This window comes from Medicago truncatula, chromosome 4, assembly GCF_003473485.1.
Source record: "Medicago truncatula cultivar Jemalong A17 chromosome 4, MtrunA17r5.0-ANR, whole genome shotgun sequence".
NCBI lineage: Eukaryota > Viridiplantae > Streptophyta > Magnoliopsida > Fabales > Fabaceae > Medicago > Medicago truncatula.
In genome coordinates, this window is record NC_053045.1 from 44,552,157 (window position 1) to 44,813,733 (window position 261,577).

Consider the following 261,577-nt stretch of genomic DNA (forward strand, 5'->3'; position numbering starts at 1 on the left):
TTTAAGAGGAATGCTAGGTGCAAATGCTTTGACACTCGCGGACGAACACACGCCAGTATTGTTAGGCCACGTCAACCATTTTTAAAGGGGAACTTCTACGGTACACTCACAAAATGAGGTGTAACGGTACTATTTTTCATAATTTTATAAATTAACGATCATTTTTTATGAAATAAATAACTATTTGTTAATATTTATATTTTATAAAACATCATTTCATAAGAAAAAACATCATTTCATTGTTTATAAGAATCATAGTAATTTTTTAACATATTATCGTAAAATATAATCAAAGTTATCAATTATGACTGCTAAAAATTCAAAAAAAAATAATTTTATTTCGTTAACACTTTTGAAGAATAAGATTTAGTTATTATAAATATAAATGATAGAAAATAATATTTTTCTTCAAAAAACAACTCATTTAACCATTAATTTAAAGAGCGAGTGTAACAGTACACTCAAATATATTAGGTGTATTATAGAATTTACCTTTTTAAAGGTGATTTACCTGGTTACAGGTTAACCAAGTTGTTAACACTCACCCCTATTTAATTAAAAAAATATGTGGCACGTTAAACATCAAACACCACGCTTCAATCACCCATCAACACAAACAGCTATAATCACACACCATCAATTTCTCCTTGCGATTAACTTCTAACACCAAATTACTGCCGTAATCATGTAAGATGTGAACCACTAAAACCAACCTTAAGCAGTCTGACAACCTTAACAATTAGAGAAAACAAAGAGGGAATCATCTTATTCAACCTTCCCATCACCATCTCAAGAAGAAAATTAGAAACACAGAACAGAGAAATGCATAAAAAGAGGACGTGATTGTATGATATATAGCCCTCTATCGTTGCCGAGGAAGAGGTAATGATGTGGCTCAAAGTACGGTGAGTGTTAACAGGCGTGTGTTAGAGCGTCTGTCAATAACACTTCTCTTTTTTATAATTAATGATTAGTTGCAGTTACTGTTGTAGTTATGTGTGGTTTGTGAATAAAATAAGGAAAATGCAGACATAGTTGGCTATCCTGGACTTGTTGACAGTGACAATTGACAGTCTTACTTTTTTTTTGCCTTTAGGGTGATAAATCATCAAATGAAGATAAGGTGGAGAAGCACCAACCTAACATCAACTCTTCACTTCTAGATAATGTGCATTGAAGAGTTCTCACTTTGCCTTGTTACAATGCCTTCTTTGTGAACGTTAGCGACCCAAATTGTTGTATACTTATTTAGAGACCATCTCGGAGTATGTCTCCGATACTAAATTGCACTGTACAAATCTTATAGGATGCAGATTGAATGTGTAATGTGTGCTTGACTTTTGTTTGTTGGAGCCGACTTTTTCCCTTTGCAAAATTATCCTTTATTTAAAATATTTTATTTACTACTTCCGTAAAGATGGACACTCCGCTCTTTTCATCGCGCTAACATTTGTATAAATTATGAACGATATTTTTTTATGAGATTTTGATTTTGATTAAAAGTATAGGTAAATATGTATCTGATTTTCAAATTATAATAAATCTAACAAATCATGTTTAAATATGTATAGGTAAACTATTCCTTCATTATCAACACCCTCAAATCTTCAACAACAGAGAACAACAAAACTCAGAGCCCCAACTGATTTATTTTCTGCATCATCACCATCATCCTTCATAATTAGTTTTACACAATCAATTCTCTCAAAATTAGTATTTGTCAACGCAAAATCAAACATTCACTTAAACTGCATACGAAGTTTCAACCTAAAATCAATTTTGACAATAGAAACAATTTCTAAATAGAAAGTCAATCATTGTCACATTCAGTGAAACCATCACGTATGAACTAAACATACATCGCATGTGCTACATCCTATTTTGTAGCTTCAATGCACGTGCTACCCACCGATTATGAAAGGTTGTACAGAGCGTGTGTGGAGAGGATCCAGATCCCTGTACTATCATGTTCTAGATGCCCAGACAAAAGCAAATACAAGTACCTTACAAGGTATCAAAAAAGACACCAGACTACCCAAAAAAAAAAACAGAAGGACCCCTGAATAAAACTACAACTCCTGTACTACACACCAAATACCAAAATACTTGACTCTGCTACTCCCATCACCCTTCCAACAGACTCACCAGAACCTAGACACATTAATTTTCTATCCAACGCCAATATTAACTTGAAACGCTGCAATTTGCATTCAAACTGGCCCCTAGCCTCCTAGGATTTCAACAATAACGCCCAGTATCACCTGACAAATATCTTCTTTTATGACACAAACAAAATGGCCCCACGGATACAACCACACCATATCACACCCGCTAGCCACAGAAAGACCAACACCAGCAACACAATCCCACCTATCAGCTAAACACACCCCACCACAACAGCATCCGAATCAGTCAGGACAGCAGCAAACAGACAGATATACAAATAGATTTCTCTATTTCTGTAAAATAAATTTTGAATTGCAAACTAGCAAGCCTCACACACTTTAATCCATAGGCCACCAAATTCTCTGCCCCTCCATATTCACGCCACTTTTTGCTAAAGCATCTGCAAATGAGTTCATTTCTCTGTTTACATGCACAAACTCTACCTGATGCAGTGCTGCCAAGCAATTATGCAGTTTGTCACTGAAGAACCGCATTGACCATGGACAATCCTCACTCCTCTTAACCCAACCAAGGGCCACTTGTGAGTCGGACTCTACCATCAACTTTCTCTCTTGAAGCCTCCTCTTCAAAATGTTAAGAAATGTTTGGCAAATTATCATGCATAGCACTGAATTAGCAACAAACTATCAACGATGACAGGGCAGTCGAAAAAAGCCCCGTGGGTAATATTAGCTGACAGCAATACTGCGGCTAAACCATCATTGTCATTCCTAGAACCACAACAGATGACAGGCAAATAAACACAATTATAAGCAAAGTTGTATCAACAAATGGGAATAAACGCAATGTACTCTTCCGTACAAGATCATAGCACAACACCAAAAGTCATCGATAAACAAGGTCTAGTAGCAACAAACTGCTACGTGAAGGCTCCGAACAACAAAAGACAAGGACATATTACATATACAATATGCAGCGTATAGGTTTTTTGTATACTGCAATTTAGTATCCAAGACATACTCCAGAATAGTTAAATAAGTATATTACAATTTGGCTTTAAAATTGGAGACTACCAGTTAGATGAACTCATGGACCTCAAATGAAGAGTTCATGTGATCAACCAAATGCTTCTCAAATCAAACATGTTTCAGTAAAGTCAGCCAAACTGATATTTTTCAGTTACTTATCTGATGTCTTAAAAGAAAGGTTCACAGAGAAGGCATCGTAATTTGTATGAAATATGAGAACTCTTCACTGCTCATTATCTAGAAGTGGAGAGTTGTTGTTAGGTTGGTGCTTATCCACCTTATCGTCATTTGATTATTAATCCTCCTAAAGGCAGAAAAAGAAACACTGTCAGTTGTCACTGCAAAATTAATCATATGAAAAAAGTTTACAGCAGGTATAGACAAAGCAAGCAAACGCGGACACCGCTTGTGTACCATTGGGATACCAATGTTATATAACATTGGCCAATGAAGGTGTACCACATAGCACTTCACATGGATGTCTTTTCTCTTTCCTCTTTAGACCTTCCTATGTGGCACACCTTCATTGGCCAATGTTATATAACATTGGTATCCCAATGGTACACAAGTGGTGTCCAGCAAAGCGGTGTCCAGCAAAGCACTATAATTGAGGTTGATTGCTCATACAACCCCTTGAAAATGCAGGATCTTACTGGAATCTAGGTTTCGGTAATGTATTTTGACAGATTTGAGCAATCACCATAAATGAATTTGAAAGATTCAAAACTGATTTTATAATAGATTCCTCTATTGTCATTCTTGAACAATTTTTACAAGAGTGAATTGCAGACAAGCGTTCTCATAGAAACCGGCACCAAATCAGATTTGTAACTGAATAATAAGTTAATAACTGTTTTATTGAACAATTTTCAAAGGGAAAAGGTTCCCAAAACAGAGACAACACACACGATTTCACACTTGCATATAATTGAAATTACAGACACGAACAACACCGAGGGTTCTCTCCTAATCCAAAATACCACTCAATAATTCCAAGATGACCAACTATGCCCACGTTTCCTTATTTTATTCACACACCACACATAACTACAACAGTAAATTCTAATAAGATAAATAACTGCCTACTGCCCACATTAATTCTGTCCCCTCCTCTTATAAATATTCTTTAAACGAGGCCAAACAGGTTCCTACAATAATCTAATAGGCTATATCATTCTCAAATATCACAAAAAAAGAAATCTTCACATGAAAACAACAAATAGAACCCCAAAAATTTAGTAACAGAAATTCAAAGGGGATACATCAAAATCTATGAAGCATGGATAAGGACACAGACACCGGACACGACTCGGACACTGACACGCCAACACCACTAATAATTTGAGAAAATCACATAATTCAGTGTAATTATATGTGTTCGTGTGAGTGTCAGACACGACACGCGTCAGACACCGGGACACGCCTAATCCGAAGAGTGTCCGTGCTTCATAGATCAAAATGCATGTGACGAATGTTACCTTTTCAGCGCAACAGAGATGAAGACTGGGAGGTGTTGACGAGGCAGGCACGGTGGCAGAAGCAGACTCAGCAGCATGAACAGGTGCAGCAGAGGAGGCAGGCACGGCGAATTGCGAATGATAGTTGATAACCTTCGCACCCTTTATAGATTCTTCAACCTGTTTAGCAGCAACCAATCACAAACTCTTATCGTTGTTTCATTTAAAATTATCTAAGCTTAGATTCTCAAAAAAAAAATATCACATTCAGTTTCCTTATGATTTGATTTATAAATAACTACCTGCTTAAGATTAAAACAAGCCGGGTAATTTGTTGTGATGTTAACTTCGGCGGATTGCGAGTTTTGACGCAAGAATTCAACTATTCCATCAGGTATGGGAGGTGGTTCCAAACGTGCTTTAAAAGCCTTTCTTAACTTGGCAGCTTCTTTACGTGACTTGGCAGCAGCTTTCTTTAACATGGCTTCTTTCACCAGGTTGGGTAATGCCATTTGATTACTACAGGTTTCCAGTTTTATTTCCATAGACTTCAAGTTACACAAAGAAGGCAGCTTAACCTCTAGTAAATCAGGAACTAATGAGAGAATCTAAACAATTAGGAATGAAAGTGAATTAGAATAGCTTATGAAAGTCAAGTGATTCTAAACAATATTTAAAAATAAAATGAAGAACCTCGATAAGAGAGTAATATTAAAGCTTCAAAACATTCAAACATACCCGAAGAGTAGTTGAAGAGACCATCAATGATTTTACATTGGCAAGGTTTAGCAGCCAGTCGAATAGAATCAAAGGAGGCTCATCCCATCTTGAAAACATTTCTGCTTTAATCTTTACTTGTTTGACAGAAGAAAGACCACTCCCACATATTTTCTGAACAGGAGTACCAGTAAAAGTAAAGGTACAAAGACTTGGAGCACATAACTCAATTTTTGCAAAGTCTTCTGAATAATTACGCATTTTAAAATTGACAAGGGTTTCACTTGATATCCTGAGGATTTGTGCATCCCTTACCCTACAACTACGAATGACCAAACTAGTCAACTTGGGAAAGGCCAAAAAGGGCTCAGCACAACCATTTTCACCACCGCAAAAGTTGAAATTTGTTAGATATAAGTTGGTTAATGTTGGCAAATTCAAAGATTTTGGAAATAATATTCCAGAATTACTACAAATACCATCTTTAGGGTAAATTGAAAGCATCAGAGAAGTAAGAGCCCGACATGAAGAAACGCAGCTCATAATGAGACCACAATCACCATTGACAGAGATTCCTAAATCCTGGAGGTGGGTATTATGGGAGGAAACATAGTTTAAAATCTTTTTAAGGAGTTGAGGCTCAATGTTACCATGACGGTCAAGATCAAGAGCGTGCAGTGCAGTTGAGGTATCACGAAGAGTCAATATGTTAGACACAAACATGGCAAATTGCTTAACAGTGGAAAATCTTGATGCATACAACATAAGAGTTGGAATACGTTTCCAGAGATGTCTCCATCTCTTAGACAAAACACAAGTTCTGACAACATGTTTGGTATTCAAAAATGACAAAATGTGAAGGATTATACCGTCGGGTAAGTCACTCAGCCTGTCTTCACTTTCTTCGTTACTTTGATTCTCACATTTCCTTCTTTTATTCATCTTTTCCAGAATCATGCTTTCTTCGTTAGAACTACACGGGCGCTTCATTGACATTTTGGGTTCGAGATAATCAAACATTCTCCGTATTTTCTGTTCGTTAAGCATAAAAAGTAAAAATAATTGGAATCATATTACACAAAATGAGCAATTATAAAGCAAGATTCTAGTGAAAACCTAGAAAGTATTTTGATGTCGATGGATAATAATTTGGGGGAAAACGTAGAAAAATGTAAATAAAATACCTCGCCGTCGAGCTGTAACTTCTTCGATGGATCGGAACGCCGAAGCAAGTACTCACACAAAGTGGATTGAAAGGTGTAAATCAATTTCGGTTTCTAGTGTTCCTTGTTTTTAATTTTTAGTGCGGGAATAATAATTTCACGAGGGAGAGAAAGCCAAGTGGGATTGAAATGTTTGTGGAGGGTCAGTGGTTTTGTCATCAACTTTTACTTTTTTTTTTTTGGGTTAAATATGATTTTGGTCCCTATAAATATACCAACTTTTCATTTTAATCCCTCTAAATTTTTCCTTTAACTTTTAGTTCCTCTAAAATTTTTCATCTTCATTTTTTATCCCTCCTTTAAAGGAAACTCATATGTAGAATTCATATTTGGGAATAAAATTTTGCAGAAAAATTCATAATATTATAAGAATCTCTCCAAAAAAATTTAGAATTTTTTAATAAAACATAAATTTAATATGAATTTTTATATTTTTTTATGGTTAAAAATTCATATTAAATTTATGTTTTGTTAAAAAATTCTAATTTTTTTGGGAAAGATTTTTACAATATTATACACATTTCTGCACAATTTCATTAAAAAATGTAAAAATTAACTTAAAAATAGGGACTAAAAGTAGTGATTGAAAATTTTATAGGGACTAAAAGTTGAATGAAAATTTTAGAGGGACTAAAAAGAAAAGTTGGTATATTTATTTGGACCAAAAACATATTTAACCCTACTTTTTTTTAGTTTAATATATGTTTTTTTCTTATAAATATTCCAGTTTTTTTTTTTTTGACAAGTATGAATGTTACAGATTTTGTTTTTAATTTCTCTTAAATTTTTCTTAGATTTTTAGTTTTCATCTAAGTCAATTCATATGTATTATTTAAAATTTTGAATTTCTTTTTCAGAAATGTTTAACATATTATAATAATCTCTTAGAGATTTTTAACAAAACATGAATTAGATATAACTCATTTAATTCTTGTTTTACTGCTCTTAAAAAAATTCATGTTTTATTAAAAAAAAAATCTAATTTTTTTTTGGAGATATCTTATAATATTTTAAATGTTTTTGCAAAAATTCATTAAAAAATCTGAAGAATAGAGACCGTTTGTTATAGCTTTTTTAAGCAAAAAAAATAATCACTTTTAAGAGTGTTGCATTTGTTTGTTAAAACTTTTTAAAAAAATCAGAATCTAAAAACAGCTTCAAATGATAAGTTGTTAAGCAGCTTCTAAAAAAATAGATATTTTTTAGAAATGATTATCATTACGGTAGCTTATCTCAGTTGGTTGGGACAATGCATAAAATATGCAAGGTTTAAAGTTCAAACCTCCGCCACTACCAAAAAACAAACGTAAATTAGATCTGATATTTCATAAAATCTCTAAAATATAATCTCTAAATTATTTTATGTGAAAATCATTTTTATTTTAATCTGTAACAAACGCGCCCTTATTGCATTATAGAATTTAGACCTAACCATAAATCGAAAAGCGATGGGAACGATGGAACCTGTGAATACCTTACTAATTCATTAGATGGGATGGCGGACGGAACTAAGAATTCATTATTTTTTGAGGAGTTGTGGACTAACCCAACATTACATCTTAAATTTATAATGAAAGAGTGAATATTCGCCCGCGAAAATGTGGATTTTTTTTAATTTAATTTTTTTTGCCAATATGATAATAAAATAAAATAAAAAGACAAATATGGATTCGTTAGAACATTATATCAAAACAAGAATTTATTCTACTTGACGACAAGAATTTATTCTACTCGACGACATAAATTTGAGTTTTTTATTCTAGAATTAATCCTTCCTTATTTATTAATTTTGTTACGTTTGTAGCAATTTAACCTAATTTTTTCCCGCTCATTTGCTTTATTAGGTTTGCAATTATTTAACCTAACAAATTTCATCTAAAAAAATGCATCGCACCAATTTCATTCATATCCTCTTGCCTTTTTTTTTAAGAAAATATCTACACTTATCCTTATATATTAATTTTGTTAGGTTTGCAGCAATTTAACCTAATTTTTTCCCGTTCATTTTCTTTATTAGGATTGCAATTATTTAACCTAACAAATTTCATCTAAAAAAATGTATCGCACCAATTTCCTTCCTATCCTCTTACCTTTTTTTTTTTTGAAGAAAATATTTTCTACATTTATTTGATGTTGCACGTTTGTTCTAGACACTATGAGCATATCAATGATCACGTTAGATGCCTTCTATTTTATACTTTTTTTTTCGGCTACCCTAATTTCCATGTAAGCTTGGTTATATATACCCGAATTATTGATAGGATTACCGAATTTTCTTTTATAATATTTTCAGATTTCATACATTTTATGAAGTGTTTTATTTTGTCTACTATAGATTATCACGTGTTATTTATTTTTTCACCGTTACCTATTATATATTGCATTTTATTATTCGTATGTCAATTCCTTTACAATAAACCCGAGCGAAGTACGGGTCAAAAATCTAGTTTTAACACTTAAATTTATTGTTCAACATACCTGTACATGAATGTATCCAAACATAAATCACTTTATCTTCAACTCATTTAAGTCATAATCAGTTTTACAAAATCAATTTTTATCAATCAAACACACGCTTAAACTGCATACAAAAGTTTCAACTTAAAATCAATTTTGACAATAGGAACAATTTCTAAATAGAAAGTCAAACATCGTCACATTAAGTGAAACCACGTATGAAATCTCCAACTGTGGTACTAAACATGTCACACATGCTACATTCTGCTGTGTAGCATCAATGTGGGCGCTATCCACCTTTTACGAAGAGTTGCAGAGAGTACGTCCCAACAAAAGCAAATACAAGCACCTCACAAGGAATAAAAAAGACACACCAGACTAAAAAATAATAATTAAACCAAACACTTCCAACCAGAGAATTCCCTAGACACGAAAGCTAAAGAGAAACAAGACAATCAAAAGGACCCCTGGCCCTGACCGATATGCCCCCTTTACATCAGAGAAACACACCAAATACCAAAATATTTGACTCTGTTACTCCGATCACCCTGCCAACAGATTCACCTGAACCTAGACACATTACTCTAGCCTACTAAGTTACCAACAAAACCACTAAACAATCAATTAATTTTCTATCCAACACCAATATTAACTACAAACGCTGCACTTTGCATTCAAATTAGCCCGTAGCCTCCTACAATTTCAACAATAACGCTCAGTATCACCTGACAACTATCTTCTTTTATGAGACAAACAAAATGGCCCCATGCATACAAACACACCATATCACACCGGCTAGCCACAAAAAGACCAACATCAGCAACACAATCCCACCTATCAGCTAAACACGCCCCACCACAACAGCATCCGAATCAGTCAGGACAGCAGCAAACTGACAGATATACAAATAGATTTCTCTATTTCTGCAAAATAAATTTTGAATTGCAAACTAGCAAGCCACACACTTCAATCCTCAGGCCGCCAAATTCTCTGCCCCTCCATATTCACGCCACGTTTTGCTAAAGCATCTGCAAATGAGTTCATTTCTCTGTTTACATGCACAAACTCTACCTGATGAAGTGCTGCCAAGCAATTATGCAGTTTGTCACTGAAGAACCGCATTGACCATGGACAATCCTCACTCCTCTTAACCCAACTAAGGGCCACTTGTGAGCCGGACTCTACCATCAACTTCCTCTCTTGAAGCCTCCTCTTCAAAATGTTTAGAAATGTTTGGCGAATTTTCATGCATAGCACTGAATTAGCAACAAACTATCAACAACGACAGGGCAGTCGAAAAAAGCCCCGTGGGTAATGTTTGCCGAAGGCAATACTGCAGCTAAGTTTTATAAGCAAAGTTTTATCAACAAAATGAGAATAAATGCAACGTACTTTTTCGTACAAGATCATAGCACAACACTAAAAGTCATCGATAAACAAGGTCTAGTAGCAACTAACTGCTACGTGACAGCTTCGAACAACAAAAGACAAGGACATATTACACATACAATATACAGCGTATAGGTTTTTTGTATACTGCAATTTAGTATTCAAGACATACTCCGGAATAGTACCTAAATAAGTATATTACAATTTGGCTTTAAAATTGGAGACTACCAGTTAGATAAAGTCATGGACCTCAAATGAAGAGTTCATGTGATCGACCAAATGCTTGTCAAGTCAAACATGTTTCGGTAAAAAATAACACCAGTTAGAAAGGTTCACAGAGAAGGCATCGTAATTTGTATGAAATATGAGAACTCTTCACTGCCCATTATCTAGAAGTGGAGAGTCGGTGTTAGATTGGTGCTTCTCCTTCTTATCTTCAGCTGATGATTTATCATCCTAAAGGCAGAAAAAATAACACTGTCAATTATCACTGCAAGGCTAGTTTTTACAAAGCTTCACAAAATCAGTCGGTCCTTGGGCCGGATATCGAGTTTTCAAAAAAATAAAATCATCATTGCAAAATTAATCATATGAAAAAAGTTTACAATAGGTATAAAAAAAACAAACGAACAATAACTGAATATGAAAAATTCAAAACTAATTTCATTACAGATACCACGGTCGTCATTCTTGAACAACTTGTACTTGAGTAAATCGCAGAAAGGGTTCCTACAATTATCTTCTCATTTTGAAATATAGCAAAAATGGAAAAAGTCCACATTAAAACAGCAAAGGGCATGCAAAATCTTAGAAACAGAAAGTCAAGCGGATCCATCAAAATGAATGTGATGACTGTTACCTTTTCAGCGCAATAGAAATGAAGTTTGGGAGGTGCAGCAGAGGTAGGCACAGCGGCAGAAGCAGGCATGGAGGCAGAAGCAGGAGCAGTAGGAGGAGCATATTCAGCAGCAGAAGCAGGTGGGGCAGAGGAGGGGGCAGACGTGGCAAGTTTGGAACGATAGCTGATGATCTTAGCGCCCTTTATAGATTCTACAACCTGCTTAGTAACAAACAATCACAAACTCTTCTTATGGTTGTTTCATTTGAAACTATCTAAGCTGAGATTCTCAAAAGAATTACCACACTCAGCTCCCTTATGGATTTTAAATAACAACCTGCTTAAGATTAAAACAATCCGAGTAATCTGTAAAGATGTTAACTTCCGCAGACGGTGAGTTTTGTCGCAAGAAGTCTACTATTCCATTAGGTATGGCAGGTGGTTCCAAACGAGCTTTAAATGTCTTTCTTAACTTAGCAACTTCTTTACTTGACATGGCAGCATCTTTCTTTAACAAGGCATCTACGATTGAGCGGGATGAAGATCCATCATGAAATGGTATCATTTCTATTACCAATGACTTCAAGTTACATAAAGAATGTAGCTTAACCTTCGATAAATCAGGAACTATGGAGAGAATCTAAGCAATGAGGGTGAATTAAAATCAGTTTTACACAAGTCAATTGAACTTTAACAAAACTTTAAAACCATAAAAAAACATCTTAAGAAGAAAGTACAAATAAAGCCAGAAAACATGACAATTGACCTGAAGAGTAGTTGAAGTGACTCTAAATGATTCTACATTCGCAAAGTCTAGCAGCCAGCTGAGTAGAATCAAACCATTCCCCGCTGAAGCATAAAGCTGATGTGAATCATCAATATTTACTTGTTTAACAGAGGAAAGTCCGCTCCCGCATATTTTTTGAATAAGACTACCAATAAAAGTAAATGTACAAAGACTTGGAGTAGATAGCTCTATTTTGGCAAATTTGGATGAAGTGTCATGGTAAGATAACTTCATTTTTTCCAAAGGATAATGTATAGCTAAATTGACAAGTGTCTCACTTGATATGTTGAGGATTTGAGCATCCTTTATCTTACAACAACGAATGCCCAAACTATTCAACTTTGGAAAGGCCAAAAAGGGATCAGCACAACCGCTTTCACCACCGCAAAAGACTAAATTTGCTAAATCTAAGTTGGTCAACAAAGGCAAATTCAAAGATTTTGGAAATAATGTTTCTTCAGAAGTAAAATAATAATGACCACCTCTAGGGGGAAGTGAAAGCTTAAGAGATGTAAGAGCGTGGCATGAAGAAACGCAGTTCAGAATGAAACCACTTCCACCACGGAGAGAGATTCCTAATTCGTGGAGGTGGGTATTATGGGAGCAAATATAATTTAAAATCTTTTTAAGGAGTTGAGGTTCAATATCACCACGACGATCAAGATTGAGAGCTTGCAGAGAAGTTGAGCTATTGCGAAGAGTCAAAATGTTAGACACGAATATGGCAAATTTCTTGACAGTTGAAAAGTTTGAGGAATGTAATATAAGGGTAGGAATACGTGCCCAAAGATGCTTCCATCTTGTGGACAAAACACAGGTTTGAACAGCATGTTTGGAGTCCAAAAATGATAAAATGTGAAGGATAACACACTCGGGTAAGTCACTTAGCTTGTCTTCATTTTCTTCATTTTCAGTCTCACATTGCCTTATTTTTTTCATCTTTTCTTGAATCCTGATTTTCTTGGAAGAATCGTACGCGCGCCTCATTTTCTGTATGTTAAGCATAAAAAGGAATTATAAAGCAATATTTCAAGCCTTTCTTAAAATAAAAAAAAATAAAAAAACAATACTTCAAGCCAAAGCAAATTGTTCCAAAAGCAAGTGTTATAGTACGACAATAGGGCTGACAATCAACCGAACCAACTCCAAAATAGTTCGAGACTCATTTGATAATTAACTCATTGAACTTTGTTCATGAACCAAATGAGTTGAACTCGAACTATACTGTCTATACATAACCCCACTCATTTGGTTCAGGAGCAAGCTCGACACACACTACACTATCACAAGTCTGTTAACACACATTACTTCTCTAACATTCATAATTTCAATTAAATGGGTGCCATGTTTTAACAGGATTTGAATCCAAGTGAGTAAAGTGACAAAATCAAGGATTGTTATTTTAATCAACTCATGATTTGTTACAGTGGATCAACAATATATAATTTTGATTTGTTAATTAACGTTGATATTATTCATTTTACACTCAAAAGTGTCTATATTAACAATACTTAAATGTAAATGAGGGGGAAAAAAAAGTTTGGAGGCGATCTGATTCTTATTGAGTAGGAGTGATGGGTCAGAGAAAAAAAAAATTAGAAAATTGAAATTGAGTTGGAGAATGTAGAAAAAATACCTTGTCGTCGTCGTCGAGTAGTGACTTTTTCGATGGATTTGAATGCTGCAGCAAGAACTCTCAAAAAATAGATTGAAACGCTTTCAAGGATTTGTTACTTCAATTTTGAGCGAGGGGGAAAAAGTTATTGAGGGAGTAAGCTTTTTCATTTTTTGTCCTTATCGAAGGAGTAATATATGATTGCTTAAAAAGATTAAAAATAATAATATATGAATTTTTTAGGGCATGATAATAATATTGAGCTTGGTCCCTCAACTTATTTTTTAATTTTATTTTGATTCCTTAACTTTAAATCATCTCAATTTGGTCTCATAACTTTATCTCCGTTTATTTAAGTGGTCTCTTCTGTTAAAAAAAAAAACTAATCGAAGGAACCACTTAGATAACAGAGGTAAAGTTATGGGACCAACTTGAGACGGTTTAAAGTTAAGAGATCAAAATGAAATTCAAAAATAAGTTGAGGGATCAAAGCATGTATTAAGCCTAATAAAAATAATTTTAATATCTATACCTATAATTTTAATCTAAATCAAAATAATTTCAATTAAAAAAAATTTAACATTATTAATAATAATAATAATAATGAAATTAACATATACAAAAGAAATATATTCCAAAATCTATATAACAAGAATCTAAATTTAATTATTGAGTAGATTAATTATTGATCAGACTTTCCTACTTATTAATAATCGAACTTCAAATTACCACTATTTCTTTCTCCAAAAATTGGATGGTATATTATACTATAACACTTTTTTTTCTAATGAGTCAAATGTAAAAAAAAAAAAAAAATTATTGGAAGGTATATTAACTTATTTTTGAATTTCATTTTGGTCCCTTAACTTTAAACCGTCTCAATTTGGCCCCATAACTTTACCTCTGTTATCTAAGTGGTTCATTCGATTAGTTTTTTTTTAACAGAATGGACCACTTAAGTAAACGGAGATAAAATTATGGGACCAAATTGAGATGATTTAAAGTTAAGGAACCAGAATAAAATTCAAAAATAAGTTGAGGGATCAAAGCATGTATTAAGCCTAATAATATATATGATTTCCTGCAGAAAAATAATATATATATATATATATATATATATATATATATATATATATATATATATATATATGATTGTTTAGCTTTTCTAGTTTTGGCTTATAAAATTTATTTATTTTTTGCACATGAGAACAAACATCATTTATGTTTAGATCTTGTTTCCTTTGTAAATATATTTTCTATATTCATTTATAAAAAAAAAATGATACGATACTTTGAAAGTAAAGCATTATGATAAAAAGAAATGAAATGTTCGAATTTTGATTGGAAAAGTACTCATATTCAGTGATCAGCATGTATTATCTCTTCTAGAAGGAATATATTGTTAGAGTATATGTAAATATATTATATGTAAATAGCAATAAGTAGCATATCAATCAGTAGTATGATACTGAGTTAATTAGTTTCGGTTACCACCATAATTATGGCTAAGTCAACTATTGTAATTGGTGTATATAACCACAATCCTGTTAATGAAATAAGGAAGCAATTATATTCTTTCATGGTATCACAAGTCTAGGGTACGATCCATATTGCTTCCGCCGCACCCTAGCTCTCTTCTCCTTCCTTCTCTAATTCTCTCATGGCAACCCCCACGACTGAATCTACCAAATTCCACCCGGCTCTTGCTGTTTCTAATATCAAGAACCATATCTCCATCACTCTTGAGATCGAAAACGTCCAATATGCGACATGGGCAGAACTGTTCAAGATTCATGCCCGATCTCACAAGGTCCTCCACCACATCATCCCGCCGGCGACAGGCAAATCGAAGGGCCCTAAAACAGATGATGAAAAGGAATTGTGGTCAACCCTTGATGCTGCGGTCCTCCAATGGATCTATTCAACAATTTCGCACGATCTGCTGCATACTATCATTGAACCAGACGCCACCGCGATGGAGGCGTGGAATAGGTTGCGTGATATATTCGAAGACAACAAAAATTCTAGGGCTGTAACACTTGAGCAGGAATTCTCCTCTACCAACATGGAAGATTTCCCAAACGTTTCTGCCTACTGTCAACGACTCAAGGAGTTGTCAGATCAACTCAAAAATGTTGGTGCACCGGTCTCAAACAACCGTCTTGTCCTTCAAATTGTGGCTGGCCTCTCTGAAGCGTACAATGGAGTAGCCACACTCATCCGCCAAAGTGATCCTCTTCCACAATTCTATCAAGCTCGCTCAATGCTCACTCTAGAAGAAGCCGGTCTCATGAAGAAGGTTGCAACCAGCGGGGGTGCAGCCATGATGGCTCGTGAAACTAGTGACAGTCCCTCCCTCTCTAAAAATTACCAACAAAACCGTAATAATCATGGCGGTAAACATGGTCAGAATCGTCAAAATAGTGGCAAGAACAATGGTGGCCGCGGAAGTGGCAAGAACAGCCGCGGTGGTGGTCGTGGTGGCATCCGCAACGGTGGCGGGCAGCAGCAATACGATCAACAGCGACCGGGGCAGCAACAGTGGTCTGCCGGGCAGTGGCAGTGGCCTTGGATGCCGTGGGGTATGCCACCTTGCCCATACCCCTCCTCACCATGGGCCAGACCCAATTTCCAACATGGGCAGCACGCGCAACAACACCAGCCAGGCATCCTTGGGTCAAAACCACCTCAAGCATACACGGCAGCAGCTCCGCTCACTCCAACTGACATTGAGGCAGCGATGCACACTCTTGGGCTTAATCCTACGGATCCAAATTGGTACATGGACACTGGTGCCACATCCCACATGACTTCCGAGCAAGGTAATCTCTCGTCTTATTTTAATTTGAGCAATAATCGTGGTATCATTGTCGGTAATGGTCATTCAATTCCAATTCGGGGTTACGGTCACACAAATTTGTCTTTCCCAAATCCTCCCTTAACCTTGAAAAATGTCCTGCATTCCCCTCAACTTATTAAAAACTTAGTGTCAGTTAGAAAATTTACAACTGATAATTCGGTTTCTGTTGAATTTGACCCTTTTGGCTTTTCTGTGAAGGATTTCCAGACGGGGATGCGTCTAATGAGATGTGAGAGCCGGGGAGACCTTTATCCCATCACCACCAGCCAAGCCATTTCACCATCTACTTTTGCAGCTTTAGCACCATCTTTGTGGCATGCTCGTTTAGGTCATCCGGGGGCACCTGTTGTTGATTCCGTTCGAAAAAATAAATTTATTGAATGTAATAAGGCTAGTGGTTCTCATATTTGTCACTCTTGTTCTCTTGGAAAACATATTAAGTTGCCATTTGTTTCTTCTAATTCTTGTACTGTTATGCCATTTGACATTATCCATAGTGATATTTGGACATCTCCTGTTTTGAGTTCTTCGGGCCATAGATATTATGTTTTGTTTGTGGATGACTACTCTAATTTTTTGTGGACATTTCCATTGTCTAAAAAATCTCAAGTTTTTTCCATTTTTTTTATCTTTTCGAACATTTATCCGAACCCAATTTGAACGGGAAGTAAAAAATATTCAATGTGATAATGGTAAAGAATTTGATAATAGACATTTTTGGGAATTTTGTAAAGAAAACGGGGTAGCTTTTCGCCTCTCTTGTCCACATACATCATCTCAAAATGGGAAAGCCGAGAGAAAAATCCGTACCATCAACAATATTATTCGTACACTCCTTGTCCATGCATCTTTACCACCTTCATTTTGGCATCATGCTTTACAAATGGCCACCTATCTTATCAACATTCTGCCAAACAAACAATTAGCATATCAATCACCTCTCAAAATTCTTTATCAAAAGGAACCTTCTTATTCTCATCTTCGGGTGTTTGGGTGTTTATGTTATCCTTTATTTCCCTCTACCACCATAAACAAACTTCAAGCCCGTTCTACCCCGTGTGTTTTTTTGGGATACCCATCTAATCATCGTGGTTACAAATGTTATGATTTGTCCTCTCGTAAAATCATAATCAGTCGTCATGTCATTTTTGATGAAACCCAATTTCCCTTTGCTAAGTTGCACAATCCACAACCTTATACATATGGTTTTATGGATGATGGACCCTCTCCTTACGTGATTCATCACTTAACCTCACAACCTAGCCTAGGTCAACCAGCCCAACATGACCTTCCCAACACTCAACCTACTACTCAACCTACAACACCAGAAGAACAACATGCCCATAGCCCACCATCGTCATCACCAAATACCTCACCTAGCACAACAGCTACACCTTCACCTCCATATCAGCCAACTCCTATTTCGGTTCCCAAACCCGTAACACGTAGTCAGCATGGAATTTTCAAACCTAAGCGACAATTAAATCTTAATACTAGTGTCCCTAGATCCCCCTTACCACGTAATCCTGTGTCTGCCCTTCGTGACCCGAATTGGAAAATGGCTATGGATGATGAATTTAACGCTCTTATTAAAAATAAGACGTGGGAGTTGGTGCCCCGTCCACCTGATGTAAATGTGATTCGGTCTATGTGGATTTTCACTCATAAAGAAAAATCTGATGGTGTTTTTGAGAGGTATAAGGCCCGTCTTGTAGGTGATGGCAAAACGCAACAGGTTGGCGTGGACTATGGGGAAACTTTTAGTCCAGTGGTCAAACCGGCCACTATCCGCACTGTTTTGAGTTTAGCTCTCTCTAAAGCATGGTCTATTCACCAACTTGACGTGAAGAACGCTTTCTTGCATGGAGAACTCAAAGAGACTGTGTACATGCATCAACCCATGGGGTTTAGGGATCCAAATCTTCCTAATCATGTATGCTTGTTAAAGAAATCTCTATATGGGCTCAAACAGGCCCCTCGGGCTTGGTACAAGAGATTTGCTGATTATGTTTCTACTATTGGTTTTTCTCACAGTACTTCGGATCATTCTCTCTTTATTTACCAGAAAGGCACAACTATGGCTTACATTCTTTTATATGTGGATGATATTATACTGACAGCCTCCTCTGATGCTCTTCGCATGACTATCATATCCCTCCTTAGTACAGAATTTGCTATGAAGGATTTGGGGTCATTACATTACTTCTTGGGTATCGCTGTAACTCATCATACAGGTGGATTGTTCTTATCTCAACGAAAGTATGCAGCTGAGATCATTGAACGGGCTGGCATGGCAGCATGTAAATCATCTTCTACTCCGGTTGACACTAAACCGAAGCTTAGTGCTAATTCCAGCGCACCATATGCAGATCCATCTCATTATCGAAGCCTTGCAGGTGCTCTTCAATACCTCACTTTTACGAGACCTGATATTGCTTATGCTGTGCAACAGGTGTGTTTATTCATGCATGACCCAAGGGAAGAACATATGCATGCTCTCAAGCGCATTGTGCGCTACATTCAGGGTACTCTGGATCATGGTTTGCATCTCTATCCATCCTCCACATCCACTCTCATTTCTTATACAGATGCTGATTGGGGTGGGTGTCTGGATACCCGACGCTCTACGTCTGGTTATTGTGTGTTTCTTGGTGATAATTTAATTTCTTGGTCCGCCAAACGGCAAGCTACTTTGTCACGTTCTAGTGCGGAGGCAGAATACCGAGGCGTTGCCAATGTGGTTTCTGAGTCATGTTGGTTACGTAATCTTCTTCTTGAGCTTCATTGTCCTATTCGAAAGGCTAGTTTGGTGTATTGTGATAATGTTAGTGCGATTTATCTCTCTGGAAATCCGGTTCAACATCAGCGCACTAAACATATCGAGATGGATATTCATTTTGTTCGCGAAAAAGTTGCTCGTGGGGAAGTTCGAGTCCTACACGTCCCCTCACGCTACCAGATTGCAGATATTTTTACAAAGGGCCTTCCCTTGGTTCTGTTTGAGGATTTTCGGAACAGTCTCAGCGTACGACAACCTCCCGTTTCGACTGCGGGGGTGTGTTAGAGTATATGTAAATAGCAATAAGTAGCATATCAATCAGTAGTATGATACTGAGTTAATTAGTTTCGGTTACCACCATAATTATAGGCTAAGTCAACTATTGTAATTGGTGTATATAACCACAATCCTGTTAATGAAATAAGGAAGCAATTATATTCTTTCATATATGAAAATTAAAAAATAAAAATAATCAAATTTTATACAAGAGTAAATTACACTCCCCTCCTTAAAAGTAGCTTGAATTACACTCTCCTTAAAATATACACTTCTCTCTCTTTCGTAAAGTAAAATTTATACTCTCTTCTCTTATAAGATGTTTAATTACACTCTCCCCTTAATAATTAAATATGCACTACACTTTAATCTACTTTAACCTAAATAAATATTTTTATGATATATACTAATTTTGAACTACCATTTAAGAAAAATAAATTCATTTCTTTATAATTTAAATGTCAATGATAATTAAATTTAAATATTTTTCTATTAATTTTATAATTTAGAGTATAAAATTAACTTTTAAATAACCATGTTATATTATCTTTAGTAATTTTTTACATATTTTAATTTTATTTTGGGTTGTTTCATATTTTATTATAGGGTTTAAAACTACACTTTAATTCAATTGTGAATAAAAAATAACGAAAAATACGTATTCAAATGTATTAAAAAATAACGCAATACTATTTTTTTTTCAAATGTGTTAGTTTTTTTTTTTTTTTTTTGCAAGATTATTAGAATGAAAAAAAAATATTGAGCGATTAAAGTGTAGATTTTAACATAAGAGTGGAGGGAAATGTAATTCAAGTTTCTCTTAGGGGAGGGGAGTGAAAAAATTCTAATATGTTTTGAATAAGAAGGGAGGAAAGTGTATACTTTAACATAAAAAAGGAGGGGAGTGTAATTCAAACATTTTGAAGGGAGTGTAGTTTACTCTTTATACAAATAATTTCTCTTCGAAGCTTTTTTAATGTGATGTAATAAATCACAAATATGACTGAGCATCTAAATGTTTTCCTAACAAGTATGCCATATTGTGGATTTTTAGTTTGTCAAAGAATTGTCAAACTCTATAATCTAACCAACTAGTCGTTACCAACAATGACATTGTTAGAGTGTCTCTTTATATGTAGAGCTAAAAATGTTGCAGCTCATAGTCTTGTAGGAATAGCTAAACGTATTGGCTCCAAAAGTTGGGTGGAAAATGTCTCAGAACCTACTGCCTCAATGATATGGTCTGATGCTTTGTCATTCTAATGAAATGAGGTTTCTGTCAAAAAAAAAAAAAAAAAAAAACAGTGACAAACCGATAGGACCTGTAATATTTTTTTTTTAGAAACTAAAATGGATTAAAATATCGAAAGTTTGGAGATTTCAGCACAAGGAGTGCCAAAACCCCAGCTAAAAGAGTCAGTTACAAGAGTGCCAAATGGCCAAAACATGAACAAAATAGAAGGTTACCATGTTACATAAATATTCCTAAGCAAGGTAAAGGGTTCAACCACCATGAATGGTAGGAGAAAACAAAACTAAGTCGGTTCGCTTTCAGCCACCAATATGATTGGAGCTTAACTTTATCTAACAATTGATTAAAAGAAGCTTCTTTTTGGTGAAATATGCGAGCATTTCTTTCAAGCCAGATCACCCACACACAAGATAGCCAAATAAGATTAAGAGTTGAGTGTTTGCTGTTAGAGAAGCCGCTAAAGGTGCCAAATTGATATAAATGGTCTAACACATTTTCCGGAAACACTAATTGGTAACCAAGCCAGTGAGAAATGTCATACCAAAGTTTGCCAAAAAAATCATAAGAGAAATGAACATTCGGATGTAAAATGTGTCTTTTGATTAAATTTTCCGTTGTAGTTAATCTATCACGTAACAAGCGCTAAGCGAAGAGACTGATTTTCAGAGGCACTTCCTTGTTCCAAATTTCAGTCATCTGAGTAACCACCAAGTTGTTACTGGTGAATGTCAACATATGATTATAAGCACTTGTAACTTTATAACTGTTGGAGGCATGCAAGTGCCAAATCCACCTGTCAGGATGATTAGGCTGCAAAACAATATTAGATAAAAAATCACAACATTCCTGCACTTTCTCTTCGTCCCAAGCCAACAAACGACGCCGCCACTACTAAGCTTCACCCTCAACCCCCCACCCAGAAGAATACATTTCAGCCACCGTTACCAATTTATTAGTAGCAAGATCAAAAAGGCGACTGAAACTATTCTTCATAACTAACACATCAATCCAAGGATCCCACCAAAATAAAGTTTGGGCACCATCTCCTACCTCCCGCCCAACATTATCATCAAACCAACTCCCACCTCCCACACCATCCCCATTTTTAACATTTATCAAATTATTCCACCAAACAGAGTTAAACCGCCCATGTTCGGCAATTTTACCTCCTACCTCACCGTATCTAGCAAATAAAACTCTATACCACAAACTTCTATTTTCAACCCGCATCCGCCAACACCATTTACCAAGTAAAGCTAAGTTAAATTCTTGAATCCTTCGCACACCTAAACCTCCCTCCTCCTTTTTGGAACAAATAGTGTCCCAGTTAATCCAAGAAATTTTCCTAACCTCCTCACAAACCCCAAAAAAAAAAACAATTAAATATAGATTCAATGGAAGAAATGATACATGCGGGAGCTTTGAAGAAGGAAAGAAAGTAGATCGGAAGAGAGGACAAGACAGACTTTAGGAGAACTAAACGGTTAATCAACGGTTGCCAAAATTTTAGTTTTTGAGGATCACCACCTATAAGCAACCCCAGATAAAGGAAGGGGACTCTGCCCAATTTGCAATTAATGACAGAAGCTGCCTCAGCCAACCAAGAATCATGAATATTAACACCAACTAACATACTTTTGTTGAAGTTCACCTTAAGACCAGATGTCACTTCAAAGAGAAGAAGCAGAGCTTTCAACGCTCTAATATTGGCCCAGCTTCGCTCCCCAATCAACAAGGTGTCATCATCAAATTGTAGATGAGTGATGAAAACATGATTATTTGCGCCAACCTTGTAGCTAGAGAACAGACCATCCTCTACAAGAGCCTTCATCATGACATTTAACCCTTCAGCTGCTATTAAAAATAGAAAAGGTGAAAGAGGGTCACCTTGTCTCAACCCATGTTCAAGTTTGAATTCATCTGTTGGGCTACCATTAACAAGAACAGAAGCTAAGGCCATACTGACACATGATGAGATAAAACCGCAAGTGCACGGTCTTACCGAAGTAGTAAAATATGAGTATCGTTCCGACAGGGAGTTATGAATTCAATTAACTTTAGATAATGATTAGACTGAAGATTTTGTAAGGTAGAAAGGTTTGTATTTTTAATTGAAAGCAAATAATAAAATAAAAGATAAAAGCCTTGGGATTATTGGTTCATCCTAACGACAAGTCCTTCTCAAACCAAACTATTAAACTTATAACTTTATGTTAGACCTAATTTCTCAAGACAGTTTCTCTTTTGTTCCTCTAGCAACCAAGCCTATTTCGCTGACTTGATTACTATTAGATTTTGGTTCCTCTAACAACCAAGCCTATTTCGCTGACTTGATTGTTATTAGTTCCCTTGAAGATCGAAACTATATGTCTCAAAGATTGCAAATCCTATTTCGCTGACTTTGCAATCCTTGTCTAAATTCACTTGTTCGAATATCAAAGCTCCACTTTCGTTTTATGAATTGATATTTGAGATGATGGATAAACAATTATCAAACCCTCCACTTTCGTTTCCACGGTTTGATAATGGTTGATCCATGTTAAAGCGGTGAATTTAGATAAGGAATTAGGGTTACATAAGATTAAGGTTTAAAGCATGGTTTGATTAGGATTATGTCATTAGACTTATCCAACAATCCCAAGACAAGAGAAGTCTACTCACTGACGTTCATTGTAGACAAGGAGAAGAAGAGAGAAAACATAAAAGTAAATAACAAAGAAAGTAAAATGAACTTTTATTAGAAAGACAATTGTCACATATTGTATTCCAAGAAAAGATGAATATTTGTGATGGCTAGCTACTCTATTTATAGTACACAATTGACTTAAAATCTAAGCAAGTATATTCCAAGAATATTCCTCGGTAGATTGTGCGCCAAAATAGAATAGCTTGGAGTCCAAGCAAAAGCAGCAAAAGGTGTTCTGGAGAATATTCCAAGTATATTCCACGAGACATATTTTTGTCTCCGAATCTTCATATTTTTGTACCGAATCAGCTCCAAATCCCTTTCTTTTGCTCCAAGACTCAATCCATCCAATATTCGTTCCTGAAATATAATAAAATGCAATTGTAGTAAAATAGTTCAAGAAAGGAAATAATATTAATATAAAATAAACTTAAATCTAAATAAAACTAAACTAAATAACATATTAAAATAGATAATAAATGACTCATCAACACATTCCATAATCCACTTACTCCATAAGGTAGGAAAATTCATTTTTTTCATGACAGCTTCAAGGTATGACCAATTAATGGAATCAAAGGCCTTCTCAAAATCAACCTTGAAAATGAACAAATCTTTTTTCAGGCGCTTAACATCTCCCACAATCTCATTAGCGATGAAAATATCATCAAGAATTTGTCTACCATGAATAAAAGCTGATTGAGTTTCTGAAATAACACTAGACATAGCCCTTCACAATCTATTGAAGAGAACTTTGGAAAGAATTTTGTAAAGACTTCCAACCATAGATATTGGTCTGAAATCATTCAGGCGCTGCGGGCACTCGGTTTTAGGAATTAAAGCAATAAAAGTATTGTTGATGTCTTTTGACAACTTCCCATTCCTATGAAAATCAGATTAGAAGTGCATAATATCATCATGGAGCTCCGGCCAAAAATCCTTAACAAACCCCATATAAACCATCTGGTCCAGGACTTTTAAAACTGTCACAATCCCAAACAGCTTGTTTAACTTCGTCAACTGAAAAAAGTTTGGTTAGCTCACCACATTGGCCTAAACTAAGCATATTAAAATTGAGATTCTCAATGCTAGGTCTTTCAACAGCCACAAATTTAAAATGAGATGAGAAGTGATTGAAAACCAGTCCTCGGATTCCTTCAACGCCCTCAACAATAGTGCCATTAGCAGATAAAGAAAAAATGGAGTTTGCTCACCGCTTAGAGGACATAATGCTATGGAAGAACTTAGTGTTAGCATCTCCCTCTTTCAACCAAAGTAATCTAAATTTCTGCCATTGCATGCTAGTGTTGATACGAGATAACGAAATAAATTCTGAAGAGGTTTGATTTTGCTATCACTGGCACAAGCAAATCACAGATCATATATATAGCAAAACACATAGGAAATCCAAAATCTTACACGAATAATAATATAGGTTAGTTTTGATCAACTGATCACAAGCAAAGTTTTTAAATAATTACAATGATACTGATTTTTTTTTTAATAAATACCTGGTTAAGTTTAAAATCAATCCCACACTGACGAGATTTCAAGTTTCGCCGAAGGCGAGCAACTTTCCTTAACATGGACTCCATCAGTATGTCGGGTAATCCCATTTGAAGTGATTCCAGTTCTATTTCCAGTGACTTCAAGTTACACAAAGAAGGTATCTTAAACTTCAATAAATTAGGAACTAAGGAGAGAATCTGAAAATGAGGAATGAGAGTAAATTACGGTAAGTTATGCAATTCAATTGATTTTAAACAAAATTAAGAAATAAAAGAAGAAATTTCTAGCAGATAGTAAAATTAAAGCCTTAAAACATGCAAAGGTACCTGAAGAGTACTTGAATGGGAGAACTATCACCACAGACAGAGATTCCTAATTCCTCGAGGAAGGTATTATGGGAGCAAACATAGTCTAAAACATTTTTAAGAAGTTGAGGCTCAATCTCACCTCGACGGTCAAGATCAAAAGCCTGCATTGCAGTTGAGGTATCTCGAAGAGTCAATATCTTAGAAACGAATATGTCAAAATTCTCCACATTGGAAAATCTTGAGGAATGTAATGTAAGGGTAGGATTACGTTTCCAGAGATGTTTCCATCTCTTGGACAACACGCAAGTTCGGACAGCGTGTTTGGTGTACAAAAATGATAAAATGTAAAGAAGAGGAGCATCAGGTAAGTCACTTAGACCATCCTCAATGGTTAAACTCATTCAACACTCATTTTTTCAATTCACACTCCACATCATTTTCTCTCTCTTAATCAATACTCATTCAACTTTTACACTCTCCGATGATTTTTCATTCAACACTCTACTCCACCACTTTTTATTTCTTATTCTTATTTAATTTTTGTTTTTATGATTACATAAAATTATCGATTATAATTAAATTAAAATAATACAATTAACTATTTATTTTTTAGTAGTTTTGGAAGAAAAAAAATTGTAAAATAATTTATTTTTATTTTCTTAACTTAAAATGCAATACAACAAACTAAGCACGCGACACACAAACAACTTAAAATGCAATACAACAAACTAAGCATACAACACACAAGTAATTTATTTAATACGATACAAATCATCTTCAATCACGGTACATTCCAAACTTTATCCATATGTGTTTCACTAGATCTGTTTGCAATTTGTGATGAACATCTGGATCACGCAACTCGGTCGAGTATGGTTGCGGTGTACTAGATCCATTTCCCCCAGGTTGCTCAAATTCGGTCCAACGTTGAGCATATGTATCTCGTTCATCCTCAACAATCATATTATGTAATATGATGCATGACCTCATGATGATACCCAAATCGGCTATGTTCCACAAGCGATCTGGTTCATGGATGATTTTAAATCGAGCTTGAAGCACTCCAAAAGCACGTTCGATGTCCTTCCGACATCACTCATGATGTTTTGGAAATAACTTATCGGGTTCACTTTGAGGAAGTCTAATTGATTTGACAAAAGTTGGATAAGAAGGGTAGATACCATCAGCTAGATAGTATGTCATATTATAGGGACGTTGATTCAAAAAGTAATTCACCCTTGGAGCCTTTCCCTATTCCACATCATCAAACACTGGTGACCGATCTAGAACGTTTATATCGTTCAACGTTCCCGGACATCCAAAAAAGGCATGCCAAATCCATAGATCATGAGATGCAACTGCTTCAAGTATGTGAAATAATTATGTGAAATAAGTCACAGGGGACTAGACAACACTAGGGACTATCACTGAGGACTAGACAACACTGACAATTTTGACCAAATACAAACAAATATTTGATTGAAATTAATTTTCAAACAGCTCACGCTCCAAGTTTTCTAACAGCTATTTTTTCGGTCATTGAGATGCTCTTCGGAACTTAACTTTACATACAGTTTCATTTTCTTCAATCTGTTTTTCTCCTTTTGCACCAAGGTGTACTCTTTCAATTGTTCAATCTCTTGCACCTTGATTTCTTTGAATTCAATCCACTCCTTTTCCACCTCCTCCAAGGAAGCGTCCTTGCTTTTCTTTTTACCTTTTTTTTTTAGCTGCCTCCTTACCCATTGGACGAGCACTAGATCCTACAGAGTCCTCGTGAGATATCTTAGATCCACTATTTCCTGACCCAACATTTCCTCCCATTTGACTACCATAACGTGGTTGATCACGGAGAGTGTGTCATTCTTCCTTTAAATTAAATTGAATATTCTTCCCACATGCAAATAATTATTGCGCTTTTGCCAAAACATCATCTTCTGATCCGCTTCCTTGCAAACGCTTAACGCTTTCATAAGCACCAATCCATTTATTTATTACTTTGCTCATATAATTAAAACGGTTTCTGCATGCAACTAGATCCCGGGGAGAATCAAATGAGCAACACTCATTACAATACTCAGCAATTTTACCCCAATATGTTTTTCCTCTCTGGTTTCTTCCGACAACACTGCTTGTTCCATATTTAATCCATGCACTAATTAACACCAAATTTTGTTGAGTGTTCCATGTTGGTTCCTTACTTTTCTTACTCTTAGGAGTTGAATCTTCTAGATTTTGAGTTACTTCATTAGCAACTGCCATTCCATCAGGAGTTATTTGTGTTGAAAATTCAGGATATTGAGATGCACCAACACTGGGAAAATTTTCATTCTCCATTGACATATAACCATTAAACAGGGGTGTTTGAGATGAATATCTCATCATAGATCCATAATATGCATGAAAGTTTGGAACAGAGGATGACTGGTTGAAATTTGGTGTAAAACCAAAATTAGTTATGTTTTGAGGACGTTGGTTGAAAAATTGATTTGGATTTGGATAATTGTTTGGATTTTCGTAGTTAAATGAGTAATTAGAATAATTTTGGGTGTTGAAATGGTTATTATTGCGATCCATTTCACTAAAAATAAGATTAAAACTTCACTTAGTTTGCTAATAGAAAGATAATAATAAGATGAAGATAGTGAAAAACTTGATTTTTTTTTCTGTGTCCAAATCAAATGAACCAAATCTCTATTTATAGAGAAAAAAAATTATGAATTTTAGTAAAAAAAAAATAAAAAATATATTCGAGTGAAATGATTGAGTAGAAATTATTAAGATGATAAAAATCCAGACAGCCAATCACAATCAGCCACGTGTCATCCATTATCCACAAACAATCAATCTTCTCTCTCCGCCTCTCCTGCAGCTCACTCGCGCCTGTCGGCGCGTGTTGCGCACGCGCCATGCTTGGCCAACTGTTGGCTTCCGCGTGTCCCTGTGGTAGCCGGTTAAACAATGTTGAATGTGTTCAACACTTCCCTCCTCCATGTCATCTCTCAACACCATTCAACATGCCATTAAAGCTTCATCACATGTTGAAAGTCCCATTCAACACAACCATTGGACATGGTCTTAGCCTGTCTTCACTTTCATTCATCAGTTACTTCATTATTCTCACTTTGCTTTCTTCTCTTCAACTTTTCTAGAATAAGGCTTTCTTCGTGAGAATCAATCTGGTACGTCCAATCCATTCCAACGATTTTGTATATCTCGAACAATAAGAAAACAAAGTTGTGTTGATTGCATAATACTACCTCCGTTCCTTCTTAATTGTCATTTTTTGACATTTTACACAAATCAAGACAATCAATAATTGTTTTTATTTTTAATGCAATAAGTTATGCTTTTACTATAATGACATTGTTTATCTAACATCTCATTTCATATATTTCTCTCTCCGCAATAAATAACTAAGAATAATATTAATAAATCAACATTTAATGTTGCATTGAACTTTGAAAGTAACAGTTAAATAGGAACAAAAAATTTCTCTAAAAGAGGAACAGAGGGAGTATTGAACTCTCATACCTCGATGTCTTCATCGAGTTGTGAGTTATCCGATGAGTTGAAAGTTGGAACGTTGCGGCAACTGAAACGACTCACAAAATAATGGATGGAAATGGGAATATGTAATGCTTTTTCCGATTCGTTTTATTTAATCCATTGCGACTTGCGAGGGAAAACAAAATTTGACTTGGGAAATTGTGCCAACTTTAGATTTTTCTATTTTTGTCCTTTTTTTGTTTTGTTTGAGAGGACATTTTTTTTTAAGGGGATGCACTTTTAAAATTTTAAACAATATGATTATTTTGCTTTTCCATTTATCTATGCTATCTATAAAAAGAATAGATGACTTTGGAGGAATATTGGGTTGTTAAAGCATAAAAAAAGAAAAAAAACTGGAGATATATTCATAGTGTGTTACATTTTTTATTTATTTTGAATTCACTCCCATCAATTATCTTTTTTAAAGAATAAAGGATTAGAAGAAAAAAATTGATAAATCATGGACAATAAAGATTGAATTTGTTACACTTTTTTTAATATTTGAATTTACTTTTATATATCTGTTATACATGCTATTTGTATTTAAAGTCGAAGATAATTTGGTAAAGAGAAAAAAACCAGCCTAAAAGAGTCGAAAGAGACTATTTTCTTTATATATAATATAGATATAGATATTATTTGTAATTTATACACATTAGCGAAATAAAAAAAAAACGGTAATTACTCATAAAAAAAATAAGATTACCTCCCCTCAAAGAAAAAAAATATTACCTCAAAGGATTGAAAATCAATTTAATCCTAGATTATGACATTCTCTCCAACTCACTTCCTAAATTATGTAAATATATTTAGGAGTCTTTGAAATTGATAAAATTTGTAAATTAAGTATCTTATATTAATATGTTACTGATTAACTTAACTATTTTCTCATACATAAAAACCTAAATGATAATCAAACAATTGAACTCAAGTGGTTAATGAGCTCCACCAAGGATAAATTATTCTGAATAACCTAAGTTGGATTGTGAAATACATTGAATTATGAGTCATGAAATTATTATCAATTAGAATGTATAGTTTGAGATGCGCTCCATCCGTTTCAAAATAAATAGCCTAATTTGATTATGTCCACTACTCACCCAACATGCTTTGATCGTTTTTCTACTATTATATATAAAGACAAATGGTACTCCGCCCATCCCAAATTATACGATGTTTTGGACATTTCACTGTATTAAAAAACACATGATCAACTATAAACATTACTATATGTTAGAAATAAAGTAGTATCAACAAAATGAGAATAAACACAATGTTTATATAAAAGAAAAGCTTGAAATAGCAGGATCATAAAACAAATTTATAGCACAAAACCAAGTCATCGACAAAACACAAACAGGGTCCAGTAGCACCTAAATGATTCGTGAAGGCTCCCGAAAACAAAAGACACATTATACATACAATTTGTAGTGTACAGGATTTGTACATTGCAATTCGGTATCCGAGACATACTCCCAAAAGAAGTGCAGTATATTACAATTTCGCTTCAACTAGATGAACTCATAGACCACAAATGAAGAACTATGTAATAGACCAAATGCTTGTCAAATCAAAAAATAGGTTTCAGTAAAGTCATCCAAACTAATATTTGCAGATCTGATATCTTAAAATAAAGGTTCACAAAGGAGGCATTGACGAGTCAATATGAGAACTCTTCACTGGCCATTATCTAGAAGTGGAGAGTAGGTGTTAGGTTGGCGCTTCTCGACCTCATCTTTATTTGATGATTTACTAAAGGCAGAAAAAGTAACACTGTCAACTGTCACTGCAAAAACAATCATATGAAAAAAGTTTACAACAGATATAAAAAAGCAAATGAACAACAACTGGATATGAAAGATTCAAAACTGATTTTATTATATAGATGGCTCTGTCGCCATTCTTCAACAATTTCAACTTGAGTAAATTGCAGACAAGGTTCCAACAATTATCTGTTATGATGTCTCATTCTGAAGTATCACAAAAAAGGAAATATCCACAAAAATTCAGTAAAGAAACTCAAATAAAAATGCATGTGAGGAGTTACCTTTTCAGCGCGGCAGAGATGAAGATTAGGAGGTGCAGCAGGGGCAGGCACAGCAGCAGAAGCATTCACGGAGGCAGAAGCAAGAGCAGCGGCAGAATCATATTCAGCAACAGAAGCAGGTGCGGCATAGAAGGGGGCAGGCCTGAGCCGTTCAGCAAATCGCGAACGATAGCTGATGATCTTCGCGCCCTTTATAGATTTCACAATGTTATTTCTGTTATCTATTAAATATTATTTAATTTTTTCATTGATTATGTATCAGAAATATCTTAACAAAATAACACAAATTCATAAAAGTTAATTATATTCTATTCTATATGTCTTAATACTTTTACTAAATCCAATTAATTTTATTTGTATGTACATCTATAAATTTACGAGTATTTATAATATGGTATATTTTGTTATATTTGTATGTATTTATTAAGATATTCATCCTATACCAATCCGTGATAAATTTTATTTGCGGATATCATACATATAATTTTTTTTTTATATTCTTCAATATGTCTAACTCAGGCAACGCCGAGTAAATATACTAGTAATTGAAAAATTCAAAGTTAATACACATTCCCATTACTTTTTTTTTTTTTTTTTTTTTTTGTGATGGCCGGGGTTCGAACCCCTGACCTTGTATATTTTATGCATTGTCTATACCAACTGAGTTAAACTCACGAGGACTCCTGTTACTATTCTAAACAAAAAACTAATTTTTAGATTTATTCAATAAATAATGTATGTGCTATACTCCTTCCGTCATATATTAAATGACACAGTCGACATTGTCACACATACCAATGCACAATTTTAATCTTAAATAACTTTGTTAATCTCTTAGAAAAAATTATAAAAATTTGATATTTTGAATATATTCATCCAAACGAATTCAACGTCATCTTATATGATATTATTTATCTTTATATATTAGTAGAAAAATAAGGTAAATATGTTAGATCAATAGTGCATATTTTCAAATAAGTCATCTATTGTAGGACGGAGAGAGTATATTATAAACTACATAGAACACTTATTAAATCACAAGGACGAATAATTCACTTTCATCTATATTGCAACCAAGGAACCTATAAAAAAATTGAGTAGGTTCCTTTTTTTGCTGAACTGTTCAGAAGTCAAAAACAGAACCCCAAAAATGAAAGACCAGAAAATCTCTAGCAAGGAAATAGAATTATTCTGTGGTGATAGAGAAAAATAGGAGTTGTATAATAAGTTGTTCTATGACTAACTATTCAAGCACCGCCATCATTAGGAAGCCCTCTCAAAATGGGTCTTTCTAACAAGAGGATGCAACTACCATGCGATCACACCAAGCCATTGTTGGTTCACTAATAGTGCTCCTGACAAGAGCAAGAGTCTTTTTATACAACTAGATTTGATTTATTAGCTATCTTACATACTAGGATATATTCCTATCAAACTCACAGCCAATTGAAGCATTGATACTGTTCCTAACATGGGCAACATGCACTTTTTCTGTACCAGTAACTCAGTAGCTTTAGATGAATATGCAATTTCGGGCTACTAAATTCATCAGAAACAAAATCACATGTGAATTTTCCAGAACAGAAATATTTGGAACCCAAATACCAATATGTGAACACAAACCACTTAAATCTTTAGTTTCTTAGAAAATTTCCAGTTGACTTTACTTCCGACTTTTCATCAACGGTTGTTCTCTTCAAGTAGTGACTATTAGACAAATTGAAACACATGATCAATTATAAACAGTACTATATGTTAGAAACAAAGTAGTATCAACAAAATGAGAATAAACATAATGTTTATATAAAAGAAAAGCTTGAAATAGCACGATCATAACACAAATTTATAGCACAAAACCAAAAGTCATCGATAAAACACAAACAGGGTCCAGTAGCACCTAAATGATTCGTGAAGGCCCCCGAAAACAAAAGACCCATTATACATACAATTTGCAGTGTACATGATTTGTACATTGCAACTCGGTATCTGAGACATACTCCCAAAAGAAGTGCAGTATATTACAATTTCGCTTTAAAATTGGAGACTACCAACTAGATGAACTCATGGACCTCAAATGAAGAACTCATGTGATAGACCAAACACTTGTCAAATCAAACAACAGGTTTCAGTAAAGTCATCCAAGCTGATATTTGCAGATCTGATATCTTAAAAGAAAGGTTCACAAAGGAGGCATTGTAACAAGAAAGGCAATATGAGAACTCTTCACTGGCCATTATCTAGAAGTGGTGAGTCGGTGTTAGGTTGGCGCTTCTCCACCTCATCTTCATTTGATGATTTATCATCCTAAAGGCAGAAAAGGTATCACTATCAATTGTCACCGCAAAAACAATCATGAAAAAAGTTTACAACAGATATAAAAAAGCAAATGAATAACAACTGAATATGAAAGATTCAAAACTGATTTTATTATAGATGGCACTGTCGCCATTCTTCAACAATTTCTACTTGAGTAAATTGCGGACAAGGGTTCCTACAATTATCTATTATGATGTCTCATTCTGAAGTATCACAAAAAAGGAAATATTCACAAAAATTTAGTAAAGAAACTCAAAGAGGATTCATAAAAATGAATGTGAGGAGTGTTACCTTTTCATCGCGGCAGAGATGAAGATTGGGAGGTGCAGCAGAGGCAGGCACCGCGTCAGGAGCAGTCACGGAGACAGAAGCAAGAGCAGTGGCAGAATCATATTCAGTACCAGAAGCAGGTGCGGCATGGAAGGGGACAGGACTGAGCCGTTTGGAAAATCGCGAACGATAGCTGATGATCTTCGCACCCTTTATAGATTCTGCAACCTGTTTAGTAACAGCCAATCACAAACTCTTCATATGGTTTGTTTGATTTCAAATATACTAAACTCAGATTCTCAAAAAAATTACCACACACAGCTCCCTTAAGATTTTTAAATACCTACCTGCTTAGGATTTAAAACATGCGAGAAATCTGTGGTGATGTTAACTTCCGCTGATGGCGAGTTTTGTCGCAAGAAGTCAACCATACCGTCAGGTATGGCACGTGGTTCCAAACGTGCTTTGAATGCCTTTCTTAACTTAGCAACTTCTTTACGAGACTTGGCAGCAGCTTTCTTTAACATGGCAGCTTCGATTGATCGGAATAAAAATCCATCGCGGTGAATAAATGGTACCAATTCTACTTCCAATGACTTCAAGTTACATAACGAAGGGAGCTTAACCTCCAATAAATCAGGAACTAAGGAGAGAATCTAAGCAATAAGGGTAAATTAAGATCAGTCTTATGCAAGTCAATTGAATTTTAACAAATTATAAATTTTAAAAAAAGTAGCATCTTAAGAAAGTAATAATAAAGGCTGAAAACATGAGAAGGGACCTGAAGAGTAGTTGAAGAGAGTGCTAATGACTCTACATTGGCAAAGTCTAGCAGCCAGTTGAATACAAGCAAACCATGCCTCACCGAAGCTGAAAATTCTCGTGAATCATCGATGTGTACTTGTTTAACAGAAGAAAGTCCGCTCCCACATATTTCCTGAATAAGACTACCATAGTATGTAAATGTATAGAGACTTGGGGTAGATAGCTCAATTTTGGGCATGTTGGACGAATTATCATGTATATCCACATTAATCTCTTCAAAAGGACTATGTATAGCTAAATTGGCAAGTGTATCACTTGATATGGTGAGGATTTGAGCATCCTTTACCTTACAACTACTAAGGGCCAAACTATTCAACATGGTAAAGACGGAAAAGGGCTCAGCACAACCGCTTTCACCACCGCAGAAGGCGAAATTTGTTATATCTAAGCTGGTCAATAAAGGCAAATTCAACGAATTTGGAAATAATGTTTCCGTATAACCATCTCTAGGGTAAATTGAAAGCTTAAGAGATGTAAGAGCCCGACAAGAAGAAAAGCAGTTCAAAATGAGAGAAGTATCACCACGGACTGAGATAGCTAATTCCTGGAGGTGGGTACTATGGGAGGAAATGTAGTTTAAAATCCTTTTAGGGTCCGTTTGGTTCGAGAATTAGGAGGGGAGGGGAGGGGAGGGGAGGGATTTTTACGGAGGGGAGTGGAGGGGAGATATTTTTAATTAAAAGTGTGTTTGGTTCACAAGGGGAGGGGAGGGATTTTAACAATATTTTACCGTTTTACCCTTAAACTTAATTAAATAAAAGAAACTGTTTGTTTTTACGATTTCAGAAACTGACAAAGACAAGCACACATCTAAACCGCTATTTTATCTTAAACTGGCTCATGTATTTTGCTCCAAGCATCATATTGTTTTTTTTTTTTTGGCTTTTTTTATCGGAGCAATTCTTTGTAATATTTTTTTTATAAGAGCAATTCTTTGTAATCCTTGCATTTTTTTCCAATTACTTTCGTAAAAAATAGCATAGCTCTTAAATATATGACATAAGAATTTTCAAAATCATGGATAGTGCTTATTAATTAACAATTGTAAGATAAATGAAATTTGTTGCATATGAACAAATAAGACACATGAAAGTGACTATGACTACTGTTAACTATTTCTCCTTAAAAAAAATAATGATAAACATCATAACAAAACAGTCTCCCTAAAAAAACTCATAAACATCATAACACCATCATAGTATGATTAATCAGAAGAACCAAAGACAGTTTCCATTATGACTGTTTTGCGTGCTTTGGGTGGACACTGAATAATCATTCTAAGTATGTCTACATCTTTCATGACAACACGATATATCTTAGGCAATGAATTTGGGTCACATCCACACTCCTCTAATAAATTCCAAGTCTCTTCTCCTGAAATTGGAGGCAACTCGTGTTTATGACGTTCTCTCGTTATTTCATTTCCTTCCCGTATTGCAGCATTTCCTTCTCTGAGTGCCTCTGCAACCACTTTCATTGACTCTTTAAGTTCAATAATATCATTGTATGTCTCTTTATTCTTAGCCACTTTCAATCTCTTCCTTTTTCCACCACTTGCCATGGTTGAAGGATCATATGATTGTGTTTCAGGTAAAGTAAAGTCATAATCAGGAGCATTAAAGCTCTCCAAATCAAACCATCTATTGATAGCACACATAAGCTGAGCTATAGCTCTTCGGCGCAAATCAAACCATCTATTGATAGCAATTTCCTGATCTTGATGATCCATCTAATCGCATAAAATTAATTTCTAGATTATATAACTCTTATACTACAATTATATATAGACATGTAATAAACTACAACAAACATATTTATATATAAACGAGGCCATGATCAATATATGGAAGAAAAAAAAATGAAACAAAGCATATAGAAAGAAAAGCAGAACGTAAAAAAGAAAAAAAAAATCATGATTAATGTATAGATATATGGAAGATAAAAAAAATGAAACAAAGCATATAGATTAATGTACAGAAAAATAAAGCCAAGATTTTACACAACAAGACATGTAGGATCGGTGAATTAACAGTGAAAAAAAACACTACTAGGTTGTGATTATCCTATTTTAGCTAGAAGTGAAGATTTGCATTTTATATAAGTTGTATCTGATACTCCAACAACAATAAGTATCAATAAAAATAATGCACAGCTTTGAGGATGGATAATGTAGTGTGCCAACAGGAACAAGTTCAATAGCCAGCATCAGCCTTTTAAAAAATAAAATAAATGGCCTGCATGCTTGAGAGAGGTTTTAAGTGGGAACATGTGAAATGTAAACATGTCCTGAGTTTTTACTGTTCGTTTGCCTGTAGGCTGTAGCTATTTTATGCAAAATTTTATTTGTATATTTCTGTTCTCATGGTAAATTATTTTATTTTTTTAAAACTATGTGCGTTTTTAGTGAATTTCATTTTCAATTTGATTCAATGATTACGAGTTATATTCAGCTAATCCGATAATAGTAAGGTTGTGTAGTGAAAAAAAATTATGGTCAAGATTTTACACAACAAGACATGGATAGGTGAATTAATTGTGAAAAAAAAAACAAGCAACAACAAGTATAATAAGCTGAATTAAAATAAAATAATAATAATAATAATAAAACTTCAACGATTTCATCAAAAAAAAAAAAAAAGACTTCAACGATTTTAAAAGTGAAAAAAAAACAATACTCTCAAATGAATGGATCAATACCATAAGAAAAAACACACTATGAAACAAACAAGCCACCGTAAGGATAAAGCAACAATTTAAACAATAAAGTTCCAACAACGATAACGATTAAACAAGGATAATAAAGTAGCGAATCAATAACGATGTAATTAATAATACTACGATATAGACAATGAGATGATGAAATTACTCACAATTCACTTTGGAGGAAGCCTCAAGCAGTCGTTGACAACAACAAAGTAGTAGTAAGAGCGGTTTGTACATCTAACAAATAAGAGTGGTAGATTATATAATAATAAAAATTGTTACAAGGAAAATATAACAAAATAATAATAATAATAATTGTTACAAGAATAAGATAACCTAATAATAATAATAAGATTGTTACAAAAATAATATAATCTAATAATAATAAAAGTTGTTACAAGGTTAATATTGAGATTTGAAATTAATTTAAGGATAATTATGGCAATGCAATAAAATTTTAAAGAGATTTGCTCCCCTCCCCTCCCCTTCCCTTCCCTTCTAAAAATTGAACCAAACACTTCAAATTAAAAATCTCCCCTCCCCTTCCCTCCCCTCCCCTCCCCTCCAAAACTCTCGAACCAAACGGACCCTTAAGGAGTCGAGGTTCAAAATTACCATTACGGTCAACATCAAGAACGCGCAATGCAGTTGAGCTATCACGAAGAGTCAAAATCTTAGACACAAATGTTGTAAATTGCTTAACATAGGAAAATCTAGAAGAATGCAATATAAGGGTTGAAATACGTTTCCAGAGATGTTCCCATCTCTTTGACAAAACACAAGTTCTCACAACCTGTTTTGTATCCAATAATGACAAAATTTGAAGGATAACACCGTCAGGTAAGTCACTCAGCCTGTCTTCAATTACTTCATTTGCATACTGCCTTCTCTTTTTCGTCCTTTCCAAAATGATGTTTTCTTCTGCTGTAATAAATTCGCGCCTCATTTCCTGTAAAAAAAAAAAAAAAACTGGATAGTGTTCGATTGGAAATGGAAACAAAAGATTGGGGAAAAGAAAAACCTAAAAGTATCTTGAATTCTTAGTCAGGATAATAATTTGGGGAATATAAAATAAACCAGAAAGTTTATAGAAGTTACAGCAGAATAGTAATATATAAAAATGAAATTCAGCTGATGAATGTAAAATACCTCACTCGTCGTAGAGTTGTGAGTTCTCTGATGGATTGGAGGACCGCTCACAAGTGGTGTGAGGGAGAAGAGAGAGAATAGTGAAACGGGAAAAAAGAGAGGGGCGGATGTTGAAATTTCAATTTTGTCCTTAAGCTTTAATGGGAATTAAGAAAATGTCACCCATGTCATATTTGTGCCAAAATTTGTGTTTAAAACAAAATATTGAAAAATCCAAAGTTAATAACATCACCGGTCAATGTTCAAAACAAAACTTTATTTTTTAGATTTATTCAATAGTTAAATATGTTTTTGGTCCCTATAAATATACCAATTTTTCATTTTAGTCATTCTAAAATTTTCCTTCAACTTTTAGTCCCTATAAAATTTTCAATCACTACTTTTGGTCCCTATTTTTGAGTTAATTTTAGTATTTTTTAATGAAATTGTGTAGAATATTATAAAAAAATTTCCCAAAAAAAAATTAGAATTTTTTAACAAAACAAAAATTAAATATGAATTTTTAACCGTCAAAAATATAAAAATTCATATTAAATAGATGTTTTGTTAAAAAATTCTAATTTTTGTTGGGAGAGATTCTTATAATATTATGAATTTTTCTGTAAAATTTTATTAAAAAAATATGAATTCTAGGTATGAGTTTACTTTAAAAGAGGGATCAAAAGTGAAGATGAAAAATTTTTGGGGGACTAAAAGTTGAAGGAAAATTTTAGAGGGATTAAAATGAAAATTTGATATATTTATAGGGACTAAAAACATATTTAATCCTTCAATAAATAATGTATGTGACCTATAATATAGACCATATATATCACTTTTTTTTTTGGGTACACATACATCACTCTTTAATGAACTAAAAATGTGATTTTTTGTTTATAATATTGATTAGAGATTGTAAGTGATTGAACTGAGTATTATGGGTACAAGCATCGTTTACAATCTCTTTGAGGGTACGTCGAGACTCAAAAATGTCTATACGCTCGAAATATAGAGCTTGCAGTGCCGTTGATGTATCACAAAGAGTCAAAACTTTAGCCACAAATATGCCTAATTTCTTTGCGGTGGAACACTTACTCGTCAATGAAAATATGACCCATAATGGAACACTTATATATATATATATATATATATATATATATATATATATATATATATATATATATATATATATATTTTTTGAAAGGAATGGAACACTTATATATAGTATGTAACGATAAATAGATAAGAGAAACTCAAGTAGACAAGTACATAGCATAAAAGCTGATATGTCAATGAAGATTACACTTAATTAAAAAACTTACCAAAAACAACACTGAAATATTATTTTATTTTGTTGCATGACATTATCATGCCATGATATATATAGTATAGACTTATAAGCCCTTTTAGCTCTGTAATGTAATATTATTGTCGAAGTTTGTTATTACTAATAATAGGGTTTTTGACCAACATAATTGCCCGGGGGATCATAGTTGCAAGTGACAAACCACCATCCATTGGTACATTGTACCCTAGCACACCCTAAACGGACAGAGTTACGCCACACAACTTGAGTATAATGCAAGCATTGTCCTCCATTGATGCATGAATTTGTGTTATAATCATAGTATTGTTTTTCATTAACCCACATGTTTACCGCAGTAACTCCAGTGAATGTACCACTTGAGCCTTTGGCAAGATTCTCACCGTAAGGTCCATTTGAGTGAACCAAATTGCAATCACTTTTCCTTGAATTTGCATAGTTCAAAGCATAGGTAGCAACTGTGTTGTCCCAAGTAATGTTTGCAACGCCAACTTGTGCACGAGCTGTGTTGTGGGCATCGACAAAATCTTGAGGTAAGTTTTGTGCATTGGAGAATGAAAACCAAAGGGATAAAATGGTCAAGAAGAGGCTAAAAAGTGAAAATGTGTTGTTGAAACTCATTGTTATGTTCTGTATGTATCTTAGATGAGAGTTGAGAAGTTGTGTTCTTATTGCATTGCATGGAGTGCGATTATTTATAGGGGTGTCTTTGTTTGTTTTATAATGAAAATTATTAACTTAATAGTCCGGGTCTTACTATTTTTGGTGAAAGAGAGGGTACTTTGTTGCATCTTTAAGCAAAAATGGTACTTCCCCCTTGGTAACATATAAAACTATACTTTGCGGTAATTTGTATAGTTTCAATTAGAAGTGATAATAATAAAGTAATTAAAGTAACATGATGGAGGGTTTACTAATTGTAATTAACTGCAAATATATCTCCAATTTTCACAGACATAAGCAATGCAAACCTGAATGGGAGAGGGTATTCCGGGCATTGGTAGGGTTTCAATTGTAACTTGGAATAAACTAGGATCACAACTTGGCTAGTTGAAATGTCAATAAGCTTATTTGGAACTTTTATTGGCTAGAAACAATATTTTTTTGATTGAGTATTTTCCAAAAATAGTATATACAATAAAACAACGGCTAGTAGATTTAAAATAAACAAATTAACTGCTTTATTGGTTCGTTATATTAATTTTTTTTTTTAGTAAGTTTAGCCTAATATATAAATAACCAAAGTTATGGTTAGAACTAAACGCAAAGGGGAACAAAAACAAAACAACTACGATCAAATGGACGAGTCAACCATTGGTTTAGAGTAATTGAAGTTGGGGGATTTTACTTTCACCAACTATTGGACGATATGCATAATGTTGTTATTTGTCTTTTTCGTTTTTTACCAATAATTTAAATTATCAACATGGCTCAAAGTTGATATAGATACACATGTGGGTTATATGATAAAATAATATAGCTGATCAATGTACTCAACCAACCCGCTCGATTGAAAACCAATTATAATTCACTGCAGTGAACTTTTTCACACAGTCACACATTTATTACATTATTAACTGTTTGATAAACAACTAAGAAAATAAGTATTTAATCTTTATTTATAATTCTATTCTTAAATCAGGACCATCCGATCATCATTGGATGGCTGAGAATGCATGACTGCGGCAAATTGCGGACTGCAGTCAATCACGGTGTACTCCTTGGTGCATGAAATGGTACTTTTAGTTCTATATCTTATTTCAAAATTAACTTTCCATCATGCTATTTTTACTTTACTAGTCTAGAACGAACGCTTTTGAATTTTGAATTTTCAATTCATACGTATTGTCTATCTATCTTGATACTTAGTTATAGAGTTCAAATCCTCACATGGATAGATTATGCCATCTAGTTATTACTATTAGAACACTACTTCTGAAGCATCATCTTCTACTTTACATTTATGCTTAGACACACACAGCAGTAGTTGATAGAGTTAATTTAGTAAAAATGATATCTCTTTTGAAACGGAGGAAGTATGTTACTTTATAATTTGTATATTGTTTGTTTTATGATAATAGTTAAGACTTAGGAAACCAATGGCATCATATAGAATAGATACACAGCCACGTACAGTTAAACCGTTATCGTCCTGAATTTACTTGTCAAACAACCAAGCAAAGTTCCTAACATAGCCAAAGCTGGATTTACTTGTCAAACAATGTTTGAGAAGCAGTATCCTAAACTATTGGAGCAACATGAGTCCTGTTTTCCTGTAAGTTCAATTTTTGGAATTTGTATCATGATATTTTTAATCAAATTGTTATTATAGCATGAGATGAAATAAGTAATTAGCATGTCTTGATGGCCATGTAATTGATTCTTTAGGTGCATTTTGCAGAATCAAGTAACTTTGACTTTTAAAAACATATTAATCGAGCTTTCAAAAATGTTTTCGCTATGGTAGGTATTAGAAATAGGTAAAGACTTCAAAGAAAAGAGAAAAATTGGTAACATAACCTTAACAGTTCTTACGACTGCCGCGCAATAGTCCCTACATCAGCAGTAGAGGATTAGGGTTCAGAGAGGAGGAGGAAAATGTAAGAGAGGGAAAAGCAAGAGAGAAAAAGTAAAAGTATGAGGAAGATGCAGAGGGTGGAAGAGAAAAATGGAATGAGGAGAGTTTAGGTTCATTTTCTTAATACATGTTGGGGAGATATATTATACATATATTTGAGCAATAACACACTGATAGGCATAGCTGTTCAACTTTTTATTTTTTCAGGAGAGCAATACAACTTTTTATTACAATGATACAGAGAGTCGTAACATTATTTTTTTCTCCGATATAACAAAACCTATGGATGCGTACACCTGATCTTATTATTTAAACTCAACAATTTCGTCTATAGTAATTGAAGTAGCATATTCTAATCCCCTTAATCTGTCAGAATTATTAACAGAGCTATTTTGTCCCTTCCTTACATTGCTCATATTGTTGTAAACTTCAAGCATTGTTGGCCTTTGGTCTGGAAAAGGGTGAACACACTCACAGGCAATCTTAATGAGAGTACAAACTTCATTTTCAAGTCCTTCCCCGGTCAAAGATTTATCAATGACGTTATAAAAACTCAAAGGGTTACCACATAGATTAGTAGTGTCAGATGAACGCGACAATTCATTATATGTTTTCCCTGTCATCAATTCAAAAAGCACACTTCCAAAGTCGTAGACATCCTTCTTCCCGTCGTCCACCTTAAACATCATGCCAAGATGATCTTCAATGTTGGGATTCATAAATTTGGCCTCTCCAAAATTGGATATTTTGGGTTCAAAATTCTCATCTAGCAATATGCATTCTGAACATATATTAAAATGCACTATGCCCAAATCACAGCTATGATGCAGCCATGATAACCCTCTTGCTATTCCAAGTGCAATGTTGACCCTTTGATGCCATTTCAATCTTATGACTTCACTTTCCGAAGGATGCAACCATTTGGAAAGCCTTCCATTTGACATGTATGCATATGCTAAAACCTGTTCCTTTCCTTTAATGCAGAACCCAAGCAGGGGAACTATATTTTTTTGTCTGTACTTACACAAAATCGTTGTTTCCAAAAGGAACTGCCTTTTAAATAGCCGAGAGTCAAATATTCTCTTAATAGCCAGTAACTGACCATTAGGAAGAAATCCTTGGTACATCATTCCCATCTTTCCTACCCCAATGGCATTGTCGACAGCGAAACAATCAGTTGCGTCACACAGTTCATCCAACCATATTGTTAAAGTCAGTCTCTCCATTAGTATAGTGATCTGTGAATGCATTCAAGCCACTATTATTAAATCAAATAATCAATCATTTTTATGGCTTGTAACTTGTAACTATTTGTAGTCAACAAGGTAATTACCACTGATGATAACTATATAAGCGTACCTCTTTCCTTTCTATCCCCACCAGATGTGAATGTAGCAATTCATGCATATGATTAGCTATCATTTATGTGGTCTTGCTTGTAATGGAATAAATATATTTGCCTAGCTCTTTAGCTTTGTTTAGGCGTCTGTTTATATTCTTTTTCTTCTTTAATTGCATGTGAGGTACACCGTTGGAGTAGGAGATGTGAAAAGCAACCACGATATAACAAGTGAATGATAATGCAAAACCAACAATAAGGCCACCCTTTAATGCTTGATGGAACTTGCCAACGGAGCAGGGTGCCAAAGACACTCCTCCACAAAGTTCATCGTTATTAGAATAATTATAAACTACTAAACTTTGGAACATTGGCACTGGCCCTGACAAGTTATTGTCAGAAAAACCAATCACTTTAAGCCTGTTAAGCATGGCAAATTCTTTTGGGATATTACCGCTTAACAAGTTGTTGTCAAGCTTAAGAGTATTCAGGTAAGTGCAGTTTGCAAAATCTATCAGAATTCCACCAGTAAATTTATTACCAGAGAGATCAATGTTGGTAACATACGAAAGTATACTTGATATATCTTCAGAGATGGGTCCTGAAAGCACGTTGATTGAAAGGTCTAAGCCTGTCATCGAAGAGCGATTCACAAGTCCCTGTGGAAACTGACCCTTCAACCCGAAGCTGGATAGTTTGAGATTTAGTACTTTATTCTCATCTGGATGCCAACATTCAACACCATTAAATCTACATATGAAACCTTCTGTTTTGTTGTTGAAGTTCCAGCTTGAGGTTAAGTAATCATTTGGGTCCTCCTTCTGTTTGCAAAAGTCTTTAAAATGTTCGTATCTTACAAAGTCAATCTCAATAAAAACACTATCATAATTTACTTGACAACACTTTGAGTTTGAGAGCATTATTTTCTTTCACGCGCACTTATATTATTCAAATGTTTACTCAAGAACTTTCAAACAAAATAGGATTAGAAAAACAATAGTAACAGATTAGATTATTCAAATGTTTACTCAATTCAAAGACTAAGACATTGTTTAGTTTGATTGTGGAAGGGGTGAGGAAAACATTATCATAATTTTCTTGACGCTGGGATTAGATAGGTCTGAATCCTCAACAGCAATTTTGTCTACAACCCCCTCTGCTGCACTATTCTCATCTGTTGGATTAATCCAATGATCGAGATATTTATTAAGCATAAAATAAAATAAAAAATTGTAAAAAGAAATTATTTGTCCTTTTTTTTATACCCTATAGCAAACGAGCTTTGGAAAAAGATTTTGGTGTGGTCTTGGTAATAGGTAAAGACTTCAAGGAAAGGAGGAGACTCGGTAACATAACGTTACCGGTTCCTACATTTGCTGCACCATAGTCCCTACAACAACCGTGGAGGATCTGAGTTCAGCGAGGAGGAGAAGAAAATGTTAAAATTGAGGGAAAAGTAAGAGAGTTCATAGAGGAGAAGAAAAAAATGTTAAAATCAAGGGAAAAATAATAGAGAAAAAGTACAAGTATGAGGGAGATGTAGAGGATGGAGAGGAAAATGGAGTTCATGTTCAATTTTTTAATATATGTGGGGGAGACATATTATACATATATTTGACCAATAACAGGCTTATTTTTTATTATCAGGAGAGCATTACAACTTTTTATCACAATGTTACTGAGACTAACATTACTTTTTTCAGACATAAACCCGATCTAATTATTTAAAACTCGACAATTTCGTCCATAGGAATAGAAGAAGCATATTCTAATCCCCTTAATGTGTCAGAATCATCACCAGAACCATTTGGTCCCTTCCTAACGTTCCTCATATTGTTGTAAACTTCAAGCATTGTTGGCCTTTGGTCTGGAAAAGGGTGAACACACTCACAGGCAATCTTAATGAGAGTACAAACTTCATTTTCAAGTCCTTCCCCGGTCAAAGATTTATCAATAACATTATAAAAACTCAAAGGGTTACCACATAGATTAGTAGTGTCAGATGAACGCGACAATTCATTATATGTTTTCCCTGTCATCAATTCAAAAAGCACACTTCCAAAGTCGTAGACATCCTTCTTCCCGTCGTTCACCTTAAACATCATGCCAAGATGATCTTCAATGTTGGGATTCATAAATTTGGCCTCTCCAAAATTGGATATTTTTGGTTCAAAGTTCTCATCTAGCAATATGCATTCTGAACATATGCTAAAATGCACTATGCCCAAATCGCATGTATGATGCAGCCATGATAACCCTCTTGCTATTCCAAATGCAATGTTGACCCTGTCATGCCATTTCAATCTTATGACTTCACTTTCCAAAGGATGCAACCATTTGGAAAGCCTCCCATTTGACATGTATGCATATGCCAAAACCTGTTCCTTTCCTTCAATGGAGAACCCAAGCATGGGAACTATATTTTTGTGTCTGTACCTACTCATAATCGTTGTTTCTAAAAGGATCTGCCTTTTAAACAAATGAGAGTCGAATAGTCTCTTAACAGCTAGTAATTGACCATTAGGCAGAAATCCTTGGTACATCATTCCCATCTTTCCTACCCCAATGGCATTGTCCACAGCAAAACAATCGGTTGCGTCACGCAGTTCTTCCAACCATATTGTTGAATTTAGTCTCTCCATTAGTATAGAGATCTGTGGATGCATGTGTAATTGTTTTTTACAACAGACAATATATACTGATTTACCTAAAAAAACAATTCAAAACAAGAAGTGTTTAAAAAGATAGAACTATTTAAAGAACAGAATGAGTACCTCTTTGGTTTCTTTGTGTACAATCCACGAATGTAACAATTGGTGCATCTGATCAGCTACCATCTGTGTCCTGCTGCTGGTGATGGAGATAATATGCTTGCCCAATTCTATGGCTTTGTTTAGGTGATTCTTTTTCGATTGATGCACCCAATGTGCACATTTGGAGTAGAACATACAAGTGAATGTAACAGAAGAAATTAGTGAAAAAACGTAACCAACAATAAGACCACTTTTGAATGATAGATGGAAATCGCCGTTATCATGTGTCAATGAGCAATGTTTCAAAGGCGCTCCACAAAGTCTTCTATTGTTAGCATAGTTAACATCTACTCCTCCTTTAAACACTGGCACTTGTCCATGGAATTGATTGTTAGATAAATCAATCACTTTAAGCCTGTTAAGCGTGCCAAGTCGTTTTGGAATTTCACCGCTTAACATATTTTGGCTAAGTTTAAGAGTATTCAGGTAAGTGCAGTTTGCTAATGCTGTCGGAATTTCACCGGTGAATTCGTTACTAGAGAGATCAAAGCTGGTAACAAATGTGAGCATTGTTGAAATATCAGATGGGATGGATCCTGAGAGGTCATTGACCGAAAGGTCTAAGCCCGTCAACGAAGAGCAATTTTCAAGTCCTCGTGGAAACTGACCCTTCAACCCCATGTTAGATAGTTTGAGATTTAGTACTCTATTTTCATCTGGATGCCAGCATTCAACACCAGTAAATTTACATATGAAACCTTCTGTTCTGTTGTTGAAGTCCCAGTTTTGTAAGTAACCATTTGGATCTTCCAAGGAATTCTTAATGGATTTTAAACAGAAGATATCAGTCTCAGTACTCTGACTAGTCATTAACATAGTGAGGCACAAGAGTATTTGTAATAGAATATCCTTTTTTATTTGAAAAGCCATTCCCTGCAGATACAAAAACTGAGACTGTCCATATATGATAGAGAAGAAAAGCGAGTCAGAGAAAAAATGATGTAAAATATCTTCCATAACATAATTCAGTACCAATTTTATTTTTATTTTTTTTAAATTATATAATATATTTTTTCTGAGGGCCGTATAATATGAACATGGTTGAACGATGACCCCTTTTACTTTTAGTAAATTTTAATAAAATAAATAATCACTCTAACATCTTCTCCTTATTATTACTTTATTTGTTTCAGTATTTTAAAATCAACATTAAAAAATTGGCAGTTAAAATGGAGATATATATGTATTGGATTCTCACCGTAGAAGTCGTTACTAGAAAGATCACGTTGCCAGAATGCATGCTGAAAGCTCCTGTTGATTCAAGTTCTATATTGCATAATTCAAGAGTTTACTCACACGAAATACAGTGAACATATTTCTTAGATATGCAGATTCTTCTTTCTTATATTCAATTATTTTCTAACGTGATTTTCATGTTGTTTTGCAACACCATTGACGCCAGTAGTTTCGTGGAATTGGTGCCCCTTGGTGGACCCTAAGTCATCACATTGAATCACTACTTTTGTACTCAAAATTGTAATGGTCAGTCAACTTTGTCCCTTATTTGCAAAATAGTAGAAATATCTTTAAAACTCAAGTGTGTCAAACGTTAAGAAATATAATCATTTTGTCTTGTACCAAAGAAACATGGTCATTTTTTAGAGGTTATTTTAGTAAGAGAATAATTTAAGAGTTACGTGACTTGTAACAGTTTTCAGAAATCATTTTTTTTAGTTACAAACCCGTGCGAACGTGCTTCGCACGGGTTGAATTATGTATTTTTTTAAAAATTTACTCTAAAAGAGATGTTTAAATTACAAAACATTGCTATTTTTCGTAAATTTGAGAACGAAGGTCGTGTGCTTCGCATTGGTTTAATAATGTATTTTTTAAAAATTTGGTTGTGAAGGAGAAATGTACACATTACAGTAAATTGTTGTCATTCATAAATGTGAATATCATGTTTTTGAAATATTTTGTTATACACGAAGAATGAGCAAATTAAGGGAAATAGATGGACTATTCAAAGAAATAGTTGCCTTTTTACATTTTAGCAAATTAAAGGAAAGAGTAGAATATAAATATTGCACACGGAAGTTTAGGGAAAATGTAAACTTCATAAATGCGAAAAGCAAGCAAGCATAGTTTTTAATCTACAATATTCTTGCACCAGTTCTCATATTTCAAATTTTTAATCCACAATAATTCTTCTCCGAGAACATGTTCATTCATCTGGGTTAAACAAATGTTTGATTCTAAAAAATATCATTAATTTCTATTTTAGTATTCATAAAAAAGTAAAACAATCCGGTCCCTAAATTTTTTATTTCAACACGCAGTTTTAGTCCATACTGAGGTAAATATGTTTAATTGTATATAAACTTTGAAGTCTTTTAATAATTTGTTACACAATTGTTTAAAATATTACTAAAATTTCCTCCGCAATAAGTTAGTTTAAAATTTCGTTTACAGGTCAATTATTTAATAGTTTGATGTACTTATAGACACTCCAACACTCGAGTCAGTGTTTGAGTTTGAAAGGGGATTAAAGATAGAAAGTATCGTACTTTTGATGACTTTGTAAAGTCCCCTTTTATAGAGATGTAGCTTGCCATTTGGTTACGGCGTTCGTAGCCATTGCTCGACGGTTATGGTTGCAAGAATCTTAACCGTCGAGCGTTACAGAATAACAATCATGAGATGCGATTATGGTTATGAGTTTTGAACCGTTGCTTCGTGTTTCTACGAGCACCCCCTCACAGAGAGAGGGTGTGAGTTAAGTTATTAGTCCAATGATGGATTGAGCCTTGGACTTTTGCGATAATAGTTTGCGGTGCTTGTGGAATAGTTTAATTTTGAGCAGTTTGATTTTATTTTTGACTCAATTGTTTGGGGTGCGTTTAATCTGTTAAATGTAAGTACTACTAAAAATTACAACATAAGGTAGAACAATACATGAATTTTTTTATGGTATTGATCAATGTTTTGTTTTATAAGATGTTTGATGGACAAAATGTCATTTCAATACAATAGACAACTTGTATTTGGACAAAAAGTTGTGCTATGAACAAAATTAAATTATCTCCCATGATGTCAGTATGTAGTAGCTCTGAACACCCGGCGTTGAGAACTTCCTTTGCTTGCTCTGTCTGTAATCTTGTAGTAGAAATAAATCTTCTTTGGTAGATATAGCTGATGTGCTCAACTCAACCAACCTATATTATAGGGGGTAAAGCACCATTAACCCTTTTTTGGATTCAGCTCCTTTAATGCAAGTAACTTGTAAAATAATTGAATAAAAGATAATTGACCTGCATACTAAGATGAAAATAATAGGCAGTGCATGTGACAATGCAGAAACGTCCGGCAAAATGGGAGCAATAAACAAAAAAGAGAGATTGAAAAATATCATCAGTAAATAATTTATAAGAGTGAGATTAAAATATTAATAGTAGATATTGAACTCTGGCCACCTCCATATAGCTCTTTCGGTGTTCCAATTCAAACTACCAGATTACATTACTTCTTCTGAGACAATATTTTTGTAAATGATTACAATTTACATCAGTCTCTTATTGTGTCTAACTATATAATAAATTGACTCATTCATTCTTTTGAGAATAAATGGAGAGAGAGACCTTAGCTCTCATGTCACACCCTATATGTAAATGTTATGCAACAAATAAAAAACATGATTTCATGCTGGGTCATAGCCACAGATAAAAAATATGAGACCTTAAATCTAGTAAGGTTTATCGCCGACATAATTTCCTGGTGGGTAGTAGCTACAAATGAAAAATGTCCATCCATTCTTACAACTTTCTCTGGCACAACCAAGCTGCTTGGTATTGCTCCAAACCACTTGTGTATAATGTCTGCACTCATCTTTAACACACGCGTTGGTACCATAGTCATAGAAGGCCTTCTCATCCACCCATAATTTCACAGCATCAGCGGCATTCATTTGGGGGTCAGAACCCTCCGCAAGGTTCTCGCCATAAGGCCCTTGGGAGTGCACCATTTCGCAGGTTTCGTGCTTCGATTTAGCATAGTTCATGGCATAGGAGGCAAGGGTTTCGTTCCACACGAGTGGGCCAACACCAACCTCGGCACGAGCCTTGTTGTGCACGTCTAGGTAGTCTTGAGGGGCGTTGTGTGCCAAGCAAAGGAAACAGCACATAGAGAAAATGGTTAAGATTACGAGAATATTTGAGGGCTTCATGTTTATTGCTTACTAGGATAGATCGTTATTGGATGATGGATTAATTCGAAGGCTAAATAGTTCAATTTATAAGGTACAAACTAAACCAAATATGTAACAGAAACTAATAATAACTTAACCAAATAAAACACCAATCTAGTGGTGTGGCCTCTTCTTTCTCTCATTCTCTAGAGTCTAGATTCACTAAAAAAAGAAATCACAAAAATAGAGAATGCAAAGTATGTGATCTTTTTTTAGTGAGAAAGATTGTTTCATTATCTAAATTTGACGACAAAAATCAGTTGAAAATTGTATGTCGCTCGTACCATCTTTTTACCTTTGTTTATTTCGACGGCCATGTTTCCGTAGAGAAGCCATTGGAAAACATAATTTCCAACATTATATTTGTTTGTTTCCACGGGCATTTATCCTTTCCCACTTAACATTTTTCTTTAGATTGAGTCTCTTGGTCACTGATAGAGATTTAAGAAAAGGCTAGAATTATGTTTGAAGATTGATTCTTGTAATTTCTTTTGGAATCTTTGTGTAAAGTTATTACCCTCTTGATTAGTGGAAATGATAGCTTCTCTTTCCCCCAAAGTAGGTCATTATTTGACCGAACTGGGTAAACAATATTGTGTGATTTTCTTTCTTCTTCTTCCTTCATATTTCCATTTAATTCGTTCGTGATTATTATTGTGTTCCTTTGGTTTGTTGGTTGCCTTCGATTTACTCTACGCATCAAGTATTGTGGGACTCTCGAATTCACGACCGTCACTAGCATTGGTCTATGTCTTTTTTTTTATTCTTTTTTTTATAGAGAGCGTATGTTTATGTCTAGTGACGGGGGATATGGCTTATAGCTAGGTTTAAACTCATTGTCTCTATTGATAAACAAAAAAATTGTGATTTTGCAATTGAGTTAGAAACATATTTTTCCGGACAAGGTAATCCAATGTCACCATAAATTTATTAGGAAAAAATTATTGAGCATAGAAACATGACTAATAGTAGTGTAGATCTATGGATTCAGTCTCTTCTCATTGAGCTCAAAGTTCAATTTCATAGTCCTAATATTCTCTATTACAACTTAAGTGTTTTGGTCTAGATTCATAATTTGATTGTTCACAACAGAATTAAGCATATTGAGCTTGATATTCACTTTGTGAGAGAAAGTGTTGGCCAAACAACTGAATGTGCTTCATTTTCCAACTCATAAGCAACTTGCAAATCCACTTACCAAGCCTTTGTATCCCTCTAACTATACTACTATAAGAACCAAACTAAAACTGTTTCCTTTTCAGCAAACACCTTAAAGCAATGGCACACAAAGGGGTGTATATCAATGTATATATACGTATCATGTGCCATGTCACTAAGCTAGTTGTTGACATGGCACACAACTGTCTAGTTAGTTACACAGTTGTCAAGTTAGTTAGAGGACTTGGTGACTAGGCAAAGTTTGTTTGACTCAAACTATTAGGTTATTAATAGTATGGCCTGCTATATAAAGCAATCTCATTGTAATCATAATTATTATTTAACTCCCCTAAAAATAAAAATAAACTAATTCTAATAGATTGATCATTGAATAATGAACTTCAACAATGTGTCTGAAATTACTTTTTACTCTACCCTGAAACTACACATGTAGGTTATTTAACAATCAAAAGGGATTCACATTTAAGTTTGTAAAAATTGAAGAGGAAAACTATTGAAGACATAAACCAGAACTCATGCAAAATAAATCAGAATAATTTACATCTAAAATAAAGTCATATATTGCTTCTCTAGTTGTACATTTGATTGAGTTAAAAAAACAAAATTGTACTTTCGAGACTTAGACAAAACTATTGAAAAATTACAACCTTAGTAGAATTATCAATTCTAAACAACAATACCGTGACTATATCATGAAATAGGATATATAATTAACCCGTTTTGGTGGCTATATCAATGGTTCTTTAGGTGCATTTTGCAAAAGTAAGTAACTCTGACTTTCAAAAATATATTAAACGAGCTTTGAAAAAAACATTTCCCAGTGGTTTTCGGAATAGGCATATAGAAGTTAAAGCTAACATAAGTTTACCCGTCCCTGTGAGTGCTGCACCATATAGCAGTTGTAGAGGATTCGGGTTCAAAGAGGAAGCGAAAAAAAAAAATGTGAAAGAGAGGGAGAATATGAGAGATAAGGTAAAAAGTATGAGAGATGTAGATGGTAGAGATAAATGAGATTAAGAGACACCAAGTTCACTTTCTTTATACACATATTTGACCAATAACAAACTGAGAGCAAATTTGCTTATCTGAAAAAATAATGCATCAAGAGTAAATTTGCTTAGGAGAGCTGTACAACTTTTATTAGGATGATGCTAAGGGTAACACAATTTTTTTTTTCTTCAAAATAGCAACAAAGCCTATGTATGCAAAAACCTGCCCTAATTTTTTTATAACTCGGTTATTTCGTCTATAGAATACCAGAAGCAATTTGTGATCCACCGGTTGGGTTAGAATCACCACTAGAGACGTATTGTGACTTACTTGTATTGCTCAAATTGTTGTAAACTTCAAGCATTGTTGGTCTTTGGTTTATAGGTTTAACACACTCACATGCAATCTTTAGGAGAGCACATACTCCATTTTCAAATCCTTGCCCAGGCAGAGATTTATCAATGGCATTATAAAAATTTGAAGGGTTATCATAGAGATTAGTGGTGGTGGATGAACGAGTCAGTTCGTTATATGTTTTTCCTGTAATCAGTTCAAAAAGCACACTTCCAAAGTCGTAGACATCCTTCTTCCCGTCATTCACTTTAAACATCGTGCTGAGATGATCTTCAATGTTGGGATTCATAAATTTCGCCTGCCCAAAATTGGATATTTTGGGTTCAAAATTCTCATCTAGCAATATGCATTGTGAATATATATTAAAATGCACTATGCCCAAATCACAGCTATGATGGAGCCATGATAATCCTCTTGCTAATCCAAGTGCAATGTTGACCCTCTCAGGCCATTTCAGTCGGATGACTTCACTTTTCAAAGGGTACAACCATTTGGAAAGCCTTCCATTTGACATGTATTCATATGCCAAAAGCCTTTCCTTTCCTTCAATGCAGAATCCAAGCATGGGAACTATATTTTTATGTCTGTACCTACTCATAATAGTTGTTTCTAAAAGGAACTGCCTTTCAAAAAGACGATAGTTAGATAGTCTCTTAACGGCTAGTAACTGACCATTTGGTAGATTTCCCTGATACATCATTCCCATCTTTCCCACCCCAATGGCGTTGTCTATAGCAAAACAGTCGGTTGTGTCCCGGAGTTCTTCTAACCATATTGTTGAAGTCAATCTTCCCAACAAAATAGAGATCTGTGGATTCCAACCATAACAAATTAAGTTATATATGTCAATCATTTCTATGGATTGTAAGCAATACAAATATGCTATTTAGATAGAGTCAACAAGGTAATGAGATGAAGGGTAACACTTTTTTATACAACCCAAATCCTTTACCACAATTTCATTGGGAAGCTAGATGGCTTTGGACTGTTCGATTAAGAGAGAAAATTTTTAAGATTATGAGAGATCCTCTATAATCTAACGGGGTCTTCTGCATCGTAAAGCCAAATGTAGAGAATTTAATTTGTGTTTTATAGACTTTTTTAAATCTTCTTTTAATATCGATCTAAACTATCACGGCTCATTAAGTTAGTCCCTTTGCTGCTTTAAATATAGAAGAGAAAATGATAGTTCTGAAACTATACTAATGAATTAAAAATAGTTTAAAGACTAATTATATTGAAAAAGTCCGATTGCAAATAAAAATTAGAGTGATAGTTTAGAGGGCAACTGCTCCGCGATTTTTTTCTTTTTGTTGCCAAGTTTGGACTATCTTCAAGGTTGTGATCTTTTCACAAACTCTCTTGTCGAACTTAGAAACCGTATTGAGGTTTGATACCCCATTTTGAACCCTATTCCTTTTTTTTTTTTTCCTTTGTCATTCTAAAAAAAACTGAAATTTGGTTATTTTTTCTGGTAGTTTATTTAAAAAAGAAATACAGTACTTAATAAAGAGAGTACAATACCTCTTTGATTTCTTTGCGCGCCAGCCACGGATGTAACAATTCGTGCATCTGATTAGTTACCATTCGTGTCCTCGTGCTCATGATGGAGCAAATATATTTTCCCAATTCTTTAGCTTTGTTTAGGTTATTGTTTTTTCTCTTATTAAATTGCACACATTTGGAGTAGATCATACAAGTCAGCATAACAGAACAAGAGAGTGAAAAAACATAACCAACAATAAGACCGCCCTTGAACGATTCATGGAAATCGATGCTCTTGTCATTAAACGGATCTTCCAATGAATTCTTAATGTATTTTAAACGGTACATATCAGTCTCAGAACTCTGAACTGTCATTAACATACCGATGCACAAGAATACTGCGAACAAATTATCCCTTCTTATTTGAAAAGCCATTCTTGTGGATATACAAAAACTGAGACTGCATGGATATGGGAAGAAAAAGTGAGTAAAGAAGAACAAATTGGAAAATTATAAAGAGGAGTGTAGAACCTTGAATGAGAAGCCGTCTATTATAAGCTTGAGCTCAGCATGGCTACCTACAAAGCCAAACTAACATCAAATAGGCTAAACTTTATCCAAGTCATCCATCTTAGAAATCGTGGTTGGGTCTAATACAACCCCACAAAACTGACTTGTGAGGTGAGGATAACCCCCATTTATAAACACATTGTCAGGTCATTTCATATTGATGTGGGACTCTTAACACACACCCTCACGACCAGCATTATTGACTCTTAACACACACCCTCACGACCAGCACTATTAGGCTTTCATAGGCATAAATGGTGGGTGGCCCGATAGCGGAAACCTGATAGCAGGTGGCCCATTGAATCTTGAAGAGGCTCTTATACTATCTTAAAAATCATGGTTGGGCATAACACAATCCCACAAAATAGGTTTGTGGGATGAAGATTATCCCTTTATAAACACATTGTCAGGTCATCTCTTAACAATCCATGCCTACAATTATTATAAGTGTCTCACTATTATATACAGCATTTTACATGCCGCCCGCCACATTTGAACATTAATTTCGATAGTTTGGAATTTGAATTATTTCATTCGCTTAAGTCTTCTAAATGTTGACTTGCAAAGTGAAACTCATGGAAAATTTGTTCAGTTTGCTTTATATTTTTGACTCAATTGTTTGGTTTGCTTGTGGAACGGGTTCGGAAAACATTATCATACTTCTTTCTTGACATTGACACTTTGAAAGAAAAAGCAAAAATGGTTTAGTCATCATAAATCAATGGAGGAAAACAACAAAAATAATGCAATCGAAAATATAAATTGTAACAAAAGTCAATTTCATAATTGAACAAGTCTTGCAAGACAGAAAAGCAGAGAACTTATACAAATAAGGATAAGCAGAGGAAACGATAAAATTACGCGTGAAACACAGTTACACAAATGAAGAATAACACGTGACCATTTATAAACAACATTCCATGTGAGAGGTTTATTTGGATCCGAAGGTTAAAATTAAATTCTCCCACATCTCCAATTATAGCTGTCAATATATTTACACAGAAATAGGATTCACTAGGTCGGTTTTTTTAGTACATTATACTCTCATTCCTTAAGAAAAGTTTTAATTACACTCCCCTTAAAATATACACTCCATCTCTTCCTTGAAAAATAAAATTTATACTCCCATCCCTTATAATATGCTTGAATTACAACTCATTCCATTAATAATTAAATATGCACTACACTTTAATGTATTTTAACATAAATAAATATTTTTATGATATATACTATAATTTTGAACTACCATTTAAGAAAAATAAATTCATTTCTTCGCTATTTTTTCGCTATTTTTTATTCACAATTTCATTGACAGAAGTGTTTTTTTTTTTACCAAAGAAGAAAGTAAAAAAAAGAATCAAATGTTTTTTTAATCGTCCGATCAAGATAAGACGGCTATCAATGTCTTGACCGTACGAATGTAAAAAAAAAGAGTAAATTACACTCCTATTTCCCTCAAAGATGCTTGAATTACACTTCTCTCCTCTCTTATGTTAAAATATATACTTCAACTCCCCTCTTATGTTTAAATCTACACTTTACCCCCTCAATATTTTTTTTATTTCTAATAATCTAGTAAAAAAAATAAAAATCTAACACACTTCGGAAAAAAAATGGTATTGCTGGTCTATTGTAATATAATCAAAATTTAAATACATATTTTTCGCTATTTTTTATTCACAATTTCATGAACGTATAATTTTAAACCATATAATAAAATATGAAATAACCCAAAATAAAATTAAAATATGTGAAAAATTACTAAAGATAATAAAACATTTAAAATCAATAGCAAAATAAATAAATTTAATTATCATTGACATTTTTTTTTTGATGAAGAGGAAATTAATTATCATTGACATTTAAATTACAAAGAAATATGTATTTAAATTGTGAATAAAAAATAGCGAAAAAATATGTATTTAAATTTTGATTATATTACAATAGACCAGCAATACCATTTTTTTTCCCGAAGTGTGTTAGATTTTTATTTTTTTTACTAGATTATTAGAAATAAAAAAAAATATTGAGGGGGTAAAGTGTAGATTTAAACATAAGAGGGGAGTTGAAGTATATATTTTAACATAAGATAGGAGAGAAGTGTAATTCAAGCATCTTTGAGGGAAATAAGAGTGTAATTTACTCTCTTTTTTTACATTCGTACGATCAAGACATTGATAGCCGTCTTATCTTGATCGGACGATTAAAAAAACATTTGATTCTTTTTTTTACTTTCTTCTTTGGTAAAAAAAAAACACTTCTGTTTCTTACGGACACAGAACTAATATCGATAAATTTATAAATGGAGAGGATATTGACCCGATTAAGAAGGGTCAAGATCCTCTCCATTTATAAATTTCTCCATTTGTTGCAATTTGGAGAGAGATAGACACAAAAAATAAGTGTTGAGTCCTATCACTAAGTGGGTCCCACCATCATTAATTATTTTTCATGGAATACATAGGTTATGATTAGTGTTATTCTTCTCCACACAAAATCCATCTATCTATCTAGTAATTTTTAGATTCCCCATATACCCATAAATCCTACACTCTTTGCTCACTACTATAAACAAAAATCTATTTTTTAGGTTCATTTAATAAATGATGAATTACATATATCATTTATTGAATGAATTTAAAAAGTGAAATTTTATTTATAATAATAATCGGATGATGTAGTTTACAATAGGATCCTTTGTTGCATTAAAATCACACCATTTGTTGAATTTTTTCCACTCTTTGTTTTTTCTTTCCCGATGAGCTTTGGATTTTTCCAGTAAAGAGAAAATATGATATGATGGTTTTTTTTAGAGTAAGGAGATGATCTGGTTTGGATTTTTTTTTTTTCATATATGTTATAGACTACGAAATTCGTTCAAAAATATACTATGGAATAAAAATTAGATTTAGAAGAAGAAAGTTGATGTTTTTTTAAATCATTTAATTAATCATTTAAGATTTTTTTATTATAAATAGGGCTAAAAGTTTAGTTAAGATTTCATTTTGTTCGGTGAAAGATAGATGAAGAGTATAAATGATTTCTAGACAATTAATAAAAGAAATATTGGAGAAATTAATTTGACCAAAATAGTATATTGGGTTGTTTTGGGAGGTACTTTGATTTAAACAACAAGGGTTCAAATATTGTAAACAAATACACACAAAAAAAAAAAAAAAAAAGCAAAAAACAAAAGGGTTCAATTTTCCACTAACTTGGCTATTCCTCAACACCCCTTCCACCATCCTCTTAAATCATATATTTTCCAACCAAAAATTATTAAATCGGAATGGTTTTATCCCCTATCCCAACCTCCACCTTTAAAATTAAAGGACGATCCGACTCATCTCTCAGAAATATCCAAAGAGATGACGTATCCCAAAATTGAGTCCATTCTTCCAAAATAAGCATTATATCAATCTGACTCATAGTTATTCCATTTGGGTAATACCAAGTGTACCGCCTGGCCATGACATTCAATTTTTTAACTCCACTTCCCTTAGAAAATTATTTTAAAAATTCATTTCCAAAGCTTGCGAAAATGAAACCTCTGGTGTTCACACCCCTTCTCTCACCCCTATTACTTACCGCATTGAAATCCCTAGTATCAACTACTCATACATATTTTTTTTATTTTTTAATCGACAAATATTATTAAATACCATCTCCGCAAGACGCGAGGTATGGACGAAATAAGATACAAATGGTATCGCATATAGACGGTACACTATAACCACTTAAAAACACCCCTGAAGATAAACTCACCAAAACACATCACCATCTAAAACATACTCCAAAAAAACAAGCCTTGTAAACACGGTATCAACCACCGTCCATATACACTACTTAAAAAATAAAAATTAGCGAGGGAAATTTAGTGTGGGAAAACGTGAAATCCCTCTCTAATTCCGTCACTAAATTTTGCGACCAAAAAATTTATGAGAAATTTCATTTTTTCCATCACTAATTTCCCTCGTTAATTTTGTTTTTTCTTGTAGTGATACCAGCATAGTTGGAAAATTGAATTATTTTGTTTGCAGAAGTCTTTAAACTCTGGACTTACAAATTCAATCTCAAGTATAAAAACATTGTTTAGTTTGCTTGTAGAATGGGTTAGGAAAACTCCATCATAATCTACTTGACATTGGTACTTTGAGTTTGAGAGAATTAGAGTTTCTTTCACGACCACTGTAATAGGATAAAACAAGAAATTAGAGAGACTATTAATTAGAGTTTTAATTTCAAGCAAAAATAGGATAAAAACATGGATGGAGGTAGAAGGGGACCAACAGAGACCACTGTCTTCCTTAGTTTTTATAAAAAAATTCATATTAATATGCTATTATACTTTTTGTCACAATATTTATTTTATGTGAACTTTATATGATATTGAATAATGAACTTTTTTTTACTCAATTTACTTAGCCTTGAGCCTTCAAGTTTCTAAGCTTAATTCACTAACTATTATTTTTAATGCATAACAATGAGAAATAAAGTAAAGTTTTGTTTGAAATTTACAAAAGAACATCAATTCTTAACGAATATCACTCCTTGTTGCAATTTCGTGAATATTTTTTTACTTATTGCATGCAGTTTTAATTACGCACTCTCGTACCAATGATTCAATGCTCGTGAATTTATCCTCTTATCTTTGCATTTTGTTGTTTCATTTTTTCTTTTTTTTACTATTCAAAAGTCTTATTTAGTTTCGTCATACTAAAGCGAGTCTCACATCTTTCTTATATCTTTGAAATTTCTTATAACTTTTTTGCACATCTTTTTGCCAAAATTCCGTGTTCTTTTTTCTTGGGTGTACCATAGAATTTGCCAACCTAGACTACATGAGTTGGCAGTATAATTATATTGGCCCTTCTCAGTGAGCCACTTGTCCACAACATGGTTATTCGTTATTATTCACGGTATTATCGGAAAATGTTGCAAAGTTCTCGCCATAAGGCCCACCGGAGGGCTCCATTACGCAGGTATCAATCTTCGTTTTAACAAAGTTCCTGGCATAGGCTGCAATGGTGTCATTCCACTTGAGTGGAGGAACACCAACCTCGGCACGATAAGGGGATCAATACAACAGGATCTTACAAATATGTTTGGATACATGACACCTACCAGATAGGTTAATTGATAAGTATACTGGTCTCTATTTGTCGTAGGAGTTTCAAAAATCGACCGATAAGAGGTCAGGATCTTCACAAATATCATCTCTCTCCCATATGTTGCCCATCTTGCTGTACACCTCAAGCATAGTAGGCCTTTTATCAAACAAAGGATGAATACAATCACATGCAATTCTAAGAAGAGCAGAGACCTCATCTTCAAATTCTATCTTGTTTAGAGATTCATTCACTGCATCATAGAACCCAAAATGGTCCTCCAACAGATTCATAGGATTAGGATATGTGTAGGTCGCAAACGGAACATTAGTATTACTTAAACAATCACTTGTTTGGCCAAATTTCTTCCCCTTAATCAGCTCAAAAAGCAAACAACCAAAATCATAAACATCCTTCTTTCCAGATCCTATGTTTTGGTTCACATCATTATTCATAAACATGGCCCCTCCAAAATTGGATATTTTGGGCTCAAAAGTGTTCCCTAGCAAGATACACTCGGAGCTTATATTAAGATGAACCATATGCAAGCTATGATGGAGGCAACATAAACCTCTTGCTATCCCAAGTGCAATTTGAATAACCCTTGACCATCCTAGTGTTTTAGTATCATCATTCAACCAATCAGAAAGTTTTCCATTTGAAATGTATTGATACACCAAAACTCTTTCATTTTTTTCTTCATCTATGCAGAAACCAATCAAGGGAAGTATGTTTCTATGACTGTATTGTCCCAAAATCTTTATTTCTGATTCGAATCTTTTGATACACAATTGAGAATCATGTAGTCTCTTAGCTGCGAAAATGCAACCGTTGGAAAGTGTTGTTTTGTACATTATCCCAGTCACTCCCACCCCAATGACATTGTCCTTACTAAAGTATTGCGTTGCATGATAGAATTTTGTGAAGTTCATCTTATAAGCCAACCGTCCAACTTTATTGATCTGTTGATTTCATCCATACCAAAAAAACATAACAGACAACAATATTATGTTATTTTATGAGTATAGATATCCATAAAAACATTTGCATTTGATCAGTGAGATTAATGGATTACCTGTATTCTTTTATCTATCAACTGCACAGGTAACATTTTGTTCATTTGTCTGGCCCTTTTTAGTTTCTGTGCATGGATATATATGCCCCATTAGTTTTGCACCATGCACAAGTTTGTTGACTTGCGGGGTAAGATTTTATATGATAAATATTTATAGAAATTTTTTAGCAATGCAAAAATGATACGATAATAACATCATTATATATCATTGAGAAAAAACTCAAGATTATAAATAATATCCTTTTATATATTAGAAAAATTAAAGATTCATCAACATCAACAAATTAAAATTGTTCTTTACGTGTCTTTATATTTAAAAAGTATGGTAGAAATTATTTAAAATTTCAACTCAAATGAATTTTACACATTTGATTTTATAAAATTCATGAGCTAAACTATTTTTGATGGTATAAATTTCCATTTAATGGAGGCAATCTATTATTTTAAGATAGGACAATCATTAAAATACAAATTAAAATACTTAATAATAAATTAATTATAGTATCCAAAATGTGTATAAAGAGGGATGCAAAAAGGACAGAGTACCTCTTTGATCTTCTCCTGTTTGGAGTTATGATTACAGCTCTCTCCTATTTTCTTATGTCTAAGGTTCTTCTTTTTTCTCTTCTTCATAACTTGTGTGGGTAGACAATAAGACATATAAAAAACAATGACAAAGGTTGCAGTGAAAAAATAGCCAGCAATAAGACCTTGCCTAAATGAATCTTTGAATTGATTAGAGAATTCCATGATTCCACCAATTACAGTATGAAGTAGGGCTGGACAATCGGACGGTTCGGTTGGATTTCGGTTGAAAAATGCAAATCCGAGTGACCACCGCGGGTGGAAAAATGAAACCCACCGCCGTCCATTTGGTTCAACGGTTAGTTCGGGTGACGGGTTATTCGGATGCCGGTTTGGTCGGACGGTTTGCACGGTTTCAAGAGATGAAGGATAATAATGCAAGAAGATAAATTTTCGAGATCAAAGAAATTCAAGAAAGTTGTAAACTTTAATCTACTCTCAAAAGAAACCAGAAGCTTGAATATAAGAAAATATTTGCAGCAAACAATTTCAATATTCATTATTCACGAGCTTAAGAAGAGAAAGGTTGTGTATGTGTGTATCATGGTGAACTCATCCAAGTTGTACTTCATTGTGAATATGTAGTACTCCCTCCGTCCCTTAATAAGGTAGCCACTAGGTGGGGTTGTGTCTTGAAAGTTGAAGAAAGATAAGGTAGCCACTAGGTTGGTGGAATAGACACGTGAAAGGTTAAAATATGTCTAAAAAAATTAAATATTATCTCACTTTGTGGGTCTCAAGGAAAAAATATCAGTACTAGTACACAGGTAATTACAGTATCTTTTTAGAGTATCACGGTAGGCTTTCATATGAACGGACGGGTTCGGTCACCGTTGGACCTAAATTTGAAAATCGAGCCCGCCCATATGAACTCACTGTTAACCGGTTTTTTTTTCCTTTTCAACCCGTCGCCCATTCCGACCCGCCCGCAGCGGTTGCGGTTTTCCCGGTTTTTTCGGTTTATGGGCGGATCCGGTTATTTTGTCCAGCCCTAGTATGAAGACATTTCTTTCTTAATTATAGAGCTGTCAAAACGGGCCGGCCCTAGTGGGCTTCGGGCTTTAGCGGGCCGGGTAAAAAAGCCCGGTTGACAAAACGGGTTTGAAATATACTACCCGAGCCCGACCCTACACGGGCCGCGGGCTAAACGGGCCGGCCCGTATTAAAAATTATATATTTTTAATTTTAAAAAAGTACTATAAAACACTGCTATAATTTTTTTATAAATAATATTTTTAATATGTTTAAATAATGTCTAGCACAAAAGTAAATTGTAATCATTTTCGTACAAACGTCGTAAACTAAAACGACGAGGAAAATGATTTTAAATAAATTAGATATGTTATGGTTATAGATATTTATATATTCGATCTTTAAAACTATAAATAACGAAATGAATAAATATAATTTTATATTACATTTATATTTGTGTTAATTCATTGAATTTTCATTTTTGTTTTTTACTTTGATAATCAACTAAGTAAATAATTATTTGAAAAATATATATAATTTATAGAATTTTTTTTATGCGGGCTAGCCCTAACGGGTACCGGGCTTTTAAGGGTCGGGCTAAAAAACCCTATTAAAATTCGGGCTCAATATTTTAGGCCCATGTCCTATATTTATTCGGGCTAAACGGGCCGGCCCGTTTTTGACAGCTCTACTTAATTATATGCAATTATTTTTGAACCACTTTTAATACGTGTAGGAAAATTGTGGTAGCTATTAAGTCATGTAACATCATCGACTTTGCCATTGACGCTAATAGTTTTGTGGAATTGGCTCCCCTTTTGACCGTGTAATTAAGCGTGTATAAATAATTCTAAACTTTGATTCTTAGTGGTTGCTCTATATCTTTTTTCCTTTTGAAAGAAAGAGATCAATACTCAAGCCCAAAAAAAGACGAGCATTTACATCTTTGCCTTTCTATTTTTTTATTTCATTAATGCGTGTAAATTTTAAACGGTATTTTATATGAAATATTGATATTGATTAAATTATAACCGTAAATATTTGTGACTTTTAAAATTGTTACAAACCAAAAAAAAAATCATGTTTTAACTTTTTCAATACCACCAATATAACATTAATGTAAGTAAATTTGTTTAAGGAAAACACTATTTTACAATGTTATTATCTTTCCCCTCTCAAAATAAAATGTTATTATCTTTATCTTTAAAATGTTACTATCTACAAAGTCAATCTAAAGGAAAACACTATCATAATTTACTTGACATTGACACTTTGAGTTTGAGAGCATTAGTTTCTTTCATGCTCACTTATATTATAGGATAAAACAAGAAATTAGAGACGCCATTAATTAGAACTTTCAAACAATGTAGGATCAGATAAACAATAGTAACAAATTAGATTATTCAAATGTTTAGTTTGATTGTGGAAGGGATGACGAAAGCATTATCATAATTTTCTTGACACTGGGATTATAGAGGTCTGAATCCTCAACAATTTTGTCTACAGCCCCCTCTGCTGCACTATTCTCATCCGTTCCCGTTGGATTAATCCAATGATTGAGATATTTATTAAACACAAAATAAAATAAAAAAAATTGTAAAACAAAATTATTTGTCCGTTTTGTATACCCTATAGGAAACGAGCTTTGGAAAAAGATTTTGGTGTGGTCTTGGTAATAGGTAAAGAGTTAAAAGAAAGGAGGAGAATCGGTAACATAACATTACCGGTTCCCACAACTGCTGCACCATAGTCCCTACAACAACCGTAGAGGATCTGAGTTCAGCGAGGAGGTGAAAAAATGTTAAAATTGAGGGAAAAATAAAAGAGAGAAATTACAAGTATGAGGGAGATGTAGACGATGGAGTTCATGTTCACTTTTTTAATATATGTGGCGTGGGGGAGACGTATTATACATATTATACAACTTTTTCTCACAATGATACTTACTTTTTTACGACATTACAAAACCTATGGCTGCATATTCAAATCCCCTTAATGTGTCAGAATCATCACCATAACCATTTGGTGGCTTCCTGTCATTGCTCATATTGTTGTAAACTTCAAGCATTGTTGACCTTTGGTCTGGAAAAGGGTGAACACACTCACAGGCAATCTTAATGAGAGTACAAACTTCATTTTCAAGTCCTTCCCCGGTCAAAGATTTATCAATAACATTATAAAAACTCAAAGGGTTACCACATAGATTAGTAGTGTCAGATGAACGCGACAATTCATTATATGTTTTCCCTGTCATCAATTCAAAAAGCACACTTCCAAAGTCGTAGACATCCTTCTTCCCGTCGTCCACAATTAACTGAGAACAAAAATATAATATTAACAATTAACTGAGGACCAGAGCACTCTGGATTAATTTAATTAACAAGGACCAGAGCATTCTGAATAATTAAATTAAACAAAAATATAATATTAACAGTTAATATAGGACCAGAGCACTCTGGATTAATTTAATTAATAAGGACCAGAACACTCTAGATTAATTTAATTAACAAGGACCAAAGCACTCTGGATTAATTTAATTAACAAGGACCAGATTGTTCTGGAGAATAATTAAATTAAACATAAATATAATATTAACAGTTAATATAGGACCATAGCACTCTGGATTAACAGACAGAGAGAGAATTAAAATGCATGAAAAAGAAATTAAAAAAAATGAGATGCTGGGGTGTGTGAGCAGTAAAGTGAGGGTGCAGGAACTAGAAGAAAGACAGATTGGGTTTAGGGAACAAATCTTGGCCATTGATTTGATCAACGGCCTTGATTGGATCTGTTGAAGAAAGAGGAGTATAAATACTCATTTCTCTCTTTGTCCTTCACTTCTTTCTTTCTCTTCTCTCTCTTCACTCTCCTTTTTCTTTCACGTATTCTCTCTTCTCTCTTCTTATGTTCATCTTCTCCGATGAGAAGAGTGGTGGTCGGAGGTGATTCCGGCGCGGTGGTCGGTGAGCCATCGCGGTTGCGCCGCCGCGCCGGAGATGAAGGTGTCTCCTTTTTTTATTTTTTTCGTCCTCTCTCCTTCTTTTCTCTTCCTCTTTCCGATTTTGCACACAAAATTTCCAAACAAAAGTTAAAACGTCCTAGATCTAAAAGGAAAGAAAATACTACTTTCTTTTCTTCTTGAACGGATTTGTTTGTGACGGTTTGTTGTTGTTGTTGTGAGAATAGTTTGTGTTCTTGTGACGTGTGTGTTGTGGGTTTGGATCGGTTTTGTGTGTGGTTACCGGATCTGTGAGTTTGGTTGTTGATCTTGTCTTAGTAATGTTCTGGTTCGAAATTTGTGTTTGTTTGGTTGGTTGATTGGAAAGGTTTGGATTGTAAGAAAAAATGGGAGGAAAATTGTTCTCGTTTTGGTTGCTGGTTTGGGATTGAAAAAGAATGAAATTTTTTGTCTTGTGTTCTGGCCGTGGAATGTTTTTTGTTTGTTGGGCCCCCCTCCATTTGCTGGTGGTTGTTGGTTGTATTTATAGAACTAGTTTGAGCAGAATTTTGTTGCTTGGAGAGGAACACGACAGCCTGTTTTGAGCTGTGTTTCTTTGGATGTGGATAAGGACAAAATTTTGATAATAATAAAAATAATAATAAAAAAAAAAGGATTAAAATGAAACAAAAGATAAAAATTTAAAATGGATTTAAAGTTAATAAAAGATGGAAATTAAAATTAAATGAAAAAATGAAAATTGAGTGAAGAGGGTCCGACCCGGAATCAAATATGAGGTATTTTAAAATACCTTTTTTGTTCGAAAGGCCGAGATCGGTCGGAGTTAAATGACACGTGTCAATGGTATCTTGGGTCAAAAATTGGGGTATGACAGTTACCAAATCACAGAAGGGGAGAGTATCACACTTAAAGAGAAAGATGTTAATATGTCTTATATGAGTTAAACTTTCAAATTAGATGCAAGAGAATATAGTGACAAACATATAAGTGAGATGATCCTTAAATCCAATGCCTTTAGGATTTGAATGAAGATGTGATGTTAATCTCGCTTGAGTAGTTGCTCTTAGTCTAATGTGATTATGCAACTCAGTTTACGCTCCCGCGAAAGTTGTTACATTATGATGAACTGTTTTCTTCGTTTTTGAATTTCATTTGCTTAGTCCTTTGTTTCTCATGTAAGAAAGAGATAAAAACATTTGCATAAAAACCACCAACAACCTACCTTTTTTAGCATGTCGTGCATCCGTCTAACATTATGTTAATGTATCAAATGTGAGTTAAAGTTCCACATTGGATGCAAAAGTAGATGTTAAACAACATATAAGTTAGATAACCAATATACTTGATGACTTAGGGTGTGTTTGTTTCAAGATTTGTAATATGATTCCCGGGAATGTGACATTGGAAATGCAACATTCTCATGTTTGTTTCAAGTTTTGAAAATTTGTTCTCATGAATGTTATATTCCCAGGAATGTTATTTGCACATAATTTCTTCTATTGTTATTTACATGCTTAAAGGATGAGAATCTAACATTCCCATGAGAATAGAACTCAACTTGCCATAACTTCCCACTACCACTCACATTTATTTTCATTTTTATCTTTTTAACTAAATAATTTCTAAAACATTTTCAGGAAATCTAAATTTTTAACAAATTAAACACATGAGTTGGAATGCTATTCCTAGAAATATCATTTCAAGGAATTTAATTTCTTACCTTGAAACAAACACGGTTAAATTTTAGTTCATTATGTGGTGTCATTTTTTTAACTCCTTAAAAAAACATAAAATTACAAACAACTTTTGGACAATATGTTCGACCGAGCAATCCCAATTAGCATGAATGACTAAACCAAGTACATTCTTTTAGCAAAAAAAAATCAAGATTAGATATGGTTTAAGTATAAGGGATATTACATTTTTCATGATTAATTTGAAATAAAAATCCATTTTCAAGTTCACAATAATTTTCCAACTTAAAGGTTTAGCAGCAGAAGGACAAACTTTGAATTTCGAGATTCAGAGTTTCGAGCTCTGTTAGTATCATTGAAGATAGGTAAATATATTTTTCAGTGCTCTTTTATCTCTAAGATTATCCACAATGGTGGGTACTTCATCTATTTAACACCATACTAAATAAGCCCCCCCGCTCTCTCTCTAACTCAGGCCACCATTTCCGTTCACCATCCATCACACCGGTCATCATCGCACCACCACACCTGTTCTCCCTCTCCTTCTACACCCTCCTGTCTCTCGGTTCCTCTTCCCCATCTCTCCCCCTCCACACTCATCTCTCCCTCATCAATCAATCGCCACCACACCCTCCATCGTCAATCACCACAACCATCCTCGTTGCCACCACCATCGTACCCAGCCTTCAACCCATCCAGATCTGGAAGAGTTGTGTCATTTCCTTCAAATCAATCTCCTACCCCTCCAACTATCCTGAATACGCGAAACTTCGAAGCTCCAAACTACTTCATGGGTTTCAATCATATTCGAATTCAAAAGGTCTGATGTGTTTTCTACATTCAAGTTGAAGAACAACAACACTAAAAGCTTGTGAGATGGCTTGCTGGTGAGAGTTGATTTGCATTAATGGGTACTTCGATGAGAACCTGAATTTTTTTATAGTGGTGATTAACGATTTGGTGTTGGTTTATGTTGGAGATATTGTCTATGGTTGTGTTCTTATATCCAAAAATCCTTTAGATCCACCGTTACTGTTGAATATTGTGACGCTTCGCCGATGCTGAAAAAGACTCTGGTGAGATTGTGAGGGAGAAGAGAAGAAAATATTGGATGGATTAAAAGCAGGGTTGAAGAAGATGAAAATATGATTTTTTTTTTTTTAATTTTAATTCATGAATAAATCAAATATTAGGTGACTGTATAAAGAAAAAAATGATAAAAGAAGTTAATTACACGGACAGTCTAACATGTCGGCAAATTTTGCTGACATGTTTAAATGAGGGTTCGAAAGTAGAAGAATCTAAAATTACAGGGACATAATCTAAATTATTTTTTTATAAGGACTAAAACCAGATCAATTCGCTAATATTACAGAGATCAAAAGCAGTGTTAACCTTTATATCTATTTACATCAAGAAATTCGTCATTACTCAACAAAAATTAGACTCAATTAAGCGAAACTGGATATGACATATTTGGACGATAAAATAATTTAATATATCATTCAAAGAGAAAATGGCTCACCCAATAAGGGAATTTAAAATTAATTTGTCAATTTGATTTAGCTAAGCTTAGAAATAAATTTCTCCATGAGTGAACTTTAGAAAAATAATTTGTGCAGTAAGTCCTTTTACAAAGAGAAAATGGCTCACCCAATAAGTCATTTTGCATCTACTAATATAAATTGCACGGCCTCTAATTTAATTTGTGCTTATATGTGAATCAATCAGGCGTTCATGTAATTATTTTTTTTAAGGGAAGGCGTTCATGTAATACCCTGATATGTGAATTAATCGAATTTTTTTACGAAATGAATAAGTATTTAATTAACAAAATATTTTCTATGGAACTTTTTGCTTAAAATGATTTTTTTATTAGAATTAAAAAAGTTTTTTTTAGCAACAATAATGTAACAAAAAAATTTAAACAAAAAAAACGATAAAAATATGGGCAACTTAGTCTAACTAATGGGCAATAAAAAATAAATCACATGTAACAGACCGATTTCAAAAATTTCCCTAAAAAAAGATCGAATGTTAATTAAACTCGTATTTAATTTAAAATTATCAAGATTTAATTTTCAGCAATTTAAAAAATCTTAAAAAGTTCCAATTTAATTTAAAATTATATTGAAAAACTATTCAAATCATGTAATATCTAGAGGCATCATTCAATCAATGATTTGGGCGTCAACGTTGCAAATCTGGAAGCGTGGGTATTTCGATGACTTAAATTTTATCATATTATTTAAAAGCATTTTGTCGTTGTATGCTAATATTGTCGTTGCATGTACTCTATCAATTTGAATGAATGAATATTGTTTCGTTTTAGTAAAAAAAAAAGATATGGTGAAATTAATGAAATTTTAACTATTTTTAACAATTAAATCTTATTATTTATTTTTTAAAATAAAATCTTATTAATTATTTTGATCGTGGAGATCATCATATTGTGGGTCATGCAAAGAAGGTGTATTAATATTATTTTATGAATAACGAATCTTTTATGACCAATTTAACTATACAATAAATTACTTCCAAATTAAAGATGGATATAAAATCAAAAACAAATACAAAAATAACAATTAACTAAAAATAGATGAAATATTCTATAGAATTTGAAGGTGACATGTACACTATTGGAAGACATTTGTTTATAATTGAGATAGAGATTAAGATTAAGATGTATATGTGTCGTTGTGGATATGTGATTAGGCAATAGCGAATAAGCAAAATATATTTAGATGATAACGTGTACGTACGTATTAGTGATGTTTACGTGTATCAAATGTATCAATATAATTATAATTTATTATTAAAATGAGGATAAGACAAAGAAGAAATTTTAAAATACATAATTTGTCAAACACAATATAGTTATTATTCATCCATATTGAAATTAAAATGAAAATAAAAAAAGTCTTGGGAAACTTATACAATTGAGTTTGTATTCATTCTCTTTTGTTTGATATAATCCAAAATTTACATCACCACCCAAGTTACTCATAAAATACACTTTTCTATTTTTTAAGTGTTTCTCAAATTTGAATATCAACTTCTTCGCATAATGGCATGAGTTATATACAAAAATTAGATTAATTTAAAATGTCGTTTTTTTACATTCATTATATACAAATAGGCGCATCAATGGGAATCATATCTAGATAGAACGGGTGTCTATCACAGTTGATATTATTAACAAACCAAACATGAATTATTCGAACAACTCGCTTCATGATTCTCTGATCGAGTTGATTTCATAGATGTTATCAAATCTTGGTGTCATGACAATCTTTTGGAGTTTGACAACACTATTTGGAAGAAATGTACAAGTGGGAATGATGGAAGAAACATATACTATGTATAGGAAAAATAATAAAAGCAAATGATATCATGGACAAATTAAAAATATGATGCAAAATTGGCTAATCCTAAAATGCTTGATTGGCTTACAACCTAAAAATATCTAGAGAGACATCACAAACAAACAAAACACGGACAATCCGAACAACCACGATCCATGATTCCTTCACAGGGCTGATCTCAGAGATGTTATCAGATCTTGATGTCACTATAATCTCGTTTTTTAGATTGATGGGGAGGAGGAATAGATGAATGAGACAATTGAATAAGAACGGAGTATATATAGGTATACAGTATAAATGAAATATTATGTAAAGCAATATAAAAATAAGTAATATGATGCAAAAAAAGACAAAACAATGCAATATGATTGGTTCAACTACACAATAATGACACACGTCAAAATGTCATTGAATGATAATTTTTTAAGGCTAAAATATGGTTTTAGTCCCTGCAAATATGTCTCGTTTTGATTTTAGTCCCTGTAATTTTTGTTTTTGTTTTTAGTCCCTGCAAAATTTTTTGTTTTTGAAAATAGTCCCTGACCCCACTTTTGTGATGATTTGCATACGTGGCACATTATGACTGAACCAATTTTGTAGTTTTTGGTCCCTGGAAAAAAAAAATGTTTTTAAAAAACGTCCCTGCAAAATTTTTTATTTGTGAAAATAGTCCCCCAGGGACTATTTTCAAAAACAAAAAATTTTGCAGGGACCAAAAACAAATTTTTCTCTTTACAGGGACTAAAACCAAAACGAGGCATATCTGCAGGAACTAAAACCATATTTTAGCTATTTTTTAATGACATGATTAAGAATTTTCAACCACAAATGAGTTTCAGTTACAATTTGATTTAAATCAATAATTTTTAATTAATGATATAATTATTGTACCGACTTTATATCCCTTATACACCTTTTTAAAAATTCAAAAATTAAAATTATTTCTTAATAAAAACAATGATCATGCTGGTACCTTTATAAGAATTCACAAATTAAAATCCTTTCTTAATAAAATCAATAATCAAACAAATGACTGATACTACCATGACACATGCGCAAATTAAAACATTTAATGACAATTAGCATAGAGATAATGGCACGTGTACTATCAAAAAAGATTAAGTTAAATGTTTATAATAGAGATAGAGATAGAGATGACAAACTTGCCAAAGAACTAAGATTGTTTTATTATTAGGGTCTTGTTAACGAGTGCTCTAGGGACACTCTTTAAACATCTCATATTTAAAAAGTCAATTATTACAATTTTCAATGCATTCAATACACAATTTTTCATTAAAAACTTATTAAAGTGCTTAAAGAGTGTCCCGGAGGAACTCGTTAACATTTCCTTTATTATTATCTATAGATCTTTAGTTTTAATCAAAATCAGAATTTCATAAAAAAAAAAAAAAAAAAAACACCGTTCATAATTTTCAAACGTTAGTGTCTGTCTTTTCGCTAGTTATATATAAGAAAAATAAACCGTTTTTGACTGGTTTTTTTCTCCAAATTATAGTCTTAACCAAATTTGATCATAAAAATGTTATTTTGTTGTTGTCATTAAAAAATATAAGAATTTGTTATATTTTTTTAAAAGATATTACATTTGTTATATTGTAGATATTATTGAAAAAGATAATAATAGTTTGATACCAATATGAAAGTGCAAACAAAGCATGCCTCAAGCTCAAAGACCATTTAGGAATGTACTTACATATCATCTTGCAAACATGTTCTCACATCGACAATCTCAATTTACGGCGCGTAGCGCGAGACACAATTCAGTTTACAATAAAAAAATGCGTTCCTTCAAAAAATAAAAAAAGCGTTAAATTAAGGGTTAAATATGTTTTTAGTCCCTATAAATATACCAACTTTTCGTTTTAATCCCTCTAAAATTTTCCTTCAACTTTTAGTCCCTATAAAATTTTCAATCACTATTTTTAGTCCCTATTTTTAAATTAATTTTAGTATTTTTTAATGAAATTATGCAGAAATATGTAGAATATTGTAAAAATATTTCCCAAAAAAAATTAGAATTTTTTAACAAAACATAAATTTAATATGAATTTTTAACCATCAAAAATATAAAAATTCATATTAAATTCATGTTTTGTTGAAAAATTCTAAATTTTTTTAGGAGAGATACTTATAATATTATGAATTTTTCTGCAAACTTTTATTCAAAAATGTGAATCCTACATATGAGTTTACTTTAAAAGAGGGACCAAAAGTGAAGATGGAAAATTTTTGGATGACTAAAAGTTGAAGGAAAATTTTAGAAGGACTAAAACGAAAAGTTGATATATTTATAGGGACCAAAAACATATTTAACCCTTAAATTAAAAATAAATGCCATAGATGGTTTTTTTTTTTTTGGTGGTAGTTTTTTTTTTTAGTTTTCTGTGATTATGATGTAGATTAAATTTGAAAAGAAAATATAAATGAGTTTCCTTTATATGATAATAATAAGGATGGCATGTAACCAAAAAAAAATTATAACGATGACGATGATAAGAAATTTTAAACAACCACAAATAATCACTTTGAGAGCACAATCTTTTTACCGTAAAATTTTCCTATAATATAAAATAAAAAATAGTAAAATTTATTTAAATCCATAACAAACGAACCAAAATTATTGGAGAATTGAGTGATTGAGACGAAATTGACAGATGATACAGTTGTGATTGCTAAATTCGTCTTCAAATATTTACTTAAGATGCAGTCCTCATAGTTCGGAGTCAATTTTTAGGTCACCCCGTACCCTATAAATATAACCAAACTTGTTGATTTTAATTAGTTTGGGACCAACCAACATTCAACCTTTGAAGTTTGTAGCTCAATTTCTCTTCGACGTACCCATCCTACATTTTTATCTTACCTTTATTGGTTGGTTATGGCAACATCCCATCAACTACCCAACAATGGTAAAGCTTCCAACAGGTTCGTTTTCTACAACATTTTTAGATTCATAACATGCAATATTTTTAATATGAATTTTGAGATTTCATCTTCTTTTTTATCCATAGGCTTTTTTTTATGAAGTATGAATTACATTAGTCATTAAAGTTGTTAGTATATTTCTATTTAAGCAACAAAAAGAAAAGGATCGAGGCTCCATTTACATGTTACCTGATAGGAAATATTTCCTATCTAATGTTTTACTTTTTTATTTATCTAAAAAATATAGAAAACTATGTATTTCTAGCATCAATTTTTCTATAAAAAAAAATAAAAAATAAAAACAAAACACCATCAGGCATTCATTGTTCATGTTGTAATTGATAATACCGGGAGGAAACAAACTAATCGATCATGTAGGCAAACCAGATAATATTGTATTTTTTGAATTTTTGGCAAGAGTGCTCTTTTCGGTTTTTATTCTCCGTGTCCATTCCGACGGGTTAGTTTGACTTTTTCCATAAAGAAAACATTAAGAAAAGTTCTATTTTATGTGAAATGGGGATAGTAAAAATTACTCTCCATCTCAAATTATATATAACCTTTGTAGTATTTCACATTATTGAGAAATGTAATTAATTTTGACAAATATAATTATCTGTTATGAATAGCTCTCTTTTAACATTCCAAACAAATTAGTTTATATAATCTATTTTGGTGTAGGGAGACTGAAAAAATATATGCCAATATGGATTGGGACAAACTTACATGTGGAGTGATTCCAACTGATTATATGTACATAATTAAATCCAATGAAGACCGAACCTATTCAAACGGTACTCTCGTGCCTTTTGGAACCATTGATATCAACCCACATTCTGCTGTTATAAATTATGGACAGGTATATAGCTCTCTCTTTTTTTTTTTTTTTTTTTCTTTCTCTTGGTGATTAACTACGTATAGCTTTTAATTAAGCTATTTTTGTACATGTTTTTAGTGGCTTTTGCTCTAAAAAAAACTACGTATAGCTTTTAATTAAGCTATTTTGGTACATGTTATTAGTGGAAAGACAAGGAATGAAAGAAAGGAGACCAAATTGGGAGAGGTTTTTTTAGGGGAAGTAATAAAATAAGAAAAGGAAATGAAATTCCCTTCCTCTCCTTATTAAAATTTCCAAATAAGGGTTTGGTAATTTTTATCTCCAAACAATATATTTAGGTAAGTCTAAGATTTTAAATAACCATGTCAATTTTTATAGTGTACTCAACTTAATTAGAGTGTGTTGATATGTAAAACGTAAGTATTGGACAGAAAAACACACGCAGAATAGCATATCACAAGGCAGAACAAGACAATCCTTAATAGTATCGTCTTATATGATGTTTGATAAACAAAATATTATTTTAGTATATTTTAGACAACTTATACGTACTATGGCTAAAAAGATGTGATGTGGTTTAGCAAGGGACAAGAGTTTCAGTTTTTGTCATGTCTCTTGTCCCTCATTTATCCATCTCTGTAATAGTTTACAATCAAATACATAGAACAACTGAAGTTGTCGTGTATAATCCTTTATTTATTTTTTTAACAAATCAAACATGCTCTTAGTGTTTTGTTAAGCATAACATTAAGAGTTTGATAATCAAGGGAGATAATACGCTCGGTCGAGTTAGGTTTTGCAAAGCTTATGTCTCACTTGTCAAAAACTTTAAGTCTTAGGCTTGACATGTAGCTTATTTTTTAGGTTTGAGTTAAGTATTTGGAAAACATGATATAGCTTGTTAGCCTGATTAAAAATCTATATTTCACATGAACTATTAAAATAAGTAATCTAACTCATGTTTAAATTTGCTAGGGAACTAATATACCAATGAGATTAAGCTCCATTTGGTTTACTATATATGATATCATATTTCAATTCTACTTTATAATAATACATTTAAATTTGAAAAAAATTAATGTAGACTAATAAGTTTAAATTACAAAAATAAAAGTTAATAAATTTATAATTTAATCTAAAGTACGCAATTTATAATAATAATAATAATAATAATATTTACTTAAGTAGTCCGGTCTGGTAGACTTAAAAGGTTTTTTTTTTCTTCTACGGCACATGTTCTGACCATTTTAGTTAAATAGACTTCTTAAAAAGTCTGGTCTAACCTGACGTAGACTCCAAGAGGTCGGTCTAACTTATTTACACCCTTATTGATAAGGTTGTTTTATTATAAGATTACAAATTGACTAATTTGTAACCAAAAAAAAAAAAACAAATTGACTAATTTAATCAAGTTTGTTATAAATCAATTAGCTTCTAAAATAGTATACACCAAAAGAGGTTGGGTCCAGCGGAAAGAGTTAGATCCCCCGACATGATGTACCAAGATTTTTTTTTTTAGGGGAATGGTGAACCAAGATTTGAATTTTAGTTAAAAGATGTGTCTATATTTAGTGTTTAATAATATTTTGAATATGATTATCTCTAATGAAGAGAGCTCATAAGAAACAAGAAATAATAAAATTAAGAAATAACGTACCATAAAGGACAGTCTTCTCAAAAAACTGATTACATGTATGATATATGAATGATAAAAGGGATTATTTGAGGGCATGAAGGCTTACAGAACAAAAGACGGCAATGTGCAACTATTCCGACCGGAAGAAAATGCGCTGCGCATGCAGATGGGAGCAGAGAGGCTGCTGATGCCATCACCTTCTGTTGAGCAGTACATTGATGCTGTAAAACAAGTTGTTCATGCAAATAAACGTTGGGTATACTTATTGCTCTAATTTTCTTTTATCTCTTTGCCTTGTTTTGTTTTTAATTTTAGTGCATGTCTGATATTACGATGTATTTGTCAGAATCATAATAAGTGACTATGGTTCAGACAAAATTCATTGTGATACCAAACATGTAGCTAGTTAGTAAGTTCGAGTATGCACTAATGAGTTCGAGTTTGATTATTTCAAATTTGTAATTGGAATTGTAGGTGCCTCCTTGGGGAAAAGGAACATTGTACATTAGGCCTTTACTATTTGGAAGCGGACCTGTTCTGGGTATTGGACCAGCACCTCAATGCACCCTCTTAATATTCACTAATCCAATTAGCAACATTTACAAGGTACGGTATCTAATTTTCAATTAGAATTTATTATGTCAAAACAATTGAGGACTAATAACCAAAGTGTAAACATGGACAGGGACAAACATCAGCCTTGAATTTGTTGATTAATGAAAACTTTCCTCGTGCATATCCTGGTGGAACTGGTGGAGTAAAAAGTATTAGTAATTATCCACTTGTAAGTTATTTAAATCTGCAAATTAAAATAAAATAATAGAAGTTATCTATAACTATAAGCATTTGGTTGAAATTTTTATCTCCTAAATAGGTTTTCCAAGTTGTAAAAGAAGCAAAAGCCAAAGGATTTTCCGATGTGCTTTTTCTAGATGCAGTGGAACATAAATACATTGAAGAGGTATCTTCGTGTAATGCTTTCATTGTGAAGGTAATGTTATATTACAACAAAAAAAATTGTTAATTTTTCATGTTTTATATTTTTTTTTCATCAAGATTTATGTTGAGATGGCACATAAATATAGTTTGTACTTCATATATAGGGTAAGGTTCTTTCAACTGCACCTACACTTGGAACTATTCTTCCTGGAGTCACAAGGAAAAGTGTCATTGAACTTGCACGTGATTTGGGTTACGAGGTAATTAATTAGTTATTATACTCGTTTTCAATATACTAATACTTTGCATGGACTCTGGTAGATGAGTTGAGATCCTCTCCATTTGATAAATTTTTTATATAATAAATTTTGCGAAGGTGATGGAACGCAAGGTCTCGGTAGAAGAACTGCTTGAAGCTGATGAGGTTTTCTGCACTGGAACTGCTGTTGGGATTTCTGCTGTTGGAAGTGTAACATACAAGAATAAAAGGTGGTACGATATATATATATATATATATATATATATATATATATTGATGTTGTATTTTACTGTGTTAAGTTCACAAATATAGTACATTAACAATCGATGTTTTTTTGTTTTTTGTTTTAGTGTTACGTTCAAAACAGGGGCAGATACTGTGACTAAGAAGTTGTATGATTTGATTACGGGCATCCAGACAGGTCTCTTGGAAGATAAGAAAGGATGGGTGGTCAAGATTGATTGAGCTACATTCTAAATGTTTGTTGGTCCCAGCTCAACATAATTCTAAACTACTAAATACTCCGGATTGAGTATAATATAATAATGACATAAGCTTGTTTATGTCACACAAAAAATATAAGCTCGTCTTGGAGAGAAAAATAAGATAATATAAGTATATGGTGTGTTTGTTAAAATCACAATGAATCATCGTGATTTTGTAAAAATTATATAACAAAATTACGATGGTTCAACATGTATTAACAAATTAATGTAATATCAAACATGCTCTAAATAATATTTGTTTAACGTCAAATCACAATGAATTTCTCTAAAAGATTTGACACTAAAAAGAAAGAGAAATGGAAATAGTTTCTCTCATTGGAACCCTTTTCATTTTCTCAATTTTAACATTTTAACCATCAAATTTGATATTTTATTTTCTTTATAAATATCTTTTATGTTTGATACAAATCCGCGAGCGTATGGTTCTACAAAGAGTTATTGTAATTATCAATTTCGTTTTCAATGTTAATTATCTGAAAAGATTAAGTATTCAAAGTTCAACAATTTTTGGTTTAAATTCATATAATATAAAAAGGTCTTAGGATTGTGGTCAAATCTTAATGACAAAAACTAAACAATTCCTTGTCTATTTCCTTATTCTATGTTAAATTCATTTTCATAAAGACAAGATTTTTGTAAGTATTTCATGTTTTCCGTCAGAATACATGAATGTATCTAAATAGCAATAAAATATATTCTCATGGTTTATTATTATTGAGATCCTTTAAGTTCGATCTTATAGTATCAAGATTTGCAAAACTATTCTCATGTTTTGTTCACCTTAACTAATATCATTTGTTCTAATATCAATCTTCATCTTTCGATCCTTCGATTGATATTTGAAATATGACTTAAAAATGATGAGATTATATTAGAAAAGAATTTAAATAAACTAAGATTCTAGACTTGGTTTGAATAGGATTTAGTCATTAGACATTCCAACAATGACTAGAAATTCTACTCACTCATGTTCATTGATTAAAAAATATGAAATAATAAGACATAAATGTAAATTACAAAATTATAGAGCAAGAAAATAAAATGCAATAAGGTAAAAAGCAGAAATTAGAGCAAAAGAACTTTGAACAAAATGCTAACTTTTGATTCAATCTTAAAACAACTTCACAAGATATTCCCCGATAGTTTATAAGTCTGATATGAGCCATATATATAGCCTATAACTTTAGACAAGGCATTAAACTCGGCTTACGAGGCAATAATGTGCAGTTTTCAAGAGTTTTCATCATTAATATTTGACTGCATAACGTGCACGGTCGTGCTGGTAAGGCACACAACCGTGTTTGATCTAAAAATGGCTAAAACTGAACAGCTGAAAGGCCGCACGGTCGTGCGGCTGAGGCGCACGGTCCATGCAAGTCAAAGTTTAAAAGAAGATACTACATTTTAACAATTCCTCTTAAACTTTGATAATATTTTAATTAAAATATTCAAAAATATTTTAACTAAACTATACGGGTGCTAGTAAGATATAATGTATGAATGTACATTTTAGAATTAAAATATTCAAAATTCAGTATAAAATATTATATATCAAAGTTTAAGCGGAATTGTTAAAATATAGTATTTTCTTTACACATTCATGTCAAATATTTGGGTATCTCTCAATCGAAATCCAAACTTTAGTTCTCTATATCGTGGAATTTTAACCTCTTTTGCTATATTCAATCTTAGTTGGTCATATATACTCTTTTTATCTGTAAAAAAAAAGTGAGTGCTGCGTATTTATATAAAACACACATGCTATGGAAGCATATCATATCAATGGAGAAAGGAGATTCTTATGTGAGCGTGAGAGGATCAAATTTCAACTTTTGGATTAAAAGAGCACCAACAAAAACTAAAAAAACTGCCAATCACAACCACTTCAAACGGTAACACCACCAAACCAGTCAGCCACCAAAGATCCCAACTATCTTTTTTATTTTAAGAAAGATCCCAACTATCTATATAGCTTATAGATTAGATGGGGCAAAAACAAGTGGAGACCACATTCATAGGCATGAGTAGCATGAACCAACATTGTTTTTTCTCGCTGCCCCCTTAGTCTTCATCAATTTATTCATTCTTAGTCGGAAGTCCTTAGTCTTCATCAATTTAGGTCCACTCCTTCGCTTTCACCAACCAACCCTAACTCCTTCCTTTTTTTAGACAAAATAGAAAATATATTAAATAAAAAGAAAGAGATACAAAAATTAAGGGACATTAGATCTGACTTAAGAATAATCAAATAAAAAATACATCGTGAAAAAACAGTTCAAAAACATTAGACCCTCACCCCTTTCTTTGCGATTACGGTTCAAAAATAAAAACAAACGTAAAAATTACCTCAAGAAAAAGTAATATTGAATTTGCTAACGAGAAGGATATTGGTTAAATGATCATTAGAAAGAAATGCTTTAAAAGAATCCATAGAAAGAAAGTTTGTCTAAAAAATAAAAGTTAAATAATTGTCATTGTAATACTTCCATTATTTTCAAAATTACAAACTTAAGTCTCTTGAGATTTGAGAGAGGTTCTATCCTTAAACTAGGAGTCAGATAAATGATGGAGAAGGAAGGAGTAGAACATGGGAACTTATAGGAATACTCACAAATTAAAGTGTTTTGATACACTTGTTTTCTAAACTAATAAATAACGATTATTTTTATGAATTAAATAACTATTTTTTTTTAATTTCGTATTTTAAGATTATTTTATAAAAAAAATATCATTTCATTATTTATAAGCATGAGACAAATTTTTATATTTTATCTTAAAAATATTCATTATTATGAGCAATAAAAGTTCAAAAATAATGTGTTTTTAATGTTGTGTTTTTTGGACCATGATTTGGTATTGTAGAAAAGCACACAGTTTGGTGCTGTAATAAATCCCAGCCGTTAATATCAGAACAAACAATTTAGATTAGACATCAGTTTAACACAGTTGAGTGATCTGAACCGTTGATATAAATCATACAGTCCTGATATGTTACAGCATCTTGCTCTAACAACAGGAAATCCAAATTCGTGTTTTTTGAGGTGATGAAAATAATGTGTTATGAATAACAATAAATGAACTTTTTTTTTTATTTACAAAAACAACAAATGAACTTCAACATGAGAGATACCCCTCGTGATTTTAGAAATAAATTAAATGAAGGCTTTGCACTAAAGCAAAGCTTGAGTAGGTTAGAGTAGGTTCGAGTGTTTTTTTTCCTTAGGAAAGGTTAGGTTGTTTGAGTCCTTGCATAAGAAAAGAATGTGGGGAAAAGTGAAATGTCTCGTTTTGGCAAGTAACAAACCTACCCATCCGTGGTAGGTATAGACTACTACTTATTACTACTCCACCTCCATGTTTCTAAATATAAATAAATTTTACTTTTTAAGTTTATTTAATTAATGATATATGTGATTTATAATATGGACAACATACATCATTATTTGGATGAATTTAAAAAGTAAAATTTACTTATATTTAGAAACGGATGGAGTATTAATAACTCTCCGTTTCAAATTATATATTACTATCTCACTTAATCAATCATTCTCTCTCATAAAAAAATACATTAAAGTCATCAATGTCACCAAACTTCAATGCCATCCACATATTTTCCATCTACGACAATCTTAGGTCAAATCAGAAGAAAAAAAAAAATTCCATACACAGATTTAAATAAGAAATTTGTAAAGGCACCTACTTCCAAGGCCTGGTAACTTGAAGGAAAAAAAAATTAAAAGCATATTTAAATATTTTATGGGTTGATGTCCGACAATCTTATTATCAACCTTTAGGTCATTGGTTCAAGGCATGATAACTTGAAGAGAAAAAAAAATTAAAAGCATATTTAAATAAAGAAATCAGACATCAACCCATAAAATATTTTTAGACTTACTAGGCTGGTCAAAATCTTGGTTAAGAAATCTTTAACAAGAAAATTTATTATTTTTGTATTTTGCATGGACCGAACTCAAACTCAGGACAAAAGGTTGTCCCATGATTCAATAAGGGACAAAAAAGTCTTGTTTTTTATGGTCCTTCCTACATGTTTTGTTTAATCTCATGATCAATTTTTAAAACAAAATGAGTAAAAAATAAAAGTTGATCAACCTAATTTCATGCTTGTTAGCAAATTATAAGCGCAACCTAAATTGTGAAATACATGGAGGAGGTTGAGTCTTTAAAAAGAAAACTTAAAAAATGAAAAGCATTGGACTTTCCTAAGGAGGCGAGTCGACGGCCATATGCCCATTTTAGCACAGATGGAGTGGAGAATTAAGTCTTAATTTTCTGAATTTTTTATAATCATTAAAGTATAATTGTTCAATAAAATAATAATATATCAATCGACTAAACGTAGTCTTCATTTTTTTTGGTGAACTTGGTCTTTGTTTCTTTTTCTTGGTAGTGTACGTGGTCTTTGCTTAATAAACTAAATAAATATATCCAACAACTAAATATAGTCTTCGTTTAATAATATAGTCTCCCCAAGAATTTTCAGATTAAATAATATATCCAACAACTAAACGTAGTCTTCAAAATAATAGTTCTCTTTAAAATTGTTATATATACAAAATGTATAAGATCTGGAGTTCGAACTCCGAACACTATAAAAAAAACTATATATATATATACATACACGAGAACAATATTTCACCAAAAAAAAATATAAGAGAAAAACAGACTCAAATTTAATTAATGTTCCATGATACTGGTAAATACTAAAATTTAACTAATTTAATAGTATTATTTTCAAAATATTCATCAATTAATTTAAAAATTAAGATCTCCATCAATTAATTTAAAAATTAAGATCTCTAACTCTTTAAGGGATGGAACCCTATATTACTTATTTAAGTTTGCGTCCCTTACCATTCAAACCAAATACCCCCCATCTCATAACATTTATAAGCAAAAAATATATTGAATAACTAAAATATTTAGTCTATAAAATCACGGAGTATATGTTTTTTTTTTTAGGAAAAAACCAATCATGTGTTGGTTATTCTCTTTTCCGTTTTATAAACAAAGGTACCATCCTGATTTTGAATATAATGCATGTTTGGTGAAATAACTGTTAGGCCGTGATTTTATTGAAGATATAAAGTGAAATTTTTATCAAAATTGTGATGACCCATTCCTATATCAATCCCAACCAACAACCCAACATGCATAAGCAACAAAATGTTCACAAGTACTATGTCCAATATTTGCTTATATTAAAGAAAATTAATATTTGCTTATATATAAGTTGTAAAAGAGTGCCCAATACATTCATTAACATTTACCTAAAAAAATTGGTCAAAAGTGTTCACTTTATTTATTAACATTTACCTTAAATTTTGGTCAAAAGAGGCCAGTGCGTTCTTTAACATTTACCTAAAAAAATCTGAAACGGATGCTGCTATTGAAAAGCAAAGTTAATGTATCTCTGCAGAAAGAATTTTGTAAAGTAAACTCACTTAAAAAAACCATTTCATTAAAACGGTCTAAAAAGGTAGTAATAATAATTATAATTAAAAAAAACATATATAGTATTTTTCAGCAAACCATTCCAAATCTAGAAATATTTGTCTCCTTACCTGGCAAAGAAAAGATAAGCCCTTTATAGAACAAAACAAAAGTAGATGGAATCCATGCATATGTTTCTATTTTGTAACTGTTGATTCCTCCTGAATCCGTGTCACGTGCTTGAGTTGAATGGTCCCAAAATTTGACACTTACTACGTTATAAAAAGGCCTTGTGGAGATGCATTTTCCGTTCAGATCCACATTGTCCTTCTCTTTTCCTAGATCTTTATTTCTCTTCTCTTTCCTACAACAACCTTCATTCAAAGTTAGTAGCAGCTTTCACACAACAATAACAAGGTACCAACCATTGCTTCCATTTTTTATTTTATTAGGTTGTTGTTCAAAGAATGAAATGTTGTTGGTCATTGATAAGTGATGTAATGTTTCATTAAAATCTGTCACTTATATTAACATGTTTGGTATCAATGTCTTTTTCTGAAATCATGGTGACGTGGTGATTTTGTTTTGTTCAAACTTTAGAATGTACGTTGTTTTGTTAGATTTTACAAACTCATAATGGTTCATCGTGATTCTGTCAAATCGGACACGTGACTATGTCAAATCAAACAAATTTGTTTTAAAATAATTAACTAAAGACTTAATATAATGATGAAACTTTTAAAAGAATTAAATAAAGACTTTCATTACTGTTCTTTTGAGTATTTTATTATACACAGCACAAATTTCTATAATGATGTCTCAAAATTATATAATATTTTACATGATTATATAAGCCATATGCTTGACATGGGTTTTCAATGCAGAAGGATCCCATTTCTCTCAACCATGGCTCCTCCTTCTATTTTAAGGGACACTGAAGATGGTTCTGAAAGGTACAATAAACTTGTACTTTTGCTTTTAATAGTAAATAGTAATACTATCTATTATTTGATCAACCATTTCTGTTTGAAAAATTGCAGTGATATGGGTGAAAATTATGCTGACATCAATTGGGAAGGACTTAGTTTTAGTCTGACTCAAACAGATTACATGCATGTCATGAAATGCACAAAAGGAGAAAAGTTTTCTCAAGGATCCCTCATTCGCTACGGAAACATTGAGATAAGCCCGGCTGCTGGTATCATAAACTATGGACAGGTTAAAAGTGCACAATATATGTTTGTTAAAATACCTAGTGAAAGATGATTTATATTGTTGGAAAATGTGATTGATGCAGTCAAATTTGCGATTGTAATACCGTGACAGAGACCTCAAAATTCGTTATATTTTGCAGTCACAATTACGGTTGTAGACTGCAATTTAAATTCATGTCTTGTACTACTTTATACATAATAAGACTTATATGTTTGCTGCTAAAAAATGAAAGTTAGTTGTGTTACATCAGTTATTGTCAATGATATAGAGTGTGTTTGCACGCGCGCGCACACACAAGTTACTTTCTTCTGTTTGTTCACAAATCAAATCTAGCCAAAAGTTTCAAAATGCACAAAAATGGTTATGTATAGGGAATCTTCGAGGGACTAAAAGCATATAGAACAGAAGATGGGCGAATCCTTCTTTTCCGACCGGAGGAGAATGCTCTACGCATGAAGATGGGGGCTGATAGGTTGTGTATGCCGTCACCATCGGTTGAGCAGTTTGTTGATGCTGTTAAGCAAACAGTTCTTGCCAATAAACGTTGGGTATGTATTTCCTCTTATCTGTCTCTGTGGTCTTTTCAGTCTATCAGCTCCATGCATTGTTTTACGTTGCGGTTGTAGTCACATGCATTGCAATCTTTCATATTGTGGAAAATTGCAGACAGATGCAACTTCAATCACGGTTGCAATTTTCACAGTGCAGAGATCACCAAAAATGTTGTGGCCGTAATAGTGGTTCTGATCCACAATTTAATATCATGACTTCAGGCATATTTATGATGATATGTGCGCACAATAGATACGAAACTAATTGAGCTTTCAAAACTGAAACAGGTACCTCCTCCAGGGAAAGGGACGCTTTATCTTAGGCCTTTGCTGATGGGAACAGGAGCTGCATTAGGCCTGGCTCCATCACCTGAGTACACATTTCTCATTTATTGCTCCCCTGTTGGAAAGTATCACGAGGTCAGCCATGGATTTGAATTTACTTATATTGTTTTGTCAATAAGGAAAAGATTCATCTTACAACTTGTTGAATTTCATAATCATGATTCCTTCTTTTTTTTATTTAAAAAAAAAATAACAGGGAGGAAGACTAAACTTAAAAGTGGAGGATAAATTTCATCGATCAATAGCTGGCAGCGGTGGAACAGGAGGAATCAAGAGTGTTACTAATTATGCCCCAGTAAGCATGGCAATAGTGATAGTAATATATTATATACATCACCACTTGATGATTTTTTTCCTCTCCAAATTGAATATTATATATTTTTCTTTGTTGTGACTTGTGAAAAGTTGTGGGATTTGAGAAGAAATCACATCAAAGGACTGATGCATATTGTTACCTAGGCTGCTATATCAAATCACAATCATATTATAAGCTTTCACTCTTCATTATGCATATTTCTGGCTGTGTAGATATATACTGCAGTAACTGAAGCAAAAGCCAATGGATTTTCTGATGTCTTGTTCTTGGATTCAGCAACTGGTAAAAATATTGAGGAGGCTACTGCGTGCAATATATTTGTTGTGAAGGTGCATCAACGATCTTTATTTCATATGCACATATACTACTATAAACAAATTTGATGTTCAAAGTTCAAACCATATTTTACTTTATCCAAAACAAAAATTGGTCTAATGTTTGTCTTTCATATTAATCTTGTTAAGGAAAATGATATCTTCACTCCGGCAATAGATGGATCTATTCTGCCTGGGGTCACACGAAAATCCATCATAGACATTGCCATTGATTTGGGTTATAAGGTATTTATTTTTCCCTCCCAATGTTTGCCATTATTTTCTACAAATTTACAATATAGATGATTAATGATTTATGGCTATAAACTTACAAAAGAAATTTTGTAACAAAACTATGTTCAGGTCATAGAACGTTCCATATCAGTGGAGGAAATGATGAGCGCTGATGAAGTGTTCTGCACAGGAACTGCAGTGGTTGTTACCTCTGTTGCATCTGTAACATATAAGGAAACAAGGTAATTAAACTGCACTTTTAATCAATCACTTTCTCTTGGTCTTACATGTTTTGCGTTCCCTTTCATTTTAGTCAAAAAAAATTGTTGGAAATATCTTTGCACCTAATGATAATGCTAAACACAAGGAAAATATTGGCAATGCAGAGCTGAATATAAAACAGGCGCAGAAACGTTGTCTCAAAAACTACAAGGAATACTGGTTGGAATACAAACAGGGTGTATTGAGGACAAAAAGTCATGGACAGTCCAAGTAGATTGAGAAATTGACATCACCTTGTTAAATGATAATACTTGTCTGTCATTTTTATTCCTAATAACCAATGGTATGTTTGGATTTCAGTTGCAAACATACAGGTAGAGGTAGTCTAGAGATATGTTTAGAAAAATAAAATTCTGAACATGCCAAGTCCAAATTTTCATTTATAATAAACCAAACTTATTAAAGCAAGTTATTTGCTGCAACTTTTGTGTGAATCTGCTTTGTGTGGTAGTAAAGTAACTATGAGAGATTAGTTTTTCCGCTGTAGCCTGTAGCTTGGAAGAACACTATATGAGAAAACTCAAAAAAAGTACATTTTTACTTTTTATTTTTTTGATAGAAACCAAACTAGTGCATTTCATTCAAAATAATAGATTCAATACAGGGTGGACATAAATCAAAAACTTGGTGACTAGATAAAGAGCGAGATAACTCATGGGCCACTCGATTGGCTTTGACTTGTAACAAAACTTACCCTAAAGTTTTGATTCAGAGAAAGTAGCTCTTTACAAGCCTCAATAATTTCACCATACTCTGTGTTGTTCTTAATTCTATAGACTTTAAATCCTGGAATACTTGGAAACAGTCCATTTCTGTCTCTACTTGATCATGAGATAAATTATGTAGCCACCAAATTGTCTCCCTCAGACCTCTAGCTTCGGCTTCTTTGATCTCTGGCATACCTTGGAAATTTGCTGTAAATGCTGCACGAAATTGCCTTCTACACCGTGGATACAAGCTCCTATGCAGTATATGTTGTACTCTACAAAACAAGCGGCATCTATGCTACATTTTACTGTACCCTGCTGCGGTTTGGTCCATTTCTGGACCAGATTATGATCTGAAATCTGGGTTGTAACCTCTGTTTGAACACTAAACTGAACCCAGTCCTCCAATGCCTCTTTCGCGCGCCCAGTCACTTCAAAAGCCGATGGTAACTCATCATCCCAACATTTAGTGTTTCTTCTCCACCATACCATCCACAACACCATGACAAACTTTTCCATACACCTTATTTAACTACTCCATAAGATTGAAAACTTTTTCGGCAAAGCCTTCTGCACGCGTCAGAACTGGGTCCACCGAATGCCATAAATATTGCTTGATAATAGGCTGACCGAGCTGAATAATTTCTACGGTTGCTAATCCTCCAAATTGGCAATTATTATCATGAATGATTAAATTTGCTACCTTCATATTTTTTGTCCCTAGGATTGGTGGTGACATCAAAAAAGCATTCGCGTTGTCACGAAGCCATGGTTGATACCAAACACTAACATCTGAGTCATCTATGATTTTCCATTTTACTCCTCCCTTGATCACTACATGTGAAGCTTAGATAGTAGGCCACAAAAACTTGGGTTATGATCCAATTTTGCATCTATATCCCCCCCTTCAGATAATATTTTTCTTTGAAGACTTTAGAAAATATAGTATCATGGTTGGTCAATTAGTTTCAACCTTACTTCCCTAACATTGCCAAATTGAAGCCGTAAAAATGGCGAAATCACATACCACTGTGCTCCTTTCTCATAGTAAGCTTTTCCGACCTAAGCAAGTTAATTCCTTATCCAATCATTTTATTTGAACCCCACCAAAATGAATTAGCCATTCTCTCCAACTCATGCTCCAAAGACTCGGGGTAACATTATTGAACTCATGTAGTAGGTTGGAAATTCTTGAGATACTCATTTCACTAACAATTCTCTACCTGCTTTTTGATAAATCTTTCTAGGTCCACCCTTGGATCTTCTTCCACGTTTTATCTTTGAAGTAGCCAAAAAGAGCTTTCTTCTACCTTCCAATCATTGACGACACACCTAAATACCTCCCCATTCTGATGCATTCCGTCACATTCAATGTGGCTGAGATATTGTCTTTGATGTCTCGTGGCATATTCCTGCTATAATATATTCGACTTGCCTAAATTGATTGCTTGGCCTGATGCTATTTCGTAATTATGGAGTATATCTTTCATGCACCAGCGGGTCGCAAACATCCTCCTTCAAAAACAAAAAACAATCGCCAGCAAAAAGGAGGGATGAGAGGCTTGGAGCTCCTCTACACACCCTTACACATGAATATCTCCTCTCGTTTCGACTCTTTTAATTAGGGTTGTTTGTCCCTCTCCACACGATATAAAGAAGTATGGTAATACAGGGTCTAACCATCGCCGAGTAAAGGATTGATCCAAGGCACATAGAAGTCCATTTTCTCCATTTTTCGAAGGAAAAAAAAAAAAACCATTTTACTCGTAATCTCTTACCTTCAACCAACCCTATCATAAGCTTTGCTAACGTCTATTTTAAAAAACCACTTCCCCAGCTTTTTCCCTAGAATCTCATTTCATATGATGAACAGATTCCACAAAAACCAAGACATTATTATCGATAATCGATCTATTTTCAACAAAAGTGGATAGCTCAACACATACCTGTTAAGGAGAGGCTTCAATCTATTGGCCAGCACCTTCAAGATGACTTTACAAATCACATTACACGTTACTTTTACTATTATCTTTTTTTAGGCATTTACCATTCTCTCTCAATCTTTAGATAACTGCATTTAAATATATAGCTTATTTTTCACTTGAAGAATTTAATCGCCATCAATGATAAAAAAAATAAAAATAAAAAATTAAACATGCTCAATCGCATGTTATTTGCAGATATATTTCAAAAATATAAAGGATTGGTTTAGTAAAAAGAACAGACGGATAAACTAGCAAATAAAAACCTGACCAGAAAGAGAGAAAAAAACTAGCAAATAACGAATCAATTTAGAGAATAAATTAGCTAATAACAGATAAGCTAGATATTGAATTTGAAGTTTTTTTTTTTTTTTAAGAAGTGTTTATCAACATTTTTTTTTAAAGGAAGTGTTTGTTAACATTTCCAGTTAAAATAACTGATAAATATAAAATAACATAAATATATATTTTGAAATACTTAATTTTTTAAAATTAAGATAATTAGAACAATGAGTTAGAAATAAGATAATGAATAAAAGAAATAAGATAATGAAGATAGAAATATGAGATAAAGTCCTCGTGAACTTAACTCAATTGGTAGGAACAATGTATAATATATGCAAGATTCGGAGCTCAAATCCTGAACACCATAAAAAAAAAATGATACATGTAAATTATAAGCTTAAACACTATTTAAAGTAGTATCTCAAAAAATATTATAGACTCATAATAGAAAAATGTTACCAAACTCCTCATGCGAGAAAATATTATAAACTAATGAGTTACCAAACAACTCTATTTTGACCCTACTAGCTTATACACCATATATGTGAAATATACGATGAGTGTTTATTTTGACCCTACTATAAAACTATTAGATTGATACCCTGCCAATCTATCATATTCAACATTAAAAAGAATGCTTTCTTGAAAGAAAAAAAATGCTAGCAGCATATGTTATAATATACATTTTACAATACACTATTTTGGTGGAACTCATAATTTTTAATCAATCTAAAAAAGTGTGTTAAAAAATATATGTTAAAATATATGTTGGTAGTATTACTCTTAAATATGGTGAGTTGAAATATACTCAAATACAAAAAAAAAATACTTATCTAACTTGTTGGTTTAATCAAGAGCAAGGATCCACCGCTATAAATATGGTGAGTTGAAACACCGATCAATTAATTCATTAAAAGAATAGTAAATTACACATTCTCATCTCCTAAAAAATACTTGAATTACACTATCATTATCTTTTATGTTAAAATATATACTCTCATCTCCGTCTTATTCAAAACATATTGAAAAACATTTCACCATCTCCCTTATTATAAACAAAATTTAATGTGATTGACCATTTATTTTGAAATGGGGGAGTATTAACTTGGCCATATCAATTGTAGAAGGAAAATGTTAATGAGTGCCCCAGAGCACTCTTTAAGGGCTATAAATAGTAAATGAATGTCTCGAGAGCACTCTTTCATGACTTTAAATAGTAAGTTTTTATGGAAATTTGTGTAATCAATGCATTGAGAATTGAAATATTTGACTTTTTTTAAGGAATAACTTCTTATTTCGGATTATTTAAAGAGTGATTTGGGACACTCGTTAACAAGACTTATTGTAGAAATATCAATTACTTCATCAGTTTCTAAATATAAGCACAATTGATTTTTTAGGTTAATTCATTTAATGATATATGTAGTTAATAATATGGACCACATACATTATTAAATAAATCAATTTTGCTTATATTTAAAAAATGACTAAATATTTACTTCTGTTTTCCTTACTACTACACGTTAATGATGATTAGAGTATGACATGGAAGCGAAAAGTGCGTGAGAGAAGGGAGAGTATCCCCAATCCATAACCATAATTTGGCATTTGGTTATTGTGTTCATTAGGACAAACTCGCACACTTTCTTTTCTTTGTAACAGAATCCAGCTAATATTAAAAAACTCCATCCATCACAACACACGCCACTAAACGCTAACTACTTTTCTTTTCTTTTCACTTCTCAATATCTTCTTCCTCTTAAATAAGAAACAAATGAAGTCGGTGATGGAACTCATCTGAAGCGGTTAAATCGAAGAGAGAGAATGGCGGTGGAATACACTTGCTGCGAATCGGAGTTCTTCATCCACATATTGGTTATCATCTTCTTGGTAGTCTTCGCTGGTTTAATGTCCGGACTCACCTTAGGTCTCATGTCTCTCAGTCTCGTTGATCTTGAAGTTCTTGCTAAGTCTGGTACTCCGAACGATCGTAAACACGCCGGTAACGTAACTAATTCTTCAAATTATTGCCTAATTTTATTGGAATATTCGAATAACTTTAGTAGCTTGATGTTATTGGAATTTTCCTTTTTTTGGAAAATTATTATGCATTTATTATTGATTTGGAATATTCTGTGCTTGTTTTTTGTTGCTATTATGCAGTCAAGATATTACCTGTTGTGAGAAATCAGCATTTATTGCTTTGTACTTTGCTGATTTGCAATGCCGCCGCCATGGAGGTATTACTACGTCTTTTGTTTGAGTTATTTGAGTTTATCTACCGACACAAGCTCCATAATCTATTTTAAGCTTATTTTCATAAGCTCTTCAGGATAACTTATCAAAACAACTTATAACTTATATGAAAACAGTTCACTTTATTTTTTTCTTTTGTTATGGAAATAGTGTATAGATTATACATAATTAATTATATGAATGTATAAATACTTAATTAAGCTGTATATCGAAACAAGAACTGAAATCATATTCCCTCTTTTATTGAAAACAAGCAACTTTATGAAAATTCAAAAATAGTTATACTTATACATAATCAATTATATGATAAACCTTTATGCTATAAATGATTAATTCGAGTAATATTCAAAGAGGGCTTAAGATCATATGCTAGTTTGTATTTTGTTCTTATATGGATTTAATATTCAAAACTGTGGTTGTTGGTTTTACCAGGCACTTCCTATTTTTCTTGATAGTCTTGTTACTGCTTGGGGTGCTATTCTGATTTCAGTCACGTTGATTCTTCTCTTCGGTGAGGTGAGAAAATTGTCCCCCTATGTGTTTCAACTGAAATACATGCATATCATGTTATCTTGATGGTGTTCTTCGTCCCATAAATTTTCTAGGATCTCTCCCTAGGGTCATGTTGAATGTTGGTTTTCAGCTTTAACACTTTTTATATTGGATTTATGCATGCTATTTCTTTGTCTACTGCATAACATGATAACATGAATGCCTATATCTTAGTGTTCTTGTATATCATTTCCTGATAAAGGGCTCTAACACATGTCTTCTTGTGTGAAGATTATACCCCAATCAGTTTGTTCTCGATATGGTTTGGCCATTGGTGCATCAGTCACTCCTTTTGTCCGCGTGCTTGTATGGATATGTTATCCAGTTGCTTTTCCAATTAGCAAGGTGACATACATTGAGCGTAATTTCTATTACTTTTATTTGAATAAACAGGGAGGAAAATTAATGTATATTCTGTCCTATTTTTCTTTTCTTCTCAGTTTTTCTGTTGTTGTGTGATTTTCCAGTTGTTGGACTATTTGCTGGGTCATCGAAATGAAGCCCTTTTCCGCAGAGCCGAGTTGAAAACACTAGTAGATTTGCATGGTAATGAGGTCTGTATCAGCACTTGACTATGTTTTACAGTGTTTTTATTCATTTGCTCTTGTGATTGAACAAATTTTGTATGATGTCGTACATTAGAGCACCACTTTTATTCTACCTTTTTTTTATGTAAATATGTAATTTGACTGAAATGTCAGTAAGGGATATATGTGTACTTCTCTTCTGGTTCTTTTTAACACTGAACTCGGAATTCATGCTTACACGTGGTTGTGGTTCTGTTCATGATTGAATTGTATTAGGCTGGAAAAGGTGGGGAACTGACACATGATGAAACAACAATAATTGCTGGGGCACTTGAACTCAGTGAGAAGACAGCCAGTGATGCTATGACTCCTATATCTGAAACATTTGCTATTGATATTAATTCGAAGCTTGATAGGTAATTTCTGCAAAACTATTTATATATTAAAGCTGAATTTTGTATTTTATGCAAATTTTACTCATAATTAAATACCTATTACCGAGCAGGGAACTGATGACTGAAATATTGGAGAAAGGACATAGCAGAGTCCCAGTCTATTATGAGCAGTCTACTAACATTATTGGACTAATACTGGTATATTAATTTTTCTCTCTCTTTAATCCATTAGCGCTGAACAATACTCTCATTTTCCATCAGATGAAAAGATGCTGTAAAAACCACATATAGCTTGGCCTCAACTGTTTCAAAGCACCTTCTTTTTTAATAAAAATTCAATGTGGCATCTTTCTTATCCAGAGGATTAATATGTAGGTCAAACATTTTTTACTGTTGGATCAAAACTGTCAACCTGAAAACTATCAGACTCTCATGATTCACTTTTCTTAGGCTCTTTATTAGCAAATAAATTTATCTTGATGATCATCCTCCACGTGAGACAATATCATCACTTGGAGTTCTATAAGTGCTTAACAGAGCACTTTGGGAAATTTAAGAAGTTCTTAGACAACTTAAGTTGAAGGGTCAAACCTCCATACTAGACAATACCATTTCATGGAATTGGTGTCTCATAATGAGTTATATACTTATATTAATTCTTCTTAATAACCAGATATTTTAGGGAATTGAATAAATTATTGGACAACTTAAGTTGAAAATCAGACACACTTCATCCTGAGTATATAGCAGGTGCAATGTAAGGGGGTTGGTTTTTTTAAGAAAGTAAACAAATGTTGTGGCATACAGGTTGTGCGTCAAAAAAATAAAAATTGTGCGTCATGTTGTAGGAGTTGATTACAGATTTTAAACTTTCTACCTTGGGCACTACTGACCCTATAATATCTCCTCTAATTAATATTTTCTCTTGTTAGGAATCTTATTTTCTATCATTTCATTTTAGAGCCGTAAGTGGCCATTTTAGACTGTGTTAAGATATTAAGAGGACATTGCCCTATTGGCATGGCTAGAATTTCTACTAACCAAAGAACAGGTCTGAACTCTGAAGTATTTAGAGAGCAGAGGAGATGGAAATAATGTTTCTTAGGATAGATTGAACAGTGACAGTTGATGTTTTCGTTCAATTGATACTCGATTAAAAATTATCAAATGTTTCTTTTCAGCTGTGGAGTATTTGAGCTTTCTATAGGAATGAGCAAGAAAAGTCATTTATAGGTTCAAATTATTTTAAAAATCATCTCTATGTGTGATGAGGTGGTCCTAGGTTTCAGTCTAAGGTCTTGTGATATTTATGTCATTCATGGGGAGATGGTTGAAGCAAAGTCTCCTGCATCACTACGAAACGATCTTAGTATGCTGTTATCCATAACCAAATGACACTCTTAAGGTTTCTGAGAGCTTTAATATGATGATCAGCTATTAGCCACTAGTAAGATATATATCGCTTTCAAGTCTTCGGGTCATATATGATATAGCAGATAAAATAATCGGTTGCTTTGCTAACAATTTCGCTACACAAGTCATAAATATACAAGGTTCTGGTAAATAAGCCATCATTAGTTAAGCCAGTTGTGATATTTGTGGTTGTAGAACACATGTACTCGATTTTAGGACATATACACGCCAAAGTTATTTTTGCAATTAAAAATGATGCTGCTTGTGTAGACTTTGGGTATGGCTTGCCTCAAAACTACATTATTTATTTTCTTGTTGGGTTTATGTGAGAGTAAGCCATAACTACATCATGCATTCTATATTTTGTTCCTACAATTCTGTTTGGTACTATTTTATATGTTAGGAAGTTGATTGTGCCATGTTGATTGTGCCATTCTTTTCTCTATATATTTTTTCTATTGTTCATTTGGTCTGTATTTTCTCGTTCTTTTTATTTGTGTTTGTTATCAGTTATTACCTTTTAATATATGTGCTGCACAATTGTAGATCAAGAACTTGTTGACTATTCATCCAGAAGATGAATCACCTGTGAAGAGTGTAACCATACGCAGGATTCCAAGGTATCTTGTATATATCCTGTGGGACTTCTACTCACCTCACACTTGCCCTAACAAGTTTCATAATGTACTTAGTTGGCATTATGTCACCATAATTTGAACAGTTGTTTAAAATTACATATGTTGACAGGGTTCCAGAAAGTATGCCGCTGTATGACATTTTGAATGAGTTTCAGAAGGGGCATAGTCACATGGCCGTTGTTGTACGACAATGCGATAAAACCAAGCAACCATCTTCCAAAAATGATTCAAATGGTAAGAACATGTTTTTAACATTTTGAACTAGTATTTCTTTTGCAAATATTTTAATTAGATCTCGTTGGAACTGAAGTTTTCTTTCAAAATTAATGATGTGTCTTATGCTTTTAAAATAGATTCTGTGAAAGAGGTGAAGGTGGATATTGATGGTGAAAAGCCTCTCCAAGAGAAAGTCTTGAAACCCAAGATACCAATCCAAAAGTGGAAAAGCTTTCCAAATACTAACAAGTCGAATAGGGGTGGTTCTCGGAGCAGAAAATGGTCTAAAAATATGTACTCAGATATTTTAGAGATAGATGGTAGTCCCCTTCCAAATATCCCTGAAGAAGAAGAAGCTGTTGGAATAATTACCATGGAAGATGTTATTGAAGAGCTTTTACAGGTACTAATAATATTTTTTAGTAAACCTCATCCACTCTTGAAATCTTGGTAGAAAACAAGCTTATTTACTTGTAGACAGTTTACTCACGTCTATTTTCCTGTAGGAGGAGATATTTGATGAGACAGATCATCATTTTGAAGACTCATGACAGTGGCTTTATCATTAAACCTTCCGTTTTCAGAATTTCGTTGTTTGGACCCAATAGATAATTAGATAATGCGGTTTAAGCCTTAAGGTGAGAGCTGCTGTTTAGAGATCTGAGGTGTGATTAGAACATCAGTTATGAAATGTAGGGACGAGAAAGCTGTTAATACTTGTACGTCGAACTTTCTTTTTAGAGATGTACACACACGGTACACTAGTGTGTCTTTAAGGCAACGAGGCATGCCAGCAAATCATGGTATATTTTTAGTTGATAACTACTTGTTTGGATTACATTCTCCTATTTCGCAAGAACATTTCGTGAATTTGACTAAGAAGGAGAAAATACATAACAATATTATTGCAACAAAGAACAACATTATTATTTTAAGAGGAGTGTTATGAACACTCTTTAAGGATCATTCTTCTATTAGATGAAATTCATGTGGGAACAATGAATCTCTTATAAAGTGGTGAGACTTGTGAGTTTCATCCAATAAAAAGATTGAATGTTAAAGAAAGTGTTTGAAAAAGAGAGTTCATAAAATTTTTCTTATTTTAAATTAGAGGAGTGCTAGCAATACTTTTTTTCAACACTAATTTTGACATTCACTTTAAGTAAGACCTATTATTAAAGAGTATAATGAGTCTTAGGGGGTGTATTGGATTAGTATTTTAGAGGAAAATTTTTGCTTAAAAAAGTCTCAAAGATTTTATAGGATTTTAATGGATTTACATCATAAGATTTTAAAGGATTTATAAAATTTCAAAAGATTTTATGAATTTTAAAAACTCATTGAAAATGAATGATTGCAACACACTCTCTATCATAATATTCTCAATACAAACTCTTTTTTTTATGAGAGATAGAGAGGGGGAGAAAAGAGAGGAGAGAGAGAAGGGAGAAGAGAGAGAGAGAGAGAGATGGGAGAAAAGAGAGGAGAGAAAGAGAGAGAAGAGAGGAGAGAGCGAGAAGGGAGAAGAGAGAAGGGAGAAGAAAGTGACAGTAAACTTTAAAAAAAAACAATCTCAAAAAATCTCATGTCTCATGAAAGATTTTTTCTTGTTAAAATTTCACTAAAAAATCCTACAAAATCCCACAAGATTTTTTTAAAATTATAAAAAATCTTGATTGAATACTACAAGACTTTTTCATAATTAAAAAATCTTTTAAAATCTGTTAGAATTATAATCCAATTCATTCCCCTTAATGAAAGAGTTAAAAGCAAGTTTTGTTAACACTTCTCTTTAAACCATCAGTTTTAATTTCTAAAATCTGTTGGTATCAAGTAACCTTTCTAGTATCCGAGTCATTAATCCTAAACATCATTGATTTTGTAACTTGTGTATTTGTTAACTCAGTCGGTCATGCCATGATAGGCTAGCCTTCGCTTGATGTCTTTTGCCTACATAGCATTAAAACCAAACTAGACTCCTTTACATTTTTAACCCCAGATGATAGATAAAAAATCGAATAGGTTGGCCTGTTGTAAAAAAAATAAGCAACGTTTTCATTGTAGTTTGATGGCATGATCAATACCTGCATCAAATGTGATTGGCTGCTTCGAGTTAAGTTTTCACAAAGAATAGTGATATTTACACATCCAATTGATGACAACTTTGGTGACAACTTTGTTTTTCTCTCTTCTTATTGGTAAAAAACAATGGAGAGAGAAAAATTAAGAGAGATAATAAGAATGTCGTGTGAGTGTGAAAGAAAAAATTGTGCAAAAATTGTCAAAAAATGGTCGTACAAATATCATTTCTCTTTCACAAACTTGTAATTTTTAAATGGGGTAATACTAACATTGAATCGATCATTAGTAATACAAAAAAAAAAAAAACATTGAATCAATCATCCATCCATTCTTAAGAAAAAGAAAAATGTCCATCTTTCATCTCTTTCCACAATAAAATACAACTAACATTTTACGTGTAAAAAGGAGTAGTAAAGAAATGTCACTTCTGCAACACACACATCAAAATTAGAATGACATGCATTAGATTCACGTTAACAAATGTTTTAAGGATATTGTTTAAATTTTGGATAGTTTAACTTACATTAACACTTATTAAATCATGTTAAGAAATGTTTTAAGGATGTTGTTTAAGAATTCATTTAAAAAAATGTTGTTTGAAAATACAAGTCAAAGACAAATAAAAGGCTAACCTGCAATTTTGGACCCCTAAGTTTCAAAATGTTGTGATTTTGACCCCCTATTAAAAAAATTATAATTTTGGCCCCTTTCATCCCAAAATTACTGAGAAGACGCCACATGTCCCAAAAAAAAGGTCATAATCGAAACTTTTTGAGAAGATAAGGGGTCAAAAGATCATATTTCCCTAAACATGAGGGTCACTTTTGTCAATTTTTTCATAGGGAGTCAAAATCGCAACTTTTTAAAACTTAAGGGGTGAAAAATGCACTTTAGTCCAAATAAAACTAATAATTACATAGTTTTTACTCAAACAAATCTCGAAGAGCATTTGTTAGCATTATTGTAACTTTAGAACACACAAACAAAACTAAAGGTCAAACATAAGTTGTCAAATGGCTTACAATGGAAGGAGTTGAGTAGCTCAATTGGTGACATTTAACCTGGGGATGAACACTTTTTTCCCACCATGGGAAAGTGCCATTCCCCAGGACAGGTGGCAGTTCCAACTGGTTGAAGAATAAGATAAAATAAAATATAAAATTAGTTTTTTAATCCTTTTTTTATTTTTCTAGTTTGCCTCCCCCAATTACAAACTCTTTCCACCTTCAGTTCATCTTGCTCTGGACGAATAAAAAGGGAAAATCCAACAGCTTACATTATATCATCTTCTTTGTTGATTTTTTTATTTTTAATTCTTTCTACCTTCATTCAACAGTTCATCTTCTCCGTTGACTATTTTATCCCTCGACAAATCCAATGAATCAAGCAAAATCCATCAGATCTGTCACCGGTAAGTGCTTCTTTGTCAACGAACTCACAACCACAACATCCTATCTTCGATTTACAACACGAATCCGAATCGGTTTTGACAAATCTCCGAATCCGAATTCATTTTTTTTTTTGTTAAATGAAGCTTGAAGAATGAAAAAGAAGGAAACAATAGGATTATAAGAATGAAGAAGCTTTTTTTTTTTCAGCAAGGAAGAATGGAATGCAGAAGCTTGAATGGCATAAGAACTTCTGGAAAATACAAACAAGTCAAGTTTGAAGAACAGCTGTCTAGGGGCAACACCACATAATTGCTCGAATTTTTTTAAAATTATCCAACACCACAACAAATAATAATTATTATGATTATTTGTTTAAAAATATTTACTAAGTTTCAAATTCCTACTATCTAAATAATTTACGTACATAATTTAAAAAAATACTAATTACTTTAATATTGTGTATATAATTACCAATTGCTTTAATATTATGTAGTATATAATTACATATAAACAATCTAATTTAGGCCACCCATAATTAAATGTCAATGATTTTTTTTTTTTAAGGAAAAAAATTTCTAATAACCCTGGGGTCAATTTAGTCCAAAAATACTATTTTATGTTTCTTAAGGAAAACAAGGATATATAATTATTTATGTTTTTCAGTGAATACACATTTTACTATTTTAGTCATTGAAATTACAAAAAGATTTGTTAGTTTATATACATCTGGTGGGGCCGGAATTATTCTTACACAATAACCAACAATAAGTTACAACAATTACCACTTCTTCCATCTCAACCATCCAATTAAAATACTATTAAATCTATGGCTGTAAAGGATACTTTCCTATCATGGGAAAAAAGAGTTTGTTCCCATACTAAACGTCACCAGCTCAATTAGTTTGAGTTAAGGAAAAATGGTTTATGATGGGCATGTTTCACCACCCTTAGAGTTTGAAGTTGTACCAGATATAATGATGCACCACTGATACCAAGGGTGAGGTCGGTGTGCGCATCCAACGGAAACTTAATACACGCGCATCATGTATCTCCGCTTTCTTTGACCTGTGTCATTGAGTTTCCATCACACAGATGCGTGCACCGACCGACGTCATTTCTATCTTGTTTGACGCAACTTTGCGGCCATTGTTGTTGTCTTAGGAGAGAGAAAAATAATGAAGTAAGGAAGGTGCATGATAGCAGTATGCAGACTAGTTATAAATCTAACGGTGAGAGATGATTGACCACTTATCAAATGGTCCATATTAGAATTTGGCAGAGTTTATAATGAAAAAGCTGCACCAACCTCAATAACACACCCACTCAACGCCGCGCACGCTCACTTACACTTTTTTCCAATCCAAAATGTCAATAACCCAAAACCTCACCATTTCAATCTCTTCTTCTTCATCTTCTTTCTTATCTCCTTCCAGTTTCAATTCCAGGTACCAGTCATTCATTTCGGATCCGACCCATTACTGTTTTTTAATTATTTTCTTCAAAAATCCTATCTTTTTTCTGTTACTCTTTCAAATATTGATTTTTTTTCTTCCACAGGAGTCAGGTTTCATTGCCTGTGAAGAGTGTCAGCATTTGTAAATGCGTTGCTACACCCCAAGAAGCTGAAACTGGTTGGTAACCCACCCTGTAACCTTATCATTTCGGTTTGATTATTGTGATTTATGATTTTAATTCAGATTGAACAATAACATATTTTGAGCAGCTTCAAAATCACTTTTTTTAAATTCATTTTCATTATGGTAAACAAACTTAAAATAGCTTTTGTTTTTCTTAAAAATTTCTAAGTTATTGAATATCAAAATCAATGTATATATATTTTTTCAATTTGTAACAAGCTTGATCTAAATAGGCAATAGATATGGTTCCTTTTTTTATACTTTTTTAGTTGGCAAGTTCATCAAATGATATGTTGGGTTCGTAGCATTTTCGGGCTGTTTAATTATGTAGTTGATTGTGTGTTGAAAGGGTTTCTGTAGTGGTTTATTACTCTGTTAGTCTTGAAAATGAGCATGATAGTTGCTTCATTGAACTATTATGGATCTATTTTTTGAGTGAGATTAAATTTGTTTATGCCCTTTTTGTTTTGAAGCCTACAAGACAAGGGTCTCTCGCAATGAAAATTTGGGTAAACTTCAAGCTGGCTATCTCTTTCCCGAGGTATGTGATGTTGCTTGATTCATATGCTTTTGGTCTTTCTCTTCTTCATTTATATGTTAAAACATCAATTTCTGGTTAATTAGTTTAACTACCCTAGTTCATTAGTTCACTTGTTATTTTAGTTTTCTTAACGTGTAGTAAGTTTATGTTCAGTCACTATCCATGTTTTTTCCCCATGTGATGCTCTTTTCTAAAATAGTTTTTTAAAATTGTTTGTGTTTTAGTGTCCAATGTACATGCCTCAATCCAGGTTTGAATTGTACTATGCAGGTTCAGTTCCCCATTATATATGATAAAGGATTGTAATTCTTTTTTTTTTTTAAAGAATAAAAGATTGTAATTCTATTTTGGGGGAAAGAATAATTTAGTTTAAGTGTATGAAAGATAATATTTAAACCGCTGCATTCTTTTTTGGTGATCAGTATTCTCCCTTATTCTTAACCATGGTTGAGTCGGGTAATTTTAAAAGAAGTTGGCTTTGGTCAACAATCAACCTCAGGAAGGATAAATAAGAGAGAATTGTAAAAATATGTACCATTTTACTTATTCATTCGTTTGGTTTATGTATATGCTAATCTCTATCTCCTTCACACCCTCCAAATTTGTGGTTAATTCTTTATGTGATGACTGCTTTTCTTCCTTCATTCGTCACTGACCTTTTTTTTTTTTTGCCATTTTATTGCAAAAAATAGATTGCTAGAAGAAGGTCTGCACACTTGCTGAAGTACCCTGATGCAAAAATAATAAGCCTTGGGATTGGTGATACTACTGAACCCATTCCTGAAGTCATAACTTCTGCATTAGCAAAGGTAGAGCTTTTGCATCAGTGAAGCTGATGTATCTTTCATGTTTGGGACAGTAGAATAGTCTGTTCTGTTTTTTTTATAACAGTGATTATCAATTTCTGTTGAATTTGGACCTCTGATTATTATTTATTGGTGAATTTCATCATAGTACCACATCTGATGCCTTGATTTTTTTTTCACTAGAGCTTTGTGTTGTCATCTCACGTTGTGTCTCTAGTTGCTTCTGTTTAAGCTTGTTTTTTTATCGATTGTAAAGATTTAATAGTTTGTAAGGTGTCTGTGTAGAATTGTTAACTGTAAATACTACTTTATTAATTCAATTTAATGATTTTAGTGCTTCACCTGTTGAAAACTGAGCATTTGAAGCTGTTTTTTTTTTTTGTTTATTCAGAAATCACATGCATTGTCAACCTTAGAAGGATATAGTGGTTATGGAGCTGAACAGGGTGAAAAGGTATGTTACAGTGATATCTTTGAGAAGTTTTTCATCTTTTGCCTACTTTTTACATAAGTTTATGATGCTTGGAAGATTGAGAGACATCCCTAATCTATGCAGCCATTAAGAAGTGCAATTGCATCAACATTTTACCCCGATCTTGGCATAGAAGATGATGATATATTTGTCTCAGATGGAGCAAAGTGTGATATATCTCGTCTCCAGGTTCATTTTGTATTTTTTGAATAGATTATGTCCTTAAATCACCTATTCTATCCATTGCGTTCTCCTGATCTACATACTATTATTATTTGAGTTCAGATACCCTTTTATGTGAATGTAACTAATTCTTTCTTTTATTTTCCTTTTGTGGCAGATTGTCTTCGGTTCGAATGTGAAAATGGCTGTGCAGGATCCATCCTACCCGGTAATTCATATCTATATCCTGGTTTATAAGTATCTTTTCACCATTTGCTTAAGCATTTAATTAGGCTTTAGTATGCGAAAAATGGTGGCCTTAGTTCTGTTCCAATTGTCACATTTTATTGATTTAGTGTGTGATCTGCTAACTGATTTTAATTCATTAATCGATTTTTTTTATGCATTTGATGTAATACAAGTGGTTAGATCATCAAGTTGTATATTTTGTTTATGTAAAGTAAGAGGACTTGAAAGAATGTTATTCTAATATTTGAGAAAGGTTTTTTCTGTATTTTTTATTGGAAAACCTTGAATGGAAAGACTGTTCATTACTTGAAAAAGTGACATGTGACATGTGACCATGTGTATGATACATACAGTTTCAATAAGTCACTGTGAATGATGTTTCAACTTTGACTCAATTTTTTTTTTTCATTATGAAATAATTATTTTAAAAATAATATGTGGATTGAATCTGAGTTTTTCCTACGGGGGCTTAATTGTTAGTGTAATAAACCATGTTAAACTGGTTGGATGAGTGTTTGTTTTTAGGCATTCACAGTTTATTTATTATTTGGAATTATGCAAAACTATATTAAATTCTTTAAAAAATGAATGCAATATGATTGGAATAATACCTAAAATTAGGAAAGGGAGGGAATACTCTACTGGCCTTTTGTTTCTTGTAGCTTCTCTGAACGGATCTTTAACATGCAGGCCTATGTCGACTCGAGTGTAATTATGGGCCAGACTGGTCTCTACCAAAAGGATGTTCAAAAGTTTGCGAACATTGAATACATGAGGTGTAATCCAGAAAATGGTTTCTTTCCTGATTTGTCCTCGCTTTCTCGGCCAGATATTATTTTCTTCTGTTCTCCAAACAATCCTACTGGTGCTGCAGCAACAAGGGAGCAACTGGTCCAACTAGTTCAGTTTGCTAAGGACAATGGATCTATAATAGTATATGATTCAGCATATGCTATGTATATTTCTGGCGACAACCCACGCTCCATCTTTGAAATTCCCGGAGCCAAAGAGGTCAGTCAGTCTAGAATATGATTCTGAGCATTTAAACCATGTTTTGACTAACAACTTAATTAAAAGCTTATAACATATACCTTTATCATATAAGTGCTTATGTATAATCTCTTTCTATAACAAAAGGTAAAATAAAGTCAAACTATTTTCATATAAACTGGAATGCATCCAGTGGATTCTTCTTGATTACACATTATTCCCTCTCAACCTAAGGACAAGCGACTTCTGCTAGAACTTACATTTAGCTTGTGTGTGTGTTATTATACTTATTTTATTTTCAACATGTCTTGCTCCTTCTATATTTAGTTATTGTCATAGTTTACCAGAAATCTCTTGTTTCTTGCATGAGACTAGCTTTGACCTAGCTGATCCAATAATGCCATGTCGACCATTTACTTCTAGTGCTGACTTACTCGGATGCTTTTTTATTATAGAAAATAGTTTAGGAGGACTAAATTTTCAAAGCTATCTTTGGACTGTGCTACATTATTTTGGGAAAGTTTTGTCAACTTACTTATACAAGTGATTTATACCTTTCAAGATAGTCTAGATGATTAATCTTTGCTTTACCACCACGGAAATTTGTCTAACAAAAACAATGAAATGATAATATCAATCAGAATTAACATTTAGAGGATTGTTAATCTGCTTTTGTTGATGTTTAATGAATTCAGTCAAATATAAATGTGAATGACATGTTATGTCGTTTTGCAGGTTGCCATTGAAACTTCATCATTTAGCAAGTATGCTGGGTTCACTGGAGTTCGACTGGGTTGGACTGTGATTCCAAAGCAGTTACTGTTTTCTGATGGATTTCCCGTGGCCAAGGACTTCAACCGTATTGTATGTACTTGTTTCAATGGTGCATCAAATATTTCCCAGGCTGGTGGTCTCGCCTGCCTTTCACCAGAAGGCCTTAAGGTTTATTTATTTATTTTATTATTATTAATTAAGTTTCTGAAACAGATTGAACTTTTCTACAAAATGCCGTCACCGAAGAAAAAACTTTATCTGACATGTGTTTTTCAAATAACAAACGACATAATAGGCTTGCTCCATTTGAATGCAGGCTATGCGCGGGGTTATTGGATTCTACAAAGAAAATACTAACATAATAGTGGATACATTTGATTCTCTCGGGTTTAAAGTGTATGGGGGGAAAAGTGCACCATACGTGTGGGTCCACTTCCCAGGCCAAAATTCATGGGATGTATTCAGTGAGATTCTTGAGAAGACACATGTGGTTACAACACCTGGGAGTGGTTTTGGACCTGGTGGTGAAGGTTTTGTCAGGGTCAGTGCCTTTGGTCACAGGGAAAATGTCTTGGAGGCCTGCAGAAGATTCAAGCAGCTATACAAGTGATGAATTAGAATATCTCAATTGGTTTCAAGCTGTATTATTGTGGACTGATGCTGAATGAGCTTTGTACGACCGGTGGTGGTGCTGTGTTTTGAATAATTTTCCTTAGAATTAAATTTTAGACTATGTTGTAGAGACTGATTAGCGGCGTTCATTTACTATCGTACCATTTTCATTTTTATCCTTGTATCGTGCACCTGGAATCTGATGCAACACATCTTCGATGATGTTTAATGCCTTGTATGCTTCTATGGAAAATGTAGCAATTCATGGTGGGTAAATGATGTTCCCTTAAAAGGCTTGCAAGTCTTCCTCAATTGAAACGCTTCTGTTTATGTTAGAAAACAATGCATTATTTAGAGGGAAAAATAGAAAATAAAATTGACCATGATAAAAATGTATTTTACTTGAAGTAGTTAAAAATACAATATTGATCTTCTACCTCGGGAATACTGTGAGAAGTTGTGTTGATTGGCTTGTAAAGTGTTGCCATAGCTCAAAATAAGGGTTGAAGGTTTGGGTGGTTTAAAATTAAGAAAGATGTCAGGATATTATGAATATTTGCCCTTGTAATGTTATTGACCATCGTTTCCGTGCAATACCACTTCTTTTCACATGTCTTTTTGGATTGAAAAAGTTGTAAAGTTATGGAATGTGTCTTTTTGCGCTATTTTGTTTTAATTATATATTTTATATATCAATGTAAAATAAATTTGGAGTAAATTGTGAGATTAGTGCCACCGATTTTAGAGTTTGTGATGAGTTGTATGAATCTTTAGAATCCATTTAAATTATAAAATTGAGTGTTATGAATATGTAAGCCCGAAGTGTCAAGCATGTAATAGTCTATTTTCTTTTTCTTGTTTTTTCTTTATTTCCTTTTAACAAAAATAAAATCTAAGCATTTAATTCCTTTTGATACAAAAAATCTAAGCGACCTCGCATTGTTTTGTATCCAAGTATTTTGTAACTAACACTACAAAAAAAAATATAGATTGTTGCTCATTAACAATTGTCGGTAAAACCATGTTTGTTAAGCTCAAAACTCGCAAGATGTGTAAAAAATATTTCCACATGTCCAGTGCAAGTGGTTAATGCACAGTGTGTACATGTGTTGTAAACTTCGAAGTACCGAATTCAATTAGTATTTTTCAAAGAAAAACTACATGTACAAAATATATAGAAGGGCAGCTACAAGTGTGAGGAATCACACAGATTAAAGATTCTTCAAATTTCCTTAATGATGTTAATGATTTTCAACCTAGTAGATCTTCAATAGTAGGTTAATGAATCTACAAGTGTAATGATTTTTCAACCTACTGTAAGATTCTTCAAATCCATGCTTCAAAGTTCAAACACTCTTCAATAGCTTTTGATTACAACCTACTAATGTCCAAAACTTCATTTCTGTTACACCAGCGGATGTAATACAGTGATTTATATCTATATTACATGATGATCTGAATAACATGTGTGTCCTAAGCATGGGTCTTTAGATACTAATTAGTAGACTAGATCTTTAAATAACTACAACATAATACATAGTACAAAATCAAACAACTAAAACTGTTCTATACTACTAATCATCTCTGCTTTGCAAGTTGTCTTGTAATGCCCAGTTTGATTACACCGACTGCAATGCACTGTATGTTTGTCACGATTATGGTCCTCCACACAAATTCGTTTCTTTTCCGGTCTTCCTGGAGGTCGGCGAAATTTCGGTGGCCGCACAACTGCGATATCATTATCCAAAGCAGATTCATCGGTTCTCCATTCAAGTTTTCCAGGGACAGGGTGTAACACCTCTGCATACGTATCCCTGTAACTTGCAACAGTAAAACACTTTGCAGTGTATGCGTAGACATCCTTACGAGATGAGATAAGGGCTGCAACAGCGTGGGAACATGGTATCCCATACAGTTGCCAATCACGGCAGGAACAGCTGTGGCTGCCAATATTTACGATATCAGATCGATCAGCTGAAATAACCTCAAACTCTACCTCGTCTGATTTAAGCACTTGATATGTGGATGCACGATTAATGGCTTCAACCATTCGTCTCTCTGAAGATGGAGTAAGCACAGAACACCACGAACTGCTTTTCAAACGCCTGTCATCAAACTCAGTTTTAAGTTTGCTTTGAATCCGCTCAATCACCTGGATAATTGGCAACTCCTGGGCTTCAAGAATCCATTTATTGAATTCTTCGATATTAGAGGATAAATGACCATATCTTGTCCCTTCAAAATATACTAGGGCCCATTGGGAAGGATGAAAATGTTGTAACCACATGCTGGCATTGGGAGATACCTCCTCTATTTCAGCCATTTTTTCTCTGAATGCGTTAATTGTAGTAGCATATGCAGCACTCCATAGAAGATGGATAAGCCTAGAGTTCTTGAACTCTTTGCCAATATTTTCACTTAAGTGGCGCATGCAGAATGCATGAGAAGATCTTGGGAACTTCCTTCTTATTGCATCCACAATACCCTTTTGCCCATCTGATAAAAATATAATCTGTGGCATGCACTCGGTATTCACCTCTAGTGCATTATGCAACTCAGACAGGAACCATGTCCAGCTTTCATCATTTTCTACATCGACAACAGCGAAAGCAAGAGGAAACAACCCACCATCAGCATCAAAAGAAGTTGCTGAAAGAAATGTGCTAAGGTATTTGCTTTTCAGCTGGATTCCACCAAGAGCAACAATGGGCAAACAGCCATTAACAAAACCATGAATTGATGCGTAAAAGGAAATAAAGAGTCTCTGAAAGCGGCTATCTGCACCAGTGGTAAATACCTCTGCAACACTTCCAGGATTTGTTTTCTTTATTTCTTCACAGAATGAAGGAAGTAGGTAAAATCCTTCTTCGGAAGAGCCATATATTGCGGCAAGGCCCCGTTCCTTTGCACGCCAAGCTTGCTTATATGGTATAGTTATACCATATTGCTTATGGATGTCATGTAAAATATCTTTTGGTTTATAATTGATGTTATCACGTAACCTTTCTTCAATGAAACTCACAATCCAATCAACAGAAGCCTGGTGGTGTCCATTGAGTGCATTTCTCCCACAAGTATGAGTCCCTTCAAGACTTCTTATGGTAAACGTTGAAGCATTGGGGAGCTTGACAGCACGAATCCGCCATGGACAGCCCTCAGAGGCACACTTAGCAAAGTATCGAATCAAGTCACTTTTAATAATACGAAGCTCAAAATGTTGTGCAATAGCAGCTTCTTTAATAGCATTCCGAAATGCTTTCACATCAGGGAATTCTTGACCAACAACAAAATTGTGGTCTTCCATACAGTCAGGATTTACTTATCTGTTTTGAGGTTTTAACTTCTATGCAGTAATAATCAACCATTCAAACCTGTAATAAACCAGTAACAGCATCATCTTTTCTATCATATACACAAAACAGCTTAAAAGATTCCTCACTAAAACAACCTGCAATAATCCAGAAAAAAATAATATCAACACATCAGAAGGCTGGTTTCAGAAAACAGAGAAGCTAAAGATCATAGAGCAAGAAAAATCCTACAGAAATACAAGGATAACTTCTTAGATAAATGATTGCATCGTAATTACTATCATGATGATTATAAACAATTCCAACGTGAGAACATTGACACAAAAACATGGATAGGTTTGTAGGGAAGTGGGAGATCAAAGTTAGAAGAAAAATTAGTGGAGACTAAACCTAAAATCAGAGGTATTTTGTAGGGATTCAAAATATAATCAAACCTCTATATGTGCATTTATTCTTTATTTATATTTTCTTATACTCATCAATTACTCTATTCTCAACTCCATGATACTTAAAATACACTCTTGTTGGCCCTTTCTTACTCAACATTCAAACGAAGTTGGAGGTACCTTTTCATCACAGATTGAAATAAACATTGAGCATTCCGTCATTTCATCACACAACTTGGATCTAATGATTTACATTTTCTCTATTGCTCTGTATGATAAATTCAAAATAATGTAATAGCTTGCATGCGGTAAGGAGGACATTTTGATAGAGTGATAGACAACTTGATTAAGCACTTACAGAATGAACACTTAGTATCATGCAAGAGTTCGTGTATAAGCTATTTCTATGATAAAAGAGGAAATGAGGGCAGCTCAACATAAGCTGAAAACAGTTTGTTACAATAAGCTAAATTCCTGAAGGAACGTATGAAAATAAGCTAAAACTAGTTTATGGCCTAAGACAAATCATTTTTGTACGCTCTTCCAAACAAACACTTAGGCAAGTACTAATGTTATAAAATAAGCTTAAATAACTCTTGCAAATATTTACTGATATCTTGTTCATAATCGACATTTTTTACCCACTTTGTCGTTAATGCATTTATTTTGATCTAAGTCTTATCCTCTTTGCCTCTATAATTATATTTTTCCTTTCCTCTGGTACCATAATTATGGCTATGGTACATGCTACTAATTAATCCTTTGAAAGCTTCAGCTTTTACGTCATTCACGATCTTTTGAGTATCTCTTAAAGCTTTTCCCATTCATAATTTTTACAAAATTACCAAGCTTCGTAATATTCTTTTTAACTATGATTTTCTCTTAAACACTTGCATACCATTATCAAGTTTCTTTATACTTAACTTTGACTCCTCTCAATTCACCAAGTGTATCTTTTGCAACCATCCTAATCCTTCTCGGCTTCTCGCCGTCTCACTCTGCATACCGTCAGCATTCCCTCGTTTTTCCCAAATCACTAATATAATTTGAAGTGTCCAATCCCCCCACCTTTTATCCATTGCACTTCCATTTGGATTGACTTATTTTTGAGCTTATGCAAATAAATAAGCTTTTATATATTATGCATAAGCTTGTCAAAGTAGTTTATGAAAATACAGTTCATGAAGATACAATTTTCATTAGTGAGAACTTATGAATCAACACAAAAGCTTATTTATTTGCATAAGCTATTTTTCATAAGCTAAAAAATAAGCCAATCCAAACAAGCCCAAATTTGTTTTTTGCAAACTTAACTTATGCAAGTTCTAAAATGAATCCTAATTTGTGAGCTAGCATCTTTACTTGCACAAATATCTTTCCTATACTAGCATTTCTCTCCACACATTTATTTAAAATAACAATCAAATTCGATACTGTGCAATTAATATTCCAATCTCAACCATGATTAATTAGTCTAATTCTTTCTAATCAGAAATAAAGTAGAGGAAATAATAGTTTTTACTATGCCCTAGTTCCAACTATCAGAGGTAGAACCAACCCCAATCTCAAAAGGTTCAATTTTGATTAGTAGAACTTAGTAGAAATGTAAATACAAAGTGAAAATACCATGTTGCAGCAGAATATGAACAAACAAGGAAAAAAAACAAGTGTTTCAATAATTACATAAAAATTTACAAAACAGAGGGGAAGTTGGTTACCTGAAGAAGCGAGGAGAGAGAGAGAGAGAGAGAGAGAGAGAGAGAGAGATCCAATCAGTGAACAGAAACCAGAAAGAAACGGAGAGAGAGGAGAAGAGAAAGGGGTAGGATGGGTATTCTCACTCCAAGTTAGGCTTCGTTCAAGGGCTTTCTCGTCATTTTAGAAATTTGTAACTTTTTTTTTTTTTCAGTAGATAAAAACAAATACATAAGCGATAATTATTAATAAATAAAAACAGAGAAACACACCATTATTTTTAAGAGAAATAGTTACAAAATATAACTAGTTACAAACCCGTGCGACTCGCACGGGTTGAATTACGTATTTTTTTAAAATTTAGTTTCGAAGGAGAAATCTTATAAATTACGAAAAATTATTGTCCTTTATAAATGTGAAAATCAAAGCTGCGTAAACCAAAATTTTGCAACATAAAGCCTAAAACACTACATAAAAAATAACATAACAACTATTATAATATCTTATTCCTTAAAGTTAACCCGAACGCAAAATTTTGCCCAAGATTTAACCTAACTTCTTTGCTTAATTTTACTGTATTAACCCTATTTAATTTAATCAAAATGTTAACGTTAATTGTTAGGGAAATCAAAATAAACAAATCACTTCTAATTTTTCTCCTTAATTTTACTAAACAAATTATATTAACCCTAGATTTAATTTATGCAAAATGCATCTCTTATTTATAAACGTTAACCCGTGACGCAATATTAACCCTAGATTTAACCTAATTTTTTCGTGCGACTTTACTATATTAACCCTAGATTTAATTTATGCAAAATGTCATCTCTTATTTTTAAATGTTAACCCGTAACACAATATTAACCCTAGATTTAACCTAATTTTTTCGTGTGACTTTACTATATTAACCCTAGATTTAATTTATGCAAAATGTCATCTCTTATTTCTAAATGTTAACCGGTGATGCAATATTAACCCTAGATTTAACCTATTTGTTCTAAAAGTGCTTTTTTTAGTAAGTACTTAATTGATATTGTGTTTGACCTAACTTCTCCTTAAAAATGTAGAGAAGTTTGAAAAATTTCGGATCAAACGATACCTCAATCTTCCACAACGGCAATGTAGAAGCAACTGAATTTGGGAGAAAAAATTGAAAAAGTTAAAAATATAAAAATTGAAAAATAATTAAAAGTTATTAAAAATATAAAAATTAGAAAATAATTAAAAAAAATTGGTTAGGGGAAAATATTGAAATTCGTAGGCCATTGTTCAAAAAAAATATATAATATTAAAAAATAAAGAAAAGGTTCCCGACGTAAGTTAAAAATAGGTGTTTGTGAAATAAATTGTCGAGAAGTAGTTTTTTAAAGTAACATTCAACATCTTCTGATCAAAGCTCATTCCATTCAATTTTATGCGTTCAAAAAAAGTACTTTTTTTAGTAAGTATTTAATTCATATTGTGTTTGACCTAACTTCTCCTTAAAAATGTAGGGAAGTTTGAAAAATGTCGGGTCAAACGATACCTTAATCTCCAACAACGGCAATGTAGAAACAACTGAATTTGGGATAAAAAATTGAAAAAGTTAAAAATAAAAAAATTGGAAAATAATTAAAAGTTATTAAAAATATAAAAATTAAAAAATAATTAAAAAAAATTGGTTAGGGGCAAAAATGTAAATTTATAGGCCATTGTTAAAAAAAAAAAACTCAACCAATAAGTAGATTACCAAATTGCCCCTTATAGAGACAAAATGGTAAATTTAAGGGACATTTCTTTTCTTATTAGTATATAGATGTTTATGTTCATGTTTCGGATGATCTGGTTTGAATCTCATTCTTTTTATTTAATATAATCTTCTTTTTGATTAAAAAAAGAATGATTTGGTTTGAATAACATGGAACATTGTTTGAATTAATAAAGGTATGAGTTTATTTAATTTGCGTCGATTTGAATACAAATAAGAGAAGAAAAATGTTTGATTAATTTGTTTGGATTTGATTTTCAAATTCATCTAGTATACTTAATTCATTTCGAACAAGGTTGCATGTTCAAAAAGTAAAGACTCGGGGTGCGTTTGATTTGCTAAAAATGAAGGATATAACAAAACAACTCTAGTTGTTCAGTGTTTGAATTGTAAAACTGTTTCAGGTACAGGACAAACTGGAGGCAAGGGACATGACAAAAATTCATATTTTTGTCCCTCACCAAACTACAGCACAACTTTTTGTCCCACGTACAAGTTGTCTAAAATACCAAAATAGCATTTTGTCCCTCAAAAATTGTATAAAACAACAAATTACTCAATGCCATAAAAAATTTGTCTTGTGCTGTTCTGCCTTATGTTGTATTATTCTATCTTGTACCGTTCTATCTAGTACTTACTATTTTTCAAACCAAACACACCCTCGGACTTGGTGAATAATATGGTGGATAACGTGGCGAAATCTCATCAGACTTGTCATTCTTCTAATAATAGACACCAAGTTCTAATATGCTTGCTTCTATCAAGACTTGCGAGAATTATGTTGGGGAAGGATGAAGAGGGATGTAGCATTTTTGTCTTTAAATGCTTGTTGTGCTAGCAAGTAAAGGTGGAGGACTAAATCTATTGAAATACTTGAATGGAAGTAAGTGGAAAGACATAGTTATGGATTTTGTTTAAATTTGGCACAAACCCAAAAGGGTTATGGTTTTGTGGGTGATTAGTGATTACCGATTGGTTGATCAAGTATGTACATTTTTACCTCTAAAGACTATTTATACTACAACATACTTAACTAAATAGATGAGATTAAAAAAAGCTACAAAATTTTGGAGAGATTTAATGAATAAACATCTAATTGATTCGAGACCACAAAGCAATAACTTGTTCAAATAAATTTAAATCTAAATAAAATCTAATGTAACTAAATTAAACAAAGACTCAAAAACACTAGAAATATGTATATGGCGAAGAGTTACCACTTGTTAGAGAAGTATTAGTCATGCGCCGATCAAATTAAGAAGTTTGAACTATGACATATATATCTTCTGAGATTATAAAGTTAAACTCTTATCATTCGTAAAAAATAAATCTATATTTTTTTAAGGGAAAAAATTAAATCTATACTTCAATAATTTATTTTGATAAATATATCTCTAACCATAAAGGATATGAACTCTTTAGTCTTTACAAAAAATGATGCCGCATAGACTTCTTTAACCAAAAACACAAAAACTAAGTGGAGTAGAATTAAGTGTGTGTGTGTGTGTGAAGGGAACAAGTAACTCTAGGAGCAACTCTAACCTAAAAAGTATTACGGTTAATATCTTATTATAAACATTGAATTTCACCACTTCAACCGTTTATTAATGCCATACTATACTAACGATCAATACATAAAGTTGGAAGAGACAAGGATTGTTATTTCTCATATAAATGACATGAATACTACAGTGACATAAATCTGAATTTCCAATTTCTTTTGTCCAAAATTCAAATAAAAAATCTTCAAAAAATTATATAGTACAATAAATAATACAGGTTGCAGTTGCACATTATTTTCATATTTATAATTTATAGAAGAGAGTCCACCACACATCCGTTTTGGCAATTAGTGGGCCATATTTGGATTTGCACCATGCCTTTATTAGGACATCTTAATGGACAGGAGGCATTCTGTAATATGCTGGCACACTTGCTGGAAAAAACATTTGTCTCACTCCTTCAGCCTTGATAATGGGGAAAATAATACCTGATGCACCCTGAAATATCATGGAAAAATAATTATTTGATTCAAAAATTCAGAATTTTTTGCAATATCATTCAATAACTACTAGTATTTGATGAGAATGTGGTAGCAAATAATTAGCAGAAATGTTTCAAATTGAAACATCCTAAAGTGAGTTTGATACATAGCTTATACTTACTTGAGCACGTACTCGATACGCGCTTAATTAATTAATATGTTTATCCAAACAAATTAATTAATTAATATGTTTATCCAAACAAACAGATATATGTTTAAGCACATAGGGAAATCATGAAAAGTACTCACAGAAATCAATCTAGCTCCGATCCACATTCGTTTTGGAGAAGGAAATGGTATCAAGAGGCGGCCAACACCGAATACAGCCACCGCGAAGAAATGTAGAACCAAGCTCAATGGACGCGGATTCAGACCGGAGAGTAGAGCTATTGGCCCATCTGAGCAAACACCTCCGAGGCTCAAATAATCAAAACATGCTCGGCGCATTTCAATGCTAGCTGGATCAGGAGATGCACAAAACACTTTGTACAATGCACCTGCTAATGTGTTTATTGTAGATGCCACTGGCTGCAAACAGAATCAAGCAAAGCGCTGAGTTTTCATTTGACTAAATACACTTTGTTCTTAGGTTATTTTTAGATTCCACTTTAGTCCCTTAAGTTTTTTCCTTCTATTTTGGTCATTTCAATTACAAAAAGTTGGACACTTTCTTCTATATTAGTTTTTCGTTTGAATATGTCAAATGTTTCCTTCCTCTTACTAATTCCGGCGTCTAATCACCAAAACATGATATCACAGAGAAAACATTTGCCAGGCTCAGACGGAAAACAATGGTGCAATGACTGTCCCTAAATGTTTTATACTCGAGTCATTGCATTTTAGCATTACAGCAAGTACTATCAAGACTCAACATTATATCTGTGTCATTGCATTTTAGCATACCCCAAGTACTATCAAAACTCGACGTTATATATTTTGTAACATGTACTACTTACCTTGCGTAGGGTGTAGAATGACTCGAGGTAAATGCAAAGAGCAGAAGCATCATGCAGATTACGCAGAGGTTTAAGTAGATTCCTTAGCAAAACAATGTCAGACAAAGCCACAGTCATTCCTCCTCCTGTTAAAGGATGACGCATATTGAAGGCATCTCCCATCAGAAGAGCCCCAGGGGTGGGATAAGGTGATGCAGGCATGCTTCTATTTGGCATGCTTCTTATGTTTCCTTTATCAACTGCTGCAATAAAAGAAGCATGCAGTTCAGGAGGAACCTGAACATATAATTTGACATCAATTTAGATAGTTAATTACATTCGTCTAAATCGGAAGAAATTTTTTTTACTAGTATCTAGCTTGAGTAGGTAGAATGTTCATTATTTTGGTACCTGGGGAGCTACCACAGTTTTCAAATAATTTGCCATTTCACCATTACCAAGAGAAGGTAATTTTTGGCCAGTAGGCACATCAACCAAACAACGAATCTCGGTACTACTTATAGGGTAAAACAAAATTGGTGAAGGATCACCCAAGATAACATGTCCATGATTTGCATGTGGAAGATTACAATTCTCCAAAATCAATCCAACAAAATGAGAGGGAACTTCAACCTGCACAAATAAATTAGATCTACCTATTAAGCAACAGAATAACACTATAAATCTTAAATCAAGATAAATAACATTGGCTAAAATTCTCAATTTTTTTACCTTAGGATTACAAAGAGAACGCCTCAAGTTGGAAAAACAACCATCACATACTATGGTGAGAGGAGCCTTTGCTGTGAACTCTTGACCACTCTTATTTTTGTAGTTCACACCTTTGATAGTTCCATTTTCTTCAAGTAACGATGTAACGGTTCCTTGTTCTAATTTAACACTGCATTAATGCAAGAAGGATTCAATAAAACTTAATCATTGTTAGTGTTGAAGTTCATATATGTAATATATACAACAAATACAATTTGTATACGTTGGAATAGTTGAAGCCTTTTCTCGCATTCTCTGTATGAAACGACCATTGTGAAAACTTCTTCCAGATACATCAGAGTCGAACTTTTCCAAGGGATAAGACAGTTTGGTATTTTTCCCATCCTTATAAAGTGCATAGCCAAACACTCTTTGAGCATCAATTTCATCCACACAATCTGCAATAATTCAAAACATCAATATGATAAGAGCCATATGAATTTGAGCAGCAGAGTCAGGGAGAGTTTTAATTACTTGTTACCTAAGGAACATATATACTTGAACTGTCACACAATGTTCCATATATTAAAGAGTTAAATATATTCAGTTCCTATAAAACTCGCGAATTTTCAAGTTTAATCCTACGTAAATTGTCCAATTTTAGTCATTGTAATCCTTGCATTTAGTCTCTATTAAAGCAAAACAATGATTAAATTGGATAATTTATGCAGGATTAAACTTGAAAATTCTTGAATTTCATAATGACTAAAAACACTATTTTTTTTTAGAAGACTAAACATATTTAACCATATATTAAATTCATACAAAGTTTTTATATTTGAATGATTTCTTGCTTACCCTCAAGACCTAACTCAAGTAACTTCAGATAGCCACCAGGTTGAAGCAATTCACCCACAATTCTATCAGGCTCAGTTAAGTCTCTTTCAATCACGTGTACTCGCCGTCCATCCTGCAACAAATAAGCACAATCCAAGTCATACTCAAATCATATGTTATACAAAAATTAACAAGGTTCCCCCAAAACATGTTTTCTTGCAATCTAGTCTTATTTTTCGAGTCATAAAAACAAGTTATCAGCATTTTATCATTAGAATAAATGTTCAAAAATACATACAAGTATGAATGTATCATAAATGTTTCTACCTGTACATAATTTTATACAACTTTATTATCTGCATAAAATTCACCCTTGTTTCTCTATCACATTCATTAAGCATCTCTTTATTTATTAAGTTTTGTTTAATTTGACTCATTTGAACTTATTATCTACTAAGATCAGCACTTGTTGTGCGACGGTTTAAGAAAGCTTTATGAAAGAAACTTACGGTCTCCAAGATAGCTTATGAAAACAGCTTATACATAATAAGCACTTTTATAAGAAGTGCTTATGCTATAAAAACTTATTAAATTGATCATCTAAACAAGGCTTAAGATATTAGTCCAAACAACATGAAACCAATCTTTTCTGTGGATCATGATATAAGCAAATCTATGAATCAAAAAGTGTATTTGATTTCATATAACAACACAAGAAAAACCATGATATTGATGAAATGCATAAACTCAAGAAATAAAAGGCTATATATAGTAATAGTATACCTTTCCAAGTGTATAGGCAAGAGCAGCACCAGCAACTCCAGCACCTACAATGATGATATCTGTTTCTCCAACAATCTCTTGTGAGCAAATTCCATTTTCTGATGATGTCTTTGCATATCCATTACTTTTCACATCCATTGAACTTGAACCTGTTTTCTTCTTTTCTCCAAAACCATACACAACAAACACAAATGCCAAACTACAAGCCAGAATCCCTCCAAGAATATACTGATAATCCATCTCAAAGAACTTTTTTATTAGAACAATAAGATCAATGAAATGAGAAAACTAGTTTTTCTAATTTCTTTGTTTACTTTTTATAGCGGCAAACGTTTGTACATATACATAATAAATATACTTAACTCATAAGCATAGGGCTGATATATATCGTTTTCTAAGCTTTAATTAAGAGTTTTGATATTTTGACCTTCCCTTCTAATTAAGGAAATATGGATCCATTTACCTACCAACTACTAACACTATATTTCGTTTATTTGTTTCTTTCTCGCGTTCGTGTGGCTGGGAATCACTTTTGGAAGTATTCTTTTTTTTTTTTTTTTTTGACAAAACTTTTGTAAGTATTCTATTCATTTCTTTTGACAAATTTGAATTCAGAAGTAATAATTCTTAAAATAGCAAGAAAAAAAATTAATTGATTTTTTTCAACTGTATTAGCTAATTAACATTACATGCATTACTTCTAAATTTATGTAGACTTCAGTAATTGAGTCAATAACTTTTGTTTGTGCATATGCAAGTAATGTTCTACTGTTTTGTACTATTGTCCTATCAGAGTAGAAGGATATGTTGAAAGAGAGACAAGTGATTTGTTGTGTTCTATATTTTTATCTTGTGATGTGTATATTTACACGTAAAGAGCAGTACCATAAAGGCTCTGGTTTAAGTTAGTGTGGTATTGTGGTCAAATACATATTTGTTTTCCTTTATAACAACAAAACTACTACCATTGTCATAAGGACAAATATGCCTCATTGTTTTCCTTTATAATTCTGCCATAGTGAGACTGAGCCAAGTTTGCTATTAAACTGGACCACCACAGAGTATGTTAACGGGATTGCTCTGCCCTAGAACTAGAAGCACACCTAAGCGAATTTGGGGGATATTCCATCAACACCGCGAGATGACAACCAAGTAATCATCATCAACAGGTCATCACTACTAGAAAAACACGAATTAGAGACGTAATTTAGAGAGGAACAATATCTGTCACTAATTGCGATGAAATTAGTGACGAAATTTCACGTTCACCAGCAAAAACAAGCGGACAAATTTAAGTGATGGAATAGTGTAAAATTCCCTCACGTATGTTGCTCCACTAGCCACTGAATTCATCCCTCGCTAAAATTCTCCGACTTTTCTGAAACGCGCTTCCATCACTCCAGTCGTCAATCTAGACCCGTAGGATCAATAATAAAACAATAAGTATATTATAATAAATTTTCGAGAAATTCATATCTCTTCTTATTAGATTTTTGAAAAAATTAATATGTTATATATATTAAGTTTAGAATTCATATAATTCGGTAGATACACATAAATTTCAACCAATAAAAAATAGTGTAGTCTTAACATTATTATTTTGTTGTTAATACTTCCTCTGTTCCTTTTTAAGTGTCACTTTTGAAGAAATTTTTTGTTCCTATTTAACTGTCACTTTCGAAGTTCAATACAATATTAAATGTTGTTTTACCAATATTAATCTTACTTATTTATTGTGGAGAGACAAATATATGAAATGAAATATTAAATGAATAAGAGATAGTAATAAATAAATAAATTAAAACTATTGTTTAGTAAATGAATTCTATATTTGAGGTACGAAATAAGTTTAGAACTCTTCTAAGGGGAACAAAAGAAGTTACTACTGTTTAGTTTTGGGTATGTACTCAGATTTATTAATCTTCAATTACAATGTACAATCTGAGAGAAATAGATGGCATCATTGCTTAATTTTTGCTTATTAATCCGTCCGTTCCTTTTTAAGTGTTATTTTTGGAAAAAAAAATTGTTCTTATTTAACTGTCACTTACAAAGTTCAATGCAACAATAAATGTTGTTTTACCAACATTACCCTTAATTATTTATTGCGGAGAGAGAAATATATAAAATAATATATTAAATGATTAAGGCTATTATAGTACAAATATAAATTATTGTATAAGAAAAAGTAACATTTATTGAGTGTCTTAGTTTGTGTAAAATGTAAAAAAGAACGGATGTACTAATTGATGTGTTTTTTCTTCCTGTTTCTAATTTTGTGCGGCAAAGGGTGTGGTTAAGTAATATATTCATGTTCCTGATTTTGCAGTTACACCCACTTTTATATATATGTGTGTGTGTCTATATATATATATATATATAATAAATACTGCACGTCTGGTCACCGAAATGAAAAATGACAAATAATTTTTGTGTATAGCTAAATTTGGACAAGTTTTGTAAAAACTTATTTACGTAATTAATAGCTTGTATTTTCGGTTAATAACGTTTAGTATAAATTTTTTTTAAAAGAATCAACTGATTGAGCTTAAGTGATAAATGAATTTAACTAAGGACGAATCGTTCGAAAGAACCCGAGTTCGATTTCTTTGTAAAATAATTTGTTTTTAGACTATTCTTACCTTACGATCGAACTTCAAATTACTATTGTCTCTTTCTCCTAAGAATCGGAGGAAACTTTTCTAAAAAATATATAGCAGATGGCTAATGATTATGGTCTAAGGGTAAGTCTACTAAAATCATGTTTAAGGCTCATGAACAAAAATATATATTTTTATTTGAGACTTTACGAAGAAAAAAGTAGCCCTGACTTTAAACAAGACTCCACAAGTGAACGATAAGATTGAACCTTTAAATTAGTCGGTCATTAAGGCAGATACTTAGTTTTAAAAAACTACATCTAAAAATTTATAAAGGATCTTATATTTAAGGTAATAATTATGTTAATTTTCGAAGATTGAACCCAAAATATCCTTTTTCAAACTCGTTCAACGTCCATTAGATCATCAACCAAGTTACTCATGTGAAACAATAATAGGTGGTTGATTTTTCCGATTATATATTATTTAGAAAATGGTGAGTACCATTTGTACCTCATCTCATAATAGAAATTAAGTTTCATTTGTATTATATCATTTTATTCGATGAAATTCATTTTTCTATAAAGAAAACATGTATTCCCTGTATTGACAAAAAAAAAAAAGTAAAAAGAAAGTCTACTTGTATGGAAAAAAAATTGATAGAGTTAAAAATAGATTATCTTTCCAAAGTAGATTAACATCTTCAAAAATCTCTATTTTCATTTTTTTCTTTTAAGTTTTTTTTTTTTTTTAATAGACGAAATGAGAAAATCATTATAAATTCACATACACAAGTGGAGATATTAGAATTCGAACACCGACCATAGCATCCGACCTAATAATTTCAGCGTTTTACCAGTTGAACTAGGACTTCTCAATTTTTCTTATAAGTTCTTTTAGGGAATTTTTTTAAGTTAAATTAAAATGAACTCGTGATATACGAGGGGGGTTTATTAATTTCTTTCCAAGAAACGAGGGGAATTATATTGGTCCTCGCGTTGCACGAGACCATTGCATAAGGTAACACCATCCATTCATTCTGTGTTTCTCTGCTTGCCACGTTGCATAAGATCTCATCACAACCATTTATTCATTTTTGTATTTTTTTTTTTAGAGGATTTATTTATTTTTGTATTAAATGCGTAAATATTCATCATTAAAAAGTTACTGAATTTTATTTTTCATCTCCATAGAAAAGTTACAAGTTATCCAGAAGTCCTAACTCAACTGACAAAATGCCGAAATTGTTAGGCCAGATGTCATGATCGGGGTTCGAACCCCGATACCTCCACTTATATATGTGAGTTTATAATGGCTTTGTCATTTCGTCTATCTACCAAAAAAAAAGTTACAATACAAATATTTTTTGTGATTAACTTAATGTGCATTTTTAAATGACATTTTTGGAAACGTGTTTAAAATATTATCAAAAGTTCTTACAAAAATGAGATCAAAATTATGTTTTTAAGTCGTGATTTTCGTTAATTTTTTTGGGTCTTGCTGATAAGGAATTCATAAGTAGAAGTTTTTGTTGGAAATGTAAGCTGTTCCATTTGACCAAGTAATAATTACACAATTTTTTATTAAAAATTTACTTGTTTTAGTTGTTTAATCAAATCAATGTCCCTAGGACATTAGCATTCTCCATTTTTTTTTATAAGGATGAAACTTAAAAAATTTATATTTAATTTATCCTATAATAAAAACTTTTAAATGCATGTTTGATCCCTTATGTTTATTTTAATTTTTAAATTGGTCCTTCATGTTTTAAAAGTTTCAAGTTGGTCCCTTGCGTTTTAAAAATTTCAAGTTGGTCCAAAACGTTACCCACGTTGGAATAAGTTGAAAACTAAAATAAACATAAAGGATCAAACATGCAATTAAACCTACTTTTATTTGTAACTGACGTTGTAAACATGTCTTGAACAAAACTATACAAAGATTAAAAAAAATTAAGTATAATCAAACAATTATGAAAATTATATAAAAAAAAAAATAACATGTAAAATACAAAAGAAATAAAAGAGCTTAAAAACGTGTTAATATCTATTATTTTCTCTCTTGATGTTCTCTATCAAATTTTGCAGCAAGATTTTCAATGTCGATGAAAGTGCTTTGATCAATCCAGGAAAAGTGGGTTATGGTGGATTAATATGTTAGCATGAAGGAAGTTTTCTTCTTGGTTTCTTTGGTAGTGTGGGGATCTCGAATATCCTACATGTTGAGATTCAAGTATTTTCGACTGGTGTAAGTTATGTTGGGAGGTAGGTTATAGAAAGCTTATGTGTTTTCCTGACTCTCTTCATGTGATACGGTTGGTGTTGAAAGACACCCGAAAATTTTATCATTTTGTAAATTTGTTGGAACTCGTTTATAATTATTTTGCTAAGGATTGATTTATTTCTATTCATCATATCCTTTTGGAAGGGAACTCTTATGTCGATATCATTGCTAAGTTTGGAGCTAATATTTCAGGCCACCTTGTTACGTTTAAGAGCCTCTTATATGTTTATCACATGCTTTTACTAAGTGATGTTTTAGGCGTGTCTTCTGATAAGTGCTAGAAAGTTGTATTTTAAATGAATATTCATAGCACTTTTGTTACTTGTTTTGCAAGTTATTGAGGGAAAAGCCGAGAGATAAGTGATTATTGCCCTTTTACGCTTTATCTATCTTACTTTACCCATTTGTGCAGGATTTGAACTCAAGACATCAAATAAAGAAGAAAAATAAAGAAAAGTACAAAATAGGCAGAAGTATCACTTTGCTTGCCATCAACTCACAGTGGCGAGTGCTTAAAAGCTAGCAGAGGTAGAAGCAACAATTCACTCGCCTCCAACTCGCAGTGGCGAATAGCAAAGGCGAACAAGAGGCAGGAAGACCTATTTACTCGCCATCAACTCGCAATGGCGAACCAGCAGCTCGCAGTGGCGAGTGATATTACCCACGAGGCGAGTTAGAGCGGCTATACTCCTCAGAGGTGACGTGGCACAAACCCACTGGTGAAGTAACCTCAACTCGCCATGGCGAATGAAGTTACTCACGAGGCGAGTTGAGGCAGAACAGGAATTCTATAAATAGCCACTTGACCATTTCATAAAGTTATCTTAGTTTTCTCATATTTTCATCTTGTAATACTTTTAGAGAGAGATAAGGCTTGTTCTAATAGAGTGAGAGTGATCAAAGGTGGATTCTTCCTCATTTGTTGAGAGATCACAAAGTTGTAATGAATCCTTCTCTTTCAATTCATTCTTGCAAGGCTTCCATGACAATGAGTAGTTAAATCTCCTTTGTTGGGATTAGAGGTACTTGAACTTAGCTAAACATGTATTCTTTTGATCTATAAATATATGGTTCTAGCATTTGATTTGATATTGATGTTATTCTTGCACTTTAATGCTTATGTTTGATGTAATTGTGATTGAGAAATACTTTTGAATCTAGGTTTAGAATAATCATCTATCAAAACATAAGTTCTAGACATGGAATTGATGTTTTGATAATCACCTTTTGTATCCAAACTTAAAGCTTTCTTATCATTCAATAGATTGAGAAATCATCGATTGAATGATAAGACCGACTCTTGGATCATTCAATAGTTTGAGACATCGACGATTGAATGATACAATTGATCTCACAATATTGTTTGGACACGAATGGTGTTGTCGAGGGATACATGATAATATCAAAGAAAAGCTAGAATCCATGTATGGTCATTAGGTAATGTGTGACGCTTGATTAAGGAACTTCAATCCTAATAAGTTTCACGCCTTATTAATCTCAACTTTATCATTTCAATATAGTTAACTTAGTTACTAAAACAAACAACAAACTATCTTTTAATTTAGAATGATATTTGGTGTCGAATAGTCCGTGATATCGCACTAGTCCATGAGGAGACGATATAAATACTTACTATTGTTTGATGCAAAAATACTACATCACCTTCTTAGTGACTTGGACCATCCACAATGGTGGGTGCTTCATCTATTTAGCACCATATTAAATAGACACCTCCATTGTGGAGTATAATATATGGGTGGCTATGGAGAAGGGTGGCTATGGAAGCACCCTCTCTCTCTTCATTTTTCACGGGTCACATTTAATAAATCTTAATAAAATAAATAAATTTTGTTGAAATGTAATGATATAAAATTATTTGTAGGACTTATTTAATAATTTTATTGAGGTGTTGGGTTAGAGAAAATTGGTGCTTATTAAATATTACCGTAAAATTAGTGATGTAAACATATGAAATTGATTTAAACACCCAATTTAAGGCGCTATGTTGTAAATGTTCTTAGTTTTCTTTCTTCTTCTTTTTTCCTTTCTCATGCAACCAAAATAAAATTTTACAACATATAGCATATAAAAATTCTCTCACATAGTATAATTTTGATCATCGGATCATTACAACGCTAATTTTGTGTTTGTTTATCCCAATAAAAATCACTATTTAAAAAAATAATAGTCTCTTTGAATTATAAAAGAGATTTTTGTTACAAAATTACCTTCATCTTTTAACTGTTATTTTCTCTCCTCTAAAAAAAGTTTATTCTCTGAGAAACTACTCTTAACGGCTTCTCATCTGAAGTTATTTTATTATTCTTTTTTTTTTATTCCGATTTTTTGAAATCATCATCATTTTATCTTTATGATGTTGGACTCATGGGCTCGAAAGATTCATGTAGAGCTTGTTGCTATTTTTGCATGAAGTTGATGGATCTTGAATTGTCTCTATGTTGCCAGACAATTCATACGTAAGCTTAAGATTTGCTATTCACTTTTGTTTGATTTAGACTGAGAGGCTCGAAAATGGTGTATAGCTTTCTGCCATTGTTGTAGAGAGTTGATGGTACATGAGTCACCTCAGTGTTGACTGATGGTTCAATCACCGCATCGAAGATCTTTAATTAGTTTTAGGATTAATTAGAGGCTGATAAACTTATACACTTGTGTGTTGTTTTAATTTTTGTATCACTTGTTTAGGTCGACCTACACTCTTATGTGGTTTTGCTGGGTTAGGTTTATGTCCTCTCAATTTTTATGTAATTTTTCCCCTTTTTTAATAATATTTACGAGCATTTGAAAAAAGAGTAGGGTACCAACTTAGTTGGAAGCCTCTCTATTTGATGTCATTTTTCTCTTGCTTTATAAAAAAAAGATTCTGATTTTTTTTTTTAAATTATAACAAATGGATGCAATACTCTTAAAAGTGATTTTTATTTAAAAATGAATTTTTTATTAAAAAAAAACTACAACACTCGACCTATTAAAGATTATTATTTAGAGATTTTAAAAAAGATAATGATATTATTTAGAGATTTTATAAAAAAAAAATTTCAGTTTTTTATGATAATAAAACTTACTTCTAAAAGAAAATTGTTTGCTTGAATTCAACTATATAAATTATGAGCTTTGCTGTATTGTTGTTAGATTATGATTGTTGTTGAAAATATGAGTAGTTGTTAAATTATGTACTTAATACTATAAATTTTGCATCAATCCGATACATGAAAATATCATATCGTAACTCTCAATCCATTTGGGTCGTATCTACCGATCCAAAAGCTTAATGAACTTCAGAGGGTCGATCTGATTATAACTCCCAAACTAGAGCAATGGAAAGTTAAGATATGAAAGACTTTTTAGAAATTTGAGGAGTCTATAAGCATTTCAAGGGGCTTATAGAGCAGCTTTCTTCACCAACTAAGTTTATTCGGTCCAATAGCCCATGCGCTACGTGATATAGCCCAAAGGCCAAATCACCCTATTCCTTCGAAAAGAAAAGAACTACTAAGAATACCCCCAAAAATGATTCCCTCCAAAAATTAACAAAATTTCTATACTTTATATGAAGGGGTTTTTCTAACTTGTGCAGGATTGCACAGGATAAGGGGTATTTAATGCTCCACTTTTATAGGTTTTTACACATCCTATTAATGACTTCACTTTCTTGAAAATTGATTTCCTTCTCTCCTTTCACGCTTTATTCTTCTTTCTTTTTTCAGTGTTATTTTTTCCTTCTCTCATTTCTCCTCTGTTAACATTTTTTTTATTCTTGTTCCTTTTTTTTTCACGTTTTATTTTTTCCTTCTTCTCTATTTACACACTTACGAGTCTTCTTCTTTGAAACAAATTTTTTTCACATCAAACTCACTCCCATAACACATGCTCCATGCAAAATCATCAATATTCCATGTAAAAATTGATTAAGATTCGGCTTATGCTACGGTGTTCAAAACTACAGTGTTTCAATGATTGCGTTTAAAATGACGGTGTTTAAATTGACGGCATTTAAAACGACGGTGTTCAAAACTACGGTGTTCAAATTGATAACAATATAACCAAATTTAAAATAACGGTGTTCAAATTGACAATAGAACCAAAACTCAAAATGACGGTGTTCAAAATAACAGCAAAAAAAATCATCCAAGACTGCTAAAACATACTCAGCCTGCAGTAACCAATATAACACGAAAAATAATAATTCCAAGACTACTAAAACATACTCAGCCTGATACTAAGAAGACTTTAGATAAAAAACAGGATTCAAATTTTGTTGTGCTTGATCTTCATTCTTCCTCTTCTTGGTGATTGTTGGCTGAACATAACTTTCTTTGTCCGGACAAGTTGTAACATTGTGCCCCATTCTCTTGCAAAAAGTACATCTTCTTGCTCTCTTTGACAATTCCATTCCTCCTTTTGATCGTTTTGTTTTGGGACGACCTTTTGTATTAGACCTTGGCGGATTTTTAATTAAGTCTACTGTATTCTCCACATTCTCAATAGGTTCTCCTTCACTAAGCATCATATTTACTTCAACCGGTCTTTGAAATTCATCACGACACCAACGTAATGGCAAGTAACTTGTTGGAATCTCAAAACAATCTTTATGAAGGAATATTGTCAATACATGACGACAAAGAATACCCCAAAACTCAAAGTGCTTGCAACTACAACCAACCACATCACCATCCCATAAGACTTTATGCTTTTGTGAATGTTGCTCCTTGCAATATTTCACAGTAAATTCTACATGATTTTCTTCACAAATCTTGTATTGAGTTGCCCTCTCAAACTCCTGAAACTTCTTGAAAGCATATTTTGTGAAAATATTGTAAACTTGCTCCTCTAAAGGGAATAAAGATCGAAGTGATGATCCCCTGTATGTATCCAACATGGTATGATGTTATTGTTTTTGTCCAATGTCTTCAATGGCAAGATCAACCTAAAATTTAGAATAAATTTATAGTCAAATCTACATCACAAAACATTAACAAGATGGCTAAACTAAATTATCATACATATTCTTACTTGTTTGAAAAGTTGAGTTAAACATGAACGAGATGAAGTAAAGCGTTTTAGGAATCCATTTATGTATGAAAAGTTGTGTTAAACATGTAAGAATTTACTTATGGGTTCTTTTTCACTTGCCATAATAATTGTATTAACTTTTTTTGAAACAACATATTATAAGGGAACAAGCTGATAAAAGAAACTACAACAATGGAAAAAGAACAAAAACAGAAAAAGGGAACAACAAAACAAAACCGAAACAGTAATGGGTATAAATGAAGAACAATTGAAACAAAGAACAAGAACAATGAAGAAGAAGAAAAAACGTGAAATAAAAAAAAAAATGATTAAGGAATTAACTCACTCAGGTACAACAACCATATGAGTATAAATGGGTTGTTCTTTTTCACTTGCCATATCCTTGCATAAAGTCCTTCAAAGCATAAGAAGAAAGTGACGTGAGAGCATAATAAGTTTTAGTTTTGGTGTGTTTTAGTGGCAGTGGAGAGAAGAAACAAGAATAAAACCTGAAAAGGTGAGGAGGAAGAAAAATAAAACGTGAAAAATAATTTCAAAGGAGAGAAGGAAGAAAAATCAATTTTCAAAAAAGTAGGGTCATTAATAAGATGTGGAGAACCCTATAAAAATGGAGCATTAAATAACCCTTATCCTGTGCAATCTTGCACAAGTTAGAAAAACCTTTATATGAAATCTATTTTTAAAGCATAGGATTCAATAAAAAGAATGAGCGTAAAAGGTTAGAAAAAAAAAACTTCATAACACTCTTTAAAGTTTAATATGTTAACCTTTTTACACTCTCTCAATCATCATTGTATACGAATCACAGAGAAATACTTGGATTATCTCCAATAGTGTAGCAAATTCTTTTACCTGTAAAAAAGCTACTGTCGGAGGTGGTACTGTTATAGTAAAATGCTATTATATTATTAATTTTTCTGTAAAAAAATGTTATTATAGTAAAAACGTTAAAATGAAAATTGTTGCACTGTACTGTGGGAGAAGAACCAACGGAGAATCATAACTCATAGGAACTAGGAAGGTTGTTTTAATTCCTCCAAGTTCAATTGTTTATGCTCTTACGGTGTGTTTGGTAGAGGTGAAATTGTAGAGAGAGATGCAAGCGAGAGAGAAATAGGAGAGAGATGCAGAATCTTTTATGTTTGGTTGAGGAGAGAAATACAAGAGAGTGAGAGAAGAAAGATCAAAAAGCTACTTTTTCTAATCTCTCCTCCTATGCGAAGAAAGTCTCAGAAGTGGCCCCATTTTTTTTGTGTTTCGAAAATACCCTTGCCTCTAACACGCCAAAACATTGTAAAATCACTTTTTTGTTATTGTGTTAGTGTGGCTGCTTCAGCTTCATGTCCCTATTCAATCTCTGATACTGTTCCGACGCCGTCTCTGACTCTGACCCTGTTGAGGCTTGTGGCTCCGGTGAGAATATTCTGTTTTGCTGCATATGTTGCTATCTGCTTTGCTGCATACGTTGTTTCTGCTTTGCTGCATCCACCATCATTTCAAAGAAGAAGCTCATATGTTGCTATTTGTGAATTGGATAGTCATATTATGGTAGGAAGGTTTTGATTTTTTTGATGAATAAGTTTTTTTTTTGGTGAAGAGGTGGGAAGGTTTGGTATGTGTGTTTTAGTTTGATTTTAATTTGTTTTCTTCATATAACATTTTTTTCGTAAAATGATATCAATGTTACTATTTAAATTTTAATTTTTTTTTATCTTATGTTTGAATAATTAAAATTTACAACTACAGTAACGTACAATTGTTTAAAATTTGTGATGTGTTATTAATTATCTCACAGTGTCATTTGCAAAGTAATATTAATTTTTTCTTTCTACTTTTTTATCTCTTTCTCTTCTATTTCTCTTCTACCAAACGACCCCTTAAATCTACTCTATTTCTCTTTTATCTCTCTCTTCTTATAAACTATCTCACCTATTTCTCTCTTCTTAATTTCTCTTCACAACCAAACAAAGCCTTAGGGATGCAACAACCAAGAGAGAGTCGACACTTGCCCACAGTGATTTTTTTGAAGGGGTTGTCTGCACAACGTTATACTTATTTATGTTTTTATTCTCTTACTATCTTTATTTTTTTTATCCCAAAAAAGAATGGTTGTTTTAAAAATTATTTTGCAAATATCATATCATTCCTAATTTCAGAATCAATGATTGTGTCCTCAATTGTGGGATTTTCCAAACAAAATAAAAAATGAATGTGTCTTCAATAATGGGTGTCAAACCTTCATGAAGTATACCAACAAGATGATCATACTTGAGATTTGTAGTGTTGCGAAGTATGAGTTAGATGTCTTATATTTTAAGGTTAAATATATTTTTGTCTATAAATATTTTAATTTTTTGTTTATCCTCATAAAATATTTGTTCAACTTTTATCCTTCAAAAAAAAAAATTCTTTAAAAATTTTCCGTCTACACTTTTAGTCCTTACTTTTAAATCGGGTCATGAGTACCCTTCAGATTTTTAAGGTATGAGAATCACTTATAAAAAAAATTAGATTTCTTTTAACAAAGTATGCATTAAATAAGAATTTTTAATTGTCAAAAATATAAAAATTCATATTTAATTCACACATTGTTAAAAAAAAATCTAAATTTTTTCAAGAGAGAATTTCATAATGCACTAGACATGATTGCGGAAAAAGATTAAAAAATATGAACGATACACATAAGTTGACTTAAAAGCATGGATAAAAAGTGGTGATGAAAAATTTTCAAGGGGTTAAAGGTTGATGAAATTTTTTAAATGGACAGTTGATATACTTATAAAAACCAAAAATATATTTAACCCTATTTTTATAAATTATATGAATAAATTGATAATCAAATGGATAAAGTCTTCAATATAATGCTCATCAACGAACAACATGTATATTCGTATTATTCATCGCGGGGAGGGGGATAGAGGGCATTACAACATATTCTCCCTCGCCTCCTGCTCCGGTGTTGGCATGTTAGGAGCAACCCGGGATAGAAGCAGATGGATGCTTGGGTCCAAGGTTGTCACGGTCTTAGGCGGGATCATCAGAACCATCGCCATCATCCTAGGTGGGATCAAATGGGCGAGGAAATGGGCTAAGAGAAGAAATGAGGGAGTCTGATGGTTTTTTTTTTAGTTTATTTTATACTTTTGTCAAAACAAAAAAATATATTGTATCTATATCATACAATATAATAAAACAGAGGAACAAGAATCTCTTGTTGTTTTTTAGACCCCGTATTAGACCTCGTATTTTTGTCTTTGAAAATATTTTTCGTACGTCAAATTTTGTAAACTTGTTCATTCGAAGTTCAAATGGTATGCAAATGAGGAGTCATTACTCATGTTGTAAGTTTGATTTCAATGCTAGCTATTTTATTGGTTATTTGAAATTTAAATTCTTTTTGCGTTCAGATTCCTATCAATCGAATTCGATATCGGTTGTTCTAATTATATTAAGATAAGTAGTGTGTAATCAAAATTTGTAAAAATAAAAAACTAATTTATATTTGTATCATTTCAATATTATTTTGTTATTTTATGATATCTAATAATTTAAATAATATATATTAAATATTATTTTCAACAAGCACACGCGCGAGCACACATGTATATAAGCAAATTATCTACATAGCTGATTTTTTCAATTTTTCTCAATAACAAATTTTAGATGTTTTTTTTTCTCCATGTTTTAGCTCAAACATAAGGCGGTCCAAATCCAAAGATATTTATTACTACAATATTGAAAATAATTTTGAACGAAAGTAAAAAGTAGACATGACTTTTCCTAAGAATGAAGTGTGAACTTTTAAGTGACTTTCAAGCAGTAGTTTGCTTGTGTAGGGTTAAAATGTCATATTTGCTTATTCTATTATTTTTCTGTTTTTATTTTTATTTTTATCGATATATGTTAGTAGTTATTTTTTTGAGGAGATTTTTCTTTGATGTAATTTCTTTATGTTCTAACGGAATCTATTGCACTACTCCCTTAGAGACTTTTCTTAATTTAAGCATTTCCTTTTACTTCACATTGTGCAATCCTAATGGTTAAAAATTCTGAGAGCCACATTCATTTGAGGTCTAGGATAATAAGATAAGGGTTCAGAAAACTGGATTCCACACAAAATTCATTTTTGGCTAAAAATATATAAAATGGAAAAAAAACATTAGACATATATGTCAATTTATTGGTGTATCCTATTCTCAATTATATTTTATCCATTCATTATATTTTTCTGTTTATATTCTTTTGCACCCTCTCATTTCTTGTCCTGTTTTTTCACACCCCATAATATAATATACTATAACCATTCAACTTCAGCACACACTGCTTCTTCCTCAGTCTCTCAAGTAATCCATAGAAATGGAAGCACATGCAGGAGCCAACCAAAGGATTGCAAGAATCTCTGCTCATCTTCACCCTTCAAATTTCCAGGTTTTTTTTTTTCTTCCTTTGGTTTCCTTCAGCTAACGTAGCTAGAAAGTTCAATGATATTGGTTTGTATTACTTGCATGATAAACTTGAGTTTTCACTGTTGCCAAATATTGTTTTTTTTCTTCTTACAGGCAAATGTTAGTAATTAATTGTTGCCAATTATTATTGATTAATAGTGTGTATAAGGTTTTAAATTTTGCGAATTCGCATAGAAAATCTTGATATTATGGATAATCACGGTCTAAATTAGGGCAGCGTTGCGGTTGCAGAGACATCAAAACCAAGAACTTTGATTCGCAGCCTAAATTTCGGTCCAAATGACGGTGGCAGACCTAAATTATATCAAAACCACAATAATTATCTTAAAATTAGTGTGTATGAATGTTATGTCTGTTTTTTTATGACAGGAAGGAGGTGATGTTGTAATTGACAGAGCTAACTGCAGAGCCAAAGGTGGGGCACCTGGATTCAAAGTAGCAGTATTGGGGGCTGCTGGTGGAATTGGTCAATCCCTTTCTTTGCTGTTGAAGATGAACCCACTGGTTTCAGTTCTTCATCTTTACGATGTTGTCAACACCCCTGGTGTCACAGCTGATGTTAGTCACATGGACACTGGTGCTGTGGTAATTTTTCTTTTTCATCACTTTTCTAATTTTTTTCTATTTAACAAAATGTTGATATCATCTAAAATTGTATAAAACAAAAAATTAAATCATATTTGGTTGTGTGCCGCGTTGACATTTCTCATGTTCCTATGCACTTTGAACGTGACTTTACTGAAGCAACAAATTTCAGCTTCAGTAATGGCACGGTGACACCGTGACTTTATAAGTTTCCGAACACGTGCTTAGTAGTGGCTGTGCTAATTCATAGTGGTTAGTAATAATTGTGTTTTTCTTTGGTTCAACCTGAATTCTGTTCAGGCCACTATTTATTTTAAGGATATGCGAGTTGTTTTAACAATATTTAGCTTCTACTATGTTCAAATGATTCAAGTGTATTTGGGTTTCTAGGTTCGTGGCTTTTTGGGGCAACCACAACTTGAGAATGCACTCACAGGCATGGACTTGGTAGTTATACCTGCTGGTGTGCCAAGGAAACCTGGAATGACCAGGGACGACTTATTTAAGATAAATGCTGGAATTGTGAGAACCCTTTGCGAAGGAATTGCCAAATGTTGCCCCAATGCGATTGTCAACTTGATTAGCAATCCAGTGAATTCCACTGTGCCAATTGCTGCTGAGGTCTTCAAGAAAGCTGGTACATATGATCCAAAGCGACTTTTAGGAGTTACAGCCCTCGATGTTGTGAGGGCAAATACTTTTGTGGTAAGCATAGCTCTCCTCTTCTATCTCATAATTGAATTTCCTTCCTACTATTGTATGAGTAAATGCCTGTGTATTTTTTTTTCTCTTGCAGGCAGAGGTACTTGGTGTTGATCCAAGAGACGTTGATGTTCCAGTTGTAGGAGGTCATGCAGGAGTCACAATATTGCCTCTTTTGTCACAGGTTTTGTAAAGGATACTTGATACTTCCTTACTTAAAAATTATGACATCGTTAAACAAGTCACTAAACCTTCTTCAAACTTGGCTTTTAAAGGTTAAGCCTCCCAGTAGCTTCACTGCAGAAGAAACCGAATACCTGACAAATCGCATTCAAAATGGTGGAACAGAAGTTGTTGAGGTAATGTCATTTAAGTAACAAGTTTATCACCTAATATGTGACTGGAGTATAAGAAGGATAAGCTTGTTAACGGATTGATAATTTCACTGAACTTCATTTCCTTACTTCTAATTTTATTTTTCTTTTTTTTCTTTATTTTTTCGTATTTGTACTGGAAACTTCTAATTTTATTTGGCTTATGACTGATTAACTATAATCTAATAAATATTATTCATAATACAGGCTAAAGCTGGGGCTGGTTCTGCAACACTATCAATGGTTAATAGTTTATCTCAATATTTCTGAAGTTCCAACTTCCAAGCATACTCAATTGGTATCATTGTGTCCCGGTAGAGAGACTAACTAAACATGATTGATTGTGTAGGCATATGCAGCTGCTAAGTTTGCTAACTCATGCCTCCATGGTTTGAAAGGAGAAGCTGGAGTGATTGAGTGTGCTTATGTTGATTCTCAGGTGCCAATTTCAAGTCCTTTTTCCCTTATATACGTTCTTCATCTTCCTTTCATATCAAATTTTATATCAGTGCATGTCTTCGACAGGTTACGGAACTTCCTTTCTTTGCAACCAAGGTTCGTCTTGGTCGTGCTGGAGCAGAAGAAATATTTCCACTGGGTCCCCTCAATGAGTATGAGAGGTATTCTAATAGTTTATCAAACTATTACTTAATTTCTTTATTGGAAGCAACAAACAAAGGAAAAAGTTAAAATTTTGCTGTTTAATACTTAACAGGATTGGGTTGGAAAAAGCTAAGAGAGAGTTGGCAGGAAGCATCCAGAAGGGAGTAGAGTTCATTAAAAAATAAGTCAGATAAGGAAAAAAATAGTTTTGTTTTGTCTCTTATCTATATCTGTAATAAACTTGTGTAATAATTCCCTCTGTTTATAGTATATCTTTCTTAAGAACAGTACTCTAAAATTTTTGTGTTATCCATAGCTTAGCTGTTGATGTAACGGATATGACATCAGTAAAACCTTGTAATATATTCTGAAAGTGAAAGGCGTTACAACGTCGGCCATTTTACTATTTCCAGATCAAATTTTGTTTAATCCTTCACTTCTCCACATATTCAATGAAAAAATATTTCTTTTGTACATTTTTGTCTACTTATGAAGAATTTGCAATTTTAGTTCCGAATAATTTTATGAATGTTTATATTCTCTAGATATTTATCTCCTCAAACCTTCTACGTTTTTCTGTTAAATATTAAATGAATCTTGATAAATTGATGATGGCATTGCTATCATTATTTTATGCAACACACGACGCATCGTGTTCAAGCGTCCGACCTTCCATAGCAACTATGAAGTGCGATTTGTATGGGAAACATGTACAAAAGAAAGAAGAAGAAAAAATACACTATGCTGTAACACATACAATAAGTAAAGCCAACCAAACATTTTAACTGTATATATTTTGGTACATACTTTGCAGGAGTTTTGAACTTACAGCCTTTGGCAAAGTGTTCAAACTCCATACAACTTTTATTAATCAACATATTATGTTTAAACAGAAAGAGACTAACAATACAAAGGCCTGTTTGTCAAAGGCACCCAAAAATCCAATGCCCCTTGTATAAGATTTTTAGGGGGAGAGAGAGTAGCCCTAACATGGTCAACAAGTTAACCAGAAAAAAAACCCTTTCTGCAAATGAACCATAGAGCATGCTTGGAGTAGACGGGATATTTGGCATTGCAGGCCTTGAAAAAATAAATATCACTGAAAGAACTGAAACTTTAAACACCTGTATATATAGTCGACAGTATCTTCTATATATTCTTCTTACGCTTTTGGGATCTGTTTAGTATGAACTAAAGGAACGTCCTTAGATGAAAGACGTAAAAACTGAGCGTAGGTTTCTCACAAGATCCTTCACTGTCATGCAAAATTCCACATCCATCTGCAAATTGCACAAATAGTTTCCTTATTGATAGACAATTGTAGTAATTTCGTTGGAACAAAATAATAGAAAATTATGCATAGATAGATATACAGTAACTAAGCAAGTTTTTTCATTAAAGTAGTCAAAAGACTTAAAATATAACTACTGAAACTTAATTCAATACTTTTGTTGAAACAAAGATTACCTGTGCAATAATTGTTATATCAAGTGCACAACTTCCAAATGTCATGAAACTGCTATTGGTGACTTTTAGATTGAGTTTCTCAATTTTGTGGATTGTTTTTTCCACAACTCCTTTGATTTTCTCACAATGAACTCTTATGAGGACATTTCTATCACAAAATCTTGCTTCAATTTCTGGTAGTTCTTCGTCAAAGGGATCACCAGATTCTGCCGAAGAGTTTTCAACATCATTGGATAGTTGATATTTCTTCACAACCACCACAAATTCCACGTTTTTCTTCATGTTCTGTTCCTCCTCAAGAACCTTCACCTTCTCTTGCAATTTCTTCAAGTACTTGATAGCATCTCCAAGAACAGTAACTTTGTCCATCTGTTAGTAGTAGCACAATGAAAAACTGAGACGACAAAAATTGTTAAAGATAGTACCATAAACACATTCTTATATATTCACCGTGTGTCCTACTAATAGTAAACACTAAATGATCCAACATGTGTTCAACATAGATATCGAGAAAAAACTTAAGTCCCGCGTTAGGCAGAGATCATAAAGCCTATGCAATCTTCACCTTACAAATTTGTTTTGTAGAGTTGAGTCAGGTTCAAAATAAAATGTCAAAAATTCGCAATAGTCGAATTTTGCATACCTTTTGTAGTCCAGGAACAAGGGCAGATAGAGCAATGAAGCGCTGGCTGAGCTTCTCACGCCGCTTTCTTTCAGCTATTATATGGTCTTGAGGAAGAGAGAGTTTAGGACGTGTTGCTACCTTTTTGGTCTCAAAGGTTCCTTGAGAAATCATGTCAGAAGAAGTTGCATTGTTGTTTTGAGAACCAATCATCTCATCCTTAGGCTTCACTAGTCCCAACTGATTTAACTGATTCAAATCGACAAACGAAAGAAGATTCGGGTACGAAACAAATTGAGTCTCTAGTGTCTGAGCAGTTTCCATTGAAGTTCTAGGGTTGAAGTTTGGATAAACGTATGAATGGTGTTGTGAAGTGTCACCAAAAGCAGAACCTATTGGCAGTGAGTTAGACTCATTGATAGAGCTCAAATGCCACTGATGATGAAGAAGTAAAGGATCCTCCATCATTTCCTGCAAGATCAAATACATGTTTTCACAATGTTCATGGAAATTTCATACATTTTCCTTGTGGCTTTATTAGATTATTTCACTGCTTTATTATTAGATACTTGTCTTATTTTCTAATCAAATATTTGATGCTTCCAAAATTAGTCACTGCCAAAGTATGAATGATAGTAAGTTCAGAGAAAAACTATTTGCAAGAACTATATATATCTTACCTGATCAGGAAACCCTCTGATGAATGAGATATTCTCCATAAGAAAGCTAACCTTGAAATCAAAAGAGGTCAAGGTAAATATCCTGTATCAAACCAATTATATTATTCAGCTAATGCACTCATAGTGTAAAATTCTTAATGATGGAATAATGTAAATACTGATAAGAAACTAAGCTTACTCATCAACAAATGTGCAAGATTTCAGTATTTGTTAATGTGAGGGTAAGTACTATATAGCATCAGCATCAGCATCAGCCTATATATATGGTCTTTGTGGTGATAACATTTGTCCTAATATCACTGTATCCTAACTTGGAACAGTAACGTTCTCACGGGTTTTGATGTGAATCAGCTTATACAACCCAAGATGCCTACTATTTTTCAATCAAGAAAAATTGACATAACATTTTTTTATATTTAGAGGCTCACAAATTTACACATATAACTTCTGTTGTATTGTGGACTTTTGGGGGGTGTTCATCAACAAGTTATTGAAATAGCTTATAAATGAAAAGGACTATTCTTGATTGTGTGGTCCCTATCCTTGTCCAATGCCTCAAGGTACGTTTTTATTTGCCTTATTTAGTTGATTAATTCTTCCTCAACCCTTATATCTAATTTTCTTAATCAATGATAATCCACAATCATCACTAATAGAACTTATTAGCTAACGTATTGGCTATTAAGAAACTATAAAGAAAATGCCTATATCAGTAGATATATGTCATGAATTAGCCACTGGTTATTGATTGCAATTTCAAAATACCGACATATTTATTTGCTAAAATGTTGTTTGTCAAGAACTCTTTTATCGCACTTCTGACCGAATGCGTTTTTGGTGTCTAAAGTGTGTCTGTGTCGGACACTGACACATGTGATTACATTCAATTAATTAATTCTCTCAAATTATTACTGATGTCAATGTGTCTCGTATCCAGTGTCTGTGTAAGTGCTTCATAGGTCATGAAACACATTTTCATGAAGTGATGCGACTGAGCTCAAACCCAAATCCTTAATGGACTTCACTACAGAGGCGCACGCTAAGGGACTGCACCACCAGCACACCCGAGTGAGTCTATCAAGTCCATCATCGCGGGATCAAGATCAGACACTGATATGCAAATTATGCTGGAAATCTCTCAACTCACTCAATGAATTTTCATCCAGCCCTACTGTTGAAAAGTGACTAAAAAATGTTCATTCTGTCTGTCAAAATCGGTGGCTGATTTATACCACACGGTGGCCGATTTTGCGCAGGAGGAGAAAAATAAAACAGATTGTGGGCCTGTTTTGTTCCAATTTTTGAGGGATGCTTTCCACTATAAATATAAGCCTTGTATCAGATGAATATCTGAGAGAGTGAGTGTGTGTAGAAATAAAACACTGTGTAAAAAACAAGGTTTAGAAGCCAACATACAAACTAGGGTTTGAAGAGAATTTCTCTTGGCAACAAACACTAGGGTTGGGATTGTTTTGATTCACCTTGAACAAAACACTATTAGGATCGAGTTTCTTGGTCACGGGAAGAGGCTGAGACTTGGGTAAAATTAGGTTTGAAGACTGATTCTTGTAACTCAATATCTCTTTGTAAAGAAACTCATATCATTATAGTGGAACGGAGAGCTGCTCTCTCCCCCAGACTAGGTCATCATTAGACCGAACTGGATAAACAAATTCTTGTGTTCTCCTTCTTCCTTTTATCTCTTGTCGTTTGCTTTTGTTTGAATTATTTGCTACCCACTTGATTTGATTACTTGATATTAATTTGCTTCACGCATCAAGTTTATTATTGGTGTGGTTTTCACAACGAATTCAGCATATTTGAACAGATGTCCATCAACAGGGATAGATCTCAAGACACCTATGAATGTTTGGAGTGGGAGACCGGGAAACTACTCTAATTTGAAAGTTTTTGGAGCTTTAGCATTTGCTTATGTCAGACAGGACATACTTGATGCTAGAGTTGTGAAGTGTATTTTCATGGGTTATTCTGAAGGTGTGAAAGGTTACAAACTGTGGAAGATGGAACCTGGAGGATCAAAATTTATTATAAGCAGGGATGTTACTTTTGATGAGACCCGCATGGGGATGAAGTGCAAAAACCCGGAAACAAGCTCAGAAACAGGGGTAGAGAAAATTCAGTTTGAGGTGGAGCCTACCACTGATGAAAGGGAATAGGGGGATCAGACTCCAGTACCTGATGATAGTGAAGGCCAAGAAATAATTAATCCTGACCATCAGCTAGCAAGAGATAGGCAAAGGAGACAAATTAATTCACCTAGAAGATACAGTTATGCTGACCTTATTTGTTATGCTTTGAATGCAGCTGAAGAATTGCAAGACTCGGAACCAAAGAACTTCAGGGAAGCATTAGAAAGCAATGAAAACAAGGACTGGCTGAAGGCAATGAATGAGGAAATACTTTCATTGGAAAAGAACCAGACTTGGAAACTTGTTTCATTATCTAAGAATCAAAGGGTAGTGGGAAGCAAGTGAGTGTTTAAGAATCGTCTGGAGAGACGTTAAACACTCAACATCAGCCTGGAAAGGCGGTGGTAAGAATACTCATGATCAGTCTGGAGAGGCAGAGGCAACAATACTCATGATCTATTTGTTGAGTTGGAGTTTCAAGGTTGAAGACATAGTGGGATGTGCGCATTTGCTAGTTGAGGTAGAGTAAGCTTAGCTTGAGGTGGAGTTGAACAGACCGATAATGGTACGGCTATGGAGAACCTTGGGTGCTATGCTCTAGTTGTGAGCAAGGGAATTCTTCATGAAGACGGAAGGCATTCCGGAGGTTGAAGAATGTATAACATGGCTTGTGGGATTACCCTAAAAGACCAAGGTTGATTGGATGCAAGTGAATCTTTAGGAGGACGGATTTGATCAATCCGGGGGCTGAAGAGGTATGATGCAGACTTGATTAACTTCATTGAAGCATAGATGAAGGTTGGAGAGAGCAACAAGGTGATTGATGGTTAAATTTGCATCATCACTATTTTAGAGTCAAGGTGAAGAATTGTTAAAAAGTGACTCAAAAATGTGCATTTTGTCTGTCAAAATCGGTGGCTGATTTGTACCACATGGGGGCCGATTTTGACCTGGTTTTGGAGACTTTTGTCTCGTGAAAAATCGGTGGCCGATTTTGCAAACTTGGTGGCCGATTTCGCATAGGAGGAGAAAAATAAAACAGCTTGTGGGCCTGTTTTGTTCCCATTTTTTAGGGATGCTTTCTACTATAAATATAAGCCTTGTATTAGATGAATATCTGAGAGAGTGAGTGTGTGTAGAAACAAAACACTGTGTAGAAAATAGGGTTTAGAAGCCAACATACAAACTAGGGTTTGAAGAGAATTTCTCTTGGCAACAAACACTAGGGTTGAGATTGTTTTGATTCACCTTGAACAAAACACTATTATGATTGAGTCTCTTGGTCATGGGAAGAGGCTGTGACTTGGGTAGAATTAGGTTTGAAGACTGATTCTTGTAACTCAATATCTCTTTGTAAAGAAACTCATATCATTATAGTGGAACAGAGAGCTGCTCTCTACGCCAGACTAGGTCATCATTAGACCGAACTAGGTAAACAAATTCTTGTGTTCTCCTTCTTCCTTTTATCTCTTGCCGTTTACTTTTGTTTGAATTATTTGCTACCCGCTTGATTTGATTATTTGGTATTAATTTGCTCAACGCATCAAGTTTATTATTGTTGTGGTTTTCACAACAAATTCACAACACCTACCGAGACCTCGTCTAGAGATGGACACCTGCACATTAGAAATGTACAGACACCATTCTGAAATACCTCTTACCCATCTCACTCAAAATTTAACTTGAACGTTAGAGTGTTTGCATGTATGATACCTCTCCGGTGAGCTTAACCATCGTCCTCTTCCGTCGCACATCATCAACTCCAACAATCGATCTAGGTCCATCTCAGTCCTCAGATCAAAATCCATATATATATATATATATATATATATATATATATATATATATTTAAAGAAAATCCATATATTTCGTAATTTCCACTAAGGAACAAATTTCAACATTGGTTCTCCCATTACAAATTGCACACGTATTAATTCGCGTATTAGTGATCAATTTCTTCATACCAAATAGCATGACTGGTTTATTTATCCTATATAATTTCTAAAACGAGGACTCTGGATCTGCATTGTGTCTCAGTTTCTTACTTCTCGTTCTTTATGTCATTTCACCGTAATTTACTAAAGCTACAAAAATTAGAGATTTTACATATTTTGAGTTCTTCTAAACTCATGCTTAAAATCATCGCATTTTTGCCCTTAAATTTACTTTTGTTTTTGACTTGAGTAGTCAACTTAATTAAGTCGCTTTAGTGAACCTACTGTAGTACAACTAAAATTTAAGCATACAGTGATAATGTGGCCCATTGAACAATAAACATGCATATATTATATGAAAGTTTACGCGTATTAACGAAATAATTTTCATATTTGAATATTAAAAAGGTTAGTAGTACTTATATATGGTCGTTTGGTAGGGAGTAAGAAGAGAAATGTTGGCGTAACTATGAGCTGCATGGTTGTATCCAGGTTTGTTCAAGCTGGTTTTACAATTAATTCATCTTGTGCTGCCTGGAGTGGAGGCTGGAACAACTCACCTCATAGGCTCATAGTACCTAGCTATCTACAAACCTAGCAAAACGTGTATACTGTACACTAACAAACCTATGCTCTAAAGTCGTAGTCATTTTATGGCGTGGATCAATGTCCATTGTCCACCAACTAATTCAAAGACATGTTATGATCATTACAGTTTTTTTTTTCATAGACAAATGTTAGTGTTTAATTAGTTATGAGAGGAAGAAATTGATACCGGATCAATCTCTAGATCTCATTCTTAAAACTTTTTAGAGGTCTCAACTTATACCATTAAATTTTATTTTTGGGAAATACAATTCACACGGTCATTTTATTTTATTTTTTTTACAATTATGAAGTCAAAACATTAGTTATTGTTCGACATTGTTTTAACGGTTTAAAAAAAAAGAAATTTAATTTTTATTTCATAATTTTAAATATAACGAGCACAAATTTGGATATTCTAATCTTGATAGAATGGTCACCGAAGCATGACTACGTGTCATCAAATCGTGATCCCATTCTTGTAGACTTTTTTGTTTTCGACCGGTTGTATCAATTTACTCGAACTACTTTTAAATTTGTTGGCAAGGTTTTCTTTTCAATAGAGTTTGAGTTGATAAATTTTCTAGTTTGTTAATTGTTGATGGAAAGGTGTGAGTTAAAGAAGAGTATCATGGTAAAAAATAATTAGTATTGTAAACAATCTCAAAAAGAGCTTATAAAAGGAAGGAAAAAAAAAAACTCATATTTTGGAATAGAGGAAGTGCAATTAACAACATTGTTTTTTTTCTTTCTTTTTTTATCAAGAATTAACAACATTTTTTACAAGAACATTGGTTAATGTATTAAGAAATTAAAATGTTTTATTTTAAAAAAGTCCTGATAACATTGAAGGTTACACTTCCCCTTCAAAAAGAAGGGAAATGTTAAAGATTACATTTCTGTTAAAATAGATTAAATGTTTCACACCAACATTGGTTAATCCGTCAAAATTCTGATTTGTACTTTTTATTGTCATTGAATCGAAGATATGTAAACGAGCATGCAGTTTTTGTGTTTTATCGTATCATCAAGCATGCTCTTTCTTGTACTTAACATGCATGAGTGGCAAGCGAATACAACCTAGATTTCCAAACAAAGCACATGGACGCCATGTAATTTCCTGGTGGCGATGGCTTGGATCTGGAGTATATGCTCATCCTCGAGGTTTTAGGTTCGATTCTCTCCATATCAATTTAAATAAGTTAATTTAGCTTCTTCAAAAAAAAAAAAATCTTCAAATTTTTAAATGAAGCAATTCAGGTGTGTAAAAATTACATTTCACACTTTGTAGTGGCTGATTTGAAGTCGGTATAATGATTTTAGTTAGTGTGAAGTTATTTTTTGAGGAAGTGTGGAGTTATTTGTGGACCTGAAAATTCCCATTTTACACCTATGGAATCGGTGTAAAAAATCCTGAAATTTTGTGACGTGGAATAATAGAAAAATTACTCATCAGGCATCTATGGTTTGCTCACAGACATCTAAAACTATTGAAAATACCTCCTACGATAATTAATTAGTTTTGACTATCGTTTAGTAGTTAAGTGTTGTTCCAAACCAGCCATATACGGAAACAAAATCCACTTTGTTTTAGTAACGGCAATTAATCACCGCTCACCTCTTTTTCTCAATTACATTATTGTATGCAAAGATAGAGTTAGGAATTTAAATCCAATATATAGTAAGACCAGTAAAGTAATTGAGAGGTAACTGAAACCAATTATCCTATATGCTTTGTGTGGATGGTAGTTTTACTCACAAAAATGGGTTATGTTTCCGCGTTCCTATAATGGAAAACGACAAATAACTATTGTTTAAAAGGAAATAATAGTTAATCGTCGTTGGAGGTATTTTATGTTGGAGGTGTATGTGAGCAAACGTGCCTAAAGAGCAATTTTCAAATGTTAGACTTCTATTTGGGCTTATTCAGAAATCCAGCCCAACAAAAGAAATTGGAGCCACAAGATTGTACAAAAAGTACGAAGAAAATTGTTTTTTTGACAATGAATACTTCCTATTGACACAGGTAAATGATGCTTTTACCTCCAGCGGCAGTTAACTGCCGTTAGACTATGCGTCGACAGTTAACAACCGTTGGCTTTCCAGCGGCAGTTAACTGTCATTGTGTTTGTGATATATGAACATAACAGCATAGGAGTTTCCAAAACTCCATTGTTACGTTTTTTGCTTCCATAGGTGCGAATTTCACAAAGCATAAGCCATTCCAAGCGAATTTCAAGCACAAAATCAAGTAAGTTTTTTGAATTCTATTGCATTGCTATTTTGTGATTGATTTGTTAGTTTTTTTTGGTTAAATTGCGATTATAGAGGTTTATTGATTTTATGATGTTATGATAGTTTAGGTTGTTTGAATTGTTAGGTTTAGGTTAGAATTGTTTATATTGTTAAAATTGTAGAATTGTTATGAAATTATGGTAGAATGTTTAGGATTAGATGAATTGTTGTATAATCGTTGCGATTAGTTTAGGTTTGTTATGAAATTTTGTTGTTATGAATTTGTGATAGAATTGTTACGATTAGTTACGGTATAATTTTTAGGATTAGTTTAAGTTTTGATGAATTATTGTGGAATTGTTACGACATGATGTAGGTTTTGATCGCTGATTTGTTTATGTAGATATGTCTCAGAATCATGGAAACGTTGAGTTGACAAGAAGAAGGAGGGTGACAACAAGAAGAAGGAGGGTGACAACAAGAAGAAAGAAAAATCACTGATGACATGGCACAAAATCACATGTGATGGATCCGTAAAAAAGAAGGATTCGAAGGTGCTGGTGTATAATTATTCGAGGTTGAGGAGGAGCGGGAGGACATGCTATTTTGGTCCTCAGCCAAAAGCAGGTGCCCCAGGGACCGTCGAGGACAACCCAATTGACTTGTGTGATGAGGAAGATGATTGAATGTAATGAGTTGTAATATCTAATTGTTTTGGATCTTTTTTTAAGTTTTTTTTTTTTTTATGGTACATTTTGCTTGACATATTGGTACTTTTAATAAATTTGCATTTTGAACAATTTCAATTAAAATCGCATTTGAAATAATTTTGATTAAAGTCGCGTTTTGAATAATTGCGTATTCGAATAAAAACTAATTAAATCTAACGTGAATTCAACTAATTAAAATTGCGTAATGAATAAATAAATTCGAAAAATGAATAAATAAGATAATTATTGTTCCATTCAAAACAAAATGTATTATGCATATTCAACTATACATGTTATCACATTACATTGTATTACATTACATTCCGGAATGTACCTTCCAACTGCAACAATTATCTTACCCTTGAATGAGGCAAATTCAAACTTGCTAAACAGCAGGACTCCAACATCCGATCAACATCTTGAATGATGGTGTTCAAGTGTCAAAAGAATGAGGTGCATTCTTTGACACTTCAATACAAGTATTCAAGATGTTTATCGAATGTTGGATTCCTGCCGTTTAACAAGTTTGAATTACCCCATTCAAAGGAAGACAATTGTTTCAGTTGGACATTTGTACCTTCCAACTACAACAATTGTGTTACCTTTGAATGGGATAAATTCAAATTTGTCAATTAGCAGGACTCTAATGTTTGACTGGCATTCCCATAGTTCCATTCAAAAGATTAAATTCTTGTTAGGTTTTGTTTAAATGACGGTATTCAAGTGTCAAATGAATGAGGTTCATTCATTGACACTTCAATACCTTCATTTAAACCGGTCTAACAAGAACTTAATCTTTTGACAAGAACAATGGGAATGTCGGTCGAACATTGGAGTCATGCCGTTTGGCAAGTTTGAATTACCCCATTCAAAGGAAGACAATTGTTGTAGCTGGAAGGTGCATTCATTCGGTACCTAATGACGATCTTTCAGCGGAATCAAACTTTTGATGATATCTTCAGTTGATCTCAACAACGTCACCCGCATATCGATCCACTGGAACATGCCGTGCTCCCAAACCATGCTCGTCACGTTTTCGTCGTTCGTTAATTCTACCCAAGTGAATAATACTCTCCCCTCGTCGAGCGTTGGACATTTATACCTAACGTGTTCCACCCTCCTTGTGTCTATGGGGTTGACTCCTTGGTTGAATTCAGTCAGTTCATCCTTGCGACCTCTTAACGTTACACCAAGGCACCGAACCTTCAACCTCTGAGGTTCTCCGTCATTGAATTGTGCATGAACGTCGATCCACCCGGCCATTGTTTCAAATCTACACAATTAGAAATTAAAAATAATCAATGAAAAACTCATTCAAACACTTGTAGTGAAAATTTGACATAAACCCTAAAAATCCTAAACAAACCCTAAAAAATTTATAAAAATTCGAAGAAAAAAAATATAAATTTAAGCGATATAACTTCATTATAACAGGTATTCATAATATATGTTAATAGCATTTCAGATCTACAACATAACTATATTAAAAACAAATATTCAACCCTAAAAAATTTATAAATTTCGAAAAAAAAATATAAATTCAAGCAATATAACTTCATTATATCAAGTATTCATAATATATGTTAATAGCATTTCATATCTACAACATAATTATATTAAAAACAAAAATTCAAAATTTAATAATTAAACAACAACTAGAATTATAAACATAAACACATATACTTACTAAAATGTGTGACAATAGCATAAGTGATAACTTACTTTTGATTTAGTGGAATAAATTTTGGATGATTTGATAGAGTTTTTCTAAAGAGTGAGTGAAAATTTGAGAGAAAGATGGTGAAGGTGATGATGAAGTGAATGAGTGTCTGAGTTATGGCTACTAATTTAAATATATCACGTTACTTGCTGTTGGGGGTAAAATCATCATTTACTTGCGTTAATAGGAATGGATGACATGAATCATGATGATAGTTATCAAGAAGAAGCTCTGAAAAAGAGAGAGAGAGAGAGAGAGAGTCGAAAATGGAGTTACGTGAACTTGGAAGAACTGGACTTAAACTAAGCTCCGTCGGGTTCGGAGCTTCACCTCTGGGCAACGTCTTCGGTTCCGTTTCAGAAGAACAAGCAAACGCCTCTGTTCGTATCGCTTTTCAATCCGGCATCAACTTCTTCGACACTTCTCCGTACGCTATTTCCTCTCTCTCTTATTTCCTTTTCATTCTCTTCTTCAATTTTATTAACAGTTTTTCCAAATTTGAAGATACTACGGAGGAACACTGTCTGAGAAAGTGCTCGGAAAGGCGTTGAAAGCGTTGAACGTTCCGAGAAGTGAATACATTGTAGCAACTAAGTGCGGAAGGTACAAAGAGGGTTTTGATTTTAGTGCAGAGAGAGTGACCAGAAGTGTAGACGAGAGTTTGGAAAGGTTGCAACTTGATTACGTTGATATTCTTCAGTGTCATGATATTGAATTTGGATCGTTAGATCAGGTTTGTTACAAAAATAGCTTATACATAAGTGCTTAATTAAGTTGTTTATCCGAAGAGGATCTAATTTCAGTTGTAACTTAACTGGTAACTGTATTTCAAGGGGTGCTAACTGTTTGGCTTTGTTCAGATTGTTAACGAGACAATTCCTGCACTCCAGAAATTGAAGGAAGCAGGGAAGACTCGTTTCATTGGGATTACAGGACTTCCTTTGGAGGTATTTACTTATGTTCTTGATAGGGTTCCGCCTGGAACATTGGATGTGATACTTTCCTATTGCCATCACTCTATCAATGATTCGACTTTGGAGGATATAGTGCCCTATCTGAAGTCCAAGGGTGTTGGCATTATCAGTGCTTCTCCGTTGGCGATGGGTCTGCTCACTGAGGCTGGCCCTCCTGAATGGCATCCAGCTTCACCGGAACTTAAGGTCCTGTCTTATTAATTACGGATAAACTAATGAAAATTTGATAATACTGTATTTGTTAGATTGAGACCTGATTTTAGTTCATTTGGTAGCAAACATTAAATAAGAACCTTAATTTGCATGTTACAATCACACCTAAGTGTTGTAAGCTAGTTTTGCGAATGATTGCAAAAAACAAATCATGCTTGTTTGTGTATGTTTAAGTGAGTGAGAGAGAGTAAATAAGATCTTGCACCAAATCATCTTTTGCACACAAAAATAGTAATTTTAATTTGCTACTATATTTATTGGGCACTGCTATTTTTCTTATACAAAAGGATAACGTTAGTGGGATAGGGCTTGATTGTTTATGTTGTTGTTGTAAAAGGATAACATTTCCGGTGTATAAGAACTTAGTTCTGAGAGTATTTTATATATGTAAATCAGAAAGGAAATAAGTTCTGCCAGAGAAAGACAGAAAATTGAGCATGGAAATTTGAAATAGAATTCACATGTAGCACAGAAACTCAAATAACTGTATGTATAAGATCTGAGAGTAGTTTCATAGAAGACAGAAAACAATGAAAGAAAATATAAAATTTTAATTTGAGAGTGCACGCATATTAAGAAAAGAAGACTCAAATCAAATTAATTAGCCAAACTGCTGATTTCCCCCATATGATATATTGAACGAATGATCACTGCATTCAATATTTTTGGCAGATAAGAGAGTTGCCTCCTAGTACTCAATGATGTTTGTGGACATTTTGAACAATGTCTCTCATGAATCACTGTTTTCTGCTTATGGTCTGGTACATTGCATATTTCATCAAAACTAAACTAGTTCTATGTGTTTTGTTTGGAATATGCAGTCTGCTTGTAGAGCTGCTGCAACTTATTGCAAAGAAAATGGAAAAAACGTTTCAAAGTTAGCAATGCAGTACAGCTTGTTAAATAAAGAAATCACATCGGTGCTTGTTGGCATGAGATCTGTCGAACAGGTTCTGTTTCATCTTCATAATTTTTCATATTTAATTGCATACATACATCTATGTTCTGAAAATCTGTGATTTGGTGAATAGTGCATTAAGCCTTGCTCTAAAGCTTTGGTATCATTGTATAGCCTGGTCTATCAGATTGTTGCCTCTCTCTTTGTTGTTTTCATTAAAACATATATGAGCACTTTCCTCTGTAAAATATGTACTTGTTTAGCTTGGTCTATCAGATTGTTACATCTCTCTTTGTTGTTTTCATTAAAACATACATGAGCACTTTCCTCTGTAAAATATGTACTTGTTTAGCTTGGTCTATCAGATTGTTACCTCTCTCTTTGTTGTTTTCATTGAAACATATATGAGCAATTTCCTCTGTAAAATATGTACTTGTTTTTTCTTCTATCTTTCTCATACTAAACTAATCAAAGAGCAAGTCAAAAATTTAAAGAAATGTATGCCAATGCAATATTTAAGCAAGTGGGCTATCATCAGGAACCTAGACGAAGAACCTATCACATAATTTGTGGAGTTTTGTGCCGTAAACAAGTGGGCTATGATCTACTCCATAATTTAGTGACATGTATTGATCCGTTTGAAGGTCCTTTGTTAAGAGATTGACATTTGCATGCATTGGCTTTAAAATTTTCTATAATTTAGCTGTAAGATCGTTTTTAAGTTTTTGCAAGCAGCAGAAGTTTTTTAGATCCAAATGATTTGCAAGTAGTTCTATTGTTCATGCTGACATAGTTATATTACACTATAATAAGCAAACGTGGTTGTTTACTCTTGTCCTTCCTCATACTCTCTACCAACAGGAGTCTGAAAATGGAAAAATTCCTCGCATAAACATAGTGCACTCAGATCAATAATGTACTGTTGACACATTATTAATTATTGATAGACAGTCACAATTGATCAATGATTAACCACTATAATAATATATGTCAATAATGGAGTTCTTGGGTGCACTAGGCTTCTGCAAGAATTTTATACGAGTTTCTCATATCTCAAGTACAATTTCTCTCATATCTCAAGAACAATTTGTTAGACCAGTCACTTGATAAAGATGAACTGTTCTAAATTGAGAAAATACAGGTGGAGGAAAATGTTGCTGCCGCAAGAGAACTTGCAGCTTCTGGAATCGACGAAGCGGCTCTGTCAGAAGTCAGAACCATTCTAAAGCCTGTCAAAAATCAGTCATGGCCTAGCGGAATCCAGCAAAGTTGACCCCTTGCTGCCTGCATTGCCTATCAAGACTCAGTTTTCTTATTCCGGTTAAGAATGTTCATTATTCCTATTCAATAAGAGAAGTTACATCCACTATCCAAATTATTTGGTTTGTTGTTTATAGTACACGCGGTGTTTTTTGTGCTCATATCCTCCAGCTACTTGGGAGCAAGGTCAACTAGTATATATAGTCAATACAGCCCATCTTCTACTGCTGTTGTAACTTGGCATATAATGTGTTATAACATTTGTGTTATTTGAACATTAGATTTGAGATTTTGTAACGTCTGTGTTATTTGAACATAAGATTTGAGATACTGTATGGGACACTGTAGTTATCTCTATATCTTGCATTTTATGTTATACACCGGCCTCATATTTTATAAATACTCTGCAAAAACGACTTTGATATCTCGTTTTAATGTTTCAAACATTGTTTTTCATTTCAATAATACTGTAATTTATTGACGAGTATTGTTATTTTCCTTCCTAAAAAAAGATTATTTTCCATAAATAAATTAATACATTTGATTCGCCCCCTGGAACAGAACTCAAATATTTCAGACCGATCTTCACCAAAAGCTCTGGAACTGTTCCGACTTAAAGTGATTCCGCAAACGGAGGTCCTAAATTTAAGAGATACTCACGCATTTTAGTCAAGAACAAATGTTTCAAGAGTTTAAAAGTGATGAGAAAAAATGCTAAGATAGAATTGATCACGGTTATACTAGGTGTTTGTTTTATCTGGCATTTTTAATTGGTAAATTTTTATTTACATTTATAAAAACTCCAGTCTTTATTCCATTCTCTGCTTTCAAAATGTTCAAAACATAAGAACAAGATAAATCCGAAGTAGTTTTTAGATGTAGGGTGGTAAATGTAAATGTCAATACATGCATTGTCTATATATACTTTTGATATTTTCAATAACCAAAGCTTGCACGATTGCATCTGTTCATTTTTATTCATGCCAAGCGTATATTTGAACATTGGTTGCGCTCAGTGTTCCTTTGAACATTTCCTTTTAAGTTATGGATACTAACAAAGCACTTGCACTATTGGCACATGAGTGAATGCAATGTGTGTTTTCTGATGACCCCAAAAAAGTTTTTTATTTCTCTGTGCTGTAATCCAATGTACATGTGTCAGTAAATGAACGCCCTTCAAATGACTGATATACATCTATGAACCAAGTGATAATATAACAAAGGGTGTATAGACACTGCAGGGGAGATTGGTCTAAGTAGCCACCTGCTGTAATGGAGGCCAAGCAATAGCATCGTCATCTGTGTGACCCAGCAAAAGAAAATCAGCACAATTCTTCCACCAACCATGATTATATGGGTTTCTGAACCGCCCATCAGGACCACGAAGATACTCATACCGTGTGGAATTGGCTAGTTCATTTGTGGTCACATTTCGTGCTATCTGCAGCATATTTTGCAAACATGAGTTATATAACTACCATCTTCAAGTTGTTTGAGTAATGGAAAGTTGTGTGCAGTGGAAATTTAAAAGCCTTCATATTTGGTAAGAATGGAAGTAAGTTACTTCCTCTTCTTTTCCCTAAAGGTGACATTTCATTTTTGGATAAAGATAACCAGTTCTTTTACAGAATTGGTGAAAAAGATGTTACATTCCTTTTCTTGGTAAATATTTATAAATAATTATTTTGGGCAATCTTCCTTAATATATTGCTGACAAGAACCTAAATGATTACTAATAAAGTTTGGCCAGTATGGTTTAGGCAATTACCATGGAAGCCTGTGTTACTGTCAAAGTTGTAGTTGCAACAACGACAACAGCATCCATCACCAAAAATGCAACAAGACCCGGATGTCTTACTAACACCTGATGGATCCATGTTTCTCCTGCTGGTACTGCTGGTATTGATGTCCAAATTCCTATCATGGAAAACAAGGCTGTTATCTAGCTCATGTGAAACAAAAAATTATATAACTTCAATATGTAGAATATTGTAAAAAGAGATCTGCAAGGCATACTGTGAACTGCAATGACGGCACTAACAGAAGAAGTAATAGTTCCCAAGCAGATAAAAATAAAGAAATCCCTTTTGTTCCTCTGCAAGATGAATATAATTAATGATGTTAGGGATCATATGAAAGAACAGCTACTGTGGCTTTTAAGAAAAGAAGTCTATCATAAGAATGAGTTTTTCTTCTAGCAGGTTAAGATTAAAATAACACACTGCTTACCTTCCCAACACAATTAGATATCCATGGACAATGGTGGTCGAACTGTTCTACACAACGCTTACAAGTAGGGCAATGCTTAGATCGGACAGGTCTTATTATCTGATAATACAATCAAGAAAACTTGATAAGTGATCACTTCTTTGATAATTTAATAAAACAACACATGAAGGAAAGTCAGGCATTGATATAGACTTCTCAAATACTCAAGAATGCACATGAAGTAAACCTTGCAGGTAGGGCAAAGTTGAGACCAATTTCCTGTCCAAACGGATGAACTATTCAGCTCAATATTCAGCAACGGATCCTGCAGAATACAACAAAGTAACAGTCGCAGACTTTACAATGTTATTACTCAGGAAAGAGGAGCCATGTAATATGACAGTTCTCCCCTGATAAAATCTGGCGCAAGTGAAAGTCTTGTCTTTACAAGACCCATCACTTACAAACAACATTTTTTAAACAAAAATCATAAAAGGACAACATACCTCTGTTTCGTTCAGAGTACCCAAGTCTCCTGGCCGTCTTATATACCCTGGATCTCTGCTGCATATGATCGAAGATAACATTAAAAAATTTACGGTGATGGTAAGTTTAGAAATATTAAAATCAAGGCAAAATTTCTAATATACTAGAACACATTATCACGTTTAATGGTATTAATTGTAGCAGACATATATTATAATGTTTGCATATGGACAGCAAATGAAATTCTTAGTATTGAAACAAGAAAAAAGATGATCCATCTTGCCAGGAAAATGCAACATGAATATAATCATGCGAAATGTTCCAACATCATTTTTACATGCAAAGAAATGCTAGTGAAGTTTCTTATAAGCAGGGAAAAGGAATTGAAAACAATACTGAAATGGAGAGACTGATTGCATTAGAAATCAAAGCAAAATCAAGGGACTGAGCTCTCTAGTCTCTACAAGAGAACCAGAGCCAAGTTCCTTAAGAAGAATTCTCTTTCCCTTCCTTCTCTCTCGGGTTATAACTTGCAACAGAATTCGTATGTTCTTATGATTATTCCTCTCTCCTCCCCTATAACAACCCAAAAGCAACTAACTGCCAGCTAAGCAGCTGCTCCATTCTCTTCTCTCTCACCTTTTTTTTTTTCTTATGCCCATATACTCTCCAAGTAATGAGCTTGTTCCTCTTAAATCCTACCAAAACACCCCCTTCTGTTCCGGCCTTTTACTTCCCCATAATGGGCCTAGTAAGCATCCTCAGAAACTTATTGGAGCATTCACACAATAACAGACATGCATCAGTAGCAGGTAGGGCATCCAAAGCATATAATGTCACGAATAGGAAGTCGATATATTTATATATCACACACAAAAGAAGAATGAATGACACAGCAAATTACCTACTACACCTATAAAACATAATCAAGGAACCAACAGATGAAGAGAGAGCTATCCATGACCAAAATCCAACAACAGCGGTAATCTTTTTAAGGTTGGGAGCTGGCAAAAATTAATGGAAAAGATTTAGTAATGGTAAGTAATATTCATATAAATACTCTAAAGTAATGTGAATGCATTGTATGAATGATATTGCTAATTGGAATGCAATTTTGAAAGTACCTGCAACAACTGAATTGATGAAGAGGAACGAGAGAAAGACTATAACACACAATAAAATGGGAGCATAACCAATATCTGTCACCAACCCACAATAAAGTTTGCCTCTCCAGTGCTTGCTATGAGCCCGTTGTTGATTAGACTGCAAAAATATAAATGAACACTCTAATCAGTTATAGAGGCAATAAGAGTATAACTGCATAAACAAAATGCAACAAGGGATTGTTCCCATGCAATATCCAAAAGCAAAGAATGATTGTTCAAGTAAACAGTATCGTTATTCTTATTTTAATTTAGCGACGTCTACCAGATAAAAGATACCCCTCTTTTTCTTCACCACACAGAAGAGTAAAGAAACTCAAAGTAACATCAGTTTTTTAATCTATCTGTCAGTCAAGGTTAAAGGATACATAAAACAGTAGTAAAAATGAAAAGTATGAAAAAACAGATCCATTGATATGATTGATCAGTGTGTAGTGTACCAGGCATTAACATTCCTTCTATTATATGATCTATAAGCCAGCACCACCTACTGCTAAATTATGTTTCTTATAAGGATACCTTCAAATATTTAGCAGGCATCCCTTTTTCACTTGCTAAATACCTGAAGACTAAGAAATAATTTCTTTAGCACTCAAGGACCGCTATTAGTATAGTATATTGGGCCTTATCCATTAGATATTGGAACATATACTACTCATTATATAGATAGCACAAAGATGTTTCAACAATACTCAACTGGAAAGTAATTCAATATTAAACAAATCCATAAATAGCCAAAGTTTGTTATTGAAGTTTTAACAATTATCCCATTCTTTGTACATTTAACTATTCAAATTCTCCATAAAAATTCATTAAAATAAGCTTTCATTATTTATTTTTGTTATTTATAATCCCATTGATTTATTTTGATTTTTAGGGAAATTCATGGGAGGCTGTTAAACGGTGAATAGAAAAATCAAGGCAATGCACATTCTAGTAACTTCACTAATGGCACGGTATCAAAGTCTATCCGATCAACGTAGCCTAGAGTAGACTTACTTTCCTCAGTTTCTACACTAAAAAAGTTAAAATTCAGCACAACATTAGGTAGGCTTGAACATTGTCCATGCTCCAAGCTAAAAGGCTATTGTGTACCGGTCGTCTTAGACAAATAAACAAGTCATATGCCTTAACAGCTTATGCTTTGGGAAAATGAAAAGTCAACCTATTACCTACTACTCATAGCAAAATTAAATTTGACGATGGTTATTGATCACAATAAAGTTTAGTCAAGAATGTTCCTGAAAATTTACACAATCAACGGCCTTATCAATACAATGGTACGTACAAGGAAAGGGGCGACATTTTGATGACCTTTATCATATGCAAGCTGTACAGGAGTGAATCCTGTATTGTCCTTCACCGTCAATTCTTCCTTTGTCCCAGCATGCACAAGCACAGCACATGCCTCTGAATGTCCTCTTAATGCTGCCCAATGCAATGGAGTAGCACCTAAACCAGTTTTATTGAATATTATCTCATCAAAATCTAAAATGACAAATTCCCAAAATAAAATAAAAATAAAAAAAGAATATCTAAAATGACCAGCAGAACTATAAGTTAATAGCAAAAGCGACTTGCCTTTGAAAAAAAAAAAACACATGTCCCGTTTCAAAAGTACACCCTCCGGTCCCTATTATAAACAAAAATCAACATTTTAGATTCATTCAATTAATGATGTATATAGTCTTTATTATAAACCACATACATCATTTGATGAATGAATCCAAAATATTGATTTTTGCTTATAATAGTGACCGGAGGGTTATTAATTAAAATATCTCAATCTGTTGTACTAATTAATAAGAACATTTATACTTTTTATGGATTTATCATCAAATGTCTAGAATGTATAATCTCAAAATCTCAATTTAGTGCCCCATACAAACTCTTCTCTAATACTAAGTTGAATTATTATATTATGCATAACTTTAAACGCCTCTCTAATACTAGGTTGCTCCAGCATACAGACCCCTTGAACCAGCAAATACAAGATAATTAAATCAACATGTACATGATATTTAAAGATATGCATAATATAATAATTCAACCTAGTATTAGAGAGGTGTTCAAAAAACAATGGTAAAACATTTTCACTTTCTGAATAATTTTTGTTTTAGATAGAAGATGTATTATAATTAGATAGATGGGTTGGGATAATGAATCCTCGGACTCGAAAAAGAAAACCAAAACAAATACAGAAAGTCAGATATAGGAGTATTATAAAATTAACCAGTCCAAAAAAGTTGTACAAATACTGAATTAGTATATTTTATTCTTGCAAAGCCTGTCTAGTACTCAACTCCAAAATTATCAATCCCATATAGTTGATCTTTAGTCTAGCATATGCTAGGATGATCTCAAATATGCATATTCCAGGCTGGTCTTTACCAAATATTAAAACTAGACAGAGAAAAGGTGGAAGGGCTAATATGATATAAAGAGCAAGTAATTGAGAACTTGGAAAAGCCAAGGGGTATCAAATGCCAGCACAGTATACCATCTTTATCTTGTCTTCCTTGACTTGCATCTCTAAATAGAAGCAATCTTATTGTATCCGCAAATCCCTTATACGCAGCCCTGGTTGTAAGAATAAAGTACTTAAGAAACTAAGTAAAAAGAGAGTCAACTTCTTCAACAAATGAACTTCAACAAATAGACAGACTGCATTTAAAAACCTAAAGTTATTAAAAATCTTTGAAGCACATTGGAATCCCATTCATTAGTTAACAGTCCATTAAATTAATTGTTTTTGAAAAAAAGAGAACTATACATTTTGTATATGTAAGCATTATGTGCATTGTCTACTTATGATAGATTTTAAGTAATTCATGTTAAAAGAAGATATGGTGAAATATGTCATTGACAATCAGTTACTTTCAAAATAGGGTTTCATCACCAATGCAAAACAATCAAGAGCTTTATAGCATACCAATGTAGAGGACTCCTTCCATCATTATCAGGCACATCAAAATCAGCATGGTATCTTGCAACAATGTGATTTAGGAAAGCTGTCTGTCCATATTGTGCAGCAACATGAACTGCCTGCATAAACCATTTAACTTATGAAAATAGCAGAATACATGCAAATAGATTTACGTTTATTGATTCTGTTTAACATTTACAATGTATTTGTCTGCGCAATCAGACAGAACATCTAAAATCCTATTTGTTTTTATTTTTTCCAACGCAGATCTTTAAAAATAATATATAAAGCGAAAATAAGATGGCCCTTTTGTAATTAAAAGCGAGAAAATCAAATCTCAACCCAAATAAGACTGAAGTGTTTCTCACCAACTTTATCTATGTGAATCATTAGACTACTATGCAAATTAAAATAGAAAATAATTAGAAATAGAACTACTTACAGATAAGAATGCGATCAAGAACATCTATTGATTAAACCAAAAGCTAGAACAACTTAAATACATATACATGTTTCGAAAAGTTGTTATAAATTTGATTGATAAGGCAGGTGAAGCTTTAATATTCAGATATTTGGGTATCAGGTAGAGTATAAAATTGGTATACAGTTGCATTTCAGGTAAATGAATTCGGATATGGGTGGTTGACTTCAGTTTACCGCTAGGAGTATCAGTTGACAAGTGGTCACTAGTTCAAATTAGTGTTTGGGTTTGAATGCAAGAATTTCAAATGATTCAAATAAAACCCCCAACCCCTGCCTGACTGATAACGTCTCTAATTACACAGAACAATCAAATCCTCCACCAAAACATTAATTAGACATGCAAGCACGATTAAGAATGTACTGCAAATGGAAAACAAAACATACCCTGTATCCATTTATATCAGCAGCTTCAACCCGAGCACCATTCTCCAAGAGCACATCAGCAGCTGCCATTGCACCACGAACTGCCGCCCAATGTAAAGCCGTTTGTAGCATGAGGTCTTTAGCATTGACATCGGCACCATGCTTCAAAATATGCCACACAAGTACAGTTAAACTAAACATCATTCAGCACAATTCCATATTATAAGTACAATCTTTAACATTGATCACGATTGAAACTTAGTTCTCCCCGATTCGTGATTCGTCCTTAACTAAAGCTCATCAACCACTTAAATTTACAAAAACTACTCATTTCCAGCATGACCCATAATCACAAACCAACATAAATATTAAAAATGAACAAACTTTATGCATAAGAAAGCAAAATCAAGTTGAAATTTTACAGAAAAGTAAAAATGCCCAATTTTACTATGCTATAAAGTTACCTGAATGAGATAGAGAACAATGTGGTGGAAGTTATTGAGAGAAGCCCATTGAAGAGCATAATAGCCATTAAAATCGGGATTAGAAACGGAGGCACCTTCTTGTTCAACGAAAAATCTCAATTTTTGAAGGTCACCATGGATGGAAGCAGTGAAAACGTCGAGTATGGGAGGTAGCTGATGTTCTTGGGGCTTGGACGGTTCCGATGAAACTACCTCGATCTCTGATGAAGCCATTGGAAGAAGACTCAGGAAGCTGCTGCTGAATTTGATTATTGTATGAAAAGGGAAAATTGAAATTGAAATTGATGTGACGTTAGGGTTTGAAAGGGTCAATAAATAACAATTAATGTTATTAATTGACCCTAATTGGAAAATTGAAATTGGAAATTAGGGATTTTTATTGGTTGTTGAGAAAAGAAGGTTGATTGGGGTGGTTTGTTTCAGAAGAATCTTCTGATGTGTTGCACTGATACAACCTCCCCCATTTCCACTCACTCCTTCCTTCTTTTCTCAATTTCTCTCTGATTTCTCTATCTCTTTTCAATTTCAATTAGTTTTTTAGGGAGCTTTTAATTGAAAAATAATGATTGAAGATGTAATATTTAGTGGATAGACAATTTTGTCCCTAAATGGTAATGTGATCAGATGTAGATTGCACTTATGTGACATAATGTCACGTGACATTCGTCAATTTAAATGTGACACGTGACAATACAATTTGTTTAAACATAAAAAATGTGAAGAGAGAGAATTGTTGAATCGTGAATTGACATATGTGTCACAATTGGATGACTAATGTCAATGCCTTAATGGTACACAAGTGGAGTCCGGTCTAATGCTCGCAATTGAATGAGATGGAAAAAGACTTTTTAAAAATATGGAAAATGATATTTGTACAATCATTTCTAAACAACTTTTGTAACATTTTTCTCTCATATACTCACATCATATTACTTTCTATCTCTCTTTTGGTTTCTACGTCCATATCTATTTTTCATTGTAAATTTATGGTTATCCCATAAATTGTCACACAAATTGTTATTAATACACTTCAAAAATATAGATGATTGTGATTGTCAATGAATGTTCACAAGAGCTTAACTTAAATATTGCTGATATTTGAAGATCAAACACTTTCGTCGGGTTACCAACTCAAACTTTACTTTATTGTTCTGTGTGAGTTTTAATGGTATTTATTAAGGACCCAAACATAAATTATTCGAAAGTTGATGAGGGGTCTAATTACAAAATATTTTCAAGTTTCGTGACCAAACAAAGAGAGAAAAAAACGATTGAAGCCCAAGTGGTTAGCACGTAAAATGTGTGAGTGTTATAAATTTTAGTTTTCACTTACAAAGAAAAACAGCATTTGTTTTGCCAAGTATGTTTGTGGTGTCACATGATATTGTCTTTGTCGAGCACGATCGAAAAGTGCAAGTTTATAAACCCCTTGTTGGTTTTCACCCTCCTAACTCTGACATGTTTGTCGCTTCCAAAAGCCTTGTATGAACTGAGACAAGCTCCTAGATGCTGTTTTTCTCAGCTTCTCAATGCGTTGAAGCCATATAGTTTCAGACATTATAGCCTAACTCCAATACCAACAAACTAAAACAACCAAATCATAAAATGAGGCTATGGTGGTAACTTGTAAGGAAGGAAATACGGTACATAATTATTCAAGGAATGAGTGTCAATTATATTGAGGAACTCTCTGATTTTGGTCTTGATTAAATTCATATGTCTTATGTATTATTATACATGTTTTATTTTAAGCCATTCTGTGTTCATCATTGTTCTATCTAGGCCGCAAGTCTTGAACTGAAACAATCAATTGGTAAAACTGTCTTTAACACTGTTACTAGTATCAATGTCTCTTTTGCCTTTGATAGAAAAATAAAAAAAGTAGTATCTATATGTTATTAAATAAATGCATAAGAAACTATGATAGTTTTGCATAAGTGATGTTTAGGTGAGTGAAGAAGCAGCAGCAAGCCAAGTCCCACATCGCACAACCAACAAAAGTTTTCGCTGTTATTCAATATATAATGAAACCTTTGGTAAACAGAGGAAGGCACGGAGCTGCGCGATGAGCACAAAGCGAACTATTCTTTCGCCTTTTACTAAAGAATACCGTGTGAGCGTCGCTTAAAGCAGCATACGATAATTTTTTAAAGGAAACCTTCAAATGGAGGATTCCTACAATTAGTTTAAATTTTTACACTACTGCAAAAGTTAGATTACTCAAGTGATTTTTGATATGCAAAAGCTGTTTTATAACATCAAAGTTACCTATTGTCAAAAGAAAACATCATAATTACAAGAAAAAACATAACTACAAGCAAAAGCTCTACGGATCATATAAGTCATTACATTAGTAGCAGCTGCAAAGTTAAAGGGCATCTTCAAACCTCAACCATGCAAGCAGTCATGAGTGTGAATCTGGTGGTTTTTGATTCCTGGATTGTATGTAATTGGTGATCCAATACTTAAGTGATGAGGCTTTCATCCCAAAATAAGTGGTTTTAGGTGGGGATGAGGGTGGCAGGGTCATTGATGATCTTCCATAATATTGAGGGAGCAAAAGCATTGCTGCAGTAGGTGCCATTGAGAATAAGTTAAAAAGTAAAATGGGTTCATCAAACAACATTCACATTATATGTAGAGAGAGACACTAGAAGTAGTGGTTGGGATAAGCATAAATAGTCTGTGGGCTCTTCTTTAGAATGAATGGTTTTGGTTATAAATGGTATGGTATGGTATGTAATCCAAATACCAGGGGTTTCAAACCATGAAAAATTAAAACCATTCACTGTTTTTGTCTCTTCTTATAATGGACTTGGCATCTATATCTAATTGAAAATAATATATTTTATTTGTCACACATAATGACATTGGTCATGACATTATATATGAATCTCATCTCATCTTTCACATCATGAATCTTATCTGAAGAAGGACAACTAAAATATATAAAACAAAATTACAGGTATAAAAACCAAAATAATAAAAGGTAAAAATGAGAACATAATATAGGTGAATTCTAGGGTGAGAGTCCAATTAAGTTTCTCACTGGTGAACCACCTCTTCTAACCGTTAGATTAAATAAGTTGATGTGAATTTATTATTCACTACCACGTAGAATCGGATCTCTAATCTTTTTCTCTTTGTATCTACATTCTCTCTCCCCTAACACCGCCGTTGCACAATGCCAGAATTCATCGACTCAGTTTACTTGTTAAAATCCCCCTTTTAATTCCTCCTTTTTTTTTTTCATTTCTAAAACTTTACACATTTTTCTTTCCATTATGAATTAGGTTAAATTCTACAATGTTTCTTCTAACTTGTAAACTTGAAAAATGAAAAATTACGTGATAGGAAAATCAAAATTATATGATTGATTCCAACATTTACAAGAACTATTTCATAAAAACACAATTGTCAAAAGAGCATGAAAAAGTGTTGGCCAAAGTGGGGCTTTATTACTTTAAGATCGGAAGTCTGAACTAATGTTCTGGAGGCTATTGGCCTTGTGGCTATGCCATGGGGCTTCAATTCCATGTTAATAAAAAGAGAAATGATATTTGTACATCCACTTTATAACAACTTTTTTACAACTTTTTCTCTCATACTCACATTATCCTTTTATTCTTTCTCTTCCTTTTTCTCTCTCCATTATTTTTAACCAATGAAAAGAGAGAGAAAAGAAGTTGTCACCAAAAGTTGTATGAAATGGTTGTTCAAATATCACTACTCTTTAAAAATTGTTATGGTGATTTTCGGGTGACACTTGGCAGATAACCACCGTGACAAACTAGTGGGGAGGGTAAGAGGTGATAAGTCGTGGGAGAGAAGAAAGAATGAAGTTTTTGGATTCAATCTAGTGTGGCTGCCACATGATACCATCTCATAAATTTCTTCATTTCTCTTTCACATAATAGAACAATTTTACATTGTAATAAAACTATCATTGAGACTCTCTTTCAAAAATAAATAATAAATCAAGACTCGAAGTCCGATTGAAAAAATATCAAATAATGTTTGGTTACATACATCATGTGATGTGATGATTTATATGGTATACAATGCTATTTTTTTATTCTACTCTATTCCTTTAGACTTGAATGAATCAATATATAACAAAAAGACAACATCCAAAGATTGTCATTATTATCTATACCAAATTATTTTCATTATTAGCTATTAGCTATGCTAAACATTTGAGAGAAAACAAAGACCTCAGGAAAGGTTATTCATTGCTTTTAGATCTGAGTCTTCCTATTGCCTCGCATGGATCAAAAATAAATTGAAGTTGATTTGTTTAGACATCAATTGTATCTTAGTATTTTCTAGCACAACTCAATGTTCTTAAGCAATCTCCTAATTATCTGTTTGATGATATTGTTATTGCTAAAATAGTATGAATAGGGTAACTTATCAATTACTAGTACTTCTGCTCAACATTATGGTGCATGAAATGAAGTTTATTTAACACTGGCAGGGTTTAGAAGTTCTAACAATGTTTTCTTTTATACAGGATTATCTTTGTAACAAAGTATAAGCAAAAACATTCAAAAAATTAAACGTATTTTCCAAACTAACAAATAGATAGCATTCGGAAAATATTTTAAAAGAGTTTTAATGTAAAAATACTTTAGCATGGTGCACTCATTGGAGAACAAACATGCACAGCATCAACATAATATTATTTACATGATGTGCCAAGATGGTGAAACATAAACATTGCAATATCATGTGCAGATAGATTCTTGCATTATTCCATTTCCACTAAGCAAAAGCAAAAAGATACTTACATAAATTAAATTTTCAATTAATGGTTGAACAAAGAATTAAGAAAGCTATTTACAAGGTACGAAACAAACTACGTGGTTAGCCATCAAACGATATTACAAAAAGGTTAATAGTATATTTGGAACTGAGTCTCGCTTAGATTTCTCGCGTCCCAAACCCTTTCTGTCGTGTTTTTTCTGAAGCTATGAATTGTAGCTTGAGCCTAAACGTGCGTCCAGCAACTTTCCAACCGCATATACAAACATATACTAACATTCTTGGGATTGAGTAAATAGCAATGTTTCTCCTGTCTTCTCTTCAAGCAACGGTGCTGTGGCTGCTTGAAGATATTACAAAAAGGTTAACATTCTTGGGATTTAGGTTCTGCGGTCTTCTCTTCAAGCAACGGCGCGGTGGTTGTTCCTTCTACCCTTGATACTTGATGCTCACTCTCTTCGTTAAATTTATCCTTACTATTCAAAAATATTCCTGTGGTAACAAAGTATCATGACAATGAGCTGAATATGTTTTCTAAATTAAAACTCCATACTATTATATGATGCTACAGCAATGAACTTAGTAATGTGAACACTTTGTATCAGATCAAAACAAGTTTCCATGATGACTTACCTATAAACCATATTGCAGCTGCTGGAAAAAATATTGTTGTTAGAATCAACGCGGTAGTTCTCCAGTTGTTAATATGATCCTGTATGCATAGAGCCGCCGTCAGAATATTGTACTCTACGTGCACAATAATGTGTAATAAGATTTGTAAAATTGTAACTAATACACCCAAAAATGCTAACCTGGACAACTCCAACAAGAGGCGCGGAAGGTACATCTCCGAAAATATGAATAGCTACAGTAGACATAGCCATTGATAGTGGCCTCAAACTTGGCTTAACACAATGGAGACATACAAAATTCACGGGACCCTGAAAGAAAAAATAGTAAGAATATACGAATAATACAATATATGGAACAAATTTATGCTTTCCAAGTTTTTATCAGGTACACATAACGGTACTTAATAATAAATTCTAATGACTATAAGCTATCTTAGCTTGTAAATAAAAATACAGTAACAAAAATCATATAATCTAAGACTTTTTTTGTGAACAAAAAAAAGTGTTTGGATACACCATCTCCACATTCTACATCATCATTTTGATATCAAAATTCACAAACTAGAATTCATGTTTGTCAAAAACACATTATTCCTCAATTTTGTCCTCATCCGTAATTTTTTAATTAACTTCTATAGTACTTAGATAAGTATTAATTCATATTCAAAAGTAAATTTACCTAACATCTTTTAATATTACTCTTGGAGCAAAATAATTATTTCAATTACATTATACTCAGAAGTGGCTATAGAAATATACAACAGTCATCCAAACACACCATTAGGTTTTGAAGAGCAAGTTTGTGATTAACTTCCCAGTTATATAGGTGATTTACATAAAAAGACTGAAATACAATAATTCATGAAGAATATGATTACTAGAGAATTTCAAAATATTCAGCTAACAGCTGAATGAGAAAGAGTTGCTAAAATACCAATAAATGAGAAGCATGTATATAGTTTAGGCAGCATGTATAAACAATCGAACATGAAGTTTTCTTCATATAGAAGGGAAGTACCTGAGTGGCAAAAACAAGTAGTTCACCAATAGCAAAGAGAGCTAGGAAACCATACATGCTTTTGAATGCGAAGGCACCAAAACAAAATGCACCGCCAACTAATGTTGTCAATGAGAGAAGCTGAAAAGAATTCAAGGTAGTTAGGATGGAGCAATGGAATTTATAGGAGAGACTTAGGAAGGAAATAACTTTATATGTTAGATACAACTCAGGAAGATATTTCCGTAGAATTAGCATTTTAAAAGTGTTAATCCAGTTACCTAACTTGTTTAAATATTCAATGTTCTCGTCAAATAAAAAACTGAATTAGGAAATGCATAAACATGAATATAAATAATGCTAGAGTGCACACTATAATTCATATACCAACCTTAAATGCATTTGATAGGGTGTTAGTCATGTAATCAAGAACAAGGCCTCCTGCTAAAGTGCCCAATATTCCGCATACAATTGTAATTCCTCCAAATATCATATCTGCATTAGTCTGACAAAGTAAACTATTGTTAATAAAATAATTTTATACCGAACAACATTGTGTTTACCAGAAAATTAGGTATCGGGCATATACTTATTTTTAAACAAGTAACAATGAAAGAAGGATAAAATTTTATGCACACTCTTTGCATTAGATGAAACAAAATCTCACCATGTTATATATACTATAACCAGCTTTGGGGCCCCAATACGAGTAAGCACCAATGACAAAGTTGTATGCTATATAACCTGAAAATAGGAATTCAGTAACAATTAAATAAAGAGACATGATAAAACGACGTGATTGTAAAAAATAGTTCATATAGAGGTAGAGGAGAATGGTATATGAAGTTTTTAAGTAAGCTAGTCATAATGAAGCTTCTGAGATGAATTTAACGACGATGACAAATTAAATAAATATGAAGAAGGCAGTTTGATGCATACCTAGAACGTTGACGACGAAAACCTTATCCGACAAAAGTTCTTTCATATCTTTCAGAAATAGTGAGAGCTGATTTAATATTCTGTTTGCATGTTTTGGCCTATATAAGAGTCACAAAATAATTTATGTACATCAGTCACCTAGAGATGGATGCGACACACTCGGAGATACAATAAATCATTAGCAACAAAAATTTTAAAAGGATTGAGGGATAATCATTCTCAGCTGGAGGGAATTTTATCCTTATAATAGCTGAGAAATATTGACAGGATAAATGCATCTATAAGCACTATAACGGCAAATCAATCATAAATTCAAAATATAGAAACCACTGTGTAAATCAAGGATAAAGGTGAAGTTCTCACTTGGAAGGTTCATGCGATTCGTTGTTTCTATTTGAAGCCTCCCCGTCTGTCCATCAAAAAATATAACTTTGTTAAGTCCAATGAAGAGATACTATGATTCAGAAGTAAACCAATAAAACAAAAACCTAACATTTCTGGTAATTGAAAGACACAGGTGAGAATTTGAGCTTGTCCTAGAGAAAAGTTATGTTATTTTCCCACAAACATGAAAGGGGAAATATTGCAGTTAGCACTTCAAGCATAGACAATATTAAATCTTAGGACCACAGGAGTTATTGTGCTTAGTACATGCTTACATCATTATAAAACAAAATGTCTCATCCCTCACTTGCCTTTGAAAAAGGACAAAAGAAAGGAACAGAGAACAAGAGAAGTATACCTAATTGTTGATAGAAAATTATTTGGAGAACATTCTCAACAATCAGGGTTTAATGGCAAAATTTAGATTCTTTTTATCCCCTTTTTCAGATATAGAAATTTGATTCTTTTTATCCCCTTTTTCAGATATAGAAAGATTACAACAATACTGGAGATATGTTTTAGAAAAGAAGGATCGGAAATCATCATAAAAAAAGCAATACAACATGGGAGAAAAAATCAGGTAAAAAATAAACTCAAAAAAGCACAAAGGAATAGCACAAGCACGTCCAACATGAAATGAGTTGGTAAAGGTCTCTAGTAAATTTTTCTAATTTTTGTATGAATTGTGTAAATATAGACTGGTGTGGAATATCCACCATGTAGTAACACAACATGCACATATTTCTAATTTTAAATTTTATTTAAAGTGGGGGATATGCTTAAATCCTCGCCAAACTAGTCTAAAACATGATAGTACCTTGAACTCCCAAAGGAACTGTCTCAACTGCCAGCACTTTTTTTGACTCAGCAGGGACAAAACCTGTATCCAAAAGTAGTTTAGAGATTGAAAACAATATCAAGGTGCCACAATAAATAAATCAATGCAAGATGAAAATGTGCACCTTTTAACTGCAAAGGCTTCATAACAAATCCCAAAATAGCAAATGGAAGCATCAAGACAGCCTCCACCCAAAACGCATAACGCCAACCAAAATGACTTCCAACCTGTTTATGAACAATGAAAGGATAAAATCAAAGGAAAGTTCAAAAACAAGTAAAAAAATATGATAAGGGAGGAAAAAAATTCCATAAGTTTATTGTAACAAGCTATATACTCCTACTCTTTTAATTACCTCCCCTGTTTAAGATATTTCTTATCTGAAACGAATTTTACTTCTTCAGTTTTCAAAAGATTGAAAGAGAAATATTAAACTGACATCATATTTTTCTTTTTTATCTTTCCTTACTACTCGAAATAAAATAATGGTATTAAAACTAAATGAAAAACTTACCACTCCACCATATACATAGCCAATTGCATATCCCCCTGGTATACACATGTAAAATATAGAAAGCCACACTGTTTTCTGATACATACACCAATATAAGAAGGTTAGAACCATAAAGAAAATAGGCAGCAATTCCAATACCATATAATATAAAATATTCCAACTGTCAAGAAGGTAAGAAAACATCAGTCAGTGTTGACAGATTATATCTGCAAACCATTGAAATGTTGAATAGAAGCAAACTAATCTAAACTCACTTAGACCAAATTTCCATAGTGATTTGAGTTATAATACTCAGCATTAATAATGCTTAATAGAATTGAATAAAACTAAAACAGTTGAGTCAGTTTATTAATATACAGTGACAATTTACGAATTAAAACAAATATTTCTGAATTATGTCCAAAATGCAATTATACCAAAGCAAATAGCATCACAATCTAAAAGGTATCAATGACCCAGTGAAGGTATCATAATTAACATCAAACTCGTTGAAGCTTCAACTGACCCAAAATCCCACAAAATGATTGCTTCTTGGTTTAATTAAAATATGAGGCCTAAATATGAGCACAATAGACGACGGAAACAATCTTCAAGTCAGAAAGCATGAGACAGTTTTTAGGGAAAGTAACAAACCTGTGAAGCTGGGGCGTTATCATCAATGAAAGGTGCTGCAAGACTTATAAATGAAGCCTCGCCAACACCAACGAGCCTAGAGAGAATAAGAAAAAAATAAGGGAAAAAATAAGAATATCAGATGGTTCTTACACTTTGAACTATTATGTAAGTAGTCAATATTAAAACCATAAAACTTGAGAAATAATCGGAGAAAACACTTACATGCGACAGACTGTAATGGACCAGAAATTGAAAGAAAGACCACAGCATAAGGTTGCAACAGTCCAAACTGACAATCCAACTCCAATAAGTCTAAAGGGGTTTACACTGCAAAATATAGGAATGATGTAAATATTAACATATTTTATAATATAGATCACATAAATGGTATGTGCATGTACTAGAAAGAGAAGGTCCAAAGTTCTCAGTATTGGGTTATTACAATTTGTATAGATGCTTAAATTTTATAAAAAGTAGGGCGGAATAAAATGATAAGGCATTCTTATCAGTGTAAGATGAAAATCATGCTGAAGAATATTTCTTTCTTCAACCACTCTTAATACTCATATCAATGATACTAGTATTGCTTTGTTTGTGAATCAAGGACATATTGGATTTCAATATGATAGACCGATTGTTGTTTAAAGCATGCTTAGATTTCAGAAGTTTCATAATTGCATTCATTGAAAACATACCTAGCATTAAGAAGTCAAATAATTAAGATAAATAAAGCACAGAGAACCCAATGAGCCACATAGTAGTCATTGATTCACACGTTCAAGGTATTTATTTAAGGTATCATCGTGGGACTATGTAACAGTTATTTCAACATAAACAGTCGTTAGTTACCTCTTTGAAAGAGATGCAAATATTGGAGAAGCTATAAGAAGTCCAACCATAAAAGCAGATGAAAGAACTCCATCTTGAAAATTGGTCAAGTTAAAATCCCCCCTACACGGAAGTACAAAACAATATTGTCAAGAAATACTACTACAAAGTTCTGAAAATTTAGTTCTTCATATATTACAGTACACTATCATGGTATGAAACACAAGGAAAAGCTCATACAGGCAAAAACAATAGCTATCTTGCAGAAAATAAATTGAATTATCTATCTATGTCTTTAATGCTTCTTTTCTTGCGAAGCATACATTAAGCCATAAATTGAACTATCTATCTATGTCTTTAAATACAACAACAATTAAGCTTTATCCCACTAAGTGGGGTCGTCTACATGGATCAAATTATGCGATATTGTTCAATCATAAACCATATATTGGTTCAACTCACTAATCTGCAAGTATTTGCTAATAGTTTTTCTAGGACATCCTTTGCATTTCATGATCTTACTATCCTTCATTTGATCTACTCTCCTTACTACCGAATCTATAGGTTTTCTCTCTACATGCCCAAAAGGGGGCATTTATCACCAAAATTTCAATCTCAATTCCCTTCTTCCTTTAAATTAGTAACTTAATTAAATATTGCCAAGATTGCTTTTCTATTTAACAGGTTGCTTTTCTGTTTTAAATTCTGTGAAACAAAAAACATAAACCATGACAATTTAAAATATTAACCTAAACTTATTCAATAATAATAATAATAATAATTAAATAAAAAGAACATAGTATATAGTGTTAATTAATTAGAGTTTTTTTTAAAAGTTCATTAATTAGAGTTAAACTTACTGAATTCCTGTTCCAGACTTGCAGATACCATCAGTGCAAGTCCCACGATGTCCATTAACACCATTGCTAGCTATTGCTCCTCGGTCCAAATAGTTCAACATGTTAATCACACAAAATATAGCCAGTAATCTACACAACATCATAAAAAAAAAAAAACATTAATATTTTTCAAAATACATAAAAGCATCAATTTTTAAATTCCAGTTAATTATAACCTACATTAGTCAAATACCAATCATCAACAACATTCAAAAAAGCCCCAAAACCAATAAAATAAAATTAGGGAAAACAAAAACAAACCCTCAAGAATAAATACCCAAATAAAAAAAATCAAAATTTCCTTGCTTTTCAATGTTTTTTTATTCAAAACGGATCTATCAACAAAAAAGGGGGTGAAAAGAGAAATTACCTTTTAGGTGTAAACCAAGAAGTTGCAGGAATCATGGTGGACTTGGGGAGCATGTTTGGTTCCACAGAAGAAGGAACAGGGTTAGGTGTTGAAGAAGAAGAAGTTGTTGTTGCAGGTTTCGGTTCATCTTCAGACTTTTGTGCCATTCCAATAATATATATTATTATAATAAAATAATAATAATAATAATGATAATATAGTTTGACAATGACACTTTAATTATTAATGAAGAATAGAAAATCGAGGTTGAAGGTAACAAAAGCAAGCCAGGTAGAAAGAAGAAGGTTTGTTGTTGTTGTTCTTCTTCTTCTTCTTTAACCCCCGCAGCTTCGAAACTCTCTTGTTCTTGTTGACAACGATGTTGGTGTCGTCAAAGTGACGAGGATGTTCGATGGATTATCCTTTATTTGGTTAATGTATGGAACAGAATTTTAGTTACATAAATTCGCATATGATTAGGATTTGCTGTAACAGAGTCAGATTTCCTTCTTATATATTATTACTAGGATTTTCGGATTCATCCAATTAAATACACTATGCTTGTGATTTGCCCAAAAATAACAAACTTAACTGTAAACTTGTGGTTTTTTTTCTTCTTTTATTTTAGCAGATATTAGGATCAGATAAGTTTTTTTTTTTTTTTTTTTTTTTGAGCTAATATCCTACTTACATAGGTATTTATGCATGCGCTTATCTCACTTATATGTAAGCTTTTGCTATTTTTTTTAGCTAAATCTTAGCTTGTGAGGTTTTGATTTTTGTTTTTTTTTCAAAACAAGTTTGTTACTTTTATCTTTTTCTAAATAACTTATCTTTTTTTTTTTTTGGTTACCATCTTTTGTTTGTTTAATCAAATCAAATATTTTTGCTTTGCACAAGTTGTTTTTTTTAATCTGATTAACGGTGGTGGCAGAGTTAAAAAAAGTTCGAGTGGACTATTAAAATTAATTATAATATATAAACATAAATTAAAGTTGTAATAAACATTAAGTACGAAGTTGAGATAAAGGAGTTTGACCAAAAACTTACGGTGGATACTTAAATAATTACAAATTTAATTACTATAAATTATGAATTTTTTTTTGTACAACTAAGATAATTTTCGGTTGACAGGACAATAAGCAGGAAATTTGAAACCCATGCAAATTTTAAGGTTTATAAGTCTCCGCTAACATGTGAAGTATAAGCATCACAAAAATCACGTATGCCACTTTTGAAACCGCGGAAAACTATAACCATTGAAAAATTGTTTAAAGTCTCACAATATAGACTTATAATTGAATTATATAAATTTTTCGGGTGGGCCACTACACTATTTTACGGGAATTTGGTTCAGCCGAAACCTAAAACCGACACAAAATTATATAAAATCTCGCAAAATAGACTTATGATCGTTAATTTTTTAATTTTTTTCGGATGGGCCGTGCCCACCTTACCTTAGCACATGAAGGGCTCGCCACTGCTGATCAATAAATTTGATCATAGTGTGGCATATGTAATAGTGATATTTATTTATTTAATCACATCAAAATTATGTATGTTACAATGTTTAACTTACTTGTGCATTAAAATTAACCTATTATCCCGTGAGTTTAGCTCAGTATATTGCATTTTATATGTAGGGGTTGGAGTTCGAACTCCGGACACTCCATTTTTTCACAATTAAATTGTGTGAGTTCTAGTTACTGGATTACTTGACAAAAAAAAAACTATTCATCAACATTTAAATCTTCAATTCATAAAATGATGGCAAAAATGAGAAAAAAAAAATATGATACAATATACTTTCTCCCTTCCTTCAAAAAAATATATACTTTCGTCGCAAATATAAAAAGAAAAAAAATATTTTAAGTCTTTTTAAGGGTTCTTTTCCGCTCTTTTTATTGCAGTAACGTAACATTTGAAAATTATGAACCGTATTTTTTTATGAAATTTTGATTTTAATTAAAACTAAATATAAATATTTGTTTCTTTCAAATTATAACAAACCAGACTAACCATTATTATCTATTTCAATGAAACTAACATATAACAAAAAAATCTAAATTACTATTTTTTTAATGACACCAACAACAATCTTTATTATAGACAAAGTTGTTTAAGATTATAATTGGGATAATAAAAAATTAAGTATAGATATACTCATCTAGTTTGTTACACTTTTTAAAAAATAAAAGAAAATATATTGGACATATATATATATATATACTCAAAGCGTGTTTTTTTTATTAACTCAAATATATTATGACATAGTTATTTAGTGGCAAATATATTGATTTGATTAGACATTTGTAAGATTTAGTTGTTTAGTACTAGACATATTCGCGTGCTTTAGGCCTTCATGAGATTTTGCCTGTTTAGTATTAGGGTTATAGGTGTTGCTAGACCTTCATGTAAAATATGCTTTTATATAGACTTTTAGGCTTCAGCGGACCTTTAAAAAATGTCAGATTAGACCTGAAAAATGAGTCTATGACAGATAATAGGTCATGATCATGCCTATAGTTTTTGAAGTAGGTCTTACAAAGTCCAACCTAGCCCGTTTCCACTCCTAATAGCAACCGACTAATTTGACGCGGGAGATACTTAAACAAACACTAGGAAATAGGAATCCTCGTTATCACACCTGATATTTGCTAGAGCCTTTGTACATCGATTAACATCGCATACGAATGATAAACTCTAATATCCCGGTCTAATCCTAACAAGCTTTGGATTTCCTAAATTATTCCGCACTGAAATTGATTTTGATGGCAACAGACTCACGTTTGGCGCACTTAACGTGCAAGCAAGCAAGCACTAGAAGGAATCTCCACATTTATACACATTAAAAAGTATAAACGTCAATTCATTTTTTTAATACGCCACGATAAATTAGGAACTACCCCGCCAAGTTACTTGTAACCATGTCTCACATAATTTTAGAATTACTTTCTACATCGACACGAGAAATGCTCGCATTCTAAGCCAACATGTGTTAGTGGAAGGTCTAAGTCTAACTACATAGTGCGTGAGCAAAAGGTCTAATCACATCCGTCTAGAAGTGTAAGTTTTGGGTTTGGTTTGATTTTTGGAGGAAAAACTTCACAAAAAAAAAATATGGGGTAGGTTCGATCTTAGTAATTTCTTTCACGAAATCCAAACTAAACCGATGAAGAGCAATTTAGTATGGTTTCTCTAAAAAAAAAAAAAGCAATTCAGTATGGTTCAATCATATTGATATTTTTAAAATTTTTAAAAACCCGTTTAAAAAATATTTAAAAAACCTTTTTTCTTTCAATTGTTGTATATTCTTATTCCATTAAAACAATGGTAAGTTACAATGACCTCCCTTGAGTTCTCTTCAAACAACACAAACACTCCTTCTATATTCCAATCAAGCACTAACCTCCATAATTTAATTATACAAATGACAAGAATCTCCCGTCCAAGTTAATACCATTTGTCGTCTGTTAAAATGAAATCATCATCGGACTACTTCCCCTCCCTCATGGAGTCATCGATCTCACTAAAAGGGAAGTTGCAACGAATGTACAACCCCATAATTGAAGTTACAGAAGATGAGTTAACATCCCTCTCAAGTATCAAAGCTCTATTTAAAAAGTTAAATTATATATTTGGTCCTTTTATTATTTGTGTGGTTTCACTTTGATCCCTTAACTATTTTTTATTTCATTTTAGTCCGTTACCTTTAAGATCACAACTTTTTCTTAAAAAAAAAAATAATAACGAAAATGACCAAACATGATTAACATAAGTAAAGTTAAAGGACCGTAATGAAACAAAAAAATAGTTATGATTTTAAAGAGAAACTACAAAATTAGTTAATGATCAAATATGACTATATTCAAGTCTTTGGACTAGTCATGCCTCCAAGCGCCAAAATCATTGATTGTATTTGCACCGGATCGAAGTTGATCTAACAATTTGAACTAAAAAGACAAGAAATACAAACAATGCCGCATAAAGACAACAAACAAAACAATGCCGCACTAAGACGACGAAATCACAAAAGAAAAAACCAAATATATATGAAAATCACTTATTTAAATAAAAAGGAATGAGAGAAAGGATTTAGAGGGTAAGTTAGGGTAAAAAATTGACCATAAACTACCCTCTTTACCGGATGAATGGGAATAAAATAGGTTTTAGACGGCGACGGCTCCCAAAAGAGAAATCAATGTTAATATTTTTCACACATATTTTCCATTTTGTTCCCTATTTACATTTTTGTCTATCCCCATGTAATAATGTATTTAAGATAAAATGGGAAATGTTTCCCATCATAGAGAAAAGAAAAAGAAGACAATTTTAAAGATAAGACGGAGATTTCAATGACGTATCCTTTTCCACTACTCATCAATCATCATTAGAGAAAAAAAGGAAAAAATACGTCAAAATAGTTCGATGTGATGTGATATTTGTGTGTTCAACTTTCAATTTTTTTTGTTCTTGAAAGAACTGCAAAAATTATCGTATATTTTTTAGTTCATTTTCATTTTTCATTATCCGTAAGATTCTTCCTCAAAACAACTTGTGATTGTTAGATTCTCTCGATTCTCAACCACCAACCGCACTCTCTAAACCAAAAAGTACCTCCCAAACGTTCAAATTTCAACCTTAACCTAAAACGGTTTGCATTATTTTACTTCTTCGTTAACAAATAATTTTTTTTATGAGTAACTGATATAATTATTCTTTCAAAAATTATTATTATTATTCTAATGACAAAATTATGCGGAGTATTGAAAAATGTTTGACTTGTATTATTGAAAACAAAATTTCCGTCAGTTTCTTAACCAATACTCCTTCTGTTTTAAAATGAGTGTCGTTTTACTAATTGCACACAGATTAAGGAATGAAATGAAATAATCATTAGACATAACACTTTTACTAAACTGTCCTTAGTTTATATGAAAAAGACAAACTTAAAGTTGTATTGAAAATTGTGTGAGAAAAAAGTTGGAGTGAGGTTAAAGTTGGAAGAAAAAAATTAAAGTTGTATTGCAAATGTAAAATAACATACATTTTAAAACAATATTTTTTAGCTAAAGCGACACTCATTTTGAAACGGATGAAGTAATATTTTAAAAAACACTAACAAGTTGACTATTTTTTAAAGAAACTGGTACTAATAAGGTTGACTGAATTGAGAAAAAATGTCAACTCATCCAAAAAGTTATTATTACTACATTAAAAACATTAAAAATTACACTACATTAAATCCCAGTAAAAAATAAATAATCATTGCATTAAATTAAATAATGAATATTTGACGGTTTGTGTCTCATATACTTGTTCTCGTATTTACACGTCCAAATCCTTAGATTAGATCTCTTCACCACCCAACACAACACAACATAAGACAAGACAACAATGTTTTTGTTTATCCCATTTTCTCACGACATTGCCACCAACCAGTTACTCTAGATTGGTGTTTCAACTTTTCAACTTTCATGTTTGAATCAATACTTCTAACAAAAGGGTACATTTCAACTTTATATACTTCTTTCTTCCTCATACATACATTTCTGCATTTTTTTTTGTCTCACCCCTTTGGTTTTTGTTGCAGTTATTTTGAAAAACCGGTATTGCTTCTTCTCATTGCATGTGTGAATTTCTTAACCAATTTGATACTGCTCATGCAATATCATTCAAGAGAATCAAGACCTTCTGTAAATTGCTAATGTAAGTATACTTGATAAGTAGGAGTTATTTGTGTTGAGTTTGATGGGATTTTGTTATAGTGTTTGGATTTTATTCATTATTAATTTTTATTTTCTTGAAGGAACCGTTACTGTTACTGTTATTATTATTTTGATTATATTTTTGTGGAAATTTATTTTATCTACAATTGTTATGTGTTTTTGTTTTATGCATTGTTTCAAAACTGCTGAATCTTGTCCAAGATCCTTCAGCATATAATTGTCTTTTTCTGCCGTAAATCTGACAAGTTTCAATGTACATGTTTGTGTGTGTGTGTGTGTGTGTGTGTGTGTGGCAGGTTGATTGATATTCAATTGCCAAATGTTATAATTTTTGTTTTTGTCTTTCAGTGCTTTAATCAAATTTTCGTACATATTCACAGCTCTTGATAAAAAAATAGATTTAGGGTTCCCTGGATCTGAATGGTACCGGTGAGGATAGATTAAGTGAGTTCATTGGTTATTGGGATTTTGCTTCTGATTAACAAATCTAATTTACTTGTTTGTTTGTTTCAGTATAGGTGTGGACTAGATTCTCCTTCAATCGGTAGGGATTTGCGTGTACCAAGTTCAATAAGCTTATTAGGTTTTGCTCCGAGAGCGGAGAAATAGAGCATCTAAATTATTTTAGATGGGGCATTCGGCAGCTGTGTGGGACTTCAGAGCAGCAACTGAATTTACAAAGGACTGGAATGGAATCGATCAAGTTGTACTTCGGACCCCACAAGGCGCTTCGGCACGGGTTAGAACTTGTTGATCGATTTATCTGCATCGGTTTTAACATTTGATGAAATCATGATTTTATCATTCAATATCAATACATTATAAGGAAAACCTGGTTTGTAAATTATATTTCTAGTTTGAGAATATATAATCGAGGTGGTATTGTGATTAGCTGTCTTTTCTTGCAATTAGGTAAGCTTACATGGAGCGCAGGTCACTTCATGGCGTAATGAGCAGGGGGAAGAACTGCTATTCACAAGCTGCAAGGTGTGTCTTTGAATTTTGATTAAAAAGTATTTTTAGTTTTAGATGATATGGATTTGTTTACTGTCGGTGCTACTCAGGAAAATTTATGTCAACGTTTCATCATCCTATTATAAAAAATGAGTCGTCCGCGGATATTTATTGCATAACATTGTAGATATCATGTGAACAACATTGCTTCTTATATAAATCAACTACAAATTTCCGTAGAAATGGAATGAGTTCAGTGATTGATGAGTCATAGTCTTCTACATTGTTAATTAATCATATCAGTGCAAAAAAAATATGAGGGAAGAAAAGGTCTACTGGTGTTTTTTTTCATTCTTATCATGTTAAATATAGCAATTGCTCGATATAGACATGCGAAAGTGTGAATGGCATTCAACCAACAGAGTCAGATATTAATTCAGCGAAAACTCTGACAGGATATGGAAATATAGAATTTTAACCAATATTTCTTTGTAATGAGGCAAAACGTAATTTTATTACTTTCTCTTATTTGCAATTGTAGACACTTTCGAAGGCGCCAAAAGCAATACGAGGAGGAATTCCAATATGTTTTCCACAGGTATAACTAATTACTACTATTTTGAATATTCAGTCTCAAATCTCAATAATTTTGGGCCTGTTTCATTTAGATTAAAGTAACATGCATAGCACATATATCTTAGACATAAACTTTCATAATAGTTTGGAAACTGTGGATCGCTGGAGCTGCATGGATTTGCAAGAAATAAAATGTGGGCAATTGACGAGAATCCTCCTCCTCTGCCTCCTAATGATTCCAGTGGAAAATCCTTTGTCGACCTGCTACTCAGATTATCTGAAGAAGATGTGAAGTGCTGGCCACATAGGTATTAACATGATTGCCATAAAACAATTGCTAGTGAATTATGATTCACTCAGTCCATTAACATGGAATGAAAATATATCTACTTTGAGTGATTGTTCTTCTTTTCTGCCACTTTGGTTGTTTGAAGCTGACATGTATTTTACATTGCTTTCCCTATGTGTTGGAAGTAAATTCCAAACCACAAAAAGCTAACAATTACCTTATTGTACCAGTTTTGAGTTCCGCCTTCGAGTGTCTCTTACAACAGATGGAGACCTAACCCTGATATCACGAGTGAGGAATATCAATGCCAAGCCATTTAGTTTCTCATTTGCATACCACACATACTTGTTGGTTTCTGACATAAGGTATGGATACTACTTTCTTGTACTTGACAATCATTTGTTTTTTTAGCGCAGAAGATGATGTCCATCCATCATTTTTCTTGTACATTACAAATTGACTGTTGGATTATTTTGCACTATCTATGTATGTATACTTCTTCAGGGTTTTATTAATGATAATACTTGGTTTATTGATCTAAAAATCACTATACCTTCTCCCCGATAGTTTTGGAATATATAATTTTCTTCAAATATGATGATTGGACTTGTTAAAAATTCTGTATAGTGAGATAAGGGTTGAAGGTCTTGAGACACTTGATTACCTGGACAACCTTTCCCAAAAAGCACGAGTTACAGAACAAGGAGATGCTGTAACATTTGAATCCGAGGTAAATCTTGTGGGTTCCATTTATGATTATATCATATACATATTCAATGTTCCACGATGCAAATTAAGCTATTATTTTTGGTTGTGGTAACTATATCTCTTCCGTCCTAGCCTATGAATAAAGAGGTTTTCAAAGTTGATCCTTTCTTCCGAGCAGGTGGATCGTGTTTATCTTAGCTCCCCAAACATAATCGCAGTTCTAGATCATGAGAGGAAACGAACATATATTATAAGAAAGGAAGGTCTCCCTGATGTTGGTAAGCTATTTACTATATTTAGCTACTAAAAAGTTCGCAACTCATATCATATGACAAAAGAAGCTGAACACAGTCTCTTTAGTTCCCCCAATGAGATAAAAAAAACACAAATTTTCATAACTTGACATCAAAGGCGAACAAGGTTTTAAATGTTTATAGAAAACCTATTCTGTTTAATCTATGGTATGTAGTTTTATGGTAATTTCCTTGATATTGGTGACAGGCTGACAGCTTTATTTCTTTGTGCAGCCGTGTGGAATCCATGGGAGAAGAAATCGAAGTCGATGGTGGACTTCGGTGATGAAGAGTACAAACAAATGCTTTGTGTAGATGGTGCAGTTATAGAGAAACCTGTGAACTTGAAGCCTGGAGAGGAGTGGACAGGGAGGATTCAACTCTCAGTTGTGCGATCAAGTTTTTGTAGTGACCGTCTAGGTCTCGACAGAAGTGGTATTTGAGAGGATGGAATTGTACAAAATTTAATCTTATCAAAGTTTGTTAATTACATTTAGCAATGTAGCATTTAAGTTATTACTTGTAGTAAATAGTAGTGCTTTGTATTGAGTATCAGGTTTTCTCTTAAGTGTTCTTTTCATGCTGCAAATTCTAGTTCTAGAAAGAAAAGCCTATGTTTTTGTTATAATGGCTGCAAATTTAGGATATATTTTAATTATTTTGTGAAATTCCTAAAGTAGTAAATTGTAATAATATAATCAAATTGGTGTTCGTAAATCATAAAAATATTGTTGGATTAGTTGGTAGTGTTTGAAAGGTTTTGACATGTGACTGCAAAGCTGATTTGGATACGAGATATAAATGAGTGGTTAAAGAATGGTAGCAGATTATTTTGGATCTTAGCACATTGGATACCAAGTACCAACCAAAGGCTATCACGAGATATACAAAAAACACAAGTGGTTGTGTTGTTTTGGGCGTAAAAACAAGTGGTATAAAAAAAAACCTAAACGCTTTAACAAGTGGTATATTGAAAGAGAAAAAAACAACCAAGTTTATAAAAACACAAGTGGTTTTGATGTGCTGGTCTTGAGAAACAAGTGGTAAAAACTTTGCATAGAATCACATACTATTGAATGTATACTTTCGTATAATATAATTATCTAAAAATGTACTTACAGGCAGCATAAACTTTGCTTTTTTTTTAGGATATGTACATTTGATATAATATGCATATTCCTATTCTAGGATGCTTGGCTCATGGTCCACAATGCCTGTAATGTGAGACTCTAGCACATGACCATGCTAAAATTTTGTGTTTTTATGGAACTGTCTATTGCTGGAAACCGTTTTTTGCAGTGAGAAACTGTTAGGAAAGTGGCCAATAGGATTGAACCTAAGTTTGCTGCTGAAAAGACAATGCAACCATTGTTAATATGAATGTGGTTTTTATTTTATTAATTATTCCAAAGAGTGCTTGTTCTTACAAGGGTTGTTGATAAGGCGTTGCCATGTTTCAAACTCTAAAGCTACATATCATGTTGAAGGCGCGGAAAAAATATAAATTATTTTCATCATGTAATAAAGTCACTATACATGTTATGATTTTCAAAGAATTGAAATGAGCATCTCAGTTTGAATGATGCTGTCCTACAAACTCTTAATGACATGTTTCCTATACATATACTGTTAGCTCTGCAATAAAAATAGAACTCGAATCTTTCTAAACTTACAGGGTTAGAGGCGCAAAATTAATGGGAAGAAGCCCTACCTACATTGTCAGGGTTCTTCTATGGCAGTATGTGTAGGGATTGATGGGTCCTGAAGATACTAGTGTCCTAAATCATCTTCAGATCCAACCACCGAGCTTTCTCCGATATCTTGTTTGCTACATGGAGCACCATTTCCTTCTAATTTAACAGCTTGATTTAGTTCATAATCCTGTTCTTCAAGGTCTGCTTCCTTCTGAATTCTACCCAATGAAGCTTGATCTTCCTGGTTTGGTACTGATACTTCATATTTTGGTGTATTAGTTGTCACCGGAACGCGTGAGTCCATAACGTCAGCAACTCTCACCTTATAAAGTAAATGGTTTCATTAGTACAAGTTATCACAGCAATTCCACCCATTGGTAGAGAATAAATTTAAAAATGGAGAATCAGTGCATGATATCAAAGTTATTTTGAAATCTAGCTCCCAAAAAAAAAAATCATTTCCTCAAAACTTCAATAATAAGCAATGTAGAAAATAATAGAGGTAAATGACATTTATGCAGTTGTTGCTGTGTGAGACTAGAAGTTATAGAATTGGTCTCTTTCAAATTCAACCCGCAAATTGCAGTAATTTTATAGCACCGGTTTTACATAGGGAAAAAAGTAATATTAAAAGTGAAACAGAAGAAAAATCTATGGACTATGGCTACGGCGTATACTCCAATCAGGTACCAGGATGGAGACCAATTGACTCTATATCAATTCAAATAACTAAGCATTGAAGTTATCACGTTTCATGTACAGGTAGTCAGATACAATAAACCAAACTTTCTCCTACTTCTCAATTATAAATTCTATTAAATTCAGATAAATTCTGCATATCAACTCTCTCTCACACACACACACACACACACACACACACAATGAGCATTTACCCGAATTAAAATCATTGTTTTGAAGTACCTGCAATGGTTCCATAATATTTGATTCCTGATATTCTGATTGGCTGATTGCTTCTTCAGCTTGTAGCTCCATAGAATCTCTAACAAGCTGACTCAAAAATGATACATCATCGGACATCATCCCGAGACCTTTCAGCATCTTAGAACCCAGTTGTAAGCTAGTCTGCAAGAATCAACTTAATATTTAGCAGCAGTTTCCACTTAAATTATGAGCAGTGGTTACAAGCTCCAACCATCAGGAGAGGGGGAAAAGTTATTGACAGTACCTCTGCCTTTTCCAAAGTAGCATCTGTTGCACCTGCTTTCTTCAGATCTAAAAGATGTTTTAGATCTCGAGCTCTGGCATATATTGGAACCTTATGAATTTCATCATAAAGTAAGCAATTAAAACAAGAGATGATAACAGAAATAAAGACAGATAAAATATATCAAGCAGTAAAATTTTTTTTAACCAACTTCACATATTTGACCTTAGAGGTGCATGTTCTTCTGTTTCTAATATTGTGTGCAAAAAATTGGGCATATGTTGTATAAAGAGATTTCCAATCAAACACAATGAACTGTAAGTTTCGTGAGATAAATTTTGGGAGTAGTGATATTTGTACACCTTTTCTAAACAACTTCCATGACAACTTTGTTTTTCTCTATTTTGATTGGTCAAAATCAATAGAGAGAGAAAAAGGTAGAGAGATAATAAGAATGTAATGTGAGTATGAGAGAGAAAGTTGTCCAAAAGTTGTTAGAAATTGGTTGTACAAATATCATTTCTCAAATTTTGGGGTCTATCGCTATTCATTTTATAAACAAATTGAAAGAAAAAAACTAGTCACTAAGTTCTCCCTCTTAGGTGTATCCTCTATACACATTATAAGTTGACATAAGAAAAGAAGATGCTCGGAATGGGGGTAGGTGTAGGGAAGAGACTATTACTGCAGGAAAGGCCAATCGTAACCTCTGAACAGCTTCAATTGACTTCTCCTTCTCGGTGAGCATAATCATGATAGCTTTTGGAGAAGAGATTCCGGCAGATTGAAGAACAGCTGGACGTGATCCATCCCCATATAGAATAGGAAAACCAAGTTTTCTAGCTGTCTGTTAATGATGGGAGAAAAAAATTAAATAAATGGTGGACTTAAGAGTTTCCAATATGAAGGGTAAGAAATGTCATCAAAGAAAGCATTCATTATCTTGATAAAAACGTCTGGAAAAGGGAAAATGTTCCATCCAAATACGAGTAGTCATCGAAATAGCTACGCACAATGCTCAAATACACTAACCTTTACAACCCTGGGGTCAATATCGAATGCCACATAAGTCGATCCTATTGCATCACCATCTCCCCCTGAAGCCATTGGGTTGGACAGCAAATTGGCAAGGACCTTTATATAATAAGGAACAAAAGGTGAAATTTAGAAATGGGAAACGTAAATGACAGGTTGTGCAATGTATTGATCGACCTACCTGGCCCATTTGTCCAAATCCAAGGATGACAACAGGTTCATTAACTTCGAAGTTAACCATCTCAGGATCTTTCTGTTTCTGCAAATAACTTGGTACTCAGCCAATGTAACTTGCAGTTAAAATGAAATCACATAACATAAACTGCCACACATATCTCTTGAAGGAACAGCTATATGACTTCCACATATTTTTAACATCTCAGTTATAAAATAATTATAAGGGAAAATAAGTTGATGCATAAAATCCAGTGAGTGCGAAGTTTGTGCTTTTAGGACCTACTAATGATACAGCATGCGAATTATTTTGTACTTGCAATCTTAAGTTATATTTCTTATGCAGGACGTTTCATTTCAAATAATACACTAGTAATCCGCCACAGACAATCATTCTCACAATTCTTGTATGCGTGTCGTGTGTGTGCAAAAAACTTCCAAAATTATAACTCTTAACACATGAAAAGGCATACATTATCAACATCATATTTGTCTTCAATAAAGCTAGCAGCCCTCCTTCCAGCTTCATTCAGAAATGGGGTTAACGCCATTGACAATACAACAACAATTATGAGCAGCTTGTTCAGCTCAAGTGGAAGCACCCCAAGACTGTTTACAACAAACCACAAAATTTCCAATTAAGAACAAACATGATAGTCACACTCAAACAGCATCAATGTGATAGGTTATATATTATCCTACCTATTCGCCAAAGAGAATACTACAAATCCAAACTCTCCTCCTTGGGATAGAAGCAATCCTATTCTTACACTTTCTTGTAAAGTAAGGCCAACACGAGGACCAATTGCAGTTATGATCAATGTCTTGATAGTAATTAAACCCCCCAAGAGCGCAAGTACATTTGGCCACTCTCTCAAGAGAACCTGCAGTAAAATTAATAACAATAACTATACATAGGAAAACAGACAGACATCTGTAGTTTCATACACGTGATGGGTATATTTCATAATTCCATGTAAAAAGCAAGCTGGTAAGATATATGTTCTTTAATGCATGATATCAGAGTATATCCTAAATTTGTTATTGGCCATCTGTATTTGTTGGCACTCTATACGTCTAATCCTTGGCGTCATAAAGTGTTGTTATTGGCCACCTGCACTAGTCCATGCTCCAGATGTTTAGTCTTGGGCGATAGGGGTGCATTGAAATCGCACATTAATTAGAATATGTCCAAAGTAGTCCTTTTGAGGCTTGGACAATTCTCACCTCTTGAAATAGCTTTCGAGGTTAAGTTAGACCTTACCCCAATTATACGAGATGTCATATCAACACTTTTTTTTTTAAACAATAACATGAAAAAGGTGTGTGTGTGAGTATCCCCACTTCAGAAAGCATTAGGAAATTGCTTGAGAATTTGAAATTGTCCAAGTAAAATACAGTTTCAGTTTGTTTTGATCAAAATCTTGGGCCATTACTGTGTTTTGATAGGAATCCAACAATGATAGGCCAACATTTGACGCCATAACAACAAAGCATCCAACAATCCAAACAAGTACTAAATCACCCAAAAAAATATCCTGTGCCATTAAAATATCTAGTTTATAACTAAGATTGCATATATACATAGATACAACAGTCCAGTAATTACTAACACTGCAAACAAAGACAATATAACTATGTCATATATATATATATATATCTTAAATGATAATCATATTCACCTGCATGTCAATTGAAGTTCCTGTAGTTAGAAAAAACAACCCGAGCAGCAAGCCTCTAAATGGTCTTATGTCAGCTTCAATCTGGGTCCTGAAATTTGTCTCTGCTAGGATTGCCCCAGCTAAAAATGCTCCAAGCTGGATTGTGACATTACATACAATTGACACACAGGTATTCAATATTTTGCATAATCCCATTGTCAATCCCAACATAAAACACTGTGCATTGAAAAATAGCGAACCGTATCACTGAAGCCCAATTTCTGTGTGAGTAGTGAAGTCCCAGCAATAGTCAGCAAGCAAAGAGCGACAAAAGCCTCTGAACTTCTTGTATCTGCTACAACCTGAATTTCACCAACAATTTACTGACTAGAATGCATAAAAAATGAGTCTGGATTTTCAAGCATTTAATTTTTTGGATAAATTCCTTTGCGAAGTATATTCCATACAAACCTCAAAAATTCTTCTGAGAAAAAACTTTGCTCCAAAAGAAAGCAGGCCCAATCCACCTAATGCCTTCAAACTTTCTTGAGCAAGCATGGGCCAAATACTTCCCTCTGTCATATTCTAGAATAAGAGATAAGATAGCATGGGGTGAACAATATACACACAACTTGATGCATCTGATAATAAAAAATAACCAATTTAGTTAATCATAGGAAATATAATACTTAAGCAAAAATACCATTTCAATAGAAGTTGGAGTCCGACGACCTAAAAGTCCTACTTTTGATATTTAAAGTTAAAAAAAATAACATTTAAATGTAGAAAGTGAAAAAGAACAGTATGAGCACAATGCTGTAACATGGTGTGTATGCACAAACTCACACACATACATGTAGGCATGCATAAAGAAAAACTTATACTAGATAGGTATAAACACAAAATCTAAATGAATTTTTTTAGAGAAGTGAAGGGTTCTGTGTATATCTTTGATAAAACAATGCTCCACGATTTTTTGTAAGCTAAGAGTTTCAGATACCATGTAAAGGATCAACTTTGTTTAAGCTGTTTTGTGGATGCTCGTGAACAGTTTTATATCTAACAATGCCCCGATGACTTTTTTTTTAGGGAAACAATGCCCCAATGACTTAAAAACTGACATTATACTCTTACCATAAAAAATAGAGATAGAATTTAAAAAAAAAAAAAATAAGAAACAAAGAGAGATGGTTCTGAAGAAAGAAGCAAGATCGACCTTAATAGGCTTCCAACTATTGTATTATAATTTATAGTTGGGATAAGTTCAAGTATATTAGAATTTACAAGTGTTGTACATATAAGCCCCACCCATATTCTAACCATAGCTTAAACAGATAAGCCTATATATTCTTGTTGTAATACATATTCTGTCATTCCTTAGTCTAGACCATAGATGAAAATGATTCCCAATTTGTTAACTTAGTACAAGTGGCTGATTCCAGTCTAGTAATTAGTCTATGGCTATGCTCCAACTTTTCACATAAAAAGTACCACATGATAGTTACGTGTTGTACACACGAGACTAGCACCCCCAAATTACAGGCCCATATATATATATAAAAAAAAAGGGCAACCCGGTACACTAAAGCTCCCGCATACACAGGGTCCAGGAAGGAGTCCCACCTTTTTGGTGTATTGTACGCAGCCCTGCCCTGTTTTTGCATATACTAACGTATATTCTTATTACAGATAGTACAGTGTGAATATCATCACCAAACAAAAAATGCATTTTTGCCTATATGCCAAAGCACAATAAAGAGCTCTACTAGACCTAAAACTGTTAACTCCCAGTCCATAAAGAAGCAACCAAAATGACAATGTGTTAAACAGAAAAAGTGAAAGTGCGAGATACATGTTAATATTATTTGCAGTTTACACCTCACCTGGCTCTCAAGTACTGGAAGTATGACCAAAAGAGGTACAACAGCTATGTCCTGGAGATAACAAGCAGTAGAAAAAGGACAAAGTTAATTCAACCAGAGCTTTTGTTTACCGACACCAAACTTGTCAATGTAATGAGGCATATCAGAAGATATCAGCAGGTAACCTAAATTATCAATGATTTAGAGCAACATTTTTTGTGATAAAAAAATTACATACTTGGAAAATGAAGACGGTGTAACCAAACAAGGGTATAAGACAAAAACCTGCAAAAGAAGTATCCCAAGGGTTGCTGAACCAAGCCTTGTAGGAAGCTCGCCTTTCTCTGCAAGAAGCTACAAGCATACACACACTTGATAAGTTGCATTGTCCATGTTAAGTGTCACATCACAATGGTTTCATGCATGCAGAGCGCCTAAAAACCAATAATGTATAACATACTTATAACATTATTTCCATTGTAATTTCCCAGTTAACATAGCAAATGAAAGAACACTGAAAAAACAGGTGTACAACTGTAGGAATTAGTAACATACATCACAAGGTACTACAGATACATCAACATCATGTCTTTTGTACTAACAAAGTACAGGACTTGCCTTGCTTATTTCCAATTTCAAATGTATTCAAAATCACAAATACCTGTAGAACAAATGCAGAGGATGACAGAGAGAGAGCAGCCCCAATCACTACAGCTTCATCGATACTCCTGATGTTCACCTATAAATATCTCAAAATAAATTAAAGGTTAAAGCAAGAAGCCTCTTCTAGTTTCCTCGATACCACACATTTTCATATCAAGCTATAATTAATTATCTATGTTATCAAAAGTCGTCTTGAAAGAGCTGTTAGGTGTAGGTCTACAGTCAGGTTTTTAAGAATGATCCTTATGCAAAACCCGTTTAAGTGGAGACAAAGCATGGACACTTGAGTTGAAATTATAATTTAGTTAGAAGAATAGGGGCAGTATGGATTGAACACTATATCCTATAAGGTGCAGCTGGCTACAAGAATTAAGCGATGTCATTAGGCTCTATCAAACACCACTTTGAACAGTAGTTTTCGTTGTTGAATTAGGCAGAAAGGATGATGTAGCATCTTGTCAACTAGGACCTTGTAAAATGTCTAGGAAGTGGGAACCACGTTGCCTATAATGGATGAAGTTTTAGTGACACTTCTGGTCTTTAAAGACAGCTAAACCAGATTAGTTAAGTAAAGTGGCTTAAGGTCAATGTGACTTGTAGCTTGATGCAAGTTTGCAGAACCATCAAATCAGCTATATCCCAAGAAGACCATAAAATCAACAACAGAAATATACCTCATTCCCTAAATTTGTTTACACACACACAAAAACAAAAACAAAACAAAAAAACCTATTTCAAGTGTCTGTATCTGCATGTGAGTGTTCTGTTACTTCTGTATGTCTCTCATCAGAATGGCTGTAGTTTACAATAATGACAAAAATACAAACAAGAAACAAAAAATGCTAGATATATAGACATAAGTCTTACCAGATCAGACCTTGAGTGGAAAAGGAATTGCAATATCTTTGTTCCAACAGCTCCATTTGGTGGAAGCTCAAAAGCAGTGAATGCTAAAGTAGATAGTAGAACCTTCAAAAGTGATAAAATGATAATTAAAATAAGAAATATGGACAATACAGATCAAAATTAAATAAGAAATTAGTGTTTTCCCTTAGAAGTTGAAGAGAAATTATAAATAATGAATGACTAAGTATAACAAATCAATAACAAACATCTATGTTAAACAATGAGTAAATTGAGTGGAATGGCTTAAAAAATTCGCTTTACATGTCCACTGTCACTGCCAAAGCATCATACCTGAGTCAGTCCCATTCCAAAGGCATATTTTGCAAGAGCCTTCAGACGTGCTAGGGAAAGTTCTAAACCCATCTCAAACAGCTGAAAAGAAATAAGCATTATTTTAGAGTAATTATATACCGTTTGTTTCAGAACTATTACAGAGGATTATCATTTATCACCATGACAGGAATGTAAGTTATTCATGCTTATATTTGATCATCATAAGTTCTTCTAAAACCCCTGGTCATATATTAATGTGTATGTTTGCTACCTTGTCTCAGAACGTATGAGAACATAACAGAAAATGTGCTACATCTAAGTTCCAAAATCCAAGTTTAGGTTCAAAAATGCTGCTATTGAAATTATATAAAGTAAAATGGGTCAATCACTGAGATTTGGGACCTATGTAGAAAATAAAAATAAACAATACAGATAGAAGTTGAACTTACATGCATAAATACAAAAAAAAATAAAAAAATGATAAGAATTCATGTTGAAAATTAGAGTTTGCAACACCAGAGTTCCAGAATGAAAAACTCGGCGGAGATGTCTTCTTTGATTATGGTATATATTAAACACACTAAAACATTCTTAGTGCACTTTATCAGGAAACTGGTGAAAGGAAATAATTAAAAACCTGACTATCATCTCCTTCTAAACTTTCTTCAAAAACTAATAAAACAAGAAACACCAAGTAAAATGATAATCACTGGATATTGATATCGGTGTGGACTACCAGTTTTTTTTCTTAAATAGAGCAATAACATGCTAAAATATGTTTGCATATATCACAGTTCCAATGATACATTTGAGGATGACAAACTAATGCTAAAAATATATATGAAGTAAAAGAAGAAAAATAACAAGAGTAGCAGCGTCACCTTACTGATATTTATCTTACCAGGAAAAGGATTCCCCATTCAGACAAAACTTTAACATCTTCAAGGTTCCTAATTAAACCAAACTGATTTAGCACCACTCCAGCACAGAAGAAACCAAGTATCTGAAAACAATAGCCATTATATTTATTTCAATCATACATATATAGGGCAATAAATTATGAATTCTTTTTACATCATCTAATGCCTGTGTCTGTACGATTAACTTAAAAATGCATTAATCCATATTAATAAAGAGCATTACATGATAATAATTATTGAGAAATGAGATTATGACAAAGCCATCAAGAAATTCTTACAGGACTGGCTTTAATTAATTTGAATGAGGGGACAATAAAGACAGTGACGGCCAAGAAAGTAAGAGTATCCAATCCTAAATCATTGATGACTTCAACCGCACTAGCAACATCATACGTAACATTTGTCTGTAACCGATCCCACCGTAGTTGCCTATGCTTGGAGAAATAGGATAAATTCCGACCAGAAAATGAAGGAGCATCCAGAGGCCTTCTTCTAGTGAATTTTTCTGATGCAGCAGTACTTTGACATTGAAACGGAACTTGCTTGTCAACTGAATAATGCGTGAACATAGAACTTGTACGAATCCGCGAAACAGCACGAGAATAACCGGGACTCTTTTGTTTGGTCAGGTCATATCCCTGCAGAGTATATTCAAAACAAGCAACCAACAATACAATTTTAAGAGAGGGAAACCAATAAAATATTTCATTAAAACTAATAATTTTAACACTTAAAAAAAATCTACAAATAGAGATACAATTTGTTGACACTGTACAGACCAATACTTTTTAGTCAAAAAAACAATTGTGCCGTGTGCTGCAGTTTACAAATAGACATAAACTTTATTACATGGCTAACACAATTGAGATACATGAGAAATTACAATTAGCATATGGTTGATGAATATCATGTATATTTTTTTACACAACCTTGTTCATTCCTTCTTTACATAGATAATATAGTTCAAATATGAGTTTAATTCCGTTTACAACACCTTATTTTACTCCTTAATTGTCCACTATACGTAATTAATCACTGTATTAACTATTAACCATTTAATCAAGAAACGAATGTGTCAAAAATGTTATTGTGTTCTAAATATAATTGACCATGTATTTGAACTGCCTTAAAATAACACTTATGAAATATGAATGAATATGCACAGGAGTGAGCAGCAACATATTTAAAGTTTTGTTGAATTTCCAATTTTGTTTATGTATGATAAAAAAAGAATACGGATTGAAGTTACCTTGATGGTTTGGGAAGAAGCTAGTAAAGATTCCAACATAGTGGCAGTGGTTGATTAGAAAGTAACAAAACCGAAGTTCATTTGCATTTGTTTGTTCAAAATTGTGTTGAGAGATAAAAATAGCCACACACAAAAGAAGAAGAAGAAGAAGAAGAAAAATATAGCTTAGAAGTATTAGTGGATACTTGAAAATAATGGAGGAGGAGAAAGATACACGTAGACTTTAGAAGAAGAGAGGTGAAAGATAGAAGAAAACAAAAGGCTTATAGAAAGGTTTTGGATATGGTGTTGGAATCTTACGTGAATGAATATATGAATTGTGTGTCTGTGAATTATTGCCATCTCAGCAATTCAATTTTTGCGTCTACTGATGTGGAACTTGTGGATCACAAATATTTCTCAGATTTTTCATGTTGGAGAGACAAATACGTGGTTTACCATGTGGCAATTGCTTTTTTTTTATTCTTTTTTGTTTTAGGAGAATAGTCTTTCATTAATTATTACTGTCATTCAGAAAATAGAAAATAGAAAATAATTATGTATGATTCATTTTTATAAAAAATATAAAATATAATAAGTTTTTTTGTCAAAAGGAAAACGATTTTGAAAAGAAAAAAAAAATAAAGATAAAGGACAAACACAAATTTTTGATAAAAGACAAAAAAATATATTTAAACACAATTTCTTATTTTATGTCAAAAAAACACAAGACTTTTTTTTTTTTTTGACAAGAAAAAAAAAACACAAGTCTTGTTATATTTTAAGAAAGTAGATTGTCAAAAATATTATTTTCTAAAAAAAAAAAAGGGTTTCGCTAGGAACTTTATTTTGGTAAAACTACAGTATATTTTAAGATCTCGCTTAACCTTGGACCGGCTTTGAAAGTCGGGTCACGGGATGAAATGTGAGTCAAGATAATCGGGATGAAATGAAAAAACATCATTCATTTCAAGTATGCAAATTAATCATAATCCAAAGGGAACCCGATGGTATGTCGGACACCACTTGTGTCATTGGGATACCAATGTTATATAACATTGGCCAATGAAGGTGTGCCACATGACACTTCACATATATAACATTTCCATGCCCCTAATTAAACAACAGTGGATACTTCATATCTTTAACATAGTTTTTTTTATTTTTTTATTTATTAAAAACAGCTTAATAGGTTCAAACATAACTACACTCTATGGCATTAAACTTTTTCATACCAAAACAGTCTCAGGAACAATACAGGCACTTGAGAACATACATAATACAACCCCCAGGAGAGGAGGGAAATAAAGGAACATCTGGTTTAACATTTATTTAAGCTACATACTTTAGGTACAACTTTATAAGCCACAGTCCCAATTTCAGTACTGTTATAGTTCTTTATGGACCATGAGCATCATGTATCCACAGAGTGGACTTCATTGTAAATAACTAGGAATTGGCTGGCGCAAATTTTAGTGAAATGCTATTGACACAATGGCGTTCGTTCGTGGGTGTCGGAAATCCTTCACCTTTAAATACATGACCGAGATGTCCCCCACAAGCAGCACATGTTATTTCTATCCTCATTCCATCTGGGTCCGCCTGGTGGTGAAACACATCAATTTTATCAGGTTTGTAAAAACTTAAATTGCTGATGCAGTAATAGTAATATGCAAAAATAGTGAAGATAAGGCAGCATAATAACAAATAAACTCACGTGGCGGTTTATGGCTCCAGGAACACCCTCATAGAAGGCTGGCCAGCCACAACCGGAATTGAATTTTGTCGTTGACTTGTAGAGTGGAGTCCCGCAACCTGCACAACTGTAGACTCCCTCCCCAAAGAACTTGTCATATTCTCCTGTTCCAGGGTACCTTGATAATAATACCAAAACATTTTCTTGTTAACAGAAAAGGAAATCTCAATTTTGAGTCTATATATCATTAACTGTTATTTGTTCAAGTTGACAGAAAAGTATTGGTACAAACAACTATATTTAGTGTAAAAGAGAGTGAAATATATTAAACTCAAACAGTTCAGGTAAAAATTTCATCAACACAATAGATATTACAAAATTCAAAAAGATATAACATGTGAAACATAGACTGCAGGTTTATGTCTAATCAATTGCCTAAGATCACTAATTTAATATGACAAAATCATCATCCAAACTACACATTTAACACTTGACTTTCTCTCAATATTACCTCCAAAAAAAATATAAACAACTATACATTTATATATCATTATATATGATAATGGTTTTTTTTTTATTTTTATAAAATATCAAAGTTAAAAATATTTAAATATTGTGATATTAAAATTTCATTGCAAGACCACCTCAAGTAAGATAAAATGCTATCTCCTCCCGTGAATATTATCATGTTAGAAGATTTAGTAGTTACTCCAATAACACCACTGCCCCCAAAAACCATACTCCAACAAATTAATTGCATGTTGACAAAACTTTGCAAGAGATCTTTATGTTCTTTTGACAGCATCTTCCCTTGACACCTGCTAAACTTCTACTGCATCACTCCTCCCTTCTCTAACCACTTACTGCAAAACTTTCCTCGTCTCTAATTTCCAAAACATCTCCTTAACCAGCAAAAGCCTAAAACTTTGCTGCTCCTCCACCTAATTTAATCTCCTCTGCTTCTCTTCCCTGCCACATGCCTATGATAATTGCACAGAAATAGCAAAGAACCAAAATCATATGAAGCCCTTATATCTCCGTATGTTAATCCCCTATATCCTTTTCCATTTAAAGGGCATGAGTGCAACAAATGCTGAAACTGTGACCTCTCAAAGAGCATGAGTAAAATAATATCATGTTTCAAAATGTTATATAAATGTGTTAATTGTAGTATTGTATGAAAATCACATATGCTCAATTATGCGGTGCTCTAAATAATGTGATACAGAAAGTTGTGAAATTCTTACTCCCTAATTCGATTCTCTGAAAAGTTTTTAATAACTAAAGGTGAACACCACAGACTTAAATGTTATAAAATGATGTTAAAGTTATATTGATTCATCGAAGACATGCACCAATCCCATTTACTCCAAAAAACTAATTGATTAATTCTTTCTTATAGTTGTAAATCAGTAAAAGTTGTGCCTTAATCCTACATAGAAACATGATTCTGGCTGGCTCTATTTCATTAAGCCACTATAGTACATACTACATAGTTACCCTCCTTTTCTAGTCTAACTTCTGTGTTCCCTGTTTAGATAAATAGCTTAACTAAGAGCTTATGGCATAAAGTGATTATGTATAAGCTATTTCTATAATATAAATAAAATCAAATTGTTTTCATATAAGCATAAGCTGATTTCATAAGCTATTAAATAAGCAACTAAATATTGAAAAGTTGGTTGATTGAGAGTTTGAGAGATGAAATAACGTACTCAGTGCCTTTCTGCCTGAGAATCCGAAACTGCTCGGGGGAGAGAATAGCTTGCCATTCTTCCTCCGATTTCTGGACCGAGCCAGGAGTAGGTGCAGCAGACATGGCAACAATTCCACCGCGAAAACCACGCTTCGGTTGACGAATGGAAATGGTAGGGAGAGAGTTGAAGAGAAAGGTAGGGTTAGAACGAATTGAGGAAATGGGTTTGGTGACGTTGAAAGAAGAAAGAGGTGTTATCCTTAGGATATTCACCATCATCTTGTGTTCATCAAGGTCAGCGTGTGACCCTCGCCCAACCAATATGTACCAATTCTTCTTTGGATAATATATGATTAAACCAAATTGTTTGTATTTGGGCTCTGTCTGGTAACACAAAAAAGCTAGGTTATAGTTTGTTTGATTAGCTTATAAGCTAATCAACCATCATCTTGTGTTCATCAAGGTCAGCGTGTGACCCTCGCCCAACCAATATGTACCAATTCTTCTTTGGATAATATATGATTAAACCAAATTGTTTGTATTTGGGCTCTGTCTGGTAACACAAAAAAGCTAGGTTATAGTTTGTTTGATTAGCTTATAAGCTAATCAACCATCATCTTGTGTTCATCAAGGTCAGCGTGTGACCCTCGCCCAACCAATATGTACCAATTCTTCTTTGGATAATATATGATTAAACCAAATTGTTTGTATTTGGGCTCTGTCTGGTAACAAGTTTTTTTCATGAGGTTATATCGTTTTTTGAAAAGTTATTTCAAGTAGCTTTTTAGCATATAGTTATAGTTTTTTATATTTTCTTCCAACTTTAACCCTATTAATTTAAATTAATTATTTTTTTAATTAAACAACTATTCATACCCATGTTCATCTTTATTTCCGCCCCATTTTTCCCTTAAAAAAAATATCACGTTGTTTTTTTTTAAGGAGCACTTTATATATATATATATATATAGCTAAAAATGACGATTTTTTTATATTTTTATGAATGTTTGATAAAGATATAGATCATTTTGAGTTATTAATAGAGTCAATGACCAAATAGAAAATTTGGTACAAATACAAATACCAATTTGATGGTTTACTTGATAATGAATAAAAGGAAATGATAACAAGTGTCCTAAGGACGCTTGTCAAGAAGCCTAAAGAAAATTTTTAAAATGAAAATAATTTAAATATATTTTTCTATATTAATTTTATATTATTGGTGTTTTTTAAAAATATAAAAATTATATTATATTTGTTAAATTATTGTTTTTTTAAGGATTTGTTAAATTATTATTGTCATTGAAAAAAGATAAACATGATTTATTGGATAAGTAACAATTTGAAAGTCACAATATTTGTATTTATAATTTTAATCAAAATCAAAATTTCATATAAAATACATTTTTCTTGTCAAAAAAATATAAAATACATTTTATTATTTACGTGTCAACACAATAGAAAGAATGGAATGACGGACACCATTAATGATAGTAAGAATAATCTCACTGCAATATAACAATATCTTATTTTAAAAAAGAGAAAAATTGTGTATGTTGAGGAGAGCTTATTTTGATTTGTTTAGCAAAGGTATAAATAGATACAAAAATATATAATAAAAATAAATTAATCACGATATAAATACAATATTTATTAATTTTTTTCACTAACGTTCTCTTATTTGATTATAATTAATAAAAGTTTTTTTTTTTTAACAAATCAAAATGGAATATATTGCTCGCACGAAAAGGTGATTCACCCCGTATAAGGTGTGTTAAAGTGATGAATCACCCAAAATCTGTGACAAACCAAGGCACCTATGAAGAGGTTGCCACCACCCAAAAACGAAGAAATTACATGAAAAAATTACATAACACCCATACAACAAAGTGGTTGTTTCCACCAATCATGAAAATCAAAGGCAATAGGTAGAAAGTGCAAAGACAACCATAAAAAGGATTTCATCTTCACCGTTTCAAGAATACCATGAGGATTGATTATCTCATTTTTGAAGATACAGTTGTTTCTATCCTTCCATATTGCCCAAATACACGCACGCCAAATAATTTTTAAGTATGAATGAACTGCTCGCGGCATGCCCGCTACATGAATAAACTGAAAATAGTGATCCTTGATTGCTCCTGGGAATACGAAAGAGATGCCGAGCCATTGACAGACTAAGAACCAAACTTTCCCAAATAAATCACAAACAATAAAAAGATGATCCATTGTTTCAACGACGCCACACCCTCCAGCACATAAATTATCGTTAACTTGAAGGATATGTCTTCTCACCAAATTTGATTTTGTCGGAATTCTATCTTGAAGCAGACACCAACCAAAGAGAGAAATCTTCTTAGGAACTAATTTATGTCAAACTTTGTTGATGTCACTCTCTATTACTCCTTCGACTGCAGATGTTAGAAAGCGATAAATCCCACGAACCGAGTAGCCATGATCAATGCTCCACCTCCAAAAGTCATGAATATGATCCTGTAAAATAATCTTATTCAACAAAATAGCACACTCCTTCACACTATCCTCCTCCCTCAAATTAATAAAAATATTTTAATCTTCTATCACTATTCCACTGATTATAGTTAATAAAAGTATTTTAATAAATGATACACATTTTGTTACATTGTTTGTATCATTGAAATATATAAAGAAAACTAGTTTAGTTTGTTATAACTTAAAAGCACTAAATATCTATAATTTCAAACTTTAGCGCAATAAAAAAAGCGGAAAGACGACACATGGGTGTCCATCTTTTGCTAGTTATATATAAAGAAAATATGATGTTTTGGGGATGTTTTTATCTTTTTTCAATTATTATACTCTCAAATAAATTTGAACATAAAAATGTTATTTTGTCGTTGTATTCAAAAAGATAAAAATATAAATTATATTTTATTACTGTCGTAGAAAAAGATAAGTTTGTTACAAGTTGACAACATTAATCGTGTATTCTTATAGCTTCAATCAATATTTCATATAAACCAATATTCGTAGTTTTTTCTTTCTTTCTGAAGGAAACCCAATATTCGTAGTAGTTTATCGCTAATTTATACGCGATAAGAAGACAAAACGTTAGTTTTCATAATATAATAATTGTGTAAAACTGTGATCGGAACGGTGAGAGTAACAGTATTTTTTTTATCGTAAAAAAGAAAAGTGTAAGATTAAATACTACTAGGATTGAAAGTTGGAACTTGGTCCAAGCAAGCAAGGACGGAGAGGAGAGAGTTGTTGAATGATTATGAATGGGTCGGTGATGTAGGCGTGTGGAGAAAACGCGAACCATTACCAAACCAACCAACCAACCATATTGTCATGTTTCTTTCTTTCTGATACCTGTTCCACTTTTTGTCTGGTCAAATAAAATACGCCGCACTCATTCCTATTATCTACACCCGATCACACTCATTCCTTTCTTCATTCCCTTGCAATGTCAATGGCGGCTTCCTCCTCCACCGATCACACTCTTCGCTCCTCCGTCAAATTTTCCCCTGCTCAATTTCCTAAATCCACATTCGCTCCCCAACGACTCTCTTTTACCACCCCCAAAATTCCCAAATGCACCCTTCGTTCTGATAATCCCCTTCCTCAAAACTTCATCGTTTCCAAACCTTCTCCTCTCGAGATCCTTAAAACCTCTTCAGCTGACAGTAAGAAATCATCAATTAAAAATATAAAAAAAAAACTGTTATATTACAGGGTGTTGAGCTGAATTTTTCTTTTTTGTTTGTTTTAGGATATACAAAGGAGAAAAGCAGCATAATTGTGATTGGACTCAACGTTCATACAGCTCCCGTTGAGATGCGTGAGAAACTTGCAATTCCAGAAGCACAGTGGCCTCAAGTTATTCAAGAGTTATGTGCTCTTAATCATATTGAAGAAGCAGCTGTTCTCAGCACATGTAATCGTATTGAGATATACCTTGTTGCCCTCTCTCAACACCGCGGTGTTAGAGAAGTCACCGATTGGATCTCCAAGGTATTCATATATCTTGACCCTTCTTCATTCTGTTCAGTATGAATAAACCATCAATTTGATCCAAATAGTATATGTAAATCCGTCAACTTAATCTCTATAGCAGATGCTACTTATTACATTTATACAATTTATGGACTAAATTGATGGTTTATTTGTTTTGTATTAATAATATATATTGTTTTGATGTTGACTAGAGAATGAATTAATCATTTTTCTATTCTTGCTTTCATGATTTTGCAGAAAAGTGGGGTTTCGGTACCTGAGATTTCTAAACATCAGATCTTGTTGTATAATAAGGACGCCACACAACATCTGTTTGAAGTAGCTGCTGGTCTTGACTCCCTTGTTCTTGGAGAGGGTCAAATTCTTTCTCAGGTTAAACAAGTTGTTAAATCTGGACAAGGGGTGCCAGGTTTTGATAGGAAAATTAGTGGTTTGTTCAAGCAGGCTATCTCTGTTGGAAAACGGGTTCGAACTGAGACTAACATTTCGTCTGGGTCGGTTTCTGTTAGTTCAGCTGCTGTGGAGTTGGCGCTTATGAAGCGTTTGGAGTCTTCTTTCGGTGATGCTAAGGTGTTGGTAATTGGGGCGGGGAAGATGGGGAAGCTAGTGATTAAACATTTGGTTGCTAAAGGGTGTCGAAAAATGGTTGTTGTTAATAGAAGTGAAGAGAAAGTCAATGCCATTAGGAAGGAGTTGAAGGATGTTGACATAGTATATAGACCTCTTTCTGAGATGATGGAATGTGCTGCTGAGGCTGATGTGATCTTCACTGGTACTGCATCTGAGTCCCTTTTGTTCTCAAAAGAGAACGTGGAGATTCTTCCTCCGGTTGGCCAAGGTGTGAGAAGACGGCTCTTCGTTGATATATCGATTCCAAGGAATGTGGATCCGGGTGTGTCGGAACTGGAGAATGCGCTAGTGTACAATGTGGATGATCTTCGGGAAGTTGTTGATGCTAACAAGGAGGATAGACAACGGAAAGCTATGGAAGCGCGTGGAATTATTAAGGAGGAATTGAATACATTTGAGGCGTGGAAAGACTCTCTTGAAACTGTTCCTACTATTAAGAAATTTAGAGCTTATGTTGAAAGGATTAGAGCTTCTGAGCTGGAAAAATGTTTGTCAAAGATGCGTGGTGACGTCTCGAAGGAACAGAAAGAAGCAATGTATGCCCTTAGTATGGGTATTGTGAATAAGCTACTTCATGGTCCTATGCAGCATCTGAGGTGTGATGGGAACGATACTAAATGTCTTGATGAAGTCCTTGAAAACATGCGTGCTCTCAACAGAATGTATGATCTTGAGACAGAAATATCATTGATGGAAGAAAAGATCAGAGTCAAGATGGAAAAGGCTAAGAAGTAAAGTAGTAAACTATTCTTCTTGAAATGTTCATCATTTCATGCCATTCCCATGGTGGCTGCAACTGCAAGCCTCTCCATCTTGTACATTACAATAGTATCTCTTTCAGGCCCTTAGGAGACTCATTTTTTTAATTATCATTTTTTAACATGACACGGAGGGGACTATACATTGTTATCCCCATACTGAATTTAACACGCCAAATTTATGGCGATGAGGTTGATATGGGAGTGTAGTTGTAGATTCACGCTCCGCATGACGAGATGGTTCTTGTATTTTTAATATTTAATTGTTACCATTGCAATTTGCAAGTGCTGATTTTTAATATTAGTCTGAAATGCTGTTTTGAAGTATATGTATCTGGTTTTAAATTTAATATCTTTTCTGTCAATCTTTTGGTATGATTTGCCTTGCTAAATTGGATGGTAGACAACCACAACTTGTCAAATTGTTTCAGGAGACTTTTGCGGTAAATGCAAGCGTGGAAGAAGGTGATCTTATAATCATAAATTTAAGTATGTGAGCTTCATTTCATTCTTGCATTATCTGTTTTTATTTCCTGACAACTTATCATACAAACCATCGTTCTCAACTTAATTCCGGGTGTGACTTGGAACAAGATGTAAACTATAACCTTGAAAGAACTAAAAAATTGTAAAGGGACATTATCCATGTACAACACGCGCTTACCCCTCTCTATGCTTGAGGGAAGATATACTATAATGGTTCAAACCAGCGACAACAAATTTTCTTCTGAATCCCTTGATCTTGTGCATATGGTGTTTCGAAAATTTGAGATAAGTTATCTTCCCATGGCGCTCTTTTTGTTAGCATCAAACAATAGACATTTCAATATTGGCCAATCCGACAACATTAGATCAATTTCTCTCTACCATGGTCAAATGCATCTTTAGCAAAAACGGTCACGTGGATTCACAAGTAACGGAGAACTATTCAATTGCATATCTGTAACAACAACTTAATGATTTCCCATTGTTTATTGAAGAGAGCATTTTAAAGAGTTGAGAAATGTGCCCTGCCAGCAATTGGTTCTCAAGAGTTGTCTACGGTCTACCTACCATGAAATATTTTCATATATCCCTATGATAGACCAGTTTGATGCTAACTCGATCCGCAACCCATTGCCCTTGACAATCTTTCATTTCGCTGGTAAACTCCCTAAAGACTGTTTTCCAAACAAAGCTATTTAATTGAATAAATTGTCAAAACTCAAAACACTATTTCTTATTAAAATTTCCTTCACGAGTTTATTAGTCTAATGTAATGCACTGTCTAAATAACAAAATTTTGAATAAAATATTCCACGATACAATAGTAATAATAGATTAATGAAAGAATTCAATGCTAACATTTGACAAAGCCCTATGAAGAAATGTACTTAAAAGTCAAAAGGACAAAAAAAAAAATGTACTAAAAGTCAAAAGGAAGCCGCTTTTCATATATAGTCTTCTGCTCGGGCAAATTAGTGGCTTGCTTCTACATCAAAAGTCAAAGAGCAAAACTTTTCTTCCGTCCAACATCAACCTTTGACATTTCTATGTACAGCTCAAAATTCTCATATATTGGTCCCACCACTTGGCAGCATGCCCCTCAACATCTCCAGTTAAAAATTTCAGTGTATGGTAAGATATGCATCATTTAACTTGATAGTCTCCATTTTCTACAACTTACTAGTTCTACCAAAACCATCAATGATTAGTTGTGATAAAATATCAACCCATGTGTCAGGGACACCCGGCAGACACCAATGCATGCAATCCTGACCCCAAATTGCAACTGCGTCTTTCCTTCCTAGCCATATGGCTGGATGAGCATCAGCTCTAAACTCGCTTAAATGCGTAAAGTCAACCACATGGATGTTTGTGCCCTGTAATACCTTTTCAATCACAAAATTCATCTGTCTTGCTTCCTTGTTAACTCCGTTGTTCCTGGGCTCAAACCACAAATCAAGCTGTTCAGGTGTTAGTATACTGTTATTTAGGCTAATGCTTGAAAATACAAAGGCCAAAGAACAAAATGGAACGGAGTCTACCAGAAAACGAGAAATATTCAAGCCTTTAAAAAACATTAAATGTAATCTAGAGTTTGATATTTATGCGAGATGTTATGCAGGTGCATGGCAATAAAATTAGGGAAAATAAGAGGTCAAGTGCTGCAACTCCATAGCAGAAGTTTGGGAGGGAGGAACGAACTGCGAGACATAACATTAGTAATTTTTAGAAATACACACCTCGTTCTCCTCAAGTGGCTTGTTGAACAAGCAGCTACCGTTTTGATTCCAATCTCCGCCATAAAAGTGCCTTGGGGATTGTAAACGCCAGAACTTAAGTGTGTTTCTAGGAAATTCTTTTTCTATATATGTGATCATGTTACCAAGAACAACTTTAAGTCCATCTAACATCTCGAGTGGAGGAACTATTGGTTGTCCTGCTTTATAGAAGACAAGAGGTTTCTCCTTTGGGAATTTGTCATGATTCCACCTATTAAATACAAAATCAATAATGACTCAGTTTGGATTAACTTCTAGCTTATAGGAACTTTTTAACTAAAATAATTATTTAGTTTCGAATTCATGATAAATTTATTACAAGTTATGGTTGCTTATGTAGAAGGTAAAAACTTGTGAGATAAGCTATTAGTTAAAGCTATCATGCCTATTACAAGATTACTTCAGCATTTTCCTTTTATGATTTTACTTGTGGAAAAGTTTATCCAAACTAGATCTATATCTATAAACTTAATCATCCTAATGGTTGACAAAAATAACAGGGCAACCTAAAATTAACTAGAGATCAATTGCATCATAGCATATCTTGCTATATAAGTAACATCTTTGAGTACTTTCTTTCCAGGATTTTCACTATAATGACATAGTTAGCTCATTCAACTATTTATTAATGCATGTTTTGGCAGTCAAAACTAAAACTATTTTTCAAGTGGTACTGGATCATCCAGAAGTTTCAGGATTGAGGAAAAGTTAGAATGAATTACCAGTGACCAGTATTAAACAGCAGGACATCATAGAAACCTGCAATTTTAGCCCATTCATCTGCAGGAACATCCACGTCAACTCGATGAATACCTTCTGATCCATCTTGCATCCCAGATTCAGATTGCTTTGGCTGCCACCTTTGTTTAATCAGAAATTAGCACATATGGTTGGAGTTTCAGAATTTATAACGACGAAACAGTTAAACACGACAATTAACAAGCACCCAGAAAATAGGAGACACAAGAAAAGGAAACAGGGATGGTTGATTTTATTGATTGCCGTCGCCATTCCTACTTTTTATTGATTCAAATCATAGCAAACTTTTAGTGTCCAATATAATCATTAGGGTTATCCTAACAAGTGCCCTTAGGGCACAAGTTAAGAACTCAAATAGAAATAAATTATAAATTTTATGTAGAAAAAGTTCATTTTTAAGTTTCAATGTATTGAATGCATCATTTTTAAGATAAACTTTCTCTTTTGAGCTTTTTAACAAGGGCACTTGTTAGCATTTCCATAATCATTATTATCTAATTCAGAAGTCCGTATCTCATGCCCTGTTAAAATTGCACTTAAAAAACAATTGGCATTGAAACCAAAGGAAAAAAATGTCATCTAACATCCATAAACATATTATAATAACAAAAAAATGAAGTTGATTAATTATTGAAATCTAAAAAAAAAAAAAAATTCTGTGGGGAGAAAGCGGCACTGCTATCTTTGTTCAGATGCAAGTTTATACTTAAATATACTAGATTTTTCTTGGTGGATATGCAGAAAGAACTTAATACGGTGCACAGAAACTCGGGTAAGCGAACTTGTTAGAACAATGCAGATTGCAGAGGCTGAAGCAGGCATATCATATGCTATGCATCTGCATGCATGTCTCAAGGACTTGTTGGGATAAACAACTTAATAAAGTATTTAAGCATAGACACTTATTATCATATAAATGCTTATTTATAAGTTGCAAGTTATTTTTATGACAACGTAAAATTAACTCAAATTCTTTTCATATATACTGAAGGGTCATGCAAACAAGTGCCCAACATCTCCAATGGCGCTCTTACTATGAGGTAGCTTAAGTGGTCCCTCTGCGTGCACATCACATATTCACTTCATTTTAACCTTTAATGTCTAATAAACACTCATTTACTCCAACCTAGCAACTCTTAAAAAATCACTCCATTTGTAACATTGAAATCATGCATTAATTTTTTATTTGAAATATGATAAAAGAAGTTGAATAAAGAATGCAATGGAAACACATTTATGCAAGAGAGAGACAATGCTTGTACAAGCCTTGCATCTCAATAGCAATACTTCTTCTCCATGGGAGTAGCTAATAAGCTCTACATGTTATTAGGCAAAACATCTCCCATTAGTAGTTTTGCATTGGAAACAGCGATTTTTAAACTTCTAAACATTCAAACTCCCAACTTTCCAACACAGTATTTCTATATTTGTTTCCTTAATCAATGCCCTAAGGGCACTCGCATTTTCCAAGCCTAAAAGCTGTTTTCATAAGCTATCCTATAAAACTTACTAAAATAAGCCGAAAACACCTTACTGTCGGTCATGTTTGTTATGGTAAGTTCTCCCAAACAGTCTCACAGTTGTTTGTCACTAAATAAGGTGAAATAACTCAATCCAAACAGGCTTTACTCACATTTCAGTCACCTATTCAATACAATCTATTTACAAAATTCTGAACTTAAAATCGAAAAACAAAAAGTTGATGAATGAGAATGTTACTTGTATTTGGAGAGCAAAACTGCACGATGATAAGCAACAGTGACATTAAATTTAGGAAAATAAGCACCCCTCCAAGCACCTTTCTTTTTCCACTTCCGTGCACCCCCATCAGCAACCCTGAGAGTACACAAGAAAGAAACCAATAAATTCTCATTGAGCGAATCTCCAACAATACCAACATTCTTATTTCTCATCGAACCCAAAAACCGAAACGGGTCGATCCGATTCATATCGCAGCCACGTGGGACCCATTTCCATGAATTGATCAAGCTCAAATTTTGCCGTTGATTTCTGATGCAATTCCATGCGTTTCGATGGAAAGGACATGTGTCGTCGTAGAGTGGGGTGTGATTGGGATCGAAGACCCAGGTACCTTTGAAGAGGTTGCAGGTGGAGATTGTGAGTGATGGTGAGGTTGAAGAAGAAGAAGAAAGTGTATTGAGAGAGATGAATGAAGAGAAATAATAGAGAGATGCAAGTGTTAGTATGATGAGGAAAGGGAATAGATGTGAAGGTAGCTTTGGGGACATTCTTGTAATGCTGGGTTTGAATCCATGGCCACTCTCTAAAGATCAGTTAAAGCTAAAGAAAGGGGGTGAAAATATTTCTTCTTCTTTTTCCTTTTTTATTTTTGTCAAAATTGCATGTGTATTTTTAAGTTATCTCCTTTTTATCAGGTTAAATATCTTTTTATACCAATTATTTGTTTTAATCTCTCTTAAATTTTCCTTAGATTTTTAGTTTTTTTTCTAAGTTTTTGATCAAATGCATCTAAACACCCTTTAAGTTTTTCGTTTTTCCTAAATGATCCTTTAAAGTCCTTTCCTTTTATCTTCATTTTTTTGTCCTTTTTTAAAATAAATTTATATGTAAAATGTACATTTTTTTTTAATAAAATTAGGGTGAATTGTACACTTCTTAAATTTTACTCTGGCCACCTCTCTAGTTTTCAACTAAACACTAACCTCCCCTCCATATAACACCGTTAGCTCCAAGTTAAACAACCCTCTCAAAAATTCACCATTTTCACTTACTCAACAACATTGTCATGTTTCCTCCGTAGATGCCTTTCTCCAAAAACAACCATTCATAAATCTTCTTCCTCTGTTTCATCTTCACCATCGACAAAACCGTCATCTAAATCAGAACTTAATCAAGTGGGTAAATTGGATAGTAACTACAAGAATAACCAAATATGAACTGAATATGAGACAGAATCGTCAAGAGAAACGCCAAGTTAGAAGAAATGGGAGGAGAGATAGCACAAAAATTGGGGAAAATTTCTGATTGGTGTCAAATGAATTTGAATTACTCAAATGATTTTCAATTGAATTGAGCCAAAGTGAAGTTGAGCCATCAAGTGGTGCTTAGTCTGTACAAGAAGAGGAAATTGCGGCTTTGGAAGAGAGATGGTATAAGAATTAAGGGAAATTGGGTAAACGGGTATATTGATTGGATGAGCTAATTTTCCTTCTCTCCATGTCCACTCTAAATTGTGATACAATGAAATGTATCATTCCATAAATAAAACAATACCTATTCAATATTACTTTACTAAGTTCATTGCAATTTTTATGGAATCTTGGATCGAAGCAAATAAAAGATGGATAAGTTAATTAACCGAAGACAATTAACGGTGTTAACAGTGAGTTAAGAAGAGTGGAGGTGTTTAGGTTAATGTTTAATTGAAAACTAAAGGGGATGTTAGTGCTATTTAACAATACTTTTAAGGGAGGTGAATGTAATTTATCCATAAAATTAAGTTGAATGTCTTAGGTTAGTGTAGATTAGTAAAAAATTAAGTTGATTTTTTTTTTTTTTAACTTAAACATCATTAGTGTGAAGATGAGAATCTTATTGCTCCACTAAAAATATCCTACTACATAAACAAACATTAAAAAGCGACTTGTCAAATCAAATTGACATGTCACATCATTCTACACCGCGTAAAGAAAGAGCAATTATTGTGTGGTCACAACCACAAATATGTTTGGTTTAGACACAGATACAATAAAAGTAAGTAAAAAAGAAAATAAAATTAATTTATTGTTATTATTATTGAAAATATTTGTTAATATATATTGTTGTATGTGCGCCTAAATGATTTGAATTTATGTTTGTGATTATATTAGAATTATCTAAAAGAAAATATGTAAACTTAACAACACAAAATAAAAGATAAACTAAAACATTTTGCATAAATATAAATTTGATAACCACTAAACAGTGCAATTTTTGTATGGATCAAATAAAAAAACAAAAATATATTTAATCCTCTAATTGTATGCTGTGTATATTAGTTAAGATACCAATTAAATTCTTATAATTACTGCAAGACAAGATAAAGAAAATATCTGGAATAGGATCTGTGTGGTGCCCCAATAATTTAGTTGGCTAAGAATGCATACATATGAAATGTAACGTAACGTGAATTTAATGGAAAATGGATATAAATCCGAGTAACAAACAAACAAACAAGTTGACAACCTGCACTGTACCCGCTCTCAGAAGTATCAAGAGCGAAGGAACAAGCAAGAACAGACAACAAAAATAACAATTAATATTAATAAAATAAAATACAACGCACTCCCTCGTCACTCACACACCACAAAGATTCTTCCTGTTCCCGCTTTCTCTCTCTCTCGATCTGCTACTGCTACGGTACGTTACGTTGCGTGCACCTTCTTCAATTCTGATATTCGTTTATTCGTTCCTAATTCAACCGTTGACTCTGTGTTTATCAGATTCAGAACAATATGGATTGCGGTGCCGGCACGTGTTTGTTTCCGTTACATCGTTGCAAAACGATTCACCTTGTGAGACACGCTCAAGGGATCCACAATGTGGAAGGAGACAAAAACTACAAAGCGTATTTGAATCCTGATTATTTTGATGCCCATCTTACTCCTCTTGGATGGGAACAGGTTGATAATTTGCGTAAACATGTTCATTCCTCCGGATTAATTAACAAGATCGATCTCGTCATCGCTTCTCCTTTGATGAGGTTCGATTATTCTACTTATCTAATTGCTCATTTTACTCTCTTGATTCATTAATGAATTCCTCCTATGTTTATGTATTGCTCGTCTTGTGTGGTTGCTCCAACTTGAATTTGAAACTTCACTTTGGTGCATGGATTCACAATTTTTTCATATTTGATTCGCAAGTAATCTTTCAGAATATATTCCAAACTTGTTGGAATTTTTGAGTTAGATGTGATATAAATTACTCGCAAGTAGAATATCAATTACTCACACATATGCAATGTTAAATTGTCAACTAGATTGCCTGCTTGGAATCCTTGTTTGACATCATCGCTTTGTACGCCTCTGTACACTGTAAGCATTAAAATTCTTGCAGTCATATTCCGGAACAAATGTGTCTGATGTGTGTAAATCCACAATCTCTCTTACTAAATTGACAATACTGTTTAGCAATTTCATGTAGGCAATCTAGTTGACTAATAATGCTAACATGCGCTCGTTTTTTTTTTTTTTTTTTTTTTTTAAATAGCCAATGTTAGTATGTTAATTTGTTCGTATTTGTTGGAGGTGAAATGGAACCTGAGACCACCCTTATCAGTTATCACTCCACTTCTTAACTCTCCCACCCCGGCCAGCTACCAAGTCAACCCTATATATCCCACAATGTTAACATGTACTTAACATCTCATTTCTGGCTTTTCTTTACTTCATATTGTCCTAACACTGACTTAAGAAAGTGATTTGCTTGTTATTAAGTTATCACAAGCTGTGACTTTTGAGTCTCAATTGGTGTAGATGTCACTTTTAGAGAACAAAAGTAACAATGTTGTTTAATAACACCGTGAGTCGTTCGGTACCAATCTTGTATAACACACATTCTCGATGAGACTTATTTCATTTTCTTAGTTGCTTGGAATCAAGTTTCTCTTGATTTTGTTTCAATTTAGCATTTCAAATTAACCATGTTGAATGGAAAAGAAAGAAAAAAAAAGACAATAAGTTAGCATCACTGATGCTCTGTGTTAGATTAATACTATAGCGTATTCAACCCTTTTTGTTGCTGAAAGTAATGATTAAGCATCAATGCTTGCAATTACGTTCTTCTACCCATACGGTTCTTGCATTCGTATGCTCTTACACTTCTATCCTTTTCCTATTATCATCTTTCATTTTCCACCAATTTAATATAAAAAAATATTAAGCATTTTTGTTCATCTTGTTTTTTCAATCTAGTTTTTAACATGAGAAAGGTTTGCTTAGTCTGTAATCAACATTTTTGCAGGTGTCAGTTTTAGATCATATCCCTGTTGTATTTTTTATTTCTATGTTTTTGTTACATCATTGCGTGGTTCAAGTTTAATTTCTCGTATGTTTATGTATTACTCGTCTTGTCTGGTTCAAGTTTAATTTGAAAGTTGACTTTGGTGGATGTATTCACAATTTTATTCGTATTTGATCATGCAAATAGTCTTTTGGAACATATTCCAAACTTATTGGAATTTAGATGTCATATAAATGTTTTTCCAGCATATGTTTCATTTAATGTGTTTGGATTATATGAAAATATGGTTCTTGAATCGAAAGTAATCCAATCATGGTTTGCAACAGTTTGTTCAAATTCCGATATGCAACAGTGCCATAGTCAGTGTGTTGCAACGTTTTGTACTAAATCATGTAGCGCAGAACAAGAGCAGTTTGTTCAAATTCCACTACACTATAGTGCTACTATAATGGCTATTTAAAAGCACTGCTTACACATATGTAATGACAATGTGAAATTTGTCAACTAGATTGCTTGCTTGGACTTGGAATCCTTCTTTGACATCATTGCTTTCTACACTGTAAACATTGAAATTTTTCAACTAAGATTACCTATAGAAAATCCCACTAAGCCGAGCTTGGTTTTTGTTGTATTTCATGTAGGTAATCTAGTTGACTGTTACTAATAATTTTAACATGTACTTAACACCTCACACCAGCTTTTTCTTTACATCATATGCCTCTTTAACACCAACTTGTCAAAGCGATTCCTTGTTATTTCGTTATCATCAGCTTTTTCTTTTGAGTACCAGATTTGTGTAGGTGTCACTTTTAGATACCCAATGTAACAATATTGATTACTAACCCCGTGCGCTGTTCGGTGCCAATCTGGTATTACACACAGTCTCAAAGAGTCTGTGTTCGTTTTCTTAGTTGCTTCGAGTCAAATTTCTCTGGGTTTTGTTTCAATTTAGCATTTCATATTAACCAGGTAACCAGGTTGAATGAAAAAGAAAGAAAAGGCAATGAGCTAGTGTCACTGATGCGCTGTGTTGGATTAATACAATAGCGTATTCAGCCCTTTTTGTTGCCAAAAGTAATGATTAAGCATCAATGCTTGCAATTACCTTCTTCTATCCATACGGTTCTTGCATTCGTATGCTCCCACACTTCTATTCTTTTCCTATTACCATCTTTCATTTCCCACCATTTTAATATGGAAAATATTAAGCATTTTTATTTATCTTGTTTTTTCAATCTAGTTTTAACAAGAGAAAGGTGTGCTTTGTCAGTAATCAACGTTGTTGTAGGTGTCACTTTTAGATCCTATCCCTGTTGTGTTTTTTATTTCCTCAGGATTAAATTTGGGATCCCAAAGGTACTCAAGATTTATTGTGTTTTTGACAATAACTTTGTAACCGTGTTGAGGCAAAATACAGTCTTTAATTGTTTCATATATATTATGGCTTCAGGACCTTGCAAACAGCTGTTGGGGTATTTGGTGGGGAGGGATACACTGATGATAAAACGGATGTGCTGCCTCTTATGGTGGCAAATGCTGGAAATAGCTTCCATGGTGCAATTTCAAGTCATAATTGCCCACCAATTGTTGCTGGCGAACTTTGCCGTGAACATTTGGTATGCAAATCTACATTCTGAACATATTTTTACCTGTTTCAGAAGAGTAGTTATGTTGTTACATGTGGTAGAGTTAATTAAGAAGTTCAATCCTCATCTCAGGATGACAGGTTGTGTGTCTTGATCATACCAATCTTTTAACTGTTAAGATAGATTCTTCTACCTGCCCAACAGTTGCAATTTTACTTTTCAGGAGAAGGGGAAAATTAAGAATTTTATCACTCCACAGTTAATAGACTTTATCATGTAATTCACAGTTAATTGACCGGGATAAACCCAAAAGAATTTGATAGCAAAATTTGAAAAGAAAAGGGAGAAAAGCATTGAATACTTAATCATGTGTATCAAGTACCTGTACCTCATTCTTTCCCAGTGTGAGTACAGAAACCATTTAAAACTTAAAAGTTCTGTGCGTCGTAGTGGATCAACTATGAATAATCAGTAGGATGGTGTGAAGAGTGATTATTAAACAGTATCGAACAAATTTTACAGGTGACTGAACGATTGAAGGATAGAAATGTTGAATGAGAAAATGACAATAAATTTAAAGCTCAGGTGTATATACATTAGTAATAAAGGAAAAAGGATGCAATCAATTCATATATTTGCTGCTTCTTTATTTTCTTTTTTCCAACTACAAAATTAACAGAAGTTTATCTTTTATGAGCAAATAGGGTTCCTTAGTCTTGATATTAACATTGACTTATGGATATGGACCTTACAATTTTCTCCACATTGTTCCTCATGCAGGGAGTTCATCCCTGTGACAAAAGAAGAAGTGTTAGCGAGTACCAGTTCCTTTTTCCTGCTGTTGATTTTTCACTGGCAAGTGCTTATACTTCAAGTGCCTGAATGCTTGTGGTTTATGATTTTATAGAAGATAGCTTATAGCTTATAACTTATTCATTTCTTTCGCTGTATAAAGTTTAGCCAACATTTAACTGTTGCCTTTGAGTTTATATTAGTCTCTTCAAGTGTTCGTTTCAGATAGACAGTGATGAGGATGTTTGGTGGAAGGATAATGTAAGAGAGACAAAGGAGGAACTGGCAGCTAGGGGGGTGGAGTTCTTGAACTGGTATGTTCACTTTTTGGTTGTTTGTGGGTAGCGAGCACCCCTATTTTACATTACTTTATTCTGTCCCTGTTAATACTGCATGTGAGAAACACTAAAATTGGATTTAATATATTAATTAACAAGTTAATACAGATATAATGTCAGCCTGATTGTATAAGATTTCATCCAACACAAAATTGATATTTCACACATTCAGAACAGTTGTTCTAGAAGCCCCCCTTTACTTCCTTCCGTCCATGGTTCCCACAATCCAACCAAAATCAACAGCCAATATGTATGACTCTTTCCAACAGGAAGGGTGATGAGATCAACTTCACTGAAATTTATTTCAAATTTCAGCATTTTACCCAAGCTTACTAGATATAGCAAGCTGTGTGTTATGCAATTGAGCCTTTGCTGTGCTCAATTGTGACCAATAATGTTGGAAGATAATTTAATTTGTTTATTTATTCATCTGATATTTCAGCAAGCCATCGTTTATTCATTGGGGGTGACTACTTTTCTGTCTTATGCTGTGATAAAGAACTAGATATCTAGTTGTTGTAACTTGTATTGCTCTTTTGTGATTATTAGAACTGATATATTGGCACTAATTCAGATGTTCAGTTACTTTCATTAGTTGAAGATTCATATAGTTATATGGCCAGAAAAAAGATTCTATTGCTTTTTCGACTTCTCATTACTTTTGTTTTTCACTTGAACTCAGGTTGTGGACACGAAAAGAGAAGGAGATAGCGATTGTGACACATAGTGGATTCTTGTTTCACACTCTAACTACATTTGGAAATGATTGCCACCCCTTGGTGAAGAAAGAAATATCCAAGCAGTAAGCTCTCAATACCCCGTGCCTCCGACCTAGTAATTTGTGTTTCGCTTCTCTTGTTATGTGAGGCATGAGTTTTTGTTTCTTATGTAGCAGCGCTCAGTTTTATTCAGTGCTTTACATTCTTTAGTGTGGGATCAAGTTCCTGCAACTGTTAGAGGGAGCTATTCGTCAGTTTATATATTGAAGTAAATGATTGACTTATTTGGCATACCTTTGCAGCTTTGCCAATTGTGAGCTTCGCTCCATGGTCCTTGTGGATAGAAAGTGAGTATGCAAATACACCCTATATGACCCTTTCAAAATATAAACTCTATTTTCGATCATAATTTGTTTAATTTATGCTTTTCGTCCAGTATGATAGGATCAGAAGCATCAACAACTAACTATCCGGGCAAGATACCTTCAGGGCTGGACAAGCCTAGTGATGCTGTGGATGAGAATGTCGAGAAACAGGGGGTTTAGTTTTGCTACATGCATGTGTCTAGTGCCATTTAAACATTGAACTGCTGAACATATATTCATTACTATTTGAAGATGACTCATACGAAATCTAACGTGACTGTTTCAGATTTTACACAGTTCTAAAGCCTTTCAGCTAACATTTAGTATCTGCTAGAAATATTTATGGTAAATAGTAGTTGAACCAAGTAAAATATAATTATGTAGGCAATCAGATGACCCGGTGCGGTAACGCAGTCAAACATACTGGGAAAGTTTAAGAGAATCTGTCATCTCACATGTAACAAACAGATTGTCTAAGGAGTAAGGAGGTTTAACTTTAGAATGAAGACTGATTTTAGTTCCTCACAAAATTCAGATCCATTTTCGCCCTCCACAAAAACAAAAAATACAAGTTTTAGTCTCTTGAAAAATAAACCTGAACAGATTAGCTCCTACCTAAACATCTATTTAAAAATTGAGTTTCTCCATGCTGGATGTTAACGTTTTAATTTAGTATGTCGCTCCACTATATTATATTGCTTCTCTATTATTTAGTCCATCATATCTTTCTTACTTTATTATGAATCTTTGTAAAAAATTGTTGTAACTTGCCAAATAAGCATATTCATATGCTACTTGGTAATTGGATGCCAACCTTAAAGGGTACAATTTCAATTATGAGGATTGGAATGGAACCAAGTGAGTGCGGAATACACAAGACATTTCTAATCACAAATACATCCCCAAAAATCACTTTCCTTATCCACCGAAGATTTAAAGCCAAATAAATACAAACATATGTTTTGGCTTCGGCGCTTCCACAAAATCGCAGTCGATAATAGCTTGATAGAAACTTATATTTTTCTGTTTCAGAAAAATGAAAAATACATTGAACATGTATGTAGTACCAAAAATGACCAGTAAATATTTCACATGAGCTATCTACATACATGCAAGTGCAAACAAACAAAAGATGCCCTGCCTCATAATTCAACCAACCTTAGAATAGAGTCTGATCTACATTTACATTACATACAATACAAGTCAACAACACAATGAATCAAACTCTCTACTCTTATCCCTTCCCACACTCTTTAATCAATCCCATGTGGGTCCCCTTGACCCTACCACCAATATGTCCAGCTGCTCCTTTTCCACCAGGATACACACAAAATGTTATGTTATTATCCTCGCCATCACCAACGCGCTTCCAACCATATTTTCAACCCACGTGTTCCCTCAAACACCCCTTACAAAAACCTCAATAAAAAATATTAAAAATTAATCATGCAGCAAAACGTCTCTTTTTTCTTTCTCTTTCTTTTTCGCGGGGTCTCCATTAAAGAAGCATAAAGCAAAAACTTGTTGCACACTTATTATTACTATCACTCTTCACTTTTCAATATATGGAGACCTATCAATATCCACCGTCATATCCAGATTCCGGTAACTCATCACCGCTTTCACGAGAAATCGATTTCGAAAATCCTTCTTCATGGGAGGACCAACAAAACTACAAAGCAAAATTCATGTGCAGTTACGGCGGAAAAATCCAACCACGCAGCCACGACAACCAGCTTTCCTACATCGGCGGCGACACCAAAATACTCGCCGTCGACCGCAGCATCAAGTTTCAAGCCTTTCTCTCGAAGCTTTCAACTCTCTGCGACGCACTTCAACAAGATATAAGCTTCAAGTATCAGCTTCCGGGAGAAGAACTTGATGCTCTTATCTCTGTTACTACTGAAGATGATCTTGAACATATGATGCATGAGTATGATCGTCTCTATCGTCCTTCTTCAAAACCTGTGAGAATGAGGCTTTTTATATTCATCGCTCCGAATTCGGGTTCGGTTTCGGCTTCTCAACCTGATCCACTTAAACCTAATTCCAAAGTTGATTTTCTCTTTGGTATTGAGAATAAAACCCTAGCTCAACCGATTCAACCTTCGTATGCTGCTGTGACTGCCAAGTATCACGATCCTGTGCCGGATCTTGTTGCTCCACAACCGGACTATCCACCACGTGGATCTACCGATGAGAGTGTAGAGATTCAGAGACAGTTACAGCGTTTGCAGGTTTCTGAGAGTGAGCAGTCTCTATATCGGAGAAGTTCGGATGGTGTTACAGGTGGTTACGCCGCCGCTCCCGGCGGTGATTATTACGTACAGAAGATGCCGGAGAATATTCCTCGGTCTAATTCGCCAGTAACAGTTCATCATCCTGCAGGTTACTGGCCGGATAAACAATTTTCCGGCGAAGCTTTTCCTGTGACAGGGATGAACACTTCCGGTGGAGGGGATCAGCATGTTTACATGATGCCGCCGCCGGGAACATTCTATCAGACAGCACAGATGATGCGTCCACCGACAGCGCAGGGGTACTACGCAGTGCAAAGAATGGCTTCTGATGGATACCGGGAACAACCGGTGTACGGCGGCATTCCGCCTCAGAATGTTGCATTTTCGTCGTCGTCGGCGGCTCAGCCAGTCAATCCTTCGGCTTATCAGGAAGGATACGGCTTAGTTAGGCCAGCTGTTGTAGCGGAAAATGCGGGAGCTGCTGGATATGCGCAAGTGGCGTATGATAGTTCAAGTGGGAGACATGTTTACTATACTACGCCGGGAGGCATGGTCCACGCACCACAGTATCAACATGGGGTTTCTCCGGTATTCAGCAATGATATGAGACCGGCTGCGGTTCCTGGGGGCCAGGATCCTAAAGTGGTAAACAAAGGTTCACATTCACAAGGATTGTGATTAATTAATGCTGTGATTATGTTAATTTTGGACTAATATATGCTCAATAAATGTTGTTTTCTTATGTTGTATTTTTTAAATATATAATGCCAATATTATTACATCCAAAAAAATTAGTCTCTCTTCATTGGAAAAAAAAATTAGTCTCTCAATTGAAATAGGATTTGTAGGATATATATGTCTAGTGATATCAAATAGAAATTCTCACATTACTCTACTTTTTTTTATGGGCTTAATTGGACTTTTGGTCACCTAGGTAAATTGTTGTTTTCATTTTAGTTCCATAACTCATAAAATCAAACATTTTGGTTCCTCAACGTTTGCTCCGTTAATCAAAGAGGTCCCTGACGGTCAACTTTAACCCTAAATGTTTATGATAGACCAACATTAAGAGTGGTCCACCATAGGTCCTATTAATTATTTTAATGTAAACTGTTTGATATTTTTTTTAAAAGATGACCATTGGATTACGCAGGTGTATTTTATCTTACGGTAAGTCAACAACAGGTAATTATTTTTCTCTTTCTTCATCTCCTTCCTCACTCTTGTTCATCATCTTCAAGATCACATTCAACAACACCATCATCATCTTCATCATTTACCCAGAAAAATTCAGAAACATCAACCATCAACAACATCATCACCATGGATTTCTATCAATTACAAACATCACTAATTCAATTAAAACTCATCTCCATTATCAAACACATAGTCAGTTTAAGGAAAAAGAAGAAAAATTTCAAAATCCAGTTCCACTCCAAATCAATAACAACCACAAATTCTCCTTACGTTGAATCCAAAATCTGAATCATGAAACACAAAGATGACAAATCCAGATCAAAATCAATAACCAAATCCAAATCTAGTATTGTCGTACAACAACAAAATGAAAACTCAGAATTGTTTAATTTTAATTTAAACAGGGAAAAAAAGTCAAATAATGCAATGTAGTTCAGTAAGACGGAAACCAATCCTTCCTCTACAAACAACGGCCACAACGGCCACCACCGTTCTCACACAACCACTGCGTTGTCAAACAGCAACTGACGTTTTTTCCCTCTTTAAACATCTCTTCATCTTCTCTTTCTCTTTCCCACTCGAGTCTCTCACATATCTCCCTCCGTGTTTTGGTGGGTGGGTTTGGAGAGGACAGTGTGGTGTGGTTTGGTGCGTGGGTTGGAGAGATGAGTGGGTTTAGAGAGAGATCTGGAATAAATGATGGTGTTGATGAAGATTAATTATGTTGAAGATGATGAACAAGAAGAAGAGAGAAGATGATTAGTGAAAAATATTAGGTGTTGACGGTTCACTGTTAAATATAATGGACATGCAATCAAATGGTTAAAATCAAATCAAAAAATTTAGACATTAAAAACTAACGGAAGGGACCAAATTGACGAACGGAGCAAAACAAGAGGGACCAAAATGTTGATTTTACGAGTTATGGGACCAAAATGAAAACAACAAATTACTTAGGGGGCCAAAAGTCCAATTAAACTTTTTTTTTTAGGATATTTTGAAATTGAAGGATACAACAATATGATAAAATGGTAGCCTCTCATGAGATAATAGTGTTCTGTACCGTAAGGGTATGCCCATTAAACTTATTAAGATAACTCTTTAGTTAACTTCATCAAAATTAATATATAAAAAAATCTCTGAAATTGACTTGAGTACTCTATTATTACATCAAAATAAAGAGTTACATGCATGCCAACTATTGAGTCACGGTCGTAGAGTTTAAAATGAGTTTTTTTTACCATTGAGGTAAGCACACCAACATGATCATACAAGTGATCTTAATCAAAAACATCATGACATTGATATTAAAATATTTTCTCACTACATTCTTCTCTGATGATAAAACTTGTTTTTTTAATAGTCAAAGTGAATAAATGGAAGGACAATGTGTACCCCAATTCCCTCTCTCTCTCAACAAAAAAAAAGGTGTACTCTAAGTCGAATTAAAATGATAATAAACGCCACACCGGAAAATTGTAAGCTAGTGTCTTTGTCCTCTCTCTATGCATAAACCAGCTCCAATAGTGTGTATTTGGTATATTTAGAAGATTATTTTATTCCTTATGAGCCAAATATACCAAATACCACCATCACAAAAACTGATATATTTAGTCTTCTTTAACCGCACTTACCCCAAATATATTGAACTTATGGACTATTTTAAGAACTATTGTTGGAGATGCTACTATTATAACTCTCATCTTTGGACCTTGCTTTAGTATCATCCTATGTGACAAATGTGGTAATGGAGAATTGTAGATGCTACTGCTGGTGTACAATTAACTCCAATTCTTTATCAATCATATGAGTGAGAGTGACCCCTCTCCATTTGTATTCAACCCTGTCTCTAGGCTGTGCAACCCACGTGGACTAGGTAACATAGTGTGGTCTCTACCTAAAAGCACTTCTCACACATAACACTAATGATGCTAAATTTTAAAATGTTAGAGAAAGTTTGAGCAAGGTGGCTTAGTAGGGATGATCCCTCCGCCCAATTTGCATTAAAATGGTTAAGCAGTCTCAATTGCACTTGAAAAAGATTTGGTTATACTAAACTATGCTTGATTCTGCTCATCCTTTACGCACTGACATTATCTAAATGAACATCAAATGTAGATGACAAGGTGCCTATGCAAAGGTAGAACACTAACTGTACAAGTTAAAAGAGTCTAATATTATTAGACTTGGCAAAGGCTTTCGAATTTACAAATATATAAAAGCATGATCATCGGCATTGTTAATTTATTATGTAATCAATGGAGATAAATGAACTATAGGATCGTATGGAAAAAAAAAAACTACAGGAATTGTTCTTGTGTTTAATGAAAAATAAACATATATATTCCAAAAGTAAACTTTGAATAGAATATTTTGAAATAATAATAAGGATGTGTATAAGAAAAGAGGGTGCAAGAAGCAACACGTTTATATCAATGCCAAGAAGCACACCGGCTCTACTTTATCGGGCCTTAAGTTTTTGTGTTCGTATGATCTACTACTTACTACACTTTTTGAGGTTGCTTTTTTGGCCCCTCTATTTGCTCTTTATCCTGAAAAACAATTTTCAAAAGTTATCTCCTAAAACCTTTAAAACTACAAAAAGTGTCATTTGAGAGTTATCTCCAAACGGTTTTCATATTGAGTAATGATATTTGAACAACTCTTTTGATACAACTTTTGAGAGCAAACCATCTTGACCTATTTTCCTTGTTTGTAAAGAAGCTTCCAAAGAGCAACCATCTTGACCTATTTGCTTTTTTTTTTTTTGTGTTCGTTTGGACCTACTACTTATAATATGCTCTTCAGGCCCCTTATTTACTCTTTATTATGAAACACAATCACTAGAGTTATCTCCCGAATCCTTTAAAAACACAAAAAATGTTGTTCCAGAGTTATCTTCTAAATGATTTGCGCGTTTGTGAGGGGCAAAAGAGAAACCATCACTTACGCTTGTTGACCTATTTCCCTTGTTTGTAAAGAAGCTTCCAAAGATAAAGAATTAAAGTTGCATCCCAGTGTTCTTTTCATCCCATCGTATCAAACCATGTGCGAAGAGTCCCTCTCTAAAGTCTAAACTTTTTCAATCATTATTATTCTTCTTGTTCTATAGGGAGCCAGGGTGGTTGATTAATATTGTCCTCAATTATATATATATATATATATATATAACCAAAAAGTAAATTATAGTAGAACCAAGTTGTAGTGTGTGTAGTGTAGTAACATGCAAAGGCCTAATATGTGTCCCTATGTGTATGCAAAGGCCTAACAAATCTTCACATATGATTATGAGTGAGATCAAATATGTCTACCAGGGTACAAGCTTATTTACACCTCCTTCCTCCCCCTTTTGAATTTCTAGTATCTTTAAATTTTGTTTGTATCATGGAAATAAAAAAAAATATTTGGAAAAAGAAAATAAACCAAATTAGTTAGTTTTGTTGCTGATAACTTGTTTTCCCTTTTGCATAAAAAATTGCTTGAATTTGAACATTGTCAATTAACTATGAAGTACTAAATTATTGTTGTGAATATGTCCCACACATGTCCTTATCAAGGACCACCTCCAGTGGCAGCACCTCCACAGTACTATGCTGCTCTACACCCAAAAGAAAACCAGGTTTCACTGAAGGATTGTAAAGCAGAAGAAGTCATGTATATGGAAAAGGGTGTTGGCGTGTTGCTCCTTCCATTAACCCAAAAGTAACTTTTATTTATTTATTTATGTATATTGTAATATAATGTTCCTTTCTTCATTCTTGTTAAAAGGTTTTTTTCTTTCTTCCTTTCAATTGTGCTGTTTTTGTACAAATATGTACCTAGTAGTTTTGTGTTGTTGTTGCCTATTGGATTATTAGTGTTGTTGAGAACCAACCATTATTTAGGTTAATTAATTAATACTATGGTAATGGGAAGACATTATTGTTGTAATAATATATTCAATTTAAAGGTTGTTATTTTGTAATAATAGAATCCCCATAGGCCATATATGATTGAGTATTACTCAATTGTTTATTTTTTATTTTTTTACTAAAACGTTTGTTAGAAAGACTTTTATATGGTATTAGTATATAAGTTTTTGAGAAGAGAATTAGCTCTGATCTTCTTGTTGTTTTCAAAAAGAACACAAAGTCTTTTGAAGAATGCTTGGCTTATATAGAAGTTTGATAATGATGGGGATATATTAGTGTGAAAATGACATATATTATTATTAATAATAATGAAATTTCATGTTCTTTTCCACCGTCACTTTACCCAACTTCTCCTTTTTCAACATTTCTTCTGGCCATTATTAAAATTACATAGAGGAGCAAATCCTTAATTGAAGATTCAAGTGGTATTTCAGGTTTGGAGAGGTGGATCATGTCAAGAAAGAAATTTAGTATAAGTTTAATATGAGTGGAGATTCTCATTTATGAAAGAAATAAACAAGTAAAAAATTAATAGAATTCAAGAACTCGTTTACTAAAATAGTGAGGATCTTAACTTAAAAAGTAGTCTATAGTGTATCCGTAAAGATAATAATATACTATAAGCTTTTACAAAATATACAAATTTTCATATGAACCTAGCACTTTGTTTAGATTCCAAAGACACGGGGAAGGGATAATTAGTCTAGAGAAGAGATAGTTAATTGGATGTACAGAAAATTAAAAATTGAGATGGGAGAAATACATACAAGATTTATTTAAATGCGTTCAAATATTAACTTATTTGAAAAAGCTCTTTTAATGATGAATTTCAAAAGAAATGGTTGTCACATTCCTTGCATTAGTTGTTCTTGAAATAGTAGTATAATCGTATGAGACAATTAAAAATTAATGAAGAAAACTAGTGGCCGTGCGAAAATAGGAAATCAACTTTGGGGTGACCAAATCTAAATAAGGCAAAAATCATGTTAAAAAAATTAAATTTTTAAATAAAAAAAAAGTATTATATAATTGAAAGAAATGCATTTCTATATTTGTACCATTAATATAAATACGTCTATGTGAGTATGGTTCAGTTGACATGTGTATTTGAATAGACCACAGATAATGTTAGCCGATGAGAAAACTCGTGCAAGGAAGAACCAAAAGCGATGGAGGGAGAGTTTTGATGCAGAGGATTCCTCCAGTCCAACTGTTTAAGGGAAAGAAATTCGCAAAAGATGTTAACACTTTGATGCTAAGGTCAGTATAAGATTGAGATGAGGTATAGTTAAGGTCAAGTGCCTGAAGACACATGTCCTCGAAATGCTTCATAGCCCAGACATAAAAATATAAAGTGCTACAAACACGTGCAAAATATATTAAATAAATTTTGTATTAAAAAAATAAATTCTTAAACTTTTACATCATTGAATATACAAGTTCGAAGAAAAAATTTCTATCTTTAATTTATTAATTTGTGCCTTAAAAACACAAGTTAACATTTTTCATTAAATTTTATGCAAATGGTTACATCTTAAATGTCTTGTAATTTCTCAGCTCAATGAGAGAACAATATCCAACTTTTTGTTTTGTTGATGATTTTGTCACATTAGTAGAGCAGTGATGCATAGACCACCTTAAGTGGCATGTACCACTTGTACACCCACGCATGATTGTGACATGTGTCCATGTAGTCCTCACACACAAAAAAAAAAACTTACATTCAGGGACGGTTTTAAGGCCCAGCGACCCCGGGCACTCGCCTGGGCTCCGGGCCAAATTTTTTGCAATTTCTTGTGTAAATCCCTATGAATTTATTATATAAACCCCTATAATATAAACCCCTATTACCCTTTCATAAAATTTAATTTTCAAAAAGACTCTTCCTTTTTTCTTAGTTACACCCTAAAATCCCTCTTCAGTTTAAGTAGGTCATGTAAACTGAGTTTAAGTGTACATACTTAAACTTAGTTTAAGTAGGTAATGTAAACCGAATTTAAGTGTACATTTAAAAGTTCAACATTGTTCAATGATTCTACGTAATCTCAGTTTAAGTATGTACATGTAAACTTAGTTTAAGTAGGTCATGTAAACTAAGTTTGAGTGTACATACTTAAACTCAGTTTAAGTAGATCACGTAAACTTAGTTTAAGTAGCTCATGTAAACTGAGTTTAAGTATACATACTTAAACTCAGTTTAAGTAGGTCATGTAAACTTAGTTTAAGTAGCTCATGTAAACTGAGTTTAAGTATACATACTTAAACTCAGTTTAAGTAGGTCATGTAAACTCGGTTTAAATAGGTCATGTAAACTGAGTTTAAGTGTACATCTAAAAGTTCAACATTGTTCAATGATTCTACGTAATCTCAGTTTAAGTATGTACATGTAAACTTAGTTTAAGTAGGTCATGTAAACTAAGTTTGAGTGTACATACTTAAACTCAGTTTAAGTAGATCACGTAAACTTAGTTTAAGTAGCTCGTGTAAACTGAGTTTAAGTATACATACTTAAACTCAGTTTAAGTATGTCATGTAAACTCGGTTTAAGTAGATCATGTAAACTGAGTTTAAGTGTACATCTAAAAGTTCAACATTGTTCAATGATTCTACGTAATCTCAATTTAAGTATGTACATGTAAACTTAGTTTAAGTAGGTCATGTAAACTGAGTTTACATGAACCTACTTAAACTGAATTTAAGTTAACCTCAATAATGTAAACCTGAAACTGTCGTACAGTGCAGTTGAACAACAAGAAGAAAATTGAAACCAGCGTTATTGAAAAAGAAGAAAAAATTCACTTATTTATATGCAATCGAGTATGAATGAAAGATGTTTTGATTCACTCTTTAATCTTCCATAGAGATTAATTGAACATCAGGATTGTTTGATCGTTGGTGGGTGAAAGAGAGTGAAATTTTAGAGTGACAATGGATGAAATCAAGATTTTAAGAAAATTTATATTAAAGGACAATTTTGGTATTATCAAAAACTTTTTAAAAAAACCGGGTGTAACCAGAAATATATAGGGTGTGAGTAGAAAAAATCTAACCATTATTGTCAAACAAAATTAACATTAGCAAAATCTAATTAATAACTCCATAGGCTAGTATGCACCAATTTATTTTTTAGAAAAATAAGTTTTTTTTTTTTTACAATTTAGATTTATATCTACTTACTATATTATAAAGATAAGTCCTTAGGATTTTACCATTTTGCCCTTAGGAGGGGCATTTTTGTAATTTCCTGTTGATGGGATGTGGTTGGTGCCACCTCATCATTTTTAGAGTGTATTTCCCATTTTTCCCTTCACCATTTTTTTAATTATTTTATAATTTTTATATTTTTAATAACTTTTAACTATTTTTCAATTTTTATTTTTTTTAACTATCTTTCAATTTTTTCACCCAGATTCAGTTGCTTTTAAATTGCCGTTGTGGGAGATTAAGGTATCGTTTAACCCGGCTTTTTTCCAACTTCTCTACATTTTTAAGGAGAAGTTAGGTCAAACACACTACCAATTATTTTAATTTCAATATTGTTTAATCATCACAACCTCACAAATATTTTTATTCACACTGTCATTTAATGATACCAAATACTTTTATTTCCTTTCTTCAACCTCGCGAATATTTACACACACATTAACGTTTAGAGTAATATTTTATGTCCGTCTGTCTGTGTTTTTGTTACGCTGATGCATATAATTTTTTTTAGTGTTGCTTGGTTGAGTGCCACCTCACCGATTTTTTTTAACCATTTTCCAATTTTTTTATTTTTAACTATTTTCCAATTTTTTCTCCCAAATTCAGTTGCTTCTACAATGCCATTGTGGGAGATTAAGATACTGTTTGACCCGGTTTTTTTACTTCTCTACATTTTTAAGGAGAAGTTAGGTCAAACACAATATCAATTAAGTACTTATTAGAAAGGAAACTTTTTTTAATGCATAAAATTGAATGGAATGAACTTTGGTCAAAAGTTGTTGAATTAATGCTACTTTAGAAAACTACTTCTCGACAATATTTCACAAACACCTCTTTTCAACTCACGCTGGAAACCTTTTCTTTTATTTTTTAATATTATATTTCAATATATTTTCTTTTCATTTAACTTTATTTTATTTTATTTTTTTGAACCGTTCCATTTAATTTTATTATCTTTTTTTCAAAAGAATTTTATTATCTTTTTATCACTTATATATTTAATTTCAATATTGTTTAATCATCACAACCTCACAAATATTTTTATTCACGCTGTCATTAAATGATACCAAATATTTTTATTTTCTTTCTTCAACCTCGCGAATATAGACACACACACATTAACGTTTAAAGAAATATTTTATATCCATCTGTCTGTTTTTTGTTACGCTAATGCATATAATTTTTTTTAGTATTACTTGGTTGAGTGCTACCTCACCGATTTTTTTCTAACTATTTTTCAATTTTCATATTTTTAAAAACTTTTGACTATTTTCCAATTTTTTTTTTAACTATTTTTTAATTTTTTTTCTCCCAAATTCAGTTGTTTTTACACTGCCGTTGTGGGAGATTAAGATACCTTTTGACCCGATTTTTTTTTCAACTTCTCTATATTTTTAAGGAGAAGTTAGGCCAAGTACAATATAAATTAAGTACTTACTAAAAAAGGTACTCTTTTTAATGCATAAAATTGAATGGAATGAGCTTTGACCAAAAGTTGTTGAATGCTACTTCAAAAAACTACCTCTCTACAATTTATTTCACAAGCATCTCTCTTCAATTGACGTTGGGAACCTTTTCTTTTATTTTCTAATATTATATTTCAATATGTTTTTTCTTCCATTCAACTTTTTTTAGCCGTTTCATTTAATTTTTTAAAGGAGGTTCCATTTAATTTAATTAGCTTTTTTTCAAAGAAATTTTATTATCTTTTTATAACTTATATATTTAATTTAAATATTGTTTAATCATAACAACCTCACAAATATTTTTATTCACGCTATCATTTAATGATACAAAATATCTTTATTTTCTTTCTTCAACCTCACAAATATACAGACACACATATTAGCGTTTAAAGTAATACTTTATGTGTGTCTGTTTTTTTGTTACGCTAATGCGTATAATTTTTATAAAATTTTGATTTTAATTAAAAGTAAAATTATAGATGTCTTTTCTTCAAAAAAAGTATAGATGCCTAAAAAAATTATGCCTATCTTATATATATATATATATATATATATATATATATATATATATATATATATATATATATATATATATATATATATATATAGGATCAAATGACACCATGGTGTCAAAATTAGTTTGACATCAAATCTCATCCCTTCATTTTATTTAATCCAAAGGCTTAAAACTATCACCAAATTAATTAATATACACCAAATACTCTCTATCACTTAATTAAGAAAAATATCTATCATCATTAATTTATAATCAAACATTCCATTTTTATTTCCTCAAATTTATTTGTTCCTCTTTTTTATTTCCCCAAATTTATAAATTTTTTCAGATTTCTATAATCATACTCAAACTTCTTTTCTAAACTTTTTTATAAAATGAATGGTTGAACTCGTATACCTATGGTTGTTTGAGTCATCATCACCATCAATGATATTTCTTAGTCTTTATCTCATATACTCATATTTTTTTAATAATGAATTAAATTATATTAAAAAAAAACCAACAAGCTCGACAAATGATTCTTGAATTGTTCATGCTAATTAGATTATTTTGTCACTCATAGGTCTAATTTTTTTTAGAGGACTCGTTGTGTCTCATGTTTAACTGAATTAAGATTTATCATGATTTTATAAAAATTATAAAGTTTGAGTTTGTGCTTATGGCCAAAAGAAAAAAATTAGGGGAAAATAAAAAGGGTTCGAATCTACCAAAAACAAGAAGGTATTGTTTGATTATGAATTAATGATAATAGATATGTTTCTTAATTAGGTGATAGGGAGTATTTGATGTATGTTAATTAATTTGGTGATAGTTTTAAGCCTTTGGATTAAATGAAATGAATTGATAAGATTTGGTGTCAAACTAATTTTGACACCATGGTGTCATTTGATCCTATCCCATATATATATATATATATATATATATATATATATTGCACCTTTATATCGTAACAAACTATGCATATCTTTTTCTTATTCAAAAAAACTAAACATCGTTAAATAGAAAAGGTATTATTTTCTATTTTATCAGCATCAGATGATAGAATTTTGTATAAGTTTGATAATGACCCGAAAAATGTCTTTCCTTATGTAGTGGGAATATAGTTGATGTAACACTATGGGAAAATACTTCGTAGCTTTATCATTTACCATCTATTTACCTCGAGTTCTTTTCTTCCATTTTGTAGTCAATGGCAACCCTAATACATGTAACAATTGGTCAGGTTCGAGGCTGCTCATCAACCTACATCATCCGGTTGTTGAGAAGTTTAAGACTTAGTAAGTTTGCATTATGATTTCACAATACAGTGTTGGAGTATCTTATTATTTCACAATCCGATTTGATTATCTTTTGACCATGTTTTTTGCATTGTTGTCGTGACCTTAACACTTCTCAAGCTCAGAGTTCGACTTATTCTCAACGTACTTCGTACAACGATTTTTCCAAACTGTCTAAGGTTTGGCCAATTGCTGAATTTATAAACTTAGTCAATGTCTGCTTTTTTTATGCACAAACATACTTTGAGTTTTTTTACGCACAAATTAAAAATATATATTGCATTATTCTTTATTTCATGTACATAATTTGTGTTAGGAAACATATTGCATAACTATTTGGAAAACAACTAAATTCAATCCTAACTAGTTTAGATTGTATTATGAGAGTTGCACTAAATTTTCGAAGACATCAATGTTAAATGATGCTAGCTATATATGCAATGCGGAAGTGATGCTTAATTTCAATTTGTTTCAAAATGTTAATTGGTCAACGGGGTACATATAATGTACATGCATGCATTTATCTAGACTTTATAGGAAGATAAATTAGAAGTCATGTTACATTTTCTTTAGCTTAAAATCAGTTATGATACTTTTATTTTATAAATTATATGTAACTATATTCGCATACATCTTATCCATGTAAATATGTATTAGACTAATATTGCAGTTATTTTCCTGTTTAGCATTTCCCAAACGAGGTGTCAAGAACAATTCTGAAAGGAAAGCGCAAAACAATCACTCTCATTGATGACCTGACACAGAGTCAGTATAACTGCCACCTCATTACCGCCGATAGAGCAAGCTATGAAAATTACTTGGGTGGGCAGTGGTTCAATTTCTGCAGATAACGAGTGATGGAAGAAAGTGGTAAGCTCATCTTTGATATCGAAAAGTCACAAAAGAACTTGCAAATTCGAGTTGTTCCAAAGTAGATCTTTGTTGTTGAACTATTTGAACTTCTACTATTTTGACGTATCACTTTGGACTGTAGTTGTAAACTATCTTGACTTTGGGATGTACTTTGTTCTTTTCATTTTGTCTAATGTAAGTATTGGCAAAAATCTCTTTTTGGTTAGTCTATGAAACTTACAATCTCTTTTATAAACCTAACTATTATGTAACGTTAATTTCACATTGTTGGTTCCTTCGTTGGTTCCAATTAGTACCATGTTAATTGTAAGGTTGTTTTCCTAATCTCTTGAGCAAAATAAAACATGCTATTTTCCTACAGTAAATCTTTATAATGCTTTGGTAAATGTTTTAGAAATGTACATATATATAAAATCTAATTAACACTGCAATTTGTTTTGTATCTAGCACTTCTCAAATGAGATATCAATGATATTTCTAAGAGGAACACGGAAAACCATCACACTCATCGACAAACAAGCTCAAAAAAGGTATAAGTGTCGCTTGATAACGACAAAGAGAGCAAGTTACAAAAAATACTTAGGTGGCCAATCGTTCAAATTTTACCGAGAACATATATTAGTTTTTTATCTAGAGAAGCCACCTAAAAATATGCAGGTTCAAGTCGTTTTCAAATAAAGATTTGGTGTTCATGATGCGCACTTTCAACAGATCACCTTAACTCTAATTTTAGAGTAGATTATCCTCACTCACTAATGCTACTTCTTTGCTTGATTTCATTTGATGTAAATATGAGTATCAATCATTTTTCGGCAACTCAATTACAACAACACTCTTTTTTATAATTTTGGATAATATGTAAATTCACACATCATTGGTTCCAATTGTTTTCATCCTAAATATTATGTCAATTCCTAATCTCATAAATTGATTATATGGCTCTCTTAATCAGCCTATACATATTTTATGATAAATCACAATGTTCCGTTGTTTTAACGTTTCTTCTTTCGAAGAATTTTTTTATCGAATACGTTATTGAACCCGTGCGAAGCACGGATTTGTAACTAGTTATTTAGAAAAAACAACAACAGAATATTTACTCTCTATTTTAATGCAATATATATATATATATATATATATATATATATATATATTTATGGGTGTGCTTGTTACAAGTTTATAAAATTTATTCTTAAGAATAACATTCCTTGTAATACACAGATGGGAATTTCATTCAAGGTATTTAAGAAAAATATGTTTGGATAACTTTGTAATATTCCTAGGAACCATAAAAATAAGGATTATAACAGGTAACTATATATGAATTTATTCCCATCTCCATGAGAATTTTATTCCCACCCTTTTCTTTGGGAAAAATTTTATACCCAGGAATAAAATTTAGGGTGTGTTTGTTTCAAGTTATATTCTTAGATTCCCAAGAATAAAAAGATAGAAATGCATGCTTATGTTTGTTACAAGTTTACTAAATTTTATGCCCGGGTATAAAATGTTCCTGAGAATAGAAAAAAAAAATTCAAATAAAAGGGTGGGAATAAAGTTCCCATGAAGATGAGAATAATTTCATATGTAATTACATATTATAATCCCTATTTTTATGGTTTCCGGGAATATTATAATGTTAAACAAACATATTTTTCTTTTTCTTTTTTTGGTACAAAAGAGGGCCAAAGGCCAAAGAGAAAGAAAACTAAGAAATTAAAAGGACGTTCCTACGCATGCAAGTCCCGGAAATATCATCAAACAAAAGACTCTGAAGCTCACTAGGGGGATTCTCCAGAATATGAAGATCTAGAGAATCCATCGAAATGCTGTAATTAGTAAGTCAATTTGCACTTTTGTTGCCTTCATGCCTAGTATGGGTAATTTTGACCGTCTAACTCAAACTCAAAAGTTGTCGAATACGCTTGACCAAGGTAGGAGTCGTTCCACCAAAATTGCAATTTTCAGTAATCATATCGACCAAAATCTTTGAGTCACTCTCCACTGTGAGATGAGTGGTATTCCCCCTCCACGCCAAGTCCAAACCTAGGTACATGCCCCACATTTCAGCATGAAAAGCATCACACATTCCAATCTTCTTGAAGTAGCCTTTGATCCATCTACCATCAGAGTCTCGAAGAAGCCCTCCACACCCTGCAAGAGTACCAGATCCCTTTCAAGCACCATCACAATCAAGCTTAACCTAACCAATCTGAGGTCGCACCCAACCGATGTATATATTTTCCTTTTGATGCGGACTTTTATGCACCAGCTTCATATTGTCTTCTATTTCTCTAGTAAACTTTTGAATTACTAGTGATGGATTGCTCGGTCTTTGAAATCCTATTTCAAAAATAGATTTGTTTAGCCAATTCCACAAATATCAACATGTTGTCTGCCAAGTTGCAGGATTATCTCCAATCCCTTTTTTATTAAGGTTGTTAAAGATCCACTCCCTGCAATCAAAAGAGAAGAAATTAGTTATGTAATTAGACGGAACAAGTTTGAGCCATACCTGAGTGGCGTGCACAAAATCACGAAGGACATGAATGATTGTTTCATCCTCTCTCACACAACAAGGACAAGTAGGGGAGATACCAACCCCCACTTGCTACGACGATAATTGGTAAGGATCCTTCCATGAGAGGCCAACCAAATAAATGTTTGGATACGATGGGGACCCTTCCAGTTCCATAAGGTCTTCCAATCACCTCCCACAGTCAAAGAGGTCTCTTGCTGCAAATTGTAAGCACCTTGAACAGTAAACTGGAGAGTGTTAGTTCCTCCCCATCCTACAGTTTTTGGACCATCAAAATCAGAAGGGGTTGGAAGGGCTAAAATATGGTTAACAATGTCCACAGACAAGTTATCCATCAAAAAATTTAGATCCCAGTCACGAGAAGTATTAAGAGCATCCCTAACTGAAATAGTAGTATCCACATAAGATTGATTAGCAGAAGAGAAGAGAGAAGTATTACTCGAGACCCATTTATCGAGGCAAAAGTTAGTACTTCTTCCATCCCTAACAAACATCTTTTTCTATATACCTTGAATAAAATTTCCATTTTTATGTTCCAAGGAATGTTATTCCTAGGAATAAATTTGGTAAACTTGAAACAAACACACCCCTTAGTAAACTTGTAACAAACATAAACATATATATTTATATCATTTTATTTAAGAAATCAACAAATATAACTTGAAACAAACACACCATGATCTTAAAATTTTGTTATAGGTTCTCTCTACTTTAATATTCAAAGAGTGTCATTGTCTCATCAAATAATGGAAAATGTTAACCGATGTCCCCAAGCACTGGTTAAGAAATTATAAAAAGAAATATTGTATTGGAAATTGTGTATTCTACTTTTTGAAATTAAAAAAAGTTATTTTCAATGCAAAACTTAACTTTTATTTCTACTTTTAGTTTCTTAACTAGTGCCCCGAGGGCATTGGTTAACAAAACCCTCAGATAATTAATTACTTGAGCCAAAATTTAGATATTGTTTGTCACATTAAATAATCAAATTTCTATTTTAAGACAATGTTAGTAACTGTTTTTCAAATTTATTTTAGAATTAAAAAAATAAGGGTGTTCGGTCAAAACAAAAATAAAAACAAAATAAACATCGATAAAAAAAGGAAATAAATAAAAATGAAGGTGGGTGTTATTTTATTAAGGACAAAATTTAGGTACAATTTTTTAAGTGCTTTGTATATGATTATTAATGAAAAATATATCTTTTTAGGATATAACAAACTCTAAAAGCTCGATTTAAAAAATTCATCAGAAACTTAGTTAAAAACCATATAAAAAGTACCAAAACAATTTTACATGAGTTTTTTCCTTTTGTTTTTTTTTTTTTTTTTGGGTAGATAGACGAAATGGCAAAGCCATTATAAACTCACACACACAAGTGGAGGTACCGGGGTTCGAACCCCAGTTATGACATCCGGCCTAACAATATCGGCATTTTTGCTAGTTGAGCTACTTCTAGATTTTCCTTTTTTATTATTATGGATTGAGTTAAAGAACAGGGAGAAGAATTGGTCTTAAATCAAGTGTGTAACTCCTCTTTCGTATTACGTTCACATTTTTCATTTTACTAAACTATCCTCACATCGAAACGGTGCCGTCTAAGCTTTTTTCTATTATTTACGCGCCATGTTTGATGCGTATAACGTTTTATCCCCCGCAACACATTATGCCACGTCATCATGAATACGTGTCAATAGGGTCGAAACGGGTCGGGTTGATATTCCCAAGCCCAATAATAAACGAAGAAAACTTTCAGCATCACCACCTCTCGATCAACGGTACAAAGCCATACACGTGGAACGAAATCGAGATCTTTACCGTTCATGCCAGATCTCTTGGTCAATTTCACGGGCAAGTCCACAACCGTTGGATGGAACAATTAGAACAAATCAAGGGCAAAATAAACTACCCGAAACATCCTCGGTCAGATCTCATCGCCTTTAAGAAGTGGCTCAAGCCCCTTCTCTTTCTCGCTCAGATTAGGTAATCGAAATTCCAAACTCGTTGTTTCTCTCTCTAGATCCAGAAAATCGTCTCTTCATCGAGGCGCGTGTGGATCCCTTACCTGCGCGTGATCGTACGTGTTCATTCAATTCATGTTCTGTACGATCCGCATTGGGAATTTCATGCCGGAGATGTGCCGGAGTCTCACCGGACGGCTTTGATTTCGTGTTTATATGGCATCCGCCGTATTAGCCAACCGTAACGAACCAAATTGGCCGCAGCACAGAGGCGGTGGAGCCGGATTCATGGGTAAAGTACCTTACGCTAACCCTAACCCTAACCCTAAATTCAAGAGGAATCAATCTCCTTCAGACGACGCTTCTTCAATCAACCGACGTTCCAACGATGTAGTCACGAATCATTCACAATACGTGACTTTCAATGTCTCTTCGTACTCAAAATCTGAGCTCAACGAGCTAAGAAACTGTTTCGTAACGGAGCTTGAACAAATTCGACAACTCCAGACACGAATTGAATCAGGGGAATTGAAATCTAGGTCAAGCCACAACGGTGGTGGTTCCGCTAAGAAATCAGCGAACAAGAAGTTTTCCGGCAATAAACGACCTTTCCCGGCGGAGAAGGAATTGAAGAGATCAAAGTCAGAGGTTGGAAGCGCAATGAAGGCTTGTGGTCAGATTTTGCAAAAGCTGATGAAAACCAAAATAGGTTGGATTTTTAGCTCTCCGGTCGACCCGGTGGCTTTGAATCTTCATGATTACTTTGATATAATTAAGCATCCTATGGATCTGGGTACTGTGAAGTCAAAACTTGCTAAGAATGCTTACTCTACACCGGCGGAATTTGCTGATGATGTTAAGTTAACGTTCAAAAATGCATTGACATACAATCCCAAGGGCCATGATGTTAACACCGCGGCGATGCAGCTTCTTGAAAAATTTGAGGAGCTTTATCGACCAATACAAGAAAAATTTGATGAAAAAAGTTTTGATGATGAATTACAGGCTAGCTCGTGGAACCATGTTGAACCGGAGAGGGAAAGGGAGAGGGTCAAGAAGAAAGATAATCCGATTCCAATCCCTCCACCGGTAGCAAAACGCCAAGAGCTACTGCCTGAGCCTGCTAGTACTTCTAACCAGCCAAGCACTTCAAATCCTCCTCCATTAGCGCAATCACCAGTTCGCACACCCTCTCCAACACGAGCACTCCCAGTGAAGCCCTTGAAGCAACCCAAGCCAAAGGCCAGGGATCCAAATAAGAGGGAAATGAATGTCGAAGAAAAGCACAAGTTGGGACTTGGGCTGCAGATTTTGCCACCAGAGAAGATGGAACAAGTAGTACAGATCATAAGGAAGAGAAATGGGCATCTGGAGCAAGATGGGGATGAGATTGAGCTTGATATGGAGGCTGTTGACACGGAGACTCTCTGGGAACTCGATCGATTGGTTACCAATTGGAAAAAGATGGTGAGCAAGATTAAGCGGCAGGCGCTAATGGATAATAATAATGTGCCTTCAAACAAAGGCAATGGGGTAAAAACCTTATTGTCCATTTTTTATTCTGTTGAGTGATGTTACTGTCTAATGTAGCATTGTTGGCAGTGTTTTGTCACATTCTAATTTATTGTGTGCATTTACAGGAATTGCCTGATAGGGAGAAGGTTGATGCAACCCCTCCTTCTGAGGGGAAGAAACAGAAGAAGATAGATACTGTTGATGAGGATGTTGACATTGGCGATGATATGCCGGCAAATGATTTTCCACCTGTGGAGATTGAGAAAGATAAAGATATGGGTGGTACTGGTGGCCGTGCCAGTAGTAGTTCCAGTGGTTCCAGCAGTTCTGGGAGTGGTGATTCCTCGTCGAGTGGTATAACCTCTTTCCTCTAAATGCTGTGGTTTGTACTCTGAAATCATCATGGGTAGAAACATCAATTTTGATCCTCGTGCAGATTCGGATTCAGGGAGTTCTTCAGGAAGTGATTCTGAAGCTGGCAATGGTCATTTGTAGCAGGGCAGGGCTTTTGGTACTAATGATCACGAAGACCAACGCCGGTTAGCGGATCAAGAAATGTTTGCCTCGTTGCTATAGTGCTTGCATGTGTCGGCTAGGTATGTCAATTTGATTGGTTGATACATGTACATTTCTTATTCTGCTATGGCTTAAATGTTCTGAAGATAGCATAGCCGGCCAAATTTATCATGATTGTCTTTAAACTTTTTGTAACAGGGGTTGTAGACATTGATTGTTGGTTTCATCGTGGGAATGGCTAATCGGATTGGGACTAAGAGCACCTGATCCATGATTTGCGTTGTGACTTTGGAGTGTATAAAGGGTTTGGACAATGATCAAAAGCAGTAGTAGGACCAGAAAGTAGCAAGTAATCTGTGGTAAAAATTTCTCTAGTAGGATAGATGCTTAAGAAAGTTTAGGAAGATAATCAATAGATGTAGTACTTTTTTGTGATTACACCTTGTACACATTTTACAGTAAGTAGATAAATCACTCTCAAATTTTGGAGAAAGAATTTTTGTGGATCTTTGTTGTGATTGTTAATTTGATGAAGTTTACCTTCTCCATGTTGTTTGTATCAGGAAGGATGACCTTGTTCAAATAAGGAAAGTGGAAAAAAGAAAAATAATAGTATCTTCTTTAAAGAATCATTAACAAAACGAAAATGTGATTTGGTTAATCTAGTGTGATTCTCTCGGAAAGATAAAATTATCCCATCAAAAAGCCCATATATACGTTCATGAAATGAGTAAAACTAAATCTTATCTCATCTAAAAATGAATGAGTGAGGTGTTATTGTTGCAAAGATTAGGAACGAGTGGTATATTACCCAAGTGAACAAGATTTTTTTAACAGATAACTACGTGAGCTAACAGGATCTTAGCATTATATTTCATTAAGGAACACCGAAGAAATCTGTGCCGGATAAACTTTAAGACAGACTTATCCTGAAAAATAACAAGGTCAAAGTAGAAGAAGCTTAGCCTGTGTAAATTTTAGTGCTTCATAGATCCCATATTAAGTGTGACTTATAAGTGATTAGATATTTTCGAATGGATTGAGAAAAAATAAACAAGAGACTGACAATTTTACAAAATTATCTATTCATTTTCTAGCCACCTTTTTCAAACATGATTAGAAGACAGTCTATTTATCCAGTTTGATTTTAAGAATCTCTTTTAATGATCCTAGTCTTCCCTATTCTTTGTTGCGATTTAAATATTTCCATCACTATATGAGTGATTCAGAGCTCCTCCAAAGTCTGACTTTGCACTTGTACAAGTTTCCAAAATAAAGCCAAAGATATTAATGCCCAATCTTTGCTTGTGCTATTTAATTTGGGAAAGGAGAGTTCTTTCTCACCATGAGAAAGTTGATCATGTCCATTAGATTAAATGAGAAACATATTCCTATCATACTCTCTCAACCACTAGATTATTTTTTTATACTATCTTTCATACTCTCTTTCATGTCCCCACACTCCCATACCACCACCACTAAATCATAAATTCAACAACCACTTTGACCACCATGGTTGCTGCCGGAAAGAACTTTCCTTTTCCAAATTAAATGGCACCATCATTTTAATCAAAACTCAAGGGTACCTGCAAATTTTCCTATAAAGAATCTAAATTAACCTAACGATGCAATATTATATTTTTTTAGAGGGATGCAATATTATTTTATTCATAGTTTATTTTAGAGGGATGCATAATTATCTTGTTGTTCGAATTCCAACCACCATCGCATAAACTATACCTGTTTGTGATTGTGTTTTTTTTTTATCCAATTAATCCGTTTCTCTCTCCAGGTAAAATGATTGTATTATATAATTTTGAATTATATTATTTTTCTTCTGTTTTTTTTTTATAAAAAAACAAATGGGTTCCTGGAAGTATAAAAAAGAAAAGAAAAGAAAAAATGTTAAAAAAAGTAAGGTTTAAATGCATTTTTTTGTCTTTCTATTTAAAAAGAAAATGATGTTTTGGTCTTCCTATTTTAAAAATCGTACGCTAACAAGTTTTCCGGCAGCAACCATGGTGGTGTGTGGTGGTGCAGTGGTGGTCAAAGTGGTTGTTGAATTTGTGATTTAGTTGTGGTGGTATGGTGTGTGGGGACATGAAAGAGAGAGTGTAAAAGATAGTATAAAAAAATAATCTAGTGGTTGAGAGAGTATGATAGGAATATGTTCCTCATTTAATCTAATGGATATGATCAACTTTCCCATGGTGGGAAAGAACTCTCCTTTCCCAAATTAAATGTCACCATCTTGGTGTTTGCTAATCTGAAATTTCTTTCAACATAGATAGATTAAATCATTCAAGAGTTACTAGTACTTTGCTTTGAATAATATTCCTTTTTAAGCATAACCCGTGTGCTAAACTGCTCACAAATTTATGAGAGGTTCAGCACAAGCCTGAGACAAATTTCAGAGCACCAAAAGAAGCTATTTGCCCTTTCTCTATGATAGTCTCAAATATTCGTTCGGCATAGATAAATTCAATCATTCAAGAGTTGATAGTTGGACTCCATCATCACTTGAATAATACTTGGCTTTTAAAAATATTCGTTTCTGAAGCAGTCATGTGCTAAGCTGCTCATCACAAGTTGTGAGGTGAGGTTCACCAAAAGCCTTGAGAGCACAAAAGAAATATTCGCCCTTTTTTATGTATAACATGAGCAATTGGAGCAATGAAGTTGGCCAAATGAATAAAAGACCATCAAAGACGTATCTAAAAATTTTAATAAGTCGGATCAAAGTCGGATATAAAAATGTAAACAATTAAAATTCATATAGTTTATTGATCGTACCTGATCAGGAGGCGAATGTCGATGTGGTGCTAGATGGTGGTTGCAAGCGGTTGTTTCAACTGAAACGGCGGGGAAGTATAGCTACAGACGCTCAAGTCAATATTGAGAAAGGATCTAACCTTGGAGACTGCTGAGAGTCTCCCTTGTATAGTGTGGAGGTGCAAGTGTCGTTGTAAGGTACGTGTGGAGTTCGGCAGTTAAGGATTTAGAAGAATCGTAACCGTTGAGAGAGAGCTTCGCAGACACATGTGAGAGACTAAGTGGCTCAAATGCTGATGAATTTGGGTCTTTTTTGGATTATGTTTATCAATGTAATAATTTTAACGTTACTTCTGTTGTAGTGTTATGAAAGGATTATGTTGAAATAATAACATCATATTAATAGGGTCACATACTCACATTGCATCAATATCTAAGTATTGGTAAAAAATACAATAACCAAGTGAGATCAATTGACCACACTACCCCACGTAAGGCCATTTTAATAACTCATCAAAGTGTCATCGACCAACCTTCACATATTTAACAAGTAAATCAACAGTAATACTCCCTCCGATTTACAAGAAACAATTGACTTTATAGATTTATTGAATAATTGATGTATTTTGTCTATATTCTAGACCAAGTACATAAATTATTCAATTAACTTAAAAAATTAATTGTTTATTCTAAATAGACCAGAGGAAGTATAACCAACAACAAAAAAAAAATAGCACTAATGTTGATGCATTTTAAGAGAAACGGCTCAAACATAATACAAAATCATTTCTTCAAATCCGTCAAATGATCAATACTCATATCTCTTTTGTCCCCATGTTATTTGAAATCAACATGCAATTTTTGTAAGATATGATTGGTGAATCAGTCTATATTGTTTAGATAATTATTTTGAGTTAGTTAGTCAAATGACTAGTCGAATAAGTCGGAGGAATTAGTTTGTTGAGATAGCTGGTTGAGTTGCTTACTATATAAGTAGTTCTATCATGATTCATTATGTAACTCGTTTTATTTCGTGTTAATACGATTTTAATTTTTCTCATTAATCTAATTCAGCACAACCATTCTCTCAATCCTTTCCTTTATATGGGAACTGCAGTTGTTCCAACTTCCAACAGATTGGTATAACATATTCCAGTTCGATTAATCCATTAATCTAAAAGATCAAGGGAAAGTTCAAACGCAACCTCAAATAAATTCTTTGCATATGCTCGTGTTCAAAGGAGACAATTATGATTAGTGGTGTGCCTAAATGAAAGTGAATGATGGTTGCAAACTACGGCGCAAAAACCTGTGCATCGTGAGTTCAAGAAAAGATGCATATGGATTGTTATTGATCCATTAGTGTGAGGGTTCAAACATCTTCAAGAAGATAATTGATGAAGAAACGCCAAAGGGAGTGTGGCAAAGACTCAAGAAGGTGTATGGTGGCGATGTCAAGCTCAAGAAAGTGAAGCTCCAAGCCTTGTGCCATCACCATGAGATGCTCTGAATGACTAAGCAAAGTCAATTGCAGAGTTCTGATCCAATGAAGTTTATTTGTCTTTGAAATTTCCAAAATCTTTTTGCTTATCATTCAATTTTTTTTTTTTGAAAGAAAATCATTTATGCAATTAAAGAATCTCAAAACCCTTACTTTAAATTGAAGAATTTACTAAACGGTTAAAATATACGCGAGTCCACGCGGATAGGATAAAAACAATAATTACGTTATATGTTAGGCAAAATTACATTTTTAGTTCCTTAATTTAATTTCAGATAACAGTTTGGTCCTTTATCTTTTTTTCATTTCAATTTGGTCCTTTTTGTCTATTTTCATATGAAATTTTAAGCTTAAAATTCATGATTTTATTTTCTTATGGTCTTTCAGTCTTCAAATCTATGATCCTTGCTTATGTTTGCATAAAAATATTAAATTTGAAGCTTGGAAATGTATATGAAAATGAACAAAAATGACCAAATTGAAATAAAAAAAAGATAAATGACCAAACATTTATCTGAAATTAAGTTAAGGAACTAAAAATATAATTTTGCCTATATGTTATTATACTTTTTGGTCTCTGAATTTGTTTTTTTTTTTAACCTGTAACATTTGATTTTTTAGGCCTAATTACACTAATTCTTAACTAGAATCCTTAACAATGAATAAGAAAGTGAATTTTCATCTGCAATTTTTTTTTTAAGGAACTCATCTGCAATTTATGATTTCTCATTGTTATTTTGCTCAAAATTTTGAATCATTGTCCGTTATTTTGTTTGTACACGCTTAACCTAACAATTCACTGCTCACAATTTCATCGTCAATTTATCATCCTACGTTTATATTTTTTTGTTTAATATTTTCTTTCTCTACCATTTAAAAATCATTTTAATCCTGCCATTCTCTAGAAAGCTTCAAAGTCATCATATTTCTTATATACATCCTTAAAGTATATCTTTCAATTTCTTATATATGTTACACATTTAAAATTTTATTTTTCTTTACTAAATTATACTCATAAGTTAGTTCTTGATTTTATCCCGATTCAAAGTTCATGAATACATTGCCGGGTCGGATGCATCCTAAATCTTTTTCGTAGAGTACATCACTGTCCAAATTTACTTTGGATCTGTTTGGCAAAGTCATGAAGCTAACTTATAGTTTATAGCAGATAGTTTATAAGTTCGTCTGACAAAAAAAACCCCATTTGATAACGGTATTTACATAACAAGCTTATATCTTATTTCAAAAGTTTATAATTTATTTTCAATACGCTATTTCAAGTAGCGTATGAACTTATTTATAACTTGTCATCTTTTCTCTAATTTATACCCTTATTATTATATTTGAAATTCAATTTCACCCATTGTAATTTATTACTCCAATGATTAAAAACAACACATTAATTACTGTTTTATATATACCATGCCTTAAAAAAATGACTCGTTAACCTTTGCATTCCATTTTATTTTAATTTTATAATTTATCTATACATGTATAGAGTATAACCTTTTGTCAAAAAAAGTATAGGATATAACATTTGTGTTTTTTTTATTTAATGAAAATATACCTTTCTGGTTTTTAACTATGTACCTTTTAAAAAAAAAAAATTTACGTACTTTTAATAATGCATATAATAGTTACTAAAAAATTGTTTAAGAAGACATTATTCAATTCCATCAAAAAAAGGAAAACATGGTTCAATGTAACTATCCATTATTGTGTGTCAATTTCGATGGGATAGTTTAAATTCTTAAAAACAATAACAATTATTGTTAATAATAAGTTAATAACAATAATAATAGAAAGAAATATAAACATTTAAATGAAAATAAATAGAAATAAAATTATCGATGGGAGTAATACATTTTGGTAACCGCGTTCAATTTTTTTAATGAAAACTTTTCATTTAATTATTTTATAAAATATAAACACTTAAATGAAAATAAATAGAAATAAAAATTTACCTTAAAAAAAAAAAATTTTTTTTTAGTGAATAAAATTTAATTTATAATATAAAAGATGTATTATACATTAAGAATATCATTTTTTTGTCATTTTACATTTATCAACCAATTAAACCGTTACTTTTACCAAACAGTTTTCAGTCATCAATTATTAATTATAACCTATAAACTATCACCCATCATTCAACGACTAGCATATCAGCTACACCTTTCGGTCACTAATATAAGCTAAAAGTTTAATTTTTAGATTCATTCAATAAATGACGTATGAAGTCTATAATAAAGATTACATACGTCATTTAATGAATAAATTTAAAAAGAGTATTGATATTTGAGTAAATAGACAATTACCCCCCTGAAATTGTAAGTTTCGTCAATTACCCCACTGAAATTAACAAAACTTCAATTACCCCCCTGAAATTGCACAACGTTAATCAATTTACCCCCTCCGTCAAGTTTTTCTGTTAGTCAACATAACGTTTTGCAAATACCCCCTGAAGTTTTCACTTATGTGCAAAATGCCCCCGAACTTTAAAATTTATATATTTTTTCTTATCATTGACTCAAATGATATTAAAGACAAACAATTAACAATTAGCTTTATGTATCCTCTTAAGTTCTTGGAATACAATTATTGAATTTTATCAATGTCATGTGTATCATCATTGTATTTTCACCTTTGACTTATTGACCTTTCTTTACAAGTTGATTATGATGCCATTCTCCTCTGTTCATTTGTTTATTTCCATTTGTGTTTGTTTACAATTTCCATTCATGAAGCTCATGAACATTGTTTGGATTGGATAGGGTTTTTGTGTTCGTTTTATGCATATAGATATAGATTGTGTTTTTGGAGCATTTGAGATCAATAGTAAACAGCTACTCATCATACTATACAACAAAAATGGTTAATGAGTAGTTAAAAAATTAACAAGAATTGCTATCAAAAAAGAAAGAAAACTACAAATAAATAGATTAAACAAATAAATTTCAATTATGGTGCAAAATAATGTGATGGGAATTGACCAAACATAAAGCTAAATGTTAATTGTTTGTCTTTAATATCTTTTGAGTCAAATACAAGAGAAATAAAAATAAAAAAAATTCAAGTTCAAGGGGCATTTTGCATATAAATGCAAAACTTCAGGGGGTATTTGCAAAACGTCATGTTGACTAACAGAAAATTTTGACGGAGGAGGCAAATTGATTAACGTCATGCAATTTGAGGGGGGTAATTGAAGTTGTCTTAATTTCAAGGGGGTAATTGACGAAACTCACAATTTCAGGGGGTAATTGCCTATTTACTCATTGATATTTGAACAAATCGTTTGGTATAACCTTATTGTTATCTCTTTTCATTGGTAAAAAATAATAGAAAGAGAAAAAAGGAAGAGGGAGAATAAGAAGATAATGCGAATATAAGAGAGAAAGTTGTACAAAAATAGTTGTACAAATATCATTTCTCATTTAAAAATAAGTTCATACTCCCTCCGTCCCAAATTGTATGACGTTTTGGGCATTTCACGCATATTAAGAAATGTAATTAATATTGTGTGGGAAAGAAATATTATGAGTTGTTTTACAAAATTATCCTCAATAAATGATATGAGAAAGATAAATGAAGGAACTGAAAGAAGAGAGAGTAATAAATAGTTAAGGATATAATAAGAAAAGTAACATTAATTTTTCATTGGTATTGTAAAACGACGTATAATTTGAAACAAATATTTTTTCTGACATACAATTTGGGACGGAGTGAGTATTAGAGAGCAGATGTATCTATTATTTTTAACAAAAACAAAAAAAAACCTCCAACTCAAGCCCAAAATCATAGAGAACTTCCAGCGTCACTATTTCTTGATCAACGGCAAAAGCTAACCCACGTGGAACAAATTCACAATCTTAACCGTTAACGCCAGATCTCTCGGTCAGTATAACGGGCAATCCCAAAAATGATTACAACCCGTTGGATGAACGAATCAAGGGCAGAAGAAATTGACCAAAACATCTCGGGCAGATCTCATCTCCTTTAAGAAGAGGCATAGGCTCATCCGTTTTCTCACTCAGATTGAAATTTCCAATTCCAAACCCTTACACTCTCTTTTCCTCTCTAGAGCTACCAATAGTATCTCCGACGGAAGCGCGTGTGTTTTCCAAACGGCGCGTAGAGATTCCACCTTCGCGTGATCGTTGGTTTATTCAATTCATCTCTTGTACGATCCACATTGAGAATTTCATGCCGGAGATACGCCGGAGTCTCACCGGCCAGCCGTGATTTCGTGATTTTATGGCATCGGCTTTATTAGCCAACCGTAACGAACCAAATTGGCTGCAACACAGAGGCGGTGGAGCTGAATTCATGGGTAAAGCACCTAACCCTAACCCTAAATTTAGTAACAAAAAGAGAACTCAATCCCCATCAGATGACGCTTCCTCAATCAATCGACGATCCAACGATAATCATTCACAATACGTTACTTTCAACATCGAATCGTACTCAAAGACGGAGCTACATGACCTCAAAAATCGACTCGTATCAGAACTCGACCAAATTCGTCAGCTTAAGACTCGAATTGAATCAGGTGAGTTTAAACCCAGGCTAAACCACAACGGTGGTGGTCCCAATAAGAAATCGGGGAGCAAAAAGTTTTCCGGCAACAAACGACCTTTTCCGGCGGAGAAGGAATTGAAGAAATCAAAGTCAGAGATTGGGGATGCGATGAAGGCTTGTGGTCAGATTTTGACGAAGCTGATGAAAAACAAAAGTGGTTGGATTTTTAACACTTGGATCTTTAACACTCCTGTAAATGCAACGGCTTTGAATCTTCATGATTACTTTGATATAATTAAGCATCCTATGGATCTGGGTACTGTGAAGTCAAAACTTGCTAAGAATGCTTACTCTACACCGGCGGAATTTGCTGATGATGTAAAGTTAACGTTCAAAAATGCATTGACATACAATCCCAAGGGCCATGATGTTAACACCGCGGCGATGCAGCTTCTTGAAAAATTTGAGGAGCTTTATCGACCAATACAAGAAAAATTTGATGAAAAAAGTTTTGATGATGAATTACAGGCTAGCTCGTGGAACCATGTTGAACCGGAGAGGGAAAGGGAGAAGGTCAAGAAGAAAGATAATCCGATTCCAATCCCTCCACCGGTAGCAAAACGCCAAGAGTCACTGCCTGAGCCTGCTAGTACTTCTAACCAGCCAAGCACTTCGAATCCCCAATTAGCTCAATCACCAGTTCGTATACCCTCCCCAATGCGAGCACTTCCGGTGAAGCCCTTGAAGCAGCCCAAGCCAAAGGCCAGGGATCCAAATAAGAGGGAAATGAATGTCGAAGAAAAGCACAAATTGGGGCTTGGGTTGCAGATTTTGCCACCAGAGAAGATGGAACAAGTGGTACAGATCATAAGGAAGAGAAATGGGCATCTGGAGCAAGATGGGGATGAGATTGAGCTTGATATGGAGGCTGTTGACACGGAGACTCTCTGGGAACTCGATCGATTGGTTACCAATTGGAAAAAGATGGTGAGCAAGATTAAGCGGCAGGCGCTAATGGATAATAATAATGTGCCTTCAAACAAAGGCAATGGGGTAAAAACCTTATTGTCCATTTTTTATTCTGTTGAGTGATGTTACTGTCTAATGTAGCATTGTTGGCAGTGTTTTGTCACATTCTAATTTATTGTGTGCATTTACAGGAATTGCCTGATAGGGAGAAGGTTGATGCAACCCCTCCTTCTGAGGGGAAGAAGCAGAAGAAGATAGATACTGTTGATGAAGATGTTGACATTGGCGATGATATGCCGGCAAACAATTTCCCACCTGTGGAGATTGAGAAAGATAAAGATATGGGTGCTACTGGTGGCGGTGCCAGTAGTAGTTCCAGTGGCTCCAGCAGTTCTGGGAGTGATTCCTCGTCGAGTGGTATAACCTCTTTCCACTGAATGTTTTATGATTTGTACTCTGAAATTATCATGGGTAGAAACCTCAATTTCGATACCTTTGCAGATTCGGATTCAGGGAGTTCTTCAGGAAGTGACTCTGAAGCGGGCAATGGTCATTTGTAGCAGGGTAGGGCTTTTGGTACTAATGGTCATCGAGACAAACCGATGCCGGTTAGCGGATCAAGAAATGTTTGTGCTTGAGTGTGTGGGCTAGGTATGTCAATTTGATTGATTGATACATGTACATTTCTTTTGCTGCAAAGGCTTAAATGCTTTGCAGATAACATAGCTGGCCAAATTTATGATGATAGTCTTTTATTTTTTGTAACACGGGTAGTGGATATTGATTGTTGGTTTCACCATGGGAATGGCTAATTGGATTGGACTAAGGGCACCTGATCCATGATTTGCGTTGTGACTTTGGAGTGTATAAAGGGTTTGGACAATGATCAAAAGCAGTAGTAGGACCAGAAAGTAGCAAGTAATCTGTGGTAAAAATTTCTCTAGTAGGATAGATGCTTAAGAAAGTTTAGGAAGATAATCAATAGATGTAGTACTTTTATGTGATTACTTTGTACACATTTACAGTAAGTAGATAAATCACTCTTAAATTTTGGAGAAAGAATTTTTGTGGATCTGCAATTCATTTGTCGTGATTGTTAATTTGATGAAGTTTACCTTCTCCATGCTGTCTGTAGCAGGGAGGATGACCCTATTCAAATAAGAAAAGTGGAAAATTTGATGAAGTATCTTCTTTAAAGGATCATTAACAAAATGAAAATGTGATTTGGTTAATCTAGTGTGTTTCTCTAAGAAAAAATCGTTTGACAAGATAAAATAGTATATACAACCTTCAAAAGTCCTTAAATACGCTCGTGAAATGAGTAAAACTAAATCTTACCTAAAATGAACGAGTGAGGTGTCATTGTTGCAAAGATTATCAATGAGTAATATATTAATTAGGTACTGCGTGGCCTAACACGGTCTTAACTTTAGATTTCATGATGGAACACTGAAGAAATCTGTGCCGGATAAACTGTAAGACAGGATACCGAAAAATAACAAGGTCAAAGTAGAAGAAACTTAAGCCTGTGTAAATTTTAGTGCTTGATCCCATATTAAGTTTGACTCAAGTGACTAGATGTTTTCAAATGGATCAAGAAAAAATAAACAAGAGACTGACAATTTTACAAAAAATTACCTATTCATTTTTTGTTGTTATATAAATACACGATTGAGATCCACCGAAAGGTGAAAAGAGATGACAAGGCCCCAGCAAAGTACCTTGTGCCTTGCTGGTTTTCTAGCCACCTTTTTCAAACATGATTAGAAGACAGTCTATATATCCAATTTGATTTGATTTTAAGAATCTCTTTTAATGATCCTACTCTTCCCGATTTAAATATTTCCATCACCATATCAAGTGCTTCAGAGCTCCTCCAAAGTCTGACTTGGCACTTGTATAAATTTCCAAAATAAAGCCAAAAATATTCCTTTCAACATAGATAGATCAAACCTTTTGTAAAAAAAAAAAAAAAATAGATAGATCAAACCATTCTAGAGTTGATATCAGCAATTGAATACTAGTACTTTGCTTTGAATAATATTCCTTTTTAAGCATTCCCCGTATGCTAAGCTGCTCACAAATTTATGAGATGTTCAGCATAAGCCTGAGACAAATTTCAGAGCACCAAAAGAAGCTATTTGCCCTTTGTCTGTAACACGAGCAATTGAAGTAATGTAGTTAGCCAGATTAAGAAAAGGCTACTCGTCAGAATGTCATTACCAAACTTTACACATTCAACAAGTAAATCAGCACTAATATAAATGCAGTTCAAGGAAAAACTGCTGAAACAAAATACACCAGCAAGCAGCACTTAGCTTTTCAATTCAGGTCAGTTTTTTTGTGTGGATTAATTTATTTGGAAACTTCAATGCAGCCAAGAAACAGTTTCTGCTCTCATCTTTAAACAGTGCTGCATGAATTTGACCCTGAAAAACATTTCCAGAGTCCAGATCCACACGCTTTTCATTATTATTAATGCTGTGCACACACAGAAAAACAGAATAAAAAACATGCCCAGAGCCATTAAAAAATTTAAACAATATATACTATTCTTTCCTGGGATTTCATGAAGAGAAATTTCCTTTATTAAAAGACATAAGTTTGAACAGCACAAGCTGGGAATGTGCAGTTTTCACACCACGCTGATTTTTCTTGTCATTGAATTTTACGGTCTGTTTGGAAGTTTGGACGAGAGAGGGGGCTTTGGGGGAAGGAGATGAGAGGGAATAAAAGAGAAAGGGAAATGTTAACTAGCCCGGGGCACCGGTTAAGGTTCTTAAGTGGTAACTTTTTATAAAAGTTTGTGTAATCAATGTATTGGAAATTGAAAACATTTACATTTTAAAAGAATAGTTACTTAATTTAGCATGCTTAAAGAATATCCGGGAGCACTCGTTAACAAGACCCAAAGAGAAAGCATACATTCGTATTTGACTCTTTTGTAGATAAATGATAAAGGAAGATTTATGGTTAATGTATTTTTAACTTTTTACAACATGAAAAAGATTTTAAGAATTTATCTAAGTCGTCTAAAATCCTCTTTCAATACTCCCTCAAAAAAAAAATCTTCTTTCAATACATTTTTTTCATTTTTTTAGCTCCCCATATTAAAGAGATTTTGTACTATGAAGGAAAAAAAAACTTTCATTCTAGTCGAAGATTATCCTTTTCTCCATTTTCTTTTTCTCTTTTCTATTTTTCAAAGCACTCCTTTCACCCCCTCCTATTATATGGACTATGGTCAATTGATAATTGATATATTATAATATAAGATAGTGATCAACAACTATGCTTTTATAATATATTAATGATTACTAGAAGTTGGTTTATTGTTGACCAAAACTGTTTTCATCTACCCAACTCCCATATATGTTGTGCATGGTTGTTTGTTGAAAACCCCGAAAGCTATGTTTGGCTCCAAATCTACTATTCTCTTCTTTTGGAGGTCAAAGTATATGTGGGAACATTAAACTTGGTTGAATTCTAGAAGAGTGCTTCAAGAATTAAATTCATCATCTCACACATTCGTTCGTCAACATCTCCTATCTACTACTGACTGTATTAAATTCATGCCATACAAGCATATAGTTCTTCCCATTATCAATCAATCTCACTCTCCTGTCTTGTTTCCACTTCCATGAATTAAATTGGATTGATATCATAAGATTCTTATTATTTGCTATTATAAGTGGAAACATGATTTCAGGAACAAGCCCCTCCTATAACATGGACTCCATGAATTGTATCAGCAATTGAAATGTGAGGAGAGTATCAAGATGAGGGTTCAAGAACTGCCTAACCAAATTGAGCAAGGAGAACACTGACCCCAACTTGTCTCCCTAATTATAGAAGAAAAAAAAAGAAGGCATTAAAGGAACTTCAAATCTATTTATAATCTATTAAATTTGAAGAGCAAATTATAAAGCTGCCAAGTAAATTTCCAACCCTCATTTCATGTCACATCAGTCTTTTTTTAACTACCTTCTCATGTATTGTCACTTTTGTTGTTGGTTGTATTTCTACCTTAACAATCATCCCGTCTTAAAGGAGATTACATCTTTGCAGAGAATATAAACTCCAGTGGAAGGATCCTGAACAGCCATAATTTTTTTTATTACTTTTAATGTATTTGGTGAATTTGAGTCAATGCAGCTTATTTGTCTTGCTGATTAAGGTTTGCCTTATGTATAAGAATATTAGTGGAAACAGGCCAAACACTATAAAGATGAATGTCGAATTTGAAGGACACAGTTCAATAAGACTTCGATAGGAATTTCAAACAGAAAAAGAAGCTACCAAAGGATACAAAATTGAATCTTAAGAAATATGAAGCGATCCTCAAATCAGAATACAACTAGCCAAGACATAATCAAGTAAAGGATGGAGTAACTCGTACAAAAGCAAAACACTTGAAGGGTCCATATAAATGTTCAAATTACCTGAATGTCAAGCACTTGATTAAATGGGAAATTAATCTTATCATATGCACAAGTCCTCCTTGTTATCATCATCCATCTACTTCCTAATCCCATGATAAGCATTCTGAACCTGCTTCAACAGCATCAAAAGTTTCTTGGTGAGTTGGTGGTTGAGTTTACGATGTCTTGTTTACCTTTTAACTAGTTACTTTAATTAAGAACCCTCATTTTATTCAACACCCATGTTCTACAGTCCCTTTATAGATAAAAAGGAAGATGATGCAAAGTAAACATTTATGATTAAAAAAGTGGCACGTGCAATTTTCATTGTCTCATAGTCATGACTACAATAATGCCTAACAGCTTCAGCTTCACAACTACGCGAGCAGAGCACTTATGGTCTCCCAGACCCGCACATGTGAAACAATCTTTATCCTTGGCAAACCAGTAATGTAGCTTTTGTTTTTGCCTGTTTTATGGATTCAGATTTTTATTCCAAATATACAACTATATCATTCTTCCACACATATGCTACTGATATAAGATCATCAATACCCAGTAACTCACATCAATTTTTATTATGCTTGTGAGATTTAACAGCAAAAAAAAAAACCAAAGATCATCAATACCCGACGAAAGTTTTAACAAGAATACGCAAATATCCGATCAAATGCAAAATAATATATTAACCGCCAACCAATGGTAGATAACTTTCACCAAAAAACAAAAAATGGTACTCCTCCGTCCCAAATTGTAAGACGTTTTGAGCATTTCACACATATTAAAAAATACAATTAATATTGTATGAAAAAGGGATATTATGAGTTGTTTTACAAAATTGTCCTTAATAAATAATATGGGAAAAATAAATGAAAGAATTGAAATAAGAGAGAGTAATAAATAGTTAAGGTTATAATAGAAAAAGTAACATTAAAGTTGCATTGGTATTGTAAAGCGACGTACAATTTAGGACAAATTTTTTTCCCTAAAGCGACATACAATTTGGAACGGAGGGAGTAGATAACTTCGTACGCACAAATTTTAATGATGTTATTCGAACAGCTGTTTTCAGTACTCAAACAGTACGACAAAATAAGGAGCCTTCTACTAAAAAATACAAAAAATAAGCAACCTTGTATGCTTCCAGCAATTATGTGATGATTAGTAAGAAGAAAAATGCTACAAAGCAACGCCTAAGTTGTCTCACTTCTTGACCTCTTCATACTCTGCCTCTGGAGCCTGATCACCACCACCTGGAGAACCTCCATCAGAGGAACCTCCACTTGACCCACCTGACATATGCTGACCAATCTTTGACACGGCTTTGTTAGCAGCATCAAGTTTTGTCTTAATTTCATCAACACTTTCTCCTTCCATAGCCGTTCTCAAATCTGAGACCGAGTTTTCAATTTCCTTCGCAACCTCACTAGGAATCTTTTCCCTATACTCGCTCAAACTCTTTTCAATCGAGTAGATTGATGTGTCAGCACTATTCTTGATATCAATAAGTGCTTTCCTTTCCTGATCTCTCTGAGCATGCAACTCAGCTTCTTTGACCATATTATTAATTTCATCATCTGAGAGTCCTCCTGACGAGCGGATGGTAATCTGTTGTTCTTTTCCAGTGGATTTGTCTTTGGCAGAGACAGTAACAATCCCATTGGCATCTATGTCAAATGTGACTTCAATCTGAGGCAAACCTCTTGGGGCAGGAGGAATGCCAACAAGGTCAAATTCCCCAAGACTCTTGTTGTCTGCAGCCATTTCCCGCTCCCCTTGGAGCACCTTGATACCCACTTGAGTCTGATTGTCAGCTGCTGTCGAAAACACCTGAAACAATGATTTCAATATTAAGAATATACATGTTACATTAAAAAAATCTGAACAGGATAAACATCTGAATCCATAAAACAGGCAAAAACAAAAGAGAAATCTAGGGCCTGTTTGATTTCCTTTTCAAAATCAGTTTTTGAAAACTATTAAAGAATAAAACAGAAACACCTTTTAGGTGTTATCTTTTTTCTGATTCTATGTGAACAAACTACATTAAAATCGTATTGCTGTTTTAAATCACCAAGCAGATTCGGTTTTTTAATTTTTTTCTTAAAAACAGTTTTTGGAATTGGATTTGCAAAAGAGCATTTAAAAACTAAACCAAAATAAAACCAAATAGGCCTTCAGTTATTTACAATGGTTCTCTTCTTTACCCTTGGAATGTCAGTAAGATACCTTTTTTTGGTGGGTTGAGGGGCAGATTTGATTAAGAAAATAATTGTGTGATTCAATGCTAAATTACTTTTGAAAGACCGGATTTACTTCCTCAGAAACCGGCAAATAGAAAACAATTCTTAAGTTAATGTTTATAAAAAGAGTTGTCTTGAGTAATTAAAATTACCTGACTCTTCTTTGTAGGAATTGTTGTGTTGCGGGAGATCAATCTTGTAAAGATACCACCCAAAGTCTCAATACCCAGAGATAGAGGAGTGACATCTAGGAGTAGCAGCTCTTTAACATCTCCACGGAGAATACCACCCTGAAGAGCTGCTCCCATTGCAACAGCCTCATCAGGATTTACTCCTTTGCTAGGACTCTTTCCAAAGATCTCTGAAACCACCTCCTGCACTTTAGGTACACGAGTCATCCCTCCGACGAGAAGAACCTCATCAACATCCTTGATAGATATGTTGGCATCTTTCAAGCAGCTCTTACAGGGTGCCTTTGTCCTTTCAATCAGGTTATTTACCAAAGCCTCAAACTTTGATCTAGTCAAAGTGATATTCAAATGCTTTGCACCGGATGCATCAGCAGTGATGAAAGGAAGATTTATTTCAGTTTGTGAAGTTGAAGAGAGTTCTATTTTTGCTTTCTCAGCAGCTTCTCGAAGCCTCTGCAAGGCAAGCTTATCCTTTGCAAGATCAATACTATCAGTTCTCTTGAATTCGCTTACTAGAAAGTCCAACAAAGCATTATCAAAATCTTCTCCTCCCAAGAAAGTGTCACCATTGGTAGCTTTCACCTGAAAAATATGTTATCAGTGACCACTTACATGATTATTCCTAATGATAGGTTGAGAAAGATGGCAACAAGGAAGAAATAAGTGTTAATACCTCAAACACACCGTTTGAAATTTCTAAAATGGACACATCAAATGTTCCACCTCCGAGATCAAAAACGGCAATGAGCCCCTCCTTGTTGTTCATCCCATATGAAAGTGCAGCTGCAGTGGGCTCATTGATAATTCTCTTCACTTCAAGACCGGCAATTCTACCAGCATCTTTTGTTGCCTGCCTCTGAGCATCATTGAAGTAAGCTGGAACAGTAACTACAGCTTTAGAAATTGTTTTTCCAAGGTATGCCTCAGCAGTTTCCTTCATCTTAGTAAGAACAAAAGCACCAATTTGGCTGGGAGAATACTGCTGCTTATTGATTTCAACCCATGCATCTCCATTGGGTGCCTTAACAATCTTATAGGGTACCATTTTCATCTCCTTTTGTGTTTGCGGATCATCAAAGCGCCTACCAATCAAACGTTTGGTGCCAAAAAGAGTATTTGTTGGGTTGGTTACAGCCTGACGCTTGGCAGGTGTACCAACAAGCAGCTCTCCTTTCTGGTTGAAGGCAACCACTGATGGTGTTGTCCGAGCTCCTTCAGAATTCTCAATAACTTTAGGATTCTGAAAAGGGCATAAACATTAGTACAGGCAAAAACCATGCACCAAAAACATGTCCAAAAGTAATCAAGAGAAATAGAGCCTTACCTTTCCCTCCATTAAAGAAACACATGAATTGGTAGTACCCAAATCAATTCCAATAACATCACTACCAGCAGGCCTAGAACTGTAGTACAAAAGCAATTTTACAATAAGCAAATTTGATGAAAAATTGAAACTGCCATACAGTACAGAACAAAGGCAAAACAAAGCACCTGAAAGGTCGAGCCAAACTTGCCCACTTTTGAGCTGCATATGATGGCTTAGTGCTGCCTGTCAACTGCAAAACAATAGGAAAATTATCTTCTGAATAATGCTCGTTACATATAAGACCAAAACAAATCTAACAACCACTATTCCATGAATGATGCCATGATATCAACAGTTATTATTAGTAACAATTCAAGAATCAATTATGAAAAATTGGACTGGGTGCAACAAAGCTAAAACCTGTCATTGAACATGGTAACAGTATAGCCAGTCCCAAAGATAATCCAACAACAATACATACCCAATAATCAGTATCACAAAAAATTACAAGAGTAGGACCAAAACAACTATAATCACCACTCCGCTATGAATGAAGCCATGATATCAACCATTATTATTCATTATTTACTAGCCACAATTCAAGAATCAACAACTATCTACTAGCTATGACAAATTAGACTACATGCAACAAAGCAATAGCATCATGTAATAGCAACAGACAATCCAACAAAAATACATAACCCAATAATCAGAAATACAAGAAATTACACGAGATTCTATTTTTATAGATAAAGTGCGTAGTACATAAGCATTCAAATCTGAAAACAACCAAAAATCGAAAGATAATTCTACAACTATACATAAGTGGAATTTATCTTCGCAAATTAAGATTCCATAATAACAGTACACAGAACCACGTCTCAGATTTACGGATCTTAAAATCGATTATGTGAAAAGTAGAAAAAATAAACTTTTTTCAACCATTTAAGAAAAACCCGCAGATTGATACGCTATGCAAATAACCTAACTCGTGAAACATTGAAAATAAATTTAACGATAAATGAGCAGAAATAGTGAAATCGGAGATGGAAGTAAAGCAATAGAGATTTACCGATCGAAAGGCAGAGGCAGAGGAAGAAGCAAGATCGCGGCGGAGAGCACGGCGCAAGACGGCGGCCATAATGAATCGGAGAATAGAGAGAGAAAGAGAGAAAGAAGGGTTTAGTTTTGTTTGGCTGTGAAGTGAAATTAGGGTTTAGGGTTTTGGTAGTGACGAATGAGGTTATGAAATGTGCGGTTGTAATGATATAGGGGTGGCTGTATTCGTGTCCTTCAAGAAAATAAAGTTTAGACCTTTCTTCTCTTTTTTCTTTTTTTTTGTTAATATTACACCGATTTTTCTTCATAAATAAAAATTTAGACCAAATCAAATAAATATATATTTGTTTAGTAAAACACAAAATATTTTTTGTCAAAAAAAAACAAAATATTTATCCATCAACTTAACTGAGTTGGTAGGAATATTGCATTTTATATGCAGAGTCTGGGATCGAACTCCAGACACCCCACTTCTCCGTAATTAAATTTTGTGAGCTTTAGCCACTAGATTACTTAAAAATAATGTTTTAGGGATGAAAGGAAAATAAATATATACTGCTTTCTAGTTGTATTATTATACTAGTAGTCTTTAAAAAAAAATATCAGTATTGCTTTTTTATTATGTTAACTCTTGAGTTTGTAACAAAAAAAGAAAAAACTCTTTAGTTTGAATTAGTCTTAATATTTTGTCCGTCTCCCGAATGGTCACGTGGTTGAGAGTTATCTCTTCAACCTGAAAAACCTCTATTCGATATTGACATCAAGAGTCTTATTAGTCCAAAATTCAATTGAGATGTAAGTAAAATATGATCAAGAATCATTTCACACAATAATAGAACTTGATTTCTTCTTAACTATTTGTTACTTGGTAGAATTTAATAACCACTCTTGAACTTAAATATTTGGTTAATTATAGAATTATTTTAATATATATATATATATATATATATATATGTATAAACTATTAAAAAAAATATTTTTACTATATATAAAAGAATAGATCGAACGTAAATAAAATACTTCATTTGTCCCTAATTATAAGTGTAACGCCCACTTTCGTTTAATCGTTATTTAATCGAGATTAGGCAATTATATTATAATTATATAGTATATGCATGATTTTGGTATGTTTTGATGAATTGATCGATGACGTGTTAAGTTATGAGTATTGAAGGATTTGATTATGATATGGGAATTATTTTATGGTTAAATAAAATAAAGATTTGAAAATAATATAAAAATATTTAGTTGAGGGCTGTTTTGATATTTTAAATAGTTTTGGGGGAGAAAGTGAGATAAGATAAGTAATTAGAAAAAGATATAAATAGGAGAAGACCTAATATTTTAGAAACTCATTGTACGTGAAAACTTTTGGAAGAAGGGAGAAAAGCCAAGTCTAGAGGAATCAAGGTAGAGTGCTGCGATTTTCTTCATTCAAGGTAAGGGTGAGACTAGTAATTCAATAGCATTGATTGTTGTAATTCTGATGATTAATTGACAAAGTTAGGATTGATTTAGAAAAGTTTTGGAATTAGGTTAAAACCCTAAAAATTGATGATCAAACGGTAAAACTTGTTTAGATTGATGTAGAAACCGTCCTTTAACCTTAGAATATGTTTAGGATGAATTCTGGAATCAAAATTAGGCTTTGAACCATGTTGTGTGTTGGATTTTTGAGAAAAACCCTAGTCTGCCCGTGCTTCTGTTCATCGCTCGCCACGGCGAGGGATGATCCTCGCCTCGCGAGTGATGAACTTCATCGCTCGCCACGCGAGCCCCTTTCCTTCGCCTCGCGAGTTGTTTGGTCCAACTCGCCATGGCGAGCAACCCTTTCTCGCCTCGCGAGCTCAGGCAGAGAGCATGTCATGTTTCGTGTTTCGACCTTTTTAGTTGAACCTTGTATACCCTTGAGTACCTGAACATACCTAGTATTGATTAGGAATGAATGTAGGATCAGAGGGAACCCAGAACGACCTTAGTTTGGGAGTTGAGTGGTACTCGCCATGGCGAGTAAGAGCTCTCGCCTCGCGAGTACAACCAGGATGAACTTGATTATGTGTTTGTGCGATCTGTGTCGCACTTGTTGATCAAGAGTGAACCCCTAACTGGTAATGAGACCTAGTGATGTTGTTTAATGCAGACTGTAGAGTTGTTTAAGTTATATCAATATTAATTGGTTAAGAACTATTGTATTGTATATTCATGCAAAATGAGAAGATGTGATAATAATGCAATTTATGTGCTATTGATATAATGATATCATCTTGATATGTGACTTGTTTATGCTGCTTCCGTTGTTTAACTAAGTGCATAAGTATATGATGAAGTTTAGCTCCAAATTATTGGATGCATGTTGATAAGTCGATTACGTTGTTTTGTTCATATGTGTCCATGCATAGCATATCATTGAGCTTTGTCCTCACCACGAAAATTAGGAGCGTTGTCCTCCGCACGTTTTATAGGAGCTTTGTCCTCCGCACGATTAAAGTATATTAATACTTATGATGACGATTGGTACCACATGCATATAAGGAGTCTAGGAGCATTGTCACATTGTCATGATTAAGATGCCTTGTTGATGATGAATGAATATGTGATTACGTGATAAGTGTTCATTGATTATGTTATGTTGTTTATAATGATTGGATATATGATTACGTGAAACTGTTTAGCATTTATGCAAAGTTAATAATGGAATGATTATGATGTTAATTTATGATTCGCAATTACATTGATTAATGTTATTTTATTATGAAATCTCACCCCTTCTGCTTGAAAATGTTGCCCTTCGTATGGGTAACTTGCAGGTGATCGTGCTTAGTGTGCAGTTGCTTCTGTGAGTGGCCTTGCCTCACTGTGTCGTCTAGGTCGCTCTAATACGTAACGGGATGGGGTTAATGCTATAACATGCTTCATTCTTTTACGTGAACTGCCATGATAATTTATGCTTTGATAAACTCTTTTGAGATACTTGTTGGGCCTGCGTGCCAAAACGTTTATGATTTATGTTTATGATTTTCCGCTGCAATGTTTAAGATATTGGTTAAATTATTATTTAACTGTTGGATTACGTTATATGTGATATCCCGTTGCTTGATGCTTACTCTGATAAATGTTATACTTTTAAAGAAATTTTAAATATTGGGAAAACGGGGTGTTACAATAAGCACCTTTTCAAAAAAGTTGTTTTCCTAAATATAAGCCCTTGTACAAATTACTGGCTACATTTATTTATTTTTTCCAAACATAACCTTAATTGACAGTAATATAAACAAAGAGCAGTTTAGAATATGAAAAGTAACATTAAGGGTGTGTTTGGTTTGCAAAACAGCGAGTACTAGACAGAACAGTACAAGATAGAACAGTACAACACAGGACAAATTTTTTATGGCATTGAGTAATTTTTTGTTTTATACGATTTTTGAGGGACAAAATGCTATTTAGGTATTTTAGACAATTTGTACGTGGGATAAAAAGTTGTGCTGTGGTTTGGTGAGGGACAAAAATATGAGTTTTTGTCCTGTCCCTTGCCTCCAGTTTGTCTTGTACCTGAAACAGTTTTACAAATCAAACACTGGACAACTAGAGTTGTTTTGTCTTGTCCTTTATTTTTTAGCAAATCAAACGCACCCTTAACTCACAAAATAAAATATTAACGGTATTATCAACTTTTCTTAATATTTGTGTCTTTGATCAAGAAGACTTATAATATGGGACGAAGGAAAAATAAAACTTTTAATATGATTTTTTCATTTTAAAATTTACAATTTATCATTGTTGTTGGCGAGCATGTAAAACAATAAGGACATGTAACATTTTGAACCAAATTATTCTATATACAACTGTTGCCAATTATAAGTAAAATTGACGTTTTAGGTTTATTTAATTAATGATGTATTTAGTTCATATTATGAACACATACATCATTAATTAAATAAACATAAAAAGTTAAATTTGTTTATAATTGACAACGAAATGAGTATATGTCTGAATTTAGTCATACTCATAAAACAAATTAATCATATCTTCTTAACATCCCCTTTTTGTACTTAAACTCTAATCTTAATCAATTTCTTGTGAAGTCTAAGAATGCATTCAAGAACTAAGTAAGTTTTGAGAGGATTGGAGTATTTATAAATTAAACATAAAAAAAAGAAGAAATAAGTGGAAAGAATCGAGAGGTATGAGAGTGGAGGGTTTTAGGGTTTAGTTTTCTTCACAATACAAAATCGTCTTAATCCGATGAAATTAAAAAATTGTATTGGATGGTGTGTTTTGGGTAAGTTTTTCAAATATAATTTATGTCGTTATAATACTTTTAAAGTTAAAAATACATTAATCATAAGTATTTATTTATCATTTTCTATAAAATCACTCTCTCAAAAAATTTGAAATATTTTTCTATTTTCTCCTCAATATCATCCCTCCAAAACCCTCCATTCCCTTCTCCTCCAAACTCCCAAACAGAGTGTGAGTTTTTTTGTTTTCGTCTCTACATCCTTTTTTTCTAAAACAAATCCTATAAGTTAATAATGTTTTCATTTTCGTCTCTCCCGTTAACATCTGTTACAAAAATGCTGATGTGTCTAACGCCGGTTGACATGACAAAACAAGCTTATGTGTCATTCCAGACAAAATTACAGGGACCAAAACCCAAAATAAAAAGTTACAGATGGACGAAATTAAAAATCTTGAATTAACAGAATTTCAAATTAAAAACCTCGTTTTCCTTTCTTCATGTTTTTCTTTCCTCTTCTTCATAATCTTCAACCTCACCTTTAACAACATTCATTGATCTTCATCAAATCCAAAAAATATAAATTAAACATTCAAACTCTTTAATCAAAATCTCATTTCCTATTTCAATCAAAATCTTCTCCTTCACCAAATTCAATTTATTCTCAATTCCAAATCCAAATCATTCTCAAACCTAAAACCTTTAAATCTACCCTCAAACTGCATCCATTTTCTTCACAAGGTTCCATTTTGGGAGTAGAATCATTTTATAACCAAAGTATTGTTGCTGAAGTAATTAGATTTAAGGAGTTTCATTATGGAAATGCAAAGGATAAGAAACATAAGATAAAAATGTTATACGAACCAAAAGATGAAAGCATACACGAAGACATTTTAAATCTAAGGGAACTATGCATAACTATAAGAAGGGTTAATACCTCTTTTGGTCCCTGTAATATTAGCGAATTTTGGTTTTAGTCCCTGTAAAAAAAAAAGTTTAGATTCCATCCCTATCATTTGAGATTCTTCCACTTTTGGTCCCTCACTTAAACTTGTCAGCAGAATCTGCCGACGTGTCCAATTGACTGTGTAATTATTTTAGTTTTTTTTTTTAAAGGAATCATATGCCACATAGATTAAGTTGTTTTTTATTTAAAAATTAAATAAAAAAATTAAAATTACAATTAAAAAACCACAAAAAACAAATGCCCTTGCTTTGCAGCTTCTTCTTTCATCGTTTTTCTTCTTCTTCTTCTTCCTATTCATCACAAACCCAAGTAACAAGAACAAAAATGTGCAGCAAGCTTCATGTTTATAAAAAATAAAAAAAATAAAAAAATTCACAAAATTTCATGAACAACAACACAAGCTTCAATAAGAAATTCACAGATTCACAAACTTTTAACAAGAAATTCACAAATTCGGAAAGCTCTTCATCCCCGTAATCATCATCCCACCTATTTCACCACCATTATCGTCAACACCACCACCAAATTCATCACCATTATTGTTGATGGTGAAGAAGGCACACTTGAAGCAGTGATTTTTGCCGCTTGTAACTGTTTACAAAACCAAACATAAAAATTGTGGATAATTCAACTGAGATTCTTCTTCTTCATCCTTTCCCTCTTTTAAAACAAAGCTTTCTCTTTCTCTCTCTAAACAACACTCTTATTCATGTTTATGTTTGTTTAAGTGTGTGATTCAAATTTTAAGAAACCCATAAATTCGAAATTGAAAGATGAGATTTTTATAAACCCATAAATTAAATTGTGTTTTGTTGATAAAAAGGACCAAGAATGAAAAATAAAAAATAGGTTTCAATTTGAGATGTATTGGGTCAGATTCGATTTGGAGAAAGAAGATGAAGGTTCAAGAAGAAAGTTAATGGGGGAAAGGAAGGTGATGATGGTGTTGTGATTTTTTGGGGTCAAGCTGGAGAAGAAAAATTGGGTAGGGAAGGGAAGGGAAAGATGAATATGAAGAACATGGGAAGGATGAACATGAATAAATGAATTATAGTTTTTTTATTTTAATTTAAGTTATTTTATTTCAATTCTAAAATTTGTTTTTAACTAATTAAATAAATGTAAATCAAAATAAAAGCCATGTGGAAATAAATTTAATGATAAAAGTAAAAAATTACACAGTCAGCGTGACACATGTGCAGATTCTGCTGACAAGGTTAAACGAGGGACTAAAAGTGGAGGAATCTGAAATTACAGGGACATAATCTAAATTTTTTTTTTACAGGACTAAAACCAAAATTCGCTAATATTATAGGGACCAAAAGTGGTATTAACCCTTATAAGAAAACTGCACTTGTAACATAGAAAGAACAAAAGAAGTTGAAACTATATAAGATGGAGGGTTTAAACCATCATCAGCACCATGGTTCAAAAAACTCAACAAACTGAAGTTGAAGAAAAAGTTAAACTATGTGAAGGTATCAAAGATAAGTACAAATGTTCACTATAGGATCGTAAAGGAATGATCCTAGGAAATATATCAAAAATTTGACTAAGATGAAGGAGAATCGAGAGGCTAAAGCAGAAACAAAGAAAAAAAAATTGAAACAAGAAATTGCTCTAAAAAAGAGCTATAAAGAGAGGATAGAGGGTAAATTTCACAATGAAGAAAAGTAGAATAAAATTTAACAATGTGTGGGCAAAGGACGGGAAAAGTAGAGACTAAACAAAAAAAACATGTTCAAAGAATACAAAACAACTTAAAATGTTAATGATGAGAAATTTACAAAAACAAAAGATGGCGTAAAAGTACTAGAACTAAGAGAGAGTAAATAATATGATTTGTTATAACTTTTTTAAGAAAAAATTATTTTTTAAAACAATAATCACTTTTACGAATATTGCTTTCGTTTGTTAATAGTAACTTATAAAAAATTAGATTTTTTTTTAGAGGAGAGAGAAAACAAAGGTTAAAAGATTGAACTAATTTTGTAACAAAAAATCATTTTTATACCGTTGTATCCAAACAAACTAAATTATTTTTTAAAAAATAGTGATTTTTATTACGGTAAACAAACACACAATAGATTATGATTTTTCATAAAATTTTTAAAAAATAATCTCTAAATAATTTAATATCAAAATCGCTTTTATTTTAATTTGTAACAAACAAACCCTAAAACATTGAAAATCACAACATATCAAGCAACTGCACCATCAAAGTTATAAAGAAAAAGGATAAAACAGCAATCCACAAGTGAAATAAACCGAAAATTAGAACATGAAGCTACAAATGAATCAACAAAGTTAGTAAGATATGGGATTTCCGAGACGCCGTAGAAGAAAAATATGGCAAAGAGAGGAAGAACACACAAAGAGGAAATTAAGCCACTTTTATATATAAATATATCAGATCATTTTAAAAAAAAAAGACAAAAAATTAGGAAATCTGTAACAATTTTTTGTGCCTCCAAAAAGTTGATTAGAATACATAAAAACTTATATATCTAAAATATCTTTTTTTTTCTTCATATGATTAAGCATAAGTGAAAAGCAAATAGATGAACACGTTAGTGCCCGTCTTTCCGCTAGTAAAAATATAAAATTTAACTCTAATTAAGTTATTTTGACAAAGTTATAACCGATTTTACTTATGTGTTAATTAATTAAAGGCTGAATACCACTTTTGGTCCTTTTAGTATGACTGAATTCCCAAGTCAGTCCTTCAAGTTTTGAAAGTTTCAATTAGATCATTTTGGTTTGACAGAATTCCGAAGTTAGTCTTTAAGTTTCAAAAGTTTCAAATAAGTCATTTTAATTTGACATAATTTCCAAGTTAGTCCTTTAAGTTTCAAACTAAAATGACATATTTGAAACTTTTGAAACGGTGACGGTGAAATAGTTTATCAACTAAAATGACCTATTATAAACTTTTAAAACTTAAATGATTAACTTAAAAATTCTGTCAAACTAAAAGGATTAAAAGTGATATTTAACCTTAATTAAATTAAAGTAGTTTGATAATTTACATTGTTGTATGTTATTTTCTGAGATATAGTTTGATAGTCGAAGTCAGCGGTTGACAGCAAAACTAAACAATTGGTTCCATATGAGGAGATTAGGATTAAAATACAAATAAACATAAAAATAGGAAGTAAGAAAACAACGTATAGTTGGGTTGACAGAGACAATGTATTGTTATATACATGTGTTAGGATTTAAATCTCAATTCATTGTTTTTTTTTTTAATTTGACGATTGAATTGTAAATTTATATGATATAGGGTTTGAATCTCGATTCATATTTTTTTTAATTTAATCATTAAATTGTAAGTTTATATGATATAGATTGTTCATGAATTTTTTTTACGAAAATCTAAAACCATTTATAAATATGTTCTTGCCATCAAATTTGAAATGATGAAATTATAAAATAGTAACATTAATGATTGATTTATTAGTATCGTAAAACGACTTATAATTTCAAATATCTATATATTTTTTAAAATCAACTTATAATTTGGAAGAGAAGGAATATTACATATATATATATATAACAATAGTTCAAGATATGATAAGTATAGAAAAATGCCCTTGTCTTAAATGCTTTCCTTCTTGACACGAGATTTTAATCCCACGGAAATCTCACAAGGACAGAGGAACAAATGCTTAAGTCTTCCACGAGTTTAAGAATAAAGGATTTTTAGGTGATTAAATGACGAGTTTAGAAGTTGAGCAATGACAGTGATGAAATGTATGTTATATGAATGGACTTAGATAATATTTTGAACATGGACATAGAGATGGTGATGATGGCGTGCTATACTGTAGAATAGGTTTCAGGTGGATTTTAAAACAGTTGGACATGTTGTATTAGGAGTGAATCGCATGGCATACTCAAGTAAAATTAAGGTGAATTTTTTTTTTTGTTGGTTGGGGTTTGAACCAAAACACGAACTTGCATATATCATGCATTGTCCATGCCAACTCAGCTAAGCTCACGACGACAATTAAGGTGGATTATAAAGACAGAAAATGCAATCGCCTAATAACGAAAATTATATTTGGGTCAAACAATCTCTTCAATCCATGCGCCGTAGTATTGAATTGGATTTAGGGCACACAATTTTGGTAAGAAAATATGAATGGTTTCGTAAAGAAATCATGCATTTTTTGGTCACTTAACTACATAAAACAAATAAATCATGTAAGTACTCCAAATGTCATTAAATCTCTGAAAGTTATACCCCAACCCTTGTTATTATCTTGATCCACCCTTTCACTTGTTCATCCCACCTTTTTCTAGAAAAAACGGTCATCGAAAAAAGAAAACAGTAAGCTTTCTTTGCCGAAATTATCAATTATTGATTGTTCTCCTAATCGTTTTCAAAAAATTTAATATAATTTTTTAATAAGGGACTATTACTAAAATTAACAATTATTAAAGCCATCCGTGATCGTATTCTTTTCGATCGATGAGGCATTCAAAAGGCACTTGCAAATTCAACCACTACAAGAATTCCTCAAATTTCTAACCAAATCAAAATTACATTACTGAGGAATTTAGACCCTCAATAATCACTGAAGGAATAAAACTTCAATAACATTAAAAAACCCTCAGTAACATTAGTGACGAAATAAACCCTCAATAATTCCGAAAATTACTTTACTGACATATTGATGTGTGCATTGAATACATATTCCATGCGAAAGATTTGTTTTGTAATTAAGCGCTTTGATTTGGTCATGCTGTGTGCTATGATATGTGATGGCTGATTCAAAGTG

The 261,577-nt window shown here is 33.1% G+C and overlaps 37 protein-coding genes, 3 long non-coding RNA genes and 1 other non-coding gene across 62 annotated transcripts in view; 16 read left to right on the forward strand and 25 right to left on the reverse strand.

Annotated features, from left to right (window-relative positions):
• Window positions 1-85, forward strand: part of LOC120580247 (uncharacterized) — a 1,544-nt gene extending 1,459 nt beyond the window's left edge. The window contains exon 3 of the mRNA XM_039833800.1: window positions 1-85. This exon is cut by the window's left edge and continues 241 nt beyond it. The gene's annotated coding sequence lies outside the window, so the exon portion shown is untranslated.
• Window positions 86-475: 390 nt separating this feature from the next.
• LOC112421358 (uncharacterized) lies at window positions 476-1,352 on the forward strand. Its single transcript, XR_003011646.2, has 2 exons — window positions 476-905; window positions 1,097-1,352. It is a non-coding gene; the product is annotated as an uncharacterized lncRNA (long non-coding RNA).
• Window positions 1,353-2,913: 1,561 nt separating this feature from the next.
• LOC11416413 (F-box/LRR-repeat protein At4g14103) lies at window positions 2,914-6,694 on the reverse strand. 3 transcript variants are annotated; one of them, XM_039833555.1, is made up of 6 exons: window positions 6,514-6,694; window positions 5,351-6,361; window positions 4,915-5,220; window positions 4,741-4,792; window positions 4,634-4,686; window positions 2,914-3,459 (listed from the first exon to the last, which is right to left on the reverse strand). In XM_039833555.1, the coding sequence occupies exons 2-6, from the start codon at window positions 6,347-6,349 to the stop codon at window positions 3,451-3,453; spliced, it is 1,419 nt and encodes a 472-aa protein (XP_039689489.1). In that variant the 5' UTR covers window positions 6,350-6,361; window positions 6,514-6,694; the 3' UTR covers window positions 2,914-3,450. The 3 variants fall into 3 exon arrangements, with proteins under 3 accessions (XP_039689489.1, XP_003608305.2, XP_039689490.1); XM_003608257.4 differs by having other exon boundaries at window positions 4,634-4,792; XM_039833556.1 differs by having other exon boundaries at window positions 4,634-4,792; window positions 5,351-5,651; window positions 6,514-6,692.
• A 3,693-nt stretch (window positions 6,695-10,387) lies between these two features.
• On the reverse strand, window positions 10,388-13,810 carry LOC11410798 (F-box protein At4g22280). Of its 2 annotated transcripts, XM_003608258.4 has the most exons (5): window positions 13,660-13,810; window positions 12,003-13,013; window positions 11,574-11,876; window positions 11,258-11,455; window positions 10,388-10,854 (listed from the first exon to the last, which is right to left on the reverse strand). In XM_003608258.4, the coding sequence occupies exons 2-5, from the start codon at window positions 13,008-13,010 to the stop codon at window positions 10,774-10,776; spliced, it is 1,590 nt and encodes a 529-aa protein (XP_003608306.2). In that variant the 5' UTR covers window positions 13,011-13,013; window positions 13,660-13,810; the 3' UTR covers window positions 10,388-10,773. The 2 variants fall into 2 exon arrangements, with proteins under 2 accessions (XP_003608306.2, XP_024636715.1); XM_024780947.2 differs by lacking the exon at window positions 10,388-10,854 and having other exon boundaries at window positions 11,315-11,455; window positions 11,539-11,876.
• Window positions 13,811-21,696: 7,886 nt separating this feature from the next.
• LOC112420910 (uncharacterized) lies at window positions 21,697-22,765 on the reverse strand. Its single transcript, XM_024780717.1, has 2 exons — window positions 22,268-22,765; window positions 21,697-22,155 (listed from the first exon to the last, which is right to left on the reverse strand). Exons 1-2 carry the CDS (start codon window positions 22,763-22,765, stop codon window positions 21,697-21,699), a joined length of 957 nt encoding a protein of 318 aa, XP_024636485.1.
• Window positions 22,766-24,431: 1,666 nt separating this feature from the next.
• Window positions 24,432-25,709, reverse strand: LOC112420911 (putative FBD-associated F-box protein At5g22720). The gene is made up of 3 exons (XM_024780718.1): window positions 25,338-25,709; window positions 25,003-25,197; window positions 24,432-24,656 (listed from the first exon to the last, which is right to left on the reverse strand). The coding sequence occupies exons 1-3, from the start codon at window positions 25,707-25,709 to the stop codon at window positions 24,432-24,434; spliced, it is 792 nt and encodes a 263-aa protein (XP_024636486.1).
• A 1,507-nt stretch (window positions 25,710-27,216) lies between these two features.
• Window positions 27,217-27,645, reverse strand: LOC112420912 (uncharacterized). The gene has a single exon (XM_024780719.1). The coding sequence runs from the start codon at window positions 27,643-27,645 to the stop codon at window positions 27,217-27,219; it is 429 nt and encodes a 142-aa protein (XP_024636487.1).
• A 4,418-nt stretch (window positions 27,646-32,063) lies between these two features.
• LOC11405680 (putative F-box/FBD/LRR-repeat protein At1g78760) lies at window positions 32,064-38,328 on the reverse strand. Of its 3 annotated transcripts, XR_005645738.1 has the most exons (8): window positions 38,171-38,328; window positions 37,615-37,970; window positions 34,275-34,908; window positions 33,841-34,149; window positions 33,515-33,721; window positions 32,977-33,211; window positions 32,531-32,614; window positions 32,066-32,446 (listed from the first exon to the last, which is right to left on the reverse strand). XR_005645738.1 is itself a non-coding variant. In XM_024780720.2 (6 exons), exons 2-6 carry the CDS (start codon window positions 37,965-37,967, stop codon window positions 33,131-33,133), a joined length of 1,584 nt encoding a protein of 527 aa, XP_024636488.2. In that variant the 5' UTR covers window positions 37,968-37,970; window positions 38,171-38,328; the 3' UTR covers window positions 32,724-33,130. The 3 variants fall into 3 exon arrangements, 1 of the variants encoding a protein (XP_024636488.2); XR_005645737.1 differs by having other exon boundaries at window positions 32,064-32,614; XM_024780720.2 differs by lacking the exons at window positions 32,066-32,446; window positions 32,531-32,614 and having other exon boundaries at window positions 32,724-33,211.
• On the reverse strand, window positions 35,484-37,319 carry LOC120580120 (uncharacterized). Its single transcript, XM_039833221.1, has 2 exons — window positions 37,189-37,319; window positions 35,484-36,047 (listed from the first exon to the last, which is right to left on the reverse strand). The coding sequence occupies exon 2, from the start codon at window positions 36,045-36,047 to the stop codon at window positions 35,523-35,525; it is 525 nt and encodes a 174-aa protein (XP_039689155.1). The 5' UTR covers window positions 37,189-37,319; the 3' UTR covers window positions 35,484-35,522.
• Window positions 38,329-39,407: 1,079 nt separating the features above from the next.
• On the reverse strand, window positions 39,408-40,132 carry LOC25493257 (pathogenesis-related protein 1B). Its single transcript, XM_024781476.2, has one exon. The coding sequence runs from the start codon at window positions 40,092-40,094 to the stop codon at window positions 39,597-39,599; it is 498 nt and encodes a 165-aa protein (XP_024637244.1). The 5' UTR covers window positions 40,095-40,132; the 3' UTR covers window positions 39,408-39,596.
• A 2,099-nt stretch (window positions 40,133-42,231) lies between these two features.
• LOC112421135 (probably inactive leucine-rich repeat receptor-like protein kinase At5g48380) lies at window positions 42,232-43,436 on the reverse strand. The gene has a single exon (XM_024781501.2). The coding sequence runs from the start codon at window positions 43,299-43,301 to the stop codon at window positions 42,357-42,359; it is 945 nt and encodes a 314-aa protein (XP_024637269.1). The 5' UTR covers window positions 43,302-43,436; the 3' UTR covers window positions 42,232-42,356.
• Window positions 43,437-43,473: 37 nt separating this feature from the next.
• Window positions 43,474-44,310, reverse strand: LOC11405681 (probably inactive leucine-rich repeat receptor-like protein kinase At5g48380). Its single transcript, XM_024781502.2, has one exon. It carries the CDS (start codon window positions 44,308-44,310, stop codon window positions 43,474-43,476), a length of 837 nt encoding a protein of 278 aa, XP_024637270.1.
• Window positions 44,311-44,937: 627 nt separating this feature from the next.
• LOC11407218 (probably inactive leucine-rich repeat receptor-like protein kinase At5g48380) lies at window positions 44,938-47,644 on the reverse strand. Of its 2 annotated transcripts, none has more exons than XM_003608264.4 (3): window positions 47,402-47,644; window positions 46,165-47,076; window positions 44,938-46,044 (listed from the first exon to the last, which is right to left on the reverse strand). In XM_003608264.4, exons 1-3 carry the CDS (start codon window positions 47,441-47,443, stop codon window positions 45,115-45,117), a joined length of 1,884 nt encoding a protein of 627 aa, XP_003608312.3. In that variant the 5' UTR covers window positions 47,444-47,644; the 3' UTR covers window positions 44,938-45,114. The 2 variants fall into 2 exon arrangements, with proteins under 2 accessions (XP_003608312.3, XP_024637268.1); XM_024781500.2 differs by having other exon boundaries at window positions 46,165-47,097.
• A 2,139-nt stretch (window positions 47,645-49,783) lies between these two features.
• Window positions 49,784-50,380, reverse strand: LOC11405682 (basic form of pathogenesis-related protein 1). Its single transcript, XM_003608265.3, has one exon. The coding sequence runs from the start codon at window positions 50,363-50,365 to the stop codon at window positions 49,886-49,888; it is 480 nt and encodes a 159-aa protein (XP_003608313.1). The 5' UTR covers window positions 50,366-50,380; the 3' UTR covers window positions 49,784-49,885.
• Window positions 50,381-52,573: 2,193 nt separating this feature from the next.
• Window positions 52,574-55,023, reverse strand: LOC11409775 (probably inactive leucine-rich repeat receptor-like protein kinase At5g48380). Its single transcript, XM_003608266.4, has 2 exons — window positions 54,434-55,023; window positions 52,574-53,717 (listed from the first exon to the last, which is right to left on the reverse strand). The coding sequence occupies exons 1-2, from the start codon at window positions 54,827-54,829 to the stop codon at window positions 52,812-52,814; spliced, it is 1,302 nt and encodes a 433-aa protein (XP_003608314.1). The 5' UTR covers window positions 54,830-55,023; the 3' UTR covers window positions 52,574-52,811.
• Window positions 55,024-59,828: 4,805 nt separating this feature from the next.
• Window positions 59,829-62,314, reverse strand: LOC11408370 (probably inactive leucine-rich repeat receptor-like protein kinase At5g48380). The gene is made up of 3 exons (XM_024780321.2): window positions 61,694-62,314; window positions 61,148-61,213; window positions 59,829-61,034 (listed from the first exon to the last, which is right to left on the reverse strand). The coding sequence occupies exons 1-3, from the start codon at window positions 61,895-61,897 to the stop codon at window positions 60,138-60,140; spliced, it is 1,167 nt and encodes a 388-aa protein (XP_024636089.1). The 5' UTR covers window positions 61,898-62,314; the 3' UTR covers window positions 59,829-60,137.
• Window positions 62,315-64,556: 2,242 nt separating this feature from the next.
• Window positions 64,557-66,147, reverse strand: LOC11406809 (uncharacterized). The gene is made up of 2 exons (XR_003011381.2): window positions 65,831-66,147; window positions 64,557-65,018 (listed from the first exon to the last, which is right to left on the reverse strand). It is a non-coding gene; the product is annotated as an uncharacterized lncRNA (long non-coding RNA).
• A 7,389-nt stretch (window positions 66,148-73,536) lies between these two features.
• On the forward strand, window positions 73,537-78,078 carry LOC11408371 (branched-chain-amino-acid aminotransferase 2, chloroplastic). The gene is made up of 9 exons (XM_003608269.4): window positions 73,537-73,668; window positions 74,350-74,527; window positions 76,222-76,398; window positions 76,617-76,748; window positions 76,828-76,926; window positions 77,017-77,133; window positions 77,246-77,341; window positions 77,458-77,570; window positions 77,691-78,078. Exons 1-9 carry the CDS (start codon window positions 73,622-73,624, stop codon window positions 77,803-77,805), a joined length of 1,074 nt encoding a protein of 357 aa, XP_003608317.2. The 5' UTR covers window positions 73,537-73,621; the 3' UTR covers window positions 77,806-78,078.
• A 5,359-nt stretch (window positions 78,079-83,437) lies between these two features.
• Window positions 83,438-87,040, forward strand: LOC11410393 (branched-chain-amino-acid aminotransferase 6). The gene is made up of 10 exons (XM_003608270.4): window positions 83,438-83,714; window positions 84,182-84,250; window positions 84,338-84,515; window positions 84,884-85,060; window positions 85,352-85,483; window positions 85,605-85,703; window positions 85,937-86,053; window positions 86,189-86,284; window positions 86,402-86,514; window positions 86,659-87,040. Exons 1-10 carry the CDS (start codon window positions 83,596-83,598, stop codon window positions 86,771-86,773), a joined length of 1,215 nt encoding a protein of 404 aa, XP_003608318.2. The 5' UTR covers window positions 83,438-83,595; the 3' UTR covers window positions 86,774-87,040.
• Window positions 87,041-91,111: 4,071 nt separating this feature from the next.
• Window positions 91,112-96,404, forward strand: LOC11415395 (DUF21 domain-containing protein At2g14520). The gene is made up of 11 exons (XM_003608272.4): window positions 91,112-91,530; window positions 91,692-91,768; window positions 92,217-92,300; window positions 92,568-92,681; window positions 92,804-92,890; window positions 93,140-93,279; window positions 93,369-93,456; window positions 95,218-95,291; window positions 95,419-95,543; window positions 95,663-95,928; window positions 96,032-96,404. The coding sequence occupies exons 1-11, from the start codon at window positions 91,353-91,355 to the stop codon at window positions 96,074-96,076; spliced, it is 1,278 nt and encodes a 425-aa protein (XP_003608320.1). The 5' UTR covers window positions 91,112-91,352; the 3' UTR covers window positions 96,077-96,404.
• A 2,256-nt stretch (window positions 96,405-98,660) lies between these two features.
• LOC120580233 (uncharacterized) lies at window positions 98,661-99,322 on the forward strand. Its single transcript, XR_005645935.1, has 2 exons — window positions 98,661-99,018; window positions 99,206-99,322. It is a non-coding gene; the product is annotated as an uncharacterized lncRNA (long non-coding RNA).
• Window positions 99,323-100,280: 958 nt separating this feature from the next.
• LOC11416415 (LL-diaminopimelate aminotransferase, chloroplastic) lies at window positions 100,281-105,553 on the forward strand. Its single transcript, XM_003608273.4, has 10 exons — window positions 100,281-100,443; window positions 100,556-100,629; window positions 101,109-101,176; window positions 101,869-101,985; window positions 102,374-102,436; window positions 102,539-102,643; window positions 102,795-102,845; window positions 103,556-103,876; window positions 104,591-104,797; window positions 104,946-105,553. Exons 1-10 carry the CDS (start codon window positions 100,364-100,366, stop codon window positions 105,237-105,239), a joined length of 1,380 nt encoding a protein of 459 aa, XP_003608321.1. The 5' UTR covers window positions 100,281-100,363; the 3' UTR covers window positions 105,240-105,553.
• Window positions 105,554-106,519: 966 nt separating this feature from the next.
• Window positions 106,520-110,816, reverse strand: LOC112421329 (uncharacterized). 2 transcript variants are annotated; one of them, XM_024782682.2, is made up of 2 exons: window positions 110,657-110,816; window positions 106,520-108,689 (listed from the first exon to the last, which is right to left on the reverse strand). In XM_024782682.2, the coding sequence occupies exon 2, from the start codon at window positions 108,543-108,545 to the stop codon at window positions 106,797-106,799; it is 1,749 nt and encodes a 582-aa protein (XP_024638450.1). In that variant the 5' UTR covers window positions 108,546-108,689; window positions 110,657-110,816; the 3' UTR covers window positions 106,520-106,796. The 2 variants fall into 2 exon arrangements, with proteins under 2 accessions (XP_024638450.1, XP_024638451.1); XM_024782683.2 differs by lacking the exon at window positions 110,657-110,816 and adding an exon at window positions 109,119-109,217.
• Window positions 110,817-114,020: 3,204 nt separating this feature from the next.
• On the reverse strand, window positions 114,021-118,129 carry LOC11415396 (squalene monooxygenase SE1). Of its 2 annotated transcripts, none has more exons than XM_003608274.4 (8): window positions 117,691-118,129; window positions 116,929-117,040; window positions 116,354-116,528; window positions 116,092-116,260; window positions 115,771-115,992; window positions 115,381-115,656; window positions 114,674-114,952; window positions 114,021-114,380 (listed from the first exon to the last, which is right to left on the reverse strand). In XM_003608274.4, the coding sequence occupies exons 1-8, from the start codon at window positions 117,928-117,930 to the stop codon at window positions 114,276-114,278; spliced, it is 1,578 nt and encodes a 525-aa protein (XP_003608322.1). In that variant the 5' UTR covers window positions 117,931-118,129; the 3' UTR covers window positions 114,021-114,275. The 2 variants fall into 2 exon arrangements, with proteins under 2 accessions (XP_003608322.1, XP_039689566.1); XM_039833632.1 differs by lacking the exon at window positions 114,021-114,380 and adding an exon at window positions 114,436-114,583 and having other exon boundaries at window positions 114,614-114,952.
• An 8,549-nt stretch (window positions 118,130-126,678) lies between these two features.
• Window positions 126,679-128,151, reverse strand: LOC112421042 (putative protein FAR1-RELATED SEQUENCE 10). The gene is made up of 2 exons (XM_024781004.2): window positions 127,954-128,151; window positions 126,679-127,521 (listed from the first exon to the last, which is right to left on the reverse strand). Exon 2 carries the CDS (start codon window positions 127,471-127,473, stop codon window positions 126,814-126,816), a length of 660 nt encoding a protein of 219 aa, XP_024636772.1. The 5' UTR covers window positions 127,474-127,521; window positions 127,954-128,151; the 3' UTR covers window positions 126,679-126,813.
• Window positions 128,152-131,841: 3,690 nt separating this feature from the next.
• LOC11405683 (malate dehydrogenase 2, peroxisomal) lies at window positions 131,842-134,777 on the forward strand. The gene is made up of 9 exons (XM_003608279.4): window positions 131,842-132,056; window positions 132,464-132,679; window positions 133,070-133,384; window positions 133,476-133,565; window positions 133,657-133,740; window positions 133,963-133,998; window positions 134,105-134,194; window positions 134,281-134,375; window positions 134,471-134,777. Exons 1-9 carry the CDS (start codon window positions 131,985-131,987, stop codon window positions 134,541-134,543), a joined length of 1,071 nt encoding a protein of 356 aa, XP_003608327.1. The 5' UTR covers window positions 131,842-131,984; the 3' UTR covers window positions 134,544-134,777.
• Window positions 134,778-135,117: 340 nt separating this feature from the next.
• Window positions 135,118-137,487, reverse strand: LOC11407219 (transcription factor bHLH25). 3 transcript variants are annotated; one of them, XM_039832946.1, is made up of 5 exons: window positions 137,306-137,487; window positions 137,128-137,173; window positions 136,469-136,918; window positions 135,826-136,194; window positions 135,118-135,638 (listed from the first exon to the last, which is right to left on the reverse strand). In XM_039832946.1, the coding sequence occupies exons 2-5, from the start codon at window positions 137,164-137,166 to the stop codon at window positions 135,564-135,566; spliced, it is 933 nt and encodes a 310-aa protein (XP_039688880.1). In that variant the 5' UTR covers window positions 137,167-137,173; window positions 137,306-137,487; the 3' UTR covers window positions 135,118-135,563. The 3 variants fall into 3 exon arrangements, with proteins under 3 accessions (XP_039688880.1, XP_024637317.1, XP_024637316.1); XM_024781549.2 differs by having other exon boundaries at window positions 137,128-137,178; XM_024781548.2 differs by having other exon boundaries at window positions 137,128-137,209.
• Window positions 137,488-146,666: 9,179 nt separating this feature from the next.
• LOC11406810 (L-galactose dehydrogenase) lies at window positions 146,667-150,206 on the forward strand. Its single transcript, XM_003608284.4, has 5 exons — window positions 146,667-146,888; window positions 146,966-147,194; window positions 147,322-147,621; window positions 148,470-148,598; window positions 149,688-150,206. Exons 1-5 carry the CDS (start codon window positions 146,728-146,730, stop codon window positions 149,817-149,819), a joined length of 951 nt encoding a protein of 316 aa, XP_003608332.1. The 5' UTR covers window positions 146,667-146,727; the 3' UTR covers window positions 149,820-150,206.
• Window positions 150,207-150,889: 683 nt separating this feature from the next.
• Window positions 150,890-158,200, reverse strand: LOC11408373 (probable protein S-acyltransferase 23). Of its 3 annotated transcripts, XM_039832933.1 has the most exons (14): window positions 157,900-158,041; window positions 157,705-157,758; window positions 157,457-157,597; window positions 156,596-156,708; window positions 156,164-156,243; window positions 154,952-155,115; window positions 153,625-153,763; window positions 153,405-153,504; window positions 152,521-152,578; window positions 152,262-152,339; window positions 152,036-152,134; window positions 151,823-151,901; window positions 151,575-151,723; window positions 150,890-151,247 (listed from the first exon to the last, which is right to left on the reverse strand). In XM_039832933.1, exons 3-14 carry the CDS (start codon window positions 157,565-157,567, stop codon window positions 151,059-151,061), a joined length of 1,359 nt encoding a protein of 452 aa, XP_039688867.1. In that variant the 5' UTR covers window positions 157,568-157,597; window positions 157,705-157,758; window positions 157,900-158,041; the 3' UTR covers window positions 150,890-151,058. The 3 variants fall into 3 exon arrangements, with proteins under 3 accessions (XP_039688867.1, XP_024637652.1, XP_003608333.2); XM_024781884.2 differs by lacking the exon at window positions 157,705-157,758 and having other exon boundaries at window positions 152,521-152,575; window positions 157,900-158,200; XM_003608285.4 differs by lacking the exon at window positions 157,705-157,758 and having other exon boundaries at window positions 157,900-158,200.
• A 1,776-nt stretch (window positions 158,201-159,976) lies between these two features.
• On the forward strand, window positions 159,977-160,093 carry LOC112421455 (U5 spliceosomal RNA). The gene has a single exon (XR_003011785.1). It is a non-coding gene; the product is annotated as a U5 spliceosomal RNA (small nuclear RNA).
• A 2,530-nt stretch (window positions 160,094-162,623) lies between these two features.
• LOC11406811 (probable sphingolipid transporter spinster homolog 2) lies at window positions 162,624-170,238 on the reverse strand. Its single transcript, XM_003608288.4, has 16 exons — window positions 169,701-170,238; window positions 169,292-169,420; window positions 168,453-168,554; window positions 167,826-167,930; window positions 167,622-167,697; window positions 166,989-167,063; window positions 166,599-166,701; window positions 166,454-166,516; window positions 165,616-165,661; window positions 165,253-165,350; window positions 164,981-165,057; window positions 164,705-164,818; window positions 164,335-164,454; window positions 163,497-163,625; window positions 163,318-163,396; window positions 162,624-163,176 (listed from the first exon to the last, which is right to left on the reverse strand). Exons 1-16 carry the CDS (start codon window positions 169,844-169,846, stop codon window positions 163,049-163,051), a joined length of 1,590 nt encoding a protein of 529 aa, XP_003608336.2. The 5' UTR covers window positions 169,847-170,238; the 3' UTR covers window positions 162,624-163,048.
• A 4,781-nt stretch (window positions 170,239-175,019) lies between these two features.
• LOC11426124 (putative glucose-6-phosphate 1-epimerase) lies at window positions 175,020-178,886 on the forward strand. Of its 5 annotated transcripts, none has more exons than XM_003608289.4 (10): window positions 175,020-175,185; window positions 175,273-175,388; window positions 175,922-176,147; window positions 176,321-176,395; window positions 176,904-176,960; window positions 177,083-177,246; window positions 177,458-177,592; window positions 177,855-177,957; window positions 178,114-178,213; window positions 178,463-178,886. In XM_003608289.4, the coding sequence occupies exons 3-10, from the start codon at window positions 176,037-176,039 to the stop codon at window positions 178,669-178,671; spliced, it is 954 nt and encodes a 317-aa protein (XP_003608337.1). In that variant the 5' UTR covers window positions 175,020-175,185; window positions 175,273-175,388; window positions 175,922-176,036; the 3' UTR covers window positions 178,672-178,886. The 5 variants fall into 5 exon arrangements, with proteins under 5 accessions (XP_003608337.1, XP_024637860.1, XP_039689773.1 ...); XM_024782092.2 differs by having other exon boundaries at window positions 175,927-176,147; XM_039833839.1 differs by lacking the exons at window positions 175,020-175,185; window positions 175,273-175,388 and adding an exon at window positions 175,729-175,837 and having other exon boundaries at window positions 175,927-176,147.
• Window positions 178,887-179,767: 881 nt separating this feature from the next.
• LOC11415397 (K(+) efflux antiporter 3, chloroplastic) lies at window positions 179,768-203,763 on the reverse strand. Its single transcript, XM_003608290.4, has 20 exons — window positions 203,748-203,763; window positions 189,831-189,986; window positions 188,860-189,219; window positions 188,563-188,664; window positions 187,680-187,760; window positions 187,350-187,451; window positions 186,481-186,558; window positions 186,105-186,173; window positions 185,841-185,891; window positions 184,429-184,542; window positions 184,218-184,319; window positions 183,979-184,113; window positions 182,999-183,180; window positions 182,770-182,905; window positions 182,304-182,381; window positions 182,120-182,221; window positions 181,773-181,934; window positions 181,109-181,198; window positions 180,844-181,005; window positions 179,768-180,244 (listed from the first exon to the last, which is right to left on the reverse strand). The coding sequence occupies exons 2-20, from the start codon at window positions 189,867-189,869 to the stop codon at window positions 179,999-180,001; spliced, it is 2,391 nt and encodes a 796-aa protein (XP_003608338.3). The 5' UTR covers window positions 189,870-189,986; window positions 203,748-203,763; the 3' UTR covers window positions 179,768-179,998.
• On the reverse strand, window positions 190,995-193,543 carry LOC11416416 (peptide methionine sulfoxide reductase B5). Of its 2 annotated transcripts, none has more exons than XM_003608291.4 (3): window positions 193,221-193,543; window positions 191,527-191,683; window positions 190,995-191,411 (listed from the first exon to the last, which is right to left on the reverse strand). In XM_003608291.4, the coding sequence occupies exons 1-3, from the start codon at window positions 193,478-193,480 to the stop codon at window positions 191,259-191,261; spliced, it is 570 nt and encodes a 189-aa protein (XP_003608339.1). In that variant the 5' UTR covers window positions 193,481-193,543; the 3' UTR covers window positions 190,995-191,258. The 2 variants fall into 2 exon arrangements, with proteins under 2 accessions (XP_003608339.1, XP_024638475.1); XM_024782707.2 differs by lacking the exon at window positions 193,221-193,543 and adding an exon at window positions 192,150-193,103.
• LOC11407725 (glutamyl-tRNA reductase 2, chloroplastic) lies at window positions 196,449-198,915 on the forward strand. Its single transcript, XM_003608293.4, has 3 exons — window positions 196,449-196,869; window positions 196,956-197,197; window positions 197,438-198,915. Exons 1-3 carry the CDS (start codon window positions 196,650-196,652, stop codon window positions 198,563-198,565), a joined length of 1,590 nt encoding a protein of 529 aa, XP_003608341.1. The 5' UTR covers window positions 196,449-196,649; the 3' UTR covers window positions 198,566-198,915.
• Window positions 199,853-203,951, reverse strand: LOC11413348 (protein trichome birefringence-like 12). 2 transcript variants are annotated; one of them, XM_024781741.2, is made up of 4 exons: window positions 203,331-203,947; window positions 201,575-201,712; window positions 200,814-201,063; window positions 199,853-200,534 (listed from the first exon to the last, which is right to left on the reverse strand). In XM_024781741.2, exons 1-4 carry the CDS (start codon window positions 203,858-203,860, stop codon window positions 200,244-200,246), a joined length of 1,209 nt encoding a protein of 402 aa, XP_024637509.1. In that variant the 5' UTR covers window positions 203,861-203,947; the 3' UTR covers window positions 199,853-200,243. The 2 variants fall into 2 exon arrangements, with proteins under 2 accessions (XP_024637509.1, XP_024637510.1); XM_024781742.2 differs by having other exon boundaries at window positions 200,307-200,511; window positions 203,331-203,951.
• A 1,839-nt stretch (window positions 203,952-205,790) lies between these two features.
• LOC11409268 (phosphoglycerate mutase-like protein 1) lies at window positions 205,791-211,692 on the forward strand. Its single transcript, XM_003608295.4, has 8 exons — window positions 205,791-205,991; window positions 206,075-206,334; window positions 209,047-209,212; window positions 209,963-210,037; window positions 210,200-210,288; window positions 210,995-211,114; window positions 211,334-211,378; window positions 211,468-211,692. The coding sequence occupies exons 2-8, from the start codon at window positions 206,087-206,089 to the stop codon at window positions 211,574-211,576; spliced, it is 852 nt and encodes a 283-aa protein (XP_003608343.1). The 5' UTR covers window positions 205,791-205,991; window positions 206,075-206,086; the 3' UTR covers window positions 211,577-211,692.
• Window positions 211,693-212,622: 930 nt separating this feature from the next.
• Window positions 212,623-214,439, forward strand: LOC11413349 (uncharacterized). The gene has a single exon (XM_003608296.4). It carries the CDS (start codon window positions 212,962-212,964, stop codon window positions 214,312-214,314), a length of 1,353 nt encoding a protein of 450 aa, XP_003608344.2. The 5' UTR covers window positions 212,623-212,961; the 3' UTR covers window positions 214,315-214,439.
• Window positions 214,440-230,575: 16,136 nt separating this feature from the next.
• Window positions 230,576-233,174, forward strand: LOC11407221 (transcription factor GTE7). Of its 2 annotated transcripts, none has more exons than XM_024781665.2 (4): window positions 230,576-232,114; window positions 232,222-232,450; window positions 232,533-232,692; window positions 232,811-233,174. In XM_024781665.2, exons 1-3 carry the CDS (start codon window positions 230,798-230,800, stop codon window positions 232,589-232,591), a joined length of 1,605 nt encoding a protein of 534 aa, XP_024637433.1. In that variant the 5' UTR covers window positions 230,576-230,797; the 3' UTR covers window positions 232,592-232,692; window positions 232,811-233,174. The 2 variants fall into 2 exon arrangements, with proteins under 2 accessions (XP_024637433.1, XP_039689022.1); XM_039833088.1 differs by having other exon boundaries at window positions 230,576-232,048.
• Window positions 233,175-240,901: 7,727 nt separating this feature from the next.
• LOC11407222 (transcription factor GTE7) lies at window positions 240,902-243,490 on the forward strand. Of its 3 annotated transcripts, XR_003011267.2 has the most exons (4): window positions 240,903-242,453; window positions 242,561-242,786; window positions 242,871-243,020; window positions 243,144-243,490. XR_003011267.2 is itself a non-coding variant. In XM_024781666.2 (3 exons), exons 1-3 carry the CDS (start codon window positions 241,137-241,139, stop codon window positions 242,927-242,929), a joined length of 1,536 nt encoding a protein of 511 aa, XP_024637434.1. In that variant the 5' UTR covers window positions 240,902-241,136; the 3' UTR covers window positions 242,930-243,490. The 3 variants fall into 3 exon arrangements, 2 of the variants coding, with proteins under 2 accessions (XP_024637434.1, XP_003608349.1); XM_024781666.2 differs by having other exon boundaries at window positions 240,902-242,387; window positions 242,871-243,490; XM_003608301.4 differs by having other exon boundaries at window positions 242,871-243,490.
• A 4,245-nt stretch (window positions 243,491-247,735) lies between these two features.
• On the reverse strand, window positions 247,736-251,796 carry LOC11406812 (heat shock 70 kDa protein, mitochondrial). Its single transcript, XM_003608303.4, has 6 exons — window positions 251,603-251,796; window positions 250,716-250,780; window positions 250,549-250,627; window positions 249,898-250,464; window positions 249,186-249,806; window positions 247,736-248,620 (listed from the first exon to the last, which is right to left on the reverse strand). Exons 1-6 carry the CDS (start codon window positions 251,669-251,671, stop codon window positions 247,994-247,996), a joined length of 2,028 nt encoding a protein of 675 aa, XP_003608351.1. The 5' UTR covers window positions 251,672-251,796; the 3' UTR covers window positions 247,736-247,993.
• Window positions 251,797-261,577: the final 9,781 nt, after the last annotated feature.

Excerpts from the sequence above, each read along its gene's own strand:
- LOC11416413 (XM_003608257.4), bottom strand. The coding sequence starts at position 6,349 with ATGTTTGATTATCTCGAACCCAAAATGTCAATGAAGCGCCCGTGTAGT. Across the intron at positions 5,221-5,350 it reads TCTCTTCAACTACTCTTCGG|ATTCTCTCATTAGTTCCTGA; the intron begins GTATGTTTGAAT and ends CTAATTGTTTAG. Across the intron at positions 4,793-4,914 it reads CTTGTTTTAATCTTAAGCAG|GTTGAAGAATCTATAAAGGG; the intron begins GTAGTTATTTAT and ends GCTGCTAAACAG.
- LOC11410798 (XM_003608258.4), bottom strand. The coding sequence starts at position 13,010 with ATGAGGCGCGCGTACGATTCTTCCAAGAAAATCAGGATTCAAGAAAAG. Across the intron at positions 11,877-12,002 it reads TCACTTCAACTACTCTTCAG|ATTCTCTCCATAGTTCCTGA; the intron begins GTCAATTGTCAT and ends CTCATTGCTTAG. Across the intron at positions 11,456-11,573 it reads ATTGTTTTAATCTTAAGCAG|GTTGTAGAATCTATAAAGGG; the intron begins GTTGTTATTTAA and ends GTTACTAAGCAG.
- LOC112420910 (XM_024780717.1), bottom strand. The coding sequence starts at position 22,765 with ATGGCCTTAGCTTCTGTTCTTGTTAATGGTAGCCCAACAGATGAATTC. Across the intron at positions 22,156-22,267 it reads GTTTAGTTCTCCTAAAGTCT|GTTAGGAAAATTTCTTGGAT; the intron begins GTCTTGTCCTCT and ends GTTTGTGAGGAG.
- LOC112420911 (XM_024780718.1), bottom strand. The coding sequence starts at position 25,709 with ATGAGTTTAACCATTGAGGATGGTCTAAGTGACTTACCTGATGCTCCT. Across the intron at positions 25,198-25,337 it reads GTGATAGTTCTCCCATTCAA|ATTCTCTCCTTAGTTCCTAA; the intron begins GTACTCTTCAGG and ends CCTCATTTTCAG. Across the intron at positions 24,657-25,002 it reads TTGATTTTAAACTTAACCAG|GGCGTTGAAGGAATCCGAGG; the intron begins GTATTTATTAAA and ends ACTATTGTTGAG.
- LOC112420912 (XM_024780719.1), bottom strand. The coding sequence starts at position 27,645 with ATGGAGAATGAAAATTTTCCCAGTGTTGGTGCATCTCAATATCCTGAA.
- LOC120580120 (XM_039833221.1), bottom strand. The coding sequence starts at position 36,047 with ATGGATCATCAAGATCAGGAAATTGCTATCAATAGATGGTTTGATTTG.
- LOC11405680 (XM_024780720.2), bottom strand. The coding sequence starts at position 37,967 with ATGAGGCGCGAATTTATTACAGCAGAAGAAAACATCATTTTGGAAAGG. Across the intron at positions 34,150-34,274 it reads TCTCTTCAACTACTCTTCAG|ATTCTCTCCTTAGTTCCTGA; the intron begins GTCCCTTCTCAT and ends CTTATTGCTTAG. Across the intron at positions 33,722-33,840 it reads ATGTTTTAAATCCTAAGCAG|GTTGCAGAATCTATAAAGGG; the intron begins GTAGGTATTTAA and ends GTTACTAAACAG.
- LOC25493257 (XM_024781476.2), bottom strand. The coding sequence starts at position 40,094 with ATGAGTTTCAACAACACATTTTCACTTTTTAGCCTCTTCTTGACCATT.
- LOC112421135 (XM_024781501.2), bottom strand. The coding sequence starts at position 43,301 with ATGCATTCACAGATCACTATACTAATGGAGAGACTGACTTTAACAATA.
- LOC11405681 (XM_024781502.2), bottom strand. The coding sequence starts at position 44,310 with ATGCTCTCAAACTCAAAGTGTTGTCAAGTAAATTATGATAGTGTTTTT.
- LOC11407218 (XM_024781500.2), bottom strand. The coding sequence starts at position 47,443 with ATGCATTCTGGCAACGTGATCTTTCTAGTAACGACTTCTACG. Across the intron at positions 47,098-47,401 it reads TTCTAGTAACGACTTCTACG|TCTCAGTTTTTGTATCTGCA; the intron begins GTGAGAATCCAA and ends ATATATGGACAG. Across the intron at positions 46,045-46,164 it reads TACACAAAGAAACCAAAGAG|ATCTCTATACTAATGGAGAG; the intron begins GTACTCATTCTG and ends ATGCATCCACAG.
- LOC11405682 (XM_003608265.3), bottom strand. The coding sequence starts at position 50,365 with ATGAAGCCCTCAAATATTCTCGTAATCTTAACCATTTTCTCTATGTGC.
- LOC11409775 (XM_003608266.4), bottom strand. The coding sequence starts at position 54,829 with ATGGCTTTTCAAATAAGAAGGGATAATTTGTTCGCAGTATTCTTGTGC. Across the intron at positions 53,718-54,433 it reads CGCGCAAAGAAATCAAAGAG|ATCTCTATTTTGTTGGGAAG; the intron begins GTATTGTACTCT and ends TGGAATCCACAG.
- LOC11408370 (XM_024780321.2), bottom strand. The coding sequence starts at position 61,897 with ATGGAATTCTCTAATCAATTCAAAGATTCATTTAGGCAAGGTCTTATT. Across the intron at positions 61,214-61,693 it reads AACAGGAGAAGATCAAAGAG|AAACTAAAAAGGGCCAGACA; the intron begins GTACTCTGTCCT and ends ATCCATGCACAG. Across the intron at positions 61,035-61,147 it reads TGATAGATAAAAGAATACAG|ATCAATAAAGTTGGACGGTT; the intron begins GTAATCCATTAA and ends TGAAATCAACAG.
- LOC11408371 (XM_003608269.4), top strand. The coding sequence starts at position 73,622 with ATGGCAACATCCCATCAACTACCCAACAATGGTAAAGCTTCCAACAG. Across the intron at positions 77,342-77,457 it reads CACGTGATTTGGGTTACGAG|GTGATGGAACGCAAGGTCTC; the intron begins GTAATTAATTAG and ends AATTTTGCGAAG. Across the intron at positions 77,571-77,690 it reads GTAACATACAAGAATAAAAG|TGTTACGTTCAAAACAGGGG; the intron begins GTGGTACGATAT and ends TTTTTGTTTTAG.
- LOC11410393 (XM_003608270.4), top strand. The coding sequence starts at position 83,596 with ATGCATTTTCCGTTCAGATCCACATTGTCCTTCTCTTTTCCTAGATCT. Across the intron at positions 84,516-84,883 it reads GTATCATAAACTATGGACAG|GGAATCTTCGAGGGACTAAA; the intron begins GTTAAAAGTGCA and ends GGTTATGTATAG. Across the intron at positions 86,285-86,401 it reads CCATTGATTTGGGTTATAAG|GTCATAGAACGTTCCATATC; the intron begins GTATTTATTTTT and ends AACTATGTTCAG.
- LOC11415395 (XM_003608272.4), top strand. The coding sequence starts at position 91,353 with ATGGCGGTGGAATACACTTGCTGCGAATCGGAGTTCTTCATCCACATA. Across the intron at positions 93,457-95,217 it reads ACATTATTGGACTAATACTG|ATCAAGAACTTGTTGACTAT; the intron begins GTATATTAATTT and ends GCACAATTGTAG. Across the intron at positions 95,292-95,418 it reads ACCATACGCAGGATTCCAAG|GGTTCCAGAAAGTATGCCGC; the intron begins GTATCTTGTATA and ends ATATGTTGACAG.
- LOC11416415 (XM_003608273.4), top strand. The coding sequence starts at position 100,364 with ATGTCAATAACCCAAAACCTCACCATTTCAATCTCTTCTTCTTCATCT. Across the intron at positions 102,644-102,794 it reads GTGATATATCTCGTCTCCAG|ATTGTCTTCGGTTCGAATGT; the intron begins GTTCATTTTGTA and ends CTTTTGTGGCAG. Across the intron at positions 104,798-104,945 it reads TTTCACCAGAAGGCCTTAAG|GCTATGCGCGGGGTTATTGG; the intron begins GTTTATTTATTT and ends ATTTGAATGCAG.
- LOC112421329 (XM_024782682.2), bottom strand. The coding sequence starts at position 108,545 with ATGGAAGACCACAATTTTGTTGTTGGTCAAGAATTCCCTGATGTGAAA.
- LOC11415396 (XM_003608274.4), bottom strand. The coding sequence starts at position 117,930 with ATGGATTATCAGTATATTCTTGGAGGGATTCTGGCTTGTAGTTTGGCA. Across the intron at positions 116,261-116,353 it reads AAGGCTTCAACTATTCCAAC|TGTTAAATTAGAACAAGGAA; the intron begins GTATACAAATTG and ends GCATTAATGCAG. Across the intron at positions 114,381-114,673 it reads TCGGAGCTAGATTGATTTCT|GGTGCATCAGGTATTATTTT; the intron begins GTGAGTACTTTT and ends ATGATATTTCAG.
- LOC112421042 (XM_024781004.2), bottom strand. The coding sequence starts at position 127,473 with ATGTTGGATACATACAGGGGATCATCACTTCGATCTTTATTCCCTTTA.
- LOC11405683 (XM_003608279.4), top strand. The coding sequence starts at position 131,985 with ATGGAAGCACATGCAGGAGCCAACCAAAGGATTGCAAGAATCTCTGCT. Across the intron at positions 132,680-133,069 it reads ACATGGACACTGGTGCTGTG|GTTCGTGGCTTTTTGGGGCA; the intron begins GTAATTTTTCTT and ends TTGGGTTTCTAG. Across the intron at positions 133,385-133,475 it reads TGAGGGCAAATACTTTTGTG|GCAGAGGTACTTGGTGTTGA; the intron begins GTAAGCATAGCT and ends TTTCTCTTGCAG.
- LOC11407219 (XM_039832946.1), bottom strand. The coding sequence starts at position 137,166 with ATGGAGAATATCTCATTCATCAGAGGGTTTCCTGATCAG. Across the intron at positions 136,919-137,127 it reads TCAGAGGGTTTCCTGATCAG|GAAATGATGGAGGATCCTTT; the intron begins GTAAGATATATA and ends TTGATCTTGCAG. Across the intron at positions 135,639-135,825 it reads ATATAACAATTATTGCACAG|ATGGATGTGGAATTTTGCAT; the intron begins GTAATCTTTGTT and ends TGCAATTTGCAG.
- LOC11406810 (XM_003608284.4), top strand. The coding sequence starts at position 146,728 with ATGGAGTTACGTGAACTTGGAAGAACTGGACTTAAACTAAGCTCCGTC. Across the intron at positions 147,622-148,469 it reads CAGCTTCACCGGAACTTAAG|TCTGCTTGTAGAGCTGCTGC; the intron begins GTCCTGTCTTAT and ends TGGAATATGCAG. Across the intron at positions 148,599-149,687 it reads GCATGAGATCTGTCGAACAG|GTGGAGGAAAATGTTGCTGC; the intron begins GTTCTGTTTCAT and ends GAGAAAATACAG.
- LOC11408373 (XM_003608285.4), bottom strand. The coding sequence starts at position 158,133 with ATGGCTTCATCAGAGATCGAGGTAGTTTCATCGGAACCGTCCAAGCCC. Across the intron at positions 153,764-154,951 it reads AAAATGTCGCCCCTTTCCTT|TCTAATCAACAACGGGCTCA; the intron begins GTACGTACCATT and ends ATATTTTTGCAG. Across the intron at positions 152,579-153,404 it reads ATGTTTTATAGGTGTAGTAG|CAGAGATCCAGGGTATATAA; the intron begins GTAATTTGCTGT and ends GATCATATGCAG.
- LOC11406811 (XM_003608288.4), bottom strand. The coding sequence starts at position 169,846 with ATGGCACAAAAGTCTGAAGATGAACCGAAACCTGCAACAACAACTTCT. Across the intron at positions 168,555-169,291 it reads AAGTCTGGAACAGGAATTCA|GGGGGATTTTAACTTGACCA; the intron begins GTAAGTTTAACT and ends ACTTCCGTGTAG. Across the intron at positions 165,351-165,615 it reads GAATCGCATGAACCTTCCAA|GCCAAAACATGCAAACAGAA; the intron begins GTGAGAACTTCA and ends ACTCTTATATAG.
- LOC11426124 (XM_003608289.4), top strand. The coding sequence starts at position 176,037 with ATGGGGCATTCGGCAGCTGTGTGGGACTTCAGAGCAGCAACTGAATTT. Across the intron at positions 176,396-176,903 it reads TGCTATTCACAAGCTGCAAG|ACACTTTCGAAGGCGCCAAA; the intron begins GTGTGTCTTTGA and ends TTGCAATTGTAG. Across the intron at positions 177,247-177,457 it reads GTGAAGTGCTGGCCACATAG|TTTTGAGTTCCGCCTTCGAG; the intron begins GTATTAACATGA and ends TTATTGTACCAG.
- LOC11415397 (XM_003608290.4), bottom strand. The coding sequence starts at position 189,869 with ATGTTGGAATCTTTACTAGCTTCTTCCCAAACCATCAAG. Across the intron at positions 182,906-182,998 it reads GTATTCTCTTTGGCGAATAG|TCTTGGGGTGCTTCCACTTG; the intron begins GTAGGATAATAT and ends TGTTGTAAACAG. Across the intron at positions 180,245-180,843 it reads ATATTATGGAACCATTGCAG|GTGAGAGTTGCTGACGTTAT; the intron begins GTACTTCAAAAC and ends TTACTTTATAAG.
- LOC11416416 (XM_003608291.4), bottom strand. The coding sequence starts at position 193,480 with ATGATGGTGAATATCCTAAGGATAACACCTCTTTCTTCTTTCAACGTC. Across the intron at positions 191,684-193,220 it reads CTCAGGCAGAAAGGCACTGA|GTACCCTGGAACAGGAGAAT; the intron begins GTACGTTATTTC and ends ATTATTATCAAG. Across the intron at positions 191,412-191,526 it reads CTGGAGCCATAAACCGCCAC|GCGGACCCAGATGGAATGAG; the intron begins GTGAGTTTATTT and ends TTTCACCACCAG.
- LOC11407725 (XM_003608293.4), top strand. The coding sequence starts at position 196,650 with ATGTCAATGGCGGCTTCCTCCTCCACCGATCACACTCTTCGCTCCTCC. Across the intron at positions 196,870-196,955 it reads TAAAACCTCTTCAGCTGACA|GATATACAAAGGAGAAAAGC; the intron begins GTAAGAAATCAT and ends TGTTTGTTTTAG. Across the intron at positions 197,198-197,437 it reads TCACCGATTGGATCTCCAAG|AAAAGTGGGGTTTCGGTACC; the intron begins GTATTCATATAT and ends ATGATTTTGCAG.
- LOC11413348 (XM_024781741.2), bottom strand. The coding sequence starts at position 203,860 with ATGTCCCCAAAGCTACCTTCACATCTATTCCCTTTCCTCATCATACTA. Across the intron at positions 201,713-203,330 it reads GTTTTGCTCTCCAAATACAA|GTGGCAGCCAAAGCAATCTG; the intron begins GTAACATTCTCA and ends GATTAAACAAAG. Across the intron at positions 201,064-201,574 it reads CTGTTTAATACTGGTCACTG|GTGGAATCATGACAAATTCC; the intron begins GTAATTCATTCT and ends TGTATTTAATAG.
- LOC11409268 (XM_003608295.4), top strand. The coding sequence starts at position 206,087 with ATGGATTGCGGTGCCGGCACGTGTTTGTTTCCGTTACATCGTTGCAAA. Across the intron at positions 206,335-209,046 it reads ATCGCTTCTCCTTTGATGAG|GACCTTGCAAACAGCTGTTG; the intron begins GTTCGATTATTC and ends TTATGGCTTCAG. Across the intron at positions 211,115-211,333 it reads AAGAAAGAAATATCCAAGCA|CTTTGCCAATTGTGAGCTTC; the intron begins GTAAGCTCTCAA and ends ATACCTTTGCAG.
- LOC11413349 (XM_003608296.4), top strand. The coding sequence starts at position 212,962 with ATGGAGACCTATCAATATCCACCGTCATATCCAGATTCCGGTAACTCA.
- LOC11407221 (XM_024781665.2), top strand. The coding sequence starts at position 230,798 with ATGGCATCCGCCGTATTAGCCAACCGTAACGAACCAAATTGGCCGCAG. Across the intron at positions 232,115-232,221 it reads CTTCAAACAAAGGCAATGGG|GAATTGCCTGATAGGGAGAA; the intron begins GTAAAAACCTTA and ends GTGCATTTACAG. Across the intron at positions 232,451-232,532 it reads TGGTGATTCCTCGTCGAGTG|ATTCGGATTCAGGGAGTTCT; the intron begins GTATAACCTCTT and ends ATCCTCGTGCAG.
- LOC11407222 (XM_003608301.4), top strand. The coding sequence starts at position 241,137 with ATGGCATCGGCTTTATTAGCCAACCGTAACGAACCAAATTGGCTGCAA. Across the intron at positions 242,454-242,560 it reads CTTCAAACAAAGGCAATGGG|GAATTGCCTGATAGGGAGAA; the intron begins GTAAAAACCTTA and ends GTGCATTTACAG. Across the intron at positions 242,787-242,870 it reads GAGTGATTCCTCGTCGAGTG|ATTCGGATTCAGGGAGTTCT; the intron begins GTATAACCTCTT and ends ATACCTTTGCAG.
- LOC11406812 (XM_003608303.4), bottom strand. The coding sequence starts at position 251,671 with ATGGCCGCCGTCTTGCGCCGTGCTCTCCGCCGCGATCTTGCTTCTTCC. Across the intron at positions 250,781-251,602 it reads CTGCCTCTGCCTTTCGATCG|TTGACAGGCAGCACTAAGCC; the intron begins GTAAATCTCTAT and ends ATTGTTTTGCAG. Across the intron at positions 250,465-250,548 it reads TTTCTTTAATGGAGGGAAAG|AATCCTAAAGTTATTGAGAA; the intron begins GTAAGGCTCTAT and ends TGCCCTTTTCAG.